This window comes from Lynx rufus, unplaced genomic scaffold, assembly GCF_022079265.1.
Source record: "Lynx rufus isolate CCGP_SWC_20201006 ecotype Redwood Valley unplaced genomic scaffold, mLynRuf1.p SCAF_7, whole genome shotgun sequence".
Lineage (NCBI taxonomy): Eukaryota > Metazoa > Chordata > Mammalia > Carnivora > Felidae > Lynx > Lynx rufus.
Genome location: NW_025814889.1, coordinates 103,338,318 through 103,617,691, shown reverse-complemented (window position 1 = coordinate 103,617,691; position 279,374 = coordinate 103,338,318). Strand labels below are relative to the sequence as shown.

At 37.0% G+C, this 279,374-nt stretch overlaps 1 protein-coding gene across 1 annotated transcript; it reads right to left on the bottom strand.

The window, feature by feature from the left end:
- Positions 1-42,971: 42,971 nt before the first annotated feature.
- OTOGL (otogelin like) lies at positions 42,972-183,554 on the bottom strand. The gene is given in 58 exon segments (XM_047066966.1): positions 42,972-43,172; positions 43,819-43,898; positions 46,607-46,652; positions 48,058-48,177; positions 51,385-51,489; positions 51,921-52,099; positions 53,157-53,220; positions 57,882-57,922; positions 58,008-58,112; positions 58,616-58,717; positions 60,508-60,615; positions 61,693-61,797; positions 62,231-62,443; positions 64,519-64,704; positions 66,637-66,778; positions 70,342-70,556; positions 73,463-73,652; positions 75,613-75,705; positions 75,801-75,824; positions 76,067-76,209; positions 76,730-76,907; positions 80,132-80,199; positions 82,992-83,066; positions 83,375-83,454; positions 88,333-88,450; positions 90,377-90,655; positions 93,041-93,208; positions 105,015-105,041; positions 105,715-105,871; positions 106,983-107,099; positions 109,841-109,960; positions 112,180-112,329; positions 117,326-117,460; positions 125,318-125,456; positions 126,187-126,294; positions 130,518-130,680; positions 132,209-132,261; positions 135,052-135,126; positions 135,933-136,098; positions 138,803-139,012; positions 142,180-142,304; positions 145,817-145,994; positions 148,071-148,194; positions 149,606-149,751; positions 150,217-150,263; positions 151,445-151,553; positions 153,146-153,271; positions 153,488-153,594; positions 158,358-158,464; positions 158,829-158,956; positions 164,326-164,531; positions 168,840-168,961; positions 173,089-173,243; positions 174,797-174,895; positions 176,564-176,630; positions 181,329-181,377; positions 182,339-182,378; positions 183,479-183,554. Coding segments are annotated over 58 exon segments (7,059 nt in total).
- Between the last annotated feature and the right edge of the window lie 95,820 nt (positions 183,555-279,374).

Sequence of the window (279,374 nt, the reverse complement as noted above, 5' to 3'; positions counted from 1 at the left end):
CACTGTATCTCAGACATTTTCTAATCACATCGTAGCCAAAAAAGTTGTCTTACAAATTTTCTAATTTCTGTTTATATTAAGCCAGTAGTATAGCATTTGAAAAATATATATAAAATGTTAATCTCGTGGTCCATGTAACTTGACACAATTTCTTTTCAGGATTTTCATACCTTTTTGTGGAAGGCAGGGTTTCCTCTTTCATTAAGATTCCGCTGGATATTGAAATAATGTATCCGTCCAGAAGACTTCTAGCTGTAGGCCAGCTAACAGTTATTGCATTGGAGTTTCTACTATGGTTCATAAATTCAACTGCACTTGGGGCTATATCATTAAAACATACACATAAAATAACATTTTCTACCGCACAAAGCACCTGGTCTAAAATAGCCCTGAAACACCCTCAAGATTTGTTTCACTTTCTGCAAACTCTGAGGGTAACCAAAACATTCCTTTTATTCTTCCTGATAGATGATAAGTTAAAAGTCAAAAAAAGAGAAAAAAAAACCCAGCAAGAATAATTTTAAACTTTAAAGTGGAACCAATATATACTATTGTAGTACTATAATCAGTATTTCCCTCGCCTCAAAAATGTAGGGAAAGATTGTATCTTGGTCTTCTACAACTGAAAAGGAACAGAATATGCCACCCCAAAATATGCCTCTTTGGCATAAGGATGATTTTGAGTTGGTTATTCTTAAAAGAAACAGCAGACACACGAGAAACTCTGAAAACTGAGTTAAAAGTTATCCTTTGTAAGAGACTCTTAAATTTACAAGGAAAATCTCCATTCGTAAGGGTGTCTCCCTCCCTACACTAGGAGAAGTCTGACTAAATCTCTAGAAATTCTTGCCAATGGAGAAGGCAGACCTAAATCTGCATAACCACTTTACACTTGTTTACTAGGTTTTCCTAGTAGCCTCCAGTAACTGGCTCCCTCGTCCCCCCTCAACATTTTATTTTGTTTTTAGCTGGAGATGGTATTTAAGGTGGTGGCTTAAGCCATTTCAGGGAGTTACTCAGATTCCCTGGGTCTCTCCCACGTATGCATGAAGTATATATATATGTTTATTTCTCTCCTGTTAATCTGTCTTACACGGGTTGGCGGGGGGGGAGGGGGTCCTCAGTAAACGACCTAGAAGGATGGAGAGAACATTATTTTTCCTCCCAACACCACCAATCTGCGAAATATTTAATGATTTTTAGGACTCATTCCAATTAAATACCAAATACTGACAAAGTTAATCAGCAGAAATGTTAATTGCAATCTAAATGTGAAATACTCCCTTCTTTCCTAGGGAGAAAAGTTAAATGAAATAGTATATAATATGTATTTTGTTTTGTCTCTAAAATTCTTCCATGTAAAAGAAAAGAACAAAATTGTCAAGAATATTCTCTCCCAATTCCATTCTTTGTTTTTATAGTAAAAGAATACAAGCTATGGCCAGTTCCTAAATACACAAATCAATAAACCACTGTCAAGAATCATTAACATAGTTATTATAGAATAATTGAAAATTTTACTTCATTCAGATATGAAAATGTATACATTTTGCATACATCCTTCCCAATCATCCCTTATTTCATATGACAAGCATGGAATAAATCACCATCTGCCATTGGGAGTAAGTTGCTAACACTGGGGAAATGTCACTTCATTGTCTGCTTGACTGAACAATGAAGAAATTAAATCACAAATGGAAAATCTGGCCAGACCCCAGACAATTAGCTACTCTACTGCCTGGCAATACATTTACAAAAGAGGTTTTTCTGACCCATATAAGGGGAAACCGAAAAAGAGACAAGAGAGGACACTGCCTGCCCATAAAGAAAATCTGGGAATAACAAACTATTGACTAAATCTTCCCTAAAGAATGAAATAAATATTTGAACATTGATTCAATGTTGAACTGAACACTGAATAATACCTCAAGGGCTTACACAGGCTGTACCTGTCTGTATTTCTTTTACGTTAGGAGCACTGTCTTTAAAACCTTCTTTTTCAGTGCAAATTGAAAAAGTATACACTGTCGCAGGATCCAGGTTAGAGAATGTTGCTACTTCTTGAACTACCTTCTGGACCTATCAATCCAAAAGAATAAATTAGCAACTGTTCATTTAAAAAATGTTCCACAATTCAACACAACCAAATAAGCATGGGGGTTATTTAGTTTCACTACTATCTAACATAAGAATGCAGCAATATTGGACTCAGCATGAAAGATTCAAGTTTAATGCTTCCGAGAGCCGCTTCTAACGTACCATGAAAGCAGCAGTACAGTTCATGCATGTGATTTCATAATGCTGAAAATTCCCATCAGCTCGATTCCAGAGAATTTCTATGGAAGAGTCTGTCACTTTGCCCTCATGGATATCTGATGGTGCTTCCAGACCTACCCAAGACACACAACACATTTAAATTCTTCTATGTTTTCTAACTGGGTTTTTCTTTTTAATTTATCCCTTTAAAGGAGGAAAAAAACACAAGGTGAGAAAAGAACAGTAAAGTTTATTAATCAACTATCTTTATATCCTAAATTAAAACAGTTGTTTACACATAACACAACAGTTTATCAAATATAATAATCAGTTGCAATACTCAGAGTTACGGTAAACACCATAACAAGCAGCTAATTTTGATTTTGCAGCAAAAACTACAAGATTAGCAAATTCCCAGGAGCAAACGTACAATACTTAAAAGAAAAAAAAATAGATTTAAGCTTTCTGAAACTATTATCATAAACTAAAAAGTCAACATAGAGAAAAATATGAAGTCCAGACGAAGGGGTAAAAGAATCCTCTTTGTATCGAATATTAGCTGAAGCTAAAACCGAATTTTATCTTATGAGCTTTAATTGTTATGTTTTCATGCTAAAGATCCCATTCAGCATAAAGAAAAAGAAATTATTTCAGAAAACCTAGAAAAATTGCAGCTTTATACTACTGTCTTATATACTGATATATTTTGCCAATTATATCACAATATTGATATATGTAGAAGATCAAGTACTAATTAATTTTAAAAACAAGAACTGTCAAATAGAATGCTGCTCATAATGATTTATAATTTAAATAAGGAAGAGGCAGAGTTTAGAGATATAATAATACATAAAAATTGTAAGTAAAAACAAAGTATAAACATATATTGAGCTGATTATAAATATGTTAAGGTTCTATTACAACAACGTGATTAGTGGTACCAGTTTGGGAGTATTTTATGAAAAGATGAGTTTAAACAGTAATAGAAATTTTACAGCTCACGAGGAAGAAGACACATGGTGGTATAATAATATATGTGAAGATTTATAGACAAGGAAGAGCAAAACATAAAGAACCTGGACATGTTTATAGTCAGAATTATAACATTTTCAGGACTACATATTATTTTTGTATGGCATTTATTACTCTGTGCCATTCATTTCTATATATACGAGGTCAATATCTTAGATAAATGTCATGTATCCCAAATGCTCAAAATGAATTATTTGTAGAATACATGAGTGACTTAAAGAAAAAACAAATCAAAATTGATGTGAAATTCAAAATGTAAGTTCTGGTATGAACAAATATAATATGTACTAATTTTAAATATTCAAAGAAGGAAAACATACGCTAATTCTTTCCAGACAAAGGCAGCATGGGGAGAGCAAACACATGCTAAGATTATGTGCTTTGAGAGATACTATTAAGTGTCTCTAGACTCAAAAAATATAACCCAGTTCTCATCTGCCTAAAATTATTCACATTCCTCACTCTTGAAATAAGTCATTGAAAGTTATGATTAAGATTCAAGTATGTTTTCTTCTTAATGGATAGATTTAAAAAACTCATGACTTCTCAATTTTACATAAAGTTAGCTCTATCTGTATACTAGAACAATGAAAGATTAGGTTCAGTAGTAAGGTATTTGTAATTATTTTTAAAAGATCTTTGAAAATAACTGCATTAAAGTGAATGTAGCCTACTAATATAAAATGGGACACAAAGTCAAAATTAAAAAAAAAAAAACCTTATGTAAGTTCCAAAATACTTACATGTTTTTACTGCAGGCACATAGTACATATTACTTAGTTTAGTACCACTGATGATGGAAACAAAGAAATTATATTCTGTGCCTGGCGTTAAATTGCCAACAGTTATTTTATTGTCATGTTTCAAAGGCCTGGTAACATTTGGTCCTCCTTCAATTACAATAAGTATGCCATCAAACACTCCAGTATCAGGCATTTGAACAAATAAGATTACAGAGGTACTATGACTTTCATATGGGATGACGATTTGGACTGGTTTGGGCTCTGAAAGATAAAAAGAGACATTTATAATTAGTGTTTTGTTTTGTTTTTTTAATTTCAAGTACATTTCTCTATTCTGTCTGCTATGTTCTAGAATATGTGAAAACACTAAATGCCTGTGCTAACTTATGTTTACTATGTCAGTCAATAAGGTGGACACTAAGACAGACTGTACATATTTTGGAAGTACTGATTAACTTTAATTTTTTGATTCTCAATAATAGTCTCAAAAACATAGGAATCTGAAATTTTCCAATTTGTTTTACCTTTTTATCTATTTATTAAGCAAAGGCTTTTGAAAACCTATATGCTAGGAGGAGTGCTTAAATAAAGTAAATAAGGCCAGGTTCCTTCTTTCAAAGAGTTCCCAGTCTCAATAAAGAGATACACAAATCTCCAACTAGAATCCCAAATGGATAGAGCTGAGTTGGTAAAGTGAACAAAAAGCTATTGAGAATAGGGGAAGAAAAGAATTCTAGGGGATATCACTGGGGAAGGCTTCCAGAGTCTATGATTTTTTTTATCTGAATCTTAAAGGATAGTACAAGTTTACCGGAAAGAGTATGTGGTAGAGAGAGATGATTAAGAAGGGAATTCCAGACAAAGAGGAAACCATGAGTGAGGCATAGAAACCAAAAAAGGGCATCATCATCATCATGTATTCAGCCAAGTTCTTTCACCTTTTTACTAGCAGGGCAAGTTACTAGTCACTAATCTTTGGCAACTAGTTGTTAGTCTTTGGCAAGTTGTTCCTTGGTTTCCCTTTCCCTAACATGGGAAAGAAAAGACTAGTATCTACTTTGCAAGGTCCTTGTGATGGTTCCATGAGAGATTGTATTTATACACAAAGGGTTTAGTTCCAGGCGCATGGCAGGTGCTCAGGTGTTTCAAGCCTGGGGTGTGTGTGAGGAACAGGGAATGGAAGACCAGGCATGGAAGGCCACCTCTGACGCTGGACGCTGTCTGCGAGAAGCCTTGCATGCCATGCTGTGGAGGTCAGATTTTATCCTGTAGGCACAGGGATTTTGAGCAGACATTTCATTTCATTTTTAGGAACACAGACCTGGCAAGAGTTTAGAGGAAAGATTTGCTTACATTTCACACTCTCATTGACCTCTACATAAGAGCTTTCTTGTACTGTAATCTTCTACTGTGCCATTTAGAGCAGATTTGAAATTTTAGATGATTTCTATTCACATTATTTCTTCCTCAGGTCAATTTTTTTTTTTTTAATTTTTTTTTCAACGTTTATTTGTTTTTGGGACAGAGAGAGACAGAGCATGAACGGGGGAGGGGCAGAGAGAGAGGGAGACACAGACTCGGAAACAGGCTCCAGGCTCTGAGCCATCAGCCCAGAGCCTGACGCGGGGCTCGAACTCACGCACCGCGAGATCGTGACCTGGCTGAAGTCGGGCGCTTAACCGACTGCGCCACCCAGGCGCCCCCCTCAGGTCAATTTTAATATCAAATCTATTTGTAGATTATTGAAATACTACCCAGTATAACCTTAGATCTGTCCTTCCAAGTAGATATCTTCTTCTAAGATATACATTCTGAAGTATATTTTTTCTTTCAGAGAATAATTAAAGTCTTTCCTTTTCAGTTTTGTGACATCTGATTAGATGCAACTGAACTTGTTCTCAATCATTGATACTGTATTTGATAATATGATTCTGCCAATTTACCCAAAGCCAGTACTGTATAAATGGATTTTAACACATACCTATTATTAACATTCTACAATATAAAAACTGTACATTATTTCCATCAATTCATTCATTTGTAATATATAACTTTCTTGCCTTTATCATTTTTCATAGTTATGAAGAAATGTTCAACATATCACCCATAACAAATACCATATGGTATACTACTGTGTTTCAAAGCACTTTAACCATGTTTTTCCTTTTCCAGTTATCTTTTCTTTTTCTGTCATCACTAATGTTTTTTATGGGTTTCCTCTTTAAATTCTTTACAGCTCTCTTCAGTTAAAAAGCTCTACACTAAGCATGGTTTTTCGAAGGCTACTATGACATCCCATAAGTATCATACCCATCTGGACATGTGGACAATGACCTGAAAGCTTCTGAATATACCTTGAGCAGAAATTAAACATCTGGAGATTGGAAATGAGTGGCCAGCACAGTCATGGAAACAGTGCACTCCCATGTTCCTGGGTGCTGAAGGTATTTTCTAAGCAGAGACAATGCTTTAAATAGGCATTGTCTAATTCAGTTTCCAAAAGTGTATGGAGTCTGTGACATTCTCTATAGTGGGTAAATATGGGGTTTTCCATCAGTTCCACTTGTTCAGGGAAATGAGACCAATGGCATCAATATATGCCACATTAAAACAGATGAACACAAAGGCTGGAAAGGTATAGAACAGGACAAAGTTCTTCTTTCTCTTCAAATATCTATCCTGAATCTCTGGAAACTCAAGTGAGAGATGGTTTCACATAAAAAAAAAAATAAATGAAATATTTATGAATAATGAGGAAAGACTGTGACCTTTATCCCTACCCACTTTGCTGAAAAAGCTTTTTCAAAAGAAGTGGTAGCATTGAGGGTTGTATGCGGTTTTTTCAATATAAGATAAACACAAGGCCAAAAATTCAAAGGCTTTTATTATAGGCAAGGGAGAATGAGGTCTCAGAGTTTCCCAGTCTATCTTGAAATTGATTCTTCTATACTGAGAGGAAAAAAAGGAAACTCAAACACCAGCTCTTCTTCCCTCAAGAAAACTTGAGTACAGTTAATTCTGCCAACAAAGAGAAACTGCAGAGATAACTAAAATGACTTTCCTGTGGTTGAAATACTAGGAATGGTCATCACTCCTCAAAGTCACTAGTCCAATTCTATTGAGAAATAAAAATTATAACCTCAAACACTCTCACAGTGCTTGCTTAGTGTCTGAACCCTTAAATTATATTAATTTCACATGTAGATAAGATTATTATCATTCCCATTTTAGAGAGAGGGAAACTGATGGCCATTAAAGGTTGTGTGACTTCCTAATGGATGTAAGCTGATAATCATGGAGCTGGAATTCCAACCCAGGCAATCTAGTTCGATGGTCTGCACTCATAAGCACCGCCTTCACCCAAAGGTCATATATTACAGTTCAAGTGTGACACAATAATAACTGGAAATCGAGTTTTGCTAGTTATTTTTAGGATAATTTAGAGAGATGGATAGATATGTTTCAAAGGGAAAAGGGATATCAATGAACATGTAAATTGTTTTTCTTCTACATGTCTACAAAATGTCATTAAAAGGTAAATGTCCTATTGTGCTTGACTGTCTCAATGTGTATGGAAAAGAAATAGGATGTGGTAAATAATAGTTATCAACAAACAATGCAGGGAAAGAATTTCTATGTATGCACATTGGGATAGGTTAATATTTGTTTCATCATCTGAGACAAGTAAAAATGATGAATGATAAATAATCTGATGATGCTAATAGTGCTTACCAAGGTTAATAAATGACTAGAAAAGCCTATGGAATTATAAGAAATAGTGAAATGCTTGAAGGAACTAAAGATAATTCACCAGAAAGGAAGACTCTATATACACTAGGAACACCTAATGGCTATTTCCAAGCAACTGATGTCCTTTCGTGGGAATTAGGGAGTAGTTTGCTCTGAGATACTCTGGAAAACAGACATGGCCTTATAATAGAGGAAAATTACAGGGATTCATTACAAAATGATCAGAGGCACTATGCTAGCAATTGCCTATCAGGTGAGGCATTGGTAAGATGATCTCTGTCCTAACTTCAAATCCTCAAATTCTGTAATTTTTCCTGGGATGTATATATGTTAATCATGTTTCAGCATCCATGTAGAAGAGCAGTTTTGCAAAGAAGTGTTTGAATTAAACAGAGTCAAGAACTGTGCTTAGACATGGAGATATAAAGCTGAGTAAAAATTTTAAAAAGCTAATTATATCTAGAAATGGAGATAAAATTTTTATATTTGAGATGGAAGAGGGGTTGAAATATGCCAAGTTCCATGGAGTCAAAGAAAAATAGGATTTTAGAGCTGGAAGTTGATTTAAAAATGTATTCAATAATCTAAATTTTTAGAGAGAAAACTTAGCACCTAGATGATGTGGGGGCACTCTAACCTCATACTGCTAATAATTGTTACAGTTTATTTCCTATCTATGCATTTTAATTTCCATACTCCCATTCTGCTGATAAAAATTTAGGGGTTGATGGGCATGAAATAATTTTTTTAGCAATATCTCTTTTTCATGTGTTTTCTTTTAAATTTTTCCTATGATAATTATCTTCAGGTATGTTTCCTTAGAATTTAAATATGAAAGTTATATACAAATTTAGTTTTAGTCTTTGGAGGACAAAATGGGAAGATTCTACATTGACTGAGTGTACATACATACTGCTCAAACATAATTTTTTGGACCAATTCATTTTTTCCATCAGGCTGCCTTATTATTAGCCAAAAAGGCCTGTGAGGTCCAATATTCATTCCTTCCTCACAGTTACCTCTATTTACTCAAATCACTCAAGTCAAAACCCAAGGTGTCTCCCTTCCTTTATACTCCTCACATGCACTCCATCACCAGCTCAGACTTCCTACTTCCGTAATATAAAATATATCTTACTTTATCTGCACTTTCCCTTTCTTGTCCACCATAATCTTTTGCCTAAATTCCACAAAACTCTTACCCAGTTGCCCTACTTCCATCCCTGCCACTTTAAAAATCATTCTTTGCACAGAGTCAGAGGGAAATTTTTGTAACATAGGTCACATCATCAACTTGCCTGCATAAAACTCTCAATGACTTCCCATTGCCCTCAAAACAAACTCAAAAGCACAGCCTAGGGGTGCCTGGGTGGCTCACTGGGTTAAGCATCTGACTTCAGTTCAGGTCATGATCTCCCTGATGGTGAGTTTGAGCCCCATGGTGGGCTCTGTGCTGACAGCTGAGCCTGGAGCCTGATTCAATTCTGTGTCTCCCTCTCTCTCCCAGCCCCGCCCCCACTCACCCTCATTCTCTCTCTCTCAAAAGTAAACATTAAAAAAAAATTAAAAGAAAAAAAGGCATAGCCTACAAGTTCTATGTGATCTAACCCCTGCATACTTCTCCAATATCACTTCTTATTCCCCTTCTCCCTCTTCATTAGACACCATGTATCAGGCCTTTTTGTTCTCAGATATACCAAGCTTTTTCCTGTTTTTTTGGGCTTTGTGCGCCTTTATGCTAGGTGTTCATGCCTAAAGTACCCTTTCTCCATCTTATTACACTCTGGCTCCTTCTCATCCATTAGGCCTCCATTCAAATACAGCTCCCATTACAGTCTATCTACACTAGAACCATCCACCCCTCTTCAGTTACTCTCTATCACGTCACTCTGCTTTTTTTCCCTGCTAATGTTTATCACAATTTATAAATATCCATAAATATGATTTATTTATTTCCCATTTCTTTTCATTCTCCCTCCTTAACAGATTTTTCAATGATTATCTATTGAGTGAATTAATCGTATTTGAGAAAGAACATAGATTTCTGTCATTGGTTTGGTCCTAAACCTATAAATACTGTCAATATTTTATGTCAATGTGCTACAACAGCAGGCCTTTGTTGATTCAATAATAATTACAAACATTTATATAGCTATATGTTTATATAGCCTATAGCTATAGGCACTGTTCTAAGTCCTTCCCTTTATTAAATCAGCTAGTCTCAGGAAAACCCATAAAATACAGACTATTATTTTCTTCCTCTTTACAAATGTAGAGAAACTAAGGCATAAATAGGTTGAGTACATTGCCCAGGGTCATTCAAATAGTTCAACCCAGATAAACCGAGGTAGTGTGGCTTTAGGGTCAAGTTCTTAGTCATAGACAATGCTGCCTTTATTTAAGCATTAAGCATTTTCAGGAGAAAAGAAATACAAACTGCTCCAGGTCCTGAGGCTACCATCAGACAAACACGCCTACAATCTATTTACAAGGGTAAAACCTGCTACCAGAAGGATGTGTAGGGGAATATTTTGCAATACTCCCAAATCAGCAAATATCTGTTATGAATGAAAAATATTTGATTCTCACTTAGAGTTTGTTGAATAGTTACCAGCTCACTCAAGTTCCCATTCATCATTGTTGCCATTCCAATGTCATATGTCATTCCAGGGGTTAAATTATCAATCTTGAATCTATTAGCATCTTTTACAAAAAGCTTCCTGACTTCTCTTGCATCTGATATGGGTTTGATTTGAATGTAGACCTCATGGCCATCTTGTGGGAGTTCCCAGTGAAGAATTATACTGTCCTCTCCCACATCTTCAGGTTTAGCATGAACTTTCTGAGGAGGATTAATACCTTAGAGAAACAGATAAATAGATACACTTATCTTAGTTTATTGTTAACATTACTCTTGCTGTTGTAAAAATGTCTTAACCCAATATTAGTTAATGGTTAAAGTAAATTTAGCAAATCCCTATATCACTGTCTTGAAACTCAATTTTAGAGAAAAATGTGTCTTGTTATTAGTATGCAAGATTTGTCAATAAGATTAAGCACATTATAGATCAAGGGAAACTAAAAAGTATCTAGCAAATTCTTCAGATTTTAAGGGTGCCATCAGAGTAATGTTCCCATTGCCAAAATTATTCATTTTTTCATCAAATGCGCATAGGCACCCATCTCAGCATGTAGAGTACATCAACAAAAAACAAAGGTCACTGCCGTATGAAGTTCATATTCTAATGGGCGGAAATTGACAGTAAACAATCATATACCAAAGTGTATATCATATAGTACATTAGATATGATAGTGCTAAGGTAAAAAAGAAAAAGTAAGCTAAGGTTAGCGAGAACAGGAGTGTAGTGGCTGTAGGGAGGAAGTTGTGGTATTAAATAGGGAATCCAGGGCAGGTGTCTTTGAAAAGATAAGATTTTGGGGTGCCTGGGTGGCTCAGTCAGTTAAGTGTCCAACTTCGGCTCAGGTTATGATCTCACTGCTAGTGATTTCAAGCTCCACATTGGGTTCTGTACTGACAGCTCAGAGCCTGGAGCCTGCTTCAGATTCTGTGTCTTCCTCTCTCTCTGCCCCTCCCCCATTTGTGCTCTGTCTCTCTCTCTCTCTCTCAAAAATAAACATTAAAAAATTAAAAAAGAAAAGATGAGATTTTCAGCACAGCAGGTGAAGGAGGTTAACAAAGTTAGCCATGCCATATCTGAAAGAAGAGTTTTCCAAGGGGTGCCTGGGTGGCTCAGTTGGTTAAGCCTCCGACTTCAGCTCAGGTCATGGTCTCACGGTTTGTGAGTTCAAGCCCTGCATCGGGCTCTATGCCGACAGCTCAGAGCCTGAAGCCTGCTTTGGATTCTGTGTCCCCCCACTCTCTGCCCCTCCCCTGCCTGCACTCTGTCTCTCTCTCTCTCAAAAGTAAATAAATATTAAAACAAATTTTTTATAAAAAATAAAAAAAGAGTTTTCCAGGAAGGAAAAAAAAAGCAAAAACAAAAACAAAAAAACAGAAGGCTTCATAGGCTTTCTCTTTGAACAAAGCAGGTAGCAACTACAGTGATATACAGAAGCATGATCTCTCCTAAATTTTAAAGAATCACTTGGGCTATTATGTTAATAATAGAGAGGGTCAATGGTAGAAACAGAGGAGCAAGCCAGTACTCTTGGCAGAGAGGGTGGCCAGGATGACCACAGGCCTAAGGGAAGCAGTGGCAAGTATTGGAATTCTAGATTTATTGCAAAGATAGAAACAACTGGTTATCCTGACAGATTGGGTGTAGGCTGTAAGAAAAACAGAAGAGTCAGTGATACCTTCAAGGTTTTTGACCTAAACAACTGGATGAAAGAAATGGCCATGAATTGACCTGAGAGGACTATAGGCAGATTTGGATGGAAACATCTGTAATTCCATTCCATTCCATTTTGGACATGTTGAATTTAAGATGTCCATCAGAGATCCAAATGAGATATATTACTGAATAAACATATTTAGGTCTGAAGTTCAGAAGAAAGGCCTGGGGCTAAAGATATAAACTTGGGAGTCATTAACATATAGATGCTTTTAGCTTGGCACTGGTATTTATCACAAAAATGGCTAGAATTTTATATCACTCCTCTAATTTCTGAAAGGTATGGCACTCATTTGGAAATAGAAAGGACAGTATCAGGTTGTGCCTGCCATTCTTGTAGAATATCACCAGATATTCTATCATAATAACTGACAAAAATACTTTGGCTTCCTCCTTACACAATTTATTTATCAAGCCTTGTGATTTTTAATACAATTCTCTAGAAATAGTAATTCCCTCCTTTCAGTCTTGTTTGTTCTGCATTATATTCTTCCCTAAATTTTAATAGTTCATCAACACAAAGGTCAATCATGTCCAAGAATAATTATGTAATTTTAAACCATTCGGTAGTTCAAATAATATTTAAGGAATTCTCTATGATTTCCATAATTACTTCGTTCCCAGAAACTATAATTTGATTTTTTATTTGAGCTTCATTTCTTTATCAACACAATAAAACACCACATTGTAAGTATCAGAGAATGCTACAATAATCCAATTAGAAAAACTTCCCCCTAGAATCCAGGGTGAAACAACTTCAGAACTTTGTTCTTGTATAATTACAAAACTTAAAATACTTCCTTCAGTGGAGGACTGAGATGAAATCTACTGGATTTCATTACATAAGCAGAGATTGAAGAAATGATGAGATTTGGTGAATCTGCGATTCCCCTGTAATTACTGACAGAATTTTCTTGCATCCATGTGCATTTTTATGGGAGAGGGTCTGTTAATTTTTCCATGTCCTCAAAAGTCTCCATGACCCCCCCAAAAGCTGAATTTTACTGAATAAAATATACCCCTTCATACGTATGAAGGTTCTTCATGTTCTGTGCCTAGCTTACATTTTTTAGACTCTCCCACATGCCCCCTGTACTCCAGCCTTGCCAAACAATGTTTAATTTGCTAATGTTCTAATGCCATTCCTTTCTAAAAGCCTTATCTGGCTTTCCCAGGTATGGCTAGATAGATTCCTCTTCTTTAGTCCTCTCTGCCTGTGCACTTGCTATCTGCCCTGCTTGCAGCATCCTCTTGACAACCCCCACCCCCCTCCCCGCTAACTCCTACTCTTCCTCACAACACAGCACATGACTCCACCAGAAGAACTTCTGGGTTAATTGATCCATCTCTATGCTCCCATAGTACCCGGAGCATAACCCCTGTAGTAGCAACTATAATACAGCATCAGCACTGTTTCTCAATTTATTTGTCTTATTCTATTAGCATGTAAGCCGTTTGAAGGCAGAGGTCAGGTTTTACTCCTCTCTGCATCTCTAGTACCTGTTGTGGTTCCTGATTCTAAAAATTAATTTGAGTGAATAATGAATGAAAAAAGAATATTGCCTCAACCTTAGGAGAGTAAAAGAGCACTGGAATACCAATACCTACATTTGCACTGCTGTGTCACGTCAGCTTACAGTTAATATGCACAGCAAATAACCCCAAAATTAAAAGTGCAGACACATGTACCTTTCTCTTGTTCCTCTATTAAATAGGTACATGCCATGGGAGATTTTAATTTAGGTTCGAAATTAATGATCTGTGAGAAATCCTCCTAGTCTCCCTGTCAGTTAAATTTGGAAGCACTTTGGGGTGCCTGTGGGGCTCAGTTGGTTAAGCGTCCAACTTCTGCTCAGGTCATGATCTCACAGTTCATGGGTTAGAGACGTGTATGGGGCTCTGTGCTGACAGCTCAGAGCCTGAAGCCTGCTTCATATTCTGTGTCTCCCTGTCTCTCTGCTCTTCTCCCACTCCCACTCTATCTCTCTCTTTCAAAAATAAATGAATATTTAAAAAATGGAAGCATTTTGGAGTGCCTGGGTGGCTCAGTCAGTTGAGCATCTGACTCTTGATTTTGGCTCAGCTCATGATCCCAGGGTCATGGGGGCGAGCCGTGCATAGGGCTCCATGCTGAGTGTGGAGCCCAGTTAAGTTTCTCTAGGTCTCTCTCCCTCTCTCCTCCCTCCCACTTTCAGGCACTTCTCCCTCCAAAAATCAACTAAAAATAAATGTTTTTGTCGTCCCTTAAAAAAATGGAAGCATTTTACAGAGAAGAGATCTATCATTACCAGAGGGGATTGGGGCTGGAGAGTGGGCAAAAGGGGTGAAGGGAGTCATTTGTAACATGATGAATGGTAACTACAACTTTGAGGGTGGTTACTTTGTACTGTATACAGATGTTGAATTATAATGTTTTACACCTGAAACTTACATGATAAAAAAAAAAAGAAAAAAGAAAAAGAAAAAGAAAGCATCTCTATAAGTGTAAAAGATTCAACCAAGCATTTATCCATTGAAGGGTGCTTTGTCTGAGCTCAGCGAAGAAAAAACATCAGCTATCTACCATCCGCTTGGAAAAATGCTTTTGCTTAGGATTTACAACATTGAATACATGTATTTAAGTATTTGCATTTAGGAAGCATTAAATAGTATCTTTTGTTCTTATTTTCAAAGTATCCCAAGTATTCCCAGTGAGCATGAGAAGGCTAATTAACTATGGCTATGCATGTTTTGCATTCCTGCTACCTCAGCTCTAGTGTACATTTTAGCTGCTGTGATTTTATTGGGAATTTCAGCCAAAGAACTTTGCATATAGGCGTGTTAAATACACACGCACAAACAAAACGATTACACCCACAGGGATATTCTCCAAAACCTACTTAGTTATGAATTGTTTCATACAATAGTATTTATCTTAAAACAAGTTGACTTATACTTAAAGGGGTAAATATATTGCTTAATTAAAAGATAGATTACGTTAATGATCATGTTCTAGACAAGAATTCAAAACTGCCATGTGGAGGTGAATTATTAGAAATACATTGGCCAAAAGTCCTGGGATGAGACTGCCCCCTAGAGGTCAATTCATCACACTGTGTGAGAAAAGAAGAATCAAGTAAAACTACATTTGCAGACCTATTTGTCGGATATAGTGTTATTAAAGAGAACTGGATGAACTAATCTTCATGTTTCATGATAATTTCTTTTCCAGACAAGGCTATTATAATAAATATGTCTTCTGGGAACTCTGGTAGGAACAATGCAGATGCTTAAAGAGTTCATATAAATCTAACTTAGTATTAAATGAACTTAGTATTTAGAATCTATGCTTAATTTTGATTCAACACTCAAATGTTTAACTGTGAGTATTCATACCAATGAAGGATCAGTATAATTTCAGCAAATATGAATTTAAAAATATGAAGTGTGTGTGTATATATATATATATATATATATACACACACATATATATGTGTATATATATATATATATTTTTTTTAAGGCAAAATTAGTCAGTGCTTACCTGTCACAGCTGAAATAGGTCTCTCAGAGCAGCTTAGAGTTCCTCTTTCTGCTACACTGAATAGATATATCAGATACTGATGGAAAGGTTTGAGATCTCCAATTCTCATTGATGTGTTGAGTTTTTCAACAAACACCTCTTCGGATTTATTGTTTTCAACATCCAAAATCGTCACAAGATAATGGTGAAAAGATACAAGATCTGGGGGATTCCAATGTAAAAATATTTCTGTTGGAGTCACATGAATAACTGTGACATTTTGAGCTGATAATGGGCCTAGGAGATTTTAAAAAATCAGAAAAAAATACATCATATTAGTGATATGGTTTGTCAGAGTAATCTCTCACCTCTCACTACTTCCCTACTACTCTAGTCTAGAGAGAAAAGGAAAACTGGATTTGAGTCCTGGCTTTTCCAATGCAAGTCTCTACTCCCTGAGTAAATTATTTACTGTCTCAGAGCCTCCATTTTCTTGACTGTAAATGGGAATTATAGTAGTAGCTGTCTTGTAAAATTATTATGAAGATTAAATAAGGAATGTAGAGCAGTTGGCAAAGTGTTTAACACATGCAATTGGTTCAACCATTATTTTTATTACAAACACTACCAAAATGGCATTTCTAGCATTCCATGATCACATCTTACGTGTCTTTTAACTCTTCTGTCTTGTCAAACTAAACAGCAGGGACTTCATTCTATGTGTTCTTCATTCCCATCATCACTAGAACTCAGACATTCATCCTCTTACAGAAATATTTCCCCACTCCAAACCATTTCACCCAGTGCCAGGCAACAGTTTTCCTAATTAATCCTTCCAGATTAATTTTCTTTAAAAAGCACCTTGTGCATATCAGCTTCAAAGTCGTATGCACCCCATCTTCCCAACATGCATGCACATGAGCGCGTGCGTGTGCACGCGCGCACACGTACACACATTCTTCTTGATTCTTACTTTAGAAATAATAGCTGAAGACTTTAAATGAGACCATCTGGTCCTGTATGGTTTAACAAAGCATGTTCCTCTGGTCAGTTTACTTAACCTTTCTGAAGCTCAGTTTTCTCATTTCTACATAGCTACTCAGGGTTGAGGTATGACCTTTGAGAGATTATGCACTAAAAGTGTTTTGTAAAAGGTACAGCAAGTCTTAGAAACTATAGTCTTAACAGATTTCCAATGCTTTTTAAAAAAATTTTTAATGTTTATTTATTTTTGAGAGAGAGAGAGAGAACATGAGCAGGGGAGAGGCAGAGAAGGAGGGAGACACGGAATCCGAAGCAGGCTCCAGGCTCTCAGCTGTCTGCACAGAGCCTGACACAGGGCTCAAACTCACAGACCGCAAGACCATGACCTGAGCTGAAGTCAGACACTTAACCAACTAAGCCACCCAGGCGCCGTCCCCCCCCCCCCTCTTTTTTTAAATTAAAAAAACATTTTTTTTTTTCTTTTTGGATTTCCAATGCTTCTGAGGTCAAGTCCAATCATCTGAGACTAACACTACCGGCCCTCCCAAATCTGGTACCACTTACAACACAAACTGATTTACCCTGATGCCTGAGAAAATCTTCTCCAATCACACTACATACACTATTCTTTTCCCACAAACTCATATCTCCACACTTTTGCTCACAATGTGCTTTTCTTCCTTCAAGTTTGAATCTAAGTCTCTTATTTCCTTGTGCCTTCCTGTTACCCATCTTCTGCATTCTAGAAAGCATTTCTTAAATGTCCCACTGACTAGGAATTAGGCCATTATATTTTGCAACAGTTTGCTACCACTTGCTTGCTTTTACTTTTACACCTTACAAATTCTCTTCATTGTAAGCCTCCCCAAATCCAGAATGCATACCTGTTTATCTCCTGCTCTTAGCACATATCAAAATGTAAGTTCCACAAAAATGTATTAATTCTCCACTGTGGGCTGGGCACCAGTCTAATTGGTGCTATAAGACAAATAGATATAGTTCCTGCCCTTATGGGTTTATAGTTGAATAGAAAAACCAAAGATATAAATACAGTCATTGTAATTTAAAATGGCTAAAGATATAGGTATGCCCAGAATGTTATGAGAAAATACCAGACCTTCAGGAAATATCTGCTAATTATAATATTCAATATTTGAAAAATCATACTTTCAGATGTTTTGTGACTTACGTGTTTCAACAACGAATATTGAAGTTAACATAGTTTTTGCCTCCCATTCATTTATTGCAAAGAGTAAAAATCTGTAAACATGCCCAGGACACAATTGGGTAATTGTTTTTTCTGTAGCATTTGGGGATATGCTGTCAAAATGTTGTTCTTCTGTATAATCTAAATAATATTTAATAATAATTTTATATCCCAGTTTTAGCCACTTATCCAAATTATTCCAACCATTCGAATTATGCCAACCAAATACAACTTCAGTTGTTCCGATATCCTTTATATAGATTGAAAGGTTTTCCTGCAGAGAGAGTGCTGAAAAAAATAGAGAGGAGCATTACTTGTAACTAGAAATCATAATTCTATCTTTAAAATAATAAAAGGGAGATACATGATATGAGAATATCAATAAAAATACTTACACTCGTATTTGCAAATATATGGCAATGGAACATAACAGAAAAACCTTGTAAAGAAATAGTTTGATCCAGTTGCATTTTGCTGTAAAATGTAGCAATCTGTTTCATTCTTGGGTAGCAGTGGAAAAGAAAAGATTTCATTTTTCTTAAGGCCAAAAGATGATCCATCTATCCATGTGAGATGACCTTCTTTCTGAAATAAGATATACAAATTAATAAGCCAATTTGAAGGAAAAGTGTCATATCTTCAAATACTTCTCCTTTGTGAGTTATTCTGAGCTAGAGACAGAGTTCACTTTTATTTATTCATTAGCCATATGTCTTCACGCAAACTGCTGAATTTCACATTACACCTTTATTTTCTCATCCAAAAAAAGTGGGTATCATAATATTACTTGCATCTTAAGTTATCCGAGGATTAAAGAGGCAGTGCATGTGAAGGGACAGACCGTTATTCATTAGCTGTTAGTTACCTTATTTCAAGTCATCACATAAATCACATGTGTCGGTGGAGGTTGCCGACACCTTTCTGCTAAGGGATGTCACTGGTGACCATCACTGACCTCAATTCTCACATATAAGAGACGTTAATACGTTCCAATTCCACCTAACAGAATGGAGGAATACTGTTTCCTTGAAAAATTTATTTTTCAATAAAAAAACTTATTTCAATGCTTTATTGAATATATAGCACAGCAGTTTTGAAAACAGTCAGAGGCTCAGAGGCAGTATGCTTCAGAGGTTAGGGCACAGTGTTGGTCAGACCGACACAGATTCAAAGCCTGGCACGGGCATTTGTCAGCAATGTGACCAGGATTCTTCTGAACTCCATTTTCCTTACCTATAAAGGAGAATGATAGTGCCTACTTCATAAAGTTGTTGTGAGAACAAAATAAGAGTTACCAAATATAAACTTTCTAGATTGGAATTTAGAACTATTAGCCTTTATATTCCTGTGAAATGCCAGCCTCTAACTGGAAGCTGGGAACGCAATGATGAACAAGACAGTCTTTATCCTCCACGTCCAGTAACAAATTCACACTTATTCAGCATGAGTGGATGGGGAGATTAATTTCTCTACCTGTCACAGGCTTATAACCCTGCAGGTGACTTTGATGGTTAACCTCAAGAGACCAGCTTGATGCAGAGGTTGGAATATAATGGTTAAGAGCAGACTCTGATGCATTCCACATGGGCAAGTTAACCTCCCTGGGCACCAGTTTCCTCACATGTCATACAAGAAAAGCACATAGCATGGTACTTAGCACTTTGGAGACATTATACGACTCTGCTATTAGTATAAAGGAAGTTCTTCTTAATAGTTACCTTGATGTTTCATTTACCTCCTAAATTATTTTTAAGTATCGTAAAAGCAGGGACTGTCTTAGACCCCTTTGAATACACAGTGACCATGACGGTGCCTTGGGAATCCTCACTTTGGTATCGTGACCATATGACCTGGACCTTATAACAGAAACCAGTAACCAGAACTACAAGAAGAGTACATTCTAATTTAACAGTTTATAACAATCATGCTAACAGCAGGAAACAACTATATGTACACTAACTGGTCTGCTTGAAAAGAGACTGGCATGCTGGGAGGCAGGCTTGTAAGATGTCGGAGATGAACTGCAGTTTGAGGAATCTCTATTAGAGCTTCATCCACTGCCCATGAAAAGATAAAGGAGGCTCAAAAAGAGGAAGATGAAAATGTAATTAAAGACTGTCAATAGCTTTCCCCAAGCTTATGCCAAGTTTCACAGAAAAATTGGTATCAAACTGATAGGATTTGCCTTGGGTCACTACATGCCAGGCTATCCCATGGAGAACAGATTTATTTTTGAATGGCAGGAAATTTTTAAAAAATGGATCATCAAGAAGAAAATAACAGACTAGACAGAACTGTGCTAGGTCTTGGGTTTTCCCACACAAAGCTGACCAAAATGAAATTTCATGAGATATTCCATAGTGATAAGAACGTTTGAGAAAATGTCACACCTTCCTTATCTCACCAGTATTGAGTAAAATCTTCAGATCTTTCCACATCTCTTTTAGTAAAATTAAATTTCATAAACCTGCATGTTGTAAGTAAAAGAAAATGAACAAATCTTCCATATTTGCAGGTTCACATTACTGTATTGTTCATGGAGGTGATAAACAGAGGAAGTGGAGCAGGTTGGTGAGGATATGACATGACGGTCTGGGCATTGTTAAAGTGTCTGTGGAAAATTCCAGAAGCAATAATCAGAAGAAAATTAAATAAATGTCTGGAGCTCATAAGAGACAAGTGGGCTGGGTAAATATTTAAGAACAATTGGGCTAGGTGGTAAATAACTGAAGAAATGGATGAAATCACCAACATTTAAGACAGGTCTAGGGAAGACCGAAATTAAAGCAACCCTACATAAAGAAATAGATGCCTACAAAAGAGATTGAAGGGGGTGGGAAGAGACAAATAGGCAGAGAACATTAGATTTTTATGGTGATGAAAATATTCTGCATAATACCATAATTACTGTCTATTATTATACATTTATCCGAACCCATAGGATGTATAGCACCAAGAGCGAACCCTAATGTCAACTATGAACTTTGGGTGATTATGATGTGCCAGTGCAGGTTCCTCAGTTGTAATAACTGTACCACTCTGGTAGGGGATGCTGATGATGGGGGAGGCTATGTATATGTGGAGACAGGCGGTACGTGGGAAATCTCTGCACGTTCCCCTCAATTTTGTTATCAACCTAAATTGCTCTAAAGAGAGGCAGAGGTGGGGGAGGATAGGCAGGGAGGGAGAGACAGAAAGATTGACACAGAGAAACAAAAAGAAAACAGGGTCTGGCTTACAAGAAGTACTCAGTATTTATTGAATGGGGAAGGAAGGAAGGAAGGAAGGAAGGAAGGAAGGAAGGAAGGAAGGAAGGAAGGAAGGGACAGTGGGAGGGAGAGACTGGGGGGGGGGTAAGTTTTATCATTTTATGCATTTCTTTACATATACTTACCTTCAAATCATTAAGACCAGTCCATATTATTATTTGATTCTTCAACCTGAGGAGTGAAAATATAAAGTTTTTTTCCTCTTCATTTTTTATATCCACAAGGTGTGCAGAACTTAAGGATAACTTACAATGTTGCTCAGCTATATCCCAAGGCATACTCTCTTTGCTAATTTTATAACAGCTATTTTTTAATGCTACCCATCCTCGTGAACATGAACCTACCAAAAGAAAAATGTTTTGTGAAAGATGAATTCAGGAATATAACATTTCATAATTACATTTCTTAACATCTATGGTAGTTAATCATGAAAACCTCATAGTATTAATGGTGCACTTTTCCCTATATTTTTCCCAAATGAGCAAAAGTGCTAAAGTTGCTATTAGTCAAGTAGTAAATGAATTACTACCAATTAAAGTAGTTTTTAAGCAGTTGTAAGAATTAATTATGCAAAATTATTGTCAAATTATAACTTAATTAAAATAAAAACCACAGATTTTTTTTTAGTCACTTTAGGTTGCCCTTCCTTTCCCTTCCTCTTATGAAGACTTTTTAAGTTTATTTCAGGTTTATTTTTATTTTCAATAACTAGACATAATACTGGCTAACAACTGTTCTCTCTGCCACTGCTACTTGGCTTCAAATGGGTTCACCTTTCAAAAAACACTTAAGTCTTTTTCTCTAAGATTGCACACCATAGAAACACAGGAAAATATCAACCTGTTGAGAGTATATATTATACTTTAACTCTTGTTGATATTTCATCAATGTTGAAATTAGGAAGATGTGTGAAGGATGTTTTGAAGAAACTGTTGTCTTGTTTTTTTTATAGAAGGAGGATGGGAAGAGGCGATGCTTAATTACCTTACTATCTTTTCCTTACTACTCACATGTTTCTCTATTTCGCTTGTAAACATATATTGTGGTTCAAGTTTATTCCTATAGAAGGTATTAAAATAGGACTCTTAGCCCATCAGAGAGAGTGTATCACCCTGATTAGCTGTCTCTGACTCTCTCTTCTTTTCTTAAATCTTTTCCCACCATGTGGAGGAAGGAAATGGATCTGAGAAGCCATAAAAAATTAAATACATTCCCCTTCCCTTGCAGTATTCCAAATTTTGGTCAGGTCTGATGTGGGATGAATAATGGAGAAGTCTCAAATAGGATGAAAGATTGATATTTTTATGTTGGATTTTAATAGACTTGTTAATACCAGAGACTATTTATAGATACTTTAGTCACCTATAAAGCTACCAATGATTGCCAGAGTTAAGGAAAACAGAACCTATTTGGTTCAGTTTTTTAAAAGTGGTGGAAGGAAAATAAAGTTGGCTCTTAACTTAAGCTTGCTAAATCCAGCTTGTTCAATAAATCAGTCAAATGTCAGGATGATATAGTTAGGTAAAAAGGGACTATGTTAGTTCATTTGCTAGCAGTTTACAGTGGCTAATATTAGGCTGAACACTTCTGAAAAGAACAATACATCTACCAAGTTATCTACAAGATATATATTAATAATGAACCAAATATCGGTAATACCTGTTTCTACTTGAACATCCAGTCTCTGAAATACATTTATAAAATCCAAATGCAACTGTTTAAATTCAAATTTAAAAGCATATAAGGTTGCAGGTTTTAAATTAGCCCACTCATAAGCTGTAATATTATTTTCCATAATTTGTGTAGAATTACTGAGAGATATTGACACTAAAATGTCACTGGAAGACAGCACACTCCAGTTAAAGGAAACACTCGTGCTTGTTGCTTTTGTTTTAATATTGCTAGTTGAGAAACCACCTAAAAAATCAAGGACAATAATTAGTTGGATTCAAATAAAACTGAATGAAACACAAGATACCGAAGTACATTACAAAAGAATCACCATGAGAGGAAAGCATATTATCTACTATAAAAGATTTTCTAGACTCTATGGGAGTTTCTTGTACTCTACCTAAAATGAATGACTTAGATTACAAATCTGCATTATAATATTGTAGATAATATGGATTACATGTAACATCTATCTCTACTATGCCTATCTATTCATATTAGTACACATCAAGTGTCAAAAATGAAAATCTTATTCTTACTTTAGTTTACAATTTCCTTTAAATTTTGAAATTTACATTATGTTAAAAAACAAAACACTACATGATGATGCAATTTTGGACTATCATATACCTGTTAATTACTGTAAAATTCAGATTATCTGGTAATAAAATTGTTTCCCTTTTATAATTAGGCAATATAGATGAACAAAAAATACAAATTACTTACGGGTTTCAAATGACTTTTCACTTAAAATTTGTCCATGTTTTATAGACTGTAGAATGATGTGATAGTCTTCATTTTCCTCTAGTATTACTGACTTTGAAAGTTTTTGCAGGTCTGCAGGAACGCTTTTGACATTCTGTAAATAATTAGATTCATCTGCTTGCGAAGTATTTGTTAACTGTGTCAGGTACATTCATTAAAAGACTGACTTTTGTACATTTCCTTTATAAGAGGCAATTTTTCATACAGAATGTAAACATATCAGAAAATACTTATTTTTACATAAATGATATTTTATTTATTAAAAAAATGTATTTATCTATTTTGAGAGAGAGAGAGATAGAGAGTGAGTGGGGGAGGGACAGAGAGGGAGAGAGAATCCCAAGCAGGCCTGGCACCATCAGCACAGAGCCCGATGTGGGGCTCAAACCCATGAACCATGAGAAGATTTAAATAATTACTCTCTGTATAGTACATAATATAGTGTATACAGGATATAAACTCTCTGTATAGTATATATAGTATATAGTATAGTTAAAAAATCATTCCTATGAAAAAGTTGAGTGTTAATTTGATCACTTACTGAAGATATTTCAAAAAATGCTAACATTTCATACATTAATAAAATAAAAGTAAAAAATCTCAATAACTGCAAAGCAAAAGAAAAGTTCAACAAAATAAAAAACAACCTATGGAATGGGAGAAAATATTTGCAAACTACACATCTATAGTGGATTAATATCCAAAATACATAAGGAACTCATACAACTCAATGACAAAAAGCAAACAAACGACAACAAATAAATAATCCAGTTAAAATAGGCAAAAGATCTGAACAGACATTTTTCCAAAGAAGATATTCAAATGTCCAACAGGTATATGAAATGGTGCTCAACATCACTAGCCGTTAGAAAAATGCAAATCAAAACCACAATGTCAGAATGGCGCCCGTCAGAATGGCTATCAGCAAAAAGAAGAGACAATAAATGCTACATAAGCATATGAAGAAAATGGAACCCCTGTGCACTACTGGTGAGAATACAAATTTGTGCAGCTACTGTGGAAAACAGTATGGAAGGTGCTCAAAAAATTAAAAATAAAACTACCATATGACCCAGCAATTCCACTTCTGGGTATACATGGGAAGGACACAAGATTACCATCCCAAAGAGATATTGGCAACCCCATGTTCACTACAGCATTATTTACAATAGCCAAGATACAGAAAACAACCGAAGTGTCCACTGATAGATGAATGGATAAATAAAATCTGGTACACACACACACACACACACACACACACACACACACACACACGTGCGTGGGAATATTATTCAGCTATAAAAAAGTAGGAAATCCTGCCATTTGCAAAAACATGGATGGACCTTGAGGGCATTACACTAAGTGAAATCATTCAGACACAGTAAAACAAATACTGATCTCACTTATATGCGGAATTTTAAAAAAACCAAAATCATACGAATGGATCAGATTGGTGTTTGCCAGAGGCAGGGGTAGGAGGAATACTGGGTGAAGATAGTCAAAAGATACAAACTTCCAATTGTAAGATAAAATTTCTGGGGTATAATGTACAACAGGATGATAACAGGTAACAATACTGTTGTGTACTTGAAAGTTGCAAACAGTTCTCATCACAAGGAAAAACATTTGTAATTATGTGAGATAATGGATGTCAGCTAAACTTATTGTAGTAATCATTTTGCAATATGTACATATATCAAATCATTATGTTGTATACCTTAAACTTACACAATGTTACCTGTCAATTATTATCTCAATAAAACTAGGGAAAAAATCTCATAACTATTAAATTCCTATTATGATGCAACATTTAGTCACAACAAATTCACACTGCTGACTTTTTATCAGAGTCAAGAAAAAGATGCCTTACTTTTTCAGCAAAATTATTAACAAGTTGATATTTTAAAAAATAAAATTCAGGACTTCCTCCCTTAGGAAATTCATCCCATTCAATAAAAACTGTTGTTGTTCGATTATTCATTGGCATATAACAGAAACAAACGATCTGAAATGGGAAAGAAAAGTAACTGTAAAAATAAAATAAAAATACATTCTTGGTTATTACTATTATTTTATTAGCAAACTTACAAAAATTAAGCCTAAACTATGCCAAATTATAATTGAAAATATTTTAACAGTATCAATTTCTACACACGAATTAGGTAATATCCATTGGATACCCTATTTGTAAACGTAATTTTGAAAGTAACTTAAGAAAGGTAAGTAAAATGAGGGCAAAGACATTTAAGATCCATCTTTCTCAAAGTAGGAAACACCATGTTCCTGGAGTCAGGGAGAACAAAGAGACCCAAAGTCACAGGAAAAACACAGCACACCCTCCTGGTTTGTCAACTGTGTACCTTGATGATAATGGCTAAAAAATTAAAATATTTCACAGACATTCTTGGTAACACACTTGCAGTAAAAATGAGTAGAGTGCAAAATGTTTGGCTGAGCTATCTTAGAGGCCCAGTTCATTGATACCATAAAGAAAATGTTAGCAACTGAGATAAAATAGCTAGACTGCAGGTTCAGAGCCCTTTTATATTCCCTAGATGACAAGTAAAGAAGACTTCAGCTCTCAAAAGAATGGTATACTTACCAAAATTCCTAACACAAACAACCTTAAAATGCCTCACTATACCATGAATTTTACCAAATTCTGCTCTCTCTCTCTCTCTCTCTCTCTCTCTCTCTCTCTCCATTACTTCCAATTTGTAAGCAGTGAAAACAGATGCCACCTATCTGCACAGATTTGTGCAACATCTAGCAGAGAAAATTTGTCTTAGGTACCAAATCTAATGTTTAGTGTTATTTCTCTTCAACATACCCCTCATTTTCTAAAACAAACTCAGTGCAACAGTATCCTGTCCATTACCTAATTATTCAAAACAAAACACATTCAAGGATGTCTTACCTTAACAACATATTGTAACCAGAGCAATAGAATAATTGATTTCTCCATCTGGAAAATAAAGTATATTCAACATGTATTTTTTTTTAGCATCAAAACTAAACTATTCAGTCTTTGGATGTGTGTGTGTCACTTTAATGTCATATCTTTTGAAGTTAGACTGTTCATCCAACTGAATGTTAAGGCATTAACAAGTAAGTGCTGCATAATATCCTCCACCTAAAAAAACTGGAAACACCAGTACTTTCCAACAAATAACAAAATAATTTGCTTCTAGAAGCTGCTATAATTAAACACAAAGGAGGTGTTAGAAGTAAAATGATTTATCAGGCAATTATACAAAATTGCACCGCATTGTGTAAAACTTTCATCTTAATCCATAGAAATCTAGAACAACTACATATTGCCACTTTCTTGGAAGTAATTCCTCACACTCTAAAATAACACCATCGTTATGAAAAATATTTCAAAACTATTGACGAAATGGGAAAAACATGCAAGTCTTTTCAACTCAATTTATTTTAAAATACATTTACCTAAAAGCTTGTGCAACTTTTCCTAGGAATCTAGACTCCCTAGGCAACTGAGAACTTTATATTCAATTTAAGATCTAAGAAAAAAATTAACACACCTAGTATTTAAAATACGTCTATTTCGAAAACTGAAAAATATCACTTAAACAGGTCCCTATGATCAATTCTAAAGCCCACTGCAAAGCAAGTTTCTTCCTGCAAAATCCTCTTTAGTTCCTATCAAGGTGTTCGCCTCAGATAAAATTCAACCCAGTTAAAAAGAAATACGTAATAATCCAATCCAGACGCCTCCACAAAACTGCCAGGTTTTAACCTTGTTCATTTTTCTCAACAATCTGATGTAACTGTTCTATCACGGGGTTACAGTATTAATCCCCGCCCCCTCCTCCAACTCTTCAGCGTAAACTAGAGTTTCGAAGGCTTTGTGCTCCAGCAAGAAAGCCAAAGTGGAAAGACCGCTCCCGGCTGCCTGTTCAAGTGCAAATCCCGGCTCAAATTCAATTCCGTGAGTCTGCGCCCCGAGGCGCGCTGGTTTAGAAAGAGCCCGCGGAGCCAACTTTGGGCCGCGGGAGAGCGGAACAGTGTTTAAAGGAAAGGACCCGGGTTTTAACAATGGTTAAATTGGTGGGGACAGGAGGAGAGAGCAAAGGCCTGAAGTCGAGGCGCCCGAGCGGGCCGGCGCCCACACAGCCCGCCCCGCCCCGCCGAGCGCGCTTCGCCAGGTTCGAGCGCCGGCGCCGGTCGGGCAGGCGCAGAGGTGGCGCGCCAGCCCGCGACCGCAGCCCACCTGGCGGCGGCGCTCCCAGCTTCCTCCTCCCGGCTCTCGCTCAGCGAGCTCTCGCTCTGCTCGCGCTCTTCCAGCCGCGGCGGCTCGCCGCTCCCGCGGGTTTCGTTCAGCCCGCGTGCCCCGTCCCTAGGTTGAGTTAATTAAGAGAAGGTCTCCATGGAAACGGTGAGCGGCGGGAAGCCAGAGAAGTGGGAGGCGAGTCCCGCTACATTGGCGCGTGGAGGAGAGAATTCCACTCTGCCTGGAAGAAGGGAGGGAAGGGGAGGCGGTGAAGGAGGACGCGACGGGGAAACATGGGCCTCATGAAAAAGAAACAGAAGCCGACCAGGTTGTGAACAGCCCTGAATGGACATAGTTTTGAGTTAATTTCTTGTTTGTTTGTTTTTCTTTTTAATTTTTTAATGTTTATTTATTTTTGAGAAAGAGAGAGAGACAGACTGCAAGGGAGGGGCAGAGAGAGAGGGAGACCTAGAATCCGAAGCAGGCTCCAGGTTCCGAGCTGTCAGCACAGCTAGAGTGGCTCACAGAACTCAGGAAACCAGTTTACTTACTAGATTACCAGTTTATTATAAAAGGATGGAACGCAGGAACAGCCACGTGGAAGGGATGCAAGGGCAAGGTATGTGGGAAGAGACCTGGAGCTTCCACACCCTCTCCTCGATCTCCCCAAATCTCCATGTGTTCACCATCCCCGAAGCTCCCCATCCTTTTTGTTTGTTTTATGGAGGCTTCATTACATAGGCACTGCTGATTAAATCATGGACCATTGGCTATTGATTCAACCTCCAGCCCTCCTCCCCTTCCTGGAGGTAGTGGGACTGAAAGTTCCAACTCTCTGATCATATGGTTGGCGCCACTGGCAACCAGCCCCCATTCTTGGTATTTGTACAAAAGTTACCTCATTAAAATAGCAAAAGACACCTTTTTGGTTCCCATCACTTAGGAAATTCCAAGGGAAACAGGGATGAAGGCCAAATATTTTTATTATAAACCACAGCATCACACCTAGATACCTGGCATCCCTTCAGTCTTTATCAGATTGATCTAGAACTGGTCTCCTTCTCTCTAGTTTTTCCTCTATTTTAATCTCTTTTCAACTGTCTTCAGATGAATCTTCCTAGAATTCAGTTCTGGTAATGTTACTTTCCTACTCCCAGTGTCTTCAATGGCTCCTCAGCCTCTCTGATTCCTTCTGTGCCCATTGACAGCCTCCAGAAATATTTCAGTTTACTTCATACATTTTCAGTTACCATTTTCCCCTGTAATACTTTCCTCTTATTTCACCTTCTTCATGAAACTTTTCCTGGTTTCCTAACAAGTGATCTGTCCCCCTCCTCCATGCTTCTGTGGCATTTAGTGCCTCTAATGCATGGCTCATTGAATTCTATTTTTTATATAATTTATGTGAACATCTTAGTATCTCTATCAGACTGTAATCTCCATGGGGGTACGTCCTTTGATTTTCATATCACTCACAAGCCAATTGTGATACATTACATAGTGAGCACTCAACAAATATTTTCCGAATAAATACTTCCTGAAGGAATATTATAAAACTGTCATCTCCCTTTTCTAGGTTTGGAACTTGCCTCATTGTAAATATTCTTAAATGTTGTTGAAACAGCAAATACAAGTTTTAAGGTGAGTCGTGTCACTCTAGAAAAACTAATGCATGGCTTACAGGGTTCCTCTAACTTGGTTCTGCTTTGAATCTGAAGAGTCTCTTTCTGAATTGTCTGTGATGTATGTGAGAATCTTTCTTTTCTAATGATTTACTCTTTAGACTAGCAAGATTGGTCACATTCCAGATTGTGGAAAAGTATACTGTTTTGAGGTTAAAATGGAATAGTGCTTAAAAATTAAAGACCAACACAAAAACATTCTTCCTTAAGTCTTCTAACCTAGATAGATTAGATGTACTGTTTTTGTCTTCCCTTGTCTCCTGTCCCCTGTTCTTACAGGTCTTTTTAAATGTCCTCTTTCCAAGGGGATATTTTACTCTAAATTTTCTCACAAAAAAAACACTTTTATAAGCTGACATGTAATCAAAGTGAGCCATATTTCTATCACTATTTAAAGGAAAGCCATTGTTGCTATAGATTTTCTAAGCTTTATTTTGCTGGCATGAGTTACAAGAGAAAGAAAATAAAAGATGGATTAGCAGCATGTTTTTCATCTGTATTTATTTCTTAAATGTGATGCCAAAAAGTTTGGTGTTTTAGTTCTGTAACTAGGATTGGCCTTTTTCTACAATGCAAAATTTCCTACCAATTTGTGGTATTATCTTTTTAGCATATTTATTTATACAAATGAAAAGTGGTTATTGCAACAGATCTTTTGTGGAATGATTTAATCATCTGGATTAATCCAAATAAATTTGCTTAGAGTGAAAATGGTATGTTTAATAAAGTGTTATTGGCTGTATTTCAGAATCCAAGATTAAAACTTGGATTTATCTCTATTTATTGGTGTGAACTAAAATACAAATGTCATATGGAGAATTGAGACCAAACAAAAAGGATCTTCATCTCTGGAATGGGGTGGTTGTGAAATAATTTGAGGTCTGGTCCATTATGTTTATGACTTTCCTGCTAGATTTGTTAACAAGTATGCCAGGATGGGTGGGAATTTATTTCTAAATGAGATTATCAGTACATTTAACATGTCTAATGACTTCAGTGTAGTAAATTTTTACTGAGACACTTTGATGAAGAAACTATCTTAGCTGGAGGAACAGGAAAGGCAAGACAAGGAAACCCTGACTTATTTACTACAAGGGCTTTATATCCAGCGGGAAAGATCCACTATCTTTATACCCTGAAAAATGAGAGAAAAAAGTTAAAGACCAACATAAAAACATCCCTCCTTAAATCTTCTAACCCAGATGAATTACTGGTACTGTTTTGGTCTCTCCTTAGAGGAGAGCAGAGGATAAGGGAGCTCTCTGTGAACTCATAGAGGTGGCCAATGACCCTGGCCGGTCCAGGCACAATACTCTAACCCTTACTGTCTGCACAATTCTAGGTTGACACCTAAGATTTCCACCCCTGGAATTCACACCCTGTATAATCCGCACCCCCACCCCTGAGGTGGACCTGTAAAAATGACGAGATCATCACTTCCATGATTATGTTATTTGTACAAGACTTCACTGTACCAGAACAAAAGAGACTTTCTCCTGCTGACTTTGAAGAAGTAAGTTGTCATGATGTGAGAGGGCCAGGTGGTTAGAACATGAGCCTTGCCTCCTGGGGGCTGAAGAGTGTGCCCCAGCCTACAGCCAGCCAGAACACAGGGATCTCAGTCCTACAATCACAAGGAACTTAAATGTGCCAGTAACTTGAATGAGCCTGGAAAAAGAGGACCCACAGCTTCAGATGAGATCACAGTCCCAACTAACAACTTGATTTCAACCTGGTGAGAACCTGAGCAGAGCCCAGACTCCTGATTCACAGAAACCATCGGATAATAAATGTTTCGATTCAAGACATGAAATTTGTGGTACTTTGTTTCACAGCAATAGAAAACTAATACTTGCCCAACAGTTAATATGATTGCAAGCTTGGGCAGTCATTGGGCAGAAGTTTCTAACTAGAGCTCAGGGAAAAGATGGCCTGTCCTCTTTGTTGGAAAACATATTAAAGGTAGTTTCATCAAAGCTGCTGTGTTCATATATACAAAGTTGCAGTGGCCAAAGTTGGCACATGGGATCCTGGGAATGCAGTAGAAGAAAATGAAGTTGGCAGAGAAAGAGATAAATGCATTTAAGTCCTGGCATTTCATTCGTTCCTGCCCATCTCAAACTTGGTTATCTCAAATTTTTAAATTCTGTACAAGATATTCTTTGCAGGGTCACCCATCTTTCCCAGGATTAGTAAGTAACATCATTGGGAATTGATTCCAGACATTCTAGTTCCAGAGGCTCTTTTCCTAACCATTGATCACATAAAGAGCTATAGAATATCCTTACCCATTGATTAAATAATTAATTTCATCTTATTTGATACAAGTTATAGCAGCTGCAGATTGAGGAAATGAACATAACTACAAAAAGTACAGGTATTCAGGTACTACTTTTAGCACAAGGTCTAATATATTTATATCCTATAGACTTTGTCTAAAGCTAAATAAATGTTGATTTTAATCTATGCTCTTCAACATTACATACATTTGGTTAAGCATGTGTTATCCTAATAGTAGAGTCATTTTATTTTCTCAAGACTCCTTTGCAAAAATTTGTAGACCTGTTGTATAATGTTGATATTTGAATCTCAGAGTTTGTACTGTTCTAAAATATAAAAACAAAACAAAATTCATGAACTAAAATTGTATAAGAGAACAAAACTGATTTCAGAAGAAAATATGTTGTTTATTCTAGATAAAATCTACCAGGAAAGAGAAGGGAGTGAGCTTATATCTCTCTCATATCCTGTTCCTTGACTCAGAGTTTGGGGATCTTGTACATCAGAAACTGGTTGGCAACCACATGGTTACAAAACGGAGTCTTTTGAAAGTAGCTAAATTTTCTCCAATTCCAACTATATTTCTGGTCTTTCTGCATCTACTGAGAGATAGGAGCTCCCAGAAAACAATAGATTTTAGCAGTACTCTTCTATATTTTATGAATGGTCATTATGAGACAAACATTATAGATGAGGAGAGTGTCAAGGAAAAAAATGAGCAACAAAAACAGTAGCTGTGAACAAAGACAATTGTAGTTTTTCATGAATTTTGACAATTCGGGGTATCAGAGAAGCATGAAAGGATGTAGAGGAATCTGTTACCTTTGTAGTTGAGAAAAATTAGGGTGTGCTTGGCAGAATATGGAAAGTAAAATAGAAATCGACTTTGTCATCCTGCCCTGTAGCTGGAAATATGAGAGTAAAATTCTTACCATTCCTCAACTTGTAAGGGCAACTCATATAATCTAATCATTAATGAACAGCAAAATGACGTGAAAACAAACCATGAGATGTATGAAAAAATAGTGTAAAGCAAAGTAAGGAGATTATCATCCTAAAAATTGAGGGGAAGAAGAGATTAGTTACTGTAAGCACTTTGATGCAGAATTCAGGGGAAAAAATCATGAAATTTTTTGTTTTCCTCTGAAGTATGCAAAATACATGAATTCCATAAAACTGTAGAAAAATATTAAGTCTGGTAATAAATAGAAAACAGCCTATAGTTTCGAAAAATTAGATTATATAAAAAGGGAATCAGATAGGAAATAAATACAAGGAAACTATAGAATTACAGTCTGTACTGATGGAAGTAGAGCAAATATGGATAATTATTATGGAATAAAAACTTCATATACAATTATACAGAACAAAAACACAAATGGATGAAGACCTAGGACAGAAAATGTCGTAAGTATGAAAGAAAAACAATGTACACACAATTAATATTTCTGAATGTGAAACCATATTAAAATAAAAGCATATCAAATAAAAATGTACTAGTAATAGAGTAAATACCTCTTATATATTTAGAAAAAGATGATGTGAAGATTGGAAGATCCAAAAGAATAGCAATAAATAGAGAACTGTACCTATACACATTTTCACAATATTATTGAATTCAAAAGTTGCAGGAAAATTATAATTAAGCAATCATTCAAATAAAAAAGAAAAGAAATATACCTATAATGGAACTAAAACGAAAACCAGACTTTTCTTTTGCAGCACTACATGTCCAAACACAATGAAGCAATGTCTACAGTTTTGAAAGCAAACTATGACTTCAAATTTTTATACTCAGCTTATATGTACCAAGTCCTCTTTATGTGTTTAACTCTCTAGTAAGTACTTTACATGCATTCATTCTATTAGCTTCACACTAACCCTATGAGAAGTTTGAAAACTATGAAAAGCAAAATTAAGTTTACTTAGATTCACACAGAAAAGGATAGTATTGGGATATGAACTTATAACTATTTCATCTGAGAGCCTACCTTAGCTATCGTGCTACACTGTGAGTAAAGCCTCAGAAAATACACAATCCATATATATACCTTTCTGGAAAAAAATACTTGAAGACATAAGCAACCAAGAAACAAAGCAAACATAAGAATTCAATAATGGAGATATTAGGACTGGCGGCAAGGATTATAGTTAATGCATATATGGAACTTAAATTGGGTTGCAAAACTGAATTTATTTTTATGTGTGTGCGTTTATGTGCATGTATATATAACTTTTAATAGAATATATAGACAGACAAAATTTAATTTTGACACAAATGAGAAGGCAAAAAACTTAAATTCCATACTCTTTAGTAAACAAATATAATTAAAAAAATATTATCCATCTCAAAGTTTCTGTAATCTATTTTCTGGTAATAGATAACATTTTTGCTAATAGAATTTTGACTTTAACCAGAACTTCAGTCTTTCTAGTTAGCAGTTGTTAGTGAAACAACTCTGAAAAGCCAGTGTTTTTTCACCAAAGAGGTAGTGTAGGGGTAAGATTTCAAGTCACTATGGCCATTTATAAGACATTATTAGAAAAAAAAAAAATGCTAAGGCTAAGAACAAGATTGGTCACTGACCTTGGTGCAAATTAGTATAAGGTGCCTCCTCATGGTAGATATATTAGGAAAAGACACAATGCCTGGTGGATAAATTAGAAAATACCTCAGGAGTTATTAGAAACAGCTCCTCCCTCTGGGGAGATGCAGTCCCAAATGGGTGTTTGGCTTGGCAAGAGGCCAGTGTCTTCATGCGAATAAAAAATTCCTTCCTCTGGGTAAAAACAGCTTCTTTCAGGGTACATAACCTGGCTTGAGGAGGCTGAGCCACATTTCAGTACTCCCTGGTGCCTTAGATGAGCACTTTGATACGGAAACCAGACTGCTGGACCATCCACAGTGACTTTGGGAATCTTAGCACAAATGTGAATCCTAATTCACCTGGGCTACAGTCCCTCTGGTCAGAGTCATAATTTTTGTGTATCTCGAAATCTTCTGAAACTATGTGTTGTAGCCACAAATGTTCTCAATAGATTCATTTTAAGAATTTGTTGAGATATCTTGATTTCAATACTGTTATTTTCTATGTAATGTGAACATTAACCTTGAAAAGTTGTGTGATAATTAATTGCCTAGAAAAAGCTCAGAATACTTTTAACTCCTATTAGGAATCTTTATTCTCTTTTAGACATTAGAGCCTCAAGGTACTGTGCCTCTTCTCCTTTTCAGCTTAAGAGAGCACAAGTGGGGGAGGGGCAGAGAGAGAGAGAGAGAGAGGGAATCCCAAGCAGACTCTACACTATCAGCACAAAGCCCAATGCAAAGCTCGAACTCACAAACCATGGGATCATGACCTGAGTCAGAGTTGGACTCTTAACTGACTGAGCCACCCAGGCACCCCTGATAATTTGTTTTCAAAAAACACAACCAAAAGTCCCAGGATATGTTAGCTAGAATACTTAAAGGTGAATTAGGTGAATTAAAGTTTGTAAAATCATTTCTCCTGAAAAGGCTTTGTGTAAAATTACCACTAAGAAAATGGACAAAGGAAAAATAGACAGATAAAATGAGTACACAAAAAGGTTTGAGTTCAGTGGCACAGACATGTATTCTATTGTGAGCTGAGCTTTTATTATATCAATAAAGACTTTTGTCTACTACCACCTAGTGTTAATGATGACAAACAGATAAAAGAAACAAACTTATAAACTTCCTGGGGAAGAAAAAGGTTGATCAGCAGTTGTGGAAGACAAATTAGGCAATACAGATAGAAATTCCTCAGCATGTCGGTGCCATTTGATCCTTCAATTCCACTTCATGCATAAGGATTTATAATAGGGAAAATGAGAAGCAAATTTAATATCCATTAATAGACTGGTTAAATAAATTGTGATATTCACTTAATAAAATACTATAGGGCATATAAAATTTCTACTGCATAAAAGCTTTTTAGAACGTAAACATTCTTAAAGAAATTTAAAATTAAAAATATATACTCAATTAAATCCCAGATTAAAACAAGGCAGGGAGAAAAGCAAAAATAAAATGACGATAAAAGTTTTATTTATTTATTTATTTATTTAGAGAGGACTATAGCGTAAAGGGGGTAGGGTCAGAAAGAGGGAGAGGGTGAATCCCAAGTAGGTTCTGAGCTGTCAGTGCAGAGCCGGATGCAGGGCTCCAACCCATGAACCATGAGATCATGTCAGGAGCCAAAATCAAGAGTTGGATGCCTAAGCGACTGAGCCAACCAGGCACCCAGAAAATAGAAATTATTTAGGTGGATGTTTTGTATTCTTTCTCTCCTACAAACTGCCTGAATTTGTTTTTTACTCTTCTCCCTTCCAACAGGACATACTAAACATCTAAGCCTTATTGATTTAATAACATAAGAATAGCATTTTGGGGGCACCTGGGTGGCTCAGTTGAGCGGCCGACTTCAGCTCAGATCGTGATCTCACGGTCTGTGAGTTTGAGCCCGTGTTGGGCTCTGTGCTGTCAGCTCGGAGCCTGGAGCCTGCTTTTGGATTCTGTGTCTCCCTCTCTCTCTCTGCCCCTCACCCACTCATGCTCTCTCTCTCTCTCTCTCTCTCTCTGTCAAAAATAAACATTAAAAAAAATAGCATTTTGTAGTTTTTTTAAAAAATGTTTTTAATGTTTATTTATTTTTGAGACAGAGACAGAGCCTGAGCAGGGGAGGGGCAGAGAGACAGGGAGACACAGAATCCGAAGCTTGTTCCAGGCTCTGAGCTGGTAGCACAGAGCCCGATGCGGGGCTGGAACCCACGAACTGTGAGATCATGACCTGAGCCGAAGTCGGACACTTAACCGACTTGGCCACCCAGGCGCCCCAGCATTTTGTAGTTTTAATGTAAATTTCTTACAGGAGATAGGTACATGTGTTCAAGTATATTCATACACAACACACACACACAAACTCTCGCACACACACATTAAATTTGTTATTTACTGAGGTGGGAAAGACTCTGCAAGGAACTATTTAAGGGGACATGAGGCAAGAGAGAAACAAAAGTAAATACAGGTCAAATTATTAGAGAGTGGGCCACAGCTCTCATAAAACGTAGACATATATGGAAAGGTCAAAAGGAAACACTACATCTTGGAATGGTCCGTGATGATGAGGAGTGACAGTGAGCAATTTACCTGCTGGCTCCTGACCCTATCATTGTTCAGAGTTCACCTCACAGGATATTTATTTGTCCTTTATTCCAGGTTGCATTACGCAATTTATCAGGGTAGTCAAGGGGGCATGGTGCTTCTTCCAGGCTCAGAAGTAGTAGGAAAAGCCAGAGTGCCTACGGCAGGAATGGGAAAGAAATGGCATCCTTCTTCCCCAGAAGAACACCAAGACGCTGATCAGGACAAGGCAAGGAAGCCAATCGCCAATGCGCTGTGCTGTTCCTGCCCAGCTGTTTCAGGCTGCCTGTGTAGAGAACTACCATGAAGATGGAAGCAATCCAGCACCACCAGCTGCAGAAACAGAAGTAGGTGTCTGAGTGAATCTGAGCACGAGTACATCAAGAGGGGTGTTTATATTGAGTCGAATCTATCACCCATTAATCACCTTTCAACCTACTTGTTAAGGTCTGAGTTTTTGTGTCCCCTTACCCCAAATTCATATGCTGAAATCCTAACCTCCTATATGATGGTGTTAGGAAGTGGGCCCTTTGGGAGGGGAGTAGAACATGAAGTGGAACTCTCATGAATGGGATTAGTGCCCTTATAGATGAGACCCCATAGAGCTCCCTGGACCCTTTTGCACATGAGGGGACGGCAAGAAGACTGCTGGCACCTTGATCTTGGACTTTCCAGCCTCTAGAACAATAAGAAATGTTTGTGGCTTATAAGCTGCCCAGACTAAAAAATAAAAGTATAATTAAACTTTTAATTTGTTACCATTTGGTAGGTGAAAAAATGCTTTTTGGTGTGAATTGAACATGAGATGCTTTTATGAAAAGTATGCTCGACTCTTTTTTAAGTGTCCTCAAATATGATTTCTTTTTCTCGTTACAAGTCATTGGCCCATTTTCTATTCCTTTTGTGATTTTTTTTTAGAACAACTTCTTTTATTTTTTTTTAAATGTTTATTTATTTTTGAGACAGAGAGAGACAGAGGATGAGTGGGGGAGGGTCAGAGAGAGAGGGAGACACAGAATCTGAAGCAGGCTCCAGGCTCTGAACTGTCAGCACAGAGCCCGACGCGGGGCTCAAACTCACGGACCGTGAGATCATGACCTGAGCCGAAGTTGGACGTTTAACTGACTGAGCCACCCAGGCGCCCCACCTTTTGTGATTTTTTAATGAACTCTTTATAAGAAGACTAGACTTTATCAGAGATTCATTGTAAATATTGTGCTTTGGTTTTACATTTTTCTTTTGACTTTGACATTTTTTTGGTCTTGCAGAATTTGTTGTCAGTTTTCTTGTTAAATTTATCAATCTTTTCTTTTGGGCTTCTGAATATTTAGTCAGAATTAGAATGACTTTCCCCACTCTGAGGTTCTAATGAATTTCTCCCGTATTTTCTTTTGGAAGTTCTACTCCCCCCCCCACCTTTTTTTTAATTTATTTTTAAATTTATATCCAAGCTAGTTAGCATATAGTGCAACAATGATTTCAGGATTTAAGATTCCTTAATGCCCCTTACCCATTTAGCCCATCCCCCCTCCCACAATCCCTCCAGTAACCCTCTGTTTGTTTTCCATGTTTAAGAGTCTCTTATGTTTTGTCCCCCTCCCTGTTTTTATAATATTTTTGCTTTTCTTCCCTTATGTTCATCTGTTTTGCATCTTGAAGTCCTCATATGAGTAAAGTCATATGACATTTGTCTTTCTCTAATTTTGCTTAGCATAATACCCTCTAGTTCCATCCACGTAGTTGCAAATGGCAAGATTTCATTCTTTTTGATTGCTGAGTAATACTCCATTGTATATGTATACCACATCTTCTTTATCTATTCATCCATCGATGGACATTTGGGCTCTTTCCATACTTTGCTTATTGTTGATAGTGCTGCTATAAACTTTGGGCTGCATGTGCCCCTTCAAAACGACATACCTGTATCCCTTGGATAAATACCTAGTAGTGCAATTGCTGGGTTGTAGAGTAGTTCTAATTTTTAATTTTTTGAGTAACCTCCATACTTTTCCAGAGTGACTCCACCAGGTTACATTCCCACCGGGAGCACAAAAGAGATCCTCTTTCTCCACATCCTTGCCAACATCTGTCATTGCCTGAGTTGTTAGTGTTAGCTATTCTGACAGGTATGAGATGGTATCTCATTGTGCTTTTGATTTGTATTTCCCTGATGATGAGTGATGTCGAGCATTTTTTCATGTGTTGGTTAGTCATCTGGATGTCTTCTTTGGAGAAGTATCTATTCGTGTCTTTTGCCCGTTTCTTCACTGGATTATTTGTTTTTTGGCTGTTGAGTTTGATAAATTCTCTATACATTTTGGATACTAACCCTTTATCTGATACGTCATTTGCAAATATCTTCTGCCATTCTGTCGGTTGCCTTTTAGTTTTGCTGTTTCCTTCACTGTGCAGAGCTTTTTATTTTGATGATGTCCCAACAGTTCATTTTTGCTTTTGTTTCCCTTACCTAAGGAGACATCTTGAGTAAGAAGTTACTGCGGCCAAGATCAAAGAGGTTTTTTGCCTGCTTTCTCCTCTAGGATTTTGATGGCTTCCTGTCTTACATTGAGGTCTTTCATCCATTTTATTTTTGTGTCTGATGTAAGAAAGTGGTCCAGTTTCATTCTTCTTCATGTTGCTGTCCAGTTTTCTCAGCACCACTTACTGAAGAGACTGTCTTTATTCCATTGGATATTCTTTCCTGCTTTGTCAAAGATTAGTTGGCCATATGTTTGTGAGTCCATTTCTGGGTTCTCTATTCTGTTCCATTGATCTGAGTGTCTGTTTTTGTGCCAGAACCACACTGTCTTGATAATTACAGCTTTGTAATACAGCTTGAAGTCCGGGATTGTGATGCCTCCAGCTTTGGTTTTATTTTTCAAGATTGCTTTGGCTATTCAAGGTCTTTTCTGGTTCCATACAAATTTTAGGATTATTTGTTCTAGCTCTGTGAAGAATTCTGGTGTTATTTTGATTGGGATTGCATTGAATATGTAGAATGCTTTGGGTAATACTGACTTTTTAGCAATGTTTTTTCTTCCTATCCAGGAGCATGGAATATTTTTCAATTTTTTGTGTTTTCAATTTCTTTCATAAGCTTTCTAAAGTTTTCAGTGTATACATTTTTTACCACTTTGGTTAGATTTATTCCTAGTTATTTTATGGTTTTTGGTCCAACTGTAAATGGGATCAATTCCTTGATTTCTCTTTCTCTTGCTTCATTATGGTGTATAGGGATGCAACCAATTTGTGTGCATTGATTTTGTATCCTGCAACTTTGCTGAATTCATGGATCAGTTCTAGCAGTTTTTTGGTGGAATCTCTTGGGTTTATAGAGTATCATGTCATCTGTGAAAAGTGAAAGTTTGACCTCCTCCTGGCTGATTTGGATGCCTTTTATTTCTTTGTGTTGTCTGATTGCTAGGCTAAGACTTCCAACACTACGTTGAATAACAGTGGCTAGAGTGGACATCCCTGTCTTGTTCCTTACCTTAGGGGGAAAGCTCTCAGTTTTTCCCCATTGAGGATGATATTAGTGTTGGGTCGTTCATATATGGCTTTTATGATCTCGAGGTATGCTCCTTCTATCCCTACTTTCTTGAGGGTTTTTATCAAGAAAGGATGCTGTCTTTTGTCAAATGCTTTCTCTGCATCTATTGAGCGGATCATGTGGTTCTTGTCCTTTCTTTTATTGATGTGATGAATCACATGATTGTTTTGCATCTACCGCCCTTTTTTGAACATTGAAATCTGAGTCATGTAGAATTTATCCTAGTGTCCATGGACCTCCCTCTCTGTCCAAGTTATTATCTAGTTGTCCTAACACCATTTATAGAAAGTCCATTTGTACCTCTCTGATGATTTGAGGACCACCAATATCCTATACTACATTGGGCTGTCCTTCTTCACCCTTCCATAGGTACGTTTATTTAACTAATGCCTACTTTCTCACTAGACTTCAAATTACATGAGGGTCAGCACTGTGTCTGCTTTGTTTTGCCTGTGTCCTCAGAGCTTTTACAGTACCTGGTACATAGCAGGTACTCGATAAGTGTTGTGTCTCAGAATGTTTATGATGTTCTAGGACAATGTTTCAGTTTTCCCCACAGATAGATTTAAACATGACTTAGCATTTTAACTTAATAACAAATATTTTACAGAGCCTGAAAATAAAGAAATATGTAGTAGACATACATTATGTGCCTCAGTTGAGGTACATAACAGTTTCTCTTAAGCAATGTTAATTTATTTTAATCAAAAACATTTGATTCAATCAATATGCTAATAGGAGTCAAAAAAATACTGAAATGTTATGTCTAGACGAAATGAAACATTTTTATTAAGCACCAATAAGATAAAGTCAATTTTTATAGAGAGTAGTCACTGGGACTTTGCGGATACAGTGTTGATTGCAATCTTTCATTCATTCTTACCTAACCCTGGAAGTCCAAAATATCTCATAAGTTGCATTTTTTTCTGGAAATCATGATTTTGAAACAGAAGCATCTGCTTTTCAATGCAACTCTACTATTCTTTTGTTGCTGTTTGACTTCATTTGATCCCCACAACTACATACCAAGTAGGGAATTCTCTCCTTTTTATAGATGAGGAAATTTAGATAATCATATCCTATAAGTGGCAATTCGGGGATTTGCAAAGACCTCAGATATACTCCTTGCAAATGTCAATAATCTACTATGTTTAAAAAGTGCAGCATTCCATTGTAGGATTATTAATACATTCAAATAGTTGTATTTCATTCCTCACTGGCAAAGCAGCAGCATGGAAAGCAAAACAGCACACAACTTCAATCATTTGCAAATATGTATCAAAAATCATACATCCATGAGAGAGCAAATAGTTAATTAAATGTTAAATAGTAACAACATATTTAATAACAGTTTTAATGGTATAAAAAATAAAAGTCTAAGATATCCCTTCTCTATTTAGCAACTGATGCTACATTTCTCCATTTCCTATTGGGATAACTATTATATATCTGTATATACATATGTGTGTGTGGCATTTTTTCCTTACTTTAAAGGAAATTGAATTTAAAATTCTTAATTCTATGCAAAGCAAACTCTTTAAGAATCAAAAATTCTGTGATAGACACCTTACTCTACTGTTCAAAATAAAAGAGCATAGGACTGGAATATAAAAGACTTAACCCAACTATCAATAAGAATTCACTGTATTGTCATACCAAATGACTTTGTACAAGTCACACAGTTTCTCTGGTGATCTGATAGACCCACATAATGAGAGAAATTTGCACTAACAACCCTAATGTTCATTCAAGCTTTATATAACTTAAAGTCCTGTAGTTCTATGATCTGTCTCTAAGCATCCCACTCTTTATGACTATCCAGATGCCAATTTTAGCTGACTAAACAGTATGTGATACATTTACCAGACTAAACAGTAGTGATAAAAGAATACTATGATCTTTTTGTTAAATTTTTTCATCTTTATTTATTTTTGAGAGAGAGTGAAATAGAGAGATAGAGCGAGTGAGCAGGGGAGGAAGAGAGAGAGAGAGGGAGACACAGAATCTGAAGCAGGCTCCAGGCTCCGAGCTGGTAGCACAGAGCCCCATGTGGGGCTCAAACTCATGAATCATGAGATCATGAGTGAGCCAAAGTCAGATGCTTAACTGACTGAGCCACCAGGTGCCCCCAAATGTACCGTTATCTTAATTTAGGTAGCTTTGGCAGACTTTGTAAAAAAGAAAAAAAAACACTATTGGGTGAAACTGAAAGAATTCTGCAAAGTAACCTTCTAATTGATGAAAATATCCCAGAGCTGAGGCATATTGCAATTATATACATAACTGCATTTCAGCTGAACAACTTAAAGTCATTTGATTCTCTAAAACAGAGTAAGTCAATAAATCTAATATTTTTTGAGTAAATTGTATGTATTCTATACCAAGTGTTCAATTGTCATATCCCAATAGTCTGAAAAATACATTATTGTTAAACAGAATAAATCTTCTAGTGCCTAAATAATAGTGTTAAAAGTTAACTTCACTTGAAATTATGATTCTTGCATAGAGTTTTTGGAATCCCAAAGTTTAATTCCACTGGCATGTGCAGTCTACAGGTTCCTGAAGAGTGTGCATGACTTCAGTGCCATTTCCTGAGCAATACAGAGGCACAGACAAGTTTCGCACTCCATTTTCACGACAACACTTGCAGAATCTTAGATGGCTCTCGATATTGATGTTATATATGGTAGCAGATGGGCATTTTCCATCACAAGATGCAACATTTATCTATAAGGAGAGACAATGAGAAGAGAATTCTCAAAAATTTTAAAAACTGGCTATTTGATTCTACTAAGAAATCAAATGAAAGCAAAACTTTATTATCACGTTAACTCTCAAGCTTCTGTATGTTAGAAGACTGCAAAAAATACCAGGTTGAAACTTAGTAACTTGAATAAGTCAAAGAGATATACCATGGTGATGCCTAAGACAGCAAGGCTGATGTAAATTAAACTATGAAATAAATGTGAATACACAACTAGACAGGTGTATGTAAAATGTTCATCACAATCTAATGATTCTATTGTAATCTATATTATATCATGATGCATGTAGACTGAAGCATTGGAGAGGTCATATCAAACAGGGTAAAGTTAGAACTAGGACTTTTTTGCTGAGTAAAATTGCATAGTTAAGGAAATATGTAGTCAAATTATATTTAGCGTTAATTTCTCTCTCTCTAGATTGCAGTTATGATTCAGAACTATTGATTATTTATGCAGAATATTTTAATATTAGACTATACAAATAGTCTCAAAGTTAAATATTGTGACTATCGGCATTTTGTTGGCTTACAAACACATTTAGTGCTGTGATGCATGTAGTTTTGGAAAGACACGTGCTCTTTATGTAACAAATTATATTTTCCACTTACAGGGTTTTGACTTATACAGTCCTGTTTCCTTATGATTGATTTAATGATCACTTTCTGGCATATTCTTTCTTCTCGTTTGCCTGATAAAATATAAAATGTATTTATTCATCTGAAGGCCCATGTCAAATTATTTCTCTAATTCAATTAAACATGTGACTATATTAAAGTAAATAATATACATATTTATAGAAAATATATTTCTATATTAAGATGAACTTAAAAGTTCCCCTCATATGTTTTATGTTCAATATTTGTTTTCGGTTTCCAAATAGCTTTTTCTCATATTTTTAATTTATACTTATCTCTTTATCTTATTCTCCTAGAATAGTTATCATAATCATAAATCATTCCATGCATGCAATAATGCTAGCATTAGCCTATGCTTATTACATATAGATAAAATATACACTTAAAATTCTAAAAATATGAAATGATTTTTAGAATGAGACATTGTAGAAGTATATATACATGTACATAATTAGGCATCTATACGTATACACATAAATCTATTTTAAAATTAAAAACAGGCTTAAAACCACTTTATTTTAATAGGTTTTAATATAAAATCATGCATGTATATAATTGAATTATTTACCAACCTTTTTGAAATGTATGGATGAGTCATATTATACTTGATTTTATGGCTCTGAAATGATCTCTTATGACTTCACATTAAAAGACTGTATATTAATTAATGATATATTAATATGCTTCTGTATATGTGATGGACTATCACTTGATAATACATCCAAGAAAATATATTTAACGCTATATAAGAATAGATGCAAATAATCTCTGCATCAGGATGCAAAAGGACCAATGTTTTTACTAACTTGCTTTGCTACTTTTAGGAAACTCACGCAGATCATTCTGCTGAGTTTTCTTGTTCACAAAAGACTGGAATTAGATCTCAAGTTTCCAAACTATTTAAGTTTAGCCACAAAATATTTATTTAAGTGCTCATATGAAATTCCAACATGTAAAGTATATAAAAGTTAAATTACTTCCGTTGAAGCAGAGAGGTGTAGCAAAGATTGCCTGAACTTAAGCTGTCCTTCCCAAGGTCACTCTTGACCTTCAAAGTGCTAGCTTTGGACGTCACATTTCAGCTCTCATCTTAATTTCTCAGGAGCATTTGATCCAGTCTCCCACACTCTCCTCCTTGAAACACTTTCCACACTTGGCTTCCTAAAAACACCCTCTTTTGGTTTTCCTCCATCTCATTCGTGGTTCTTCCTCAGACTCCTATACTTGTTCTTTCTCCTTTCCCCAGCCTCCCAACTATAGCCTGGCTAGAGGTTCAGGGTTGGTGACAGAGGGCAAACTGGTGTGTACCTTGTGATGCTTTCACTCAGTGGTTAGTTACTTTATTAACCTTTCTATTCTCATGTAGGAAGAAAGAATAGTCAAAAAAGAAATCATCTTTAATATGACCTCTGAGATACCTACCCTCTTCTTTCTGTCGCCTTCACCCCTGTGCTTGACCAATCTTTGCTATTTCCTCTGCTTTCAATACTTTTTATTCTTCCAGGCTGGCTTCCCAAAGACATTCAGTCTCGACTCAGATGACACCTCATCACAGAGGCATTCTCTAACCACTCACTTAAGTTAGCAACCTAGCCCCTCACTCTCTATCCCTTTAATTCTGTACTATTTTCCTCTGTATCACTCATCACTACTTGACATAATAGTATATATTTATGTGGTCATTGTTTCTTCCCCTTCTTGATAATATGCACTAGGCATGCAGGTATTGTTTCATTCACTATCATAGACCCAGTGCCTAAAGCAGTGTCTGATACATGGCAGGCACTTAATAGAAATCAGTTTGATAAGTTCACTTGTGCAATGAATATAACTGGGACAGCATAAATTTGTTAGTTGGCTGAACTTATTTGTACCAAGAGGCATTTCCTATTCCTTCCTTAAAGACTATTGCAACACACTTTGCTATTACACAGCACCTGCAATAGTATCCAACATCCAGTCTCTCCAAGATAGCCCAGTCACCCAGAAGCAAAGACTGAAGACAAGAATTCTGTGATACCAAGGCAGAAACTATTTCACAAGTCCTTACATGTCAGATGGGAGAAACTGAGGTAGCTTGGTATTATTCTGACTTGGCAGAATTGAAAGGTCCTAGACCCAGGCATCGGACAGGCCTAAATCCATTCCTGATTGGAGCCATCAACTTTTCTGAACCTTCATTTCCTTATCCATAGGGGAAACCATACCAACCTTCCCACCTAACCTCCCAGAACTGTTGTGAAAACTAGCTGCAATACACTCTGCAGTGGGCTTAATAGTGTTGACAGTGTAGGTAATAGATGGTAGTATTGTGGTCAGTAGCATAGAATTTCCACTGTCTGCCCTCAGATAACATAAAGTACTTACCTGTTTAATAATTAACATGGGGATATAGAATCCAAGGTCCTTACTGAAGTCACAATACCATTCTCATCATAACCTACTTGTTCCAAGCAAAGTTGATACCACAGATACCTCTTAAACGTAAAATCTAGGAAAATCCCATGCAATACCTTTTGGGAAATTCAACAGTGAAGAAATTTCTAATATTTAAATTAAAATTAATCTAAATTAAAAATATTTTATTCATACTCCAGAAGACTGACAAAATAATTAACCACATGACATTTAAGTAATAACATTATAAAATGTGCTTCTCTCCTTGCATTATAGGATCTGAATTTTATGAAAAAAATCAAAGTCACCATGAGGAATTAAAACTAATCTATCAAATTAATGCATGTAATATGTCCTCACTTACAGATCTTGCAACAGCCTTCATTATAAAGCTTTACAATCCCTTCATTCTAGGAAGAGAGAAGGAATAAAGTCAAAACTCACAGTGTTTGTTCATTTCCTCCTGGACTAGACATAGAAAACTAACTCTCAGTATTTTTACTAAATATCACAAAGCCTTTATAAGAAAATGATAGAAATGTAACTATTTCTATAAGAATTTGTTTTTGAAACTAGGAGCAAATATTTTTGTTTCAATTTTGGTTATTTTTTTACTAGTAATATGAAAAAAGTACAAAAAGATTAACTTACTTGAAAGAATACTTTATTTATTTATTTCTTATAACACATTTTAAATGCCACACACACACACACACACACACACACACACTTACCAGAACAAAGTTTTATAGGTACTCTAAATAGAAGTCATTATATTTTCAACTCCTTGAAATAACCAAACATATTCTATGAGACAAGACTAAGTTCCTGAATATAATTAAATGTTAAAATGATGTATCTTTTCATTAATATTTATTATTCAAAAAAAAAACTCCACTTCAGGATGACTGACTCTTATCTGATTAAGAAAATTTTATTAATTATGTCTTGAGTTCTTACAGTAAGTTGTTCATTGCTTTTAGTAACTTATTAATTTCAATTTAAGCAAAAAGAATTTTGGCTATAAAAATGAACCTGTGAAATAAGATGACGCCTAAGATTCTTTCCAGAGCTGAAATCCTGTTACTTCACTATATATGTCTATCTAGCCAGCCAGCTAGCCACCATCACTAAAAGAGCACATCTTTAAAAAAAAAAAAATCAATAAGACCATGCTATTTCTCTGCATTGAAGAAAAATATTGCCTACACAATAGAATAGAGCGCACTTTTCATTAGGGATTGTTATCTTCTGAATAATTAACGCTACAAACGGCCTTATAAGAAAAAGCATCACTTCCAAAAATCTACTTTCCCAATGGACTCTTCTCTGAGAAAATAAGAAACTGGGATATCTAAGCTAAAGGATCAGCAATGCTGTGACATGTGCCGACTTCCACCATGGCCTGTGCTCAGAGAAGCTAAGACAAATTTCACTTAGGCCAGCATGCATTAAAAAGTGAATGACATCATAAATCTGGCTGTGTGCTTAAGAAATAAAATTGGCCAACCTCAAATAGATTATTAATTCATGGTGAAAGAGATTCTAGTCTGCTGATCAAATGATTTTTCAATAATTATTTGATCTACATGTTAAAACCCTAGAGATAGCACAATGTTAATTCAGGGAGAATCAGAATTATTTGGAACGCCATTTATAACTCAAAATGGCAAACTGAATAGAGCTTTGATGTATACGTGAAAATAAAACATACACCAAAATAAGCCACTACATATGTATGTACTACCTTGGAAAACATATTATTTTCTAAGTTATATTTAATACTATACTTTTTAGATATAAAAAAGTACAAACCATTTTGCATTCAGTCTCATTAAAAGGGGGACAGACCATACTGTAGTTGAGAATCATTGTCCCTTCATCAGTCTTAACACATTCATATGTGGTACAATTATAGTGCCAGGTACTTCCCTCCTAAAAATAAGAGAACATTACTGTTTTGCTTATTAAAATGTGATGTATTTCTCTTTTCTTAATGTTCATTTATTTATTTTGAAAGAGAGAGCATGCATGTATGTGAGCTGGGTTGGGCAGAGAGAGAGGGAGAGAGAGAGAATCCCAAGCAGGCTCCATGCTGTCAGCACAGAGCTCAATGTGGGGCTTGGTCTCACAAACTATGAGATCATGACCTGAGCCAAAATCAAGAGTCAGGTGCTTAACTGTCTGAGCCACCCAGGTGTCCCCAAATCTGGTATATTTTTAACTAGAATATTTCCTATCCAAGTCAAGAGGCAGAGAACTTCTTGTGGCATAAAATGTCTATCTGGAAATATCCCCAAATTTATCTAAAAGGATTAAAAATACATATATGGTATGTGTGTGTGTGTGTGTCTGGTTTCAAACTAGATCTGAGATATAAATGTGAAATAAAGCAATAGAGAGAAAAGAAACAAATAGTGTCTGTTTCTACTACAAGATTAATTATCCAATTTGGCCAAATGTCAATGGTCTTGTTCTAATATTCCCTCACTAATTATAAAACAACAAACCATATTAGTTAACACGCCTCCTTTCTTGAGATTTGTTTATTCTTCCTTCTACTCCCTTATCACCAAAAAATTAAAAAGTCTTTGGAGGACAGTGATTATTGATTTATAGCCCTAGTTTTATATGCCTTATGGTTGTTTTAAAACACATTCCTATTCTTGTAACAAATTTTTAAACATAATAACTATTTCATTCCTGATTTCAGAATTCTTATTTAGAAATAAAATCAGCTGAACATAATTATAACATAATTATTGGACTGTAATTGTTGATTTCTAATTTTATTTTACAACCCACATTTTAAAATGCTAGCCAAACTCTGGCTTGCAGTTTCCTTGTGCAGTAAGGAATTTGGATGAACTTTTTTTTTCTCCAGATTCCATTTTAACTTATAAATATCTTTAGGTCTTCTAGGAACCTCAACTGGAAAAGATCTACAAGTCCAGGTATAAAAGGAAATAAAATATTCAAATTCAAATTAGAATTCTAATATTCAGTTCAAATAGTACTATCTTATTTATCTGAAATAAAAAATTAGTTGTCCCATAGAAATAAGATTTCTAGATAACTAAAGTTTATCTTTGAAAGAGCCAGGAGTTAACGATCCGGATGTACATTTACCTTGATTGCATTACTTGTTGAATTCTAAGATTTTATTTATTTTTGAGAGAGAGAGTGCAAGCAGGGAAGGGGCAGAGAGAGGGGGGGAAAGAAGGTCCAAAGCGGGCTCTGCACTGACAGCAGAGAGCCCAATGTGGGTCTTGAACTCATGGACTGTGAGATCATGACCTGAACTGAAGTCGGAATTTCAACTGACTGAGCCACCCACACACCCCAGAATTCTCAAAAAAAAATTTTAACAGGGGTGCCTGGGTGGCTCAGTTTGTGAGTTTGTGAGTTTGAGCCCCACATTGGGCTCTGCGCTGACAGTGTGGAGCCTGCTTAGGATTCTCTGTGTGCCCCTCCCCCCGGCCCCCCTCAATAAATAAACTTAAATATTCTGAACATAATTTAATCTTTTATTTACATCTCAGGCTACCCGCTGTAAATACTAGTCATATACACAGGTGGTTCCTGGATTATTGATAACAGAGTTTATGTTGCCCTGTTACTAAAAGCCCCAAACTACTGTTTTTTCAAGTACACTCTGATTCCTTGTCCCTCACTGACACCTATGTCTTCATCACTTTAGAAGCTTCCATTTTCAAAACTCCTTCCTTAAAATAATATATTATAGGGGTGCCTGGGTGGCTTAGTTGGTTAAGAGTCTGACTCTGGATTTTGACTCAGGTCATGATCTCAAGGTTCATGAGATGAAGCCCTGCTTCTGGCTGGGCGTGGAACCTGCTTAAGATTCTCTCTGTCCCTTTCTCTCTGCCCCTACCCCACTCGCAGGCACACACTTTCTCTCTCAAAAATAAACAATATAATATAATAATGTAATATAATATATTATAAAATAGACATGTCGGGGCGCCTGGGTGGCTCTGTCGGTTAAGCGTCCGACTTCCGCTCAGGTCATGATCTCACGGTCTGTGAGTTCGAGCCCCGCGTCCGGCTCTGTGCTGACAACTCAGAGCCTGGAGCCTGTTTCAGATTCTGTGTCTCCCTCTCTCTCTGCCCCTCCCCTGTTCATGCTCTGTCTCTCTCTGTCTCAAAAATAAATAAACGTTAAAAAAATTAAAAAAAATAAAATAGACATGTCACTGTGATAAAACAGACAAACAATATCAAAACTATTTAAATCAGTAACACTAGTGTGTGCATAATTGTGAAACATAGGCTATGGCACAAAATAATTGTTAATCTTATTTCATAAAATGAACAGAATTGGAGAAATCTGTTTTGGGGGTATGTGAGTAATCCCATGTAATTAAAAACACCAGAAGTAAGACCTCTAGGTAATTAAACTATTAATGGAAAAACCTAAGGATGGCAACAATAAATGTGAACTACTTTTAGGTAATGTAAGTTATGAGAAATGTACTAAATGTTATGAGTAATGTACTAAAATGAGAAAGTTCCATTTTCTAGTCTAAGGAAGGAATAGGTCAGTCTGCAAACATATATGGAGTTATTAGGAGATAACAGGAAAATTCTGAATAATTATTTCATTATTTTTGGTGGAAAGGTGTAATATAGCATTACTGACTCTTGAGATCTTCTTTGTAAAAAAAATTGTCAAATACTCAATCTTTTTTCTTATTTACCCATTGAAATCTTCAATACCTGAAATAATAACATGCTAACACCTTGAGTTTCAGATTTCCATTAAAATGCTTCATTTTAAAGGAGTGAATAAAATAATAATGTTTCCCCCTTTATTCTAAGATTAGAAAAAAGCAATTCTCAAAGCCCATTCCTCACATCTGTAAAAAAAAAAGTGAGAATCTATAATAAAATATCTGTGAGAAATGAGTTAAACATATTCCTTTACAGCAGGAATTATCAGAAACTTTAAAATGTAACAAATGTAACTGTGTCTTATGTGCTGCATATGAGTGTGTTTATTGTGTGTGTGTGTGTGTGTGTGTGTGATATTTTTCAAACTTACTGGACTTAAGAACATCTTAAGAAAATAGCACAGAGAGCTACCCTCCAAGGAACATATTTTAGGGACTAAGGAATTCATACCTCATATATAACTGATGTCCCATTTTCCATTTGAAATTTGCAGGATACATTTTTGCAGGTACCACAGCAATCATAATCACTTGGAGAGGGAGTATATATCTGGTGCTGTATATAATGACAGTACATTTAGTTAGCCTCACAATACCAGTAGTTTTAATGAATCCACTCTGAAAGTGCTTCCCAGTATACCTATATGCTCTCTCAGAACACCTGTAAGCATTTAAAAGGTTGAATTTGAGGCACTTCAAATAATAATTTACTTCATGATTTAGAAATGAAGTAAATATTAACCTTTACATCTAGCAGCCAAGATTCATTAAGCAGGTCAAGTAAGCTCTATAGATAAATAGATAATAAGGCTCAAGATGGTACACAGGGAAAGGAAAATATGCATTATATACATTAGACATTACTAGATTATTGAACTATTCAAGTGTATACTTTTAACTTATGGAATATTCACCAGCTAAAATTCTATAGCTGCCATTTTATTATTAATTTAACTCTCACCAGAATGACTTACAAAGAATACTTACAATGTCACATTCTTTTGAACAGTTCACCATTGTAAAATTCAGAGTGTGAAAGCCTGTATGGTTATCTTTTTCTTCCAGACACTCCACTGTATAACAAAAGTCCCCTTCCAAATACTTTATCATAGACTGGCCAGGATTCAATACTGATACTTCTTGAAATACACACACCTCATCCTTTTCTAAGAAAAGAAAAACAGTCAATGAAAAGTACTATTTTGAGGATTTTTTTTTATTAATCATTCAATGGAACTTGTATTTAAGTTTATTTTCACTGTGATGTGTAATTTTTTCAAAACCAATAACGATCTTTCCCTTTATATATTGTTAACTCAAGAGTTTACTTAATAATGAATGTAGCACATTTAGTCCCACTCTTTACTGTCTGAACTGCCTTCAGAAGCTATACTTTATAGCAGATTCCAGAATTTTAGATCTAAGTGATCATCAAGCTGTTTGTTCTCTCTTCTGGAAACATAACATGACAATTTGATGGAGTAGGTATAGAATGAGGCAAAAGCCAAATCAACAGTGGTAGGGCTTTTCATGGTGGGACTGTATAACATTTCATGGTTTTTAATGGTTATTTTTAGATAAATTTTTCAATTTTGTTGTGCTGCAAAATAAATAGTGCTATACATTATGCTTGATGATTAAGGTAGCTAATACAAAGTAAAAGTGGCATATTAAGGTAGGCTAGAAAGTGATGAAAATACAGCTCAGAAGCTCTCTGTGCCTTGCTAACACCGAATTTAAGCCTTCTCTTATATAAAAATGCAAGTTCAAAGCTGATGAATAAAAGCTTTTTTTCCTATTAAGCTATTAATACTTAATATGAAGATTTGCTATTTTGTAGAAAAACCAACTCTATGCTTTGCAATGTTAGCATGCATAATGATAGAACAATGATCAAAGTCTCTCACTTCTGGATGGATGTTGTAAAAATAGTAAATACATGTATTTAAAAGGACCATAAAATCAACTTTCAATTCTGAAAAGCCTCTACAAAACATATTTGTTGTTCTGTCCCGTTAAGGTATCTATCAGAACATTTAGAGATATTACAAAAGAGGCAACTGAAAAATGATAATGAATTTTTATACTCAAAAACTGGCACACATTTAATCAAATGGGTTAAAATGTGTGATACAACTCAAAGAAAATACTTTTTAATTTATTAATAGTGACCAGATAAAAATCGTATTCATAGCATTTAGTAGTGAGAAGAAACATAGTTACCACAGAGATACCGTACACATCCACAGTCACTCTGAAAGTTCTGATCTACTGCAGTAAATTCTCCCTGTTAGAAAGATATTATTATTAAACATGACTTACCCAGCTTCTCATATGACAACTGTAAAGATATATACACAGTATAACATTTAGTAAGTTCCCTACCATACAGCCAGACACATATCAGGTGCTTAATAAATATTTGATAGTGAACAGGCTTTGATTAACCCAGTGGTCATTTAATTAACAGCCCACAGAAAACAATTCACAACAAACAAGATGATGGCGGCACTTAATCTCTCCAAATATTAATTCCTTTATCTATTAAATGAGTGAAGGTAGAGAAGATGATCTTTACGGTCTTTACTGACTTGAAAATATTGCTTGGTTCTGCGCTTCTAGCGGGCAATTGGAGATAAGAGAATACTTGCTAATCCTGGAAATTGTGCTTGATGAGAATGTTCTTGATCTTCTCTATCAAGGTGGCCAAGGTCCTGATGTTTACATGGAGCAAGGATGCCATAGTATATAAAGCAGGAGCAAAAGAGTATGGTAGAGTGACGAATAGCATGCATGGACTCAGGAATAGGGCCGCCCTGTGCCCACCTCGGCTCTGCTGCCTACAAGCTGTGTGATCTAGGGCAAGTTGCTAAGCTGGTCTTCTCCTCACTTCCCTCATCTGTAAAATGGGGATAATAACATTGCCTACCTCTTAGAGTTTTTTTAGAAAAAATAATGGGTGAATTCACGTAAAGAACTTACCATAGGGCAGACACACAGCAAGTGCAGTATAACCTTCAGGTGTCGATGAAATGCCTCCATACCAATGCTTAAACATTATCCTATCAGAAACGGTATCTATTCCTCTCAGTATAGGACCAAGTTTAAAGTTTCAAGAATTGCATTTTAAAGAGCAACTTTTCCTGAGGGCATTTTATTTTCATGTGATGTCAGTAAAAAAAATTAATTTGATTTGTAATGTAAAAAATGACTCTAATAAATTCATAGTAACGTATAAAGGGTACTTTCCCCCATAAGCTAATAATATCTTACCTTCTATAGTGCTTTACAAGCTGTAGTTTCATACACATTAACTCATTTGGTCTTTTATGATTTTTAGTTATTACCCAATTCCAAAGGGATTGGAAATAAAATGTTAGAAACATGGAGTTAGAAAAATAAATCAAATTCTCCCACGGCATAGGCTCCAAGTTGGTGTGTTTAACTCCCAAGGAAGCATCCCTCTCCTTTAAAATCAGTAACATCACCTTAAGCTGTTTGCACTTTTTGGCTCCTGAGAATAGCACTTGCTATGAATGGTCATGTACAAGCTTTTGTGTGGACATATGTATTCATTTCTCATGGATATACACCTAGGAGTGGAATTTCTGGGGTATAATATATATACAAATATATATATATTTAGCCTTTTGTCTTTCACAGTGTATTCCAAAACAGATGTATCATTTTACATTCCCACCAGTATCATATGAAGGTTCTAATTTCTCCACATCCTTGCCAACAGGTATTTTTATCTGTCTTCTTAGTGAGTGTGAAGTGATACCTTACTGTAGTTCAGATTTTCATTTAACTGAAAGCTAATGATCTTATCAATCTTTTCATGTGCTATTGGCCATTGTATACCTTTATTTGGATGAACATCTAGACATATTCAAACAATGGAATATTATTTAACAGTAAAAAGGAATGAAGTATGGACACATAATGCAACACAGATGAACCTTGAAAACATTATGCTAAGTGAAAGGAATCACAAAACCACATATTATAGGATTCCACTTATATGAAATATTCAAGATAGGAAAATCTGTAGAGATAGAACAGATTCCTAGGGATGGGAAGTTTGGAGGAAATAAGGGGTGAGTGCTAAAAGGTGCAGAGTTTCTCTGGGGGTTAATAAAATTGTTATAAAGTTGATTTTGTTGATGGTGGCAGAATTCTATGAACATAATAAAAACCACGGAACCATATACTTTAAATGGCTGAATTGTGTGGTGTGTGAACTATATTTCAATAAAGTTGCTATTTAAAAACAGAAATACTGCAAAGGCCTACCATAAACTCTTTAGGTTGAGATACATTTGTTGTCCATGTGAATAAGCTGATGTGATTTAAAATAATATACCATCTTAGACACTGAAACAAATGTTTAGCAACTATTCAGAGTAGGTACTCAAGAACAATGGGTCAGGTCAATGCTTGTATAGAATCATGAATGTTAAAACTATATCATGCATGTGGTTACATATATTCAGGTAGGATGTTCAAGAATATTGCAGCTACTGCATATGTTCTGTGTGCCTAGCACAGTGCTAATATATAAAATAGCAGGCACTCAACAGATGCTTGGAGTATTGAGTAATGTGAAATTTTGATTCATAATTAATATTCAGACATTGAAAGTTGAGCTGGAAAAAAGCTAGATAGGCCAGCATCTAGCCTAAATATTGGAGATGGAGAAGAACACAGAGAAAAGGTAAGTGGAGAATGGTAGAAACCCACAAGAAAAAACAAACAAACAACAACAACAAAAAACAGGACAGAGAGGGATGGACAGTAAAGTGGTTGGTGAGTTGGTGGTCAGGCTAAGACAGGTGTTAAAGGGGCACATACACACAGGCATACACAACACGCCCAGAGTTAAGGTAACAACCAGAACAAGTTTAAAGAATAAACATACAGGCTTCTCCCCAAAAACACTTCAAAAGACCCAGAACACAGTAGGCACAAAATCCCATAGGATGAGGGTTAGATTTATCTTGTGTTTGAAGTTATTGAAATGTCTCAAGATGCTTTATTACCTCTTTCAGGCCAGGAGGAGAGCTCTGAATGAGGCTGGGTAGAGGTGAAACCACAGGGTCTCTACTTAGCTGCTTCTCTGGTGATCAGTGTTTACCCAAGGACCCAGGACTCTCGGACTTTTGATGTGCAAGCCTTGTAACCTTAAAGATTTTGTAGATATTTCTCTGTGTGTGTCCATGTATGTGTGTGTCTCTGTTTCTAGCTTTCTCTCTCTCTCTCTCGCTCACTCTCTCTCCGTTTTTCCTCCCCCACACACACTCCTACACACATGTTACAAAGGGCCAGGGTCCTATTTTTTATCCTCCTAAATTCAACCTCTCCCTAGTCCCTCTATACAGATCTTGCTATACCCAAGGTTCTCATTCATGAATGGCTGTAACAGTCTCTGGCTGATCTACTTCCCTCTAATGTTTTACTGTCCTTACCCTGCTACACAGGAAGAGCAAAATTAACTCAAACACTCAATTTTCATCATAATTTCCATCCTGTGCAGGACCCTCATTCTCTCCTATCATATTAAATGTGCAGTGAGTTCCTCAGAATAGGGCTGTGCTATTTCAAGTGTCTGGTCCCATCACCACACAAACTGGTTTTCAACAAATGTTAGTTGAATGAAGAACTGCAAAGAAAAAATAAATAAATAACATCTGCATTCTTCCATCTCATCTTTAAAGCCAACCTCAATACACCAACTTGTATAGTTCTTCATCTCCCATTGTTCCTTGCTCTACCTTCAGTTAGCTTTTTCTCAAGGCAAGAGCCATCATTACCTTTTAGCCTACGTATCTTACCTCACCTTTTGGTGTGTTTATTCATGTTCATCCTAGCGTCTATATGGAATAGTTCAATTCCTTTCATCCATTATTCTAACCTGTCACTTTCTTCCAAATTTTTCTTGATAGTGAACTTCCCTAGAAAGTTCTCCATGATATATTGTGTTAATTTTGTAATAATAATTATAGCTAATACTTATTGTGCTCTATGTGTCAAGTACTATCTAAATATTTAATATATATTAACTTATTTCATTCATCTGATATAGGTATTGTTATTATGTTTATTTTTTTAAGTTTATTTATTTATTTTAAGGGACAAAGACAGGGGGGAGGGACAGAGAGAGACAGAAATCCTAGCAGACTCCACACGGTCAGTGCAGAGCTGAAAGTGGGGCTCGAACTCACAAATCGTGAGATCATGACCTGACCTGAAACCAAGAGCTGGACACTTGTTATTACTTTTATATTGCAGATGAGGAAAGTGAAGTACGACTAAAAAAAGTCCAAGACAGGAATAAAAACAAGGCAGTTTCAACTTGCTTTTGTTATTTAAACTTATGTCTTCGCTGTAGTTTTTAACGGAAATGAAAGAGTTATGGCAAAGTAGAAAGAATAAAGGAATACACAAGACACACACATAAAACAACCCTTGGTTTGAGTCCTGAAGATCTCAGTCAGTCATTTACTCTCTGTGGACCTCAATTTCCTTATTTACAAAATGTTCATATAACTCTGAAGAAGGTACAGTTACATGTTTATATCCCCTCCTCCTCCACAACAGATGCATCTTTGGCACGATTTCTTGAAGAATCACTAGGAACACCTCTCAATATGGAGGTAATCTTTTTTTCCAGTGTTTTGCTTTATTTTCAGACCAGTGAAGTCAAGTAGACATAAGACTAATAGATTCAGTCTCCAGTGAAAAAAATAATGTATTGCATTTTCTTATCTCAAATAAATAAAAAAGGTTCACTGCTCCCTGATACCAGCACATGTTACTTTAATCTACTTCAGTATCATTTAATAAAGATAATTTCATTAACTCTGACAACTCAGAAATAAGGGGGATAAAGCAAGAATTAAACTAATTTACATAATATGACAGTTCAATCAAAATGTGTGTTCTTACCACTTCACAAGCTGGCATAACAAGGTTTCCACAGCTACATTCTAAAAGGCAAAAATCAACATATTTATATTGATCAGAACATATTACTGTGTTGCAATAAAACTTTGAAGTATGAAAATTAGTTACCGCAATGCCATGTTGGACAACATTGACCAGATACATTTTCTTTTACAAGGTTCATATCTTCTGCACAGTTGAGTAGTGGTGTAGGACAAAGATTTGGGTCACAAACTAAATAGAAAAAAATGACGTGGATGAAGATTAGCCTCTTGTAAAAGCTCGTCCTCACCAGCTACCATTTAGTTCACAGCCATTTCTGATATAGGGCACAGATTCCTATCTTCCCACTGCTACCTCTCCCACCACTCATTGGCCATGTATTGGTGAACATGGAATGCATGAAAACAGAAGTATAACCAGGACCAGCTCATCAGGTGAAGGGCCCTGAGAAACACTAGGTGTGCAAGAAGAGAAAGGAAGTGGAGAAGGTATGGAATCACCTGGAAAGCTGGTCTTTCTAGGATGATGAAAAAAGTCATAGTTATCTATTTTGGGGAGGTAATGATATTATCCAAGAAGAGCTCTTAGATATATAAAAACATCGCATACATTTAATATATATTTTATATACTAGAATTCAATGAAGGTGTGATATAACAGCACAACTAAGATTCATGAGGCTTCTTAAATATTGGACACATCTAAACATTTTAAATTAGTTAAGATATACTTACCACAGTAATACTGAGGACAACAGAAATGTGTAGTATTAAGATCCACAGTGAGAAACTCCCCATCAGTACATAGTGGAATAGGTTCAGTGCAAGATTCACAAACTAAAGGTAAAACAAAAGGTCAGAAGTCACAGCTGAGCTAAAAACAAGTGATTAATTCACATTATGACACACATATAAACCATCATGTTCAATAAAATAGGAAACAGGGAAAACAAGTCTTTAACAGACAGATTTCCTCATTTGGTCATAAAAACAACAATACTAACTAAGTATATTGGTTTATGCTTTCCAAGCACAGCGAGAAAAGCATTAAGATTTCTGGAGCAACTTTCTTTTTTCTAGGATCAAAATGTCATCGATTTATTTACTTAAGTTTTCTGAATTCACTACCCTTGATTACTCTAGTTTATGGATGGACGGATAATATAGTAGGCATGTGTTCTTTGGGGTTGTTCAGTATCCCTTTCCCAACTTTGATTACAATTCTCTGAATGACCTTGAGGAAATGCCCCACCCACACAGTCTTGGAGTGACTCTTCATAAAGGTGCCTGACCCTCAGCAGGCCTCTGCGAATCTCTCTCTATGGCATTTGAATCATAAATAGAGACCCACCAGGGCAGGAAATGGATGTTGCTGAGTCAGTCATTAGTGACTGCCACCTACAATAGCTGATTTCTTTCCTTCCCAGGGCGTGGTCTGCTTCATCTTGCTCCTACAAAATCTTGATTCCCAAGCCTTCCACTAATTGGTTGTGTTAAGCTAGCTGGAATCAATCCCTTTTGCCACTTGCACTCAAAGAACTTTAACGGGTAGAAAGAGATGTGTTTTGATTTCCATGGGTACATCTGAAGCCTACATTAATCACCAGTCTTAGATATGATAATCCACTTGCAATGAAAAACAGAGAACTTTTTAGTTTTCAATGTCCATTTCATCAGATAGAATATATAGCTTCATAGACAGTCTTTTCCTGGACACCTTTCATCTCTACCATTCTCTTCCAGCATCATCACGCTCACGCATATATCACACATGCTATATAAAATGAATTTTTTTTAAAATGTGTTTAATGTTTATTTATTTTTGAGAGACAGAGAGGACAGAGCATGAGCAAGGAGGGGGCAGAGGGAGAGGGAGACACAGAATAGCAGGCCCCAGGCTCTGAGCTGTCAGCACAGAGCCTGACGCGGGGCCCGAACTCATGAGCCACGAGATCATGACCTGAGCCAAAGTCAGATGCTTAACCGACTGAGCCACCCAGGTGCCCCTATATAAAATGAAATTTTAAAGAGGTTCTATAATGGCTTGGCAGAGTCCATTATTTTAGTTGGTTCTTCAAGGAAAGCCAAGGCTAAATTTTTCTCCAAAAACAATTGGTGCTAGCCTTATTAAAGAAAAAAAATACTTAATTATATTGCCTTGAGTGTGTTTTGACTGGTATGTATAGTCCATATACATGTTTTTTAAAAAAAATTAATGTTTATTTTTGACAGAGAGAGAGACAGAGCACGAGCAAGGGAGGGGCAGAGAGAGAGGGAGACACAGAATCCGAAGCAAACTCCAGGTTCTGAGCTGTCAGCACAGAGCCCAATGCAGGGCTCGAACTCACAGACCACAAGATCATGACCTGAGCTGAAGTTGGACGCTCAACTGACTGAGCCACCCAGGCGCCTCGAGTCCATATATATGTTAAGTGAACGTAGAGCTAACCGTAATAATTGTCAAGAGTCATTTAAAATGCTGTACTTTCTTTTCAAATGTTCTTATTCAGTTGAGTTTCTATCAGTATATTAGCAGAATATTGGTTACCATGAGTCCCATAAAATTCACATCAAATAAAAGATTTTCCCTCCCTTTGTTCCAAAAAGTTATCTTACAGAACACTTACCACAGAGAGGAGAAAAACAGCAAGGCTCTTCCTGTTGAACTTGAATCATGAATTGATCTTCTCTGCATTCTGGAATTGACATACTGGGGCATTTCAATGGGTCACATTCTGCAAAAACACAAAGATATTTGAAAAGTTGTATAGAGTGAAATGATTAGATAAAGTAGCATGGTTTACTTCTCTTTGAATGTATCTGTATCCTGCTAACTCAGTGTGTGTTTGGTAGGGTAGGATTCCCATACAGCACCAAGTAATTCTCCAGACACCAGCTGGGTGTCCTACAATTCAACTCAATTCTATCTATAAACACTAGTTACAAGCCCACCTTGTATAGCCCATACTGCTGGCTGACCGGCTATAAATCAGAGGTTCTCACATCTTCTTCCTTGAGTTTGATTAATTTGCTAGAACAGCTAGCAGAACTCAGAGAAACATTACACTTACTAGATCACCAATTTATTATAAAAGAAAATAACTCAGGAATAAACAGATGGAAGATATGCATAGGGCAAGGTATAGGGAAAGAGTTGGGAGTTCTTGTGCCCTCTCAGAACACACCAGGCCCCGAATTTCCTTGTGTTCACTATCCTGGAAGTTCTCTAAATCTCATCCTCCTTGGGGTTTTTTATGGAGACCTTATTACATAAACCTGATTGGTTAAATTTTTGGCCATTGAAGATCTCATCAAACCTCCAGCCCCTTTCCCCTCCTTGGAGATCATGGGGTGGGACTGAAAGTTCCAACCTCCAATCACCTCATTGATTCCCCTGGCAAGGGGAAATCATTAACTCATTAACATAACAAAAGACACTTCCTAGTTCTCCTCACTTTGGAAAAGCCAAGGATTAGGAGCTCTGTGGTGAGAAGGGGGTGGAAGACCAGATCTATAGCTCTTATTATAAATCACAATATCACACCTGCTATTTCCTATATATTTCTGCTAAGATTAAGATCTTTACATTGAGTTAATTATCTAAATAGATGTATTAATATAATATATAAACAAAATATCTACATATGTATTTATAAAGAAATTGCAGGTTAAAAAAGAACTACCTTTAGCAAGACAACTCCACAATATTTTATAACCAATCATTTTCTTGTAGACACAGAGAGTGAGAATCTAATCCACTCTTCTGAGCAAACAATAAACCTGACTCTTAATGCTCCTAGTTAATAACTCACCACATTGATACTGTGGGCAACAAGAAAGAGGACTATGGCCAACAACCAATTTTTGACTATCCGTACATGTTGGAATGGCAGTTTCACATAAGGTCATGTCACAACCTGGAAATAAGAAACAGAAGCGTTAAAATATTCGTGGATATAACTAAAATCTGTGCTTTATGCTGCAATTAAACACATTCAGCTCACAAATGGGTCATATGTGAAAAGGTTGCCAATCGAAGGTTTATTTATTATGGTCTTTCACCCTCGATTGTCAAAAGTCAAAGATTCCCAGAAACGTTCTCTTGTCACATATTATTGAATATTATTAATTGTTAATAGCCAGAATTTTGTGTATTTGCAAAATCAGCAAAAACACGAATGAGATAAAACTTGCTTTGAGAGTATATAAACAATATTTATGGCAATATTTCTGTTTTTACCTCAACCTTTACTTTCTTTTATACCAAGCGTTATGCACACCTTACTTTTTCACAAATGGTATCAACAAATTTTGTGGCGTTAACTGTAAGGCTTTGGCCCACATACACACCGCAAACTTCCTTTGAACAGCAGGTCCACTTATCAATGATGCCCAGGACAACTTCAGCTTCTCGTTCACAAGTTGGCGAGGGCTCTTCATCACAGTCAGGTTCTATGGGAATAATACTTCCATTCCCCAAACATTTGTACAGGGCACATTCGTCAATGCCCCCATTCCAAACCTCCCCAGCAGTGCGAGGCTGGTCTTCACTATCAGTACATGCTTAAAAAGAGGAACAATGTTATATCACTCATCACCCGGCCACTAAAATAAATGAAGCTGTGATGCATTTATTGTTTTGATTTCAGACCATGAGTTGGTTCAGCAACATAGATAACACATCCCATATTTATCCTTTCTTAGATTCCCCTTTTCATCAGCTACTAGCTTACATTTTTCTCTAATGAAATTTGCAATGTAGTCTGCAAAAATATTTTTCCCTCCTACAACTACCTGTAAATTTGCTTGTCTTCTTCAATAAATAGGATCATTTGTTTATTTCTTATTCATTTTGTCCGCTAATACAACTTATTTAGCTTGAACAAACTCAGCAAAATAAATTTAAGTTAGTTTTAAAATATTAACTGTTAAAACTGAGTGGTATTAGAAAGAAAAAAAGGCCTTACCACACATTTATCATTTTTGTCAAATGAAAATGCAAAACATGTCAGCTTTAAAATCTAAATGTGGGAAGTAGCTATTTAGTGACTCTTGTAGTTTTATTATTGAAGTTTTACTTAATGAAAACTATGGCCATCTAGTAGTTCTTTTAAAAATAATAGAGATGAGGGGAGCCTGGGTGGTTCAGTCAGTTGAGCAACCAACTTCAACTCAGGTCATGATCTCATGTTTCGTGAGTTCGAGCCCTGGTCAGGCTCTGCTGACAGCTCAGAGCCTGGAGCCTGCTTCAGATTCTGTGTCTCCCTCTCCCTGCTCCTCCCCAGCTTGCACTCTGTCTCTCTTTCAAAAATAAATAAACATTAAAATAATAATAATAATAATAATAATAATAATAGAGATGAATAGTGACCAACATATTCCCAGCCTCAAATGAACTTCTCTTATATTATTCTCTTTACTATCAAACCAACCTCACAGGTCCCTAAAAACAAACATAAGCACTCCTGTTTATTCTCAGTCTTCTACAAATACTCTTCTCAATGACAAACACAAACTTTCTAGAACTATATGTGCCTTTCACTTCTACTTGCCCATTTTCTTTCATTATTAGCTAATTCTCTTTTCTTCTCACCACAATGATAAGCCCTATGACTGAAAAAGTACGGTACTGCAATTGTCTCAATTTTGGACTATTTTCATCTGCAACCACAATGGAGATGATGAGTCAGAATCAAGTGGTTTGAAAATGAAAGTAGAAAAATTAAATGTTTTCTCCCAGATAATAACACTATCTGACATTTCTCAAGTGGTTATTTTTCTCTAGGTACTGTTGCAAAATACTTTGTATTATTTTATGGATCCCCACACTAGCCTTATGGAATAAGTGCTTTTGTTTTTCCCATTTTACAGATGTGTAACTTAGGCTCAAAGAGGTAAAACTGAATCATTATTACATGAAATAATTGGAATTTGAGTTCAGTGCACAGCCTATGTTCTTAATTCTTAATTTGCCATACTCTTGCTAAGTTATTACAGGCATAGGTAGAGATTGAAACACATCACCACCATGGGGGGATGGATTAAAAAGTCGATGGGGATTAAGGAGAGCACTTGTGATGAGCACCAGGTGTTGTATGTGTTGAATCACTAAATTTTACACCTGATATTGCACTGTATGTTAACTAACTGGAATTTAAATAAAATCTTGGAACAAACAAACAAACAAACAAAAAAACACCTACATTATGAACAAAGCTTCTTTTTTTCTTAATTTTTTAATGTTTATTTATTTTTGAGAGTGAGAGAGAGAGACAGAGTGTGAGCGGGGGAGGGACAGAAAGAGGGAGATGCAGAATCTGAAGCGGATTCCAGGCTCTAAGCTGTCAGCACAGAGCCTGATGGGGGGCTCGAACCCACGAACTGTGAGATCCTGACCTGAGTGAAGTTGGACGCTCAACTGACTGAGCCACCCAGGCGCCCCTGAACAAAATTTCTAACTTGGGTCACTTCAATTGAAATCAATCATTATATTAAAATCAAATTACAAACGAACTGGTTTCCCTTCCAACACCTATGTGACCTTTGTTCAATCTTTCTCAGCACATCTTCTCAAGATCTAAATAAGTTTCATTTATTTGCCAGGTCCCTAAGAAGTCACTTTGCACTCTGCTGCTTACCACATTCTTTCTCTGGAATGCACTGAGTTGAATCTGGCCTGTGAAGAATGGTTCCATTTTTGCATACACAATCTTCTCTTAAATTCAAACATGGAGAGTGTCCATAGAACCATCTGTTCAAACATGTTCTTGCTTCACAAGTCCTCACACAGGGTTGATACTCCTTCCCCTCTGGGCAATTCAGAGCTATGAATAACAGAGGACAAAATTTGCTAATGATAAAAGTCACCTATTTGAATTATAGGAAAAGGAAGAAATGTCAGATTTCTTTTGGAAAATTAATTTTGCCCATTTCAGTCTCTTCAAAGTTCATTTTTCATTTATGATGTAACCAAAAACTAGAAACAAAACAAACAGCAGGTATTTTTGAGCATCTTCCAGATGGCCAGCTAGTATTATGTTATGTTACAGTAGGAAAAGCTCATCTGATTTGTAGCAAATAATATGACCAATAGGCAGCCCAGATATGGTTGGGGTAAATATAGATTCAACCAGTATGAAGTTACTTCTGTGTGTAGTGAGGATATACAACAGTCTACTCAGGATAAGCACAGAAATATGCTCTGAATATATAACTCAACCAAGCCATAAAAAAGAAAAATGCTGTGTGGTTAGGTTCAATCCTTCACTGTCACAAGAAACCACCATTGCTGAGCAGTTTCTAAATTATGTTTGAGAAAATTCTTTTGATTTTCAGTGATCTTAAAAAATCATACTTTTAAAAAATGAACATGTAGCTGGTGGGGATATAAATTGATAAAATCTCAGTGGGGAACAATTTGACAGTGTCTATTAAAGTTAGAGATGCCATACATTTCCCATGAATCAAGCTACCCCACTCTTGAATAGTGATTACCTCTGGGAGCAAGGAGAGGTAAGAGATAGTAAGGCACACCAGGAGCTGCTTTATATCTGAAACAACGTCATGTAACCGGTGTTTGGGATATATTATTCTTTCTCTATGTATTTTATTTTTTCCTCTAGGGAAAATGAAAACTTTTATTTTACCTTGGAACATTTTACTGACATTCATTTTGACCATATTTTACCGCTTAATCTATTTAATTGCTATTTCCTAAATGAAATTAACATTGTTTTCTGTAAAATGTGCCCAGGACTGATGATAGGTTGAATAAACTTTTTATGAAAAGCCTTACAACTTAATGAGAAAGCATGGGCCCTATAGATAAAAATGGGCCAACTATTAAACACAGAGAACAAACTAAGGGTGGATGTGGGGGTAGAGGGGAGGAAAAATGGGTGATGGGCATTGAGGAGGGCACTTGTTGGATGAGCACTGGGTGTTGTATGTGAGCCAATTTGACAATAAATTATATTCATTAAAAAAGATAAAAATTGGGGCGCCTGGGTGGCGCAGTCGGTTAAGTGTCCGACTTCAGCCAGGTCACGATCTCGCGGTCCGTGAGTTCGAGCCCCGCGTCAGGCTCTGGGCTGATGGCTCGGAGCCTGGAGCCTGTTTCTGATTCTGTGTCTCCCTCTCTCTCTGCCCCTCCCCTGTTCATGCTCTGTCTCTCTCTGTCCCAAAAATAAATAAAAAAACGTTGAGAAAAAAAGATAAAAATGAGCAAAGAATACATACAAAAGAAGAAGGATACACAAACACGTATTTGGAAAAAGATTGAACCTAGATATGGATCAAAGAAAGCCAGAAAGATTAGTTTCCAGAAAGTGGATACAGTATCAGGAAAGGAGGAAAAGGGGACAGAAAATCATGCATCCTCTTCACAAGCTCGGGAACAAGTTGGGCAAATGAGGCAGGTGGAATTGAAACCAACAAAATGTGCTCTGGGATCCAGAATTCAAATCTTTTTTCCATTCCCTGTGATTTCTTCCACACTTTCACTGATTTTGCTAGCTAATATTTTGTGGACTAGGTTTTCTTCTGGGACAACTGAGGCCGACCATAGGTGTAGATCAGGATGAAAATAGAAGTTGCCTATGTGGGAAAGCTGACATCTAACTTCTAGGTTACATTGATAGGCATTTTATTCTTATGAAATTATTTTCTGGTGAAAAATGAAAAGAGAAAGAAGTGAATGCAAAAAATATGGAATGCTTTTTGATGGTTAGAAATATTATCTGAAATGTACTACTTACAGCAGTAATCTGGTGTTCTCCACTGAATACAGATGTCGAACCTGTTGCACAGAGCCACATACGCAGAAAGTGCATCACATTCATAGTTCCAGAAATAGGTGTAATTGATCCACATCTTTTCACAAAAGTTCTGCGGTGAAACCTAGAGATACATTTTGCCTTGGGATAAGTTCTGTTGTTTTATTTCTCTGAAGGGCCTAAGTTACACTAAAGCTATTCAGAGGATAAAAGGGTGTCAAGTTAGTATTTACTATGGCTCTTCCTTGACCTGAGATTCCAAATTTCATAATACCATATGTCACCTCTGATGGTATAATATTTTTAAACACATTCTGGATAAGATAAATATTGCCTGAACTAATCTACATAAATCTATCTTATAAAGATAAAAGAGAAACAAAGCATGTGTACCTAGCACAATCTATTTCTGATATTATACTTTGGGTTACAATTGTCCTTTCCATATATTACATAGGACTTGAATCCATGACAGATAAAACCGGAAGCTCCTAAAGCATTCCATAATGATACATGGCCTTCCTATTAAATGAGGTTTTAAATGCTTCTCAAAAAAGGTAGTAATATTGAACATTGAATAATTTATATAGTTTGACTTGCCTCAATTTAGAGACACATTTGTTTCTATAGATGGTTTCATTTTGATCTAGAAATGCCTGAAATCTAAATAACTTAACTTGTAACACCATTTATCCCAATTTTTCTCTCTGCTCTTTCATTCAGCAAACATACTAAACATCCGCACACACATCCTAAATTCTGATACAGCTCAAAGTGCCGGATAAAAATACTAAATATTCTTCCTATCTCATCATTTCTTCTTCAAGGTCCATATCTATAAAAAAACAAGATTCTAGGGGCGCCTGGGTGGCGCAGTCGGTTAAGCGTCCGACTTCAGCCAGGTCACGATCTCGCGGTCCGGGAGTTCGAGCCCCGCGTCAGGCTCTGGGCTGATGGCTCAGAGCCTGGAGCCTGTTTCCGATTCTGTGTCTCCCTCTCTCTCTGCCCCTCCCCCGTTCATGCTCTGTCTCTCTCTGTCCCAAAAATAAATAAAAAAAAGTTGAAAAAAAAAATTTAAAAAAAAACAAAAAAACAAGATTCTATATTTAGTCTTCTTTACGGAATCTCCTTGGTTTCCAACTACTTTAATTTGTATGGAATACTTGCTGTGGTCAAGAGTATCCCCACTGCCAAATCCAGGGAACACTGCTAGTTTCCTTCTTAAGACCCACTCCTTGGACTTGGAGTGTACTTCGTTCTATTGCCTATTTACCTGTTTATTGTCGGCTCCTCTGCTGCCTTATATTCTGAGTGCTTCTCTAGATTCCATCCTCAATGGACATGTCCGCTAGCTACAAATGTTCTTCCTGGACTCATACCACCAATTGTGGGCATTTAGATCTTTTCCTAGCTGTGAGCTAATATATGGTAAATATACAGAGCAGACACTGGCACACTGCACACTACTTATTGTTATATTTAAAAATCCATATGCAAATGACTCCCCAGACCTGATCTCTGGCCTCAACTTACCTCCTCTGAGCTCCAGAATTATGTTTCTAAGCTTTTTCTGGGCATTTTTGTTTTGAAATTCCATATGACATAATTCATCCGAAGTAAAAAAATTATATATATTTCTGCTTAACCCACAAAAGCTGATTCTCCTGTATCTCCCATTCATATATACTCACTTATGCATGTTTCATAATTTACTGAACACCTAACTATATATCAGGCATAGTGCTATGCATGAGTATAAAGGTCAATAACACAGACCTATTCTCTGCCTGTGGATCTCTTAGCTAAAAAAGGTCTTTGAATAGATTCGAGGCGTCACCATGCTAAAATGAATTAGAGGACGCAAGTGTTCCAGCTAGAAAAACTAGAAGCTTAAAAGCCCACTGGCAGGAAAAATCTTGGAATGTTCAAAGAGTTGAAAGGAGACAGGAGAGTGTAGCACAAGAGGAAGCTAGAGAAATAGGTGGGCCAGAGTGTAGAGGACCCATAAGTCTTGATAGGAAGGTTGCTTGGCATGTACTTTACATATGAGTGAGAGACGCTGAAGGGTTTTAGGTAGAAGAATGATAGAATCCAGGCAGATCATCTGCCTGCTTTGTGGAGATTTTCAAATGAAGATGAAGCTTACAAGTGGGAAAACCAAATTACCAGCATTCCTTTCTTTTGCCATCCGATTCACTGGGAACAGATCTGTTCCTGTGATCTGGCTATGATAGACTAAATGGCACCCTGTGTTGCCTCACTAAGCCTTTAATAGTTAAGCTGGAAAGTTCCTGATTTAATCAGCCTTCTAAGTTCTCCATCAAAAATGCAATTTTTTTTGAAAATCATTATGCTTTAAAATGACATTGAAGTGAGTTTTAACGTGTTTGTTATTTTTTTCATTTTTATATGTCTGCTTTTCAAAAAAAAATGTAAATAATTAAAACCTATCTTCATCCATGGGATGCCTGGGTGGCTTAGTAGGTTAAGCACTGTTTCTTGGTTTTCGGCTCAGGTCACGATCTCATGGTTCCTGAGTTTGACCCCCCACGTCCGGCTCTGCACTGACAGAGCCTCCTCTCTCTCTGACCCTCCAGTCTTCTCTCTTTCTCTCCCTCTCTCTCTCTCTCAAAAAGAAATAAATAAACTTAAAAAAAAAAAAAAAGCAAAACCCATGACTTCACATCCTTTGCCTTTCCCTGAGGGAACTCATGGGGCAGGCTGAGGACTATGGAGTCTACACTCTACGGTCTGGCATGGAAGGTGCCACACAGTGAATTCCTTCCTGCCTTGACAGTTCCCTCATCCTCTTTCCCAGGCTCTTTCCCTACATATGTCTTACACTCAACTATTTCAATGTCTTCCTAACATGGCTTTTTACACAAAACTTGCTGTTATACATACTGTTATACATATCTGCCTAGGTGTCCCTTCCTCCCTCTTCTCTCCTGGCAAATTTATCCTTCTAAGTAAATCAAACATCTAAAACTACGAGCAGTCTCCTCCAAACCTGGGCTCCTATGTCCCTCCAGACTGTCTATTGTCAGATACCTGTTTACAAGCTTGCTTTCCCACCAGACCTCCTGAGGACAAGGGACAGTCTTGCTCATCTTTGGATCACAGGAGTTCAGCAGAAAGCTTTGAGGGTGCTGGATGCTCACAAACTTTTCATTAAATGATTTACGAAGTGCTGTATTTGTCCCTAACAATGGATCTTTTTTTTAATGATACAGATTATTTAAAATATCTACTCGTCACATAAAGTCAGAAAGTTAGAGACAAAGAATAATTAAATTGAATATATGACAGGTTCTATTACACGTATACACCTAAGAGGCTAGGATCATAGAGAATTGATAATATCCTCACTGTCTTGGTTTCTCTATTGGGTTATCAAGTGACATTGATTTCTTTCTCCTAGAGGCATTTATTTGCAGGACATAATTTCATTTTTCTTGGAATCTGTCGATAGAATTCTAAAAAAACAGGAGAATGAAAGATAATTATTCTTCTTATCTCTTTAAGTCTATAAAAGTAAATGATTCTGAATTCCAAAGCATACTGACAGAAGGTTTGGGGCTAAACTCTTCTCACTAGAAGAACATCATGGCAAGAACAGGAATTTATTGGCGCTACTCTCAGTATGTCTAACATGATAGTTCTTATCTATGGTTGCCCTTAACTTACTTTATTATGGCATGGAATGAAAACCCTTCTGTTCAATAACTCAATGCAGCGACTGCAATCACGCTCAGTACAATTCCTAACGGGTCTTCTTGTTGTTACTTCAAATGATTTCTCAATTTCCCAGCTCTCGATAAATAATTCTATGTCTTCCATGTTTGTAATAATTGTGCCATTTTGCATTCTTAGATCGTCATCTGGATCATCATTGCAAATTCCTAGAAAGATATGTGACATTTGAAAGGAAAATTTTTTCCACTTCAACCAAATGTAGGCAGAAGAAATAAATCATCTTAATAATTGATTTGAAATGAATAAATTATTTACTGAACAAGGTGCCAAATGTATATCCTTTAACTTTAATGTTGATGGATTTTTAAATTATGTATCTGGTTCTTTGATAAAATAGTATAGAGTTGTCTTAACCAGATAAGAAAGAAACCACAATCCTGGAAGTCAAGACATGTGAAAAAAATGACAGAAAATGAAGAAAGAGGAGATTGACTCTGCTCCCACACTCTTCCACTACTATTACCACTACTTCCTAATTTAAGAACTAGCTCTTAAGCTTGCCAAGATAGTCCTTAGAATAGTGGGTGTTTGCCTCCCAGATATCCATTCTCCCAGGAAAACCCTTCCTGTAAACATTAAATTTTACCTTTCAGGAAGTATCCCTGCCCCATCACCACTACAGGAGAGAGCTATGATTGGCATAAAGGTAATTCTTACTCCCTCTCATTAACACTATTGCAAGTAATAAGCCAATCAGGTCAGGCAGTCACCTAGACACATGGATACATTCAGCACTTGGACAGCCACAGCCAAACAGGATTTGACCTGGGAATTCTAAGGCATAGACAATCTCCCTTCCTTGGGATGGCGTGGCCTATTGATGGTTATAAGGCTTTGACCTGCTATGGTCTCTAGTTTCCTGAGGAAGGCCAGACTGAGGATGGAGCTTGCTCTTTATCCAGTGTAGTACAGAGCCAAGGGAAATACAGAGAAATGGCCCAGAACCCCGATCATAAGTGATCTGAAAAGATCTAATCTTTCTTAATCCCCAAGGCTCCAACTATAAAAGATATAACTTAAACATTTTTTTTCAAGTATCAAATCTTAATCCTCAGGTAGATATATCAAGATCATAAGAGTTGCTGCTACCATATTGCCTGATCCTTGTAAATACACAAGGAACTGAATGCAATGCATTCAAACAAATAAACAAACAAAAACAAACAAATAAAAAAACAAATCACAAGTAAAGTGAACTATACTGTAAAGCAGCTACTATTTTTTAAGTCTAAACTTTCCTGGGAAAAAGTAATTGCTAATAAAAATATTTTTTACTGCAATGCCAGGCACCACCCCTGGAAACTTCACAGTGCTGTATAGAACGAGGTATTCATACAGACCTCCCATTCTAGGGTCCGTACTCAATTTAGCTCACACTCTTGTTCACTACAATTTTTTCAGCCAGCACCCAAGCTAGTAGATATGAAAGCAACCAGATTTCCCTTTAAGAAGCCACTCTTCTCCTACTATGGAAGTTACAAAGTTTAGGGGGTGAATCTTGGCTAGCAAAAAGGTGACCCTAGCCTTTTTTCTTTACAGTAATTACTTGAGAATCCAGTTAGCAGAGTGTGCCTGTAAAAGCATGAGCCGACAATGAGGGGGAAAGCAAACACAAAATAAAACAGAAATCATAGCACATAGAAGTGATAAATCATCAGAGAAATATGTATTCCCAAAGTCTCTGAGTATTAATCAATAATAATTGATTTTTTATGTATAATCAATACTGTACATACTCAAATAATCTTTTGTGCTATGCTTAGCATACTATAAATAGGCAAGGAAATATGTAAACCTTTTCAGCCAAACATTGCCCTAAATGTTTTAAAGAAGAAATTAGAGTATTTTATGTAATTTGTTGAGGGAAAGGACTTAGTCTTATTTGTTTTTGGGTTGTCAGCACTTAGCACTGTGTTAGACACTCAGGAGGTGATCCATAAACTTTTACTCAATTAATATTTAGTGATATTAAAATAAATATATTTGTACTAAACTAATATCTATTGATTGTATGTATTAAGCAATGTGTCAAGTGTTTGACATTAACTTTCACATTCAACCCTAACAACAATCTTGAAGGTAGAATGTTGTTATTCCCATTTTAAAGATGAGGAAACTGATATTCACTTAAGAGCATGGAGCTATAGGGGTGCCCAGTGACTTAGTCAGTTAAGCATCTGACTCTTGATTTCAGCTCAGGTCATGATCTCACGGTTCATGAGTTTGAGCCACTGTGAGTGTGGAGCTTGGGATTCTCTCTCTCCCCGTCTCTCTCTGCCCATCCCCTGCTCATGCTCTCTCTGTCTCTGTCTCTCTCTCTCTCAAAATAAATAAATAAACTTAAAAAAAAGAGCATAGAGCTACAAAGAAAATAGCCTCCATCAAACCTCAAAACCAGTATTATACTTTTTAATTTTGTTATGTACTTAGAGGTATTTGTAACTTATTTCCTTTGATTATAACTCTTTATGTGTCTATGTAACATGGTGTGGTATTAGCCTAGGTGTAAAGATACATCTAGGCATTACACTTTATAACAAAACTGTGACAAATATTGAGAGCATTGTGTTCCCTGTATGTAACGTTCAAGGTGGCTTAAGCAACTAAGTTTTCCCCTATTTCAAATTTTAACATAATAAGGAATAAACAATATTTTTAAGACTTTAACCTTTCTATAACTTCCCATTTTTCACTTGTAAATTAACACTAGTACCAACTTATGTGGGCTATTGTTAGAATTGAATAAGTTCAAGTATATAAAATAACGCTTGGCACCTTATTAATGATTAATAAAGATGAACTAGTAGGAATACAAACAGTATTACAGTAGTAGTAGTAAACATATATTTCCAAAAAATATGCAAACTGAACTGTTATTTCTTGCTTCTTAGCCCATTTTTTTTTAAAGCTACTGCTTTCTTTAGTATTCACGTGAGCCACTGAAAGTTAACACCACACCTCGAATATAAAAAGTGGGGCATCAGGGGCCAAAATGGTAAATGTGGACAGGAAAACAATTAGAAGACATTGAGATTTGAAAAGCAATGCTCACCACAGAGTCCTTCTGTATAAGATGACAAGTTAAATCGAAAGCCAAAATGAATGTCTATGATCCCTGTAAGGTGAGCCCACTTTACGATTAGTCCAGCTGGAGTCGTAATCACATACATGGTACCAGAATCCTCTATGGACAGTTCTTGATTCAAAAAGGGCAGAGGTACTACAATAGAATCCACTTCTACCTAAAATAAGAAATTTTACATCTGTTAGAAAACTGTTTATGTTTACATATACACCCATTACAAGTAGGAGAATCAGATGACTCCATTTCTTCTTGTTGAATATAAACTATTTCCTAAGTTTTTAAAAATTTATCTCCCTGCTGATGCCACAGCTTCAAATAACTTCTAAGCTCATTTATTATTCCTTTGTTGTATCCTGCTATATTCAGTATTTGTTCTAACCCTTCTGCCCCTTATATTCTTCAAAACTAACTTTCTTCTATGTTAAGTATGCTTTTCTGTCTGTTTCCCTCAGTATATGTTGATTACACCATTATCTGCTAAAATGAACTTATGATGCTAAAGTTATTTTCAGGATGTTTTCTTTAATCTGGGTCCTTTTCTTTGCTCTTCTAAATCAGTGTTTAACTATAATGTTCCTAACAATCATCTGTCAAGCTTGGTAAAGATTAAGATTCCCAGCAATTCTATTTCCTAGGTTTGGATGGGATTCTAGACTCTGTATTCGTAACGTGTACTCTTGGTAACACAAATGTAGGCAATCTGAGGATTATATTTAGAAATCCACTGTTATAAATGATGGCAAAGACACGGAACCAGAAATAAATTTGTCAGTCATGTCTCCCCAACCAACCAGTTTCTCATTTTTATATCTTCCTCATACTGCCACCTGCAGGCTGAAATGTCCTTACTCCTGCCTGGTTAATTTCTCCTCTTGGTTTAAGACTTCTCTCAGGTGTCACCTCCTCCAAAAATACCTATTTGACCTTTCTATAAACTGCATTAAGAGATCTGTTTTGGCAATATATTAGTCATACTCTATATACCTCCTATTGGTTTATAATTGGCAGTTACATTTAGGCACCTCACATACAGCTACAAATTACTTAATACCAGGACCTGTGTTGTCTTATCACGTAAACTCTCATTAAATAATTCTTAAATAATTAGTTTTTAACTGAATACATGACCAGCGAGGTAAAAAATAAGCCCTTTGGCCCAAATGCTCATAATAATAGCACTGACCAGATTTGAGTTTAAATTTATTTCTCATCCACTTCCTGTTAATATATCAACCTGATCAAATCAAAGGTATATACAAATGCTATCATCCAAAAAATTACCCCATTCATGTATTTTGCTTTACCTAAAATTAAAGTTTCTAACACTGTACTATATTTTAGTTTCATTTTAAAATTTTTTCTAGTCGAGAATGTTTGGCCCGCGGTTAAAAAAAACAAAAAACAAATTCTTTCTAGAAGGTATATAATATCTCAGCCACTTTAGCAAAATCTTACACAATATTTTCTTACATTTTTGAGAGAAACATATCAGTAAAGTATCCAGCTTATAGTTCATCACCCTCCAGTAAATATATATTCCTTGGGATAAAGGTTTTTCCTGTAAAATCAAAGGGTTTTTTCCCAATTTCCCAATACCTCCCCCTTCTTCAGTTTGGTTCAATAGCCAAATATTTCTTCATTTTTTTCTTATTTTAGCTATCACATATTCATTGAAAAATGAACATCATCAGCACTTCAAAACTATTTTTCTCTCAGTGGTCTTCATTCTGGTGTTCTTAGCTACTCCTTTTTTCAACCCTGTGATCTCTCTTTTTCACATCAGTTCCACTTTATCTAATGGAAAACACTAATGTTAACTGACACTAAAGAAACTTGGGCCCTCACATTATCCAAGAGGACTTTCATGGATTTTACATGGCCATTACAGTTAACCTCACAAGGGGAGACATATTTGCAACAGTTGGCACATCTTGGAAGGAGAAATACAATATTAAGAAACACATTTTTTTTACTTTCCATGAAAAGAATGATTAAACACAATAGCAACAAAACTCTGCTGAAATGTTTAATTTCCCCTGGTTTGGGAAGGAATCATGTTTAATATAATTTCTTCATTTTCTCTAATGTGAGGATATCTTTCAACTTTGTGTTCTTACCTTTCTTGTTGCCCGATTAACAAGTATTTTATGTATTGATGTGGTCAAATTTAACTTCTTAAAACAAAGTCCATACGTTCTTCCAGAGGATGCCTTAATTTGAAAAAAAAATATTAAAACTTTATGGAGTTAAACATAATGTTGGCAATAAAGAGAAGGAGTTTATGAAACACTTTGCAAATACTCACTAGCTTTTTAAATGAATTTCCATTCTGAAAAAAAAAGTAAAAAAACACTTAAAAATCTATTACTTGACTTTTGAAAACATTATGTGAATTAATTTTACGTGCCTCTAAATATAGTCACATGTAACATTTTCTTTTTTGTTTTAAGTGCTAAAAGATGTATCTCAGTGAGTTATTGAGCCCCTTCTCACTTTAGGAATATCTAATGTTGCTGTGTACATTAGCTATGGGTTTATGAAGAAATGACACAAGAATGGATTATGACCTACCTGATTCACAGAACATTTTTCAATGTGAACAACAATAATCTCTCCAGGAATTCTTAACAAGATGTAAGAAGCCATACTATATAAGGCTGCATTGTTTCCATCAAATGTAATAATACTCAGTTCTGACAACATGGAACACCGACCTAAGAAAAATGGTAGAGAGTGGGTTTGGTCTGTTAACTAATTATTTGTATTTGTAGTAATGACCGCTCTTTAAAAAAAAAAAAAAAAGAAAACTTTTAAATTAGCATTATTATGTTTGACAAAAAGCAACTCTAAAAGTTACACATTGGAAAACAAAATTGTAAATGAAATGGACAAAGTTCAGCAATCACTTTGGCTTGATGAGTGAGGTGATCAGTTCAAAAAAAAAAACAATCTTCTCCTGATTGGAAATTGACTGTCATGTAAGAAGTGCAAACTTACAGGGCACCTGGGTGGCTCAGTCGGTTAAGTGTCTGACTCTTGTTTCAGCTCAGGTCATGCTCTCATGGTTCCCAGGTTCAAATCCCACATCAGGCTTCACGCTGACAGTGTGGAGCCTGCTTGGGATTCTGCCTCTCCCTCTCTCTCTGCCCCTCCCTTGCATGCTCTCTCTTACTCTCTCTCAAAATAAATAAGTAAATTTAAAATTTAAAAATAAATAAATAAATGCAAACTTACAAGGACATTCCCACTCCGGGCAGCAGATATCGCTGTTCACTTGAACAGGCCTTCCCCGGAAACCACAGTCAGGCATTTCCAAGTCCTTCGGGCAATTAAGAGACCAGTTGTATAACTGCCATTCCATATTAAGGCATATATATTGGCTACAATTATAAACAGGATCAAATTGCTGAGGCTGTTAACAAAAAAGAAAATTAGTTTTCTTTTTTCTATTTTCAACTAATGTTTTCAAATAACTTTTAAATTCCCCTTTCACCCTGCCCATAGTGTACATTTTCTAAATACGAAAGCTTTTGAAAGATGAACAATTAGAATTTCACTACAATTTCTGTTGATGTATTCTCTCCAAAATATTAGGTTTGGACTTAATTTAAGCTTTACCTTAATATTTATTTGATATCAGAATTGCCCATATACTCAGACATCTGAGCAAATTGAAGTCTTATATTGTCTTGATTAGTTTTTGCAAACAGACCTATACAGTAGAGGTTAAGGTTTCATATGTCCTGTAAAGCTAGTATGTCATTGTAACTTCTGTTAATGTCAATTTAAAAAAAATACTACTTAATACTATAAATATTTCATTAAAAATTCACATGTGAAATCAGTCTAAAAGCCCCTGGACAAAACCATTATAAATTATTTTATATATATATAGCTTACCGACTTCCAGATAAACAAATACAAAATAAATCAGTGGTAGATTTTTTAAAGTTTACGAATTTTATTGTATTTAAATTACGGTAATAATTATAGCAGTGTTCAAACATTTATATTACTTATTATGTTTAAGACATTTTTCTAATTAACCCATTTAATTCCCACAAAACAACCCTCTGAGGTAGGTACTACTATTTTTTTCCTGTTTTATAGATGAGGAACTCAGGAGGGTGAAGGTCAAAGTAACTTGCCCAAGATCACATAGCTAGTAGGTGGTATAATCAGAATTTAAGTTCAGGGATTGTTACTCTGGAAACTGTGATCTTGACCACTACTCTATACTGCATCTCAATGGATAGGGAAGAAAACTTAACAACTATTTAGCATCTATTATATGTCATGCACCAATAGTAGCTTCTTTCATTTGCTTCTCCCTAAATTTTTGAGCCAGTTTCTATCATCCCATTATTATACATGATCAAAAACAAGGATAAGAGAGGTTAAGTGCTTTTCTAACTAGTAAGACTATTAAGTGACCACTTCTAAATTTAAGAGCCAAGGGGAGGCAAATAATCAAGTCCAACTTTCCAAAATTTTCTGTGTGCAGTTGTATCAATTCCCAGTATTGACCCCGATTTCCACTTCACCAGGAAAATGAAAATATTTAGACAAAACCAAAGCCCCTACAACATCTAAATTGCCTGAAAGAATGTACACCTTCCATTCTACTGAAACTATTTTTAACAAGGTCACCAATGAACTTTACTTTGCTAAATCCAATGATCAATTTTTAGACCTCATCTTACTGACCTATTAACATATTTAGGATAGCTTATTACTCTATCTTCCTTAATGTTTTCTTTCCTTAGCTTCTAGACCAATTAGGATCTCCTCCATTTTCTCCTCTTTCACTAGTTAATACCCTTTAGTCGTTTGCCATCATTTCTTCCTCCTTCCTCTCTTTTCTATCTGCACACACACCTTTTGTGATTTCATCCCATCACTGAGTATTTCAAAATTTAATTCAGCTTGACCTCTGCTCTAAGCTCTATTTATGTCTACCAGGTCTGTACATCTGTAGGTTTTTGATGTCTAAGAGCAATCTCAGTCTTTATATGGCAAACCTGAACTCTTAGTGACACCCATCCCAGATCTTCACTTCCAACAATTTCCCCATCCTGATTAACGCCAACTTTATCCTTTAATTGCTCAAAGCAAAGATCTTAAAATCCTTGATGCCTCTGTTTCACTCACACTCCATGTCTAATCTTTTAGAAAATTCTTTGATCTTTGTATTCAAAACACATCCTGAACCCAGTTATTTGTCACCATTCCCACTGCTGTCACATGGTCCATGCCACCATCATCTCTGCCTCAATTCCTGCAGTAGCTTCCTAACCTGTTCTGTTGTCTCTTTGCACCATACTCCCAACACAACAGGTAAAATGATCCCAAAACAAATCAGATCGTGTAATTTCTCTGCTCAAAAATACCCAGTGTCTTCCTGTGTCTTTTAAAATAAAAACCACAGTTTTTATAATCATCTACAAGACTTTACATAATATTATTTATTTCTTTTCTTACTGCTGACTTACATAATGGCCTCATTATTATTTTAATATGGCAGGTACATTTTTACCTCTGGGCCTTTGTACATGATCCTGGAACTTTGTTTCCTGGTGTTCCAGACTGCATACACTGCCCTGTTTCTTGGCATGGTTTAGTACCTGAACTTCTCCAGATCTTTTACTCTACAGTACTTTATCAATGAGGATTTTCTGACCATGTCATTGAAAAGAGATTTTTTTTTTCTGAGAGCCTCTTCCAACATTTTATATAACTTAGTAACTTATTTTGCTTATTGGCTATCTTAGAACCTCCAGTGGAATATAAACTCCACAAAGGGGTGGATGTTTGCTTGCTTTTATGTTGTTTTATCTATGGTACTTGAATAGCACCTGGCCAAAAACAGCGCTAAATAAATATTGGTGGAATAAACAGTTGGTTTATCAAACAGGTGGCACATTTGAAGAAGATAACTAACTGCTCAAGTCTCGGCCAAGACAATTACAAGCTCTGGAGTCCAATGACCTGATCTTTTTCGGCTTGTCAATGTATCTTTGTTATCTGCCACAGTGCCTAGCATATAATTGCTGCTTAATAAATATTTTTGAATGCCTGAAGCCCACGCTAGATAAGTCTTTATTAAAGGATAATACTTAAGACTTCATTTGAATTTTGTTTTTCTTAGTGTGACCAGAATCTTACTAATTAATAAGACATATCTAAATCAGTTAAGAAAATACAGTGTGTTCATGCCTCAGAGAGGGCACACACACACAAATTTCCTAAAATGTAACGCATATTTCTTAGCATCTTTTGACAAAGATAGATTAGAGAGCATAGCAAAAGAAGTTTAATAGCATTTGGGGGCGCCTGGGTGGCGCAGTCGGTTAAGCGTCCGACTTCAGCCAGGTCACGATCTCACGGTCCGTGAGTTCGAGCCCCGCGTCGGGCCCTGGACTGATGGCTCGGAGCCTGGAGCCTGTTTCCGATTCTGTGTCTCCCTCTCTCTCTGCCCCTCCCCCGTTCATGCTCTGTTTCTCTCTGTCCCAAAAATAAATAAAAACGTTGAAAAAAAAAAAAAAGAAGTTTCATAGCATTTGGATAGTGATACAGAAACTTGAATAGAAACTATCAGGAAAAGACAAGTAGCTGGAATAGATTACCCAGTCATACCTCACATTCCAAACCTGGCGTTGGTGTTAACATATCAAATACAGTGAAGTCTGATGGAGTAATCATTTCTGGACCTGTTAGGAATGAAGATATCCTTTCCATTAGTGAATTGGTAGCCATCAAGTATGGAATTTACATGTAGTATAAACTGCTAAAAAATTTCATAAAGACTTTCCTTTATTCCTCACAAGAACTCTGTAAAGTAGATAAGAATACCATTATGATTTTACAGATACGGAAACTATCTGTATAGACAGGTATACAGGTATAGACTACCTGTACAGACAGGTAAGCTAGTAAGTGTCAGGGGCAGAATTCAAACTAGAGAATTCTTATTCCAGAGCTCTGGCTTTTCATCACCATTCTATAAACATCTTCACTGTTTTCACAGCTTCAACACAATTGTTTGAATAAGTAAAACTATCAGTGACATCACTAAAGACTGCTCAGGAGTTAGAAATTTTGTTGCCTTTAAAAAGCAAGTAGCGAAGCTGATTCATTTCCCTCGGTGAATATCTAGAATGTATTTCTTGCAAGCAGAATCCACAGTGCTGTGAACCACATGTGGACCACCATTGGTGGGTGCAGTAAAGGAGTGATTCGTGGAAAGCGAAGATATGATTAGTAAACACATTTGTAAGTCACCTTCAAAAGCTTTTTGTAAGAACTAAAGTTGTCTCTAAACTATTCAAAGCTGGAAGGACCACAGAATAGCCAAAATAGATGGTTGAAATTTTGTCTAGCTATAATTAATGTTCATTAGTGATATTGTCTAATAATGACTGTATTCATTTCATATTGCTGCTGTAACAAGTTATTACAAATTCAGTGGCTTAACATGTCACCAATTTATTATCTTGTGGTCCTGGAAGTCAGAAGTCTTAAAGTCAAGGTACCATGAAGGGCTGCATTCCTTCTAGAGGCTCCCAGGAAGAATCTGTTTCCTTGCTTTTTCTGCCTCTTTGAATCGCCTGAATACCTTGGCTTGTGGTCCCTTTCTTCATCTTCAAAGTCATAGCATAATATCTTCAAATGTCTCTCACTTTCCCCCTCTACTCTGATTCTGTCATCAGAATCACCTTCTCTGACTCTGACCACCCCCCCCCTCCTGCCACTTTCTTATCAGGACCCTTGTTATTACATTGGGCCCATATGGATAATCCAGGATAATTTCCCCATCTCAAGTTCCTTAACTTAATCACACCTGCAAGTCCCTCTGCAAGTCCCTCTGTAAGGTCATATTCACAAATTCTTGGGATTAAGTTGGGAACATATTTGGAGGGCCGTTATTCAGTCTACCACAATGATGTAAGAAAAAACTTACATTTTAGTTAAATAAATTCTCTAAATAATCTTAATTTTGTGCTCATTTTACAGTTTCTAATTTGTAGAATAAAGGAGGACAAAAAATCCTATCCCTTGGTCCTATAAGCAGTGATCATGATATACAGATGTTGTATCTTCTAGAGAATATGAAACAAAACAGACTTAAATATTTTTATCCTTTTTAAAAAAGTTTTTAATATTTATTTATATCTGAAGGAGAGACAGATGGAGTGCAAGTGGGGAGGAGCAGAGAGAGAGAGAGCCACAGAATCCAAAGCAGGCTCTAGGCTCCAAGCTGTCAGCACAGAGCCTGACACAGGGCTTGAACTCACAAATCATGAGATCATGACCTGAGCCAAAGTCGGATGCCCAACTGACTGAGCCACCCAGGCACCCCTTAAATATTTTTATTCTTATTACCATAAACTTTTAAACAATAGGAGAGGAAACAAAATTCTAGTCCAAAACAAGCACAGTCATGGAATATTCTAATGACTTAACAGGACTAAATGTATGCAAAGTGCTTAGTCCTGTGCCTGGCATGTACTAAGAACTCAACATACAGAAGCTAATAAAAATAGTGGTAATAGTGACAGTTAGAAGGAGGTTTATGTATGTCAACTATAATTCAGTTTTTAAAATTTTGTTTATTTAAATGGTTGGTTCAGAATATTTTTATTTTAAAAATCTCTAGGGGCACCTGGGTGGCTCAGTTGGTTACGTGTCTGATTTTGGCTCAAGTCATGGTCTCAGGGTTCATGCTGACAGCACAGAGCCTGCTTCAGATCCTGTGTGTGTCTCTCTCTGTCCCTCCCCCACGTGCATGTGCACATGTTCTCTCTTTCTCTCAAAAATAAATGAACATTAAAACGATAAATAAAATAGAAAATAAAAACTCTCTTAGAATGGACTATGAAATCCATAACTCCTACATAAAGTCAGAACTTCCTACTTGCCTTTTTTAGCAGATAATTTAATTAGCAATACAATTAAACAATGATAATATAACCAAAAAAAGAAGAAATATCTGAACTTTTCTAACATGTAACCTCAGGAAAAATAATACATTAAGTTTGTCAAGCCTTAGTGTGAGTAGAATTATCAAACCCTTTCCTAAGCCAAGTTTCATAGAGAGGGAGAAGAGTGAGGTATGAGCCAGACTGCCTACTGCAGAGGCCGGGACAGAACACAAGAACGGAAATGGAAATGCCAAAGGATGACTTCATTTGCATTAACATCTCTTCAGAGTCAACTTAATCACTGTGAAAATTTAAGCAAGATTTAGTGAAACCCAAATTCTAGGTTTAAAATGTGAGAGAAGTCCTTGTTATCTATACGAACTGAAATGGAAGAGGTGAACTGAAGGAAGAAGCCATTCAGACAACCTGGCATGCTGAACCAGTGAAGGCTGTGTTACAAAACAAAGTGAATGCTGGGTTTTCTGGTCAATGGGATAGTACGGATGTCAGCAGCTATTATAAGTGTGCCAAGACTTAAATTACATAAGTCTAATTTTAAGATCTCAAATTGTAACAAAGAGCTGTAAATATGGGTAGAGATGTCTTACCTGGAGGCATTAATGCTGGTTCTGTGGGAATCAGAGGGATGCCTACAAAAAACACAAAGATACTCTTCCTTAATCTGTTTTGCTTAAAATAAACCCATGTATACTTCCTATAAGGATCTTCAGGCTCAAGGAAAGTGTTTTGGAAGAGAGAGAGCACAGGAAGGATTTTAGAGGGAAGATTCACATGTTTTAGGAAAGCAAATAGAAACAAAAAATTGTGGAAGGGATACTGAAGAAGAATCTTACAGAAGTTGTCTAAAATTTCTGTTTACAATCACTTGCTATCAATAGAGAAAAGAATATTCAAGTGCTTCATTTTTCAGAATAAATTAGGTAAGGTTCATACTTACAGTCTCCTGGATAAACACATTTGAAGGTGACCTCATCAAGGATCATATTTTTAGGGCAGTAGGGCAAGCATCCTTCAACTCTTTACATGAAAAAAAAATTAAAGTGAAAAAAGTTTAAAATATAAAAAAAATACTGCATTTAATATACGCAACTAAGACATATATTTCCTGAAAGTTTTCTATTCTTCTCATCAAGCACTAAGGAGTGTTTGATTTGCCACCATTCCATCATACTTCATTTTATGAAATCCCATTCCCTAGGGGATGATAAAGGGCTGTCTTTCATGATTAATGAAGAATTTGAACACAGAATTTTCAAAACATATACTTATGTTTGGAACACACTAAAGCCAATGTCTATAAATCACTGAAAATGAAGAAGAATCATTTATTATGATTTTAATCTACATTTGTTGTACTTTCCACTCCTAAATTCCCCCAAATCCCAGAAGACAGACATGCATTTTAAATATCCTCACCTTAAGAACAATAGTAAAACAAGAGACACTTCAGTGGCTCTCTCTGCCTATTTTTAAGCCCTCAATTCATTGAAAAGATATTAGGAATCACTGCCTGGAAGGGACAGAGGTAGAACATGGTTGTGATTCTTTGCGAACAGGGAAGGGGAGGGGCAGAAGCTGTAGTTCTCAAGAGCACAAATGTTTGGCAGTGTCCTGGGAGGATGTGGTTGTATATGAGCCTATGGAGATTGGATTTCAACTTCCAGAACATCTGATTTTTGTAAGGATCTCTACTTCTTGTACATGGCACCAGAGCAAAGCAAGAGTGCCATATTTGTGGCACCCGGGTGGCTCAGTTGGTTAAGTGTCCAACTCTTTATTTCAGCTCAGGCAAAACTGTGATCTCAAAGTTCAGTATCTGGGATTGAGTCCCACGTCGGGCTCAGTACTGACAGCAAAGAGCCTGCTTAGGATTCTCTGTCTCCTTCTCTCTCTACCCCTTCCCCCCACCCTCACTCTCTCTCTCTCTCAAAATAAATAAATAAGGTTAAAAAAAAAAAGAGTCCCAAATTTAAAGAAGCTATGGATGCCTTGGACATCATGGGCCAAAGACAAGAAGGACCATCTTGAATGCTTCTTATCTAATGGAATGAAGCCAATATAATAAGTGAGGTCACATTTTCCTTCTTGTCCAATTGAGGCTCAGAGTCCAATGTATTCTGATTCAAAGAAAATAAATGTAATCTTTTGTGTACAATCAATTATTTCACTCATACTAGAGAGGATTAATGCAAACATTTTTATAAAAAGCCTTGCCTACCTGCTTCTCAAATACACTAGGAGGTAGTAATAATATGGTAAATATTTTTAGACATTTCCAACTGCCACCTCTGTAAAGAATTTGATTTAAAAATACTCAAGGACTCTTCCCAATTCAAGATGAAAATGAACTTGGTACTAGGGGTAGGTATTGCCACCAGAGGACACTAATTCATGGAAGAAAATCCAGGCAACACTTAAAAAAACAAGAAAAGCTAATTTCTTGTTTAACATGAGACACATTTAGCCATCTCTTAGATATCTCCCTCACAGATGATTTTTTTACATAAACAGTTTGGCTTATGTGACCAATTGTTTATTTCATAAAGTAGACTTGAATAATAAAACTTTAAGTGGTATACGATGTTCTTACTCTACTCTAAACTTTGTCAAACAAAAAATAAAAATTAAAGTTACTGTATCGCTGAAGAGACTAGGACCAGTTGGTTATCATTAAGTTAAATAAACATCAATTTTGCGTAACTCAATTACTTTGCAATTGTTTTCTGCAAGTCAAAACCACAGCCACTTTCTTAAAATATTTTGCAAAACTCAGTAGCTTATTCCTTTAAAATGTCTTCATGGTGGCACATGGCAGATTCCCCTTTATTTTGTCACACAACTGATAATCTATTCAACTTCTGACTGATAATGCCTCAGATGCAGACCAGTTCTTGTAATAGGTATATTACATAACAGAAATAACTGTATTTACATATGGGCTCTATGGTATGCTAGTTGGCATCTTTTCTCATAGAAGTTCTCATTTCCACTAGATATTTTTATTTTTAACACTTGCTATGTGCCAGAAAACTGCAATTATCTAGAACAAGGGTGGTGGTTCTGGGGGGGACTTGGCGGAGGGGTGCAGAGCTTTGTTAAATCCCCAGCTCAGTATTTGAATCTCCCTTCAGGGCTGCAAATACAAAGAGGAACAATAATTAGGCACCTTGGTGCAGGGCAAAGGGAGGAGTTGAAAGAAGATAGAGATGGCAATAGAGATAAGAAACAGGTTGGCCACAGTGGCTCAGTCAGTTTAGTGCTGACTGACCCTGGTCATGATCTCATGGTTCTTGGGTTCGAGCCTCACGTTTGGCTCTGTGCTGATAGCTCAGAGCCTGGAGCCTGCTTCGGATTCTGTGTCTCCCTCTCTCTCTGCCCCTCCCCACTCATACTCTGTATCTCTCTTTCCCTCAAAATTAAACATATTTTTAAAAAGAAAAGGAAAAAAAAGAAAGAAACAGCTTGGCCAGGGCAAAGGTTTATCCTGAGCCTCTTCTCTGTATCCTAACTATAACAAAAGAGAAGGTTTGGAATAGCTATAGACCAAACTAAGGAAGCATTGAGGATCTGGGTTCAACCACCTAGTAGATTGGCCATACCACAAGAAGTAATAAAGTAGCCAAATGCCACTTCAAAATATAGTCCATTTCCTCCTGAGCCAGGCTGGTCATGCTCTCCGATCTTTCTTCCTTCCTTCCTTGCCTATGAGCTCCTCACTATGGAGCCCCTGTTGTTTGCCTTCCTCCTGATGACTACTGGAAGAGGCAGGAAATAGGCTGTGAACAGGAGAGGTCCAAGTGAATGCTGAAGATGTCTCCTTTCCAGAAAGAATTGGCTGTTCTTATTTTTAAGAAAGTAAATAGAAATGCTTCCTTCCCTTCTCTCTGCTCCCATTGCACATCATATCCAGGAGAGGTTCAAAACCCTGCCCACTGCCTACAGACTGTGTGATGTAGTGCAAAATGTGTCGCCTCTCTGTGCCTCTGTAGGGTTTTTCCCTGGAAAAGGGGAATAAAGAGATTACCCATTTCACAGCACTCAGCACAGTGTGAGTAACACTATAAAGACTACAATGTGCTAATTGTTGTCCTCATTATTGCTTTGGCCCTCTTTCCACTGTATTGTCGTTATCAGCTTTTGTTTCTGTCTTCTTCCTAAAGGCTGTGAAATCCTTGAAAGAGACGCTGTGTCTGAAGGAAACAATAAACAAAACTGAAAGGCAACCAATGGAATGGGAAAGATATTTGCAAACGACATATCAGATAAAGGGTGGTATCCAAAATCTATGAAGAACTTATCAAATTTAACACCCGAGAAACAAATAATCCAGTGAAAAAATGGGCAAAAGACATGAATAGACACTTTTCCAAAGAAGACATCCAGATGGCAAACAGACACATGAAAAAATGCTCAACATCAGTCATAATCAGGGATATACAAATCAAAACCACAATGAGATGTCACCTCACAACTGTCAGAATGGCTAACATTAACAACTCAGGAAACAACAGATGTTGGCAGGGATGTGGAGAAAGCGGATCTCTTTTGCACTGCTGGTAGGAATGCAAACTGGTGCAGCCACTCTGGAAATATGGTGGTTCCTCAAAAAATTAAAAATAGAACTACCCTATGACCTAGCAATTGCACTACTAGGTATTTATCTAAGGGATACAGGTATGCTGTTTCAAAGGGGCACATGTACCCCAATGTTTATATTAGCACTATCAACAATAACCAAAGGATGGAAAGAGCCCAAATGTCCACTGATGGATGAATGGACAAAGAAGATGTGGTATTTATATATATATATATATATATATATATATATATATATACACACACACACACACACACACACACACACACACAATGGAGTATTACTCATCAATCAAAAAGAAATCTTGCCATTTGAACTACATGGATGGAACTAGAGGGTATTATGCTAAGTGAAATTATTCATTCATAGAAAGATATTAAATCCAACAGTATAACCCACAGCCCTAAGTTCAAAATATGTTCAGAATCTTTACATTTTTCATAGCTTCCAGGACTACCAACCTAGTGAAATCCCCTTCATACCTTGTCAGAATTACTGACCAGTTCTGCCCTTGTCCTTCCCTTCCTCAACAGTCACTGCAACAGCCAAGAAGACTTCTTAAACATAAATCAGAACATGTCACTTCTCTGTTAAAAATATACCAGGGTATTGCTCAGAGAAAAAGACAGAGTACTCACAATGGGCCACAGGCCCTGTAAGATTTGCACACCACTATGATTCTCTGGTTTCATCTCCTACCTCTCTCAACTTTGTTCACTGTGCTCCAACTAACTGACTTCTTTGTTTATATTTAAATAAACCAAACAAATTCCTACCCCAGGACTTTGCACTGTTCTCAGATTGAAAGACTCTTTCCCCAGGCATCCACATGGCCAGTTCCTTTACCTCCTTTATATCTCTGACCACACGCTACCTTGTTCATCTGTTTTTCCATGAGCACCCTATGTAAATTAGCAAAGATACACATATGCTTTATGCTCCCTATCTCCCTTACTTTCCTTTATTTCTCTTCATAACACATATCTCCATCTAACAATGTATTATACTACATATTTATATTTTTGTTTGTTTATTCTCTGCCTTAACCCGACAAAATGTAAGCTGCATGAGGGCAGGTACTTTGTCTGCTTTGTTCAGTATTATTCCACAACAGCTAGATTTCCTGGCACATAGCACACCCTCAATAACTATTGCTTGAATAAAATGAGATGAATTCCTTAATAATTATAGAACGTGCACAAATTATTCTTGAGAATTTTTTTGATCTAAAAAAATGGGTTGAGATAAGAATCTGCTAATGCTGGAATTTGCTCATTTAATGGTTACTCATGACTTACGGTGGAAGAAATTTACACGCTTGTGCTTCAGGGTCACTACATGTTTTAAAACAGGGAGTGGCACAAGGTTCATATCTCCATTCACACATCCTCCTGTAGGGCACTGCTGCCTGGATTTCTGGGGAAAAATAAAGTTTAGATTGTAAATATTTTAATGTACATCTTAAAAAATAATGATTTATGATAACAAGCCTTCTGGGTTTGACCCCTCTTTGACCATAATGCTCTAGAAAAGGCAGGACAAGTGAAAAAGGCATTACAATTGTTTGGTGATCAAAGTGTTTCATGGTTATGTTGAATATCTTAATGTTAGTCTACTTTCCAAAGATTTGAAAAATCCAGGAGTTGGAGAAGGCAGAAAAATTCTGAATCTTTTCCCTTTATATTTAGTGGGTTCTCATTGATCTATATATCATAATAATACCAAAACTTGATTGGAATTTTACTTTTTGCAAAGTAATTTTTATATATTATTCTATTTTATCTTTGCAAGCCTGTTGAGTATTATTTTCATTTCACAAATGAAGAAATTGAGACTCAGCAGGACCAAATGTCCTACCAAGTTAGGAAAACAGCAAGATCAAAGATGTGTTTCCCGATATCAAAACTAAGGAGAGCATTCCACCTTTGTTCCTCTTGTAGAACTTAGAGCATTGCCTTGTATATGGTAAATATTATCTGATGACAAATATAAATGAATGGGTTTTAATAATACATGCTTACAGTTATAAAATCTCCCTTGATTAAAGAGTTTTCTCTTGCAAATTACTAGTACTCTTCCCTTCCCACATCACAGAATAGTCTGTAAGTAGCAGTCCAAAAGTAACTCTGAAGAAGAGCGCTCCATAAAGGAGAAAGTTCAGGGTAGAGGCTATGTTTCTCAAATTCTGGGTACAGAATGTAATTCCAAAGTACAGGTAGGAAAATAAAACTTTTGGGAAGGCATCTATGCATCTAAAATTTAGAATGGCCATTACAGCTGGGTCACTAGAATTGTGGATCCTGAGAGAGGATTGGTTCCAAGACTAGAGTAGATTCCTAGAGTTTCCTGGTTTTAGGAAGCCCACAAAAATAATTTTCTGAGATTCTGATGATGCCATTGGCAGTAGTTGGTCCAAAACTCAGGTGGAGCCACTGGGTCTGATTCTAATGGAGTAGACTTCTAGGTTGGAGGGGAAATAGAGGATCAAAATGTTCCACTTTCAAGGAAACTCAAGTAAAAATATGGTATTGATATGTCAGTGACTCTTTTCCTCATGAGTACAGGAACCCTTTTTAATAGGAAAAAAATTGAAGCTCATCTGAATTTTTAAAATCCAAAGACTATTGAAGTTTACAGAAATTTATCCACAACAGAAAAGGCAGGTGAATTAATGAAAGAAACAAAATGTTAAAATGAAACAGTTTGTTTGGGATAGACAAAGCATATGTCAAGCTCCTAGGTTTTGAAAACAAATCATGACTTTTAAACATCAGATGAGTCAGTGAAGATTCCTCTCTGCAATTCAGAAAATTCAACGGCTACAAATAGCTATAAAACTGTAAGGATTTCTAGAAATAAAATCAGGCTTCCACTGAACAAGAGAAATCTTCCAGAGGTCAGTGGAACCAGATACCCTATTATTCAAAAGACAGAGATAAACATTCCATCTTTATCATTAAGAATCAGGTTATTGAGAAGTTGCCTTCTAGGAAACTGGAGGTAAACCCAAGAGATACAAGTAAGCTCTATTTCCAAAGTTCAGATAGCACTGAAAGTAGTAATTGGAGCCATAATTAAAAGTAACATTATTTAAGGCTGTTGTAAGGGAGTTACCAATTAATTTATGTGGTATAATAACTCTATAAAGTAGGTGTTATTATTTTCTCCATTCTAATTTCATATAAACTGAAGGACAAAGAGGTTAAGAAACTTACCCAAAGTCATACAATTTGATCTACTTGTACTCCTTTAAGAATGACTTAAAAAATAAAATTTGATAAACATTTTGCCATAACGTAAACTATCTATGGACTCTCCTTTTGAAGATCTCAGGACCCATACCTTCTATGCTGAAGCTACTTGAATGTTTGAATTCTTCAGAATCATCATATTTTGATGCTTTGACACTAGAATCTGTAAGGACGATGAAAAAGCCTTTCTTGCTGTATAACTCAAAAGCACTGTAACCAGGAATCCAGAGCCCCTGATGGTGGAAAAATGTGGCTCTCCGATGAAAGGCCGAATTTGCCTGCCACAGTTCCAAACTAAGACTGTCATCATCGTGGACATAGAGAAAATAGTTTGGCCTCTCAGCAGATTCAAAGGAAACAAGTGCCAATGCTGTAAAACATAGAACAGTGCGTTTGACACCTCACTGGGTTCTCTGAAGAGAGCAGATCATCAACATGAGCATTATAAAATGTATTTATCAACGGGACAAAAGCAGAACTGCGTAACTGCCATATATAATTAATACCAGTCTCAAAGATTTCAGAAATGAATTATAAGATCTCTAAAAGGAAAATTAGTATCTTAGAGTAATGAATAACAGTGACAGCTCAAAAAAAATCAGTCTTCAATGAGTTCTATTTTTTAAATAATTTCTCATGTCCTTGGTGGGGGGGACGACATATCAACTTAGGATCCCAGAATGCACAATTTCATACAAGTAATTCAGTGATTAATTGGACATGTATTTGTATTTGCAAGCTTTAACATTTTCAAATGCACAAAATCTATAAATGGCTAAATTGGATGACATAAAAGAAAAGGGAAACAGAACAATTTAGGCATGTCCCTGAATTTCAATATCACTGGGCTCTCAATGGGCAATGTTCTTGCAAGTGATTTTGCTGAATTAAGAAAAACTATTTGCTCAACATTATTGTCTATTTCCCAATAGATGATCAAATGGCTAACAAACAACTACAAAACACTCGAGAAATGTCATCCCTCTTTTGTTATATGCTTTAAAACTTTTCCTCATATTTGTAAAGTCCATGATATAAAAGGGTTTTTGTTTTGTTGTTGTTTTTAAAGTTTATTTATATTTTGAGAGAGAGAGAGAGAGAGAGAGAAAGTGGGGTAAGGGCAGAGAGAGAGAATCCCAAGCAAGCTTCTCACTGTCAGCAAGCAGCATGACACAGGTCTTGAAATCAGAACTGTGAGATCATGAACGAAGTCGAAATCAAGAGTCAGACATTTAACCAACTGAGCCACCCAGGTGCCCTGATATAAAAAGGTTTAAAATTGAGATTTTCAGGTTTAATTTCTTAGGCCTTCATTTTTTTAGGTTTTAATTTTTTAGTTTATGTCCATTAGGATTTTTCTATTAAAAACATTATTATAGGGGCGCCTGGGTGGCGCAGTCGGTTAAGCGTCCGACTTCAGCCAGGTCACGATCTCGCGGTCCGTGAGTTTGAGCCCCGCGTCAGGCTCTGGGCTGATGGCTCAGAGCCTGGAGCCTGTTTCCGATTCTGTGTCTCCCTCTCTCTCTGCCCCTCCCCCGTTCATGCTCTGTCTCTCTCTGTCCCAAAAATAAATAAAAACGTTGAAAAAAAAAATTTAAAAACATTATTATAATCATAAAATGAAGAGCTTTCTCAAGTCTAATAGGTGATTACAAAGGCATTGATTGTATCTTAAAACTTGTAAGTCCCTCTGCTGAGAACTGGGAAATGCAAAAAGGAATAAATGAACTCTGTATCAGAGGAAAAGTATATGACTAACATATAAATTGGAACTGCAGACTTTGATAGGTGTTTTCACAGATTAAAAAGACCTAAGGGAGTTCTTTTTACAAGAAAGAAGCAATTCATTCTAGCTAGAAAATCAGAAGATTTCTCAGAATAAATAAAAGTTAGGTTGGATTCATGTAACAAATATTTTCAAAGCTCATACAACACCTCGTGCATGATTCTACATAGGGCTAGTATAACTGATGTAGGCTGAGCATCACCAGATCAGAAAGGGACACTAACCACCAGTTGGAATGGGTGCCAAGTGGATATGACCAACAGTGATCTGCATATGCAAAACAGTAAATGTGGGACCAGGTACCAGGAGAGACAAGGCCATATAAGGGTAACAGGCTGTCTCAATGACCGTCTAGATTCTGATTTATTTTCATAGTATTTAATTTCTGTGATCAAATCAAAATTTCAAAAATTTCAATTCAAGTCTGTGATGGCTACTATGAAAATTTAAGTTGTGTTTTATGTAGGACCCAAAATTTAATTAAATAATTGCCATCCTAATACATATGTATGCCAACAGATAAACAAAGAGAAGATTTTATATACAAAAGAGATAGTTGGTTCATGTACAAGTGTCTTATTTTTTATATTTATTTACTTATTTTTGAGAGAGAGAGAGAGAGAGAGAGAGAGAGAGAGAGAGAATGAGCACATGAGCAGGGTAGTAGCAGAGAGAGGGATGGGCAGAGAGAATCCCAAGCAGGCTCCACTCCGTCAGTGCAGAGCCCAATGTAGGGCTCAATTTCCCAAACTGTGAGATCGTGACCTGAGCCAAAATCAAGAGTCAAACGCTTAACTGACTGAGGCACCCAGGTGCCTTACCAGTGTCTTATTTCATTTTACTTCCTTTAGGACATCTTAAAAAATGTCATAAACATATTAGATCCCAAATTATTATTTACTGCATGAATAAATGAAAAAATGTAAAGGGAAAATAAAATTCCTATTTTCAATTGGAAATCATACTTACATGATGCCTTCTCTTTAAAAAGGCCTGGAGTGATCATAAAATTAAAAAACAAGTTGCCATGAATACTACCCCTTCGCAAAGAGAAAATGCTTCTACTGGTCATATTGGCCCCCAGAACAAGGCCACTCTGTCCATAATTTGCCAGCATGTATGGTCCTTCTCCAAGCCCTAGTTCAATACAAATAAGAGAATTATAAATTGGTATAGGAGTTACACATTTTAAGCTGTCATTTCAGTGGAATAAATTTTAATAACAAAGAAATACTCCAAAAATATTGTGCATTTAAATATTTATCTTTAATAAAATAACTGAACTTTTTCAAAAATAATATAATGAATTAGAATATATACATATTTAGATTATGTAATTTAAAATATATACATACACATGAATGTGCACATGTATATGTATATGTAAAACAGTGCTCCTTAGAAGATTGGCTTCAGCCTTCTGGATCTCAGTTTTTCTCACCTATATATACGAAGAAGTTTCTCTAGGTAACTTTCCACTCTAATAGCCCATGATTCAAATCAATTCTCAATAAACACAAGCTTATCTCTATTGATGGCCTGGGATTTTGATAGTCTTTTAAAAATCAGCTCTCCCTAATAGGTTGCATTGCATGAAAACAGAATTCACAGACATGCTATACAGTGCTTTATTGTGTGGAGAATTACTGATTTTACCAGTGAGGCATATCTACGAAAAAGAAAATGGATGAAGCTCAACAAAGAAGTCAAAAGTCTTTTTATTTTTATGCTATTGTTTCTCATGCATGTTTCTCTTAAATGGTTACATATGAAGTAGAAAATATTTACTATAGTAAAAAACTTACTAGTGTAGAACCAAACTTGAAACTCAATTAAACTAATTTTTCTGCAAACCTTATCTTATGAAGAGACATATATATAAATAAGTTCACTGATATTAAAACAAAAATATGAGTTAGGTTTTGAGATGATAAGTTCAGTTTACCTTCAACTCAATCTCAATTTCATTTAAGGTTCTTAATATAATTGAAAGACTATGAAGTTTCTTCTGAATCATCAAAATTAAGTTATATAATTACCAGCTGTATACTTTACATAGGCATATGTATATTTTTTATGCTGTAGGTTATGCAAAATGTTAATATATATGTGGTGTTATCATAAAAGATCAATCTAGTCACTATTAGTGAATTTAACTTTCCTTCATTCCTCTAATGTTTATCTCAAGAAAAATTTTCTTCACCCAAGCCCACTCTTAAGATGGAGGGAAAAAAGAGATCTAAAGAAATCTGAGGGCTGGGCTTTTTCCTCTTTCAGGACTGAAGACAAAGTTTGAGGGGAGGGGAAAGATCATTAGATTAGAGGGTCAAAAGTCTCTGAAGCAAAAAGGAGAACAAAAGACAAACTTTCCATCATAAAAACCCAGAGAAGAAACAAGAGACTCGAGATAAGTTATCTTCTAGTGTTGACCCCTCTACTGACTGGAGACACATCACCACAGAGCAGGTAGGGACCGTTACAAGCCATAAGAAAAAGAATTTCATCAGGAATTTGAACATGTTGAGTAGAGTTGGAAACTTGAAGAAAGTTGCCCCCACTAAGATGGGACTGAGCAGATACAGTGGAGAATCTCTCTATGAATCCAGAGCAATGGACTCCTCACTGCTCTTACAAATACATACCATGCACAGTGTTTCTTTATGAGACCAAATCTACAATAACCAAAGAAAACAATATCATTTTTTAAGTTTACTTATTTTGAGAGAGAGAGAGAGAGAGAGAGAGAGAGAGAAAACACAAATGGGAGAGGAACAAAGAAAGAGAATCTCAAGCAGGCCCCACACTGTCAGCGCAGCGCCTGATCTGGGGCTCAAACTCATGAGCTGTGAGATCATGACCTGAGCTGAAATCCAGAGTCAGACACTTAACCTACTGAACCACCCAGGTGCCCCAAGAAAACTGTATCATTAGTCTCCACTGCCTGCTGGCTCATTTTCTAAGAGAGACAAGAACAACATAAACTTCCAAGATGCAAATGTATTTCAATTTATAAATATGTTGGTTTGTATAAATATGTAAATAATGTACAAATTAGTAGATAAGTATGTAAATTATAATGAGGTACACTTCAAAATAAAGAAGACATATAAAACTACAACTTGAGGGATTGAAGCACCTTCATGGATATTCAACATAATAGGAGAAAGGAAATAGACAACTAAACCAAATCTTCTTTCCCCCACAGCATAGGTCCCTGAAGAGACAATTGACATCTTAGAAATTCATTTGTATAGAAATCAAAAGCTTCTGAATTGTCTCCCAGTTGACTGATATCTTGGGTCTGGATATCATGTCTTCATGCATTTTCACTAGCAATTGAGACAAAATCATTGACTTTATCATTAATTTTCTTTGGAGAGAAGTATTCACCACCTACTAAAAGCAATCATTTTCTGCAGTGATTATTCAAACATAATATTTAGTATATCCTACTAATAAAATCACTCTGAACTTACAACTGTCATAACAATTGTTAGTGGAATATTGAAGTCCTTACTCACTGACAGCAATAACAACAATAAGCTTTTTATGTTTGCTTGTAAATGACCATAAAATGACCATGAAGATATTACATAAAGTCTTTGTGTTAAAGATTATTGAAATAATATCAACTATTAAATCTGAATTCTCCTACTTTTTTTATTTTCCTCTTAAAGAAACATAATTATTTATTCCTGCATTAGCTTGAAATATTAATAAGTATCTTGATAACACAGTGTCCAGTATATAGTAAATAAAGGAAGAAATACATCAGCTGTGAATATCCAAAGAAGAGTAGGTAGGTTTACAATACCTATAAAATTATTTGGGGTGAAACAAATTAAGAATAGTCATTTAAAACAATCTTTTCATGACGCCTATCAACAATCTCAATTCTATATTCCCCTCCAATCATCTATCTTCATCGCATTATTTTTACAAACTCTTGCTCTCCTTGGTGGGTTAATACTTTTTCCTATTACTGTGATCAGAGGAAACAGATTCCCCTATCACTCCACTGAGTCAATCAGTGTCTCATGGAGGCTAAATGCCCATGTTTACCCTCTGAATATTACCAATATAGTATTATAGATGACACCAGAAGAACTGGTTTGAAGAATTCTGTAACACATCAGAAAAAACCATCACGAGTAGGGCAGCAGACTTGTCGACAAAAAGCAAAATGTACCAAGTAGCAAAAGGTAGAAATTCAATATTCATAGAAAATTCTGCTTCAGGATCCAAAGGACAGCAGAAGGAATGCCAGAAAGTAAAAAGGCACAGATGGAGATTTTTACAGCAGAACTGTGGGAGGCAGGAATTCTTAAGTGAGGAAGTCACTGGAGCATTTTTTCAAACTGATGTCTGTGTACATTGTGTAGAGCCCATAACAGCGTGTGGTGACCTTTCTGAGATTGGGATGCATTAACCATACACTAGGCAGTGTAGCATGGAGGTCGAGCTCCTTGATTCTGAACTCAGATCGCTTACAAATTCCAGTTTACTACATTTTTAGCTCAGTGACTTTTGGCCAAGTTATTCAACCCCTCTGGTCCTCAGTTTCCTCCTCTGTAAAGTGTTAATAATACCTTACAGGCATATTCTGAAGCTTAAATTATATGATAAAGGTAAAGTAGTTAACACAATAAAAGCTATTGCTATTATTACTGTCATTAATATTAGGGAATCAGTCACATTTTAAGCATGACATCCAAAGGATTGATGTAGAATGTGTGTGTGTGCGTGTGTGTGTGCGTGTGTGTGTGTGTGTGTGTGTGTAAAATCCTCAACAGGAGATAATTTTGGTTTATATTTTCTTTAGCTATCACTGTCTTTTTTTAATGTTGGATTTTTATCGACATCAAACTTCCGTGAATGTAACAAAAACCATCAAAAACTAAAATGTCAATTTTCCTTTTAATCCATCATCTCTATTTCTCTAAAATTATCTGACATTCTTTGGGTATTTATAGCTGAAAGATTTCTCCCCAGCTCGGTAAGGCACCAAAAATGCCTTTGATTAGTTGCTTGGGGTTTTTGTAATGGCCCAGTTTTCCTACGACTATTTCTCTAATTGATCTCATCATGAGTCCAGAGTTTGTCCAGTCACTGACCCAATGAACACCTTCCTAGATCATTTTGCTTGTTTGAAGCAGGTTTAAGTGGGTATGCCTTCCTCATTAAAAAGGTTTGACAAAAAAGCAGGCTCCAAATCTGCCATCATCTGGCATCTTCACTGAGGCTATAACACTGTCTCTTCTTATATTTATGACTTACTTTTACATAGCACCTCCTCTTAGACTTCTCACTGCAAATTTGGATGCTTTGTGGGCTAGAAGAGATCCATTATTACTATTAAATCAATAAATTATCATTTTGATAATACATAGTTATTTTTGCCTACCATGATGACTAAATAAATTCTTTATATTTTTATCATCCACACTTAGAGTTTGTTTCTTTATTTCTTTCTATTTTAAATGTTTATTTTTATTTTTGAGAGAGAGCACGTGTGCAAGCAGGGGAGGGGCAGAGAGAGAAGGAGACACAGAATCCAAAGCAGGCTCCACACTCTGAACTGTCAGCACAGAGCCCGACGGTGGGCTCAAAATCACAAACTGCAAGATCATGACCTGAGCCATACTTGGATACTTAACTGACTGAGCCACCCAGGTGCCCCTGTTTCCTGTTTCTTTTATTTCTATAACATAATGTTTGAATAATGTTTATATTTATACTTAATGGTAAAATAATGGTATATGTCTTTCATCCTTTTTGCCTAAAAAATTGGCTAACTTTACTACTTCATTCATTCATGTCATACAAAAACCATTTATTGAAGGCCTCCTAAATGCTGAGAATTTAGTTACATGCTCTTTTTATTTTACAGGGAATAAATTTTAATGCAAATACATAGAAATTTAGATAAATTTTAGAAACTAAAGGCTTTTATTGAGTTATATATCATGAACTATTATTCTCAGACATGTTGTTCAAAAACTTTTAGTCTGAAAAGACATTCCATAGAATATTATACTAATTGTCTTTATTTAAATGTCACATACTGGGGCGCCTGGGTGGCGCAGTCGGTTAAGCGTCCGACTTCAGCCAGGTCACGATCTCGCGGTCTGTGTGTTCGAGCCCCGCGTCGGGCTCTGGGCTGATGGCTCAGAGCCTGGAGCCTGTTTCCGATTCTGTGTCTCCCTCTCTCTCTGCCCCTCCCCCGTTCATGCTCTGTCTCTCTCTGTCCCAAAAATAAATAAACGTTGAAAAAAAAAAATTAAATGTCACATACTGAGCAAGCAGCAAACATGCTGGAGAAGTAGGGGGATCCGTACTTCCCAGCATCTCTCAAACAAAGAAGCGCTTTGGAAGTCCTTTGAAGCCAAAGAACTTTGTACCCCAAGAATCTGGGAGGAAAAGAGACTGAGTCTACCAGGGAGAAACTGGGACAACTGATGGACCATACGTGGATGATTGCGAACTGGGGGAGATAAAATGGGCCACATAGGCACAGAGGGGAGGATCCCCTTCTGCGGAGAGAGGAATGGAGGAGAGAGCAGCTGGGGAAGCATAGGAGTATTATCTGGACAAGAGAAAAACCTCCAACTGGGACAAAGAGGGATCCCATCTCTAACTGCAGGGCTTTCTTTGGACTGGGGCTGGCTGCCCTGTTCTCACACCTGGGGAGTGGGAGCCACCTCTGGGTTCAGTGGTAGGTCAGGGGCGCAGTCTGCAGCAGGAGAAACTGGTCCCCTCCCCCGAAGTGCTGTAGCACAGGACATAACGAGCCAGGACCACACATCGGGCAGCATGGAGAGGTGCTTCCCCAGTACCAGGGCGCACAGAGCGGGAGTTTAATTCCCAGCCAAGTGCCAGGGCACAGGAGTCTTGTCTGAGCCCGTGGCACAGTGAGGATGGCTTCAAAGGAGTGATCTGGGACACCAGGTTGTGAAGAAGGGACTGGGGGGGGGGGTCGCCATTTTTCTCCCCACCACCACCACAAAGGAGGGGCTCATAGTAGAGGCGGGACCAGCCTACACCAAACCACGCCCCTCTGCTCCTGGTAACTGTGTGTCTACTGGAGCAGGATAGACGCTGTGGAACCAGACGGCCCCTCCTCCAGACCAGCACTGCTGCATTGTCTGGATTAATTCTAGGACGATTCTTGATATATAGATATATTCTCCCTTCCATTTCTCCTTCTTATCTCTTCCCTCCTCTAGGCTGGCTACTCTGGTTATTGGTTTGTTTAAACAGACATATTAATCCATTCTCTTGATACATGGTCTACACGTTCTTCTTTACTTTCCTTTCTCTCTCTCTCTTTCTGGAATAATCAAGCCATATAGCTTAGCTGTCTGGGTAACTGTATCTTTTGTTTCTTTTTCCCCTGACTCCTTCCTTATTTTCCTTTCTCTCTCTCTGGATGAAGTCTTTTAGTCTCTCTGCCTAATCAATGCTTATTTTTTCTCCCCCCACCCCCTGTCATTTCTCTCTTTGTATGTGCTCTTTCACTGGCACCGCCTCCACCCTGTCCTTTACTTGTAGCTGGTGTTTCTGTTTTTTTGCTTTTGAATTGTTTTACTTTTTACTTTTTTAGTTTTCGTTTGTTTTATTTGTGTGTTTTTGTTTCCTGTTTGTCTGTTTGTTTTCCTTTCCAAGGCTACTTCAGGGAACAAATCAAAGCACACCTGGTGGAGGGTCCAAAACATCACTACGAGTAGGGAAATAAAATAACCAAAGTCACAACAACAGAGACCAAGTAAACACTCTCCAAAAAACACCTCCTGAAGGGCCAGGCCCTGAAAAGTGTATGACCCCCGTTTAATTTAGCAGTGCTCGCAGGTGCAGAGCACATAACAAGATTTTAAAACTTATAAGGAACAGAAAACTAGCCAAAATGAGGAAATGGAAGAATTCTCCTCAAAAGAATTCCAGGAAGAAGTGACAGCTAAAGAATTGATCAAAACAGATGTAAGCAACATAACTGAACAAGAACTTAGAATAATAGTCATAAAATTAATTGCTGGGCTCGAAAAAAGCATAGAAGACACAGAGAATCTATTGCTGCAGAGATCAAGTGACTAAAAAATAGTCATGATGAATTAAAAAATGCTATAAATGAGGTGCAAAATAAAATGGAGACAGCCACAGCGTGGATTGAAGGTACAGAGGGGAGAACAGGTGAATTAGAAGATAAAATTATGGAAAAAGAGGAAGCTGAGAAAAAGAGAGATAAAAAAAATCCATGATCAGGAGGGAAGAATTAGAGAACTAAGTGATTTGACCAAACAGAACATTCTCCATATCACAGGAATTCCAGAAGAAGAAGAAGAGAGAAAGGGGCTTAAAGTGTACTTGAACAAATCATAGCTGAGAACTTGCCCAATATGGGGAAGCAAACAGATGTTGAAATCCCAGAGGCACAGAGAACTCCCTTCAGATATAACTTTAATCGATCTTCTGCACAACATATCATAGTGAAACTGGCAAAATACAAGGATAAAGAGAGAATTCTGAAAGCAGCTAGGGATAAACGGGCCTTAACATGCAAAAGTAGATACATAAGGGTAGTAGCAGACCTATCTACTGAAACTTGGCAGGCCAGAAAGGAATGGCAGGAAATCTTCAATGTGATGAACAGAAAAAATATGCAGCCAAGAACTCTTTATCCAGCAAGTGTGTCATTCAGAATAGAAGGAGAGATAAAGGTTTTCCCAAACAAACAAAAACTGAAGGAATTCATCACCACTAAACCAGCCCTACAAGAGATCCTAAGGGGGACTCTGTGAATGAAATGTTGCAAGGACCACAAAGTACCAGAGATGCCACTACAAGCATGAAACCTACAGATACCACAATGACTCTAAACCCATATCTTTCAATAATAACACTGAATGTAAATGGACTAAATGCTACAATCAAAATACATAGGGTATCATAATGGATAAAAAAAAAAAAAACAAGACTCATCTATTTGCTGTCTACAAGATACTCATTTAGACCTAAGGACACCTTCAGATGGAAAGTGAGAGGATGGAGAACCATCTATCATGCCACTGGAAGTTAAAAGAAAGCGTAGCCATACTTATATCAGACAAACTGGACTTTAAACTAAAGGCTGTAACAAGAGATGAAGAAGGACATTATATAATAATTACAGGGTCTATCCATCAGGAAGAGCTAACAATAATAAATGTCTATGCAGCGAATTCAGAAGTACCCAAATATATAAAACAATTAATCACAAACATAAGCAATCTTATTGATAAGAATGTGGTGATAGCAGGGGACTTTAATACTCCACTTACAACAATGGACAGAATCAGTAAAGGAACAAGAGCCCTGAATGATACATTGGACCAGATGGACTTGACAGATATATTTAGAACTCTACATCCCAAAGCAGCAGAATATACCTTCTTCTCAAGTCCACATGGAATATTCTCCAAGATAGATCACATACTGGGTCACACAACAGCCCTTAATAAATATAAAAGAATGGAGATCACACCATGCACACTTTCAGATCACAATGCTATGAAACTTGAAATCAACACAGGAAAAAGTCTGGAAAACCTCCAAAAGCATGTTCCTTAACATCCTTCTAAAGAACAAATGCATAAACCAGGCAATTAGAAAAGAAATTTAAAAATATATGGAAACAAATGAAAATGAAAATACAACAATCCAAACCTTTTGTGTTGCAGCAAAGGCAGTCCTAAGAGGAAAATACATTGCAATTCAGGCCTATATCAAGAAACAAGAAAAATCCCAAATACAAAATCTAACAGCACACCTAAAGGAACTAGAAGCAGAACAGCAAAGACACCCCAAACCCAGCAGAAGAGAAATAATAAAGATCAGAGAAGAAATAAACAATATAGAATCCAGAAAAAAAAAAAAACAGTAGAGCAGATCAATGAAACCAAAAGTTTGTTTTCTTAAAAAAATAAACAAAATTGATAAACTTATAGCCAGGCTTCTCAAAAAGAAAAGAGAGAGGACCAAATAGATAAACATCATGCATGAAAATGGATTTATTACAACCAATCCCTCAGAAATACAAGCAACTATCAGGGAATACTAGGAAAAATTATATGCTAACAAACTGGACAACATGGAAGAAATGGACAAATTCCTAAATACCTACACACTACCAAAACTCAAACGGGAAGAAATAGAAAATTTGAACAGACCCATAACTAGCGAAGAAATTGAATCAGTTATCAAAAATCTCCCAACAAATAAGAGTCCTTGACCAGATGGCTTCCCTGGGGAATTCTACCAGACATTTAAAGCAGAGTTAATACCCATCCTTCTCAAGTTGTTCCAAAAAATACAATTGGAAGGAAAACTTCCAGACTCATTCTATGAAGCCAGCATTACTTTGATTCCCAAACCGGACAGAGATCCAGCAAAAAAAGACAACTACAGGCCAATATCCCTGATGAATATGGATGCAAAAATTCTCAACAAGATACTAGCAAATCTAATTCAACAGCACATAAAAAAAATTATTCACCATGATCAAGTAGGATTCATTCCTGGGCCACAGGGCTGGTTCAATATTCACAAATCAATCAACGTGATACATCACATTAATAAAAGAAAAGATAAGAATCATATGATCCTGTCAATAGATGCAGAAAAAGCATTTGACAAAATACAGCATCCTTTCTTAATAAAAATCCTCGAGAAAGCCGGGATAGAAGGAAAATACATAAACATCATAAAAGCCATTTATGAAAAGCCCACAGCTAATCTCATCCTCAATGGGGAAAAACTGAGAGCTTTCCCCCTGAGATCAGGAACATGACAGGGATGTCCACTGTCACCACTGTTGTTTAACATAGTTTTGGAATTTCTAGCATCAGCAATCAGACAACAAAATGAAATAAAAGGCATCAAAATTAGCAAAGATGAAGTCAAACTTTCACTTTTTGCAGATGACATGATACGCTACATGGAAAACCCAACAGATTCCACCAAAAGTCTGCTAGAACTGATACATGAATTCAGCAAAGTTGCAGGATACAAAATCAATGTACAGAAATTGGTTGCATTTTTATACACCAATAATGAAGTAACAGAAAGAGAAATAAAGAAAGTGATCCCATTCATTGCACCAAGAACCATAAAATACCTAGGAATAACCAAAAATGTAAAAGATCTGTATGCTGAAAACTGTAGAAAGCTTATGAAGGAAATTGAAGTAGACACAAACAAATGGAAAAACATTCCATTCTCATGGGTTGGAAGAATAAACATTGTTAAAATGTCAATACTACCCAAAGCAATCTGCACACTCAATGCAATCCCAATCAAGATTGCATCAGCATTCTTCTCAAAGGTAAAACAAACAATCCTAAAATTTGTATGGAACCACAAAAGACACCAAACAGCCAAAGTAATATTGAAGAAGAAAACCAAAGTGGTGGGCATCACAATCCCAGACTTTAGCCTCTGCTATAAAGCTGTAATCACCAAGAAAGTATGGTATTGGCACAAAAACAGATATATGGACCAATGCAATAGAATAGAGACCCCAGATTTGGACCAGAATATATGGCCAGCTAATCTTTGACAAAGCAGGAATATCCAAAGGAAAAAAAAGACAGTCTCTTTAACAAATGGGGCTGGGAGAACTGGACAGCAACATGCAGAAGAATGAAACTAGACCACTTTCTTACACCATACACAATAAACTCAAAATGGATGAAGGACCTGAATGTGAGACAGGAAACCATCAAAACTCTAGAGGAGAAAAGCAGGAAAAAACCTCTCTGACCTCAGCCGCAGCAATTTCTTACTTGACACATCTCCAAAGGCAAGGGAATTAAAAGCAAAAATGAACCTCATCAAGATAAAAAGCTTCTGTACTGCAAAGGAAACAATCAACAAAACTAAAAGGCAACCAACAGAATGGGAAAAGATATTTGCAAATGACATATCAGACAAAGGGCTAATATCCAAAATCTATAAAGAACTCACCAAACTCCACACCCGAAAAACAAATAGTCCAGTTAAGAAATGGGCAGAAGACATGAATAGATACTTTTCCAAAGAATACATCCAGATGGCCAACAGACACATGAAGAAATGCTCAATGTCACTCATGATCAGGGAAATACAAATCAAAACCACACTGAGATATCACCTCACGCCGGTCAGAGTGGCTAAAATGAACAAATCAGGAGACTATAGATGCTGGCAAGGATGTGGAAAAATGGGAACCCTCTTGCACTGTTGGTGGGAATGCAAACTGGTGCAGCCACTCTGGAAAACAGTGTGGAGGTTCCTCAAAAAATTAAAAATAGAACTACCCTATGACCCAGCAATAGCACTGCTAGGAATTTGTCCAAGGTATACAGGAGTGCTGATGCATAGGGGCACGTGTACCCCAATGTTTATAGCAGCACTTTCAACAATAGCCAAATTATGGAAAGAGCCTAAATGTTCATGAACTGACGAATGGATAAATAACATGTGGTTTATATATATAATAGAATACTACTTAGCAGTGAGAAGGAGTGAAATCTGGCCACTTGCATCAATGTGGATGGAACTGGAGGGTATTATGCTAAGAGAAATAAGTCAGGCAGAGAAAGACAGATACCATATGTTTTCACTCATATGTGGATCTTGAGAAACTTAACAGAAGACCATGGGGGAGGGGAAGGGGAAAAAACAAGTTACAGAGAGGGAGGGAGGCAAACTATAAGAGACTCTTAAGTACTGAGAACAAACTGAGGGTTGACGGGGGGGGGGGGGGGGATGAGGGAGAGGGGAAAGTGGGTGATGGGCATTGAGGAGGACACTTGCTGGGATGAGCACTGGGTGTTGTATGGAAACCAATTTGACAATAAATTATATTTTTTTTAAAAAGGGAGAATAGCAAACAGAAAAAAAAATAAATCAATAAATAAATATCACATACCTTCATTGTAATATTCACAGTCAAGTGCTAAAACATAAAAGAATAAATATTAAACTGTATAAGAATCTGACCACTTATCTGAATGCATGCAAAATATGGTTATATGTTTATCAGTGACCAATTGAAAGAACACAGAAGGATATCATTATTTGGGAACTTCCTCTAAGCAAAGAGAATTCTTTAAGAGTGATGTGTTGTCATTAATCAGATTTTATAAGTTATTTTATAGGTAGGCAAATATATCTGCCTATTTAGAAATGTCAACTGAAAGTGTTAAAATCTTAAGCATTCTTTCGATGACTTAACCATCTACACAAGTAAATCAAAAGTTTAAAAATGTGAATCTGAAAGCAAATTCAAATGCCTTTAAAAAAATACATTTCTGATAATCAGAAAGTGAAATTTCACAGCCATAAGGGGAATGCAGTCATAAACGATTTGAGGATGGTGTATAATTTATAGTTCAAACGTTAAAGTGACAATAGTCAGACACAGAAGGGAAAATTTGACCTCAATTTTTATTTTTATAAATCCTTTATAGATATACTACAGTTTATCTGCACTGTCAAAGGAATATAAAACTTAGTTGTCTTAAAGAAATCCTATTTCTATGCATTCCATGGTATTTGTTCGATGATAAGATGGTTAATCTCTTTATGAGATTCTCACCTGATGCTGATGTTCTAAGTAGGGTACTCACAACAAACAGTGGATGACCTCCAGTGAACAGATACCCCTTCCTGACAACATTTGTATGCATATGCTGCTACGCTTGTGCATAAACATTCACAGTCCCCACCGAGATTACAGTTACACGTGTCTTCATGGCAATTTTTGGCAAAAGAAGTGACATCAATCTGAAAATGGAATGGAAAATGAGTTAATTTCAATAAGTACTGACAATAACTGATTAAAATTCAACCTTCTGAAAGAAAACTAACTGGTCGGTTCAAAATTTGGCATTATCAGCCTAATACTGCCACCTAGAGTTCTCAATATCTCAAAACTTTTTGTGGACCAAAGGAGAAAGGAATTTATTAGGCAAATGTAGGATCAAAAAACTAGCAAAACAGGTAATAGGGTTAACAAAAAAATAGAATTTCAGCACCTGCAATATAGTAACATTTTGATATTTTGTAGAAGCTTGCTGTTTCATTATTGGCATGTTCTCATAGTATTAAAAGAATGTTCTATTACCAATTGCACTTTTACTGATTTTTATGAATACTTTATTTTTTAAACTTTATTGGGGTCTAAAATTATTATGTTGGGAAGGCATTTAGAAATTTAAATTTCTGGGGTGGCTGAGTCAGTTAAGCATCTGACTCTTGATCTCAGCTCAGGTCATGGTCTCACAGTTCGTGAGTTCGAGCCCCACATTGGCTGTCCACTGATGGCATGGAGACTGCCTGGGATTCTGTCTCTTCTTCTCTCTGCTTGTGTGTGCATACACATGCATGCACACGCTCGCTCTCTCGCTTTCTCAAAATAAATAAACTTAAAAAAAAAAGAAATTTAAATTTCTGAATAAATCACACTCCATCTTGGTATGCTTTTAAGACCATTTTAAAATGTGCCACCACTAATACTTTTAAACAATACATTGGATTGAGGAGAAGAACACCCATGAAATGAAGCAATGCGCTGAAGAAAAACATTTGTGGCTTTGATGTATCATTTCTGACTTTGAGGGTATATGTCAAAATGTTCTGTAAACTAGAATAGAGTGCTACAAATATTACGTATAAATGTATGCTGTTACATAAGACGGATTGAGAAGGAAAGTAAGTCAACTGGATGCATCTCTTCTACAGAAAAACAAACTACCAAATCTGTCTTCTTAACAATGGTTAGGTAGTACACCTGAAGAGCCAATAGTTAGCTAACTTGCTTGTCCCATTCATCTCAAATAGCATAGATATGGCAGTACCCGTTTAAATGTGAAAGTTTAGTAAAGTATTCAGTTACCACATTGCGACACGGAGCAAAAACATCGCTGTACAAAATGGAGCATTCTTTCTTGGCATAAGGAAATTTGTTTTGATGTGCCTCACAGGGTTTAAATAACTCACTTGGGGTTTCACACTGTTGAAGAAAAAAAAAAGGGAGAAGAGAAAGTTTCCCAGGGGGGACTTCTGAAGCCGAAACCAGAGTAAACCATTCTGACTCCATCCACTACAATCATATCTACTGTATTCTCATTCTTTTAGACAGGTTTACCTAAAGCATCTGTAGTCAGCCAACTCAATGTTAATAGTGTATATATTTTTTTTAAAACAACTAAGCATACTGTTAAAATTATGGCGATATTAGAGAGAGAGTAAACAGTTTTTGAATGTGTTTCAAATGTGGTCATTAAAAAACTGCGTGAGCAAATGATTCTCTTTCTTTTTCCAGTTTCAGCTCTTTCATTTCTGTCACAGCCGTTCTCTGAGAAGTTGTATAGGCACAAGTGTCTACAGGCTCACCTCCCACATACTCAGAAATGTGGTCTCTGCCTCTTCTAATCCACCTCCCTGAAATCACCTTGGAAATGTCATCAATTGTCTCTTCATGAGAGTTGCCTAAATATAAAGGCCATGTTTTGGTGTTCATCTCACTTAACCTTTTGCTACCTCTGAATCTGTATATTACTTCACCCTTTTTAAACATTTCTCCTCATTTGTTTCTTGTGACACCATTTTCTTCTGGGTTTTCCTCCTAATCCATTGGCTGCTACCCCCCATTCTTCTACGCCTTCCGTCTATACAAAGCTTGATCCTCAAACCTGGTTTTCCCCACTCTATACACTTCTCATGGCTTCAACAACCTGTATACTCTAGTAAGTGCTAAATCTGTATTTCCACCCAAATCTCTTTCTTGAATCTCAAAACTGGAAATCTCCACATAAATTTCTCTATTGCTTCTCTTTAGTGCATCCTAACCTATACTTACCTTTGCACCTCTGTCCTGTACCCACTGTTCTCCACCATCTACTCTCCTCAGTGAAGAGTGCCAGCATCCACCCAGTAAGCCAGCAAGATAGGAGACTTCCTTGAATCCTCCGGATTCATCATTCCTAAATACAATCTTTCAGCAGATGCTAATGATTTTAATCTTTAATGCCTCATAGGTTTGTGTCGTTTTCTAAATCTTCTCTGACTTAACACAACTAGCTGGATTAAAGAACCTCCCAACTAGTTTTAGGTAGATCCTAGGACTATGTTTCCACTCTATACTCTGCATCCTAGCCATTGCCTACTTCAGACCCTCCGGAACTGCCATATACAACCTCTTGAAATCCGATTAGGCGCCAGTGTTCCTGACACCTTTTAACCAGCTGCTTTCTCCTTTCCTGCTATGCTGTTACCCATCACCTTCACTTTTGTAGCTACCGTAAGGCTTGCAGGATTCAGCCCAATGACACCTTCTTCAGGAACTTTCCTTTGACCATAATGAAGTCCAAGCCATTCACCTCTATCAAAGCACCTACCTGTCTCGTATGTTCATTGTTAATTTTTCTACCTCAACTACCAAACTAGACTCGAAATTTCTAATGACAGAGGCTTTGTTTTAATCATTTTATGGGTTCAAAGAATCTGGAAAATATGAAGTGCTAAATAGAACTTACCAAATGAAAAAACTTTTTCTTAATTTTTATTTTTGGATTAGGTATGAATAAGAATATACATTATAGTGAGTCTAAAATTCTTTGATCCAAATATTTAAGTATTATTATAAATTGTTTATACCTTAATTCATTTTGAAAGAACAAATGTAAGGTATTTCCTTCAAAAACTTCTAAATGCCACAAGATATATGAGAGCCATAATAAAAAGGATTTGGTATCTCTCCATAGAGTAGGAAGTTCATATATTAAATAAAAGGCTTGTACTTTTCAGCTTAGACCACAATGAAATATGCTGCTTAAATTTTACTGAATTAGGTGAATGTTTTATCTGAGGCCCCTCTTATGCTTTTAAAGAAATTTAGATATATTAGGTAAATTGGGTAAAGTGGTAAAGCAATTAATCAAATAGTAACCAATCAGAAAACTGTAGTTGTGGATACCGCTCTTAGCCAGAAAGAAAAATAGGCTGAAAAGAGAAAGTAGAAGAAAAGAATGACACCAATTTTCAATTTGACTCTGTTTTCGGAGTTAATTCAGCATTTCTCAAAGTGTGACCCATAAGACACTATTTCCTTCAGAACTAATACATAAAAACATAGGTTCTGTGTCAATAAGTTGGAAAATCCTTCAAATTCATCCCTCCCTTGGAAGGAAATCCTTCAAAAAAGAAATATGTCTAACTTAAGACGTATCTTCTTCAAGAAATCCTTCAAAAAAGAAATACGTCTAACTTAATTTATTCAAATTGCTCCCAAATGTAGTTGACCACAAATCCACTCCCTACCCATTCCCACCCCACACACAGCCATGTCTGGAGAACAAATGGTAAGAAATTCTGCCTTCATTTATCCATTGCTTTGAGTTGGCAAAAGTTACATTATTAGAAATATAAATACCTTGATAAAGCATTTTGCTTTATGGAAGGAAAAGTATAAGATTAAAAGACGTGAATTTGAACGTCACCTCTGCTTCTTTCTGAGCATATATTAGTCAGGTCATTTAACTTTCCTGAGCTTCAATTTCTTCATCTATAATATAGAGGCAATGCCCTTAACATTACAAGACTGTCACAAGAATTACATGAGAAAGTAAATGTGAAAGCAAGTTGTCAGCTATGACATAAAATAGTATTACCTAAATAAATATTCCTATGAGAATAAAATGATAAATATACCAAAATATTTTTTAAGTTCTGTAATACATATATTCTACTTACCTGCCCCAATGCCCAACTATCTCCAAATACCTGGGCATTTCTCACTTCTAAGTTATTGGATGTGGTCATATCATTTGAAGTACATTTGTCGAAGTTTCCACATAATCCTGATAGTTTGTTCTAAAGTGAAAGAAAATTATCATGAAATATGAAATATTCTATATTCACTTCAACATTTAAAGGCTCAGTCACTAAAAATTTTTAAAGATTTAAAATTGACATTTTAAGAATTTCCACACATATAAATATGTTTCAAGATGGTGTAATTTCATATTTACTTAATTGTATTTAAGTTATTTTAAAATTCTTATAACGGTTTACCGTCCCCCAAATTTTATCTATCCACTCTTACCATTGTTTAGCATTGATACAATAATGTAAGTAACTTGGAAAAATATAATATAGACACTACAATATATGTATATATGCATATGTATTTTGTATATATTCATATACATATAAATTTTTAATATGAAAGTCCCACCTGATAAGCTTAAGATTTTGTAACACTGTAAATGTTGAAACAATAAAAATAATACATTGTTCATTAGATCATACTTTGAAAAGCCAAAACTTTCAAAACATAACGTCTAAAGAAAAAAGTTAACTTTAATTTCCATGTATCATGCCACCATGAGACACAATAAATAAAAACCACATTTTACTTCATATTTGTAAAGGTTGTTATAGGTTATGAAATGGTTATGGAAAGTGACATATGAATTATTCACATCAACATTACTCACTGCATTTTCTCAAAAAAAAATGTGAAACACTTTACTTAGAAGAGGGAGATAAATCAAAAGTACAGAGAAGAATGATCTTCCTAAAACAATGGAAATCCTCCTTAAAACATTGAAACTGAATGTTCTCCTCATGTATTGGTGAATGGAATGCAGCCCTTAGTAGATGATGAAGAAGGCTGCCCGTGTCTCCAGCAAAGATGACAATAACCTTGGGATTGCACCTGTCATGACCATTGCTTACCATGGTGCCTCAGCTCTCAGAAGCCACAATAACTATCCAAAGACAATGGCCACTTCCACCATTGGCCACCCAACAATGTGAGGCAGCAGCGAAGGGGGAGATGTAGAAGAATAATTGGTTAATTCACTTCCAAAAAGTAGGGAAGAGAGGATACATAATTAAAGTGGCAGAGGAATATGGTTGAAGAAAGCATGGCGATGACTAAATTATTTCATCTTCATCAAAGAAATGCAAGAAGCCAGCAAACACCTAGTAACAGATTTATGGGCTTTATCTCACTTGAGGTTGAAAGAAAATGGCTTGACAATACACAATCATATCTTCAACTTACAACATATTAAAATCTTAAAACATATGTATCCTTTCCATAATTTTATAAGAATACATTGTTACTATCCCAGTTTTTCCCTAACTTGCCACAGATTAGATCCATGAGTCTCAATTTCAATTTCAGATAAACTGGATTTCTAAAAATGTATCAGTGTTTCAAAAACAACTTTAATTTATGAGTTTAAAATATTTAATAGGATTGAAAATATTTAAAATAATAGACATATTTAATAATACTTATAAAGCATTTAACAGATAACAATATTTAAAACAATTTAGAATATAAATTGCCAAAAATTCTAAACAGCGCAGATTGGATCTTCAACCATGAATGAATAAAACAAACTAGTATATCCATACAATGGAATACTACTCAACGGTATAAAGGAGCAAACTATTAATTCATTTAACAGTATAGATGAATCTTAAACATATTTTGCCAAGTCAAAGGAGCCAGACCCAACAGGTTGCATAAAGACAAAACTGTAGACATTAAGAATAGATCAACAAGAGTTAACAATAATGGGGCAAATAATGGAAGAAATTTGGGAGTTGATAGGTCTGTTCTGTATACAACTCTGGTGATAGATACACAATGCCATGCATTTGTTAAAGCCCATAGAACTCTAGACCATAATATTTTTTAAATAAATTTCCAAAAAAAAAAACAAAAAACCCCAGAATGTGGAGGAAAAGATGGAATGCAGAATGTAATAAAACGAATCTAACTATATTGCAAACATATCATATAACCACTCCGAAAGGGATGGGAAGAAAGAAACTGACCTAAGTAACTTTGGGACACTGTTACTCTAAGGTTAAAATTAAAAAGAACTGCACACAGCGCTGTACTCCAGTTGGTACAGTTTTTCTTCACTGGGTTACAAGTTAGTAATTCTGAACATACAACTTGTTTCCTAAAGAAAATATCAATTATTTTATTTTCTTAAAACATTGAAAGGTATTTGTAATTTCATTTCTCACATTTCATTTGGATTGATCTACCAAACAGGTTGACCTACCTTCCACTGGGGTCCAACTTTGATATGTATGGTTGTCTTTTTATCCCAAAGAATAGTGATATCATTCTCTGGAAAGTATACTACTATGTAGTACCCTGCCTTCCAAAGCTGGTATGTAGGGTTATTTTCCAGAAAAAAACCTGATCGTTTCTTTAAAAAGGGAAAAGAAAGAAAAAAAAATTAATTCCTTGTTCCCTAACCAAAATGTAAACATTAATTAAGTTAATATCCACCAGTAAGTGTCTAGGTACTAGTATTTTTGCTTGGCCCGTCTTGTCTGAATTCTGTAGTAAAACACAAAACAAATGCATAAAACAGGAAATACATAAATTGGTAATGAGACACAAGATGATAGAGGGGCCTAACATGGATAAACGAGCGAAGGTGAGAAGATATTTCTGTGATAGAAAAGAATATAAACAAAGGCACATAGAGTACATTAAGGGGATATATCTTCTGACTCAAAAAATCTTTGCTAATGATGAATAAATATGATTGAGTACTAAAAATGTATGATGTTACTTGCAGAATTCAAAAACAAAAACACAAAGTGTGTGTATACTCTATATGTAAAACATATGTACAGATAGATTTATAGACAGATATATCTATAGACATATGTATCAATATATAGACAGATCTATCTATATCTATCCACCTATATTCATATCTAGAGAGAGAGAGAAAGGGGAGGTGAATTTCCATTAAGGGACTTAGAAAGCTTTCTTGCAAGGAGTGGGATATGAATGGATCTGCAAGAAGCCCTACATAGGAAGGTACACAGAGCTGGAAATGAGAATGGAGAAGAAATCATTCCGAGCAAAAGTAATCACTTGAATAGAGACTTGGGGTAAGAAAGTTCAAGATTTGTTCAGGACTGAGGAGAGCACCAAAAGTCTAGAGCATGGATTCCATAACAAGCATAGTCTGAGGCCCTTTTGCAGCCAAGTTATCCGTACAGTCAAGGGTTGCTATTCTTTGTGCAAAATGCATTCAATAAAAGTTTCTGAATAGGAAAGTGACAGACCGTGTTTCTATTAAAAGAAAATAACTTGTGTGCTATAAATAATAACATTAGAGAGAAACCAGAGATGGAACCCATTGGGAAAATTTAGAGTACCTTTAGCCTAAAGTACAAATACACAACATTCCTTAGGAGCAGGTGCTATGCCCTATAAAATTTACATTACATCTGACATTCCAGTTAACTCATATAATAACTTTAATAATACATGGTTAAATCAAAGTAAGTAAAGCAAATTTAGTCAGAAGCAAAATAAAAATTGTGGAGCGGATATGGAATTCTTTGATTATTTTTCTCCCCCAAAAAATAACAAATGCATGGTTTGGAAATACTATACTATAGATGACATTTTAGAAACATCCCTTAGGGCAAATTAAGTAAACTTAGTCATCTCTACAAAGAGTTTTCAGTCATCTAGACCAAGGTCAAACTTAAAAGTACTCAGTATATTATATACAATAGTATATATATTGTGTAACCACATACGTGGCTAATGGACTCTACCTAACCTCCTTCCTTCTACTCCAAGTGCCAAGTTGAAGTTCTGGGGCAGGGCCCTGGGTGCCTGTGAGGGTCTGCACTCAACCTGGGAGTATCCTTGTCTCTGAGTGACCAAGGCCTTAAAAATAAAGGGGGAAAAAAAACATGACAGGTCAAGAGAGAGCGCAAAACAAAGGGAGAGGGAAAACTTCCTGTTTTGAACAAGGCGCATCACATTTTCACTTCTAAGGAAGCCCATAACATGTGCAGCCTGGACTGCCCCCAAGTCACTCTCTGCCACAGAACCTATTTTTATTGTTGTGATTACATTTTCAGTACCCTTCTATTATATGCTTTGGCTTTGGCTTTGCTATCTGTCTTCTCCCTCACCTGAATGTTAGCTCCTTGGAAGATGTACCAGATCAATGTGTGATTTATATATTTTTAAAACCTTCTTGCACTGGCCTGTTCACAGGTCTCATCTTCCAGCCTGATCAGCAGCAATTAAAGCAAGTAAGTGCAATATTTGTGGCTAATAGCTCTTTTCAGTCCATAAAACACTTTTTTGTGGGTTTTCCTATTAAAGTTCCCTTGAACCGGTTGACAAATCTTCAGAACATAAAAATAATTTTTGGGTAAGACAGCTTATTATTAGACTTCCTTCAGGTTGGTTTTGCATCAGTTTTCCTGATGTGAAAGATAACTTTTCTATTTGCCTGTAGAGCTAAAAAAAATCCTTCATTTTTACTAAACGGGATGCTTTACCACAAGAAAAACAGTTCTCTTTGGTCTAAAGGAGATACTGTACTCCTTTCTGTTCAGATTAGGAAGCGAGGATGTTGCTCATTGGAAGAGGGAGGGTGTTATGAATTACCCAAAATAGAAACGTCCACTTTAGATGAGAATTATAGCATTTTCAACAAATTCTAGTGATTTTAGAAAGATAAGTTATAAATGTGGAGAATTAACACATTTAAAGGGCAGCTTAAATACATTTATAAAACAGTTATATCTTACATATTTGACAAAACAAAACTGGGCATTTATTGAAAGAGCAACAGTTTTTTCCTTCACCTAGATGAGCAATCCATCTGCCATAAAATAATGGTACTTATTTTTACTTCTAATGCTTAGGAAAAAATGTTAATGGGGGATTTGTTAGTGGGGGAAACCATTTTTATGACGTTCCTTTATCTTACTTCATAATTCACACCTCATATGGAGATGCATACAGGTGAGCACTGGAAGTTGAAAGCTATACTGAACTGTAATCACCGCTTCAAAAATGTGTCAAACTGTCCCTACAAGAACACTTACTATTTTCTTTTCAGTTTTTTCTTTAAAAAAAAACCAATTTTTGTTCTTAGAACCTTTACCTATAAATGAATATCCAGCTGATAGCTATACCAAACTGCAGCAATTATGTCCAAAATATAACAACATGATATAGAGACTCTGTTTGCTTTGCCAAAAGCTTGATTGCTGCCTGCTTGGTCTCAACATTTCTGATTGAAGTATAAACTATGATCTAAAGTACTTGTTCTCAAACTCTAGTGTCAAGAAGAATTGGGGGTACCATTAAAAAGAATTGATTTTCATTCTCAACCTCAGCCATTCTAATTACTAAGGTGGGGCCCAGAAACCAGCTTTTATAGTAGATATTCCAGGTGATTTTAATGCATATTTACAGACCAAACTTTGAGAAACTCTGTTCTAAAATCTCAGAGAGGCCACTTTTTAAAAGGCCATATGTCAGGGGTGCCTAGGTGGTTCAGTCAGTTAAACACTAGACTCTTGGTTTCAGCTCAGGTCATGATCTTATGGTTCTTGAGTTTAAGCCCTTTGTTGGGCTCTGTGCTGACAGCACAGAGCCTGCTTGAGATTCTCATTCTCTCTCTCTCTCTCTCTCTCTCTCTCTGTTCCTCCCCTACTCTCTCTCTCTCTCTCTCTGCCTCTCTCAAAATAAATAAATACACTTAAAAAAAAGTCATATGTCAGATCGTGTCCTTTCTCAATGCCAAAATTTCTTACTTGTAAAACAAGTTCAAATTATCTTACACCATTTAAGAGCCTCTGTGGTTTGGAACAAGCCTCCTGTCTGCTGCCCTTGTTCCCATGTCCCCTGCTTTAAAGTCAGCCTGGAGACTCCTCCCTGAATCTCTTTGCCATACTGTCCCTCCACTATCCCTGTATACTTCAACCAAACTAAACCACTCACAATTCTCCAAACAAACCATTGTATCTTTCAACTCTGTTCCTTTCAACATGACCATTCTTCTGTATTGACTGCCTTTCTATTCTCCCTCTTCACCTGCCTAATACCTACTCATCCTTTAAGACTCAGTTCAAATCATTTCATCCAGAGCATATCTTCTGAGCTCTCAAAAATAAGGAGGGTGAAGGAGAAGAGGAAAGCCATTTCTTGAAATCCATTATCTCATTTAATCCTTGTATGAACTTAAGAGGTAGATTCTCTAATCATCCCAAATTTACAATTGAGATAGCTGCAGCTTAAAGAGGTTAAGTAAGCTTGGCCAAAGTGACACAACTAGCAAGTGAAAAAAACAGGGATTCTAAATCACTACTGACTGACTCCAAAGTCCACACTCTTAACAACTACCCTAAACATCCAAGGTTGGCTTCTTCTCAGGGATTCCCATACTGTCCTATACACTCTTGCACATTACACTGAACATTCTTGTTTACGTGAATGTCTCCCTTGCCTGAGTATAATTCTTTAAAGGCAAGCACAGTGTCTTTTCACTGTTCTAGTCCCAATAATTAATACATATTTTGGTATATAGTAAAATGTATGGATGAATGAATGAAATGTATTCATTCTTTCAAATTGGGCAGGCTCCAAGAATACAGGAATAAGGGAAACCATGGCCCCACTTCTCACAGAACTTGTAGACAAATGGAAAAGACAGACAACCACACAAATAATTTCACTAAAGTGTGACTTGTGTCCCAACAAAGTGCTTGAAGGTATGAAGAAGAACTCCCTGAAGGAGTTAAGATGAGAGAGACCTACCATAGAAGAGTAAGTGAAAGAAAAGGCCGATCCAGGTGGGAGCAATGACTTTCATGAAGAACCAGAGGTGAGAGAAAGAATTGATCATTTAAAGAACTAATAAGAGCTCCAACTTCTGGAATATGAGCTCGGAGCAGAAAGTGATGAGACATGAGGCAGGAGAGGTGACTGACCATGGTCAGATTGGTGAGATCGTATAAGGGAATGGGAAGTCATTTGAAAGTTGTGAGGCACTACAGTGACAGGAGATTAGATTCCCATTTTAGAAAGAAGCCACTCTGGCTGCAGTGTGGCAGGATAAGAGAAAAACTAAGACAGGAAGCCGAGAGTCTATTGTGGAGGGTTGTAGTACTCCAGATAATTGGTGATGGTTGCTGGGGCCAGAATCGTCACCATGGAGATGAGAAAAGAGGAAAGAATTGGAATATAGAGAAGTGGAGTGTAAATGAAAAAGACAAGTATGATTTACTGAAGTCGCATAACAACAAAGAAAAGGAAATTGAAATCGAGTAATCACTTACAGAGAAAAGTACCCCAAATCGTTTCTATTTTGTTGTCAGTATTCTCGGGACAAGTTAAAATGATCATAAAAGAAATAATTTACTAACCTCTTTGTAAGGAGCATCATTCAGATAAACTTCAGTGTCCCCAACTGAAATCAAAACACTTTTAGAACAAACAATATCGTTGTCAAAGCATTTCTTGTTCTGGGCAATGACAGATATATCTGAATCATCTGCACTCTGAAATGTTAAAAATAATGCATTAATATAAGTATATACTATATATAATTTTTGGTTATCTTTTATTAAAAATTTTTAAAGACCAAGATTAACAATGGATTGTACTGAAATCAAAATACATCTTATTTCTAAGATAAAAATCATTTTGATCTAATAATGTAAAAAAGTTTATGCAAATAAACCAAGATAGCTCAATCTTTAAACATTTATCTCTAATATCTTCCATTAAAATTTTGTTTTAGCAAAACTTTTTTTTCTATTTTACTATTATAGATCAAATTTATCAACCAGTTTCTGTTTCTTTTTTTCTTTTTTTTCTTTGTTTTTAAACATGAAATTTATTGTCAAATTGGTTTCCATACAACACCCAGTGCTCATCCCAACAGGTGCCCTCCTCAATGCCCATCACCCACCCTGCCCTCCCTCCAACCCCCCATCAACCCTCAGTTTATTCTCAGTTTTTAAGAGTCTCTTATGGTTTTGCTCTCTCCCTCTTTTTTTTCTTCCCCTCCCCCACGGTCTTCTGTTAAGTTTCTCGGGATCCACATAAGAGTGAAAACATATAGTATCTGTCTTTCTCTGTATGACTTATTTCACTTAGCATAACAGTTTCTTTTTAATAAATATCTAAGACATGTCAGAGAAATTTTAAAAGAAATGTTTTCATTTGAGGCAACATCTTTTGTTATATTTTTGAAAAGTTTTCTGGCTAAATAATTTGCCTACAAGTTAAAATGGAAATAGATACAAAACTTTGGTACTGTTAGTAAATACAATAATGTGTATCATTTGAGGGCTTCCTTTGAACATTACACATGTTATATTTAATTATTTCTTTGATATTTAATTCTTAAGATAATTTTTAAATTATCTCCACTTTACAGATTAGAAAGTGAGGTTAAAAAGGGTTAACGGATTGTCCAAGATCACTTGGCTGAATAAAAGCAGAGACAGCTCAAAATCCTAATTTTTAAAATGCTACTTTTATAGAGAAATTAGGAATGGTCTAGCAATGACTGAGCAGAAAAATCAACTGTAAGTTGTAGGGAGTCCTTAGTTTTGGAGAATGGTATTTAGCCCATACACTCTGAACTTCCTCACCTCCATGTCACCTCCTCCTTCCTTCAGCCACTCCCAACTGTATCCACTAAGAACACATTCTCTAGAATCAGGGTTTCTTGTTTGATATGTTTCCTGGATGGGCTTGTATAGCTCTACAGACCCTAGAAATTCATTGTAAAATGTTGTTTTTGATTACCTATATTTTTCTAAGAAGAAAGTCCATGGTTTTCATCAAATTTTAAAGTCCTTATCCCTCCAAAAGTTAAAAGCTACACTGCTCTAAGAGTGTTCTCACTAACTTGTAAAAGGTGGGAATTTTCACCAGAAAAAAAATGTGGCATTTCTCTTTGAGCTCTGTATTCAATTTTCAAAGGCCTGCACACATTTCCTGAATTCTTTTCATTTTTAGACATATGGGTCAGTGTTTATTTTCAAAGTGAAAAAGTCTTTAAATACCTGGAAATCATATAGGTCTTATAAATTCTCTACACTTAGTGTTTCATATCACCAGCAATATGAATGCCAGCTCAATATTTCTTTTGGCTTGGCCAAATTCTTTCTGTCTTATATGTAATTACTATAGCCTAGTGCCAAGAGGATAGGTTTTCAATGAATAGTGTTGAAAAAGTAATTAATGTGTCCCTCTGTGACCCATTTTTCCTTCCTTCCTTCATAGGAACTGAGAGCTGTTGCTTCTTCTTAAACAATCCTTTTGCAAAGCATTGCTTACATTTTGAAAAGGAGAATAATAAAGGTCATTAGGATGATTATGGCATTGTACTACTCAAAAAAAATCATGCCACATTTTCTGCCTTAATGAATGATTTTCAAATAAGAAAAAAAAATGTAATTCAGGATTTTGTTTCACTCGTCCTCTTGAGAAAAGTTATTTAGGTTATGGGATGTGAAAAGCCAGCTGAAAGGCTTTCTATTGCCATTACCTTTCTATTATTATTAATGAAAGTTCCTCACTGTTAGATTATTCTTTATATTAAACTCAGAATTTCCATGAAATATTCTATATTGTATGGTCTGTTTTGTAATATCATGTTATTGCTGACAGTAACTTGAGACAATATCAATTCCTAAGAGTCATGTGTCTATAATTTTCATTTCTAATGTATTTCAAGTTAATATTAGATTTGGAGATAATGCTATAGAGTTGCTAAGCAACATAGTAAGTAATGATTATAAAGCTAGAGGGACAAGGTCAACACCAGTGTGCCACATGGATTCCTCAAATCTTTTATTCTGAGGTACTACAAACATTTATAGAAAATATTCTCCCAACTGATTCCAAAACAAAATGTCAGCACCTCTCAAAGTAGAATATTATTTTACTCCATATGTCAGTCAATCTAAACACCTGTCTTAGCCCCTACCCCTTTTAAGGGAAACACTCCAACACAAAGTTTCTTCTGATATAGCAAACTTAGCAGCCATGTTTTCTGTCCCACAGCAGTTTGGATCCAAAGCAGTACATTCACCAATGGGCCAACAGAGTTTTTTTGGTTTTGTTTTTGTTTTTGGGGTTTTTTTTTTTGATGTGGAAGAGATTTATTGGGAAGACATTTTGAATTATAAAGAGGAAAAGTAGGCAGAGTTTGACACCTGTGAAGGGGAGAGAAAAGGAAAGAAAAGGAATAGAAAGAGAGAGAAAAGGAAGATTGGGTAGGAAGAGTCTCAGACAGCAGCACAGTACCAAGAAAATTCTGGGCTGGCTAATGGGGAGTCTTTGAGCCGATGTTACACATCATGGGAGTGGGCAAGCATACTCATTTACTGTAACCCCACCATACTCATTCATTGGCTGGGAACAGCTTGAGGGAAGTGTGACTTCAGCAGGAACACAGTGGTGGATCCCATGGGGCAGCAGCCGGGGTTCTCAGTCAATTCTGCTTCCCATAAGAGGAGATTTGAATGATGCGTTTCCATTGCTGCTACATCATCTTTTGGAAGTCTTCAGGCTTTTTCATTAATTAGTGGTGGATATAAAGACCATAAATAGTCTTTCATGCTACCAAATTTTACCTATATATTTGACAGCTGTCATGAAACATGCTATGAAGTTAATATATGGTCTACACTCTGGAAAACAGTGTGGCATTTCCTCAAAAAATTAAAAATTTAATTACCCTACAACCCAGCAATAGCACTACTAGGAATTTATCTAAAGGATACAGGAGTGCTGATTCACAGGGGCACATGTTCCCCAGTGTTTATAGCAGCACTATCAACAATAGCCAAAGTATGGAAAGAGCCCAAATGTCCATTAACTGATGAATTGATAAAGAAGATGTGGTATATGTGTATATATATATATATATATATATATATATATATATATATATATATAACATGGAATACTACCAGGCGATGAAAAAGAATGAAATCTTGCCATATGCAATAACATGGATGGAACTGGAGAGTATTATGCTAAGTGAAATAAGCCAGTGAGAAAAATACAGATATCATATGTTTTCACTTATGTGTGGAATTTGAGAAACTTAACAGAAGACCATAGGGGAAAGGAAGGAAAAATTTACAGAGAGGGAGACAAACTATAAGAGACTCTTAAATACAGAGAACAAACTGAGGGTTGATGGGGGTGGGAAAATGGGAGATGGGCACTGAGGAGGGCACTTGTTGGGAGGAGCACTGGGTGTTGTATGTAAGCAATGAATCACAGGAATCTACTCTTGAAGCTAAGACTACCCTGTATACACTATATGTTAGCTAATGTGACAATAAATTATTAAAACAAACAAACAAACAGAATATGGCTTAAAAAATCAATACAGTGTACTTTTCATTTCCAGTTTCCATATTGGTTAGGTTCTGGGCCCCTGGGGCCACCTTTTTCTTTGGTAACAGGATTAACATCATCCAGAAATTTTGTCGCTGGTTCTTTCTCTAAATGAGAATCTTCTGGTGCATCAAAACAACCTTCTGGTAACTTTGGCTTCTTTAGAGATCATTCAATGGCTTTGGACTTTTCTCCTTGAGAACTCATTTTCCTCACAGAATGACTCAGAAGGGTGATCTTGCCACTCTCCACACTGTGGCCGGGATGCAGCCAGGCCACCCAGCTACCCCTGATACAATCATGGTACCAACTTGGGCCAACGGAGTTTAATGCAAGCATGAAAAAAAGACTACTTTAGTCTATTAGATTATCTCTCACACTTGAACCAGAAAATGGTGGGGATTTTTTAAAGTTTTTTTGTATTAAGATTTGAAGGTAAACAGACAGAAAGAGGATAGAAGGTAGAGTGGGGCTGAACAGACGAGAGCAAGCTTAAAATATAAGGAAGCAGAAACAATGAAATGATGCAAAAATAAAAGATACAGAAAAAGTTATACAAGCAAGGCTGAGAAAGCAGAGAGTCGAGCAGTCACACAGACACTGGCCCAGTTTTATAAATGCCATCAGAACATCCATGAATTCCTGCTGCCTGGGAGGCAAAACCATCTGTCAGTTGTCGCCTTTGTGAGGTGTACAGTCTTGTTCAAAGATTTCCTTGGGATGGGATTTCCCTTGGAGTTTTGCCCACAGATTACCACAGGAGCCCCCTACTGTTGGGTCCCTGAAATAGCAGACACCTAACCAAAATGCCATGAAAAGAAAACCACCCTGAGGTGCTTCATTACTGAGGAAATCTACCTGACAATACCCTGAAAAATAAATGAGTTGTAATGTAGTATCAGTTCCTCCCCCTCCATGAAACTTTCCTGCCTGCTGTTTCTCCAGTCAAAATCAGTTACATTCCAACAAGAGAGCTTTAATTTATCCCAGCCTTCTAGTTTCTTGTTTATTAATGACTTCTCCAAACATAAAACAATTGAGGGTAAAGCTAACGTCTTAACAATTGTACCCTTAGAGCTCCTCGCATAGAGGCATAGAGTGTAAATTTAAATATTTAGGAAAGAAAGAAAGAAAGAAAGAAAGAAAGAAAGAAAGAAAGAAAGAAAGAAAGAAAGAAAGAAAGAAAGAAAGAAAGAAAGAAAGAAAGAAAGAAAGAAAGAAAAGGAAAGAAAGAGAAAGAAAAAGAGAAAGAAAAGATAATTACTGGAAAGCTTATGCTATTAAGAGCTACTGAATATTTTTAGAAGGTTTTAATATATAGGGTGGTTTATCTAAGTAGGTAAACTATTACAGTGCAAAGTAAATATTGAACCTTAATATCTAAGGTTAATAATGAAGATCAATCTGGGGTGCCTGGGTGGCTCTGTCAGTTAAGCATCTGACTCTGGATCTCATTTCAGGTCATGATCTCACAGTTTGTGAGTTCAAGCCCCATGTTGGGCTCTGCACTGACAGAGAGAAGCCTGCTTGGGATTTGGGATTTGGAATTCTCTCTCTCTGCCCCTCCTCCCATCTCTCTCTCTCAAAATAAAGAAATAAATTTTAAAAATATATTTTAGAAAAGAAAAAAATAATGATGATCAATCTTATGGATAAAATATCACAATGATATTTATTAATTTTTATAAAAATGTCCATTACAATATAGTGAATAATTCACTAGTATAACTCTAGTTATTAATAGTAAGTTTTTATTCTTTTTTTTAGGGTTTATTTATTTATTTTGAGAGAGACAGAGAGAGTATGAGTAGGGGAGGGGAGAGAGATAGGGAGACAGGGAGGGAATCCCAAGCAGACTCCAATGCTGGGTTCAAACTCATGAACCATGAGGTCATCACCTGAGCCAAAATCAAGAGTCAGAGGCTTAACTGACTGAGCCACCCAGGCGCCCCAGTTTTTATTCTCTTTTTTTTTTTTTTTTTTAAATTTTTTTTTTCAACGTTTATTTATTTTTGGGACAGAGAGAGAGAGACAGAGCATGAACGGGGGAGGGCCAGAGAGAGAGGGAGACACAGAATGGGAAACAGGCTCCAGGCTCTGAGCCATCAGCCCAGAGCCCGACGCGGGGCTCGAACTCACGGACCGCGAGATCGTGACCTGGCTGAAGTCGGACGCTTAACCGACTGCGCCACCCAGGCGCCCCTATTCTCTTTAATTACCAAATTAAATACAGTAAAAGTCACATTCTGAAGTCTATTCTTTATAAACACTTTCTTTTTTTAAAAAAAAAACATTGTCGGTGTAAAAAAAAATACTTCTGCTTTGGCAGAAAAAAAGATACATATAATTCTAGAACTTAGAAATTTAGACTTTTAATATTCTTCATATCTTAATCTTACTACATGAACCCTAAGGACAGATCTTAATCCAGATATTAAATTAGGGACCTAAATTTCATTGCTTACTAAAAGATTAGAAGCATGTCTCCTATGACATATCTTCTTATATAGAGGCAGACACATCTTATTAAAATTTGAAACTGAACATGAGGTATTGATTTTTGACAGAAAGATATAGTAGCAAATTAAAGTGATGATAGGAAATCAGGTTTTAAAAGTCTAAAAGCCAAACTTTAATGGCTCTTGCCTGAAAAATGGAATGCTGTTATAGTGCAGTGTTAGTAAAAGGAAAAAAAAAGAAAAAAAGAAAAGAAAAGAAAAAAAAAAGGCTGCTCTAGTCATTCAGCATCAAACATAAGGACATACTTTCATTTCACCAGGAACCAGAGTTGAGACAAATATTCTACTTGAAATGCTTTCTGCACAATCATTATTTTAAAAAGACGAGTAAACAGTATGATTTCTCTACCGTGAAGACAAATGAGAGGTTAAGAAAAAGCCAGGCAGAGCATACAGCTCAAATAAGTAGTTAGTAATAGTTCACCAAAGGCCCATTATTTTGCAAAATGACTTGGGGAGGAAAAAACAAATGTAAGGCATGATCCCAATCTTCTCAACTTTAGAATTTTCCTGGACAAATTTGGATCTATTCTTTAAGAAACTTAAAACTGCTCATAATGGAGGCTGGCTGAGAATATTTCCCAAATGGGAAATTTAATGGTTTAAAGCATAAGCAGGAGTTGTTAAAGTTTGGAACACTTTCGATTTTACTGTTCATTTTCTATTTAATAGAACTAATATAAAATAGGAATGTGTCTACTTTGTTGAAATATGCTTAAAAGAACAGGATCACACACAAACCTCTAATAACATAAAAGCCTTACTCGGGGGAAAAAAAAAAAAAAACATGCATTCAAGATAATCACAAGTTACCTTGCTGGAAGAAAAGATGTTATTTTCTTTATTCTTGTAAAGCTTCTTTCTAAAACTTACGTTTTAGATTTAGAAATTTAATTCTGGAATCAGTGATGTTTAAATAAAATTCAGGTATGAAGAAAATCTAAGCGCACTAAACATGAGAAATTTTAAGGATTTTATCAGATATACAAAGCCCAGGGTTAACTGCAGGATAGCATCAAGATAACATGTCTAGAATTAAGAGTAATGTCTCTTTATTGCTATAACCATAAACAATATATATTATTCAATGCTGGTTTGATGTCTTATATTTGTGTTCACCAAACTAAGCCAATAAAAATAAATATGGCTGACATTTATTGAACACTTACTATATATCAAACATTATCTAAGAGATTTACATACATTTATCTTATTTAATCCTAAGAACTACCCCCAGGAGACAGCTACAATTTTACAAATGACAAAACAGAAGCACAGAAAGTTTAAGAATTAGCCCATCACCCATAAAGAATAAACCTTAAGAATGAGTCAAGGGAATGTTTAAAATTGCTATAACTTTTGTAGGTTTTTTAAATGACATTTGGATTTGATATAGCATGTAGCAGCACACTTGTTTTTCACATTAAGTCTTCACACAAGTGCAAATAAAAGTACATAGTTGTGACATACCTTTATCAAAAATACTTGGCAATCACTGATATAGTCATATTCCAGTCCATCAAAAGAATGATAATGCCGGTCCCCATATATTGTGCACACGGCTGGGCATGGATAATATGTGCAATTGAACATTCCTCGTCGACAAACACTATCAAAAAAGAATGCCAGTTATCTTTCTAAGACATTTGGCTCTAATTAGTGGTTTTCAAGCAGTATAAACACTGTAAGGTTTGTATTCAAGAACATTCACTGAGCCCATGGCCCTTAGAAATATTGCCAGTTGGCTCAATAACATTTATTACACTGGCAAGTTAGGCCTATATTTATCACTTTGTTTCAATATACTCTCAGACACCACAACCAAGCCTAAAAATTGTGCTTGGGTCATCTGATAAGAGATGCCAGAGTGAAAAATCAAATATAGTCCTGATGGCAGCAAAAAAGCCCACAATGCCATCTCCTATATTTCGATCAGTTTAAATACATTACACATGACATTGTTCAGGAGATTGGAATTTGTTTCCACATTTTAAGGAAACTCTATTTCAGTTTTGTTTTGTGGTGTTGTTTTGGCTTATTTCCAAAAAGAAACATTTCCATTAAATGTGATCTTCTCTTTGGAACATTTATTACTTTCTTACAAACTTGAGATATTTTTACTAGTTAAATTTCCAAACTTTCACATTTCAGTTTTCTTCTGGGTTGAACAAATATGCCCCAAAATAATGGTATGATTCCACTATAGATAGTAACTCTCCACCAACTCCTGAATGCCTTTAAAATCTTATTTACTCCGCCTTGATTTGTTTTGTTGCTGAAGTCAGTCACATTAAGTAAATACAAAATGATCAAATACAATTGCTTAGGAATCTCATTACCAGGTATAACATGGTGTAGCAATCACTTCTCCCGAGAGGTACTCCCAATCTTTCCAGATGCATGGACAGCTTTCAGGAACATAACACTTTCCTTTGTGCTCTGCCATTCTTCCCAGTGAAGAAGTAAATACTATTTAGTATAAACTACTAATTTCAGTTTTTAAAAAATCAGCAATCTTGTCATATTCAACACCATCTATGTTCCTTACGGCTGCCACAGGCATGTTCCATCTGACCTATGATGGGGTCAGATCTAATCTTTATCTCCCTCTTTTCACACAGTACCTTGCCTATCACGGTAGTAAATAAAATGCCAGGCAAGTTATTGGATGCAATATTTTAACTTTTTTGGTATTGCTTAGCACCATAAAACAAAAACAGAAGCTTAAATTTCTGGTGACAGTGAGCTATTCTGAAAAGAACATTTAAAGAATAAGTGAGGGCTCCTTTTATTAATATTTGCTACTTAAAAGAAAACAATCTGTGGGGTGTAACGATTTTTCAGTAAAATAGTAAATTGTGAGATAGATAACATTTTCTGTGCAGGATAAAGAGAGTAATCAAAAGCTCCTTATGGAAGTGCTTAAATTTAAAAGCATGAGAATTTAGTTAAGATGTGCTTTGAATAAAAAGCATTACATCAAGTGTTTCACATTGTTGGTTATTAACATAAACTTTGATTGCTGGTTTCCTTTGATGTGTTATTTCCTTCTTCAAAGATTATCCCACAAAAAAGTATCTTCAAGTATCTATGAAATAGAAAATTAAATCTCATAATCTCAAATGAGAATTAACTTTGTTGTATTTTCAAAATATTTTGATATGAAGATTAAATACATACTGTATATGATATATATTCCAATACCTTTAATATAAATATATACATATATTTTTCAATATTCTTAAAATCTCTTCTCAAGAATTTATTTCATAAACAATAATAAAATATTACTAATAAAATTTAAATTATAATAATATAACTATAATATAATAATTTAAGGGGCAAGTGGGTGGCTCATCCGACTCTTGATTTCAGCTCAGCTCATGATCTCACTGTCGTGAGCTTGAGAGCTGAGCATGGGGCCTGCTTAAGATTCCCTCTCCCTCTTCCTCTGTCCCCACCCCTCATGCGTGCTCTCTCTCTATCAAAAAAATAATGGCAAACTAATAAAAACAAATAGCTACTAAAAATAGACAAACTATATGAAGATTTTTTCTGAATTTGCTTTAAAATGTTATAATTCAGGGGCGCCAGGGTGGCTCAGTGGGTTAAGTGTCCGACTTCAGCTCAGGTCATGATCTCATGACTCAGGAGTTTGAGCCCCGCATTGGGCCGTATGCTGACAGCTCAGAGCCTGGAGCCTACTTCAGAGTCTGTGTCTCCCTCTCTCTCTACTCCTCTCCTACTCGCACTCTCTCTCTCTCTCTCTCTCTCTCTCTCTCTCAAAAATAAAATTATTTTAATATTTTAATTTTTCAAAAATAAAATAAAATGTTATAGTTCAATGCTATCAAAATTAACACAGAAGTCAGGAATCCTGAATTCTTGCTTCTTCTCTCGAATAGAAATGATGCCATTTGTTTCCTTCTCTGCTTTCACTCTCACATCTCTTCTAGCACAGCACTGTAACTCCTTATTCAATGTACATGTTGTCCGTTAGACTTCAAGCTCCACTGGGGAAGACCATGAGTATCTTGATGATTGCGTCCCAATGTCTAGCATAATACCAGACACTCAGTTGTTGAGTGAAGGTGAATAAATGAACCTACCTCTATAAATGCTGTGTTATCTCATTTAGATTTCTCCCTCCAGACAATAGAGTCCTACAGTCTGCATTTTCTCAGCTCAACCCTCCTAAACTTCTAGCCACTTTCCTTGGGCATTGCCATGTCTCCTCTGCCTGGAAAACCCTTCTCCTCCCTTGCTCCTCCTGAAAAACTTCTCATCATTTAAGACTTAGTTTAGTGCAATCTTTTACGTCCCACACTCCCTATACATAGAAATTTATAAACACCTTTACTTTACTTCATTTCATCGCAATGAATCTTCCAATGCAAGTACTTCATTAAATGTCTTGCAAAGATAATAAAATCAATAGCACAAACTAATATTTTTGAGTGCTTTCTATGGCCCAGACACTGTTCTAACCACTTTAAATACAGCACTAACTCCCCTAAAGCTAGAGACAATCCCATAAGGTAGATTCTGTTGTCATCATATAAATGTATTTTAGTAGCGCCCCCCTACGACACGGTAGCTCAACACAGTGTGCCACACATGAGTACCGTATGATGGTGCACTGCACATACTCCACCCCCATGAAATAGATATTTGTATGTACATTTTAAAAAAGAGGAAACTGAGATTCCAGGTGGTTAAGTCACTTGCCCTGAGATACTTCAGCCAATAAGGAGAGCCAATATTTGAACCCATTTCTGTATGACTCTTTCCACTCTGTTACTTTCTATTTCTTTAATCCACAGTGATTTCTAAGCTGAGGTCTGAAGATTTTTCAGACTTGATAAATTGCTGTCATGATGACGAGCTCCACGAAAACTGGTGACACCAGGTTTATTGCCCTAAAATAAGCCAGCCAAGATCGTATGGAAGACAATCCAAATAGTATTACCATGAATAGCTTTATAACAGAAAGTTCTATGTAATAAAAATTATTTCCAAATCATTCAGAGGCCTCTTAGTTAATTCCAACTATATTTACTTCAATATAAGACGACAAGGTGGCAGAAAATTTCTTTAATTTTTGTAATGAAGTTAGACAAGTAAATAAATCATTGTTGAACTAAAAGTCAAAGGTGACAGTAAATAGATAACAATAAATAAATAATGGCATCAACTGCAAACATATGAAACAAAATTAGGATGCAGCTTTATCTAATCATCCATACATCCTTGAGTCACAATCAAATCAAATAAATGAAGCAATGTTGTAGGTTTCAATTATTTTAGCGTAATAACAGTTATATTTCCCTTGTCCTTTTTACTAAAATGTCTTCCTCGCTCATCTGCTCTATAACTTGATTTTTACCTGCCTTTATTTTCCCATGCATGGGCAGTCGTTCTTTCAATCTCTTATGTCCTTCCTTTCTAAAGAGATTGGTACATTCCCAAGTCACTTGACTCTTTTACCTATTCCAGATGGGGACCATTTAGACAAATGCAACTCTCTTGAGAAACAGACCACAAAACCTCTTTCTTCTTTGCTCATGGTTTACACAAACTGAGCTCAGGAATCCCTCTGTGTGAATATATTCACCAAGGAAGAATGGGTGACCTGTTTGCCTTAGGTGGCCTCTCTCTATGCACTGCCTCAATTCACTACCAGAAGACGGAGGGCCAGTGAGACCAGATGTTATATGTGCCTGTGAAGAAGCTGATAGCTGCCAGATTCTGTATGTGCTTTTCCTGTGTACAAGGTATTACTGCTACTGAAGAAATTACAGGGGCACCTGGGTGGCGCAGTCGGTTAAGCCTCCGACTTCAGCCAGGTCACGATCTCGCGGTCCGGGAGTTCGAGCCCTGCGTCAGGCTCTGGGCTGATGGCTCGGAGCCTGGAGCCTATTTCCGATTCTGTGTCTCCCTCTCTCTCTGCCCCTCCCCCGTTCATGCTCTGTCTCTCTCTGTCCCCAAAATAAATAAATGTTGAAAAAAAAATTAAAAAAAAAGAAATTACAAAGATAGTAGTAGACACACACCATATCTCACAAACCTAACAGCTTAAAAGAAACTTGTGGAATAATCACTCAGCCAACGTCAGCAGAGCTGGGATTTGAACTCTGGTGTGTTTGAAGCCAGAGTTCCCACTATTACCCACTGCCCTATGTAGCCTCAACACACCAGTTTCTGTAACATCTATTAAATAAAACATTAGCATCACTATCATAACTTAACTTCAACGACATTAACAGCACCACAGAATATACAAAAGATATGCACTTAAAGTATTTTGAATGGACACTGGGTCACTATCACTTTCCCAAAATTGCAGTTAAACCAGGAGATAAATGCCAAGTCCATCCTGATATGAATCCTCTCCTCAATTCTTTGTATTACTTTAATAATATTGTATATATAACATATGTGTGACATATTGAATCATTTGTTATACGTCGTATGTAGTATTTAAAATATAACATGTGATATATTACATGAGTATAACAAAATAATTACAATAGTCTCCTAGTTACCAACTCAAAGTTAACCACCAGGCAGATCAACAATTTTAGCTATGTTTATAAATAATGTTATTAAGAGCTCTTGCATTTTCTGTCAAATCCTGAACGCTCTATTTTTTTTTAAAAAAGAGACTTACCCTGGAGCACAAACACAGCCACTTATACAGGGTGAGGATGGGGCGCAAGTGAAGTTCATGGCCAGGTTTGCGCATGTAGTCTCACAATTTACACCACCAGCTGGCAATTCAGGGTCAGGAAATCTGCAGTCAAAATACACTTTTCCCTCGGGACAGGCATGAACTTTAGAGAAAAAGGCACAGATAAAATACCCTTAGCATTGTATTTCCTCCACAGACAAATAACCATCTTACCATTAGATGATGCTCTGACTCTGTAATGTTTGTTTGAGGAGCTTACAAACCTTTTCTAGGAAGACCCTTTTGTCTCCTAAATGTTTAAAACCTATTTTGAGTTTGAAAATCTTAACTGCCTTCCCCAAAGCAATAATTATGTAATTTTCTGAGGTCAAGAAACAGGGTATTTTTATTAATCCAAACATACATTTTCAATTTTGGGGGGACTAGTAATATAATACACTGAAGCTCTTACAAAGCTGTGTATTTACAATGAACACATAATACTTTTAGATCTTGCTCCACCTCTGAGTCATTATTTATATCAATCCTCACTATACTGTAGAAGTGCAGAAGTAAACATAATTATAGACAGAGTAAGGGCTACATATTCTTCCAGAAAGTTTTTGGGCTCAGAGGGATTAAACAAGCTCCCTTGTTTGGGGCCAATAGGATCAAATCTTGTGCATTCCTCTGTGAGAAGTCTGGCCACCTGGATTTTCTGCTCTTTATTCTCAGCCACACTGAAGCAAATGGGACAAGAAAAGGATGGCCCAGTTGTTACTGAGTATGTGTGGTCCTTGAACACACCCTGTAAGGAAGCCTAGATAGCTTCTAGATAGCTTGAATCCTTATCATTATGCAAATCCAGGGCCTATAAATCAAGGCTAATTTATAATAGCATATACAAGACCATGCAAATAAATAACAAAACAATAGCTCCTTTTTATCAGTCTAGACCCTATCTGTTATAAGCAATGAAAGTAGTGTTGTTTATGATTTCCCTAGAATTTCTGAACAGTAACTAAAAATTTGAGGCATTATGGTGAAAATAAATAATTTATAGGGTGCCCTAATAGATAGGATTTTCAGGAATGATTAGCAAGTGTTAAGTGGGATTCTAAATAGAGATGGAAGTAGATGTCATCTTAGAAGACATTTTTAATTAATGGCTGCTAGTCCTAGAGTCCAAGAACCAGTGGCAATGACTTCACCTTGGTCATAAGCAGAGATGCAGAGTCTCAGACATCATCCCTGACTTGCTGGATCAGAATTAATGTTTTACCAAGGTTCCCAGGTGATTGTGTACACATTAAATCTGAGAAGTCCTGGTCTAGTTTGGCAATTACTGCTCCACAAGTGGGTTCCAACAGGTGCCTGGATATATATGCCTAAAGCCCTCCGTGCACCTGAGGTGGTTCTGGGGTAGGCAGCATCTAGGCAACAACATCCCCTAGGTCGATCAGCTCTGCCCCTCAGCAGCCTTGCAAGGTCACCCCAGGATGTCCTACAATTATTATAATTATGAAAGTGAAAAAAGTTAGGAAGCACTGGAGCACCATATTGAGGAATATTCCCAAGACTATATTCATGCACATTGGCAAGGAAGGCTATGATGGATTTATGATTTCCAGAAAAATGGCAGCAGGGTTGGAGCTGCATTCTCTTTAAGGAGAACATCTACTAGATCTTACCAGTAGAGGGCGTTGCTGGCTCATCACATTTCACAGTCCCATTTGAACACTGGCTAGTAGAAGCAAACAAATAGTTAATTCATGAAGCCACAACTCAGTTTTTTCTGTATTTCAAAAACAATCAAATAAGTGTTTGGCTTAGCTTGATCCAAACTTCAGCTCCAACACTGAAGAGAGCTATTTCAGTTCAATATTTATCAAACATGTATGTGCGGGGCACTGCAATGGGCATGGGGGATACAAAAACTGAAAGTCATAGCCTTTACCCAAGTGCTTATGTTCTAATAAGAAAGGAAGACATATAAATAAATAATTTATGCAGTGTGACATATGCAACATGGAAATATGTTTAAGATACAGAAGTAAAGCACAGAAAAATGTCTTAAAATCTGTTGGCAACTGACATCAAGACAGTCAAAGAAGGTAAAGTCGGGATAGTTTTAAAGAATGGATGGAGGTTATGATACGGATAAAGCAGGAAGGCTATGACACTCAGAGGAGATGTGGTACAAAGCCACATGTGGTAGAACGGTGTTCCGTGTAACACAGTACAACGCAAGAAGTGACAGGAGACGTAGGTGGCAAAGAGGCAAAGGCCACCTCCATTAAGACGCTAAGACTTTATTTATCCCAGAGATCTTAAGTGGAGAAGTAATATGGTTGGTTCCAATTCTAGAAAACTCATTCTGGCAGCAATGTTGAAGATAGAGTGGAGTCACATTCTCCTTGCAAATTAGGATCTAAATTCAGGGCATACGGCAAAGCAAATCAAGCAAGATTAATCTTGAAAATCCCTTAAGAAGATATCACTTAATTATATCTCAATGTAAAGAAGAAATCAAGATAGGAAACAAACACATCATTTCTGAATAACTCCAACATAGACAGTTTTTACTTCAGCTTTGGACCAGATCATGTGTTCTATATTTGAGCCCAGATGAAGAAGCAGACTAACATACATGGCCATATCACATGAAAACTATGCTTATGCATCATGTAACACTGAGATGACACTCAGAGCTATGATTTACTCACACTGTGCATGACAGAGAGGAACTGAGACATACAGATCTCAGGGCACAGATCCTGGTCTTCCATATCATACTCTCTCTGGGACATAGGCTTTTTGAGAGGAACGGTACATGAGGTCACTACACTAATGGAATTTTTTTTTCCTTATTGAGGTGGGATGGTTCCTTTTGCCAAGTTTACTGAAATAAATCCAATTACTTTAAATTCTAAACAGATATAACACTGAGGTAATGTGGAAGGGGGCAAGACTAGAGGCAAGAAAACCAGGTGGAAATGTCCAAAAAAGAGACAGTGAGAGACATTGCTAGCAAGTAGGGTTGGGAATGAGGGAAGGAATTTCACCCATATCCAGAAAGTAAAAAGTCCACTGTGGTTGGCAGTTACTGGCTGGAAATGTTGAGCAGGAGGAAAAAGTCAAAAATGGCTCCCAAATTAGTTTGGGAAACTGGCCAGTAGCAAAACCTAGGAGAGGAAGATTCAAGAGCAGGTTGCCTTTGTGTCTTGATCGAGGGGTGGTAGGAAGGGAGATGGAGACAACAACAAAGGTAAATTGACCATAAACAGCATTCTGCCATAGATACAAAATAAGCTGCCGAGCAAAGTGGTCAATGGAGCAAGCACTGCAGAGCCAGGTTCCCCAGAATTGAAAATCGGCTCTGTTCCCAAGTTGTTTAACTGCCTGTGCCTCCTTTTCCTCACCTGTACACTGGGGCTAAAGCAACAGTGCCAATCTCTTAGGGGTACAGTGATGAGTGTTTTAGTAATAGACATAAAACGTGTAGAATGGCACCAGGACTGCAGAACGTGCACGGAAACGGCCAGGTAACATTATTATTATCATTACTGTTACTATTATCTTCTGTCAGGTGTTCCTCTGGTGCCACTGAAAGAGGGAGCTTAGGAGTTGGATGAAAGTAAGTGTGGACTGCTGCATGGATGTGTCCTCATTTTTTTTTTTAATTTTTTTTTCAACGTTTATTTATTTTTGGGACAGAGAGAGACAGAGCATGAACGGGGGAGGGGCACAGAGAGAGGGAGACACAGAATCGGAAACAGGCTCCAGGCTCCGAACCATCAGCCCAGAGCCCGACGCGGGGCTCGAACTCCCGGACCGCGAGATCGTGACCTGGCTGAAGTCGGACGCTTAACCGACTGCGCCACCCAGGCGCCCCGGATGTGTCCTCATTTTCAACCAACAGGTTACAACAGGAAAGCGTGTTAGCCATGAATAAGTGTTATCTCACTAGGATCAACGTCACTAGGGAGGGGGTTCACTGACTCCAGTGTGTGATGTGGTTCAGGCCAACTGAAACCTCTCAGCAACTTGCCATACTTCTATCTGAGAACCAAATTAATTAAAGGGCTTCCATGTTGCTTCAATTCGTAACTGTTTTCTGCAGTTATGAGCATAAGACTTGGGCATTCCCTGCTGAAATGTAAAAGATATATGGCTTAGGGGTTCCTGAGGGGCTCAGTCGGTTAAGTGTCTGACATCGACTCAGGTCATGATCTCACGGTTCATGGGTTGGAGCCCCACATCGGGCTCTGTGCAGACAGCGCAGAGCCTGGAGCCTGCTTCTGTCTCCCTCACTTTCTGCCCTCCCCCACTTGTGCTCTGTCTCTCTGTCTCTCTCTCTGTCTCTCAAAAATAAAAATAAAACATTAAAAATTTTAAAAATATATGGCCTAAAAGGCCACATTAAAGTTATCTGTATATTTGAAATTACAGAAGTCACATTTAAATTTACAGTTTTGATTAAAAAATTGTATTAGTACATGTTGTCAAGTACATCCCCATCATTAAAATCTACCATAAGCCCGACGGCGTTGGGATGAGCTCCCCAGGTTGATAAACGCTGCCCCTATAGTGACACCGGCAGTGAAATCTGTAATAATAATAAAAAAAAGGTTAAGTTAATAAAATAGGATATTAATTTAAAAAAAAACACTAAAATCAAGCAGACATTATGCTCTGAATTGGTAACTCTGAGGCATACTCTAAAGATGACATTATTCTAGGAGCTGGCATGCAATTCTGTTATATGAATGGTAGGAACTGGTTACATCTGGAGTCCTGTGTACTTCCAGATTGTATGTTCTATAGTACAAATTCTGTAACGTCTTAGTCACAGTACAGACTGTGTTGCTTCCGTCGCAAAAAAAAAAAAAAAAGTCCCTGAATGCACTTCAGAGAAAAACAATTGATACATCATTTCAGCTTATAAGACAAAAGCCTATATCTCACATGAGATCGGAGGAATTTCTGAGTCCTGATAGACAGTCCAATCTTGCTCCTAAAAGCACTGTCACGTGACTGTGAAACAAACTTTGTTATTAATTTTGATATGGTTAAAACAAGTAGAAATAAACTTTGGGATGAACCATCACATTTCTTAGCTCTTCCTGCGGCTAGTAAACATGTACCGGGTTAAAAAACAAGTAAGTAAAGGTAAAGACATTAAGAAACAATAATGAAACAACTCACATGCAGATCTTTGCATATACGCACACTTATTTTAGGAAAAAAGTAGCTGTTCAACAGTGGAGAAAATTTATTTTCCAGTAAATGGTGCTGAGTCAATTAAATTTGAAAAAAAGAAAGAGAAATGAAACAAGCATGAAACTCCATTTAACCTGTAAGGAAAAAGGAGAGAGAAACACTGGATCCTGCCCACACATTCCGGTGACTTACATGGGCACGCAAAAGCTAAGCGTGTCTTCGTAGTATTTGCCTTCAGGACAGTTGCAGCCCTCCGCACAGTCATCGTTACACTGCTCAGGGGCAGCGAGAGTTGTGCAGGAACGGCGGCAGAAGGAAGAGCAGTGATGGTACAGCATTCCCTTCTGACACACGACCCCTAGGACGAAGGAGCATCAGTTGAGAAGAATTGTCACAGGGTACGGAGGCATTTACGCTGGGCTCTAGGTCTATGATAGACATAAGTTATGAAAAACAAAGATATATTACATCAATAAGCTTAGAACATTATAGAGGCTTGGAACAGAAACAATAAACAAATAAGCAAATAGATAAATAAGCAAATAAATAAATAAAATGCTTACAACCGACCGTTGAACAACACAGGTTTGAACTATGTGCGTTCGTCTACCTACACTTGGATTTTTTTCAACAAATACAGGATAGTAGTAAATGTATTTTCTTTTCTTTATGATTTTAACATTCTTTTCTCTAGCTTATTTTATTGTAAGAATATACTACATAATACATACACAAAATGTGTGTTTATTGACTGTTTATATTATCAGAAAGACTGTGGGTAAGAGTAAGTGATTAGTAGCTAAGTGTTCGGGAGAGTCAAAAATTATAGCGGTTTTTGACTGTGGGTGGGTGGGAGATCAGTGCCCCTCACTCCCACGTTGTTCAATGATCAACTGTATTTGCCTCAATAGGAGTGGAACAGACATATCCTCTTTTGAAACGGTTTTAAATTTTTTTTTTCAACGTTTATGTATTTTTGGGACAGAGAGAGACAGAGCATGAACGGGCGAGGGGCAGAGAGAGAGGGAGACACAGAACCGGAAACAGGCTCCAGGCTCTGAGCCATCAGCCCAGAGCCCGACGCGGGGCTCGAACTCACGGACCGCGAGATCGTGACCTGGCTGAAGTCGGACGCTTAACCGACTGCGCCACCCAGGCGCCCCTGAAACGGTTTTAATGTGACATTCCTTAACAGTCTTTAATAGCCTATACCATATTTTTTAATATTTAAGGTATTTTACATGTCCAAATAACCTTCCTGATGTCACATTTTAGATGTATTCACTGCTATATTGACATCATCCTGTTGGTGACATTATTTAAACCTAAGTAAACTGTAAGTCTCCTACAAATAAGGCAAAACTTGACTTAAATGATCCATACTCATAGCTTTTACTTTTCACTATCTGAATTGTGTTCATACTTTTTTTCTAAATCTTCCAATATCTCTTTAGACCAAACCAAAATTAGGCGAACTAAAATAATCTAAAAACACACCTTTAAAAATAAAACCTAGAAAATGCTGGATAAAACATAATTGAAATTATGTTAAATGTATAACTGATCTTGTGAGGAAAACAATGGGGGAGGGCTCATCTCCTCAGGTACCACATGAGAAGAGGGAAATAAAATCCAGAATTTAGAGGAAAGAGGGATAATGGGTCCAGGTAATCTTGAGCCTTACATTTAACTCATGTGGAAAAGAAAATGAGAGCTTATCCTTCACAAAGCAAGGGAGGAACTGGGAGAACTTTAATTTGGACCCTCGGGTCCTCAGCTGAGAGCTGTACTAGAGCAGAGATCAGCAAACTTTTTCTGTAAAGGGCCAAATGGTAAATGGCCTCAGCTTTGCAGGTCATACTGTCTCTGTCACAGCTATTCAACTCTGCCCTTGTAGCTCAAAAGCAGCCATTGACAATGTGTAAACCTATGGGCAATACTCTTTATTTACAAAAACATAGAAAGCCGAAGGGTGTCATTTGCCAACTCCCGGACTAGAAGAAATCTGATCATAGTACAGGAAGATACCAGGAAAGCTTCTCTAATTCTGTGGGGCCTATGATGAAATAAAGTTATCCTCTGAGAAATCAAATCCCAGACCTACAACCTGTGCAGTGTGGCATAGGCATCTACATTACTTTTATACTGACATTATTTTTGTCTTAGAAAACCCAAGCTGAGAAATTAATATCAAAACTGGCCAGTGATACCCCTGGAGTGATAGGAAAAAGTTTTATGAAACATTTAGGGGGAGGGGGTGGAGAAAGTGATGGTCCTAAAATCCAGGTCATAAAAGATACTAAAAGGGGCAGGGTAGATTAACAAAGATTAACTCATAAAAAAATTATAGAACGCATAAAGAAAGGAAACAGTCGGGGCACCCGGGTGGCTCAGTTGATTAAGCATCTGATGTCAGCATCTGATGTCAATCTTGATGTCAGCTCAGGTCACAGTCTCACGCTTCATGAATTCAAGCCCCCCATCAGGCTCCACACTGACAGTGCAGAGCCTGCTTGGGATTGTCTGTCTGTCTGTCTGTCTGTCTGTCTGTCTCTCTCTCTCTGTCATTAATTAGTTAATTAATTAATTAATTTAAAAGAAAAAGAAAGGAAACAATCTACCATGAATGAGACAACAGACACCAAAACCATGAGATAATTACCTGTTGTATAACTTACCTATTTTACTACAAATCACCTGTGTTACCATATCACATAATGCTTTTCCATACTTCCCAATAATTAGATATGACATTTCTATGATAATTTTTTTTAATTTTTCACATTATTTCCATTCCATACCTCAAACCATGCAGTTACAACTCTAATAATGCTCATATTAAAAACAGCAAAAAAAATTATTGGTGTCTTATCCAATATACATCCAATTTTAAGAAATGCAGTATTTCATTTGTTTTTCAGGTTTGCACACTATACTCATATTCCAAATATCTTAGGCGACACTGGCCTTTCTTTTAAAAAGAAAAAAACATAGTAATTACCAACGTAAAAATCTCTAAAGTGTCATCTGATCATCTTTATCTGTGCCATTATTATACTCACCACAGAATGAAATCTGAGCTCTGAAATCGATGCTGATACCACGCTGGCCACAGAGGTAGGCATAGTGGGCAAGAGCATTGCATAGACAGGCGCTTCCACACTTGCATGCATCATGGCGGCACAGCTGAGAGTATAGTCCCGGGCTAATGTAGATGTGGCAAGGAGCAAAGAGTTCCTGGTGGATAACATCACAGTGTGCTGCGTATCCAACTAAAAGACAAAAATACATACATACATACATACATACATACATAAATAACAACAACAACAACAAAAACATCAGCACCTCATTTACTAGTCTAGATCTTACCCTTAAGTACCAAATTCCAGAACTATCCAAGCATCTTGCTTTCCTAGAAGTACTGAATTGCCTATTATTTTCAACAAGAGCCAATATTTTCCATTTATACTATTTTGTTGGTTTATCTTTACTTATAATAATATTGGTGGCAGCACTGAATCCATATTTAATAATCTTTTAGCAAAAAAATATTGTGCTATACCTGAATAATATGAGTTACAGAAGGGCCAATATAAATGGCCACAATCACCCCATTGCCCAAGGATCATCATAGAAAATCACCCTAATTCTGCTATAAAGAATTGGAGAATATTGGAAGGCTTATCTCCAGACAGCCACACACAATAATAGTGGTGCCAGATTGTAGATGCTATGGCAACTCCCTGAAATACACAATTATCCAGGAAGGATTGGGAATCATCTCATTCCAGCAAAGTCTCTGGGGTAAATGGTAATGTGCCAGTTGCCATATAGTCATTGAATACAATGTCTGCACAAGACACAATGGACAGAGCACAATGTCTGACAACAATGTTTGATAAATGAATCTATGAATGCATGAATAAATGAATAATGAATAGAAATTAGGGGTTGGGCCACATACTAAAGGCTATGAAATATAGATCTATATAATCACTTCTTGAAATCTCTTGACTTTTCCCTTGAGAATGACCAAATAGAATCATAGGAATAACCAAGTTTGACACAGCAATCTAGATCCCATCTTTCTCCAAAAAAAAAAAAAAAATTATCCGTAAAAATGAATGAAATCTGGCCATTTGCAATGACATGGGTGGAACTAGAGAGTATTATGCTAAGCAAAATAAGCCAGTTAGAGAAAGACAAATACCATATGCACACAGGATAATGCACACAGGAGCCAAAAAAAAAGAGAGGCAAACCAAGAAACAGACTCTTAACTCTAGAGAACAAACTGAGGGTTACTGGAGGGGAAATGGGTGGGGGGAAGGGTTAAATAGGTGATGGGTATTAAGGAGGGCACCTGGGATGAGCACAACAAGGGTGTTGTATAGAAGTGACTAAATTCTACACCTGAAACTAATATTGCACTATATGTTAACTAGCTGGAATTTAAAAGAAAAAAAAAAACACCTGAATGTATTTTGTTGCATATTTTAAATATACTTATTTTGGTAAGGAAACACATGGGAATTGTCTGAGTATTATATTTTTGCACTGTATACGAAAATAAGTAACTTAGACTATAACAGCATTGTGTTGGCATGCATTCTTCTAATCCCCAGGAATGCCAAAGCAAAGCAATACATCAGTGGGGCTTTTACCGTGTGCCTTAAGGATTTGTAGATCAAAAAATATTCCTACTAACATTAAGTAAAAGGGTGATTCAAGAAGATCCTTGTGAAAAAAATATCCTTCAGAATTATTGGCTTTTATTTATTTTCCTTTCTCTGGGGATTTTTCTAAATTTACCTATTTGAAATTTTTAAAGTAGGTCACGACAAAGTTGAAGGAGGATTATATCTAAAATATATGTCATAGAAGACATGAGATAGGGGGATAAAAGTGATAAAATATATACGTAATAAAATGGCATGTAACAGGGAGGTCATAAAGAAAAGACCGGAGGGAAATTGAATTTGCCATTTGGACTCTACTCCAGCTTTTACATGTTATTAAAAAACAAAAAAATAAAGTTGCTGAAATATCAAAGAGAGAATTGAGAAAGTTAGAAACAAACTGAGCAAGACTAATTGAAGGAGAAGGGAATCTATTAGTAGACATTTTAAGACAGAATAGGGGGGAAAGTATCGTTGAATGGCAGTGAGATTAAAAGTACTGAATTATAGGGACAGCTGGGTGGCTCAGTCAGTTAAGCATCAGACTCTTGATTTCAGCCCAGGTCATGATCTCACCATTTGTGAGACTGAGCCCTACATTGGGCTCTGCACCGACAGTGTGGAGCCTGCTTCTGATTCTCTCTCTCTCTCTCTCTCTCTCTCTCTCTCTCTCTCTCTGCCCATCCCCTGCCTTCCTCACTCTGTCTCTCTCAAATAAATGAATAAACTTTTTTAAAAAAAATTATTGAATTATAGAGACCACAAGACTTTAGCCTAATACTCTTATTACAGATAGAAAAAATGACCACAGAAGTTAACAATCTTTTACAAGTTTAGAACCTAGCTTAGACAAAAAGCTAGCAGCACTGAAAGCATTATCTTATATTCTTTCCAGTACATCAAAACTATAAATTAATACTAAGGATCATGTAATAATCAAAAGATTCCTCCCAAACAATCACCAAAAATTCCAGAAATTGTACTGGGTTTGTATAGGTACTCCAACAACATTAATAATGTATAAAAAATAGCTACCTAGAAACAATAAATTAGCCAAAACAATTAAAGGAACAAATTAAAATTATAAAAATATTTATTTAAACATACATATTAATTTTTTCATAGCCATTTTGCAAAATATATGTATATAACAATACATCTCATTTTATTGATCAGTGAAATAGACTTTCACATGGTTTGCTGTGGCTTTCGTAAAAAAAAAACAAAAAAAAAACAAGTACAGGATAAATTCTTGGCATTGTTTGTTACACTGTCATTGCAGATTGGAACTCTGGAGCATGACCCTCTCAAATTGTTGCACACTTGATGGCACAGACCTCCTTGGATCGCTGGCCCCTGCTTATGAAGTCATAGCATGCTGTCTGAGTAAGAGCCGGTAATGAATGTGATAGCAATAGGAGAATCCACATGAGCTGTCACACTGTGGAGCTCAAGTCAAATATCACAAGACTATAACTGCATTATTACAGTATTTCCAGAGATTTTCCTTTAGAATTTAAAGAATCTGACATCTCCAAAATGCTAGCCTACATTTGTGAAGAGTTTAGGGATTTAGGTATCAACACCTAAAATAAGTAAATTTATGAAAGCAAACCAGGAAACAAGATAGTCATTTTCTGGAGTTCTTTATAAAAAATAACCTAGATTACTTAAAGAGGCATATCTAATTATCGAATTGTCTAAGATGATAGTAATACATGGAACTGTCCTCCAGGTTTACATGCAGGAAGACTTACTGTTTTGTTGATTAATGTTACAGGGGTCCACCATAGGAACATGAACAGGTGCAAAACAAGTGGAGGAAACTCTCCAAGCATATGCGTGAAGTTGAGGGGTGCCTTCTATCATGCCTGATGGAGACCTAAAAAGCAAAGATAACATGCATCTTAGCCTCTCCCATTCATTTCATTTCTTCATAGTCTTCAAATATTGAAAACGGAGAATACAATTTTTTTAACTTACAAAGAAAACCTAGAGCCTAAAATGTTCTATGTTTTAAAAAATATGTGCGATATTAGCTTCCGGTTATTAAGAATTTATAATGGGTCAAATTGTGAACATATATGGTTTTATTTAATAATTGCCTCAGGCTTGTGAAGAAAATATGATTCCCATTTTAAAGAGAAAGGAGAGAAGAAGCTCAGAGAAATATTAACATTCACTCAGCGGGTGAGCGTCAGAGCCAAGATTCAAACCCCACTTCTCACCAATTTAATGAAACATCATTCACACAACCAAATCATTAATGTGTGTGTGGTTTAGGGTGCATGGGGAGAGGTAGATGCAGGTAGTTCACATGATTCTTTTAGGGTAAAGACAAATGTCCCAAATATAAATATCCTATATTTGATTCAGTATTTCAATTTCCATTATGAGGACTGAAATACTGAGGTTCCATCCTGAAGTTAGGCAAACAAACCAAAAGAAAATTGAGGGAAGATGGTATGAAAGCCCTACTTCATCCAAAGTTGCTCACTTCAGTATCCTCAGCAAACCAAAATGGAAGAGAAACATCTACCCTTCTGACACCAGGCTTATAAACACAATAACACTTAATGTTATTAATGCCCCCACCAGCAGGGGCTTAATCAAGGTTTAATAACTCATCAACCATTATTTAATAAGTGACAATCCTGACTGGACACTGTACCAGACATTGTCAAAGCGACCTAAAGAATCAGGTTGGAGGGGCACCTGGGTGGCTCGGTTGGTTAAGTGTCCCACTTCAGCTCAGGTCATGATCTCACAGTTTGTGAGATTGAGCCCCACGTCAGACTCTGTGCTGACAGATCAGAGCCTGGACCCTGCTTCAGATTCTGTGTCTCCTTCTCTCTCTACCTCTCACACTCTGTCTCTCTCTCTCTCTCTCAAAAATAAATAAACATTAAAAAAAAAAAAAGGATCAGATTGGGTTAGGTCTCCTGTAGGAAGCTTTGACCAAGCAATACTTGACTAATGAAAGCCCCAACAACATGGCCAAATAGTAGAGTAGGCTTTATCTCAGCTGTCTATATTGTCCTATTAAATTAGCTACTTTGGTTACCACTGACCTCAGCCACTAGCAACTATATGGAGCTTCTCACCACGGAAGCTGAGAGAGGAGAATAAAAAGGAGCTTCACAAGCCATTCCACAATGCTCATCCCCTGTCCCCACCATTTCTCTTTCCCAATTCCTCAAAAGTAAACCATTCTAGAACTCTAAAGCATTACAACAAACACCTAATCCAAAATCTCATTTTGTTCAAACAAGAACACTGAGACTCAAAGAAATTAAAGAGCACTAGCTCTTTGCTTTGTCTCCCCTCTCCTTCTGTCTTCAACGCTTCAAAGGACAATAAAATAGGTCAAGGTGATGGGTGTAGCCAGGGTTCCCAGGAGGAATGGACTCAGAGATGGACTCTCTTATTTCACTTGATCCACTTAATAAATACAAAAAAGAGGAGGAACTAAAATGTAGACCCATTTATTTATTGCGTTTTCATTTTATAAAACAATGTTTGGGCTCACCACACTTAAATTACTGTAATAAGATTTTCAAGTAATGAATATTTTCCACTCCACTATGTTTGCAGATTCGCATTAACCTCTATGAAGTAAAGAATTTTAACTGCTTTGTTAGAAAGCTAAACAATGTTCAAAAGTTATCTATGACTCTGAAATATTATCCTGCACTGTTATCATGCCTGAATGTTTATACATGGAGGCGACTGGTGCCTGAGAAAGAGGCAGACAGATCTGCCATCTGTTAAACACTGACTGCTAACCCATTCTGATAAACAAGAAAGAGAAAGAAGGCTTAAACTTCTTTTCTGCACATTTTAGCCAAGCCGCTTAATACAGTCTGTTTCATGAATCTGATAAAGATATTGATATTCTGACCTACAAACAAATGAAGCATAAAGAACTAAACAACCTAAGAACAAATTAGTCACACAGAAGAAAAGGTAAAAGAAATTGTCTTTTGAAATTTAAAATTGTAAATGCCAGTTCTCCTTGCCCCTCCAAATTCTTTTCTTGGAGCCCTACTAAAAGCCCCGTCGCCATTTAGTTCAACTGTCTACTGCATATAAGACTCTATGCGACTCATAAATACGGAGAACAAACTGAGGGTTATGAGAGGCATTGTGGGAGGGGGGATGGGCTAAATGGGTAAGGGGCACTAAGGAATCTACTCCTGAAATCATTGTTGCACTATATGCTAAGTAATTTGGATGTAAATTTTAAAAATTAAAAAATAAAACAAGTTAAAAAAAAAAGACTCTATGCGGGTTCCTAAGAACAGAAGGATTGAGGGGTTCATCCTTATTCTCAAAGCCTTCACAGTTTTAAATGGAAACCAGACATAAAGACAGAGTTTCATAGATAACAGAGTAAAAATGAACTTTGGTGGTATATGAGCTCCTGTTTTGAAGCAAACAGAGTCTGAATTGGTTTGAACAATAAAATCAGAATTCACAAGAAAGATTAGGTGGTGGGAAAAAACCCAAATAGGAAAAATATGCAGAAGTGTTTTAAAAAGTACGGTATTCGGGGAATGGCTTCTTCATGAGACGTTCCTTTGTTACCCTGTCCACAACCACACGGCTCAACATTTAACGTTTTGAAATTACCTCAGTGTTTTTATATATATTGTTGATTAATGCCTTGCATTGACCTCATTATTTCTTAAAGGCTGTTATCCCCTCCTGATCTGCAATACAAGGTCCTTGAGGATGCGAACCATGTGATACTGCTTAAATTGTCCCACAGTGCTTAGTTCAAGAACAGGTGCCCAAAGCATTTACACTAAATCATACACTGTCTTCACAAGTAAGTGAAACTGCGTCATCAGTACAAGGGGTACAACTGTACTGTATTGCTTTTCTTCTGATGAAACACCAACGATCATAAAATTCATTTAACTTAGCTGCCAAAATGTTACTTCAGAGGAATCATTCATACCAAATGATATCAATATTTTAAAGGTAAAATTTACTATCATTAATGCCAAATGATATTAAGATTTTTAAAAAGCAGTGCACATTGAAAAATAAAATACTGTTAAGTTTGATAGGTGGCAGGGGAGAGAATAACAGGTACTTATTCTGTGGGTTAGCCCACGGGCTCTGAGTTGTACCACCCAAATTCACAGCCCAGCCCCACCGTATTTGAGCTAAATGACTTTGAGCTTTGAGGGTCTCAGTGAGTTTCTTTATAAAACAGAGCTACTAATTAGGGGATTGCTTTAAAATTTAAATAGATGATCATATAAAGCTCTTAGAACAGTGATGACTAAGCTATTACTAGTTAAGTAAACACTTCTAATGAAAGAATTTGATTCCTCCAAATTACTAGTCATTAAATCATGTTAGCTATTCAGAAATCATACTTACAGAAAATCATCCCTTATGTTCCCATTAAAAGTGCCACACAGCCCTAATGTTCTTCTTTTCCAGGCGCTAGTGAGTTGAATATAAATTCTTTCCCCATCTATAGCAAACAGAATCTTTAAACCAAATGTGGTTTTTAGAAGAATAAATAAGGATGACAGAGTTTGAATTTCAACAATTCCTGCGGGAAAAGAACATACGTAAATCAGCTTTGAGACTCATAGACAGTGTTCTGAAATGCTAGAGTATAACGCCAGAACTCTTCTTTCAAGAGACTGGGAACTAGAATTTCAATAAAAACTTGAAACATTAAAAGGGGGGCACCTGGGTGACTCAGTTGGCTAAGCATTCAGCTCTTGGTTTTGGCTCAGGTCATAATCTTGCAGTTTGTGGGTTCAAGCCCTGCATCAGGCTCCATGCTGGTGGTGGGAAGCCTGCTTGGGATTCTCCCTCTCTCTCTCTCTCTCTCTCCCTCTCTCTCCTTCTCTGCCCCCCCCCCCGCTCATGCTCGCTCACTCTGTCTCTCAAAATAAATACGCAAGAGAGAGAGACACAGAGAGAGAGAGAGAGAGAGACAGAGAGAGAGAGAGAGAGGGACATGAAGCAGGCAGGCTCCCAGTTCCTGCTCCTGTGCTCCAGAGCCAATTTTTGCCACCCTGTGCATTCTTTTCTCCTGTTTCCCTTCTGTCTCTCCTTTCTAAGACTTCAGCAGATCTTTTTAATAGATTGTCATGTCCACATGTAACTTCAGTTGGCTAGCATCTCTTGGCAGGTGTGGACAGTCCTTAGCATTTGAAGTCCGACCTCTTTTTCTTAACTCCCGTGTGTGTGTGTGTGTGTGTGTGTGTGTGTGTGTGTAATTTTCCCCAAACTGGTGATGTTTCAATAAGGAAGTGGCACTTTCCTAAAAACCTCTGCATTCCCCTGAGATTATCAGTAAAAAGGAGAGCACAGCACTTTAGAGCCACCATTTTACCAGACACCTTAAGAGACAAGAAACTTGTGTTCAAGTATGAACTAATGACTTCTGCCAACATGAGAGTTGCTCCTGTATCCCTATCACTATTTCTGCCACCAATCTGGTCACCACCCCCAAAAATCTAAGAACCATTCTTTGATCACATCGTGCCTTTGATGCCCTTCCCCAACCAGCCCTGATCCAATCCATCACTAGGTTCAGACCACTCTTTTTTCCTAAATATTTTCAACCTGTCTTCTTTCCATCTCCACTGTCACTGCCTTACGCTGGTTCCTCCTCATTCCCTGCATGACTGATTTCAGTAACACCCTAACTGTCCTCCATGTTTCCTGCCAGCCTCTCTTAAAGCCACTTCCACGGAGTTGCCATAGTAGTCTACCAAAAAAAAAGAAAGAAAGAAAGAAAAAAAGACTATCATTCTTCTCACTGAAACTTATTATTTATTTGGTTGAACCATATGAGGTTGTTATCTTTGTACATAAAAATGGTCAAATAATGATAATTTCACATTCAATTTCATACCAAGTTCAACACCCTTAGCATGACAATGAATAGCACGACCATGTAATTTGCAATACAAATTGGGACATCTCTGGGAATGAAAGAGAGTGTTAATAATAACTATGCTAGAACACAGGCAGGAACACGAAAACCGTAACGACGCTCTGCATATAAGATTTTCTCCAGTGTCAGCCCCACCTATTTCTCTAGTCTCATATCTGGACATTCTCCATTACCCTCTTCAGGCTTTAGCAGTCCCAAACTAGCTATAGTTTCCCCTAATCATACTGCACGGTTTATACCTCCTTGCTTTGCATGGAACACTTTTCCCACCTCCTTCACCCTGACAATCCTCAGTTTTGAATGCTGAATGAGACGTCACCTCTTCAGAGGTGATGTATCTGATGTCAAAACTTGCCTGACTGTACCTGCACTTTCCTGCCCAAGGCTGGGTGAGCTGTACTCACTTAGATCCCCAGAGTCCCTGTGCATATCTTTGAGTTTGTTATATTTTATGCAAGGGGCTGTTTTGTTATACCTCTCCCCTTGCAAACTCTAGGCCACTTGAGGTGAACACTAGCTCCCATAGACATGGTAATCTCTGAGGTCTCTAGCTGAGGACCCGGCAACACATAGGCCCTCAAATGTTAGGTTAGTCAGCCAATGGGAGAAGACTTCATTCAGGTTGTGTTGTTGTTGTTGTTGTTGTTGTTGTTGTTGTTAATGTTGTTGCTGTTGTCAGTGTAAGGAAAGTACATCATTAGCATTGCTTCTTACCATGCAGATTGAAGCCTTGGTTAGGACTGGTAAGGATTTGTCCTCCTCTACTAAGGGTCACTTGTTTGTTAAAATCATCCTCCAGAATTAGAGTTATAGACTGAAGGCAGACCAAGCCAAGGTTCTGCATAAAAATCAAGTGATTGGTTAAAGGAATGAGAGAGAAATAGGACACAGAAAGAGATAGGGATGATGGGAGAGGGGAACGGGAGAAAGCAAGAGAGAGAGGAGGAAGAAGAAAGGAGAAAGAGAGTGCACATAGATAAGAATTCCTGGTATATAGAAGGCTTGAGTATAAGTAATATAATAAAGTACTTAACATATACTATATAGCCCCATTACCAATAAAATTTGTATTTATATAGTACATTAAGTATACCATATACCTACCTATATTGTACATAGAACATTAAATAAAAATGTTCTCAACAAAGTGCCAATAGTTATGTTTTTCATAGCACATTATTAATATAGCTCTCCAATACATTTAAGTGGAATACTAAACATAAAAAATTCGATAAGGAAAAGAACAAAGAGAATTGGGATTCTATGTAGAAAATTTATTTGGACTCTGATATACTGCAAAAAAAAATCAAGCTGTAGAAAAAGCAAATAAAGTAGTTCAGAATTTTTGTTGGAAATAACCATTTCATACTGGAATAAAACTAGAAAATTAAAGATTTCTGCAAAATGTTGACTACCTGATGTAAAGAGAGGAAAATCTGTGTGTCTTTACAAATAACTCATGTATTGGGGCGCCTGGGTGGCGCAGTGGGTTAAGCATCCGACTTCAGCCAGGTCACGATCTCGCGGTCCGTGAGTTCGAGCCCCGCGTCAGGCTCTGGGCTGATGGCTCAGAGCCTGGAGCCTGTTTCCAATTCTGTGTCTCCCTCTCTCTCTGCCCCTCCCCCATTCATGCTCTGTCTCTCTCTGTCCCAAAAATAAATAAACGTTAAAAAAAATTAAAAAAAAAACAAAAAACAAATAACTGATGTATTTATTTGAAGAAAAGATCTAAAGTAAATATTCCAGTATGCTAAGAAATTCATCAAATCTATTTAGAAAACATGAAGCTGACTCAGTCCTGTCAAAAATCATCTCCTTAAAATAGTGGTTTCCGAAGTAACCAAAAACTTAGGTCCATTGTGCAGTTATGCATGAAATGTTCAAAAAAGTATATATATAAATTCCATTTTTTAAGAAAGAAAATACAATTAGGTACTTAGTATTTAATCTAAAACATATCTGTTTTCATATTTAATATCTGAAATCAGGATGTGCCATATAAGCAACAGTATAACATAGATTAGTTAGCAACATTTTTTCTTTGTCATAGGAAGAATGGTGAAGCATCTTAACAATGATTTTTGCAGAAAATTCACATTACCATTCATATTACCACTATTACCATATTACATATTACCACTCTTGACCTAGAATGGAGCTTGAGTGAAAAAACAACAACAACAAAACAAAACAAAACAAAATAAAACAAAAACAAAAAAATTCTTCTGGCCATTTTGACATGTTCCTACCTGTTCACAGTGAGCTTTCTGTAAAGTAATTGTGAATTTATCTTTTCCAGTTCCTTTCACAAGGATGTACTGGCACATTCCAATAAAAGAATAATGTCGACCATCAAACGTTGTAAAATGAGAATCACCCACAACGGAGCATTGTACTATCAAAATAAAAAATAAAAATTAAAAAAAAAACAATACAAAACAAAAAGGAGAAGGAGACAGAGAAGAAGGAGAAGGCAGAGAAAGAAATTATGTTTAGTTTTTAAAAGCAGGAAGTTGACTAGGGTAAATAATCATTCATCAAAAAGAATAAAGTGTTTAAAATGTACTCGTCTGACAAACTTACTAGATTATGTTATTAAATTTAATTCAAAATTTATTAAAGGATAGATCAATGTATTTTTTAGGTTTTGTAATATTTATACTACCTCAATAAGTTTTGACCAGTCACCTGGTCAAAGCTATCCTTTGTTCAATTTTCCATTTATCCTCTCAGTATCTGAATTTATGGATCATTACATCTCTTGTTATATATGAGATGAACTCATAAACATCATTGCCATCTTCCTCTTCAATTCAAAGAAAATTGAGACATTTTCTTTAAAAACATTTTGAAAGATTACCTGGACAGTCATGCTCAGTGCAGTTCCAAATTCCACCAACACACACACTAAATGAAATTATAAAAATATTAATCTACTGGTATAGAGAAACTGTATTAATGTTTGCATCAATGTATTGATTAATGTACCAATACATACCATGTTTATAGGTTCAGAATAATCTGACTTGAAAAATATATCTGCAAAATTTCAATTAACTGATAAACTTGGGCTGGGCAGCACCTAAATTATTATTTGTTGTGTGTCATACTTAAAAATCACTAAAGATGACACAAAGGGAATACAGAATAGCCAGGAACGAAAGTACTATGCAAACAGAGAGATTTTGTTTTATGTCCTTCTCTCATTGCTTAAACTAAATAAAAAAAAAAGTCACACACAAAACAGTATTTACCTATATTAGGAGGGAAATATACATAAAGAGTTAATAAAGTTATTTCATCTACTGCAAAACAAGAAAGTTTCTTTTAAGGATCATCAGACATTAAAGAGAGAGAAAAGATGTCCTCTTATGTAAGTAAATTCTGCCTTCTGCCATCAAAAAGACTTTTAGGATGGAAGGAGGATAGAAGGATAGAAGCAGAGTCTCTAAAGGGGAGGAGCTTAAATCATTATTTAAGAATGTGGTTGCTTATCTACCTGCATGCCAGTTATATCACACTGACAGCAAAGAGACAAGGGCCTGCTGACATTTACACCTGTTCTTTATAAGACTTCCCTGGAGGGACTTAATGCTTACCTAAAATAGTTTTAGTTGCTAATGTAATAAGAAATTCTAAATGTCTCTAATGATGGCCATGTATTGGCAATCTGGAGAGTCACTTTTTAAAGTACTCAGTAGAGAAGGCCAGGATTACCATTATGTTCTAATGGTAAAAATATATGCAGATTACTGGTTACAAATAACAAGAAAATCCAACAGACTCATTACATAGGTTTATGATTTTATGGAATTATCAAGGGAAGTGAGAATTACATCATAAAAGAAATTATAAATTTTCTATATTTTTCTAGCTTTTTTTTTCTGAACTTGCTTTCATAATTAAAATATGAAACTATGTATAGCCCCCTGCCCTACTCCCATCCAGCCTTTAAATAAGATGCAAACTGTGTCTTGGAATTTTTGGAAGAAAATAAGTAATAAGTACATTCCTTTAGACATATGTCATGGTGAAGTTGTCAACTAATCAGGTACCCAGAAATAATTGGCTGTATATTAATAACATACCATTCAGTACATTCCTGTTCAATTTTTGAACCAACTGAGTAAGCTAATCCATGAAAACTACACGGGCAATTTTCCAAGGAGATGCAAGTCCCATTTTCCATTATGAGGCCTATTTAAGAAAAATATGTATCAAATTCTCAAAAGAAATAACAAAGAATGTGTTGTTTGACTATAATAACTCAACCAACTTTTATCGAACACCCGCTCACACTAGGTGCTGAAAATATAATTCTTTTTACTTTTAAAGAGGTTACTGACAACCTGGTTCTATCTCAATCAGTAGCTACCTTATAAGGGTCTATTTCAGAAATAAATTAAATTAAATTTAATTTAAAATAGGGATCCATTTCAGTAATTTTAAATTTTCTTATCTCATGACTTGCCATCAAAAACTCAAGTTTCACTACACTGAATAAAAGCAACTAGACAGTATTTCCTTGCTTTTGAGGGAAGAAGAGAGAGAAGGAGAGAGAGAACATATATTCTTGGTTTAATTTCTGTTCATCTCAAAGTGAGAGATTTACACTATTGTCACACAGGTAATAAATATCAAGGTAGTGCTACTCAAAGGGCCAGTGAATTGGAACAGCATTTGCTACCTCTCTCAGTAAAGCTTGTTGAGCCGTAACGTAAATCAACCGTGTTACCAAGCACGTGTTTCATTCAGCTGACCTTTTTTTGGAGTAAGAATTCCTAGATAAGGAAGCATTGACTTATATTTTGGCACATGGATTTTTATTCTGGTTCAAATTCCTTATTGCATCATTGACTGGTAACAAATGGTTCAGGCCTGGCACTGATGTAAAGATTCTACTTTGAATAGCACTGACAGACCAACAGACTGAGGTTAACAAATCTGATTCCAAGTAGTCCTCACTCATATCAGGTGAGGAAAAACACTTAACATTTCTGGGATTCTATTTTTTTTAATCTGTAAAAATGAAGGGGTTTGAGTAAATCCTCAGTGTTCTTTGTAAAGACCTATCAGTATAGCAGTCATTCCAAATTTGCTTATTTTCTGTATTTTAATTTTTAAAATTTTTTAAAATTTAAATCCAACTTAGTTAACATATAGTGTAATAATGGTTTCAGGAGTAGAATTTAGTGACTCATCATTTGCATATAACACCCAGTGTTCATCCCAATGAGCGCCCTCCTTAATGCTCATCACCCATTTAGCCCATACAACCAACAAACACCCCTCCAGCAACCCTCAGTTTTTTTCTGTTTTTTAACAGTCTCTTAGGGTTTGCCTCACTCTCTGTTTTTATCTTATTTTTCCTTCCCTTCCTCATTCCTAATTTTAAATCTCATCTGTATCGCTTGCTATGTTACTTCTAATTTCACATATTAAAACTACGTCAAGACTAAAATCCTATACTGCCAACATATGAAGGCTTTTTTTAACTTGCTTTCACCTTCAAAACATGAAAATATGCACAGTATTAAATATCCTTAAATATCCAAGAGAACAAAAGATTTGCCATGGTTAACTTCAGGACTCCAGATTCCAAATTTCCTGGGAAATTTACATAGTAGAAAAGCTGCCATTCTTCCTAATCACTTCAAGGATCAAATCCTACCAGGGTAGAAAATTGCAACAGCCCTATGTCCTGAGAGAGGACATTATGATATGATTCTTCAATCACTGGATACTAGTTTCCATGAGTACAGACACCATTTCTCTCATGAAGTGCTTACCATCTGCGCAGTAACATCCATCAAGACAATGGAGATTGCTCCCAAGACACTGTTTCTCAAATGTGCAGGTTGGTGGGCAACAACTGATACAATCCCGATGGACGAAACTGTCATCACATTTATCAGCTAAAATGGGCAAACAGGGGAGCTATAAGTCAAATTTACTCACCTCTCTTTCAAAAAAAAATAGTGTCTGGAAAAGTATGCAAGTTTACCACTGTTATTGGGTCAATGACAAATCCTTGTAAATCAGTAGTTTTGAGTCCTAGGGGCAGTTTTGAGTACTAGGATAAACTGGAAATTAACACAAATACACAGGGTTTAGAAAATAAGAAAACATACTACATGCTGGAAAGTCATCTCTCCAGTCTTGAATCGGGTAGCCAGCGTGGGAACAGGCTCTCGCGTACTCGGTGGCTGCACGACAATAGGTTTCATCATCATCAGTTCTGGAAAATGAAAAGACAGAGCCATCCACAGTCACACAGGAAATATTGGCAAAAACCACACCTTTGAGCTCCCGATCTCTAGAAATGTTGCATGCGTGGTGAATATTCTAGTATGAACTGATGTCAGCATGCACATATCATGTACGATTGGGCAGAAAACATATAAGCATGAGATCACAGCTCACAGGGCCTGAGTAAATTGTCTTCATCAAACTATTTCAATAATTTGGCCACTTTGCTTTTGGTTCAAAAGAGTACCTGTACTGGAAAAAATTTCTATTAAAACAATTTTTTTATGTTTTTATTTATTTTTGAGAGAAAGACAGAGACAGAGACAGTGTGAGCAGGGGAGAGGCAAAGAGAGAGACACAGAATCCAAAGCAGGCTCCAGGCCCTGAACTGTCAGCACAGAGCCTATTGCGAGGCTTGAACCCACAAACCACAACATCATGACCTGAACCGAAGTTGGACGCTTAACCGAATGAGCCACCCAGGTGCCCCCCAAATTTTCTATTTTAATTATGACATTCTGCCTAGAATCTTTTTGTATGTATTGCTTTGCTCCCACACAAAACATCCCAGCCCTTTTGGGAAATAAATATTAAATATTTATTAATAAACATAAATTTATAAATTTACACCCATAAATCCCATTACCATAGATAAAATTCTATCACAACAAAAGCATCAAACATGCAAATTATTTCTAAGATACCATGCTCTTCATAGTCCACATGCTGCAATAAAACCAATACTAATAAAACTGCAGCACTTTTGAAAGATTGAATAAATAGCACTTAACTTAAGATATAAAAGATTTTCAATTCTTTCAAGTTTGAATTACTAAGGCTAGTTACTTTTATAATATTGCCAAGAGTAAATAATCTCTCACTGTTTTCTTATAATAACCCTGGAAGCTCCCCAGACAAATATCAGAAGTCTGCCAATTCCCCAAACAGATTAACCCAGCACCTATAAAATAAGCAAGGTTTATAATAAACAAGTGGACTTGTTTTTCAATCCAAGTCAAGCTTAAGATTAAATAGTTACACATTTTACAAGATAATGACCTTAAGAATGTTGTATTTTGTGAACCTTAGCATTTTCAGTATCTCTATTGTAGAAGCCACCTGTCTCAAATTGCACTTATCCTGTGCTACTGTAATTGGAGTCATGCAGCTTATCTAGTCCAATTAATTGAGCTTTAGAAGGAAAAGGAGACTGAGCATATAAACTTCAAAAGCTCAGAAAATATTCTAAACTGCCAAACAAGAAAATTCTCTGAAAAACAGGGTAAGCTAAAATTGTTGAATTCCTGTAAAGATAATAAGTTTCTGATTTACATTAAAATATGTGCATTGTTTCCTACAATTAATAGATGCTTTGAAAATTAAGAAAGTAACTGAATATTGGTTTCCCAATCCAACACAACTATTATTAAAATAGCTACCATTTATTAAGTACCTGTGTTAACTCTAGGATCCATGCCATGCCCATTATATGTGGCATCACACGAAAATTCACAATTGGGCAAGAAAGAAATTATTCCAGTGTGCTGAGGGGGAAATGAGCTTATTTGCTCCATTTTGGATGTTAACTTTAATAAGGAAAATGAGCATTACATAATAATTGTTTTCAAATCAATTGACTTTGGCACGACAAAGTTAAAAGCATTCCCTTGCTTCTAGGTTTAGCATTCTAAAAAGCAGAAAGAGGAGGGCGTAAGTTCAGATGGCATCTCCTTTGTGGAACTGTGGAAGGCACTCCCTGATAAACTCAACAAACCTCTCCACATATACTGCCCTTCACATTTAGAGCATGTGTCATTGCTGGAGGCCTGTTTCTGCCCCACTAGAATGTGAGTTCCTAGGACAGGGTCCATGTCTAAATGGTTTCTGTTTCTCCAAGATGTGGCACAATGCTCAGCTCAGAATTGATGCTAAGCAAAGTTTGTTGAATTGAATTCAATATACTATCATAATGCAAGCAGGAAATGAATTTGTGTTCAGCAGATTCCCAATGTTCTTCTTGTATAGGATCTTTGTGGTGCCATCCCCTACAGTAAGAAATGAAGAGACTCTCCTTCAGGAAAGAAAGGATGTAGGTAGGTCTAGACCTCAGTGAAGTATTGAGACAAGTAAAAGGCTAACTGGTAGCTTCTCACTACCATTTGATCAAGGCCCACTTACTTGATTTATAATGCCCTTCTTTTGGTATTACATGACTGCTCTGTCCCCAAACTTGGCCTCTTCACCTCAAACATATCACTGGTGATATCAGTTGATTTCAACAGTAAAAGGCATTTCTCTATCCTGCTATTTTTATTTCCCTGGAGAAAGCAGTTGGATTTCAAAACTTAAAGCCTACAGATATCAAAATTTCAAAAGACAAAAATGTTAAATCCTCAATGATGAAATTTCAGATGAAGTGAGTATAACAGAGATTGAACTTTTGGGTTTTTTTGTTGTTTTTTTTTTTTTTTTTTTTTTTTTTGGTCTCCAGAGCCTGCTTCTCTTCATTATCAGAACCCTCCAGTTTTTGCGAAGCATATGGCTGCCCAGCCAAGGACAATATTTCCCATCTGTCTTTGCATCTGTACATGGCTATGTACATGGCCATCTGTACATGGCTATGTTTCTAAGTTCTGACCAAAGGGTTAAAAGTATACATGAAACTTCCAGAACTCTTTCTTTAAAAAGCTGCCAACAGCCCTCTACTTCATTTTCTCCCTTCCTAAGTGCTAACCTATAGACGTGGGAGTGGTAAGCCAGTTCTGGCAGTGAAATTGAGGACAACACCCTAGGCCTTGTGGGATGACATAACAATAGCATCGCTGTGTCACTGGAAAATTCATGGTGTGGGCACATGGTATGACCCCAGAATCGCTTACCAACTTGGACCTTTATATGGGAAAAATATGTTTCAATTTAATTTATGCCACTGATACTTTGGCAACTGAAGCAACCAAACAATATCCTACCTAGTAAAGGGAAAATGACTTTCCTAGATCTGCCAAAATATTTCATCTCAGTCGACCTGAGAAGTGGATGCTAAAGATGATAATGCCAATGGCAAGTGAAAAGACTACTGGAGAATAGCCAAAGAATGAATCATGGTGGAATAAACACAATTTTTAATTCCATATACACAGCGAGGTTAAAACCATGGACCACCGATAAGATCCACAAAAAAGAGACTGAGAAAAAGAATAGAGATGTAACAACATAGCACTTAAATAAAAAATAAAACCAAATAGGGAACTGAATGTGGTCAAATATTAAGTTAGGTCAGTCCCCAATATTTAGGCAGAGAGGGAACTCTTTCAAAACTCCTGCAGTAGTTCATAAATCCCTAAAATTTAGAGACTGTACATATAAATAAAGATAAAACTGTATTCCACTCAAAATTAACAGGCATCCCAAATAAGTTTCACATCTGAAAAATATCATTATATTCATTATTTTATAGTAATCTCCATTTAATTAAAGTAGAGTAGTTGTAAATAAGACAATTTCATACTACTTCAACTTTCCCTCTTTGTTCTCACCTTTGCTAAACTTAAGCCTCAACAAGCTACAGGCTACGAGATGAGGTGTAAGTGGTTTTACTCAATCAAAAATTAGTCTAGTCTTTTACAACAAGTTCCCGTGTATCATTTACACATCTTGAGATTCTTCAAAAAATACAAACTTATTAAAATATCTTGAGATATTCTTCAACATTCAAGATGAACATTCAAAATCAAATACTCTTGGTAAATTTTTGAAAAACAATAGTAGAAAAGACTACAGGGGCGCCTGGGTGGCGCAGTCGGTTAAGCGTCCGACTTCAGCCAGGTCACGATCTCGCCATCCGTGAGTTCGAGCCCTGCGTCGGGCTCTGGACTGATGGCTCAGAGCCTGGAGCCTGTTTCCGATTCTGTGTCTCCCTCTCTCTCTGCCCCTCCCCCGTTCATGCTCTGTCTCTCTCTGTCCCAAAAATAAATAAACGTTGAAAAAAAAGAAAAAGAAAGAAAAGACTACAATAGATAATTTAGAGTGGGTTCTACATTCAGGAACATATTATGATGGGTCTCACCAAATTTGTTCCCTAGACAACCATCTAGTCTAGGTATTCTTAACCTGGGAGAAAATGTAAGAGTCGGGTGACCTTGGATGGGGTCAAGATTACATGTGTACTGTCACTAACCTCTAACTGAAATTTGGCATCAATTACTCATATAGACAATACATCACAATGTCCATAGCAATATCTGTGACTTTGTCAACAATATATCTCATACTTCACTTTTTAATGTTTTCATTTCTAATTATAATTGTTGCAGATATCTCAAAATATTTACTGAGATCACGTAAATGGTAGTTATAGTTAGACTTGAAATGCATGTAAAAACATATATCATAAATTCATTTCTTTTACTATTTTGATAACTCCATTTCAATACAGTTTCCTTTGTAATTTTGTGTGTTTGATTTTGTGCATTTCAAAACATTATTTTGAAAGACTCTGTTGGAATCTCTAAACTCCAAAAGCGATCAGTGGAACAAGCAAACTTTAAGAAATGCTTCTTTTTATGCTGCTTATATAAACCATTTAGATTGCATGTATTATCCAGCAAGCTTTTAATAGATGTTAGGCCAGTTTATGTTTTACATTTCCATGATGTTTTGTGAACTGCTGAGACGTCTAAGTTACAGAAGTGGTTTTTGCTTTTCTTTCTGGATAAAGAAATTTTAATTACAAATACTAATTATTTCACTTACTTGCAAAGATCATTAACACAGCTGGCAATATACAAATATGGATCAATATATTCATGGCAGCTCAAGAAAGGAAACTGCAACAATATTTGACACTTGAAGAAGATTGCCTGTGCAGAAAAAGATGGCAGTCGTCAGCACATGTTTAAGGATACGTGGGCACTCACGTTTTTTCTACTGATCTACTTGCAGGTGTCTCTGTTATTACCAGGAAACAGAAGGCAATTTACGCTCATAAGTTTTAACCAACATTTTTCTAACTACATATTTGCACCATGAGTACTGCTCCCATGAAACTCGTTACATTACTCTTTCTGAAATGTCTTCAAGTTGTTCCTGTTGCACTTACATTCCCTCAATTTAACCGTGTTTAAGTATGTAGCATCTGTACCAAAAAATGCTTAATATTCAATATACAAATACAATATGTGTGAATTATATCCAACGTGCCCAAGCTCTTCACATCACATTTACCTCAAATGCTGGCATTCCACTGGAGCATGGATTTGGAAAATCTGAGGGTGTGGGTACACATTTCGTGTCATCTGGAATTTGCACCGACCAACTATTTGCAAACATAGCAATGTCTTCCGTATAGTCCTCTATTTCACACAAACACAGACACACAAAAATATGTGTGATAGCATCACTTTACACAAACACAGTTCATCAACATAAACTTCCTGGTCAGAAAGTTAAACTCAGCCACTTTATCATTACCAATGATTGCCAATGATATTAGACGATAACATTACTTTAAGCTCCTGAATCTTGCCTCTGCGTAATGCTGGGGTAGTATCACTTTAGCGTAATAACAATACATTGAACAAAGCGTAAGTACCAAATAAAAGTGAATAACATTGAAGAGCAAAAGCAAACATCATTTGAGCAACAAGAGGGACTGAAAGTGTTCATCTTAATCCTGCTCCACGTTCAGACAAAGAATGAAACTAAAATCTCAAAGGCTTAGCAGAACCAAACACGGTAACATCTCGAAGCTCTAAGACAGCTGTCGGATGGGAACTTTAGGTTCCTCACCACTTAGACTTACAGTGTCTACCACTGATGACGAGCTTCTGCACCACTAGAGTAAGAAATCTCAAGCCACATATTTGACCGCTCTCTCTCTCTCTCTCTCTCTCTCAGCATCTTCAAGAGAGGAACATGTCTGCTTGCTACCACAAAGGGTTCGGGTTATTGTGGGAGTTTATCTACAAGAATGCTTCATTCTCTCAGAATAAAATCCTAAACTTTGCTGTGTCCTGGAAGACTTTTATGATCTGGCCCCCGCGCTCCCCTGATTCCCCTCCTCCTACACCAACCCCACCCCCCACACACTCCTCTTGTCCCCTTCTGTCTTATTCCTGCTCAATCTACCCCAGTCACACTGACCTCACACTGTTCTCCTTTCAAGCTCGTTCCCACTTTGCTCTTGCTTTTGCTCCCCATTCTTCAAAATTCTCTCCAATCTTCCCTCTGCTCGCTCCCTTACTTTATTTAGGTGTCTGTTTAATACGACCTCCTCAGAGACGCCTTCTCTGTCACATGATCTAGATTACCACTGAACTCACACTGTTCTATTGCTCTTAATCTCCATTTACAACTTCTTGTTTTCATAGCTGCTATTGCTCCCAAAAATTTATACTTTAACTTGTCTCTATTTATTTTGTCTTCTTCTACATGGAGGGCAACCGTGTGTCAAAGCTTTCCCTTTGTTTAGCATCTGGCGTGTAGTAGGTGCTCTAAATACATTTGCCAAATAAGTGAATGAATAAATAAAAGGGGGGTTGCAAAATTTAAATACATTATTAGATTATTATTTCAAGTTTGTCTGGCCTACCTCATTATCTCTGATACTGTTGAAAATGTTACACACTGAACCAAGCCTGGGCCTGATCTAATATACTTTTTGTTTTTCAAGCAGGAAAAACTGATGTTACTTTTAAGTGACTTTATAGTCACATTTCATTTCAAAGCATCATCATTTTTGAAAAATCTGCAGGGCCAAAAATACTAGCTAAAGGCCCACTGATTTTAATATCTATGCACAAATTTTAATATAACTAGATAACCTGGACAGTCCCTTAGAGTTCACTTTAATACAGCTTATAACCACATATTTAGCTATTTTTATGACATTACATTAATAGAAGAGTCACGAAAGTTGGTTATTATGAGACGTTAAATCCATATCAATTGGTTTGCTGGAGGCCTGCAAAACTAAATTTGAAATGTTTCATGCAAAATATGCTACAAATAATCTCTTGTCTGTATTGGAACACTTTCTAAGAGAGAAAATGAGGATTATTAATTACTATCTTGGGAAAAACAAGAGTAAACCAAGGCTTCTATTTTGATGTGTAGCTGCCTATAAACATGAATTATGGAAACAGAATCTCAACTAGACAATCAATTAAAATATTTCTATATCCACAGAAATTCTGAAAAGCCTCATTTCTTTGTGAAGTCATCCTTGAAGAATGAGTAGGACTGCAGGGAGAAATACAATTTTAATCACTGTTAAGAAACTATGCATTTGATGGCATTCAATCAAACCACCACAGTGACTCTAAAGATTTATCTAATCAGCAAAGGACAGGCTGAGTTTCAAAAAAAAAAAAATACTAGGCATGTTAAAGCTAAACGTAATACAGCTTATCTGTAGACATTTTCTTGCATTATTACAGAATGGGAGAAAATCAGAGGGCAGGTGCTAGTCACATCCTTATCAATTACTGGTGTTAGTTTTTTTAATATTCCATTTTACACTGGGCACCAAATAGAACTTTGTACAAAAAAGCTGAAATCTCTCTTTAGGCTCTTCCTACATACTTTCCAGGGTCCTTCTTGCCTTCTGTCAATTCAGCCATAATTCAGTTCAATTGCCTTCTTTCAGTCTTCTCCCCGCTATAATCTGTGAACACTTTTGTTCAGGCTGCCCCAGGTATCTCACTGAGAGCAACCACTTTATGTTCCAGGTTATCAAAGTCTGTCTGACCCTTAAGTAAGGTCCTAACTGGAGTCTCTCTGCCTCTAGCAAGAGCAGATGCTATTTTCTATCCTCACTTCTATACCAGTTCCTCAGATGTCCCAGGAGAAGTTGCCCATAGCTGTCTTTTCTAACACTGAGAACTGAATTGAATATTATTTTCTTCATGAAGCTTTGATACAGAAGACAAAGAAATCAACAATGGCCATCCGACTGGTGTGGCCTGAGTCCAAAACCCTACTTCCTAATATAGTCTCAAGATGCCAAGTCTGTGAATCCTCTCATTCTATGTATCCAACGGGATGCAAAATCGCATGTCAAGATGATCTCAACACTGTACATGTGTATGTGGTGCTCGCAGACTTTCGAACACTTTCACTTACATTTTCTCATTTGATCCTCACAGGCTAAGAAGTTCTTGGGGTCATTATTATTATCTTTACACATGAGGAAACTGACGCTATGGAACCCTAGTAAATTAGTAAACTAGCCCCAGTGATGCATTATCCATCTCGGGTAAAATGTCTGCATTTTAGCAAGGGCCTCTTAAAGCAATGTTAATCAAACACTTTCCTATTAGCTCCATTCTAGGCTTACTGAGAACACTTGGAGATGATTGTAAATTCGCTAAAATATATTCGGCGTTAACTATGTGGCAGCCACTGCATTAAATATTTTGCATGGATTATCTCATTTAATCCTTGTAACTCTAATGCTATCATTGTATCATTAAACTGAAATGATTTAATATGTGACAAAGCAGAACTTGAATCCCACAATCTGACTCCAGAACTCACACTCTAAGCAGGACTTTCACCGTCTCTTAAAACACAACATATGGGTGAAACTTCTTTATGAATTTTATTATAAAACAAAAAAAGTATGATATACATAGCACTTTTACAGATTAAAAGTCAATTTCTCAAACATTTATCTAAGCATGGGGTTGGAAGCCAGTCAGATCTGTAAACCAACACTGACAATATCATTTACCAGCTGTGTTACATTGGGCACATCACCTTGTGCCCTCATTGTAAAGTTAAGAAAATACCAACAGTCTTATAGGATGGTGTAAGGGTTGGAAATAATATAGCTACATGCTCCTATTAACTGTTATTGTAAATAGTATCAAGGCATACTATTGTTATTGCTGACAAAACAGCCCCCATTTTTAATGGCTCACTGAAATTAGTTTCTTGACTTAGAATAAATAAAGATATGTACATCATCATACATGATAAAAAAATTTTTCGGAGTTTTTATTCAACTTTTATAAACTCTGTTCACATTATTATTTTTTTAATTATTATTTGGTAGTCAATGAATTAATTTCTATGAAGACTTGATGCAAAATATCTTTTGTCTAAAAGTAAGTAAGTTTGTCTCAAATGGGTTTGCATTACTAAAATATAAACCCAGAGAAGGGAGGAGTCTTTGTTTTCTTCACTGATGTATCCCAAGCTCCTGTAACAGTGCTTGACACAAAGTAAATACCCAATTAATATTTGTTACATGAGTTAGACTTCTATCTTAATTTAGCAAATTAACTAATTTATGGAGGCATTACAATTCCAGACTTCAAGCTATAATCACCAAGACAGTATGATACTGACACAAAAACAGACACATGGATAAATGGAACAGAATAGAGAACCCAGAAATGGACCCATAAAAGTCTGGCCAACTAATCATCAACAAAGCAGGAAAGAATAGCCAATGGAAAAAATTCTCTTCAGCAAATGGTTCTGGGAAAACTGGACAGCCACATGCAGAAGAATGAAATTGGACCACTTTCTCACACCATACACAAAAATCAACTCAAAATTGATGAAAGACCTAAATGTAAGACAGGAAACCATCAAAATCCCAGAGGAGAAAACAGGCAACAACCTGTTTGACCTCAGCCACAGCAATTTCTTACTAGACATGTCTCCAGAGGCAAGGGAAACAAAAGCAAATGAACTATTGCAACCTCATCAAGATAAAAAGCTTCTGCACAGAGAGGGAAACAATCAACAAAACTAAAAGGCAACTGGTGGGTTGGGAGAAGATATTTGCGAATGACACATCAGATAAAGGGTTAGTATCCAAAATCTATAAAGAATTTATCAAACTCAACACTCAAAAATCAAATAATCTGGTGAAGAAATAGGCAAAACACATGAACAGACACTTTCCCAAAAAAGACATACAGATGGCTAATGGACACATGAAAAGATGTTCAATATCACTCATTATCAGGGAAATACAAATCAAAACCACAATAAGATACCACCTCACACCAGTCAGAATAGCTAAAATTAGTAACACAGTAAACAACAGATGTTGGTGAGGATGTGGGGGAAGGGGAACCCCTCTGCACTGTTGGTGGGAATGCCAACTGGTGAGGCCCATCTAGAGAACAGCATAGAGGTTCCTCAAAAAATTAAAAATAGAACTACCCTACAATGCAGCAATTGTACTTACTAGGTATTTATCCAAAGGATACAAAAATGCTGATTCAAAGGAGCATGTTCACCCCAATGTTTATAGCACAGCTATCAACAATAGCCTAATTATGGAAAGAACCCAAATGTACACTGACTGATGAATGGATTAAGAAGAAAGACAAATATCATATGATTTCACTCGTATACGGAATTTGAGAAACACAACAGATGAACACAGGGGATAGGAAGGAAAAATAAGATAAAAACACAGAGGGAAGCAAACCATAACTGTATGTTAACTAACTTGAATTTAAATAAATAAATTTTTTAAAATTATTAGGAAATGAAAAAAATGTAAACTACCTTATGGATTTCAAGAATGACACATATATATTTTCCTATTCAAGCTTCACTTAAAATCACTAGAGCAGACAAGCGATAGCTACCAATTTTACCTAACCGAGCACAAGTTGCACCCTTCTGTATACAAATAGCTGGCTCAGTGAAGGAAGAAGACCTCAGAAGAACCCCACATTTCTTCCACTCCACTTACCTTGCTGAATGATGAAATCATCAGATTGAATGTCATTGTAGTTTCCACATAAGCCACATGATTTCCCTTTATGCTCCTGAGACAGTTTGAGGTAAATTCCAGATATTCCGTCCCAAGCCAATGAAAAACCAAAGGAGGTTTTCACCAGAATATAGTCAGCTAGTTTCTCAATGAAAACCTGCCCAATAGTCTCAGGCAATGTTAAACTTGAAAAATAGAACAAAGGCAAGTTAAGCATTATGATGAGGAATCCATTATAGATGACCTATTTCCACACTGATAAAGATTTTACACATATAACTGAATGGTTCTTTCAACCAGCCGAAAACACATTTCTGCTAAATATCAGTGATTTTATAAATCTGTAAAATAACTTTATTTAAACCAATGAGAGCTTAAATATATTTATTTTTTACTGGAGAGTTCAAGATAATCTAAAAATGCTGCTCAACAATTTTGAAGTAAGGACAAACAATGGTGAAAATATGGAAACACACTGAGCTCTGATTTTGTTTAATTTTCTTTTAAACTTGGCTGTAAGGAACTGAGAGCTTCTATCTCCAAACCAGCACCTTGGTGTAAGTCGCGGTTTTCCAAAAGAAAAATTTATGGACATGATCAATTATAATTTACATATTTAATACTGTAAAGTTCATTATTGGGAATATAAAATACTTTGTCATATGGTATTACATAAGGGTTATATTCATAATTTTAAATTGGATATAATTAGACCTCTTTAAACAAGGGTCGCATTGACTATTTAAACTCCTAATCCAATGTCTAGTCTTTTCACTTTTCACAACCATGTACACATAGAAAGGATGTGGGGAAAATGACAGAACTGAAGATAACTGAGCAATGGACACTTTAAAAGCACAGTAAGTCACCTAAAATACTTTTGAAAGGTGACTGGACTCCTTCCACGAATATTACAGAAAAGAGCAAGTGCTAATAATTAAGAAAATGGAAGGAGGGGTGCCTGGGTGGCCAAGTCAATTGAGCATCCAACTCTTGATTTCAGCTCAGGTCATGATCCCAGGGTCATGAGACTGAGACCTGCATCAGGCTCGTCACAGAACATGGAGCCTGCTTAAGATATTCCCTCTCTCTCTCTCTCTCTCTCACTCTCGCTCTCTCTCTCGCTCTCTCCCCCCCAACCCTGCTCTTCTCCCTACTTGCACTCTCTCTCTCTCAAAAAAGAAGGGAAGGAAAAAGTCATTTTTACTAAAATAGTCATGCTAGTTGAGACTTATAACCTGTAATATGAGTGAGGAAGGAGGTTAGTAGGTATATCCACACATTTCTCTCAAAGGCTTCAAACTGGTGAGAGTTCCTTCCCAGAAAGAGCAAGTCCCATTGAACAAAAACCGTAAAACCAAACCTACTGGCTAACAAAGTGACAGTCCCTAAAGAGACCATTCAAAATATCTGCAACCACTTGTACAGAGCTGTTTGCAAATAGTTTTTTTTTTTATGGAGAATTAGTTATAAGAATAGGAAAATAACTAAACTTTACATTGGGTAATAAATAAGACTCTAGTTAACTACAACCCTAATCTATTCTTATTAAAAATTATAAGAATGAGGGGCGCCTGGGTGGCTCAATTGGTTAAGCCTCTGACTTCGGCTCAGGTCATAATGTCACAGTTGGTGAGTTCGAGCCCTGCATCCATCTCTGTGCTGACAGGTCAGAGCCTGGAGCCTGCTCTGGATTCTGTGTCTCCCTCTCTCCCTCCCCCATTCATGCTCTGTCTCTCTTTCTCTCAAAGATAAGTAAACATTAAAAAAATATAAATTACAAGCATGAGAAATTCATATTAAATTCACAGTAAAAGTCAGTATGAATAATATTGTTTAAGTTTGCAAGTTTATAAAAGCTATACTTGAAAAAAGTGAATCATGTTTTATAAAAGTATTTCATAGCTATAGGATGTTAAATGTATGGAGATAGAGTGGCTCGGTTGTGAGTATTTTTTGGTTTGATCATTTGTCATTTGATTCTTTCACAGAAACTTTGATGAAATATACAATTTTTAAAAATAAAAGATTCTTAACTGTAATTACCCAGCTGTCTATAACATAAAAGAATGCCACTAGAGATGGAGAATAATAGTAAAAATTAGATAATCTCCCATAAAATTAAGAAAAACTCCGCGCAACCTAGTCAGGAAACATTCACAATGCAAACGAAAATGAATGTACAAAATAATGCTGAAAATTATTCATGGGTTTACATGTACCAACACCCTTCATTTCACAGGTGAAAGAACCAAAGTCCAGAGCCTTACAGGGTTGATTTGATTTGATTTTGACAAATATTTCCCTAACAACTGCTTTGAATTAGGCCCTAGGCCAGATGCAGCATTATTATAAGCAACTTAGTCGAATAATAAGAAAATCATCCTCTTCCCATCATACAAATCATATAAATGCAATCTCTCATACAAATGAAAATCCTCAAAGAAATATTTTCTTGAGATTTAACAAAGAGTTAGTATTCCCAAAAATCTACTTGAATGGCGCTTTTGTTTTACAAAACAATAATTTTTTAAAGGGTCCATTATGTTACCCCAAATCCCATATAAGGAATCCTAAATAATTATTTAAATTCAGCTCCAAGAAATACATATGCAATTACATTATATTCCCATTCAAATGGCTAAGCCTTCTTTTCTAAGAAAATGAGAAGTACAGAACCCAAATGATCAAGAAAATAAGCCTGAGAGAGGTGAGAGACTGCTTGGGGTCACCTGACTGTGACAAAGCCAAGGCCAGTGCCTGCTGCCTGCTGCTTCATCCAAAACCCTTTATGCTATCACCTGCTGCCTCTTGAGGAATCTAAACTGAGAACAAAGTACATAGGGTGGTAAGGTCATTGTGCTGGAAAGAATCCCTAGGGTTCAAACACTTGCTAATGAATTCTAAATGACAGACAGAATTGTTCCATCCCACAATTTACATTTTCTGTCATAACTCAGCCAAGGAATATTTTAAATTGAGTATTTCTACAATTATTTAGATTGGAAGGTAGACTATTCCACAGCATTCCTACATTAAGTATAAAGCCTCTCTTCGAACTAATAAACGCTCCTTCACCCAAACTCTCAGATCTTCTTGTCAGCTAGGAAGGCGAAACTGGGAGTCTCTCTGATTTACCCAAGAAGACTAGTTATTTATTGGCTCTGAATCATTGTCAGAACACTAATGGAAAGTCTCAATTAATATCCAAACCTCATTCATACAAATTTGGAAAAGACTTCCAAAGGTTTAGTTTTATTTTAAGTTACTGCTAAGAAAGAAAGAAAGAAAGAAAGAAAGAAAGAAAGAAGAAAGAAAGAGAAAGAAAAAAGAAAAAAAGAAAGAAAGAAAAAGATTTAAGAAAGAGAACAAAAATAAGAGTTGAACTATGAAGATTTCTCCTGAATCTTTCTTAGAAAAAGGGTGTGATAATCTCATTTCTATCTAACCAAACATAAGTGTATCCTGCACAAACATTAAGGAGGTTAAACTGGTTGGATTCCTGGTCACATGACTGGCCTCGGCACTTGCTGAAGTCTTAATATCTGTAGGTTATAACTTTAAGGTTGTTGTTTGAAAGAAATCCTCTCATCTCTTTTGCAATGCTGGTGGGAATGCAAACTGGTGCAGTCACTCTGGAAAATAGCATGGAGTTTCCTCAAAAAGTTAAAAATAGAACTACCGTATGATCCAGCAACTGATGGGTATATATCTAAAGGATACAGGTGTGATGTTTTGAAGGGGCACATGTACCCCAATGTTTATAGCAACAATCGACAATAGCCAAAGTATGGAAAGAGCCCAAATGCCCATTGACAGATGAATGGATAAAGAAGATGTGGTATATATATATATATATATATATATATATATATATATATATATACCTATATATAGATAGATATAGATATATATACACAATGGAGTATTACTCAGCAGTCAAAAAGAATGAAATCTTGCCATTTGCAATAATATGGATGGAACTAGAGGGTATTATGTATGCTAAGCAAAGTAAGTCAGTCAGAAAAAGACAAATATCATATGACTTCACTCATATGTGGAATTTAAGATACAAAACAAATGAACATAAGGGAAGGGAAGCAAAAATAATATAAAAACGGGGGGAGGGCAAAGCATAAGAGACTCCTAAATACAGAGAACAAACTGAGGGTTGCTGGAAGGGCTGTGGAGGGGGGGTGAGCCAAATGTCCAAGGGGCATTAAGGAAGACACTTGTTGGGATGAGCACTGGGTGTTATACATAGGGGATGAATCACTGGAATCTACTCCTGAAACCATATTGCACTATATGCTAACCAACTTGGATGTAAATTAAAAATTAATTAATTAAAAAACAAATACATAAGTAAATAAACATAAAAAAGAAAGAAATTCTCTCTTCCTACTCTCCATAATTCACTTTCAAGCATGAGATGTTTGGAAATTCTATTAATTCATGGTGTTATTTTTATTATATCATTTATCACATCTTACCTGATTCCATTCTTTTTTATTTCATGCCCATAAATTCGAATTTCCTCTTGGTCTGAAAAGAACAAGCTGATTGACCGATAACAGTAATACACTGAACCATGGCACTTAGGGCTATTATGAACCTTAAAAGAGAAAAAAAAAAAAAAAAGAAAAGAAAGCATAAGAACCAGCAACAGATATGTAGGCCTTCATTCGAGTCACCAAAGCCACAATGCCTGTCTACAGTTCTACAGCACCATTAGTCCTATGACACTTCACAAAATTACAACTACATTTAGGATTTCCAAGAGAAAGATTTACCACAGAAATTGGGCAGCAAAATTAACTCCATAGAGTACACATTAATTCAGCATATTTTTTAAATGATCTGACTCTTTACATGTTGAGTGTCAATATTCTAAAGATACATGGTATGTACTGGAATAAAATTAGGTCTAGGAAGAGGACAGTAGAGCACCACAAAAACACACATTTGTATTTTACATGTCCATGTCATGTTAAAGAATCATGAAATGGAGCTGTAGACAATGCAACACTTACAGATTGCAAAAAAGTGACTATAACCTCTGTAAAAATAAAATTGCTCTAAAAATAAAATAATATTTTAGGGAAGACAAATATTATTTCCCAAACCTTGATGGGAAAATTAGTTTATGAGGAAAGGAAGAAAGGAAGAAAGGAAGAAAGGAAGAAAGGAAGAAAGAAAGAAAGAAAAAAAAGAAAGAGAAAGAGAAAGAAAGAAAGAAAGAAAGAAAGAAAGAAAGAAAGAAAGAGAGGAGGAAGGGAAAGAGGGAGTGAGGATGGAAGGAAGGAAGGAAGGAAGGAAGGAAAAAAGGAGGAAAGAAAAAAACAAGGAAGAAAAGAAAACAAGAAAGAAAAGAAAAGCAAAGAGAAGAAAAGGAAGGAGAGGAATGTTAGAATCTCTTGCCCCATTCCAATGTTAATTTCAAACATTCAAAAAGCAAAGTATAAAAATCTGACCACACTGAGAAGAAATTTATGGAGATAGAGAATTTGAAATTAAAAAAAAATTAGGGGGCACCTGGGTGGCTCAGTCAATTAAACGTTCTACTCTTGGTTTCAGCTTGGGTCATGATCTAATAGTTCATGAGTTTGAGCCCCATGTTGGACTCTGCAAAGACAGTGCAGAGCCAGCTTGGGATCCTCCCTCTCTCCCTTTCTCTCTGCCCCTTTCCTGCTCACATCCTATCTCTCAAAATAAATAAATCAACTTAAAAAAACATTATTGATTGGAACATAGAAAATGTAGCAAACAAAAAATGGGGTAAATGCTAACTCTATACAAATGTACAAAGAATAGAAATTAAATAATAACTTATTGGGCTCAAGTCTAAACAATATTTATATGAATTCATAAAGGTATAATATGTAAATGACAATAATGTAAAAACCACATATCATTTAACCTAAGATGGTGATATAACCCCATTAAGAGGAGGGAAGGAAAGTGTGTGTGTGTGTGTGTGTGTGTGTGTGTGTGTGTGAGTGTGTGTGTGCGTGCGTGTGTGTGTGTGTGTGTGTGTGTGCATTAGGGGCAGGAAGGGTGATGTAACAAAGATGATTCCATCTTCCATAGTCAGAAATGAATGAGTGGGGCGCCTGGGTGGCGCAGTCGGTTAAGCGTCCGACTTCAGCCAGGTCACGATCTTGCGGTCCGTGAGTTCGAGCCCCGCGTCAGACTCTGGGCTGATGGCTCAGAGCCTGGAGCCTGTTTCCAATTCTGTGTCTCCCTCTCTCTCTGCCCCTCCCCCGTTCATGCTCTGTCTCTCTCTGTCCCAAAAATAAATAAACGTTGAAAAAAAAATTTTTTTAAAAATAAAAAAAAAAAAAAAGAAATGAATGAGTAAAGCCTAACTTGAAAGATAAAGAAATAATAGCATATTTTGGCATGTAAGATAAAAGCCTGAAGAAACAGCTTAAAGAGCTAGAGAAATTGCCTTTGGGGAGCCAGATTTTAGGTAGGGTTGGGAATGAAGGCAAACAGGGGCTACAGTTTTGCTTCACTGCCTTAGATGAATTTTTTAGACTGTATACATGTATTATTTTTATAAAAGTAAAATTAAATTTAAAAAGAAAAAGAAAAGGATTGGGAATATGAAAAAGGATATATGCATAAAGATGTTTATCAATTTATCTATTAAAATACTGAAAAAAATTTTGAAAACCTAAATTTCTAAAACAGGGCATAAGTAAATAATTTGAGTATTCCACAAATTGAAACAAATACAGCTAAAAAAAATTGGGTTTTAAGAATACTTGACGTGGAAGAAAGTTCTTCACATAATATCAGGTGAAAATCTAGGACAGAAAATTATACATAGTATGATTTCAAGATTATAAATGTGTTTAAAAGTCACAGACAAAAGTGTAGAAGAAAATGTATGAACCCATTAGCAATGGTAACTCTTACTGATATTTCTATTTTTTTAGACTTCTCTGAAATTTTCAAGTTCTCTACAAGAGAAATGAACTACTTCTATAATCAGGGGAAAGATGACATTTAAAGCAAATGGATTTGTTGACTTGAAAATTTTCCACCATCCAAGACAGAGCCAAGTAGAAACAATATTAAGTCTGGGAGCACAGTTTAGCACTGTGTGTTATTAACAAAGGACAGAGTATCTAGTTGACACTTTATTCTTCAAAGGAGTGAGACCCTGGACAAGAACATTTCAATGAGGGAGTCAGAAGGTGTTTAAGTGATAAACCCAGAGAAAGAGTGGAGGAGTAACAGACAATAAGTGACTGAAAATAGGAGCCCTGTAAATACCGAAGATGCATGCCACTAACTTCCCTATCTAAGGAGACATGGGAATTTTTTATCTTTAAGCCCGGTAAGTTAACTTTCAATAGACTTCATTTCCTTTCTGGGTCACAAGGATTTGTTGTTCTTAAAAAGCTTCAGGGCCTACTTTTTAATATTTGCATCACCTAGGAGAGGAGGAGAATTTTGGCAACTCTAATGTAAGTTAGAAGGGAAAAGGGAAGCAGGAATTGAAACAAATAATGCCTATGAAGAGTTTTAGCTTTTGAACAGGATAGCACAGCAGTTTCCTGACTGTGTTTTGAGATAGCTGGAAATACAGGGGAAGATGGTGAGGCAGGGAAAGAGGTCCCTGACTTTATTGGTTCAACTAAAACCCCTCTGCAGCTTGTATTTTTTTTTAACTTTTATTTATTTTTGGGAAAGAGAGAGTGTGCACATGCAGGGGAGGGGCAAAGACAGAGGGAAACACAGAATATAAAGCAGGCTCCAGGCTCTGAACTGTCAGCACAGAACCTGACTTGGGGCTTGAACTCACAAACCATGAGATTATGACCTGAGCCAAAGTCAGATGCTTAACTGACTGAGCCCCCCAGGTGCCCCTGTGCTTGAATTTCTCTTAAGAATTCTTCCAAATCAGAGCACTTGGGGGGTTCAGTCATTTAAGCATCTGACTCTTGATTTGGGCTCAGGTCTTGATCTCACGGTCGTGAGATCAAGCCTCGCATCAAGCTCAGCACGGAACGTGGAGCCTGCTTGGGATTCTCTCTTTCCCTCTCTCTCTCTGCTCCTCTTCCACTTGTGCTATCTCTCTCTCTCACTCTCTCTCTTTCTTTCAAAATAAATAAACAAAGTTATAAAAAATAGAATTTTTCTGAATCAAGAGTTCTTCAACTAAGCACTAACTCTCTGAGCTCAATCCTGTAGTATGAATCTACCTAGTAATTAGCTGCCTGCCTCCATGCCTCGAGCCCGTGCTTATGTGCTCTGTTTCCTGAATGCCCATCTCGGGCTCATACCAAAGGGCACCTTTGAGAAACATTAATCCAGGTGTACCTCACACTGGAAGTGTCAGGAAGGAAATGTGTATGAGCAATTTGGTTGGTGCCCAAACCCACTCCCTCTTCAAAACATTCACATCAAATCTGAAGAATAAGGACATTAACTGGAGTTGATATAATTTGACATCTGTGATACAGACATTCTGCATTGCCTGCAATTCTCTCCCACCTGGATCCAAACCCTTCTTCTCCCAGTCCAAGGCTCCATCTCAATAGAATATACCCAATTTAGCTACATATTTAGTCCATTCCAGTAAGAACCAATCCCTCTCCTTCTCCAGTCAGAGCCCTAAGTATGCATGCTATGATTATTATACATTTTCCATCATTTGTCCTGTACTTTAAAAATACAGACTTGCCAGAAAAAAAATCTTTAAGTTAATTATGTCCTAGGATCACCTACCCATACAGTGTACCGAGGCTCCAAATTACCACAGTCCTTTGCAAAGATGTAAGAACAGTTTCCTGGGAAATAATAGTAAATGCCATCAAAGGTTTCAAAGTGGTACTGTCCCCAGGTTTTGCAAATCCCATCTCTGCCATTGCCCATATTTGGCACTGAAAAGAAATAGGATCATATTTAGTAGAATAAAATAAATTACACCCTGTTTCTGGCAGGATTCAGTTATGGTAGGTGATTCTAATTTTCAGTAAAATAAATATTTCCCTTTGGCAGTCAGTATCACAGAAAGAAATAACTAACATAAAATTATGAGTTGCTCGCAAAACTGTTAAACTCTCCTGAAGGAAAACATGGTCTCCAAGCTGTTTTGAAGAAAGGATTTATGTTAGAAAGTTCCTTAACTTTTGCTTTTAAAGCAAGACTCTGGAAGAAGAGAAGAGTAGGGAAAATGATACAGTAAAAGAAGGTAACAGTGATAAAACAAATATAATGCCTCAGAAAAGAAATTAATGTCCCCATTGAGTGCCCTAAAAATTTGCATGAACAGCATTAGAGTATTCCAGACTCTGCAATTTTTAAAAAAAATATATCTTAATACTGTCCACAGAGAAAAATAACCACTGGCAAAAGAAAAATCATGTTTATATGTCTGAGACCTAGGGATGGGGAGCATTAGTCATCCAAAGTATGCTGGAACTTAGGAATTCATGACCTCAGACTGGTCAAATTTTAAGCAACTATCATCTTGAATTGTACAACTTCATCTTCACTGTCCTCATGTCTACCTCCCTTTGTCCCCTTGTGGATAATCCTCTATTCTATTTTGATTTTCTAGACCCTTCCCTCTAGAATAATATGGAAGTCAATGACCTTTACAGAGCACTCGGTGTATAACATTTTAACACATGCTATAGGGAACATAGAGATAAGGCATAATCATTGTGCCTTTTCTTTGTAATTTTACCTAAATTTATTAGCCTTGACCAACTTTGGCCTTTACAGGAAAATAACAGAGTGATTCATTATTCAGACTTCTCTGACAGTATGCCTTGCCTCTGTTGCATATTTTCATAGAATCTTATACTTTCTTTTATAGCATGTGGTACAAGTATAATTAATGTGTATCCATTGTGCATCAGTCCCTTCCTCTAGACTGTAACCTCCAGGAGGGCAGAAACATGTCTATATTGCTCACTATTGTATCCCCAGTGCCAGGCCTGGGATTTAATAGATATTCCATAAATACTCATTAAACAAATTAATATCTATCATTGTTGATGTCGGACCTTATCCTAGACACTGTGGATAAAAATATTTTTTAAAAACCCTCTGCCTTTGAAGAGCTCTCAAAATTGTTTCTATTTTATGTACAGAATGTCCAGTTAATTCAAAGTCAAAAAGAATGAGGGCTCCAAATAACAAATCTGATTTATAAAGCAACAGAGAAATGAATAAGAACATAGTTTAATGGATTAATATAATGTAAAGTGGAAAAAAGGCTGGAGGAAGTTGTAGAGATCAGTGAGAAAGGAAAGTGGACATACCTATTTTCTTTTACATTGTTTCTAAATTATAGGAATGAATTATGGACACTCTAGTTAGTATGTAATATGATTGTCCCAATCCCCAGTGGCTGAACACTTACATAGCAAATTAACCTTAAAGTTCCCCTCGACTTGTAATTCCCTCAAGCATCCCTGAAACTTACCAATCTGGCACCGTGTCCCAAGTGCCTGAAATATTTGACAGTCACATGTACCAGTCTTAGAACAGAAAGCTCCATTAAGACATTCATGAGGACAAGAACCTGACAGGCAAAAAAAATAAGTTATCTTCTGGCGTGCCTCAGTTCTTATAAACATAAAATGTCAAGATTTAGCTTGGACTAACTGTAACCATTATTAATTCAAACAGAACCCTGGGCCTCTTGCCTTGATGAGCTAAAGAATTAAGCCTGTCAAGTCTCTATCTAGTTCATTTCATTATGTGTGCTGTGAAACAAGAAAGACAGGATTTCACATCTCAAACCACCCTGAGAGCAAAGGTTAGCTTCCTTCAAGCAATTGAAAGGTCAAGTTCCCATGTAAGGAATCCCTGTCCCAGATGATGAGAACCAGAAATGCACAAACTGCAGATGATTCTGTTGACGGAGTTTGGCCCTGGCTGCACGTCCAATGGTCTCCGTCTCCAGGAGCAAGTGTATTAAAGAATAGCGTCCATCATTAGCTTGAGGGATCAGGTGAAGCATTAAAAAACTCAAATGGAAGCTCCCATTTTTGAAGAGAAGAATTAAATATTTCATCCAAAGTGTGTGTATTAATTAATCTTCAGGATCCATTACAAATAATACATTCTTCCTGACTCATACTTAACTTTAATGGGTATAAACCAAAGTCATGGCCGGCCTTCACCAAAAATACTCTTTTTCATGGAAAGAAAAATTGCCCGAAAGGATTATGCTGAAAAGAGGAAGCAAGAAACTATGAGCTACTGAGTATGTTTTTAAAATGCAAATGAATCACAGTGAAAATTTTTCCTCTAAAAAGGAGAGAGGACAAGGAGTAATTGGCAAATTTCAAGCAGGAAGAATTTAAGTAACACATCAAGAGAACGAGAAGACATCTCTGAGTCACCATAAAGAAGTACTAAAGATTGAGCCTTTCAGGAATATGTTAAGGTCATGGAAGGCAGTTAACAAACTGTGATGAATTAACCACCATTCTGACAAAGTCAAGAATAAGAAAATCCTATTATTATTCTACTTTTAAGATCCATCAATTTAAAGTCTTTTTACATTTAAAGACCTACAATTCTCTCTCCAACTCTTAACTGAGGGAAAATGAGCTGTTTCCATTTGATTTTGATTGATCCACTGATCAAGGTAAAGTCGTGTTTTCACAAATTTAAATGCAGTTTTTTCCCTATAAATTTTATCTTAGAACACAATCTTAACATTTTTACAATAAATAAATATCAAATAAATAAATAAATAAATAAATAAATAAATAAATAAATATCTAGACAAACAAATGTATCTCCTTCAGAAATTTATTTACAACCCTGTTTATTCTCCTGGCTAGCCAAAACTAGCCAGGAATAGTTGCTATTTTAAATAAAAGGAAAAGTTGGAATTCAATTTCAAACTATCATCAGCATTATGCTTAATGGAAATGGGAAGTGGGTAAGCCAGAATAAAGATGTCAGGGAATCAAGGAACAAGTAAATGACTCACAAAGAAATTTGCTGATACCCAGTGATATCTTTCCTGATCACATAGCTATCAGCTTCGTCTAATTGTTTAACCCTGCTAATTTACAAAAATAATTCAAATTTCTACATAAAGTGAACTTAACTATTACTATTATTACCACCTTGGCTCATAACTTCATGCATTAAATGGCAATAGTTAATTCAATGTATTTCTCAAAGGGGTCTTTTAAGAAAGCAAACAGAAAAACGTAGGCATGACACCAACCTTTTATTTTGCTCTCACCCCAATTAATAGCTTCATGGAAGAAATATCTTGGAGATGTTGCTTCAAACTTGGAGAGAAAGAAATAAGAAATCAAAATAGTTAAATTATTTAATTTGAGCCAAACAAGCAAATTAGAAACTCTGGGGAAATAGTTACAGATACAGCAATTATAAAGTGCTGACTCTGTGTCCTTGACTTATGGAGGCATCTCGATGAGACAGAAAGGGCTCCTCGGATTGTGGTTAGAGGATGTGACTTCAAGCTTTGGTTTTGCCTCTTACCTGACTTGGATAAGTCTTTCTCCTCTTTGAGCTCAGTTCTTCTCCTGCCTACCTCTCCTCTTTGGAAAAGAGCCTGAGTGGAGTCTAATCTTTGCATTAACTGACTGCTTTGCCTACAGAAGTAGCTCTTCTCTGATATTTCCAAGTGCAGATCGATCTGGAGAAAATGCATGCGGCTGATGGACCAACAGACGAGGACCTGCAGAGCCATTTGTGAAGACACCATCCACAGAAGCTTCTGCTTTGGCACTGCGTGTCACCCTCCATCTCCAAAGAACTGACACTTTGAAGTTCATAGGCCATTTAAGTATATCTTTTTATAGACCCCCAGCCACTTTAAGGTAATGGTTAAGAGTATGAATTACGGAATCAGACAGACCTGGATTAGAGTCTTGATTTTGCCATTACATAGACATAGGCAAGTTTCCTAAGTTCTTAAAAAAAATGTTTCTTAACCTCTTCGTGTCTTCTTTTACTTGTCTGTAAAATGGGAATAATGGTATCTACTTAATTGTGCCGTTATGACAATAGATTAAAATGATGTATGTAAAAATTCCACCATAATGCCTCACACATAGACACCTAGCAATAAAGAGATTTATATTTATTTAAGAAACCCAGATAAAACCTTAAGATTTTTGGAGGTCAATATAGCTTATAAGCAAATAATTGTGGTTTACTAGGCCTAATCTCTTAAGGGTTTTTATTCAAAGTCAATGATAGTTTAGTGTATGGTCTGAGGCAATGTCCTTTCCAATAGCATTTCTACGTTTACCAGAAGAACACATGCTCCCAAAATTTTCCACATAACTGTCAAATTGAATACTAGATGTTGTTAGAAAAACTGGAAAGGTTGACGGACAAGAAGAAAGTGGGAAGAGGGAATGTGACTTCAGGTACAAAGTCCTACCTCAACAGATCCTGGTCTCCTTCCTACATGCAGTTTTATTTTGGCATTTTCCAGTGAAGACTTGTTCTTTTAATACCCACACCTGCCCCATTCCAGGAAAGAGGACTCCCACACTCTTTCTCACACTTCAACACTCCTTTCTAAACTCCTTGAGCCACACTATGCCTCCAATTCCATTATTTCCTGTTCTCATTCTTCCCTGGTTTTATCCTCACTGCTCAATCTCCCCATTTTGCCATTGCCTCTGTCTTCACACTAAGTTAAATTTACAATAGTCTGTGACTTTGATTCCCCCAAGACAGCAAGTTTTTATTCTCTCTGCAGCCGTAATGTTTCCAACTGTCTGCATCTAACATAGCCACCAATGTTCCTGGGCACCAAAATCTTCTTACTTCAGCTCCAGTGAATTATCTCTGATGCTCGCTAACATTGTCTACTGGTTTCAACTCTGACTCATACAGGCTTATAACCTTGAACAAATTATTTGAAAAAAAAATTTTTTTAATGTTTATTTATTATTGAGAGAGTGAGAGAGTGTGTGTGAGTGGAGGAGGGGCAGAGAGAGAGGGAAACACAGAATCTGAAGCAGGCTCCAGGCTCTGAGCTGTCAGCACAGAGCCCAACATGGGGCGCAAACTCAAGGACCGTGAGATCATGACCGGAGCCCAAGTCAGATGCTTAACCAACTGAGCCACCCAGAAGCTGCTTGAACAAATTATTTAACCTCCTCATCCTCAGTTTCCCAATCTATAAAATGGAATAAGAGTAGAATTGTATTAAATGCAATGAATAAGGAAAGCACAAAGAGCAGTGCCAGGCATAGATCAAGGGTTGTAAACAAGTTACCGATTTTTATTACTAGGCAAAAACTGAATGCACCAGACAAGAAAGATCAAGCCTTTTTTTTCTCCATATCTTTTCACTTAACTAGGGTATATATACTCCATGGAAACTACAAGTGCTTAGCACACTGGCCTCCTCATTATGGAAGCATCCTAATTACCACACATCCCCTGCATCACACTACATTTCACCAGTGCTAAGACAAGACACATACATAGCTTTTACCTTTTTAACTAACCTGAACTCAGAATGGAATCTTACACTTACAATGGAGAGCATTTTATTTTTAAGTCATATAAATAATGGCAAATAATTGATGGTGTCAGATTCAATGAATAAGTTTCACAGAAATGACTTGTTTTTAAAATTTTTTTAATGTTTATTTATTTCTGAGATAGAGACAGAGCATGAGTGGGGGAGAGGCAGAGAGAGGGGGAGACACAGAATCCGAAGCAGGCTCCAGGCTCTGAGCTGTCAGCACAGAGCCCGACGCAGGGCTCGAACTCACGAACTGTGAGATCATGACCTGAGCTGAAGTTGTACTCTTAACTGACTGAGCCACCCAGGTGCGCCAGAAATGACTTCTTTATAGTCTTACCTTCATTAGAATTTAGAATCTAGGCAATAGGCACTGCTATTCATTTCATGTCTCTAGCGTGGTCCCTGGTATGTCATCAAAAAATAACAATGAAACTGAAAACAAGCATAATTCAAATGGGAATGATCTGCCTCCCCAGCTTTGTTTAGAACTATGACTATAAAAGATTTTGGGGGAGCCTGGGTGGCTCAGTCAGTTGAACGTCCAACTCTTGATTTCAGCTCAGGTCATGATCTCACTGTTTGTGCTGGCAGCACGAAGCCTGCTTGGGATTCTCTCTCATCCTCTCTGAAAGGGACCACCACCAAGACTGAGCCCCCAAACCCCTCCTTTCTACACTCTGGGATTTTCTCCCTTCCTGGTCCCACTTTTCTCTCTCCCTTACTTGTGTACTTCCCAAATAAATTGGCTGTACCTAAGTCTCTCAGCACCTGCTTTCAGGAGAAAATTTCTGAAACGTAAGGCAAGTGCAAAAGAAGTCCAGGCAGTGGGTGCATACGTTCACATAACTGATACAAGATGATAGCCCATTCTTCCTCCTTGCTGATAACATCCCCACAGGAGGATGGGAAGCACAGAGAAACAGAGGTTTGTGTCTACCCTTTCTTTGCTCATCCTTCATCTCATTGCCAACATATTTCTGAATCCTTACTCTTGCAGGTATCTATCCATCGATGCTCTGTCTTCCTAGAGCAGAAGTTATGAATCACTGGGCAAGACTGGACTTATGATGGATGAAATTTCATGCAGCGCATGATGATGACCTCACTGCCCTTCTTCGGCATTTCTTCTTTTAAAACCTGTTCAGATGTTAAACAGGTTCTCTCTAAATGGGAAACCAACACAAGTAAGTGTGCTCCTCACTTATTAACCACAGGTAACTCCTTTGGGGTAAATTATACAAATTCTAAAAATACCTAAATGGACAATAGTATAACCCTATCCACAGGTCACTTCATGGGACAACTTTGGGGTCTATTTCACAGATTTTTGAAACTAGTAGGTTCACCAACATGCATTTTTTTCTCAAAATTGATTTTCTGAGTCATGCTGATGTCTTTCTGTGGTTTACATGGTCAACTGACAAACATGTAGTTAAATTTCTCAGAGAAACATCATTTTAACCACTTCACATGATGCATAAGTATTTAAGTACACAAAACACTCTTTTTAAGGGGGAAAAAAGTGTTTCCATTCCAAAGACAATCTTTTGCCCATCTCACTACAAAAAAAAAAAAAAGATTTCTGAATAAATTAGTTCTGTCCTCTAAATTGACACAAATGGCCTATCAAATCCATCTTCAGTTCTCTTTAATTAACACCAAAACATGTAAAAATTCAGGCATTTACCAGAAAATACTAGCAGAACTGATTGCAATTCAGATTTTGACAAAGGCCTCCTTGAATATATAAGTCGTTTGCTATACAAATATTCAAATCACATTACTTTCCCATGAATACCTTTAAGTTAGGATTCTCTATTTTACCACCCATCTTTTATAGAGAAATATTTTTTTAAATCCACCTATTTGAACATTCCAATCATAGTTTGCAAATATTGTAATTATGTTACCCCAAATCCTTTATATAAGGGGACCCAAGCAGAAGGGCCTCCTCAGATTCAGTGCTACCTGCCCTCCAAAAATAGAGGTCACCTCTCCAGAGGTGTCTGTCATCGAGATTTGTCAGACAATGTAAAAGCTGTCTGTCAGGACATCAGGACACCTCTGATGCCTTTTTGCAAGTACTTAACTCAGATCATGTAGACCTCTCTCTGCCCCTGTTCACTTGTATTTGTTTGATTGCATCACCCTGCTATCGTGCTTAATTTTTAAAATGATTAAAAATTTCTGGCATGTAGATGAGATTCAATCTCCCACACATGCTGTGAGCCTATCAGTAGGTAACTGAGGTAAATAGCAAAAAAGCACTCTACTGAACAAGTAAACGTGAACTAAGCATGAATTTGAGGGTTGTAGAAAAGCAGTAGAGAAGTTACTTTGCCTCTTCTCCTTCCTGTCTTGTATTTAGCATTTTTTCCCCTTCACAAAGGTCTCATTGTTGAAGTGACAGCAGAGTCCCGAAGCAGAATGGATTATTTCTCTGCCTCTTTCCATCTGAGGCATAACCTACCTGTGCTGCTAAAAGAGCTCTTTTCTGTCGATTTTCATTAAACCCGTTTCTGGAAGAAAACAAAAAGAACTTGTATAGTCAAAGGCCCCTAGGCAACCTGAACAAGCCTTTCCCAAGAGAGAGCTGATGTTTTCCTCCTGATTTCCATCACTTTATCAAAGAGGTCTTTCTTGGTTTAACATTTAAAAGGTCCCCCTCCCCTTTTGGAGGGGTTAGATTTGGGTGGCAGTGCTGTATCGTTTTACAAAATTCAAGAGTGTCCCCAAATCTCTCCGGTCTCTGATGTAAACTGAATTTTAGGAAGGAACTTGAAGATAGAGAAGTAAACAAAATAGCGTAATATCGTAACACCAACACACGATATTTTCTCCACATGACCATAAAACCTGTGAGTTAAGTATTCGCCAAGAGCACATTCACTTTTTCCAGACATGATATTCACTTCTCTCCCTTTCCATGTCATAAAGCACAGATTAACATTAGTGTGAATAAGCACATCAATCTGTGATTTATCAAAATCAAATGAGGAATAGAATTCTGCTTTCCATCAAGCAGATTGGTTTAGTTCAAAAAGTGATTTTCATTATTTAGTGCTAGAACAATTTTATTTTTATCATTAAAAATTGTTTTACTCTATGCTAAGATATAGCATGATTATAATCAACAATGTATATTAATAATAAGAATATAAAAGTGGGGATTATTGAACATAACTTCTTTATAAATCTTTGAAGTGAAAGTATTATCTCCTTAGTATCTACATCATTGGACCCCACCAAAAACTCATCTTATAATTAAAATGAAAGGAAAAACTTTTTCTTCATAAATAGGGAGATGAATGCCTGAGAATTTTTAATTTGTGGAAATATTTTAAAGAACTACATCTCATGCCCTTATTTTGTAAAACACTTAGTTTATTTTTTTTCAAAAGCAGATACATTTATCTGCTGAGCTCTGCTCATTCCCATTAACTTATGTTTTAGAGGACAGAAAGAACAAGAAGTACTCACTTAGATACTTTCGTCAAGATGGATGATGCACAAATATATCCTGCCAGAGATAAATATACACGTATAAGAATGGGGAACAAATTATCCATATATGGAGGTCATATGTTCTGGTTACTAAACAAATCATTGTAACTTAAATTCTAAAACTTAGTCTGAGTTTTGCTGGGAGTTATTTTGCATTTTCTAGAGGATGTTGAGCAGCAAATTCCCCTGTGAGTCATCAAAGTAACTGGTAATCCAGACAGAAGGAACAGTGTACCTAGATTTGTAGAGACATCATAAATACAGTGGGAGAAGCACTAGATTTGGAGTCAGAGCTCCAAATTTTAGTCTTGGTCCTACCACTTAGCAAATGCCAAGTTTAAGCAAGAGAGCAAACACATAAAAAAAAAGTGATGGTGTTGGACAAGTCCATCTTTAAAGTCTCCTCCAGCTCTCAATACTCTATGACATTTTCTCCTTGGAATTTCTGTCACTACAAGGACTGAAAGATTGAGTCCATGACCCCTCTAGTCTTATGTTTCAGTAATTTCTCTCACTTCCCCTACAAGCTTCAAAATATACAGCTCTTTTCAGGATTAAAAACTAATAAGTGGATGTAAATAAATGCTTTCTCCATGAAAATATTCTATACGAATTAATTTATAAATAAAATTGTTATAAAAATCATTGAAAATCAATTTTTAGCCCCAAATGTTAAAGTCCTTCTTACAATAACTGTTCACCATTCTTGGGTTGATGGCATGAAGAAAGTTTAGGTAATCTTTTTCTCTTTATTTATTATAAAATTTCAAATGTTTAAGTTATATCGACAACCATTTTAAATCATCTTTTAGAAAAGAAAAAATTATGAAAAAAGAAAAAAAGAAAAAATTAGAATCAGAGTTTCTTCCAGTATAGTTACTTATGATAATAAAAGCATGATTTTAACATCTGAAGAAAAGACACAAATAAAAACTAAAGTCCCAAAATTATCTACATTACCAAGAACTTTGAAAAAGATGATCTGGGGGTCATTTAGTATCTATTCATTCCAGTGACTTCAAAGTGCCTTCCAGTGTAAGGGAAAACTGTTCGTATCAGTTGCAAGAGAGACTAACACACAATAAAATCAGGTAAAAATTTCATATAACTTCTTACCTTGTAATGACAACAGTAAATGAAGCAAGAATATACTCCGAGGTATCATTAAATTGAGTTTCCTCACAATGTTCATTTCAGTGGAGCCTTTCTCCCTGAAATGCAACCAAATTGTTGGTCTTTACTATGATGGCATCTTAGAAGTTGGCGCATTCGTCGAGTGCTCAAATTCTTATAAATATAACTTTGTAACAACGTAATTCAAAAGGAAATTCCAGTCTTTCTAACTACATACAGCATCTGAAGCTTTAGAGCTTGCAGGCAACTCTTTGGCTGAGTCTCTCATTAATGATGCATGGCAGCTGCTTACCTGAGCCCGTATTAGTTACACCCTACCCTGCTTCTGCACATCATACTCCTTTTTGGCCTATATTAGTCTTTCACAACTTCTAAATAAGACAGCAGCATCAAACCCACAAAAAGCCTGTTGTTATCTCCTGATGTCACAGAAGATAACCATGATTCCTAATTGTTGATCTGTTATGTGTGTTTTATTCACAATAAATAATTACCTGTCCTTTGAGAAAAAAAGGGTGAAATAAAATCGTATCAATTGTTTCTAGAATGTCTAGATGTTCTCGTAACGTTTTCTTTAGAAGCGAAAAGTAAACTAAGATGATGTGCGTATGTTTTCAACTCAAGTCCCATTACAATGTAGTTTAAGTTGCCATATGCACGTGCCCACAGATCTTTCTGTTAAACATCCTACAACCGAAGTAGAAAATAACACAAAAAGCTGATATTCTAATATCTGACTTCACAAAGAAACTAAAGTAAAGTAAAGCCCTGAAGACCCTCCCTTCCCACTCCATTTTGCCATCCTCTACGACAGGTGCCCAGTTAGACAACATAAGAGGACTTCTTATCCCAGCAGTAAGCACACTCTTCTCTGGAAGTGACTATCTAGGTGAGCATCAGAGAACACCTCTAATATTTCATAATGAACCTTACAGAGATGACCTAAACCCCGTGAATGAGTGAAAGTCATGCTTATACAAGGGGTGCATATTCCCTATAGCAGATCCCATCCACTACCTCCACTATTATCGGACTCATTTACCAGATGGGGACACAGTGGTAAGGAATGTCTGACTACACAGGAACTACCTTTGAGATGGAAAAACAGGCAGTTAGTTCTTAACGTCTTGTTGTACTCAGACACCTCTTCTGCAATGAGTTTCCAGGGCAGTATCCTTGACATTCTAATATACTGCATGCCAGTATCTAGTATATAAACAGTTCCTTGCCTGAGTCCCAAATTCAATGATCTTTCACTCTTGTTCTAAATAATTTTAATTCCTTTCCATTTCCTACATGACTGTCAATTCCATGAGTCAAGAGATGTTTGCCTATAAATTCATGTTTTTAGCGTGAAAACACATTATATAATTCATTAAAAGTGTAATGGAATACTACGTGGCAATGAGAAAAAATGAAATATGGCCTTTTGTAGCAACGTGGATGGAACTGGAGAGTGTGATGCTAAGTGAAATAAGCCATACAGAGAAAGACAGATACCATATGGTTTCACTCTTATGTGGATCCTGAGAAACTTAACAGGAACCCATGGGGGAGGGGAAGGAAAAAAAAAAAAAAAAAAAAGGACGTTAGAGTGGGAGAGAGCCAAAGCATAAGAGACTGTTAAAAACTGAGAACAAACTGAGGGTTGATGGGGGGTGGGAGGGAGGGGAGGGTGGGTGATGGGTATTGAGGGCACCTTTTGGGATGAGCACTGGGTGTTGTATGGAAACCAATTTGTCAATAAACTTCATAAAAAAAAATAAAATAAAAAAAAAAATAAAAAAAAAAAAAGTGTAAGTACCTATGCATCTGTCTACACACACACATACACACACCCCTGCATATATATACCCATTTTAAATTTTTGATAGATAGGTTTAAATAATTTAAGTATAGTATGTGTTTAACAAATATTTATTGAAAGGTTGTTGGTCATTACTCTTTAATTAGACAATGAATTAATATAATTTTAAACAGATAGGCTTAGCTATTTGTGGTTACACCCTAAATATTTGTCCAAAAATATGTATCTACTCAACCACAATCAAAATTATAAAGTATTCTAGATACTAAGAAGATGTGAATTTTAAAAATTAAGCTTGAAACTTGTTTAGAAAACAATAATTTTCTTCCAAAGATTTTTAAATTAAGAGCAGCAATTTCGTTTATGCAGAATGCTTATTGACTCTTTCTGGAAAGGGTAGAAATTGCACATAACAAATATATGTTACTAAGCCCCCTCCTTAATTTAAATAGTTTTTCTTGGTGTCATGCCAAGAAACTATTGCTTATTAGTTTCCCATGTAAGTCAATCTAAAATATGAATAATCTATAAATCATACTTTAGGATTTTTCCCTCTCTATTAATTGTTTGACTTTTTTCTTTGAACCTAAAATTTTTCACAAGTGACACACATGTGGGAAAATCCGAAAAGGAAACCAAGGTTAAATTTCATGGTTCAAAAAAATAAACATTTCTATCATACTCATAGATTTTTCTAAACATTACCAGAACTTGATGAGAAAAGGGTTAGTAAACAGCAATGTAAAGCCAAGTGAAAAGTATTTATTTCTAATATAAACTTGGATATTTTATGTTCTTAATTCAAATGTAACAACTTGGAACTTTTCACCTCAAATTTCATACGGTATGTTTAAACTTCCGATTCAAAAATATCACAGCCATTTTAACTTGTTAAAGTTGAAAATTCCAAGCCTATATCATCTGGCATTCTTATTACTGTTTCTCTGGTTTGAACTATGTGCATTTAAAAACTAGAAATTGTTTTGTCTGGTAAAGAAAATAATAGAAATCCTAACAGAAATATTCGGGGTGACTATTCTTTTGTAGATAGAGGTTTCAGGGATGCTTTTTTCTATTCCTCCTCCACCCAGTATTATAGAAGTTAGGAGATTAGTAAAGGAGAGTGAACAGTGGCAAAGAAAACAATACAAATCCCAAGGTCTTTTTCAGCTAACTACATTATGAACTCATTACGCTAAATGGTAGGCTGCGTGAAAATAGGCAAAATAGACTTCCATGAATAGCAACAATAGAACAGAGAGTTTAGATAAAAGATTAGACCCAGAGCCACAAGAAAGGAATTTATGACTGTTGTTACATGTAGTTATTACTGTCAAAATTTAGTTGACAGCTTTTATATTTCATTCTACTGTGACAAAGGAACTTTGGCAAAAAGTGAGTCAGCTACCAGCTCGTGAAGAGATATTAAGTTCATAAGAAGTCTGAGGAGACTACATAATGCATGGAATACACAGTTCCCTTTCTGCTACAGGAGCACTGCACATTTTCCCACATGGAATATGATCTTTAGAAAGTCGACACCTGACAGCCTACTGGCCTCAACATGCCACATTAAAAACAACTGGCAAAAATGGGAAAATGTTGGCCTTATACATCAATAATAAAAAGGGGGAGTGTACTTTTAATGAAGTTCATTATCCTTGAGAAAAAGCAACGTCTTTGGTGATTTATAGAGCCCTCATTTTTCATTCATTGAGACCAAATCTAAAGTAGATAACGTTTCATTCCCATCATATCATATTCTACCAGTGAAATGCAATTATTCCTCACTTGCTTTACTAAACCTAGCACATTTCAGGTTTAGTGATTTTATCCGGAATTTGTTATCACTGAGCAAACAAAAAGAATCCTATATCTTTGACATGATTTTAACCACCTGAACTTAACTGCATTATAAGATAGTTTTGCAGTATTCTATTTGTGCTCTCAGGGGTGTGTTGCTTGGCAATTTCCGGGATGTTTCATGTAATTTAATTTACAAATGGCATCTGTCTTAGCTTTTCTGAAGAAAAACATGATTATGTGTCATAAGCAATAGGTGTGTCTGTCATGATTTCAATTTAAAGCTGACTCCCAGAAGTTAATGTGTTATATTTTATAGGGACATTCACTTTTCAGGTTACTATGATGCCATTGATTTGCCATATCTAACTGGTATCTTGAAAGAAGTAATATTCCTACAATTCCAGTTTCTTCTTGTCAATATTTTAATACCAAGTTTAAGAAATAATACCAGTATTTCCTGCACTTCATTCTCTAAACTCCTATAGCACTGTGCATTTACACTATATAGTGTAATATATAACACACTAAATATAATAACATAAACTAAGTTTGTTTCTCAGATATTCAATTTCATGTTGTATCTTCAATCATCTTAGATGTTCTTATTTTAGAGTTGCTGAGGGATAATGATATCTGAAGCTTTCAGGAGGATGAAGGATATAACCCTGTTGTTTGTTGCATTTTCTTCTCATGCCTAGGGTGAATTACGTCATGGGTTTTGTAATTTTGAATTTTAGGTACATGTCTGGAGGGTGTTTTCTATGCGAATCTTCAACTCCAAAGCTGAAAACGTGCCTCTCTAAAAAAGATTTTGCATCTGTATCTGTCAGTTGCTCCAAGAAATTTCAGTGATATCCCTTACATTCTTGGGAGCTCATCCAACCACTTAAATGGATGACTATTTTATTTTATTCAGCATATTCAAGTATTTCATACCTGGCAAACATTTAAATCATTTGATTGCCATATTGCCAAAAACAGAACCACCAACTATCAAAAATCATATGATGTTATTTTCTAAGTGACTAATTTACATATTTACCACTTACTTTCCCAGCTGAATTACAAACATGTGATATGGAGCCATCTATGATTCACAGGTAAATACTTCCCTAATTCAACTCTACTGATTTTATCCAAGTTATTCAAAGCAAACAAATATAAGTTTATAAAGAAAGTATATCAAAATATCGCATACTTGGATCAAGTTATTTAAAATATAAAAGAAAACCAGTCAAATATTTAAATGTCATAGTTGGATGACTTCATATCACATCAAGATTCCAACTTAGACACGGGACAACCTGATCTGTGACAACTACTGCAACAGCCACTGGAGAGTCAAACATCAGCTTATCATCTTCCACCTTCCCTAAATTGGCAAAGTTGGTACAGAAAGCTGTCTTTGGAGACACAGCATCACTGTGGTTTTCAGCATAGCACAGATAAGTATGAAAACATAACTTAGAAGAAACCAAGCCCTTTATTATTATTTGAGAGTTGCACAAAGGTCGGATAATCTCATAAAGAAATGTTTCCCCCCTTATCTTGACATGCCCCATTCCCTGGCTCCCAGCCTAAATTAGAGTCTTGCTGAGTTACATGCAAAATTGTTATCATTATCTCGCGAAAGCTGCAGTAAAAACAAAATCTTCTCTTGGAGGGTTTCCTTCGGTCTTCTCTTCTAACAAGATATGTTTACCTTAGCATACAGTGATGGTTCTCAAACTTTGGTGGGTGCAAGAATCCCCTAGGGAGTATATTGGAAGCACAGATTTTGAAACCCACCTCCACTACATTCCATGTTTTCTGATCCATGAGTCTAAGTGGATTAGGCATCTGAATTGTAATAGAGAATCTAGCTTTGGGGAAATTACATACCAAACTAGTTCCTTCTAGTAGGAAAGAGGAATGCAAGTAAATTACAAATATGGGAGCACTGACAGATCCCATTGGAGGGGAAAGCTGTAGAGGCTAGAAGAATTAAGTGGAAGCTGGAGGCCAGCCTCACTATCCACTAGTGAACAGCTCCTTGTTTGGGAAAATAAAGTCATGATGTTATTTAATTTGCTTACTCTTTCCACGATCTTTATGCAGAAAACCTCCTGCCAGAGGCAACAAATCTTGACTATCACTGTGATAGGTGGAATAACCCCACAAAAACATCCATGTCCTAATGCCCAGAACCTGTGAATTTTGCCTTAAAAGAGACTTGGGGCGCCTGGGTGGATCAGTAAGTTAAGCATCAGACTTTGGCTCAGGTCATGATCTCATGGTTTGTGAGTTTGAGGCCCACGTCGGGCTCTGTGCTGACAGCTCAGAGGCTGGTGCCTGCTTCAGATTCAGTTTCCCCCCCCCCCGCCGTTGCCCCCCCCCATGCTCATGCTCTATCTCTCTATAATAAACACTAAAAAAAAATTTTATCTGATGGCAAAAGAGACCTAAAGATATAATTAAGTCAATGATTCCCTTAACTTAAATTCTTGTGGGCCCAATGTAATCACAAGAATCCTTATCAGTGAAAGTGGGAGTCAGAAGGGTTAGAGTGAAAGAGAAATTCAAAGATGGAAGAAGCAGCCACAAACCAAGGATTTGGGGGGATTTTCTAGAAGCTAGAAAATTCAATGGAATGTATTTTCCCCAGAGCCTCCAGAAAAAATTCAGTCCTGCCAACATCTTGATTTTAACCCAGTGAAACTCATTTCAGACTTCTGATCTCCAGAACTATAAGATAATAAATTTCTGTTTTAAGTCACTAAATTTGTGGTAATTTGTTATAGCAACAATAGGAACCTAATACACTCACATTCTCTAGCCACCAGGGATAGGCACATGACATTAAGTAAAATAATGTATAATTGTCCCTCAACTGATCCAATTCTCTTTCTCAGGTATTGAAATATATATCACATAGATAAAAGTTACATGTAGTCATAAGATTGTGGGCCTTGTAGTTTTGTGGTCATACAGAATTAGAGGGTAGCTCTTTTTTAGTCTCATGCATAGTTAAATAAGCAAAGGAAGCTATTCTGCAAAGAGAAGTATGAAGATTGGAGCAGATGTTTAGAGGGAAGCAAAGAAATACGTGACGGAGAAGATACTTCACCACATTCTGGTTTCCATTATCATATCAATCCAATAACTTTGTTTTTAATTGAGTTAACTTGGTTAGAATTTCATTCCCTGACATGCAATGATCCATGACTGATATAGAGGATCTAAGAAAAAGGGGATGACTGTGATGGTTGATTTTATGTGTCAACTTGACAGGACCACAAGATGCCTACATATTTGGTTAATATTATTCTGAGTGTGTTGGTGAAGGTGTTTCTGAATGATGTTAACATTTGAACTGGTAGACTGAGTAAAGTAGATTGCTCTTCCCAATGTGGATAGGTCTCACCCAATCCACTGAAGGACTGAAAGAAAACAAAGGAAACAAAACGAAAAGAAAAGAAAAAGAAAAAGAGAAAATGATAGGAAAGGAAAGGAAAGGAAAGGAAAGGAAAGGAAAGGAAAGGGAAAAGAAAAAAAATATGAGCAAGGAAGAATGCCCTGCCTGTGCCTGACTGTCTTTGAGCTGGGACATCCATCTTCTCCTGCCTTCAGACTCACTCAGATTCAGACAAGAACAAAACTATAGGTTCTTCTGGGTCTCCAGCTTGCTGACTGTAGATCTTAGGACAGTGGCTTTCTGCTGAGGGATACTATAAATTAGATGGGGGTTACTATTCCAAGGTCCCCCAAATAATCTGCTTAGACCTAAGAAAAACTGGAGAACTGTGATATATACATACCAAAAGAGGTTAAATTTTCCCAGGGACACCTTCTTAAAAAGTTTTAGATAAGAAGGAAGATGAAAGATGTGAGTAAGAACCCCAAGAAAAACAGAGGTGAGGCATTGTGAAATAGTCCCATTACCACTAAGCATTGTTCTGAGTCTAGCTCATTCTTCTGCTGTCCAAGAGCCAGATCCAGGAGAACCTGGAAGTTAGACTTCTATTACAGTACTCCATTGATGGGAGTCAGGGTGACTTCAATGACAGGGAAGCTGTGACAAGATTGGAAATTTGGGAGACCTTTTTTGACACTGAGTGTCTTAGGGATGAAGACACTAAGAATTCTATGTTAGTATGTGGACAACAGCAGGCATGAATATTGTTGGATAGATTAGATTATTGTTCTCAGTTCCTTGTTCATATTCTCCTTGTGGAGAATTATATGTTTTCCCTTTTTTATATGCTTTTTACAATACCTCTCCCTGAAGTAGAAAAAAGTATATTTCCCCTCCATGTTGATGGTTAAATTGGTCATGTGACTTTCTCTGCCCAACTTAAGCAAAACCTTTAAACCTTCAGAGTTTTGGATTGTTTTCTTGCACTTCTGCTACCTACTTTCTTGGATTGTTTTCTTCCCCTTCTGCTATTGTTTTCTTGCACTTCTGAAGAAGAAGAATATGTCCTGGGTAGCCACTAGTCCAGGAAGAATGAGGAAACATGTGGAATCCAGACTAAAACAGACTCTCAAAGAGCTGACTCCCATGGGCCAGAAATTAATGTGTGGTATGCCATTGAGATTTGGGGTTGTTAGTTATATGAAACATTATTGTAGCATCAACCTGACTCATTTGGAAGATTCAGTAGGCTTAGTGCCCCAGCATCTGGGGCACTTTAGGGGTGATGATGTGGGCTCACTCTGGCTAACACTCAGGAAGGCTTTCTCTTCAGGGTGGTCTTTCACTAGGTCAGGAGGAAAATACCTAGGCCCACTTTCCTTCACAGGTTATGCTCAAGGACTACTACTTCTGGGAAAACAGATGGGAGAAGGCACAGGATTGTAGCATCTCTGTAGACAGAGGAGAACTCTTACCCACTCTTTTCTGGTAGAGCAAAGTTAACTTTTGCTCATGTTTTGCTCATCTTCTAGATAAAGTTTAACATCACCCCTCCTGTGCACTCCTTCTCCGACTTCAAGATGCTCAGCCTTTTCTGTGATGGATCATCCACACCATGTCATTGCTCTCAGCACAGTGTATATTGCTTTATGGTCTGTCTCACCCATTGTGGATTTCTGAGGACATGGGACTCATCTTAATCTCTTCCTTTCCTCATTGTCTAAAAAATATTCATTAGTCAAATAAATTAATGTGTTTCTCTGATATAAGACCCTGGCAGGAGTAGAGTTTTCAAAGCTCTTCTCTTTTGCTTATTTAATGCACAACCACATCCAGTAGACCCAGATAAATGCCTCCAAGTGGATGAATTCAAGCATTGTCCCCACAGGTCAAACTAACATATTTGAATTTGTAAAGTCAGTGAGCCCAGGGTTCGAGGAGACTCAGATGAGGGCTCTCAGTCATTGACAAACACCTGTTCCTTTGAATTCTGAATAAAGATCACAATTCCAACAGTTTTTAAGATGAGAAAGAAGGAAGACTACACAGAGCAATGGGTGAATCACAGGAGATATTTTCATGGAGAAAGGCAAACCATTAAATATCTCTTTCTTACCTTTCCTTGTTTCCCCAGAGCCACATTTATCTGTGGAAACATAAAACTAAAGCAGAGCACTGGCTTGCCTCTCAGAAAATTGCACTCCCGCTCTCCACTACTATTTGGCACTTACTATTTAACTAATTTATATTGCTATTTATCTTTTATGACTATGCCTATCACTTCTACTAGATGAATAGGTGATTGAGAGCTATAAGCCTGTATGCCCCACAGGCCCTCACGCTGTGTTTGATATAAACTTATCGTTAATAAATGTCATTAGTGGTGATAGCAATAGGATGTTAATGATCATCTCCCTCTTCTGGTATGTTCACAGAGGTTGGTGGGCAGGATTAGAGGGCGGGATGGTGTGGGCTGGGAAATGAGGTTAGGAAGGGAGCCTAACCCAGATCGTGGAAAGTCTTATATTCTGTGTTAAATATGACAGACTTTCTCCCGCAGGCAATCGAGATCTGTTAGAAATTCCATTGGCCATTTTTTTTAAAAAAAGCTCTTTGATAGCAGTATGCTACATGAAGTTGAATTCAACATTTCAGAATACAACATCTGGCTTACTTCTTTGAATTTAGTTGCTTTCATCTTCACACAGTATCTCACAAAAACTCTCCTTTTCATATAGATGACAAGACAGAAACCCCTCGAAGCAGGCAGAGGGAAAAAATAAGAGATAGTAAAAATTATAAATAGCTACTCATATAAGTTCCATAATACTTACTAGGGGTGAAACATTACATTAGATGGTATGAAGATTAAACATATAAAGATAAAACATATACAAATCATCTCTTAAGCTAATTTAATGGGTGATCTAAGTGTAGGCAGAGGAAATAGAAAAAATGAATACAATAGCCTCCTTCCTCAAAGATTACAATCCAGTGAGGTCAATGACATTAAAAGTAATTATAAAATTAAGTATTTAATTGTAACTGTGGTGTGTGTCCTCAAAGAAAGTACCAGATGCCTTGAGAGAGTCTTGTAGGAAAGAGGAAGGTCAGGAGGAACTTCTAAGAGAAGCTTACTTTGAAATTGAGAATTGGAGTTAGCAGGAGAGAACCAAGATGTTACCAAACAGAGAAAACAGCTTATTCAGATGCCTTAAGAAGGAAGGAGCCAGGTAGGTTTGAAGAAATACAGGCTTAGTACAGCTGGAGCAGGGTGAGTTAGGAGGGAAGGGTGTAAGGCTGGGACATGAGAGCAGCAAAAGGAGGTCATTCAAGTGCTTTGGGCCATTGTCAGAATTTTGGATTTCACCCCAAGAAGAATAGAACCTAGTGGAGAGTTTGAAGCAAAGGAGTAATATAAACAGGATTTTACATATATGTGTATGTATGTGTGTACATATATGCATATTATATACACACACATATATATTAATATATACACACATATGTACTTTATATATATACACACACACATATTATCTATTACATATATCTATTTGTTTTAAGATAACTCTTTATGCAAGGGGAACAAAAGTAAATGCAGAAAAAAAGCCAGAGATGGTTAAGAGATGATAGTGATTCACACTAGGATGGAAGATGTGAAAGTTGAATAAAGAAACTAATTCAGGACATATTTAGAAACAGAGTCACAGAATTTTGTAGTTAAGCAGACATGGTGCATGAGAAGAAACAAGATGTAAAGGATGATGTTTTCTGGTATGATTACTTGAGTGGGCAGTGGTGTCCCTTATGGAGATGGGAAACCCTAGAGAAAGAGCAGGTTTGAACAGATGTGAAGTCTGTGGAGAACTGTCTTGTTCCTTTGTTTACAGAGATGCAGGTACTTATTTAAAAGCTGACAGGAAAGATACCAACAAGAAGTAGTTACCGAAGATACAAACATAAGAGGCTGCTCAAAATAGACCAGTTCTTGACCAGTAGGAGAGCTTCCTCTCAAGAAGCTTCTAACCCAGAGGGTGAGAGAAATTAAGTACATGTAATGGGGATACTGTTTCAAATATAATTAATATGTTTTTCTTTTTTGTGATTTCATGTGTATGACTTTCTCCCAAGTTAGAATGAGGCATGCATCTGCCTTGGAGATTCAGGTTATTTTATCCAGGAAACAAAGAGGAGAAAAGTAAAATACAATATTCAGCTTTGAACATACAAAATGGGATTTTTTTTGTCTGCAGAAAGACAATTAATTTCAAAATCAGGCTTTTCCAAGAAGGAAGGAGATTTTTGATACTCTTTATCCCCCTTCTTATATATTAAGAGGCAGGACCTAGGACTGGATCTCAAAGTTCTATGTGATGGAGTTCCCACTGAGGTAAGAAGACGAAGGATTTAGTCAAAGCCCATCACCCACAGCCAGATGAAATGCGGAAGGAAATGAATCAGAGGTAGGAAAGAATATGATGCCGCCAAGGGCATGCTAATGGTAGAAGCAAAGTATGGAGAAGCAAAGGGAAGACCTGAGTTCAGCTCTCCGGGGCAGCCCTCAGATGCCACTTGACAGATGAGACCACATGTCTCCATAGGAATGCTGTGGCAAGCACATGAGAGTCTGATTTCAGAGCTAGCAAGAGGGCCATTCTTTCAGAAAGAACCACCTTGGTGGCAGAAAGTCTGCAGGTTGGACTTTGTCGCCTGGGACTCGGAGACAGACCTCAAACTCAAACCAGTGAAAGCTGAAGTTGGACTCATCAGAGAAGATAACCAGAAGAACAAAGCAGAAGTTATAGCAGCTTCCATCAGCAGTTGCAAACATCAGCAGAACACTAGGGATAAAACACTAGGGATGTGACAGCAGAAGTGGCCAGCCCTAGGAGAAGCTCAGACCAGCCACTCGCTGCAGGGACACACACTGCTCCAGAAAGCACTGTTGGGAAAGCCAGTCTCCCAAAGACCAAGAGAAGTGAGCCACACCCCACCCCCACACCAAGATGCCAGCGAAGGAAGGTACTGGAATTCTGTAGGACATTTCCTAAGCCATCCAAATAGAGCAGTGGATGATGGTCATAGGGTCAACTACAGTAAAAACAAACAAACAAAAAGAACCTAATTATTCATTGTACATATGAGTACAGAGTTAGTAAATAGTAGGCCCCACCAAATTTATGAAAAACAATAATATTACATCAACAATGAGACATGCCTCATAAGGTGTGAAGCTGAAAAGCTGTATCATTCTGGAAGACAGAACTGCGGCAGTGCCTGGGACAGTTGCATTTACCACATGCTGTGAAAGACCAGAAGGCAGAAAATAAGCAATGAGCAAGGTGAGAGGGGCTGCAGTTCAATGTGATCTCAACTGACTCAAGCTTAGTAACCTACAAGCTTAGTAACTGTCTTTCAGGAGCCAGGAGGAGCTGGTCCCAGCACGCCACTCTACTCCAACCCAGTTAAAGAGCCATGATAGGGCAGCGTCTATATAAAACTGTAATTTGAGCAGATCCCAAAAATGGTGGGTTTTTACCTGTCCTTCTACCTGATTAACACCCATCATGACCTTCAAAAACAAAAGTTACATTAACAAGTCAATTATTAGGTTGAATTAAATCACATAAATTCCATTCTACTAACCAGCCTTGCTATTTTCTTTTTATTGAAGCTAGCTTACATCCAGGACACTGGTTTCCCTTTAACCTGAGTTTGTATTTGACAAGGTAATTTTTCTTCGGTCGCTCTATGAATTTGCCAATGAGGAGGCACTTGCCGCAATCACAGAAAAGCCCTCTGTTGGCCACTTTTGAAAGCCAGTATGCTCGCTTTCAGGCTTTAGAGCATTCCTTTCCCTTGCTTTGCCAAGCTGAGCTCAATTGCAAATTCTGCCTTAAAATGTTAAGATAAGAATGGCCTAACTGTTTCTAGGAGATTTCATTGTTAAAACATGAGACTTGTCAGCTCATAAATCATATCATACTGCATTATTCCAAGATTAGTTGTAATAGCCTAAAGAAACTTTTATAAACATCGGACTGCTTTTTAAAAATTATATTCTGAGATACAGAAAGGGGGTAAGTGTCTACTTGCTGGGTACATGAAATGGCATTATATTATAAAGAAAAATGAGGTTTTTGCAACACATTTTCTAAATAGCAGGGTTAAGTCAGAAGCTTTTGAGAAGGAATTTGAATGGGGAAAATAATTTTAAATGACTTATTATTTCACTGTTATTTTAGTCTGACTCACATATTTCTATGTTTTGTGCTTGTACTACTTTACCAGTTTGGAAGATTTTTTTCCTCACTTCTAAGAGGAAAACAAACAACAGTTTATTATTCATTAAAAAATAATTTCTTTGGAGAGAGAGAAAGTGATAGTGAGTGAGGGACAGAGACAGAGAGAGAGAGAGAGAAAAAAATCCTGCGGAGCCCGAAGCGGGGCTCAAACTCATGAACTGTGAGATCATGACCTGAGCCAAAGTTGGATGTTTAATTGACTGAACCACCAGGCACCCCTCATTTAAAAAATTTTTAAGATTAAAAAAAAAACCTGAGCAAAATAACTCAGTATTACATTTTATCATCCAAAAAAAAAAATAAATAAATAAACATGAATGGTATACTAAACTATAGTTTTAGGGCGCCTGGATGGCTCAGTCGGTTAAATGTCTGACTTCAGCTCAGGTCATGATCCCAAAGTTCATAGGTTCGAGCCCTGTGTTGGCCCCTGTGCTGACAGCTCAGAGCCTGGAGCTCCTGCTTCAGATTCTATGTCTCCCTCTCTCTCTGCCCCTCCCACACTAGCACTCTGTCTGTCTCTCTCTCTCTCTCTCTCTCTCTCTCTCTCAAAAAAATAAATAAAACATAAAAAAAATTAATATAGTTTTAGAGTACTCTAAGGTATAATATTATGTAAGGGAAAACTTTTTAGACAACAAATATTTATTACAGTAGTGTTGTCACATTATTCTTACTAGAATTCAAAATTTGTCGTAGCTCACTTTCATCATAGTTTATTTTTCCTATATGAATCAGTTTTAAGTTACTTCTGGTGACTTACAGTGACTCTGTTGGGTGATTTAAATTTCTAATAAGAAGGTCTTGCTTATTGTTGAGTAGATGGTAGTTGCTGGAATCACTTAAGGCTCTTTAGTTGCGAGTATCAGAAACTAACTCTGGCCAACTTAAGCAAAAGGGGAATTATCAGAAGATTATTAGAGATCTCACAGAACTAATAGGAAGATTGAAGAATCACACTTAGATTTTGCAATATATGCATGTATTAAATCATTCCGTTTTACCCCTTAACCTTACACAATGTTATGCATCATTTATATCTCAATAATAAAGCTGGGAGGAAAATCATGCTTAGTGCTATGAATATTAGATTATCACTTAAGAAAAATGAATTCCAGAGGCACCTTGGTGGCTCAGTCAGCTAAGCGTCTGACTTCAGCTCAGGTCATGATCTAACAGTTTGTGAGTTCGAGCCCCATGTCTGGCTCTCAAATTCAGTGTCTCCCTCTCTCTCCGCACCCCATCCCCCCGCCCCCAGCTCAAAACTAAAATAAACATTTAAAAAAGTTTTTTTAAAGAAAAATGAATTCCAACTGTTTGATATTTCCTTACAAAAACTCTGTTTAAGATCTGAGATCCCTCAAGTGACTAATTGGGTCATATGCCTAACCCTTGACTATAGAGAAAGAATTTCATGAGATACCTCAACTTTCATTACTAGTTTTCCAAGATTCCATACAGTTGGGGGAATGTAATTCCCAAAAGAAAATTAGTGTCATGAGAAAGAGAGAATGGAGGTTAGACAGCTAAAAAAAAAATTAAAAATAACAAAATAAAACAACAAAGCTTCACTACACTGCTTCCTCAACTTTGTCAGTGCCGTAAAACTCCATTGATACAAACGAAAGGCAGCTACTTCTCTGGGTCTCAGTTTCTTCTTTTGTAAAATGAAAACAGTGTATTAAAAGACTACAGATTGTCTGTATTTTGCATTCATGATGACCAACTAGACAGACTTTGAAGCTACATTTGGAAGTGCTTCCATCTAGACAAAAGGACTTTTCCTGACCCTTGTGGACTTCTCCTCACCATCCCTCCATCTCAGTTCTACTTAAGTCTTCAGAAGACATCTGGGGCTTTTCGGGCTCTTGCACATGCCAGAAGTCTCCAGAACTCAATGGATCTCACTTGGAGAACCTGAAAATCAAATATATTTTACTCCAACACAGATGAGGTTAAGTCATGCTGTCTGAAATGCATGTGCTCCATTAAAGAGTGGATGTTCAGGGTAATACATGCCAAAGCTAAGAGTAAGGTTCTTTAACTTATTTTCTGTTTAAAATGAAGTTCTGAAGTTCTTTTCACAAAAATAAGACTATTTATCTTAACAAAAACAAGGCTTGGTGCTCCATCTAGAGGACATTCTGTATTTTCCAGAGGGTCCTTCAGAGACGTCTATTCCTCTAAATCTTGCTGTAATAATTCTACCAACAATTTTCTAAAAATCAACTAATATGTTTTTAAAAACATTTGGAATAAGCCTATACCGTGTATCAGCGAAGAAGACATAATCCTTACCTCCCAATTTCAACTGACTGTTGAAGTAATAACTTTCCTTTTATTCATGAAATATCTGGGTACATACTAAGAACTTACTGTGCTTACTATTGGGAGTTTAATGGTTTAAAAAAATTTTAGTATGATTCCTAACAACCACTCACTAGTTTTTTAATAATTTTCATCAATTATCAGAAGCTTTTCTTTTTAATTTGACAGATACTCCCCCTAATTTAAAACAATACAGTGAACAAAGATATACCTTTTTCACTTAGAATTACACAGCATTTACTTTCAAAAAGACCTGCCTGTTAAGAGCACATGCTATTTTTATGTTTAGTTAACAAGAGTTTCAGGTGAGTAATCATTCACAAAACTTTGGAAAAACTTGCTTTTTATGTGAAATCCAGGATTCATTTATGTGAAATTTATTTATAAATTCATTCATTCATTTATGTGAAATCAAGGTTTCCAGTGTGGAAATTCACTTTTAACTAAAAGTAGCATACGCAAAGTGTCTATTTTCCTGGAAAACTCCGTGAGAAAGTAAAGTCATATGGTAAAGCAAAGAAGAATGGACTAGGAATAAGAATCTGGGAGGGAATTTGGGGGCAGAGGAGTGGGGAGTGACTGACTTATCTTGGACTGAGGCCATCTCAGTCAGGACAGGGTAGTCAACCATAGCTTGACAAGCAGAGCAGGGCCCTCACGTTACTGAACTGATTGAGTTGAAGGTTAAAAACAAAACAAAACAAAACAAAAAACCAACTGCACACGAAGTTCTGTGAGAACGGAAACAATCGCCAAGAAAGTTTTGCTCTGGGGTCTGACTTTCCATACTGGTCTCATCAAAAATTTACCATATGTCCTGAGGGTATCCACCAGAGACAAAATAATGTATTGGAACTTCCAAGATACATAAGCCACGGAAGTAGATTTTTCCCATAGAAGGAAAGAGTGGGGGTGGCAGCATATTCATCTCAATACCTCACTCACAATTTGCAACATATTCTTGAGAATAAATGGTGGTCCTTCTAAGGCATGGCTAATGTAATGATTTACACCCAGAGATGGGTTTCTTGAAAGTAAATCTGGATGAAATTTCCTTTTGGATTTCTTCATTGAAATGTAAATCTTGTTTAAGTGGATCATACTAGTTAAAGTTGCTGTAAGAGTTCGCTATGCCCTCTCTTGCCACCTAAACAGAGTTCAAAAAAATTGCAATGTCACAGAGCCAGTGAGTAGCAGAGCTGGGACCAGATCTCATTTACACTGGCTGACCCTGAGCCATCACTCTTTCGATTACAATGTAATCATCATAAAACTACTATAAAACACCACAGCCTTTATGGAACCAGTTGTCAATGAATGCTTAGTATCCTGTCTCAGGAAGAGGTAAACTGCTTGGATATGGCATTCTTATTTTGAGGAAGACACAACAAACTAAATAAACTTTATAAATTGTAACAATATTTTGGTTCTTTAGGGTAACTCTGAATATATTAAGAGACACATAAAATGGTTTTGAAAAACTGGCTTAGTGCTTCGCTGCCTTGTGTCAAAATAGTCTCTGGGCAATATCCAATCACTTTAAAGCCACAAAGTTTGTTAAAAACAAACTTAAGGGGTGTCCTAACGGCCAGGATGGACCTATTCTAGAAGATAGAGATAGTGGCCTCTGGCCTGTGGATGGAATCACCCGGCCTCCTCCCAGCCCACTGTCTTTTGCTCACAGAAAGTCTCCCACCTCTGAGAACTAGGCCTGAGCGAGGTTGAGAAAGGGCCGCCTTTGTTTGCTGCAGCCTGACCAAGGATCCTCTGCACTAGCCTGGGAAAAGCATGAACTACAAAACAAAGGAAGAACTATTTTTAAAAAAAGAACCACTAAGAATACTAGCACTAAACAAAACTTGAATTAATTCCCAAACTGAGCTGCAAGGGTTCACTTTGCCCACGGTTTTGGCAGCCTTAAATCATGAATTGATTTTTCCCAAACTGCAAACGTTGATTTGATGCCAGTGATACCTTGATGCCCCAAAGAAAAAGTCGACATCACCTTTAATAATTATTTATGCTTCTTTGAGTTTCTTTTTATTACTTTGACGCATTAAAATATTTTAAAATTCTACTAAGTGAAGTATGTATTTTACTGAACTGAAGAGGCTCTTTCATGGGTCATTTAAGATGCAGGGCACATCCTGTCCCCAAAGAGCCCAGCAAATATCAGTGCATGCAGAGAGCAGCCTCACAAGTCACATCCAAATAAAATTGCAGTGAAGATACTCACTTTTAATGCCATTATGTGCCAAAATAAACCACGGAAACTGCAGCATTTTTATACATCCAAACTTAAAATGCAGAAACTATGATGCTTCAACCTGCTATAAAAAAAAATGGTGCCAGAGAAGCTATGGCCAGCTCTGGCAGGATCCAATGTCAGGAGACCCTGTCAACCTATGTTCCCTACTTCTAATCACCTAAGCTACATTGGAGGTCTACTTAAACCTCAGGAAAAAGCAGAAACCTGGTTTTGGTGAGTCTTCCCATTACAGCTGTTTTCGATCCCTCCTGAGACTCCTCCCCATACTGATATCTGACTTCTTAGTTTCACTTAAAACTATTTCTAAACAAAAACGACCACCATAGGAGAAAGATGATAATCCATAGGCTTGCTTTCCCTGTAGAATAATGTGGTCCAAGTGCATCAAATAGTGCTTCTCAAAATTGGCCTGCACATTTAGAAAGATCTTAGAGAGCTCCACCCAGATCAATGAGATGCTACTCTCAGAGTATGGGACCCAGGCATTGTTTTTAAATTCCCCCAAGTGATTCTAATGCAGCTTTGTCTATGGAGACACCCTGGCCAATGTTCTATGACATGACTTTCGTACTTAATCCCTTTTGGTCGTCCATACCAACATATTCCAGTTTCAGAAGCTGCCTAGAAATTTGCTTCTTCCAAGAAATGAATTAACACTAAATGATTTTTGCTAAAGGAGGCAAGAGAGGTTAAAGAGAAAAGAAAAGCAGAAGAAAGCCAGTTGCATTCTTATGAGACTTAACCAATTTCCCAGCTGCTGGGTCTTGTTTGGTCAATTGGTCAAAGATTCTATTTTCTTTGTTTTACTAAGAAGCATGCTTCAAAGAAAATAAACATTAAGTTAAAGACAGTACTGGGTAAAGAGATTATTCAACTGGGATTCACAAAATCTGGCTCATGTTTAGCAGTTAATAGTTGTGGGACATGGGACTTTGAACTTACCACTCTATGTCTCATTTTCCCATCAGAAAAATGGAATACTATGCAGTACTTCCTTCTTCCAAACTCCCTATTAATCTGAGTATCTATCTGTGATCCATTCATTAAAATAACTTCAAGGATGCCTTGTATTCATCAAAATAACTTCAAGGATGCCAAAAATGATGGGGCAGAACTTTTCCTTATGGACTCACATGTAGACATTAGAGTAGAGAGACCAGATTATAAAATCCTTAGAAGATTAAAAACAGATAAAATAATCAAAGCAGTGCTGTGGGAAAGCTTTGCTCAAACTAAAATACTGAAAGGTCTGTGGAGGATCGATTGTTTATGATCCTGTTCTCCAGAGACTGAAATTCTTTGGATACACCAGATGGTTTTATTTATATAGCAAAAGTTCAGCTCTAGTGAGGTGCTGCTTGCAGATTCACACACAAATGAAAGAACCCATATTTTTGGATGTGTACATGTCCTAACTCACAAGTGGGATTTTCCATTGTTTCTTAGGGACCTTTAAACAAATTTTATAGTTCCAAAGTTAAAGAGACAGCCCAACACATTGAAAAGGAACAGCAGCCTCCCAATATAGCAGAGCAATCCAGAGCCTAAAATTTAACACAGGAAAGTTACAGATTTGTAGGGATCTCCTCTATCCAAATGTAGGACAGACCTCATTTAATTCACTCTTTGATGTTCATATACAATCCTATCTCCTCAAATAGCATTCTTGAAAATGAAAAAGAAAACTCAACCCTCTTCCCATCTGAATATTTCAAGCTGCATCCTGTGTCAGCTCCTGGCACTGAGTCAGCCTTGTCAGCCCAATTTAGAGCATATGGCGGTGATCCAACTCATTGTGGCTGTTTGTGGTCCCCAGATCAAGTTTCAAAAAAGAAGGGGCAACAATCCGGTGACCTTCTCAAGATAGTAGAGAACAACGCTGGTCATGACTGACACCCGATCTTTCTGCTAACATTAGCTCCTAATCAAGAATGGTGCCAAGATTGCATCAGACACCAACCCACAAACCTTTCCGTCCTCCAACAAGAGGTGTGGAGCATCCTGTCACCCGCTGAGTTTCGGTTTTAGAATGCCTTTCCCTTTCAGATCCAAGGAAGTTTGGTTTTATTGACATTTGAGATAAAGTTCAAGGTCTGCCTTAATTGAGCTTTCCTGTTATTTATAGCGCATGCCTATTTACCATTCATTGTCTTTGTACCTAGTGAGGTTCAATGTGATTTGTAACAATGACACGGTTAAAAAGCTCCAAAATGAATCCTAGACATTCACCTCATAATCAAGAAACCTCACTCGGGATCTTTCTCCTGTGAGTCTCTCATGCTGTCATCTTTTCTTAAAAACATGACCATTACTCTTCCGGGGCTCTGAGTCATCCTACCTCTCCACTTCTGCTGGAGCTTCAAGACTGGCTCAGGCAGAGTCACAAACTGGGACCCAGCAAGGTCTACAGAAGTACGCTTTACCTTCCAGGCCAGGCTCCATTTCTTACTTGACCAAATATCAAGTTATCAGCGTGAAAAAATGACCTTGACACTTGCTTCAGTATCCCTTAGATCAAGAAGCTGTCTTTAACCCCACAGGGATTTTAGGGAATACTTGTTCCTTGATCATCCCCTGAATTTTACATAAAAGTCCGTATTGAGGCCTGAAGATTTTCGGAGCTCTGGAAGCATTCAAAGTAACTATTGGCTTTACCCCAGCTCTGAGTGTACACGTAATATATGATTGGAATCAGTAGAGTTCCAACATTTCTATACAGAGTTTTATCTTCTTTCTATCTCCCCAAACAATCTTTGAAGCTAGATGAAATGAGAAAAAAAGGATGGAATTATTTCACCCTGCCTGTTTGTTTCCATGAGGGTTCTAACCAAAAGGAAAAGATGAGTCATTCAGCATCATCCCCTATTTGGTGGTTTGGACTCTGGGCTACTTTAACCAAAAGAGGGCAGCACTCCATGGGTTTTGAATTCACAGGAGGCAAACCTTCAGTTTCTAACTGAACTCTTTACCTTAAGCGTGGCACTGCACAAGGTGTTGTGTGGAATACAGAGATGAAGCATTGGGGGATCAGAACATAGCTGTGAGTTGTGAAGTGGTGAAGGATACATCCGGAAATAAAGAATAGGTTTAGTATTCCCTTAAATCTAAATATTTAGAGGGTCCCTTAAATATTAAGCATTGAAACTAGATTTTGAGTGTATTGGGGAGCCACTCAAAGCTTTTCAGCAAGTGAATAATATGGTTAGAACTCTTTGGGGAAGATACATCTGATAGAGATGTACTGGAGAGACTGAATTGGGTGAGACTAGAGAGGAGGGAGAAAAATTGATAGGAAAATAATACAAAGAATATCCAGGAAGTGACAAAGGTCTAAACCAGAGGCATAGTCGCACAAATGGAAAGGTTAGACCTTATGGGGGAGGAACTGCAAAGGAGGAGAAAAGCATCTTTAGTGGAGTAGATATTGGGAGAGAAGAACCAAGAAAAGCCCAAAGTTTTACATCTGAGAGTTGAGCATAGGTAGACAGTTTAACCTAAGCAGGAAAGACAGGAGAAAGGAACTTTTTGAAAGCATGTTTCCTTTAGGCAGAGTTAACATTATTATGTTGCCAAAATACAAGTGGTGCAGGGTGGAAATACAGGAACGGCATAGCCTCAGAACTATCTTGGAAAGAAGAAATAGCCCAAAATATATACTCCACTGTCTGTTTTGTTCACCTGGATATATGTCCCACCTGCAGATATAGTGTTGGACCATAGGCCTGTGTTTCTACGTCCTCATGGCTTTATATAACTCAGTTTATCTGTCCCTTCATTATACTTTATCTTTGTATCTTATGGTAGAACCACCTCAGATCCTTTTGTGAATAAATTGGGATAAGCATCATTTAATTAATATGTGCATTACGTTTTTTTGCACAGACTCCAAAGACATCCTTCTGTAGCACATAAATTCCCAAGTAAACTTCATATCAGTAACAAAGAAAACTAATGTGCAAGGCACTCAACTAAAAGCTTTATGCATATCATTTCATTTAATCCTATGATTAATAAAACAACCTTACAAGTTCATTCCATTAGTATCCCATTTTATAGATAAAGAAATTGACACCATGAGGTTAATTAACATGTAATATAGAGGCAAGTATAGATGCAAGTAAGAGGCAGAGATTGAATTATAACCCAGGCAGCCCGAACTCAAAGTCAGTGTCCCTAACCACCTTACCTACCGCCTCCTGTCCAGATGTCCATTGTGTCATCTCTATTCTCCTGGTTCTTCTCTTTTTGTCCATGTTCCACAGTAGGATGCTACTTTTTCATGTTGAAGGAACATTGGCCTCCAGAGCCAGTGTCTTCAACCAGAAAGTGCTGTTGCCTCCATGCACAGAGTATGAATTACCAGGTTTTAAAAAAAGGCACATAACTCCATTTTTTTTATTTATTTTTTTATATATAACAATATGGATTTATTATACATAATGAATACAGAGAGATAGATAATGTGTATGCACACACATTGAAACATGACATATATGCCTTTATCAAATAATAAGGATTGAAAACTATCTTTTAAGAACTTTGAATGGCCTGAAATTTTACTCTACTTACAAGATAACAAATTAGCCTACTGGTTTCAGAATTGCTGACAGAAGACCCGAGATTCCTGGGTCAGAGACAAGACAGTCTGTTACTCATAGCAATAGCCAGAGTATCATCATGTTTGCACCAATTCCCCCACGTCATATGGGATATTGTGAAGAAGACCAGGTAATACCTGCATATGCACCAATTTGAGTATGAAAAAAGGAACCTTGAGCTTAGATAACCAAGTCTTTTATAATGGACGGTAAGTCTGCCTGCTTTAACTCCAGAGGGAGACACTGATTTTATTATACTGGATAGTAATCAAACCTGCCCTTTCCTCTGGAGGCAACATGATTTCTCTCTTCCAAGGCTGTTTGCTAAGCTAACACCCTTGAAAAGATACTCCTAAACAAAGGGAGTTAGTGCCTGTTTCTAAGACATGCAGAAATGCAGGAAACTCATGGAGAATTGTCTCCTAACACCACAAGAAATATTTATTGTCAGCATTTGGCTTGAAAAGGGGTGCATGGCACAGCGTTTGTGAAAATCATCTGGCCTTTGATCCCATAATAGCCAAACAGAACATTAAGACATGTTGAACGTATGGACTTTTCCCATCATATTTCCTGGAAAGCACATGTTTCCTATTCAGGGGTCACTCTGACACATTTGGTCCTAGAGACCATCTCAACTAGACTTGTGTCTGCATCACTTGCTGCCTGAGAACTGCTCTGCCAATCTGCCTTCTGGGGCCCCACAGAAGGGTGAGTAATGGAGCATTAAATACTAACAATCTGGCTATCACAAGGACTTAATCTATTTAAGCCCCCCAGGGATCTGGGCGAATATCAAAATAAGCACACCAAATGTGACTTCCATTGACTCCTTAGGAGAAAAGCCTAAAACACCAGTGAGAGCATATGAGATTCGGATTGTTTGTCTTATAAATGGCATATTAAGACATCTTCCTCTAAGGCAGCAACATGGGAGAGTCAATGCCACACTACCCATCAGGTTGCCATGAATTCTCTTAAGGCATCAGCAAACAGAGGCCCTCTTCCGTGGGCCTCTCGTCTGCGCTTGGGTCTGGCGACTCCGTTCTGCTAATCCTCTGGCTGTTTTCTGGGTTATTTAGGCAGGTGTAGGTGGAATCTAAGTGATCAGCAGGACGCGCGGTGAGCCCAGCGTCCTCCTACGCCGCCATCTTCCCTTCCCCCCTCATAACTCCATTTTTTTAAAATTGAATTAATTCTGTCTCTGAGTCCCACACATCAGGTTGGAAGAGTAACAGTCCCATGCCAATCATTTGAGATACTCAATTCCTCTATCCATTAAATAATTCAGAAATACTCTCAAGATACCAGAAAAAAAAAAAATGAGAGGGAGAGATCAAGGAACCATGCTTACTTTTGGCTCTTTCAGTCACTCAATTTGCCTGTAATTAAACATTCCCATGTCTTTTATAACTGCCAACATGTTAGCGACTACTAAGCCTATGGCTTCCATCTTTCCTGTCTTGAGCTCCCAATCAATACATCTAATTGCCTATAGATAAGCCTACAAACACTACAAATTTAGCATATCTAAAACTAAACCAAACTCGTTTCCTAAGACACCCCATCCAACCACTATCCTCTTTCCTTTCCTATTACTTATTTTAGTGGATGACATAATTACCTACCTAGTTTCCCAGGACCAAAAAAAAAAAAAAAAGTCACCTTAGCACTCCCACTACTTCAGATCTTACATCTAGAACTTTGAGTCTGAGTAATCATAGATCACCAAGCCCTTGGATTGTACCATCCTGAATTACTGCTATTTGATAGATAGATGATAGATAGATAGATAGATAGATAGATAAACATGTTTGTACACTTTGTGGTCTACACAGTCACCACACTTGAGATTATTAATGAAGGCATCATTTAATTTCCATCATGGGCATTATAGATTTATATTTTTTTACAAAACTTTTCTCACTTTATAGTAAAATAGCTATTATAGTCAATGATATGAATATTTTCCAATAAATAAAGTAAAGTACCTGGAGAAAGAGTACCCTTTTTAAATTTGCATAAAAGTTCCATATGAGCCAACAGTAGACTTGGGTCTTCCTGCTTCTAGACATTCTCTCCAAGTCACTCACACACTGCTGCAGTAGCGATCTTTCCAAATGCAGACTTTTTCATGATTTTCCTTCAGTGGAGTATAAAGATCTCCATTTTCTGCCTCAACCTACCTACTAATGTGAATCTTCTGCTTTGATCATCTTGAGATTCTTACAATTATTCAAATGCACCTTGCACATCTTTGCACATGCAATTCTTTCAGATTATAATACCAATCTACCCATCCTCACCCCATTCTACCTGGGGTAATCTTCCTTCCAAACCTGCTCAGTGTTTCCTTTTATTTGAATCTGTCTCTTCTCCCACCTTCTTTACCCTAGAAAAAAATAATTGCACTCTCCTTTGTGCCTTCAATCTATCTCTACATTGGCCAATCACATTTTCTAACTGAACTCATACTTAACTAGGAGCTCCTTGCTTTAGTATAACCATGTACTACCTAATTTTCTTTTCCTATGGTAATGTAAATTGGTACAAAGAGAATTTATTGGAGCAAACACTTGGCTAACTAACTCTACTGCCCGCTGTCTACAATGTTCTTTGAGTTATGTCACTGCCTGCTGGCAAGCTTGCACCCTGGGCTGTGCTGCTTTGTGCTTTACTTGCTGAGTCCTACTGAGTCTCTGTCATATAACCTAAGTGGGAAGTTTTGATAACTAACATTTAGGGACAGAAGTATGGGATTGGGGCCCTATTTAAAGTGGCTCTTGAGTCATATGTCCTAGTCCAGACCTACCTGTGTATCTCAGATTGAATCATGTGTCCAATTCTGGCATAAGCTATGACTGAGGCTAAGTTCAGGAGAATGATTCCTACCCTGTGACAATTGGTTGTATGTCTCAACGAGGCAATGGTTCTAATCTATAGAGATCAGGATAAAGGCTGATACACTGTGGAATATACAAGCTCACTTATGTTTTGTACAAACCACTTATGATTGGTCACTTACGTGAGGAATAGTAGTCACCATGTAGTATACTGCTGTCACATTCTTAAAATTTTTTTTTCAACGTTTATTTATTTTTGGGACAGAGAGAGACAGAGCATGAATGGGGGAGGGGCAGAGAGAGAGGGAGACACAGAATCGGAAACAGGTTCCAGGCTCTGAGCCATCAGCCTGACGCGGGGCTCGAACTCACGGACCGCGAGATCGTGACCTGGCTGAAGTCGGACGCTTAACCGACTGCGCCACCCAGGCGCCCCAAGCTGTCACATTCTTAAAAGCAGATGGTTTACTAGGACCCCCAAAAATGCTGTTTCTGATGCTATAGCCTGTGCATCTCATGCCAAAAAATCCTGATCCTCAGAGTTATACAGAAAATACCCCGACATTCCCATCATACAACCAAGGTATTAATTCAAATTCAACTTAAACTTGGAGATCTTAAATCCTATAAGGCAACCATTGCCATGGAGGAGGCCACTAATCCTGATGACACTGATTACAAACTCTGTGGTGGAAGAAAGTTAAAACATGAACAAGGTAGAAAAATGAAGAGCATTCCCTACTTCCACTGGAGAATATGCAATAACCAGAAACTTTGGACATAGAGGGAGAGGAAATAAAAATAATGAGACAGAGTTCCACAATTTGATCCAGTTGGAAATCCAAATGCAAAACTAAAAGAATGTACACAATAGAAAGGTAAAAGGGTGCTTATCAGCTTTTGTGTCTCTACAATAGAGGATCTAGACTACCTTTAACATCTGCTGAAATGTGCCAATTGGCAAACTTTCATGACCTTAATCAACACCAATGCCCAAATTAGTTATACTTGGAGATAGCAATAAATTTGAACAAGATACCCACTCTTAGGAGAGTTAATAAACATAATAAAATAGAGGACACATCCATATGCTTCACTTTAGCCATCAGAAAAATTGTCTTGCCAAAATCCCCATAGTCACAACATACTGACGACATCCTCCTCCAAGGAGAGTCACTTGATATACTCATTCAGGACATACAAACACTCACAAAGGAGTTCACGCACAAAAAAAAAAGATGGGTCATTGAGCCATAATTTGTACATGGTCCCTTGGTTAAGTTCCTGAAAATCAATATGTAAACTAAAGACCACTCCATCCCTAACATTGTCATAAAACAGTTATTGATTCTGTAAGCACCCACAGCATTAAAAGAAACTCAACATCTTTTAGGCACTTTTGTGTTCTGAAGGCAACATATTCTTCATTTTAAAGTTTCCTTAAGCCTATTTATGCTGTTTCTCACAAAATGACCCACCTTGAAGAGACTCCTACAATAAAAGGCTCTAGAATCTGTCCAAATTGCAATATGATTGTAAGTTCCTTAGTATTCCCCCAGAGACATCATTATTGTAGAGGCTTTAGCAACCTTCTCTAATACCTGTTGGAGTCTATGGACTATCCGTGATGGCTACAAGTTGTCCACAGATTCAGGTGTAAAGATTTGACCTCCTCAGCTATACTATGTACTATATGATATATGATATATGATATATGATATATAGTATATACACACACACACACACACACACACACACACACATACTATACTATATGCCATTAGAGGCACAATTGCTGACCACATACTGGGTCATCGCAGGAACATAGGCTCTCACAGGCTTTGACTGTGACTGTCCATACCCAGCTGCTTATAATGACTTGGGTTATAAAAGCATCAACACTTTACAAGCGCAGCAAGTCTAGCAAGTTCCTCTTGTTAAAATAGAAATAGTACTCACAGGATAGAGTCAAACCTGGGCCTTCTGGTATACCCCACCTACCGGAAGGGGGTAGTTTCCCATTTTCAGTCACTTGTCAGATGCCTCAGTTCTGGAGGAATTCATCCCTCTCACTGACCTCTTGCCTGCCGGGGGAGCCCCTTGGGAGCAGCTTAGTGAAATGCAAAGGGAGTTTGTATATTTTATGGATAACAGTACCACCAACACATGATGGATGCTCACTGCAGAGCTGTTGCTTTAACTAGGATGCCACAAATCATAGATGGGAACCAAGGGTTGACACAAGGGGCCACACTTCATGCACTGGATGCCCTGGCCAACAACCAGCACCATTTGCACATTTTTACAGACTCTTGAGCCGATGTCATTGGCTTGTCCATCTAGTTCAACAACAACCATTCTTTACTCAACATCACCTTGTTTAGGGCAAAGAACTCTGGGAATCTTTTGTTCACAGATACCCAAAATATAAATCAAAATCTCACATGTCTCTGCACATATCAAAGGCACAATATAAGGACTCACTAAGACAAGTCTTATACCTTTCCAATTTCCAAACATTACTAAAAGTGAGCAAGATACTCATTTCATTTCATTTCATTTCACAAAATACACAATGCTCAGCTTTTGAAAAAGACATTTAATGAAGTTTTCACCTCCCTTACTAGGCTTAGGCTGTAAGTCTCATAGAGTGCCATAATGGCAGACTTAAACAAGCTCAAATTCAATTAAATGAAGCATGGCCCATTTCAGTCATCAAATATCAAGGGTGAGCTGTAATTAAGAGACTGACTCCACTTTTGATGTTTTCTGACAGTTTCAAGCCTTACCACACCCACTTCCCCTTATGTCCCACTTGTGGGCAAGCTGATAAGAACGCTCTCTCCTTTAGCTCCAGGAGGAAGTTCACAACATGTAAGCCTGCCCTAATGAGATGGTACTTTACCCCAGCCCCACCATAATCACAATAAAAGCCAAGTCAGTCACCTTTTCCTTGCTCTTGCAAGCTATTTCAGATATGCTTGGAAGCCTGCCTTGCTCTCCTTAGAAAGCCTCATTGTGTGAGTAATAAACTTTTTCACACATAAAACAGTGTCTATATTATATCTCCATTGTCTACAGAATCAGTCTTATCTGCAACTTCTACCTCAAAAACAGCAGTTAAAATAAGAGTCATAGTTGCCACACTAGGTAGAGAAAAGTAGCTTTCAAAATACAAACATACACATGCAAAAAGATAAAAATGGAAGATTTTAAAAATAATATTATTTCTGCTTCCAGCAAAGTTGGAGTAAACAGATCAAATTTTAATTTATGAACTAAAACAACTAAAGCCTGTGAAACAACAAAACACCTGTGCAAAATATGTGAAACAATGGCTTTCCAATATTGGACATCAGGCAACACTGAACAGTCATCACTGAGAGGAGAAAGAGTGTGGTGAGCACTTCAGTTGCCCCAGGTTACTCCTTGTGTAGAGGGAGGACCCCAGACAAAGTATGGTAATCCCTGTAAGTTGAGGAGACTAGCAGAAAGATGGGAGAAGCCAAGGCAGCTACCGTTTGCAAAGCACAGTATTGAAAAGTGGAGGGCTGTAAAAGAAAGCTCCAGAGATCTTCAGAAAGTCCCTCTTAAATATTTCTTTAGGTATTGACTAGTACATGCATGTACACATCAACTACCTGATGCTGACAAAACAAAACACAAACAAACAAAAATACCAGAAAGGAACCAAGGTAACAATGTCTAAATTTCACATAGGGCTAGGAATCATTCATGTTCCCATAAGTCACAGTGGAAAACTTTGTAATTCATAGGGCGGGAGGCAAAGTATTCAGAAGGTATTACCTCAGTAGTGGAGCAAAACAACACTAGACTAAAGGTTGCTATGATTCATCCTCACAAAGTATAAAAGCAATATCAAAAGGACAGTATATAATATGTGTAAGACCTATACTAAAAACTTCAAAACATTGCTGTAAAAGCATTAAAGGTCTAAGCAAATAGAGACATATACCATATTCATGGATCAGGTAATCAATATTGTTTAGATGTCATTTTCCCCCAAATTGATCTATAGATTAAATGCAATACAAATAAAATCCCAACAAGCTTTTTTGTAAAAATTCAAAGGACAGTCACCCAAAGAATACAAGAACATCAATTCAAAGGGATACATGCATCCACATGTTTATAGCAGTATTGTTTACAATAGCCAAGATATGGAAACACCCTATGTGTCCATCGATCCATGAATGGATAAAGATGCTGGTGTACGTATGTATGGATGAATAGATGATAGATAGACAGACAGATAGACAGATAGATAGATAGACAGATATAATGGAATGTTATTCAGCCATAAAAAAAGAATGAAATCTTGTCATTTGCAGTGACATTGATGGAACCAGAGAGTATAATGCTAAGCAAAATAGGTCAGTCAGAGAAAGACAAATACCATATGATTTCACTCATATGTAAAATTTACAAAACAAACAAAGAAAGGGAGAAATAAGAGAGAGAGAGAGAGAGACAGACAGACAGACAGACAAATCAAGAAACACACTCTTACTTGTAGAGAACAAACTGGTGGTTACCAGAGGGGTGGGGGTGGAGGGATGGGTTAAATAGATGATGGGGATCATGATTATGAGTACATGGTAACATATGGAAGTGTTGAATCACTATATTGTACACCTAAAACTAATGTAACACTGTGTGTTAATTAACTGGAATTAAAACAAAAACTTTAAAAAAAGACACATAATAAAGAGGGGAATATTTTTAAACTAAATAAATAATAGAATATTAATAATATATCAATCCACAAGAACTGTATAGTTATGTATATGTTTTGGTAGAAATTTAATAACATAGGAAATCAATAAAAGTTTACCATCTAAAAAGAGGAAAGATAATCAACAAAACAACTTTGATAAAGATGAATGAGTTATTTGCCTTTCTGATTCCAAAAATTACAAGGTTATAATGACTAATATAGTTGGATATTAGTATAAAGATAGACATTGAAATCAAAAAAATGATATAGCAACTACAGACATAGACCAGTACATATATGGTCAATTGGTTTTCAACAAAGGTACCAATGCAGCTCAATAGGGAAATGATAATCTTCTTAATAAATGATGTCGAAACAATTGGATAGCCACATTATTAAGAAATGCATTCACTCTTTAACTCATGGCATATACAAAAATTAACTTGAAAGGTGTCACAGACCTTAAATTAAGAGCTAAAATTTCCAGAAGAAAACTTAGAAGATCTTCATTACCTTGGTTTTTGCAAAGATTTCTTACATATAACACAAAAGACAAAAACTATAAAATCATTACATTTTATCTTATCTTGTAGTAGACAATCTTCTAAAACCCATTCAAGAGAAATAAATAACCTACATAGTCATATATCTATTAAACAAATCAAATTCAAAAATTTTTCAGGGGTGCCTGGGTGACTCAGTCAGTTAAACATCCAACTTCAGCTCAGGTCATGATCTCACGGTTGGTGAGTTCAAGTCCCGTGTCGGGCTCTGTGCTGACAGCGTGGAGCCTAGAGCCTGCTTCGGATTCTGTCTCTCTCTCTCCCTCTCTCTCTCTCTGACCCTCCCCCCTTCTCAAAAGTAAATAAACATTAAAAATTTTTTTTAATGTTTCAACAAGGCAAATTCCATGCCCAAATGGTTTCACTAGCAAATTCTACTAAACTTTTGAGAAACAAATAATACCAATGTGACACAATCTTTTCCAGAAAATATAAGTGAAGATAACCCTTTTAAACTAATTTTAGTAGGCCAGCATTACTCTGACACCAAAAAAATTACAATAAAATAAAACTATAGAACAATACTGCTCATAAATTTAGACACAAAGCAAACACTTCAAAGCAAACTTCTTCAAGCAAGCACTAGCAAATTTAATTTAGCAATGTTTTAAAAAAGATAATTCATCATGACTGACTTAGGTTCATCCTGGGAATGCTATGCTGGCTCAACACTCAAAAATCAAAATAAAGCATCAGATTAAAATACTAAAGAAAAACCTCATAATATGAAGAAATACAGAAAAGTCTTCGACAAAATTCACAATTTTTTATGATTAAAAAACTTCTAAAAAGTCAAAATAAAAGGAAAATTTCTTAACCTGATAAGGGGAATTTATAAAATATCAACAAATGAGATAATAATGTTGAAAACCTGAATGTGTTCCCTTTAAAATAAGGAACAAGGCTGGGAATGCAAGCTGCTGCAGCCACTCTGGAAAACAGTATGGAGATTCCTCAAAAAATTAAAAATAGAACTACCCTATGACCCAGTAATTGCACTATTAGGTATTTATCCAAGGGATACAGGTATGCTGTTTTTAAGGGGCACATGCACCCCAATGGTTATAGCAGCACAATCGACAATAGCCAAAGTATGGAAAGAGCCCAAATGGCCATCGATGGACAAACTGATAAAGAGCATGTGGTATACATATATATGTATACACACACACACACACACACACACACACACACAATGGAGGATTACTCAGCAATCAAAAAGAATGAAATCTTACCATTTCCAACTGCATGAATGGAACTAGAGGGTATTATGCTAAGCAAAATTAGTCAGAGAAAGACAAATATCATATGACTTCACTCATATGAGGACTTTAAGACACAGAACAGATGAACATAAGGGAAGGGAAGCAAAAATAATATAAAAACAGGGAGGGAGACAAAACATAAGAGAGTTAAATATGGAGAACAAACAGAGGGTTACTGGAGGGGTTGTGGGAGGGGGGATGGGCTAAATGGGTAAGGGGCATTAAGAAATCTACTCCTGAAATCATTGTTGCACTATTTGCTAACTTGGATGCAAATTAAAAAAATTTTAAGTAAAAATACAAAAAAAATTAAATCAGTATCTGATGAGTATAAGAAAATCTATAGCAGATTTATTGGATCTAGTCAGCTTCAACTGCTACTCAAACTATATTTTTAAGTAATAAGATATAATTATTTTATAGAAAAAGAGCCTGGTTATATTGAGTTACTAGGGTTATTCTAATTTGCTTGAAGATATAAGGAGGAAAAGTTTATTTTTAAATACCTCTGTATATGTTAATACTTTATGCCTACAATTTGGCCTCATTTTAAAATTAAAGTGTGTTTGTCCCTCAAAAAATAAATAAATAAAATAATAAAATAAAAAATAAAATAAGGAACAAGGCAAGGATGTTTGCTCTCAGCATTTCTTTTCAATATTCCTGAAGATTCTGGCCATAGCAATACAGCAAGAGAATAAAGATCAAAGGCATGCATTGAGTTGGAAAAAGAAGTAAAACTATCTCTATACACAGGTGACATGATTTTCTATGTAAAATAACTCCAAAATAGATTCAAAAAAGTTCCTGGAACTAACAAGTGAGTTTAACAAGGCCACAACATATAATATCAGTATGAAAATTCATCTGTTTTTCTATATGTTATGAATGTACAAATGAAAACTGAAATTTTAAAAAGAACTACTTACAGCTCAAAAAAAGGTTAAATACTGAAGTGTAAGTCTGGCAAAAATACATGCATGGTACGTATGCTAAAAACTTCAAAAACTGATAAAAGAAATTGAAGAAGACCTTTTAAAAAGTGGAGAGATATACAGTATTCATGGATTGGAGGACAGAATATCGTTAAGATGCCCATTCTCCCCTAATGACCTGTAGGTTTAATGAAGTTCCAGTCAAAAACCCAAAGGTATGATTCTTCTTCCCAGAATATATAAAAAGCTGTTTCTAAAATTTAAACGGAAAAGTAAAAGAATGAGAATAACCAAAAGAATTCAAAGCCAAAGGAAGATCAAAGTTGGAAGACCCACAGTATCTGATTTTTTCAGACTTACTCTAAAGCTACAGTGGTCAAAACAGGGTGGTATTAGTGAAAGGACAGCAATCAATGGAACAGAACAAAATCTAAAAAAATATAGACACAAATATCCTCAGTTTGTCAAGAGTGTGAAAACAATTCATTGGAGAGAGGATTTCTTTTCAACAAATGGCGTAAAACAATTGACTATCCATAGGCCAAAAAAGAAAAAAAAAAATTTGACCTTAACCTATAGTTCACTCTTTATACAAAAAAAAAAAAAACTTAAAATGAATCATAGACTTAAATGTAAAATGTGAAACTATAACATTGTAAGCGAAAAGGAAGGAAGGGAATTATAGAGAAGGATGATGACAGAATCCTAATTCACATCTGCCACAAATACATATTCATTTTCCTAATTGCTTAGAAAAGGTTCTCTTCATCAAACTGAAGATGGGCTCCTCAAAAACTCTCTGTCCACTGAAAGAAGAAATAATAACTTCCAAGATAAGGCACTTGGCATTGAGTTTCATAACGAAGATGTCCTATTAGGAACATATTCAGAAAAATCTATTAAATGATATTCTCCAACTGCCAGGAGTCACTGCCAAAATAAAGCTACTTATTGCCTCCCAAAGTAACTAATATTTTTCCAGAACTTACTATGGCCTTTGCTCAATTCTTTTTAACTTCATACATTTATAGCTATGACTCTTGTTGATGACATGGTGCAAACTGATCAGGAATATTAAATGCTATTTGCAGCCAATATTTATCATTTTCATATCTTGATTCCCCAGTATAGTTACTCTGAGATCCCCTCCCAAAAAAAAGCACGATTTAATTAGTGACACATGGCATGACCCTGGTTGCCCTATATTTGGACAAATTATCTTCCAAGGATGTTTTACTTCATTAGGTAAATCAATGTTTCCACCTTATAGGCTATAATGTAAAAAAACAAAACACAAAAACTCTCAGAGTCAAAGGCTATTGCTAAGTCAACTAATGAAAAAAAACTACAGTAGAATGAGTTGAACATTTATGTAGTGAAAGAGCTTTCTCCTTATTAGGGTTGAAAACAGAAAAGTATTATGAGAGGCAATTCTCGAGCGACTGGAAGATACTTTCAATTGCTCAGGCTTCTTGCACTTATTTTGCTTTTTTTTTGCTGTTGTCGTTTCACTAGGTGGTGACATGCTAAACAAAATCAAGTCTGAGGTTTCTTGCTATTGATTTTTTGGGAACAGCAAAAGCAATGTTGGTCAGATAAGGCGCTATATGGTGGAGGTAAAGTTGCACTTCACTATCACGGTACAGCTTAACTAGAGACGAGTTAAAGATGAAAAAGTAGACGATGAGATCTTTTAAAACACCTTGTCCAAGTAATCCTTCCTTGAAGAAAAACTCCAGTGTATAATCAGACAGAGAAACTTTTATTTACAAATTAAACATAAGATCAAATTACCCCAGTACAATATTTAGGTGTATTGATTTTATTTAGATTTCCAATATTTCTTGTTTGATGAAACCAACTCTTAGTTTATTGCCATGTTTAAATCCACTCAGTCCTCTATAAAGACATCTCTCTAAAATCAACTCTGATTTTACCATTCTGGATTTTTTAAGATTTCCAATGACTCTTTTGAAAATTCAAAACCAAAGTTTCTAGGCTGTTGTTCAGCCATTTCAAATCCAGCAGTACCCCTATCTTTGGACAATCACTGCTCCCACCGCTGCCACAAACTCACACCCCTCACTCTACCAAGGCTAAATTGTCACCTTTCATTGGAAAAGTTATACTTTTTCCAACTCCATGACTCACAGGAAAAGGACTAGAATGAGAAGAGCAAGGCACTTGCTTCAAACATCAAGTTTAAAGGGGGCACTAAAAAACTCAGGAATCAAGACAAATGCTTTTTAAAAAGTATCTGTAACATGGGGCACCTGGGTGGCTCAGTCGGTTAGGCGTCCGACTTCGGCTCAGGTCACGATCTCGCGGTCCGCGAGTTCCAGCCCCGCGAGTTCCAGCCCCGCGAGTTCGAGCCCCGCTTTTGGCTCTGGGCTGATGGCTTGGAGCCTGCTTCCGATTCTGTGTCTCCCTCTCTCTCTGCCCCTCCCCCGTTCATGCTGTGTCTCTCTCTGCCTCAAAAATAAATAAACGTTAAAAAAAAAAAAGTATCTGTAACACTTCAAAAAAATCTAAATCAATGCAAAAAACTCATAATAAACAAAAATCAAAATTTTAAATGAAGACAGGATCAGTTATCCCTCCTGAATCTCATTCTGCTTAGGGAAACCTTACTTATATTCAAAACCTAACTTGAATGTAATCTCTCTAAGGAAAAATTCTCTTGCTTTCACAAGAGGGTGTCACTTTTCTCTGCCTCTAACTCCACTGCCATTTAACTCTTCTGTAAATGGTGTTATACCTACCTCTCTGCTTACAACCCTTTCCCAGTGAACTGTGAGATCCTCTAAACTATTCCTGTATCCCAGTGATTAGTACATATTAGGAATTCCACAAATATCTCCTGTATGAATAAATAGCTACGTTATGTTAAGTAGAGAGTAAGACATAAACTTGGAATCAGAAATAGAAATTTCAATTCCAACCCCACAAGTGATATATTTATTAGTTTTTGATGCATATCTCTGAACATAAGTTTCCTTATCTTTGGAATGGGAATGATCTTACTATCATCAGACTTTTGTAAGCTAGGTACTTATCAAATGCTTTGAAAGAGAAGTCAACTAAAGAGAATAGACATGTATGTATTCATAGGAAGTGAATAAGGTGAAGAGAGAGTAGGGGGAATGTGGTTTACCCAGCTAAAAGAACTACACGTCTGAAAACAGCAGCAGGAAAAACATCACGCATATTGTTTGGGGAACTACCGGTGGTTTCACATGGCTTCATGTGAACAGCAACAGATCATCAGAGAATTAGACAGGAAACAAAGTAGGCAGAATCCAGACCCTGGGTGAAGCTCTTGTTCATCCAGGAATGGCAAAAAAAAAATGAGTTAACCTTGAATTAACAAGAAGGAGTTACTGCCAAAATTGTAAATAGGATTCATAAGGTAAGTTGAGTTTGGCTATGGAGGAAAAAATTAAATTAAGCCATTATACATTCAAGTTTATGAACTATTGTGTATTTCAAATACACCATGGAATAAGATTTAAAGAGGAATGTACAGTAGGGATTTAAGGGGGGAGGGAAGTTATTGAGAGTGCAGTATTTAGAAGTATAAGTCATGAAAAAGTATAACACGTAAATAGAAACACCAGGATTTAAAATTTTTCTCATATAAAATGGGCACAAAATTATCTGGATTTAGTGCTAATCTCTTTCCTCAAAACACTAGTTGTATAGTTTTGCCCAAACATTGCTTAGATCTCAAATATCTTTCTTGTCTGACTGCACATAGCAAGTAACCATAAAGAGAAAGAAGAAAGAAAGAAAGAAAGAAAGAAAGAAAGAAAGAAAGAAAGAAGAAAGAAGGGAGGAGGGAGAGGGGGAGGAAGGAAGGAAGACAAGGAGAAAGGGAGGGAGGGAAGGAAGGGAGAGAGAGAGGAAGGAAAGAAAGAAGGAAAGAAGGGGGAAGAAAAAAAGCAACTATAACCCAGATAAAATCATTTTCCAAACAAAAAGGTAAATGTATTAAAATATACATTAAAAAATAGGATATCACTCACTAATCCAGCAAAGCTTCCATGTGAGAAGAAAGCATATTAGTACCACCTGTTCCTCAATTTATATATTGACTTTACAGTCAGAAGTTGTATCAGGGTCCTGAGAGAACACAGATGGCATAATCAGAAGGGATCACTGAAGAAGGTTGAGTGAAGGGGCTATCTACTAAGACATGGGGGGATTGAGGGAAACCAACAAGTATTGATGAAGCACCCCAGGACTAGCAACACCGGGAAGCTATCATCAGCCCTAGGTCAAGAGAGACAGCAGTTACCAGAACTCAGGAGAAGCTATAGCTGTAGCTCTAGGAAAGGGCTGCCGCAGGAGCTGTGACTTTTAGAAATGTGGCCATTGCCAGTTGTCAAGGCTACAGGGCAAACCTAACCCTCACTTCCCAGTCTCTAACGACCTGCTGGTGTGTCCCATTGACGGACCTCTAATGAAAGCCAGAAGGCAATAGAGCTCAGTCGACATTGTTCATAGAGACCAATATGAGACACAGCACAGGGGAAAAGTGTGGAGATTAGTGGGTGTAGGGGGAAATGGAGAATATTGAGCCACCGATAGCAGAAATCTTTGTCATACATCTCAGCACACACAACCCACTACCACTACCTCCTCACCTCTCCTCAGCATCAGATATAATGTTTTGCACATACTCAGCCTTCAATAAATATTTAATGAATAAAAATATAATGGCATATCCATTTTTAGCAAGGGTTAGAATAAACAGTGAGAAACGATCAGAAGACAAGAGAGAAGCAAAGCATGTCTAAGCTCAGCCTCCTTGGGTCCTCTCTTCCCTTTTACAAATATCTAAAAAATCCTAGAAGAAAAGAGATATTTTTTCACATTTTTAAGGACTCACTTAGGACAGGCCTCTTTCTCTAGTCTCCCATAAGGGGGGAAGGCACTATTGTGAGGTGACCTAAATTCATTCATTTTGACATCATCTCCACATTTTTTAAATTCCCCCTCTACCCTTGGAATACCCTCTCTATTTCTGTCCATTAATCTTCATTGAAAATCCTCTTCAGGACAAGAAATTTTTCCTACATTATGTTCCTTCTCTATATTAGCACACACTGTCATTTTGTATTTATTTGCTTTTATTGTGTTTTGTACTGTGTATGTATTTATTTGCTTTATAATAATCTTTTTGGTTTTAGGTATCTACACCCTGAAATCGTACTCTGAAGGGGAAGAGGAAAGAGATGTAACATAAATTCAAAAATATACTAAATGACAAATGTTTTAAAAATTACATCTCTTTATTCTTCACAATTATCCAGCAATACAGATACCATTCATCCCTGCTCATAGATGAAGAAAATGAGGACAGCCAATTTTCTGGAAGCTATGCTGTAAAGCCAAGATTTAATGTACCATATTCTTGCCATGAAAAAAAGTCACAAATTCTGTCTCCTACCCCCCAGTATTCATTATTTATGGTAGATTAACAACCCTGGTTCTTCATAGCCCTGCCCTCCACATCCATGGTCTTTGCCATACAACTTCACAGATCCTTTCTTTAATTAAAGAGGGGGAATTGCCCAATTGCACAATTGGACTTGCCCACTTCCTCCTCTGTCTTTGCCATGAGATCATACCCAAGTTGGCCCAGTGGTGCCAGAAGAAGAATGAGAGACACAGAGAGCAAATTCAAATCAAAGTCCAGCCCAGTTTAGATCAGCTGACTCCAAGACCCATAAGAAAGACCAAATAATCTCAACAGAGACATCCGCCAAATCAGCTGAGAGCAGCTAATCCTCAGCCGACTTGCAGATCTTCAGAATACATGATTACTGTTAAAAAACAACAACAATTCTGATTTCAAAATACCTACTTTCCTACTATCCCACATTATTCTTAGGCTGCATACGAACTTCATCCTATGATGTCAGAAACATTGATCTCTTTGAACCTCATTCTCTACTGTAAAAGAGAAACTGATCCTCTCGTACAGGGGTCTCCAAAGTCTCTAAGTTGCAATGTTCCATGATTGTATTTCAATTTTTATAGGGGATTCTATCATTCCATTATTTGTTTCCTCTTCTTTTTCTACTCCCTAGATAATAATGCAATAGCGTATAACAGAAAGTTATTTGTTCATTAGTTTATTCATTCATTTGACAAACTTACTGTATGTTGAACATAAAACAAAGTCCTATTGTCAGAAATGTATAGTCAAGTAAATAAAAGTTAATTGGGACAAATGTTTAAATAAAATAAAAGTACAGCTTTAAAAATTTTTTTCATAATGATTTTATTGCTTTTACTCATAGGTAGATGATTATGATGTATTCAGGCTCTAATTTATTGGAGAGAACACCTTTATTTCAGAAGTAAAGAGGATTTGGTAAACAAATAATCACCCTACAATTGATTATCAAGTTTCCTCTTTGAAAGAGTTATCTATGCCAGCCTATCAGCTTCATCTGCTCAGCAGCTAAATCTCAGTCAAGTTCTCAAAATACTCCACAACCTTTCCTTATGTTGTAATGGGGCCTAGGGATGCATGTCATGCACACCTATGGTGTGATGTTGAGTTATATCCCCCCTCCCAAAAAAGCCATGTTGGAGTTCTAAGTCCCAGACCACAGAATTTGACCTTATTTGAAGATAGAATCTTTAAGAGGTAATAAGGTTAAATGAGATCACAAGGGTGGACTCTAATCCAATATGACAGATATCCTTATAAAAGGGAAAATCTGGACACAGAGGCAGACGTGCATGGAGAGAAGACAATGTGAAGACACACAGAGAGACAGCCATCCACAAAGCCAAGGAGAGAAGCCTGGGACAAATCCTTCCCTCACAGACCACACAAGGAACCAACCCTGCTGACACCTTGATTTGGGACTTCTAGACCCCAGAACTGTTGTTTAAATTTCTGTTGTTAATTCCCCTGGGTTTGTGGCATTTGCTTATGGCAGCTCTGGCAAACTAATCCAGGTATCTTTACACTTACCACAACTAATCCTGCTCTGGTCATAAGGAGGCCCCCTTAATAAAAAGGAACTAGTCGTAAATTTGAAAACAGTATTTGCCTTTAAGCAGGACACTTTATAATTACAGAAGTGTGTCTGTTTCTATGAGACTGCAGTTTCACTGGTACTTGAACAGTGAGAAAAATATGACTGTGGTTTGGTGATTGACATTTTGCAAAGGAAGGGGATAAATGTCTATTTAATAAACTCTTTTCACAAAATAAAAGTTTGCATATCACCAATATCACCATCATAACACCCTAAAAATCGCTTGGGAATGTTTTTTTCGTAAGTGTGTAGTCACTGAATTTGTAATTCTGGAACTGTGGCATGTGTGCTGGGAAAATGAATTGTTTCTTCTTTGCTTCTGTATTAGTCAGGGTTCGCCCGGGGGGGAAAACCAAACCAATAAGATATATATTGATACATAGAAAGATACATTATGAGGGATTAGTTCACACAGTTACAGAGACTGAGAAGTCCCACAGTCTCCCATCTGCAAGGAAAGCCAGCGGTGACCCAGGAAAGCCAATGCTGTAGTGTCAGTCCTAAGTTCTGAGAATCAAGGGAACAGAGAAGTACTTGCCCAAGTCTGAAAGCCTGAAGACCAGGAGCGCCAATGTGCGAGAGCAGAAGATGGGTCTTCTAGCTCAAGCAGAGATGAAATTTGTGTTTCCTCCACCTTTTTGTTCTATTCAAGCCCTTAGTGGATTGGATGTGCTCCCCGACAGTGGTGAGGGAGATCTTCCATACTCCATCTACTGATTCAAAGGCTAATCTCTTCCAGAAACAGACACACCTAGAGATAATGTTTTACCAGCTATATGGGCATCCCTTAGCCCAGTTAAATTGGCACATAAAATTAACCATCACACTTTCTCTTCTCCTATATTCGGCCAACTCCTACAGATTCTATATTTGTACCTTGCTTTGCATACCACTTATAATAGTCCCCTCCTTTTCCTTAGGGGATATATTCCAAGACCCGCAGTGGACGCTTGAACCCGTGGGTAATACCTTATCCTATATATACTATGTTTTTTCCTATACATACTTACCTATAATAAAGTTTAATTTATAAATTAGGCACAGTAAGAGACTGACAGCAACTATAATAAAATAATTATAACAATATAGTGTAATAAAAGTTATGTGAATGTTGTCTCTCAAAATATTTTACTGTAATGTACTCACCCCTCTTGTGATGATGTGAGATGATAAAATGCCTACACATGAGACAAAGGGAGGTGAGTGGTGACAGCATTGTGATGTAGTGTTGGGCTACTGTTGACCTTCTCATGATTCGTCAGGAGGATTACCCGCTTCCAGACTGCTGTTGACTGTGGGTAACTTACACTGCAGATAAGGGGGAACCACTGCGCCTCACTTCGATCACATCTGTTCATCCTAGCAAAGCAGCCTATTGAATGTATCTCCACCTCTAAAAGCTTTTTCTTTATGCCAGCCTATCTAGTTTAGTGTTCTTTTAAACTCAGTCATTTAAGTTTCTCCTCTGCACAAAATTCAAGGGTTCTCCATATCTCAAAAAAAAATCCAACATTTTAAGGTTTTTTTACGATTTGTATCCAACTTATTCTCTCTCTACTTCCTCCTACTCCTACTTACATTTCCTACATTCACCTCATTTTTCCCTTTTTCCACACTTTTCCCCAAAACTTTCTTTTTATTCAATATGCCTTTATCTCTACCAATTCTACAAGGTCCATTTCAAAGATAACTTTTTCTTTTTCTTACAATGTATACAGTTACACACTCCTGTGTTCCATACACTTGGGTCCAATGGATTTCTGAATTCAGAATCTTTTGGAGTTTATACAGAGAATAAGTACACCTTCCATTTATTATGTAACATCCCCACTAAAGCCTGATTGGTCTCTTGAGATCAAACACATCAATTTTTATGCAATAAAACATAAAATCACACCGAATGGGATAAATAAATACTATTGGTAGTGTCGTGTCAATTCAAGTCAGAACTTGCAATTAAATGAGTTTGCCGCAAACTTATTTTTTTTTTGAATTCTTTTTTTTTTTTTATGAAGTTTATTGACAAATTGGTTTCCATACAACACCCAGTGCTCATCCCAAAAGGTGCCCTCCTCAATACCCATCACCCACCCGCCCCTCCCTCCCACCCCCCATCAACCCTCAGTTTGTTCTCAGTTTTTAACAGTCTCTTATGCTTTGGCTCTCTCCCACTCTAACGTTCTTTTTTTTTTTTTTTTTTTCCTTCCCCTCCCCCATGGGTTCCTGTTAAGTTTCTCAGGATCCACATAAGAGTGAAACCATATGGTATCTGTCTTTCTCTGTATGGCTTATTTCACTTAGCATCACACTCTCCAGTTCCATCCACGTTGCTACAAAAGGCCATATTTCATTTTTTCTCATTGCCACGTAGTATTCCATTGTGTATATAAACCACAATTTCTTTATCCATTCATCAGTTGATGGACATTTAGGCTCTTTCCATAATTTGGCTATTGTTGAGAGTGCTGCTATGAACATTGGGGTACAAGTGCCCCTATGCATCAGTACTCCTGTATCCCTTGGGTAGATTCCTAGCAGTGCTATTGCTGGGTCATAGGGTAGGTCTATTTTTAATTTTCTGAGGAACCTCCACACTGCTTTCCAGAGCGGCTGCACCAATTTGCATTCCCACCAACAGTGCAAGAGGGTTCCCGTTTCTCCACATCCTCTCCAGCATCTATAGTCTCCTGATTTGTTCATTTTGGCCACTCTGACTGGCGTGAGGTGATACCTGAGTGTGGTTTTGATTTGTATTTCCCTGATAAGGAGCGACGCTGAACATCTTTTCATGTGCCTGTTGGCCATCTGGATGTCTTCTTTAGAGAAGTGTCTATTCATGTTTTCTGCCCATTTCTTCACTGGGTTATTTGTTTTTCGGGTGTGGAGTTTGGTGAGCTCTTTATAGATTTTAGATACTAGCCCTTTGTCCGATATGTCATTTGCAAATATCTTTTCCCATTCCGTTGGTTGCCTTTTAGTTTTGTTGGTTGTTTCCTTTGCTGTGCAGAAGCTTTTTATCTTCATAAGGTCCCAGTAATTCACTTTTGCTTTTAATTCCCTTGCCTTTGGGGATGTGTCGAGTAAGAGATTGCTACGGCTGAGGTCAGAGAGGTCTTTTCCTGCTTTCTCCTCTAAGGTTCTGATGGTTTCCTGTCTCACATTTAGGTCCTTTATCCATTTTGAGTTTATTTTTGTAAATGGTGTGAGAAAGTGGTCTAGTTTCAACCTTCTGCATGTTGCTGTCCAGTTCTCCCAGCACCATTTGTTAAAGAGGCTGTCTTTTTTCCATTGGATGTTCTTTCCTGCTTTGTCAAAGATGAGTTGGCCATATGTTTGTGGGTCTAGTTCTGGGGTTTCTATTCTATTCCATTGGTCTGTGTGTCTGTTTTTGTGCCAGCCGCAAACTTATTTTTTAAGAATTCAAGTTTTGGGGCACCTGGGTGGCTCAGTCGTTAAGCGTCCAGCTTCGGCTCAGGTCATGATCTCACGGTCTGTGAGTTCCAGCCCCGCGTCAGGCTCTGTGCTGACAGCTCAGAGCCTGGAGCCTGTTTCAGATTCTGTGTCTCCCTCTCTCTGCCCCTCCCCCATTCATGCTCTGTCTCTCTCTGTCTCAAAAATAAATAAATGTTAAAAAAAATTTAAGAACTCAAGTTTTTAGAGCTTTATAGATTTTAGAATTGTGGGTTTTTCCCTCATACTTAAAATGCTTGCAGCTTTACTCATTTCTACTTGGTTCATATTTGTTCATACCTATATACAAGGAGAATTTATCATTGGCAGGTAGTATACTAAATATTTTATACATATGCACCAAAAAGGAACCTACCAGGAAAACAGAAACCAAAAATTTACAACAGAGAAATTGATTCAGGGAATTCGATCATACAAATGGCTGGAGGAACCGATAGCCCAACAGGGAAGAGTGAGGAAAACCAGACCAGGAGGTCACTGTCACCCTTAGGATGAAGAAACAAAAGAAGGAGGTGATGTTGTAGGAGCCCAGAGGCTGGGGACATCTGAAGGAAGCAGGAAGCAAGGTGAGTCTGTCCAGCAGGGGCTAGTGTCATGGAGGAAATGCAGCTACTGCTTGACAATATCTCCAAGCAGAGAGGAAAAGGGATATATGCGCTGGCTTCTCCTTTCTTTCCACAACTCCGATCTTCCACCAGCCACAAGTCTGTTGACAAGGAGCCTGGGGAATGCAGCCTGAGGAGTCAGCCCCTCAGTGATACAAAGTAGAATGGTCAAGGAATGGATCTGAATGCAAACAATCCCAAAGTAGCCTGATACGATATGTTCCTTAACTCTTACACCCTACAAGGAAGGCACTATTATTATCTTTTACAAATAAAGAAACTGAGATACAAAGAGGTTGGGAACTTGCAGAGCTAGTTGGCAGTGGAACCACAATGCCAACCCAATTCTAGATCCAGAGCCCTCTTAAATACCAAGATGTCCTGGAACAGAGTAGATACTCAAGAGATTTCTTTATTGAGCACTTCCTAGGTAGAGTCCAGAGATACAAATATGACTGAAAGCCTGAAGTTGGTACACTAACTCAACATTATTCAGCTCAACCAATATTTCAGAATAAAACAGAAAAAAACAACTGTTGACCCTTCATAATTTTGACAACAGTTCTAATTAATAGCACATTCATAGAGTCATCTTCATATTACATGTAGACATAATGTCGACTCTTTATTTCACATGAGAAAAAATACCAGATAAATAGTGGCAACTGCTGAAGAGCATATTAATTTCTCACTCAGCGATAGTTTATGGATAGATGTAAGAAGAACCTGATTTATTTACTGTCTATAAAATGCAAGTCGCAGAATGAATAAGATTTGGGAAGGTCAAGCAAGCCCTCCTCTAATCCCATGAGGTCTGATTTCCTTCTCTTTACAATAAAAAAGGAGAAAGAAAGAAAGCCAATGAGAAAAAGAACTGAAAGAAAAAAATAGGAAAACTCACTTCTTGAGCTAGATAATACTTACAATAAAAAAAGGGAAACTAGGGGGCGCCCGGGTGGCTCAGTTAGTTAAGCGTTTGACTTCAGCTCAGGTCATGATCTTACGGTTCATGACTTTGAGCCCCGTGTCTGGAGCCTGCTTTAGATTCTGTGTCTCCCTCTCTCTCTTCCCCTCCCCTGCTCATGCTCTGTTTCTCTCTGCCTCAAAAATAAATAAAACATTTTTTAAATTTTTTAAAAAATAAAATAGAATGGAACATTAATACATGACCTATGGTTACATGGAGTTTTCTAGAATGAGCAGTCATACCATGTGGTCCTAAAGTTAAAAGATACATAGATATGTTGAAAGTCTTTTATGGCTGTTGCTATGTTGGTACCAGCAATGGTTAGGAGCCCCTAATTCAATAGTATCAAGAATACCCAAGTATGACTCTATAGAGCCACTGTCTCCTCCCCCCCCCTCCCCAGCCTCCACATTTAAGTACCATGGAAAGGTAGAGGAGGGAGCAGAAATCTAGCTTTCCTTTGTGAGTGAGCGTTATTTGGAATTTCTATAGTTCTGTTGCCTTAATTGTTGCATTTTTACAATGATCAGCAAAAATGCCTTTTCACCTACATACTGCTGTTCTTTTAGTAATGTCTCTATTGTTAAGACGTATATCAAAATTCTTGCCTGATTCTGGTAGTTTTTCAGGTTGACTGAAAAGTCTGAAATAAAAAAACTTAAGTCTGTGCACTTGGAAGTTTCAATTCAAGGCCATTCTATCCTTCTATAGAAATTCTAGGGAACAATTTCCAGTTTAGCAGGACAGAAAAGAAATAAACATACACTTTCCTATAACCCTCATTCAAAAACCATGACTCTTACTTAGAAGAAGACAATAAAACATCATCTCTTAAATTACCTGAAGGAAAAAAACTAGACTAATTTGGACAATAAACATGAGAAACTACTTTGCCTGCTTTCTGACAGTATCATCTGAGCCTAGCGAGAGCTCTTTTGTTGTAAGCTTAATAATGCTAGGAACCTAGGGCATGTGTCTGCTTTTTTGTCTTACATAGAGACTAATTTTCCTAAGGAGTATTGCTTATCAACTGTGTTATAGGTTTGGAGTATTGGTCTGTGATTTTATTTCCCTAAAGTAGTGATGTGAACTTATAGCAAAACTCCTGAACAGACAGGCTGCGAGGTCTATAAGGACTTTTGTCCTTTCAGATTCTGAAAACTCCTTGAGTTTTCTGGAAATCTAGTAAAAGAAATTTGAAAAGTAAAACACATAATTATTTCATAATGTCTTACACTAATACTCAGGGAACATTTATGAACTAATTTTTTAATAGAAGGAAAAACAAGTTAATGACAAACACTGGATTTTTGTAATAGGGGATTGGATTTGTTACCTGTCCTCAAGTCCTAGAAACACTCAAGGGTCACGTGTGATTATAAATTGCCCTAGACCCACAGACTATTTTACTCTTGAGTTCCTTAAGAAGAACTCTGCTCTCCTCTTGGATGAGTGCCCTCCAGTTCCAGCTATTTATTTGCATCTACTTTGTCATTAGGTTTAGAACATACTGTGCCTTTGTCACTATTTGTTCTGGTACCTCTGACCTTTCAGCTTCAAGTTGGAATTTGGGAGGGAAAATCTCCTTAGCATCTTCCTTAACAAAGAATGAAGCACAAAGTTGACTGGCTCCCTGCTTTTTTTTTTTCCTTCTCATTCCTAAAGGCCTCTTTCACATCATCATCAAACTTCACTCTGTCAGATTGCTCTGACAGAGCTGAGCAGTAAGGAAGCCTATTTTCTTCATTCTTTGCTACCAAACTCCCTGACTCCCAAGAGCCCACTGCTCTTCACTACACCCTACCTTTCGTTGCTTCTCTCTGACAAGGAGCCTAGTGCTTGCATAACCCTGGTCCTTTCTGGTCCTAGAAGAAATTAGTCTAATTTCACAAATTCTCACTGATAGTGATAGCCAGACCAAGATGCTGCAAGGCCAGGTGATTCTGAATGGAATGTACTGTTCTTGACTGACCAAAAAGAAGGGAACTCACAAACTTGGATTGAAGTCCCAGATCCATCACAATTGGGATTGGAAAGGCAAGTTATCTGACCTCCCTGACCTTGATTTCCTCAACCAAGAAAATAAGAATGGTAATGACAATTACCATACATGGTTGTAAAGAAAACTTAAATATGATAATATCTGTGATAAGTGATTTGCAAGGTAATAGCAAGTTAATATTCACATATTCACGTATGTTTGGATTCTATAAGGCACATAATTCATGATGCTCTTTAAGTTAATATTAATTTTTAAATGTCATAAAGTTGGAGAGCCATTCACAGTGATATAAGTGATTAGTTAACTGCTCCCCCACGTCTCATCCCCATCCTTCCCTCCATTCTGGAGAATTTACCCTCCACAAGATGTCCATCTAAAGGAGATAGAAAATGTTTAAAGATCCAAGTCCATGCTCTAAAACAACAATACTAATTTAAGTACAAATAAAATGGCCCTATTCTCACAGATGTTTTTAGATAGAATTTTTCTTTTAATGTCTTCAGGCAAACTTATATTTTAGACCTGAGAGAAATCACAAGATGGTTTGTTTTGGCCTACTCTGTCTTGCCAAGATCTTGAAATTAATCTTATTGTTAATCCTATTATCTTTTATTTCAGCTACACAGAATTCTATAATTAAATAACTGAACACTTTTTGTCTTCTTTGTCTTTGTAATTTCTTCAAGATGCAAATATAAAACAAAGCGTAATTATTAGAAACAGATTTTAAGAGTTAAAAAAAATAAGGGGCATGTATGTCTATGTCTCTTTTTTTAGACTCATCCCATGTTACAGATACGGGCTTCAGAGAATCCATACACTTCCCTATGTTATATAAAATTGTTGTGTGTGCATTCTTTTCTCCGAGGAAAGGGTCCTTACTCTTCAGTGATGATCCATGATTCAACCAAGGTGAGCAACAACTGCTCTTCTTGGCCCCTGAGTGAAAACCAATGCCAATGGATGTCTGTGAACTTAAGACCTACTGTAAGTTTTCTTCCATCTACCACGAAGCTGCAGGCCTTTTCTCCACTAATTGTTGTATTTGTTTGTTGCCTTAGAAACAGCAAAAATCCAGTGACTGGCCCATCACTAGCTGCTCAAATGAATGATAAATGCAAATGGATGAACCCTGAGTGTTACCCTTTGATCTCCCAACTTGCTGGGGTATCTCTCTGGAGTTTTCTTTTCAGGGCAATTTGAAAGTTGCTTTTGAACAGCTTTCTTCTTTCATTTTTATTGGATAAGAAATTACTCTACATTCTGTTCAGCAGGGAACACATTATTCTGTCAAAGCTGCATAGAAAGAGAGGCATTTTCAAAATGAGTATCACATAGAGGAGGGATAATTCTTGAAAGAAGTTTGGCTCCATAAGATAAACAGAAAAAAAAAATATTCTGGAGAGATTTATGAGAAACAATGAACTCTGGTCATGTAGGACTGTCTATTTGAGGGAGAGCAAGCTCCCTTCTATAGTTACTGACATTCATTCTTGTTGTTGTTATTTTCATCAGACATTATAGTAAGAGAGTTACAAAGTGTCAGAGCATTTGGGATGCCTTTGAACACACAGAAGAAATATACACCTCTCTCCAGCCAAGTAAATTATTCTCTGAGGGTAAATTGGGCCCGTATTTATAGCACCATTAACTCTTTCAGCATGAAAGAATCTCTAGACATAGGACGTTGATAGTGCACCTGAAGAGCATACCACATAAGCAGCTTACTCTTTCGATAAGATCAGAATCACTATGCTATAAATAAAATGGTGACAGATGCGAAATTCTGAGCACATATTTCCTACCCTTGTTCTGCCTTCTTCATTCCTTTAAGAGCAAGCAACACACTTAATCAGACATGATCGACCTGAATCTGAATCAAATCTCTTCTGTTCAAAAAAAAAAAAAAAAAGAAAACCCACTGAGGTGAACTTCTGATCAACAGCATCCCTTAATTAGATTCGAGAGTTTCTCCCTACTACCCAACATTGCTAGAATTTTACATTAGGAATTATACGTGACCCTACAGGACTCCAGAAGGTGGGAGACAAAAAATAAAGAATGGAAGAAATAAAAGCTGGTAAGGGAAGGAGAGAAAGAACATTGTTCAATTAATGATAGAAAGGGGGTGGGTCTATCAGCAGAGATCACTGTAGAGAGAGGCGACTCAAGGAGTGACCTCTAGGCTGTGATTTGAGTGTTCTAGAAAAGCTTTTCCCAGTCATCTTTTCCCCATCCCCATGCCACCTCCAATCCAAGTTCAAATCCACAGCTCCTTATTGGAAACCCAAGAGGCCAGGAGGAATTTGGAATTCTAAATTTTTGGGACTTCACAAAGTTACTAAGAGTACATATACCTTATGTTAGTTAACACCCTATGTGGAGTACCATCATCAGGTACATTGATATATCTGCTACAAAATGTATGAATACTCACCCTAAATGTGAAAACGAAGACTATAAATAGCCTTTTGTCAATTCATGCCAGGTTTGTACCCAATTAGGTCAGGTCAGCCTTTGCCACCAAATTATTCTTTCGAGATGGAACACTACTATGTTAGTTCACTCCAAGTGGTCTTTCCTAGATCTCATACCCATGCCTTCCCATAGAAATCATTAGTTGCTTGGGTGGCCCCAAGTTCACCAGATTTCATTTTCATATTTGAATAAAAATGAGTCAAGTTCCCCTCCAATGTAGAGTGGGAAACTTCCTGCCTGCCACCCTGCCAGATCTACACGCCCTCTCTGATTTGTCCTTTCTGATGAATTGCCATCTCACTCACATCTGGCTTCCAATGTCTGTTTTGTGTTCTCTGTGTGGTCCAAATATGGAATACAACCCCTTTTCTTTTGAGTGTCCAATAAAAACAAAGCAAAGTGGGGATAGACCGGAGGAAAGAGATACAAGTGATACTGAGTCTGTAGAATGAATGGGATTTGGCTCTACGGGCTCCCAGAAAAAGAGAGACATTACATTCCTGGCTTGGGTGAATGCCTAGGAATAGTGCTTCCTACCAATATAGATACCAAGAAGTTTCACTGAAAATATCTTACATTCTAGAATCTTACCAAACACATAGGGATAATGGCGAGGCGGGGGTGTCTGACATCTCAGAACAACGCAGAAAACAAACGAAAAATGTTAAGTTCAGAGTCCTCATCCATTCCCACCACTTGGAACTCTAACTGCCTGTCTTCTCACAGGACTCCAGACTCTGGCTATGATGTTGGGGGTCCTCTCACTATTTCTGTGCTGTCCAATAGAGTAACCTACTAGCCACATGTGCCCACTGAGCTCTTGAAGTCTGGCTAGTCCAAATTGGGACATGCTGTCAAGGTAAAATATATCACTAAAATTAACTTCACCTGTTTCATTTTACTTTTTAACCTAGCTGTTAGAAAATTTTAAAGTATATGGCTGGGGGTGCCTGGGTGGCTCGGTCAGTTAAGCCTCCAACTTTGGCTCAGGTCATGATCTCACCACCTGTAAGTTTGAGTCCTGCAGTCCCGCATCAGGCTCTGTGCTGACAGCTCAGAGCCCAGAGCCTGCTTCAGATTCTGAGTCTCCCTCTCTCTCTGCCCCTCCCCCGCTCGCATTCTGTCTCTCTCTCCCTCTCTCAAAAATAAATAAACTTAAAAAAAAAGTGTATGGATGACTCACATCATGCTTTTCAAGGACAGTGCTGATCTAAATGTTTCTCTTAATTTCCTCCCTCTCAAGAGTCTCTTTCAGTCTTCTTTCAAAAACTCAAAAGTTCAGTTCAGTATACTAAGCAAGCAACACAGCCCCCTCCTGATCTGTCTATCTTATCTTGGCCAAGCCCACTTGAAAATGAGGGAGGCGAGGGTGATAGAGGGTGGGGGACAGTTTCCCATTTCATTCTCAGAGTGGCTGCTAGGGTACTTTCTTAAACATAGCTTATTTTTATCCAAAGACAAATTGTGCTGCTAACCTTAAAATAGAAAAATCTTCTTTCTATTACTGACCTACACTGAAAAACATATTTATCAGTCACTAACTTTGTAAGCTCTGTAGAACTTGAGCCACCCGAAATTCTTTGTTTCTTAATTTTTTTTAATGTTTGTTTATTTTTGAGAGAGACAGAGACAGAATTCGAGTGGGTTAGGGGAAGAGAGAGAGGGAGACACAGAATCCAAAGTAGGCTCCAGGCTCCGAGCTGTCAGCACAGAGCCCAACACAGGGCTTGAACTCACAAGCTGTGAGATCATGACCTGAGCTGAAGTCGGATGCTCAACCGATGAGCCACCAGGCGCCCCAAGCCACCCGAAATTTTTGACTCTATGTCTCCATTGAACTGATGTGAAAAATCTTGAATGGTGGCTGATACCCTATTTGAGTTTCAGAGAACCCAAGATTGGGAAGCAAAACAATAGGAGGTTGACACCCTTTAAGGAGATTTCATTCAGAGCATGGCAAGGTCTGATGAAACAAGTCTGCCTGTTAGAAAACACCTCTTCACTTAGTGCATATGTAGTGAGCACTTACTAGAAAGGAGTAGTGTGAGGGCTGGACAGTAGGTGCTCAGCACACCCAAGTTCCTGGAGGCAGTATTCTTCTCCCCTGGACACCGAATGCCAATAAATAAGTGTCTGATTTCCTACATTTCCCTACCTGAACATTGTTACTTTCTGACGGTGTATCTTGATGGTTACAAAATGAGTCATTAATATCACCTTTCCATTAGAGGAAAAAGAGATAAGCTACAACAGATGTTGAGTTCCACAAATTAATCTAAAAGACAAAAATAAGAGAAAGACTATTTCACAGCCTACTTTTATTCTTACAGCTAATAAAAATATCTTGCCTTTTTTTTCCCCCTTGAAATCACCAACCTACTTTATATGTTTTAAGAACTCAGGAAATGTGACAGAATATAATTACCTACTTCTGCCTTTTAAAAAAGGTACCAGAATAAAAAGACCATCATGTTCCAATACACATCTGCAAGAGATATAGAAATATCACTGGTTATTTTAATTTTTTTGTAATGTTTATTTATTTTTGAGAGAGAGAGAGTGAGTGGAGGAGAGTCAGAGAGAGAGGGAGACACAGAATTCGAAGCAGGCTCCGCGCTGTCAGCACAGACCTGAGCCGAAGCCGAACACTCGACCCACTGAGCCACCCAGGCGCCCCAAAATACCACTGGTTATTTATGATTCTAGCGGAGCTTGCTACTTTTTATTAACAGTTATCAGGACAATTGAATCTTTGTACATTATGTTCCTGAGGATAAATGTAGTAAATTAGGTGAACTTTAAAAAGTTATTCTATGTATGTTTATTTCACAAGTATAAAGAAAATCACTCAGTTATTAAAATCACTGAAGTCCATATATATCTCCAAAGATACCAGTCCTTCTCTCTTAATTAGTTGGAATTTCACACCATTTAGATACTTTAAAAGCTCAAATGCACGTTTAATAAATAGTAAAGATAATAGCTGACACCATATATTTACTAAGTGGTAGGCACCATTCTAAGCACCTGCATATACTGACATATTCAATCCGTACAACAATATTCAGAGGTAAATCTTACTATTTTCCACATTTTTCAGATAAAGAAACTGAAGGACAGAGAAATAAAGGAACTTGCCCAAGGTCACCAGGCCATTCGTGGCAGAACCTGGGTGATCCTAATCCAGTTAGTCTGATGACCCCAGAGTCCTCACTTTTCAACCTTGTGCTCTACTTCTTAACAAAATAATAACTAATAATAAATAATGACATTTGATGGGGTTATTTGTTTAATTAATAATGCAAAAACTGCTGAAAACACAGCTGACAAAACTGACCACAAACAGTGAACAAAGCAGACATGAAAATCAATCTACCTTGCGAGTAAACTCCAAGTACGGTCACTCAAAATTATCCACAGACACCAGCAATTTGCCTCTGAAAATCATAGGCAGCTGCACTGCATTTATTTCAACTTCATTTGAAATGAAGAAAATTGTCGGTAAAGCTGAAAGACAACTTTAAAAAAATGTGAAAACTGTTACACCAAGACCAGTGTGTGCTAGTATGAAGAAGATCAGACTGTGGTCCATGTGAGAAATGATACAGAGGAAATGAAGAAAGGAGACAGGTGAACTTGGATGGAATTTAGGTGGAGATGACTTGGCTACTGGATGGACCTAACAAACGAAAGATACATATTTGAAGCTGCGGTTCAGGGACTTGACTTGAATGATGCTAAGACAATGAAGATCTCTGCCATTCGTTAGCATAGGGGACAGAAAGAGAAAGGCACATTTGAGGGCATAGATAGTGAACATAGCTTGGGAAGTGTTTGGTTTAAAGTGAGTTAAATGGGTGAAGGTCAATAAGGAAGGCACTTGTGATGAGCACTTGGTGTTACATGTGAGTGATGAATCACTGAATTCTACTCCTGAAATTAATATCACACTGTATGTTAACTAACTGGAATTTAAGTAAAAACTTGAAATGAAGGAGCACATGTACCCCTATGTTTATAGCGGCACTATCAACAATATTCAAATTATGGAAAGAGATTGACTGATGTCCGTTTACTGGTGAATGGATAAAGAAGATGTGGTACAGGGGTGCGTGGGTGGCTCAGTCAGTTGAGTGTCTGACTTTGGCTCAGGTCATGATCTCGCAGTTCATGAGTTTGAACCCCATGTTAGGCTCTGTGCTGTCAGCTCAGAGCTTGGAACCTGCTTTGGATTCTGTGTCTCCCTCTCTCTCTGCACCTCCCCTGCTTGTACTCTCTCTCTCTCTCAAAAATAAATTAATCAACATAAAAAAAATTGTTTAAGAAGATGTGGTATGTATACATGTATATGGTGGTATGCATGTATGCATGCATACATGTGGTATGCATGTATATACATGCAATGGAATATTACTCAGCCATCAAAAAGAATGAAATCTTGCCATTGACAACAACATGGATGGAACCAGAGTATATTATGCTAAACAAAATCAGTCAGAGGACAAATATCATATGATTTCACCCATATGTGGAATTTAAGAAACAAAACCAATGAACGTAGGGAAAGGGATGGAAAAATAAGATAAAAACAGAGAGGCAGGCAAACCATAAGAGACTCTTAAATACAGAGAACAAACTGCAGTTTGCTGGAGGGGAGGTAATGGGGGTGTGGGCTAAATGGGTGATGGGCATTAAGGGGGCCACCTGTTGGGATGAGCACTGGGTGTTATATGGAAGTCATGAATCACTGGGTTCTACTCCTGAAACCAATACTACACGGTATGGTAACTAACTTGAATTTAAATAAATACATTTAAATTAAAAACAAAAACAAAACACGTGAAACAAACATAAAGTGTGAATGGAACATTAGATGATAATGTCCTGAAAGAGGTCAGAAGAATGAATCTGAAGCACAGGAAAGAGGTCTAAGTTGAAGACAGAGTGGCCATCAACATGTATATTATAGTTTCAACTATAGACACACCACCCCTACACATAGTGTTTTGAAAGGGAGCATTCCTAAAGTGAGTTTATTTAAATTCTTCTAACATTCATGAAGTACCAGCTACACCTATGGCACTGTGATAAGCACTGTGGAAGTTCAAAAAGGTCTGTAACTATATTTTAATTTTACATTTGCTCAAAACCTTGCATTTGAACAGAGTAAGAAGACCAACTCATGAGACAGAATATGACAGAAATTTCAACAGAAACACAAAACCTTTTAGTGAATCAAATGAACCACAGTGGTTGGATTATCAGGGAATATTTAATGAGGGAAGGAGCCCTTGACCAAGGTGAGGTGATAAAAAAGTGAGGAAGGATGAAGTTGTGACATGGAAGTAGAAGAAACCACTTGTAGTGTTAGTTCAAGCTTAGTTGCAAAGGACAGAATCCATACCAACCTCTTTAAACAGAAAGGGATTTGCTATAATTCCGAGGTATCAAAAGGTTTACAGAGTAAATAAGAGAACTGAGTAAATAAAATCTGGGCAGAGAGTCCAAGAATAAGTCCCCAGTTCCCACTGCAGGAATGGACTTCCTAGACACTGCCTCGCCTGCCATGATCAAGGAGCTGCCGCCTCCAAGGCCGGCCCCAGTGTCATCCACCTGAACAGCGATTTGCGCTAGCAAAATGGGTACTTTTTGCTCTTCCTCTCTTCAGGGCAGAACTTAGGTCCACATTTAAGTTTCATGTGATTTCATCTGACTGGCCGGACCTAAATCACATCTGACACCTTTGCGAGGAGATGTGGTTTTTAGCTTTCTAGCCTCTGCAGTACTAAACGACACACAAAAAGGAGGTTGGAAAAGATGATGGGTAAGACAATCTAGGTATCTGCCACACTGGACATTTTTGGAGGCTAGGAACCAACCATCCATCCACCAATTCATTTACTCATTTACCCAAAAAACATTTTGGTGTTATCAATGTGCCAGTACTCAATATTAATTTTACATTTCTACCTTTACTCTAACTTTGATTCTCTGAGAACACATCAGTTCACTATTCAGCTACAGTCCGTTATGGTACACTTGCCACTTTTTTATCTAAAATATGCCTTTATATTTTCTTGACAATTGCTTTTATTGCTTGAAATGATAGTATAGTTGTTGGCTTTCTGTGTTGGAATCATCTGATTATTAAAGTAGTTTATATTCTTATCTTGTATCTGGTAGCAAAAGATCTCATAATCTTTGAAATAAAGAAGATAAAAAAATGCCTCACTGTTCCCCCATTTCCACTCATCTGGAGAACATATGTTTCAATCTTCATTTAATGATCCTCATCCTGGATAATGGTAATAAAGAGAAGGATAAGGTTGGTGGGAATGCAAACTGGTGCATCTACTTGAAAACAATATGGAGGTTCCTCAAAAAGTTAAATATATAATTACCCTATGACCCAGCAATTGTCCTACTAGGTATTTACCCAAAGGATACAAAAATATAGATTTTTGCACCCTTGTCTATAGCACCTTTAGCAAAAATAGCCAAGTAATGGAAAGAGCCCAAATGTCCACCAACTGATAAATGGGTAAAGAAGATATGGTGTGTATACACACACACACACACACACACACACACACACGCAATGGAATATTACTCAGCCATCAGAAAGAATGAAATCTTGACATTTGGAACTAGATGGATGGAGCTAGGGTATATTAGGCTAAGCAAAATAAGTCAGTCAGAGGAAGACAAATACCATACGGTTTCACTCACATGTGGAATTTAAGAAACAAACAGATGAGCATATGGGAATGGTGAAAAAGAAAGAGAGAGGGAAATAAACTGTAGAGAACAAACTGAGAGATGCTTGAGGGGAAGTGGGTGGGTGGATGGGCTAGGTGAGTGATGGGTACTAATGAGGGCACTTGTTATCACAAGCACTGGGTATTGTATGTAAGTGACAAATCACTGAATTCTACTCCTGAAACCAATATTGCACTGTTAACTAACTAGAACTTAAATAAAAATTTGAATAGAAAAAAATAATAATAATAATAATAAAAGAAAGAAAACTATCCAATTGGTTTCCAAATTATTGTAAATTTGTTTCATTTAAAGTGTCATTTTCAATATTATTTTCCTGTGATAGGCTGTGTGCTATGGTCAAATCTAAATCCTTGAGCACTTGTTAATACCTTTATTTTATTGAAATAAATTAGGCTCATTAAAAATCACAAACACAACACCCCAGAAAATGAGAAGGAGGAGGAAAATGAGAAAAATAGCATTAACAATTTTGTAGCGCTTACCACTTGCCAAGCACCATGCTAAACATTCAACTTAGCTTCTTTCAATTCTTCTAACAACCTTAGAGAGGTTCTATGATTACGACTATTTTACAGATGAGGAAACTCAGAATATGAAAGAATAATTCAGTCAACAAATTGGCAGTTTTAACCAAGCATAATTATACTTCTAAGCCCTTCTTTTTAACATAATGGAGCCCTTTCTGAAACTAATATAATATTGTATGTTAACTATCCTTCAATAGTTTAAGGAAGGATGTGTTTGCCCAAGTCAAGATTGAGTAAGAGTCTACTATACCTGTAAGGTATACATTTGATTGTAAGGTAATACATGTTGATTCATAACAAGTTACTCCACATCTGTATAATAAGTGTGCAGTTGTCTAGGAAAATCACATCTAACTTAATTCTATCCTTTCTGAAAAGGAATCTTTAACTCTAATTTTACTTTCAAACTGTAATACTCCATTGTACTAACATCAGACCATGTGAAACTCTATTGTTTTCACTGAGCCTATTATATTAGTACCTCTATCTAAAAGGTTTAAAGTCATCAAGAAGATACCTCTTCCCAAAAAAACAGAAATACAAATTAGAGCTCCACTTTTTAATCAACTTGAACCAAGTCTTGTCCCAGACTTTAATGGGAAATTCTTCAGTCATCATGACAGCACCCCAGAAAATAAATCATGTTCCCCAGGCCCAGGTTCCTATGATTATCCTGGCATCAGATCATGACATTAATAAACTTAGAAACATGAGACAAGAGTGCCTGGCATAGAGTCCCAACTTGCTGTTAATTTGTGATGTGGCTTTAAATAAGCCATTTAACTTCTTCTCTATTTGCTTCCTCATCTGTAAAATCAGGATTAAAAATAAATTCTCAGAATTTGGTCAGCAATAATTAATGTTTTGAAAGCATATTAAGATATGAGCACTGAGTAGAATAATGTTAAAACTTCCAAATCAGTGTCCTGATGTGTCCAGGGTCAAATATCTAATTTGACACTAGATTTTGTTCAAATCCATTTCCCACAAGTTCATCAAAGCACTGTCCAGGCAGTGATCTATTTGAAACATTATACCAATGTCTTTCATTGTGTAAACATGAAAATAAGTATTCACAATTGATTGTGCAGGAGGCATATAGAACTAGAGAGTAATTGAATTCTTACTAAAATAGCGATTCAGTGACATTATTTCTTTGTCACCTAGAAATTTCTTTATAACCTGAAATAATCACTGGAATTTCATTATAAATTGGACAGCTACAATTGCCTTAACAGAATAAAATTTGAAAGATTAAATATTTCTTATTGATTATATTGTAAATGTTTGTTTGGTTTTGAGAGACAGTACATGAGAATATATGTGTGATGGGGAAGGGCAAAGAGAGAGGGAGGGAGAATACCAACCAGGCCCTGCATTGTCAGTGCAGAGCCTGACGCAGGCCTTGATGTCACAACCCTGAGATCATGACCTGAGCCAAAATCAAGAGTCGAATGCTCAGCCAACTGAGCCACCCAGCCACCCCTCTTGTTGATTATATTTTAAACAAAACTGTCTTGTCCTACAAAAAAAGGGGGGGGGAGGGCTTTTTTTGCCTCAATAAGACCTCATAACTGAAATTGTACAAAATTTGCTCTTTTTTCCTGTGAGTAGCAACATTGATCCAGTCAACAAATACTCATTTAACATTATCATGTGCCAAGCAATATTCCTGGTCTTGCCAGTAGAATAGTAGGCAAAACAGATCAAAATCCCTATCCTTGTGAAGCCTACATTCTAGTGGAATGTGAGGAGAGACAGAAACATAAGTAATAAACATAAATAAATAAAAAACATAGTATGTATGCAGATAGAGATAAATGTTATTTAAATAATAAATTCAAATAAATGGTTTTTTAAGAAATAAAACAGAAGAAAAATCACAAGGAATGTTGAGATATCTAGATGGGTTGAAGTAGGGTGAAGATAGCAATTGTGAAGAGGGTGGTCAGAAAAGGCGTCCCTGGTAGGAAACTTTTGAACAAAGACCCATAGCTTTATTTGTTTGTCTGGAGAAACTACATTCCAGGTAGAGGGAAGAGCAAGTCCAAAAGCTTGAGGCATTCCTTGAATATTTGGAAACCAGCAAAGAAGCTAGGATAGAAGGAGCAGAGAAAACCAGGCACTGAGTAGTAGAAGAGGTTGACAATATATCATGAGGTATACTTCTGAGGTCAAAAGGGTATTATATTATACTCTATGTGGAGACTAAATTATATGGGGACAAGGTGGTGGCCGGGAGACCTGGTAAGAGGCTATTATACTAATCCAGATAAAAAAAGATTCTGTCTGGGACCAAAATAATGGTGATGAAAGTGACTGGACTCTCAAAATATTTTAAATATAAAGCTAAGAGGATTTACCAAATGATTTGATTTGGAATGTGAAAGAAATAAAAAAGAAGGAAGATGTTAAGATTTGTATACTAAGTATCCAGGATAGAATTGCCATCAACAGAAATGGGAAAGACTTCAAGAAGTGCATGCTTTGGGGGAAAGCAAACGTTTATTTTCAGGCAGGCTTAATTTGAAAATGTTATTAAACATCCAAATTAAGACTGGATGTACAAGTTTGGAATTCAAGAGAGAAGTCCAGGCTAAAGAAATAAATTCAGTCTTCATCAACATATAAAGAGAAAATGTTTAAAGCCATGAGGCTCTATGAGATTGCATGAGAGTGAGAATAGCAAAAAAGTAGACAAAATAATTCAGAACAACTCTTCTGTTAAAAACTAAATGTTTAACTAAATATAAAAATACTCATATCCTCAGAAAAGCATCAAAGATCATTCAGGCTTCAAATCATCCGAGTAGTCCAGAAAATCTTAAACCTGACATTAAGTTAATGTGATACAGATTTTAATGCCCCCAGAAACTTGGCAGAAACCACCAGAGTCCTTTATTCAGGAATATAATATATGTGTAGACCTCAAAGTACTTATATAGTCAATTTTCCATTGTAATATTTGAAAAACAATCAAAGGTAACTAGGCGCACAAGAAGACATGGCAGAAACTACACACAATAGAAAGAGATCCAGAGGGGCTCCAGATATTGGAATTTTCAAAATAACATTTTAAGACAACCATGCTTACTTTATTCATGGAAACAGACAACTGAGAACTATAAAAAGAAATCATAACAAATTTGAAAAGAGCTAAAAATATAATTACCATAATTAAGAAACCATGGAAAGATTTAAAAGCAAATTATATCTGGCTGAAGAAAGAAATGGGAAACTAGAAAAACTCAGAAAAAAATATCCAGAAGAGAAAAATCATAGCATATGGTTAAGAGGGCTAGAGCACACTGTGAAGTTTGACATATACACCAGGATTCCCAAAAACAAGAGGACAGAAGCAATATTTGAAGAGGTTATAACAAATAATGTTTTAAAACTAATAAAATGCATCAATCCATAGATTCAAGAAGGCCACTAATTTCTAAGCAAAATAAACAAAAAATGAAGAGACTATTTTCATTGACCTAAGTCTATAGAACTTCAGTATTTAGAAGTTGGAGATATTGGGGGCACCTGGCTGGCTCAGTCGGTTGAGTGTCTGACTTCAGCTCAGGTCATGATCTCATGGTTTGTGGGTTTGAGCCCCACATTGGGCTCTGTGCTGACAGTTCGGGGCCTGGAGCCCGCTTTGGATTCTGTGTCTCCCTCTCTGTCTGCTCCCCCCGGCTTGCTCTCTGTCTCTCTCAAAAACAAATAAACATTTTTAAAATTTTAAAAATAAAGAAGTTGGAGATATTGATGAATGAATGAATAAAGGAGATGTGGTTTATATATACAATGAGATATTGTTCAGCCATGAGAAAGAAGGAAATCCTGCTATTTCAACAATATGGATGGACCTTAGGCATTACACTTAGTGAGATAAGCAGAGAAAGACAAATATTGTATCTTAGCACTTATACGTGGATTCTAAAAAAGCCAAACTCATAGAAATGGAAAGTAGAATGGTGGTTACGAGGGGCTAAGGCATAGGGGGATTGGGAGATATTAAAGTCCATAGGAAAATGAGAACTCATCAATTGGGAGGAAGATAACAGGTCTCCAAAGAAGATCACATTTGAGATGGACATCAAAGGATGGATAGAATTTCAATAAATGGAGATGGACTTTATTTAAAGAATAATATGAAATCATCGAATGTTTTAGAACAGGAAGAGTAATCTGGTATGGTACATAAAATGAGATAAAAAGAAACTGAAGGCTGGAAGACTTCTCTCAGTGATCTATAGCAATAGTGCAGATGAACAGTGAAAGAAATAGAATGTAGCATTGAGAACGGCAGGGAAAGAAAAAATGAAATTCTGATTGTACCGGTCAGCTATTGCTTCCACAGTGCCATTTAACAAACAATGCTGAAATTCAGTGGCTCTAAAAAACAGTATTTTTTCTTGATCAGACATCAATGCATTGTCTAGGGTTTGGCTGATCTGTCCGGGCTTGTTCAGGCTTAGGTCCAAGTTGTAAGTTGGGTCCACAGCTGCCCCATGTTTTTCTCATCTCCTTTGGACTAGTGGAAATAGAAGAAATGAGAGACATGAAAAATGCCTTTCCCTGAGTAACAAAAAAAAATAAACAAAAGAAACAAATAATAAACCAGTTGAAAAGTTGATTGAATGATTAGTCTGTGGAGAGACCAATGACAAGTGGTCACAGATTCTTTGAAGCTACATTAATTTCGAGTAAATTCCAAGTGTAAGCATCTCTAATATGAATCTCAAAATGAAGAAATTTTAAATTTGGGAAAGATATAATGATACTTCATTGATTTTAGAGGACACTCTTTCATTTATATAGCCAGTACCATTGATTAAACACTTCCTATATACCAGGTGCCAGCATAGTCATTTACACAAAATAAGTAAGATAATCGGCCTTTTGTGAGGAGTCCATAGTCTAGAAGAAAAGGCAGACCTATAAATACATAATTATGATGTAATGTAACAACATAGATAAATAGAAAATGCTGCTGTAACACAGAAGAGAGAATAGTTAACTTTGACTTGGGGTGGGTGGCTGGGTGGGAGGGACATGGAATTCTTGAAAGAGTGTTTTGTGTAAGTGAGGTATGTGTGAAGAGCGATTGAGGTTGGGTTGAAGAGCAAAGACATTCCTAGAAGAGGAATCATCACAAGCACAACGTTTTCTAAAAAAGCAAGAGAGTGTTCCTATATCAAGTGCATGGGGCGGGTGGGGGAGGGGAAGGAGTGAAGGGTCACTGATAAGAAAGTTGGTAAGAAAGGCAGCAAAGAGCCAGCTTACAGGAGTCATAGTTCATGATATCCTCCAGGATAATGAGGAACCATTAATGGGTTTTAAGGAGGAGGAATAATATCTATGCCATGCTCAACTGGGAACTTCTCTGTGGAGTCATCCTTGATTTTCTTTACTCTCACTCAACTTCACTGCCATCCAAACAATTTTCATATCCTAAAGATTTTAATTCCTATGAGTTTCTTAAGTCTGTATCATCCTCTCCATCACTTATAGCTACCAATCCTGTTCAGATTCTCTTTGTACTATTTTTATAGAAAGCCCTTCAGTTGCTGCATTAGTTATCTATTTCTGCAAAATAAATTATCCCCAAACTTAGTACCTTAAAACAATAATAAACAGAATTTCTTTAGTTCTTCAATTCAAGCTATTTCTTTGTGGTTCTTGTTGTTGCCTTTGCTTAAAGTTACCCCTGGGTTCAGAATATCCTTTTCCTCCAGCACCCATGCCCAGCCCTACCTTCATCTTTCTCCCTAATATCTTCTAGTAATCTTTCAAGAATCATTTCAGGAGATACATTGCCCAGCAAGTCATGCCTGAGTCCCTCCTCCAACTTCTACCCCAGAGTCTTGTACTTTTTCTTAGTGCTTCTTTAACACTATATGCATATTTTTCTCTCTTACAAATCACATTCTAGAATAATGGTCCAGTTATACACCTGTGTCCTCTGCTGAATAGGTAACATTTTGAGGTCTTAAGCCTTCTCATATTCATACACAAGCATTCACAGCACAAAGTGTCTAAAAAATAATAGACAATGAATGTTTGTTGAATGAATCATTGACTAGATTTGTATATTAGAAAGATTATTTTAAGAGTGATGGAAAATATATGTACTAGGAACTGAGGAAAATGAGGTCAGGGGAGCCAGGTCAGAGGTCATTTAGACACTTAGCCTGAACGATGGGAAGTCAGGGGTGCCTGGGTGGCTCAGCTGGTTGAGTGTCTGACTTCAACTCAGGTCATGATTTCGCGGTTCACAAGTTTGAGCCCCACGTAGGGCTCTGTGCTGCCAGCTCAGAGCCTGGAGCCTGCTTCAGATTTTGTGTGTGTGTGTGTGTCTCTCTGCCCCTCCCCTGCTAGTACTCTCTCTTTCTCTCTGTCTCTCTGTCTCTCTGTCTCTGTCTTTGTCTCTCTCTCTCTCTCTCTCTCTCTCTCTCTCAAAAATAAGTAAAACATTAACAATTAGAAAAAAAGAAAGATAGGTAAGTCACTGATGATAAAGTGGTAAGGACAGATTCAAAGGATGTTTATGAAGTTGAATCAGTAGAACTAGGTAAGAAATTGTGAGGAGGGAAAGGGTGAAAGTCTCAGCAGAAAGAGATGGTTGAATGTAGGAAAGATTACCAAGAAAATAGATTGGGGAAAAAAATCTGAAGACGTAAGTACAGTTTCTGAGACAGAGTAAGTGCTCAGCAAATGTTCATTGGCCTTTCTCTCTCTCCCTTTCTTTCTTTCTTTCTTTCTTTCTTTCTTTCTTTCTCTCTCTGTTTCTTCCTTCCTTCCTTCCTTCCTTCCTTCCTTCCTTCCTTCCTTCCTTCCTTCCTTCCTTGTTTCTTTCTTAATAATGAAAGTGGAGCCAGGGGCAGGGAGGGAGGGGGGAAGGGAGAGAAGAGGGAAGAAGAGGCTAAAGTGAAAGAAGGAAGAAATAAAGAAAGGAAACCTTTTTTGCAAGCAAATTTTAAATACAGGAGCAATATCTTAGTAATAAACATTAGGGTTGTTTTCCTTAGAGACAAGAGAAAGAAGTAACTAAAACCTAATCTTGGTAATTTAAATGGGTTTAGTCACTTTGCCTGTATTTTAAACTCAAAGATCAAAATAAATGAACTGACTAAAAGAGTCAAGTAAAATGCATTCTTAATATAAATGTAACAGAAGAGATGAATAACAAGAGGGGAAATTAACTATTCATCTCCCCATTTCTGACTCATTTCCCTGTTGAAAGTGGGAGAAAACATTCACAAATCCCAACATTATCTTCAAAACCATGTCTGCAATATTCAATATGCTTGATATGTAGGTGAGAGGAGCAGGGCAGGAAACCTTCATTCATTTGGAGTACATACCTGGTCCTGAAGAGTATAGTGGTTGAAATGATCAGCAATTTTATGTCTTACAGAAGAGAGGATCACATGTAATTGGTATATAGTAAGTCTGGAACATCTGGCCAGATTTTTAATGAATCCAAAGCAAGTTTGAGAGGTATAGAATCATAATTGATTTTTTGACATCCTCATTGATACTCCAACAAAATTTGTAAGAGAAGGCAATATAAAATCACTTTTGCTAAAAGAGAGGTCAGGGCCCCACCTCCAGAGTTTCTCATTCAGCAGGTCTGTGGTATGGCCTGAGAACTTGCATTTCAGACAAGTTCCCAGGTGAGACTGAGAAACTGAAGTAGTTAATGATGGAGATGAAATCTTTATTGAAATTGTATGTTTGTTCAAACTTCATTTTTTCTATTTAAGCAATGCAAAATATTAAAACGGCTGTGGAATCAAACTGAAACAGTTTTGAGTTCCAGCTCTACACTGATCTGCTGTGAAATTTTGGGAAAGTCATAATCTGTAGAAAGACCAAAATAATGAGACCTATCACACATGGCTGTTACAAGGATGAAATGAAGTCATGTAAATCACTTCACTCCATGCGTGACACATGATAAAGCTAGGTAAATGCCACTTATTATTGTTGTCATTATTGTTACAAGAGAAAATATAGCTCTATATGGTACCTAACACACCCACTCCTCATTCATCACACATCAAATGAAATAAAACATGAAGCTGATTCTCATAGGACACCATTCACTGGAAATGAAATTGTTGGTCAATGTCATCCTTTAAAAGAATTCTTTATTACATGGTGTGTGCAAAGTCCTTTTTTGAGTGCTAGGACACAAAGATAAAGCTCCTACCCTCAAGGACTTTCCATCTTCTTAAGGAAAAATGACACAGAAAAACAGTATTAACTGTTGGGAACTATGCCCCAAACTAATGGCTGAAGGAAAAGAAAGTTTTATGGAGCAGCTGCAGTCACTTTGAGCTGGGGTACAAAGGAATGATTCATGGAGGAGGTGGACAGTGGAATTTGTTATTTGGGGCTCTCCAGCATCTGACTGTCCTTTTCTTAACAATATTCCACTCTCCCTTTTGGAAAAGTCCACAGTGTGAATACTCTTGGTTAGAGTTACTGTTCTCTGCACACTATGGAAACAGAGATCCCTTCTACAAACTGACCAAACAAATGGACATAGGACTTAGTCTGGGCCGACTAGGTGCTCTATGCCAGGCCTTGGAATTCTGAGGGGAATGCAAGGGATAAGGAATACTTAAAGGTCAAGGTCATGACAGCTACAGTGGCAGGGACTAAGTCCTTAATAGGCTTTTCTTGCCCTGAGATGCTTGCTATCTGTCTCGACCTTCTAGAGTTTTCCTGGTTCCAGATGCCCAAAACCTCCTGTGCCCTTCTAACCTCCTGTGAATTCTGTGATTCTTCTAGTAAATTCCAACTCCTCATATTTTTTTGTGGCAGAAAGGAAGGTAGGGCTTAAGTTAGCTAGCATCCACTTTCATTGTTTTGAACCAAGAACTGATAGCATATAAAACATGAGTTTATTTTCAAATAAAGGTAAAATTCATGAAAGAAGAGAAGAAAGATCATGGTTTGATAGGGAATATGGCAGAGACATGGAAATGAGCTCATGAAAAATTACTACATTCATTTGGTTAAAATAAGAGGTTGATACAAAGGAATCACGGAAAAACCACTCTCCAGCAAACCAGCCTAGGAAATCCTTACCCTCCCTCTTTAGATAATTCCTAAGCCCATTCAGAACTACTTTACTCCTTAGGCAAAAATCACAACAGAAGCCATAGAACTCAGCTTGGTCACCTCCCTCCCTGCCCCCTGTACCGCCACATCTCTCTAGTAGTATAACAACCAAAATTTGCTTACCCTAATCCATTGATTGACTATTTCTTTGATCACCTGATAATGTCTACCCTCATCTGTCCTCAGACTGTCTTGTTCTTTAGTCCCCCATTTTTTTTTAGAAAGAGAGCACACGAGTGGGGGAGAGGGGCAGAGGGAGAGAGAAAGAATCTTAGATTAAGCAGATTCCACATCCAGCACAGAGCCCAATGAGGGGCTCAATCCCACCCACAACTCTGGGATCATGACCTGAACAGACATCAAGAGTCAGACGTTTGACCAACTGAGCCACCCAGGCAACCCTAGAGTCCCTAATATTCTTCAACACATTTCTGCATTGGCTCCATTTCAACAACCTACCCTTCAAATTCCCTTTGATTGCATTGACCTCTATCTCAAGCACTCCAGAGCTTCCAAGTAAATTGTTCTGCTTTAACATCTACATCCTAGACAACCACTAATGTGTTTTGTCTACTCCTCACTGGATATGTTGGTCTAGCTTTAAGGGAAATATATCTTCAGAACAGATACATTCCCAACTGGCTTAAATCCAGCCACTTAAATCCAGCCAGAGCATGATGGAGTGACTTGTTTAAAAATTTTTTTTGGGGGGAAAAATCTGGTACTAGCTTAGTAACAGTTGGAATGGGGGAGAAACTGAATACAAGGAGACCAGTTGAGAACAAGTATGACATAGGACTTGGACAAGGGTGGTAACAGTGGGACTTGGAAGGAAAAAAGGAGATAGAATATGACAAAGGAAAAATAGACAAGACTTAGTAGAAAAGAGATGGAGGTGAATCAAAAATAACTTTCTGGTTTTAATCCATGACCAAACTAGAGAAATAGTATGTGCTGGTTCTGAGAAACTGTTTTATATACTTTCACAAAAGTTCAGAGAAGAAAAGAAGAATTTCAAGGCAGTGAGAACAATCAACAAGGCAAATGTTATAAGAAAGTCCAAAAAAAAAATGAGTCAGTTATTTAAAAAAAAGTCTTTAGATGTGTCTCCTACAAGGTCACTGGTGACTCCGAAAAGGAGTTCAGGAGAGTATGGGACTGAATTCGGACCTATAGAAAATAAAGAATGAATAGGCAGGAAATAGAGATGACAAATATCAACTATTTTAGGGAAGTTTGGAAATGAAAAGAAAGCCAAAAAATGAGGCAATGATTGAAGATGTTAAAGTTAAGAAAGGGTGATCCCAGCCTCGTTACAAAGCTATAAGGAAACTGTCCAATGGTCTTTTCTGCTACTATTATGAGTCAAGATTTTTATAGATTTTTTAATGTTTATTTTATTTATTTTTGGAAGAGAGCAGGGGAGGGGCATAGAGAGAGGGAAACAGAGAATCCCAAGCAGGCTCCACACTGTCAATGCAGAGCCTGATGTGGGGCTCCAACCCACTAACTGTGAGACCATGACCTGAGCCGAAATCAAGAGTCAGACACTCAACTGACTAAGGCACCCAGGTGCCCCACAAGTCAAGATTTTTAACCTTAAAAGTCATTGCATTCTAAAAGGGACTGGCACAGTTCCTTGCTGTTAACACCTGTCAGCTGAGCTGGTTAAGACATAATAGTTGATCACACAGACACTGTTTCAGAAACATAGAAAAAATATAATTAAAACACAAAGAGACTGAGGTACTGACCAGTCTTATTCCTACCTTTCTACTCTCTAAATGAATTTGGTTTTGTTTGATGTGAAACAAGATCCAGAGAAAAGGGTTTTTAATTCAAAGCCTGCGCTCTCTCTTCCAAGAGAAACTAATTGCTTTATAAAGTCGAGAGTGCTTTATAAAGTCCAGAGTGCAGGCAAGGACTCGAGCTGCAGAGCAACTACATGGATTTCTGCATTTGGAAACTTGATCTTTCCAAGTCATAGAAATGAAAACAAAGCATATATGAAAAATGACTGCCCTGCTCTTATTTGAGTGTTTGCATACTGTTTCCCATAAAGGAGCAGAAATCCAGTGCCAGACTTGTGCATACTCAGAAAGGTAAAAAGATAGCATCTCAGGAATGAGACTGGAGAAATGTGACTCATCTCTCTTGTCCCTTGCCAAGCTTACCTTGAAATTTACTTCTATAAACATAATCAGCAGAGACTACGCAAAAAAAAAAAAAATTATCTTCTGAATCTACATCTGGACTTTTTCTCGACTGCCACATCTTGACCAGCTAGGAGACTTTTCCCCTCTTCTGTTACATAGCAGTGCTAGTTACCAGCCATGCAATGTACCTTGTACATTAGAAGTACCTTTCTTCTAACTTCCTCCTTGCCTGCCAGCCTCATTTCAGCTTTGCCATGGCCCTGTGAAATGAACAAGGATGATAGGTTTTTTTTTTTTTTGCCTTCCATTGATTATTAAGGCATCATGATGGCCATGCAAAGGGAACACAGATGCTTGACCTTATTTTGGTGTTGGGTGACAGTGCACTTCTTCTGTTTATACATCAGAATGCATCTTTGAACTAAGTTCATAAGGTAGAAGTGTGGTCCGTATATCAAGCTTAAATGTGATCTCAAATACTTTTTTTTTTCTTTTTAGTTATCTACACAACTCAAAGGAAAGGAATGGTTTTGGCAATTGTTTGTTTGTTTTTAATCAGCCTAAAATGAATCAAAGATTGTTTGAGCCTCAGATGGATTTTTGGTTTGAATTCTTTATATTAGCTGAATGATGGTCTTGCATTATCTCTTTATGTTTACAAAATCATGTTCAGAAACTAGTACAAATTGTAAGTGTGTGTCATCTCATATACTCTCTGCACATTTTTTACATCCTTACTCCTCAGCAACTCAGGCACACCTCCAATTACTGGAACTCAAAACAAATTGTTCCTGTTTACGATTACTGAGGGATGAAAGGATTGGTCACTAGCCCCATAAACCCACAGAGAACTTCCCGCTATGGTTATATACTATCCTATCATCTTCATAATGTCAGCTAAATTCCCTTAGCCTAAATCTTGCCTTACAATATTAGACCATCTACATGATGCAAAGTAAAGAGTTTTGGTGTCAATTGTTCTATTCACTTGGTCAATTTAGAAAACTAAACAAGATCATTCAAGCTGCCGCTATTATTTTTTTTTAACCCTAAGTGACTGAATTTACTTTGTGTTGTATAGACTCTTCCCTCCAGGGAGGAATTAGAGACTTCTATAAGATGGTTTCTATGGATGAGGAGACTTTTGCAGATAGTTAATGTCTACACTTGTACGACGTTAGTGTCAGGAGTTCTCTTCCAGAGTATCTGGTGGAGGAGCTTAAGGGGCAATAGTCTGACATAAAGGTAAGTCTCGGAGCCTCATCTTAAAGGCTTGAGGTGGCTTTAAAGGTTGTCATGAGTTGGTCTTCAGCCAAGGATTTGCATACAGGTGGGGATTGTGGGGATTTTCCAGAACAACACTTATAAGGGAGTAAAGGAAGCAGGACAGGGCAGAGGGAGAAGTCGAAGTGCAGGAGAGTTGCAACAGAGGCTTCAGCCTCTCCCACCGAGTGCTCTGAAGCTGGAATGGCCCCTCATATCTGACCTGAACTGAAGCAAGGAGCTGGGCCTTTGTGCCCCTCCCCCTTCACACCCCCACTCACCCTTTACTCACCCATCAACTAGTCATAGGAAATACGCTGGCCCGGCTAATGAGATGTAAGCTTGGCAGGCAAAAGAATTTCCTGGGGGAGGGATCAGCTGTGAGCCCCCAGCAGCCAACACTTCTGGCCTGTGGAGGGATGAGGGTGTTGGTGGTGAAGGCAGGATCTGGAGAAAGCACCACTTCATCCACAACAGGGGTGGATAATGAAAATGGTAGGGCTGCCAAGGCCATCCCCTTTCCTTCACCCCATGTGATCCTTTCTTCTGCCACTGCCTAAAGACCCCAGCCAGAGTCCAAGGACAAATTTGTGAACATGTAATATTTTTGAAGTTTGTGATTTTATGTTCATGGAAATCTTTTAACAATTCACCTTACCCTGTTAAAATCTAAAACTTCTGTTTTGAAGAAATAGTTCAAATTGAATAACATTTTCATAGAATAAAATTTGTTTCTTTTTTAATATATATATTTAATGTTTATTTATTTTGAGACAGAGAGACAGACAGACAGAGCATGAGAGGGGAAGGGGCAGAGAGAGAGGGAGACACAGAATCCCAAAGCAGGCTCCAGGCTCCGAGCTGTCAGCACAGAGCCCGAGGTGGGGCTCTAGCCCCACAAACCGTGAGATCATGACCTGAGCTGAAATCAGACGTTTAACCGACTGAGCCATCCAGATGCCCCTAAACTTCAGTTTCTTAAATCAGTATTTCTCAAACTAGGATTTGGGGGGAGATCCTTAGGAAAGAGGGGATCCTTATGATATTTTTGGAAAGGAAGTTGTACATTATTCACTATAAACAAGTATAAGAAATGCTCTTAGCAGGTATTATAGCCTCCTCAATTACCTGTGCAAGAAAAGAACCATGATGTTAAATCACTAGTTGGATTTTCAGATAAAGTAATTGAAGGAAGGAAGGAAGAATAGAAACAATGGTGGGACTATATGGGCTCAACAATCAGAGAGACTTGGGTTCAAATCCTGCATGTGCTGCTTCTTACTAACTGGGTGACATTAGAGAAAGTAATTAAGTTTTTTTTTAATCCTTTATGATCTCATTTGTAAAATGTGCCTACTCACAAGGTTGTTGTGAAAGTTAAATAAAATAACCCAGCAAGGAATCAGCATAGTGCCTGGCATATTTAAAAACACTAAAGGAATAATACATATTATCATTTATGTCACTAAATTTTTGTCGCTGCTTTGATATAATTTGGCACACATCTTTTTTGCATTGCCTGAAAAAATATGTTAATAAGAAGATAATTAGAAATTTGTCACCATCCTATGATTGGCTTAATGTGGTGGTGACATAACCAAGCCAAAGACCAAAATGCAAAAAAAAAACACAAAAAAAAACCAACCCAGCATTTTCAAGCTTTTTGTTGCTTGGGAGGTGGGTCTGAAGAGCCTCATTTAATGAAACCAAAAGAATTGAAGCATAGCTTGTAAGAGAAGACTAAAACTTTTGTAAAAGGAAAACAAGCAAACGAAGCCAACCATAGTCTCTAAAAAGAGCTAGTGGAAGGAAATATGTCTACAGAATCATGAGTCAAGAAATTCTGGACATATAGAAGGCATTCAATAGCTATTCCTCGAATTGACATACATCATATGAATACAGTGAACAAGACTGTGTTTACCAACTAGCATTTTACAATGGAAAAAAAATAATGAATACCTACCATGTACCAAAAATGCATATATTAAGGTCTTGAATATGTAAAGAGAAATAAGACATAATCTCCACCTTACAGAGCTCACTGTTCAGGTATGAGAGTGATATGTCAACAAATCAGCACAATACAGTGACACAGTGTATTGGGAGCACAGGGAAGGGGCTACTAACTGATGGGAAGGAGCAAGCTTAGGGATTTTGATATTTTCCCATAATCAACAGGAACAACACAGGCTTATAAGCAAAGCGGTGGCATTGCTTGAATTTGTTATTTTGGAAAATGCTCTATTCATTCACTTTTCTTAATGTTTTCATTTATCTATTATGGCCAAGTACTGTCTAGCGAGCAAAACAGAGAGCCTCTGTCAACTCCAGTTATAATGCAGTTATAATCAACTTCCAGTAGACTGCAGGAAGAACTGAAGCCAGGTGACTCTGGTGGCCAAGAGACCAGCTAAGAAGCAGTTGCATTTATCCTGTGAAGAAATGATGAAGAGAAAAGAACAGATTCAAGAGGTAGGTGGGAGAGAGTCCTGCGTTGTTCAGAGAATTCAGAATCACATTTCATTTGCCTTAGAAAGATGCGCCCCTGAGGCCTTGTGATCCTAATTCTAAAATCCTGGTTCTGTGGCTGTCAACTGGGCCAAAAGGTCAATCGCTTGATGCTATTTCCTTTCTTCTTCCCACTGTCTTTTCTGGAGCATAAACAATCATGCTCCTCACATTCCCATCAGATAGGAAATTGTGATTCCAGGGAAATGAACCAAAATTAGCCAGCTTCCTCCTTATAAGCAGGCTTCTTCTCAATAAATAAATTCTATTTACTTTGAAACCAGAAACCTTGTTTAGTATCTAGTATCAATATCAAAAGACAGTCTTGTTCTCTTTCTTCAAATGACTGAAAAAACAGATCGAAGATGAAACAGTTTTTAAGACAAGAGTTTTAGGACCTCTCTCAGTCAGACTCTGCCTGATAAAAATGACTTCTCTAGGATACTATTTTTAGCCTTCATCTTTTTCCTACCAAAATATGTTCTCACTAGTACAAAATGTCAGCTTAATGCAATAAGAGTCATTTCTCCCCAATTTTGCTATTAGTAAAAATAATTCCACCCAAACTAAGCAAATGATATCTGAGTGTTTGAAATGATGCGAATTAAACAGTATTTCATATTACTCTAAAGAGCTGTGGTAGAGATTTATTGATTGAATTACTGTTCACTATAATTTGCAAATGTGATTGAATTCAGAGTTTGTGTATAATTAAACATTTGGGGGACATGAGATTCAATGTCTTCTTCACCTTCCTAAGCCGCAAGAAGACTGCCCCTCCCCTCCCTGTCAGTCTTGCCAGTTTGCTCAAATCGGCAGATATCTTAATTAACTGTCTTTGCAAAATTGGCATCAATCTGTCTTAATTATGCTTTCATAGCCTGAAGACAGCTGAGAAGAACTTTCTACAAATCTGTATGGTCAAGGAGTTTAGTCTAACTCCTTGCAGCATAATTACCTCTAATTCATTTGAGCCTACCAAGTTCACCTCTTCCCTGCCTTGGGAAGCTCTTAAACTAGACAGCAACTCAGAGTGTTCCTGGGCTCTGATAATAGAGTAGCTGTCCCTCCCCCTAGCGCACGTACACACACACACACACACACACACACACACACATATCTCTTTAAAGCAAGGTTAAAAATGGCCCAAATAAGAAGTGAAGAACAGCAGAGCAAGAGATTGGCTAGTGGTAGTGATGAAAATGACAGGTTTGATGGTACTGCCCAGGCTTCCTGAAGGGGGTCATTTAAAAGATGAGCTTGGAAGGAACAGGGATATTTGGAAAAACAGCAGTAGTAGAAAAGGCATTTAAGACTGAGGGAAATATGAGCAAAGAATAAAATCAAGGAAGCACAGTGTGTCCAAGAAAACCTGTGAGATCCAATTTAGCTGCAATCGGGTACATGGATAGCAATAAAACATAACCATGTAGATAAGGTAGGCTTATTGATGTGTGGATTGTTCTAGATCCTACAGAAAAAAAAAGATTAATTTGGTAGACTCAGAATAGGCTGATATTATGAAGAAAAAAAAAACATTATCAGATGCTTTAGGAAGCATCTGCTTATGCTGGTAAGCAGTTTTTAGAGTGAACAAGAGAAAGAAGAGACAAAGAGTAGGGAAAACATCAGGGAAGGGGGGTTATTTCAAGCAAAATGTACTAAGGCCTGAGTTAAAATGATGGCATTGGGAATAGAAATGACATAACAGATTCAAGAGCCATTGTGGAGTTAGGTTCTATATAACTAGGCTTCTTACTGTGATTACAGAGTAAGAAGAAGCAGGAGTCATAGATAACTCCAAGTTCTCAACTCTAAATTAATTGAATAATTCAAATGTCATTAATGGAAAAGTCAGAGTAAGAAAAAAACAACTTGTTTTGGAGAACACATGATGAGTTCTATTTTATATATATTTATAGATGGTAACTAAGATTTAGAGGCAGAAATGATTATGTCAGATCCTCTCAAGTGCCACCCTAAATACTCTTAGCCTCATTTGCCTCTGGGTTCCTTGTCCAATTGGTCTACATGAGCCTTCACTTTGATGACCAACTCTACATGGGCTTCAACAGGTACACCTAATAGCACCTGACCATTCATGCCAATGAATACACCTTCCATCTTCAATCCCAGGGCTTCCCTGTCACCACTGAGATGTAAGACCCTGCCTTGCTTATTCAGGACACATACATACACAACCAAAACACAGGGAAGCTAACACTTTTTTAAATAACTCTTTGAGTAATGGGAGATAAAAGCTGATGGGTAATTACCTCTTCCCAAGATGGATGATTCAGAGATGCAGTAATTTAGTACAGCCTGTTGGAAGGAGGCCCTTCAAGAGTGAGTAATCAGTTGCATTTGATACCAGCTGGTACCAAGGCCAGACTATATTCTTCTTTGGCTCTAGCAACTTCTCTCCTCATTCTCCTTTTCACTCGCACCAGCTTCCCATATCCCCTAGTAAAAAGTTTCATGTAAGCTTTTACTTGGGCAATCTAGTCTAAGAGAATAGCTAAAGCCCTAATGAAGAGTGATTGGTTATTTATTTTATAAACACTTGGTCACTGAGATTAATGTGATGGCTACCAGTGGTATTCCAGTTACTCTTCTAGGCACATAGTAGATTTGCACTTCTCTCATCCCTTGACATTGAGTGTGGCCAGTCAGGTGTTTCTCTGGCCAATAATAACGAAATGTGAATTGAAAGGATGGATCAACTCAAGCTTTAAATGCTTAACAAGGCAGTGTGTAGTTTTCTGTGTCCCCATAAAATAATGAAATCTTCTTAAATCCAAATTTGTCTGAACATCCTTTAAAAAATCATACACATCAACAAATATAATAAAACTTCTGAAAAAAACCCACAAGATGGCAGAACAGCATGGAAGTTTTTTGTGTGTCTCACGTCCATGAAATACAGCCAGACCAACACTAAACCATCCTGCACACCTAGAAAACTGATCTGAGGATTAACACAACAATCTGCACAACCTGAACCACAGAACTCAGCAGGTACACGGCATAGAGAGGTGAACTTGGGGAGAGAAAAGCCATGAGAGACAGGGAGGTACATTTGTGTGTGGAGAGAGGACAGAGATGGTGGGGAGAATACGGGAAAAGCACCCCTCCCCAAAAGCAGCTGGAGAGAAAGTGGAAAATTGGAAACAGCCGCAGGGACCTAACTAAAAAAGGAGAAAGGAGAAAGGAAAGGGTTTAAATTCCATTAAGACTGTAAACAGGGGGAGCACAGAGTCTGCAACCCCATAGCTCAATACCTGGCAGTGCTCTGGTGGGAAGGGCAAATCCCCAGGAGCAGAGTGGGGTCCGAGAGGTTCTCAGGCCACACAGCGAGAAGTGGTTCCACTGCTGGAAGGACATTTGGTAGAGACTGAGCAACCTGGGCCCAGTAGACCCCAGAGAATGGCCACATTCTCTGGTGCTGGAATAAGGTTGTTAAGGGTGAATACTGGTGCCAGATGTGTGTTGTGATTTTCCATAACCCCTGAAAAGCTGCTGCTACACTATCTTGCGAACTTTTTCTGAGGCAGGCTGGCACCTGGCCGCAGTCTCGCAGCACTGGCAGCAGCAGGGTCCAGCAAGCATTCCTGGGTGCAGCCAATATTCAGCCAGTATTCATTTGGCCATTGCTCGGTGCGACCTTCCTGCAGAGGGGCAGAACGGGTCAAAACCACAGTCCTTCAGAAGTAAGGGGCCGGGGAAAACAGCCGCATCTGAGACAAAACTCGGGAGAGAGGTACTACCTGGGGCTTGGTCGCAGACAGCGTAAAAGCGGGGAGCAGACGAAAGCTGAAGACAAAGGACAAGTGCTCAATTACTGATCGGGAAGAACAGTTTCCAATACTAGAGACGGGGTAGCTGGGTGACGCCATTTTCACTGCTCCCGGGCATGCACATACTCACCTACAAGTGCCACAACAATCCACCCCAAGGCTAGCAGCGCCATCTAGTGAAGAACAGAGCCATTACACTAAGCCCCACCCAATGGGGCCAACCTCGCTATTCAAGAACACAAGTCTCACCGCCTGCTTAGTTTATGGACTATAAAGCGCTTCATAGTCTGACTTCTAGGGTAAAACAAAGTAATTTCAGTCATATTTCAGTCTGTTAGCAGGTCCATCTATTCAAACATCTTTCTTTCTTTTTTCTTTTTTCTTTTTTTCTATTTTTCATTTCTTTTCTTTTTCTTGAATACTGAAAGAGAAAAAATTCATTTTTATTTTCAATTTTTATTGAAAATGTTTTTCTTTAAATTTTTTACTATATTTTTTATTTTTGTGTAAATTTTTTCAAATTCTATTTTACTTCCATCATTTTATTTTAGTCTACTTCAGTGTATTCGTTTTTTCAAATTTTCAAATGATTTCCTTTTTTTTCATTTTTCTCTCTTTTGTTTCTTTTTCTTGAATACAGAAAGAGAAAAAATTCATTTTTATTTTTAATTTTTATTTAAAAAATTTCTCTAATTTTTTGTACTATATTTTTTACTTTTGTGTAAGTTTTTTCAAATTCTAATTTACTTCCATCATTTCATTTTCGTCTACTTCAGTGTATTCACTTTTTTCAAATTTTCAAACAATTTCCTTATTTTTTCTTCTTTCCCCTTTTTTCTCTAATCTATCAAGCCACGTTCACACCCAGACCAAAACACACCTAGGATCTAGCATCACTTATTCTATTTGTGTGTGTGTGTGTGATTTTAATTTTTTAATTATAATTTTTTTTAATTTTAATTTTTTTAATTTTGATTTTTTTTCTACCTCATTAATTCCTTTTCTCCCTTCAAAATGCTGAAACGAAGGAATTCACCCCCACAAGAAAGAGCAGGAAGAAACGACAGACAGGGACTTAACCAACACAGATACAAGCAAGATGTCTGAACCAGAATTTAGAATCATGATAATAAAAATACTAGATGGAGTCGAAAATAGATTAGAATCCCTTTCTGCAGAGATGAAAGAAGTAAAAACTAGTCAGGATGAAATAAAAAATACTATAACTGAACTGCAATCATGAATGGATGCCACGGCAGCAAGGATGGATGAGGCAGAACAGAGAATCAGCAATGTAGAGGACAAACTTATAGCGAATTAGTGAAGCAGAAAAAAAAAGAGGGAGATTAAGGCAAAAGAGCACAATTTAAGAATTAGAGAAATCAGTGACTCATTAAAAGGAACAACATCAGAATCATAGGGGTCCAAGAAGAGGAAGAGAGAGAAATAGAGGTAGAAGGGTTATGTGAGCAAATCATAACGGAAAACTTTCCTAACCTGGGGAAAGACACAGACATCAAAATCCAGGAAGCACAGAGGACTCCCATTAGATTCAACAAAAACTGGCCATCAACAAGGCATATCATAGTCAAATTCTCAAAATACTCAGAGAAGGAGAGAATCATGAAAGCAGCAAAGGAAAAAAGTCCTTAACCTACAAGGGAAGACAGATCAGGTTGCAACAGACATATCCACAGAAACTTGGCAGGCCAGAAAGGAGTGGCAGGATATATTCAATGTGCTGAATCAGAAAAATGTGCAGCCAAGACTTCTTTACCCAGCAAGGCTGTCATTCAAAATAGAAGGAGAGATAAAAAGTTTCCCAGACAAACAAAAATTAAAGGAGTTTGTGACCACTAAACCAGCCCTGCAAGAAATTTTAAGGGGGACTTTCTAAGGGGAGAAAAGATGAAAATGTAAACACATACATACATACATACATAAATACCAAAAGCAACAAAGATTAGAAAGGACCAGAGATCACCACCAGAAACTCCAACTCTACGAGCAACATAATGGCAATAAATTCATATCTTTCAGTACTCACTCTAAACATCAATGGACTCAATGCTTTAATCAAAAGACATACGGTAACAGAATGGATAAGAAAACAAGATCCATCTATATGCTGTTTACAAGAGACCCACTTTAGATCTAAAGACACCTTCAGATTGAAAGTAAGGGAATGGAGAAACATCTATCATGCTAATGGTCAACAAAAGAAAGCCAGAGTAGCCACACTTATATCAGACAATCTAGACTTTAAAATAAAGACTCTACCAAGAGATGAAGAAGGGCATTATATCATAATTAAGGGGTCTATCCACAGAGAAGACCTAACAATTGTAAACATTTATGCGCCAAATGTGGCAGCACCCAAATATATAAATCAATTAATCACAAACATAAAGAAACTCATAGATAGTAATACCATAATAGTAGGAACCTCAACACCCCACTCACAACAATGGACAGATCATCTAATCAAACAACCAACAAAGAAACAATGGCTTTGAATGACACACTGGACCAGATGGACTTAACAGATATATTCAGAACATTTCATCCTAAAGTAGCAGAATATACATTCTTCTCCAGTGCACATGGAACGTTCTCCAGAATAGACCACATACTGGGACACAAATCAGCCCTCAGCAAGTACAAAAAGATCGAAATCATACCATGCATATTTTCAGACCACAATGCTATGAAACTCAAAATCAACCACAAGAAAAAAATTGGAAAGGTACAAATACTTGGAGACTGAAGAAAATCCTACTAAAGAATGAATCAGCTAAATAAGAAGTTAAAGAGGAAATTAAAAAGTATATGGAAGCCAATGAAAATGATAACATGGCAACCCAAAACCTCTGGGATGCATCAAAGATTGTCATAAGAGGAAAGTAGATAGCAATCCAGGCCTTCCTAAAGAAGGAAAAAAGGTCTCCTTACAGCTAACCTTACACCTTAAAGAGCTGGAAAAGGAAAAATAAAATCCAAAACAACAGAAGACAGGAAATAATAAAGATTAGAGCAGAAATTAATGCTATCAAAACCAAAAAAACACAGTAGAACAGATCAATCAAACCAGAAGCTGGTTCTTTGAAAGAATTAACAAAATTCATAAACCCTTAGCCAGTTTGATCAAAAAAAAAAAAAAAGGAAAGGACCCAAATAAATAAAATCAAGAATGAAACAGGAGAGATCACAACCAACACAGCAGAAATAAAAACAATAATGAGGGAATATTATGAGTAATTATACACCAATAAAATGGGCAATCTGGAAGAAATGGACAAATTCCTAGAAACATATACACTACCAAAACTGAAACAGGAAGAAATAAAAAATTTGAACAGACCCATAACCAGTAAGGAAATCGAATTAGTAATAAAAAATCTCCCAAAAACAAAAGTCCAGGACCAGATGGCTTTACAGGGGAATTCTACCAAACATTTAAGGAAGAGTTAATACCCATTCTCTTGAAACTGTTCTGGGGCGCCTGGGTGGCTCAGTCGGTTAAGCGTCCGACTTCGGCTCAGGTCATGATCTCGCGGTCTGTGAGTTTGAGGCCCTCGTCGGGCTCTGTGCTGACAGTTCAGAGCCTGGAGCCTGCTTCGGATTCTGTGTCTTCCTCTCTCTCTGACTCTCCCTCGTTCATGCTCTGTCCTTCTCTGTCTCAAAAATAAATAAACGTTTAAAAAAAAAGAAAAGAAACTATCTTAAAAAACAGAAATGGAAGGAAAACTTCCAAATTCTTTCTATGAAGGCAGCATTATCTTGATTCCAAAACCAGACAGAGACCACACTAAAAGGGAGAACTATAGACCAATTTCCCTGACGAACATGGATGCAAAAATCCTCAACAAGGTATTAGCCAACTGGCTCCAACAATACATTAAAAAAATTACTCACCACAACCAAGTGGGATTTATACCTGGGATGCAGGGCTGGTTCAATATCTGCAAAACAATTAACGTGATTCATCACATAAATAAAAAAAAGGACAAGAACCATATGATCCTCTCAATAGATGCAGAGAAAGCATTTGACAAAATACACCATCCTTTCTTGATAACAACCCTCAAGAAAGTAGGGATAGAAGGAGTATACCTCAAGATCATAAAAGCCATATATGAACGACCCAACAGTAATATCATCCTCAATGGGGAAAAACTGAGAGCTTCCCCCCTAAGCTCAGGAACAAGACAGGGATGTCCACTCTCGCCACTGTTATTCAACATAGTATTGGAAGACTTAGCCTCTGCAATCAGACAACACAAGGAAATAAAAGGCATCCAAACTGGCCAGGAGGAGGTCAAATTTTCACTCTTCGCAGATGACATGATACTCCATATGGAAAACCCTAAAGATTCCACCAAAAAACTGCTAAACTGATTCATGAATTCAGCAAAGTTGCAGGATATAAAATCAACACAGAAATCGGTTCCATTCCTATACACCAACAATGAAGTGACAGAAAGAGAAATCAAGGAATAGATCCCATTTACAGTTGCACCAAAAACCATAAAATACCTAGGAATAAATCTAACCAAAGAGGTGAAAAATCTATACACTGAAAACTATAGAAAGCTTATCAAAGAAATTTAAGAAGACACACAAAAAATGGGAAGATTCCATACTCCTGGATAGGAAGAACAAATATGGTTAAAATGTTGATACTACCCAAAGCAATCTATATATTCAATGCATTCCCTATCAAAATAACACCAGCATTCTTCACAGAGCTAGAAGAAATAATCCTAAAATTTGTATGGAACCAGAAAAGAACCCAAATAGCCAAAGCAATCTTGAAAAAGAAAACCAAAGCAGAAGACATCACAATCCCAGACTTCAAGCTATACTACAAAGCTGTAATCATCAAGACAGTATGGTACTGGCACAAGAACAAACACTCAGGTCAATGGAACAGAATAGAGAACCCAGAAACAGACCCACAAACGTGTGGCCAACTAATCTTTGACAAAGCAGGAAAGAATATCCAATGGAATAAAGACAGTCTCTTCAGTAAGTGGTGCTGGGAAAACTGGACAGCAACACGCAAAAGAATGAACCTGGACCACTTTCTTACACCATACACAAAAATAAACTCAAAATGGATGAAGGACCTCAATGTAAGACAGGAAACCATCAAAATCCTCGAGGAAAAAGCAGGCAAAAACCTCTTTGATCTTGGCCACAGCAACTTCTTAATCAACATGTCTCTGGAGGCAAGGGAAACAAAAGCAAAAGTGAACTACTGGAACCTCATCAAAATAAAAAGCTTCTGCACAGCGAAGGAAACAATCAGCAAAACTAAAAGGCAACTGACAGAAAGGGAGGAGATATTTGCAAATGACATATCAGATAAAGGGTTAGTATCCAAAATCTATAAAGAACTTCTCAAACTCAACACCCAAGAAACAAATAATCCAGTGAAGAAATGGGCCAAAGACATGAATAGACACTTCTCCAAAGAAGACATCCAGATGGCCAAGTGACACATGAAAAAATGCTCAACATCACTCATCATCAGGGAAATACAAATCAAAACTACAATGAGATACCACCTTACACCTGTCAGAATGGCTAACATTAACAACTCAGGCAACAACAGATATTGGCAAGGATGCAGAGAAAGAGGATCTCTTCTGCATTGTTGGTGGGAATGCAAGCTGGTGCAGACACTCTGGAAAACAGTATGGAGGTTCCTCAAAAAACTAAAAATAGAACTACCCTACGATCCAGCAATTGCACTACTAGGCATTTATCCAAGGGTACAGGTATGCTGTTTCGAAGGGACACATGCACCCCCACATTTATAGCAGCACTATCAACAATAGCCAAAGTATGGAAACAGCCCAAATGTCCATTGATGGATGAATGGACAGAGAAGATGTGGTGTATATATATACAATGGAGTATTACTCAGAAATCAAAAAGAATGAAATCTTGCCATTTGCAACTATGTGGATGGAACTGGAGGGTATTACGTTAAGTGAAATTAGTCAGAGAAAGACAAATATCATATGACTACACTCATTAGGACTTTAAGAGACAAAACAGATGAACTTAAGGGAACGGGACAAAACATAAGAGACTCATAAATATGGAGAACAATCTGAGGGTTACTGGAGGGGTTGTGGGGGGGGGATGGGCTAAATGGGTAAGGGGCATTAAGCAATCTACTCCTGAAATCATTGTTGCACTATATGCTAACTAATTTGGACGTAAATTTTTTTAAATTAAATAAATAAATAAATAAATAAATAAATAAATAAAACTTCTTAGAATGCATGTTTACAGCACAACACAGAGATTAAAAAATAAAATATTCTGAACTTAACAGTGCATGTTAAAGCAAATGAATAAGTATACTAATGTTTGGGGAACCAGAATTCTCCCGGATGGAGAAGGAAGATGAACATATGGAAGAAGTTAAGGAAGAACCCTATGTTGCTTGATTTAAAATAGAGGTATCAATATGAACACATTTTTTTTAATTTCAGTATATTTATAGTTCTGACCTCTGCAAGGGCCCAGAAGCAACAACAGCATAGTAGCAATGAAAACACTTAGTGCTAGATTTTTGTTTCTAGACACCATCCCACCGTCAGTCTCCATAAAGAAATTAATGGTTCCAGATCTGTGACAGGGAAAGTGCAAAATGAGCCTGCAGCTCAAAAACTGATAGACTAATCAGAAGGACACAAGAGATATCTTAAGGCTAAATTTGGGGTAATTTTAGTAGCAGAAAAAAATAATGATGATAGTCAATTCATTTTTAAAAAATTTTTTGGACTATGTGTCCAAGTGATACCAAAGAAAAAGGGGTGCAAGAGAATTTCTTTATAGGAGAATGCCAGCTAATAAATGTAGAATGAATGTTAGAATTAGAAAACGAACTTTTGCAACCATCGAGGTAATAATTGATTTAAGCAAAAATCATGAATGGGTGCTAAAACCATTGGGTGAAAGTTTGTTGAGATACAGAATATTTAAATATTCTCATAGTATGTCTCACTTAGATTGCTATAGCTTACAAAGAGAAAAAAAGTAATTTAGCAATGGGATAACTTTCGCTAAATTATCAGATTTCACATCACTAGTCATGGGACAAACTGACATGATGTGTGCATCCTAATATGATTCACAGTGCTCAGAGTAATCTGGGTTAAGAAAACTGGATATTACTCTAGCCACTTGCCACTACAAAAAGAACAATTACTTAGAATTATTACAAAATAACAAATCAGAATTACTGTAAAGCTCTAATGATATTATGTATCTGAAATAGGAGCAAGCCAGTATGCCAAAAATGAAATTTCTAAAGCCAATTCTATTAGCTAAATGACTAAATTTAAAAAGCCCATTTGCCAACTCCCCAATATTAGTAATTTAACAAAGTCTTGTTTCTCTTAACTATTTGAATAGCATTTCAATAATTTTATGTAATAGGAAACAAATAAAGCCATTCTGCCACCTACATTATACAGTCCACATCCAAGCTACGCTCTGATGACACTCACTTGAGCAAGTGCAGCCAACATCAGCAGATGTTAAACCACCCTGTTCATTATAACTTGCTATAACAATGACCAACATTTAAAAGATATTTTTGGTAAATTGAAACAATAGGTATTATTTGTCAAATTGGTGGACACCATTTTTTAGCAAATTCACTGAAGTAAAACAAAATACTTCAAAAATATTATTATTTTCATTATCGTGCTAAGAAATAGTCATTTTACTGGTGAATCAATTAAACTAAGTAGAAAGACAGAAACTACACATAAAACAGTTTAATACCCACTATTACATTGCCTTCTGTATAGCAATGATTAATCGAATATAGCCAAAGTGTTCTAAAATATGGAATAATTCAATCCAAAGCATCTATACATAATGAGTACTCGTGAGGAATGGAGTATAGGATTGCTTGTGTGTCTGTGTGTCTATGTGTATATTTGTGTGCGTACATGTGTGTATGCTTCTGCATATGTGTTTTTCACAAAATGGCTACAAAAATCTTCATGTCCTATAGAATATGCTCTAGTTGCCTGAAAATCCAAAAACCCTTTTGGATTTTCCTATATGAAAAGATATATGATCATAAGATCATTATATATATAAGATATATATTAAATCTTTTTTTTTTATTTTTAAAAATTTTTTTTCAACGTTTATTTATTTTTGGGACAGAGAGAGACAGAGCATGAATGGGGGAGGAGCAGAGAGAGAGGGAGACACAGAATCGGAAACAGGCTCCAGGCTCTGAGCCATCAGCCCAGAGCCTGACGCGGGGCTCGAACTCACAGACCACGAGATCGTGACCTGGCTGAAGTCGGACGCTTAACCGACTGCGCCACCCAGGCGCCCCAAGATATATATTAAATCTTAAGAAGATATAAGATCATAAGAAATATCCTATTTCTTATATCCTATAAGCTGTATCATCTTAGGAAATATATGGAGAAGAAAGAGACAGAAGGAATTAATAAAAACATGTGGAGAAGAGAAGAGGAAAGATAAAGCAAAGCAGAATGAAGAAGGTGGAACTTCAGTCTTTGGGGAGATAAAACAAACACAAAGATGATTATTAATCCACTAGGACACAAACCTTAACCTAAACCAGTTTAATGGCATGGGACCCCAGACGTAGTCTGTGAAGATCATAAAAATGCAATGGCGTCAGCAAGAGGTGGTTCCTGGTAATGCAAAGGCCATTCTGTCCTAAAAGAAGTAGGAAGATATGATGATTTCATGAGAAGATGAAGCTGCCAAGAGCTGGAGAATCTTCATTGTCTCATACGTACATTTTGCCACACACAGACACTGACTGATGACATCTGAATATAACAGCTGATGAGGCACCATGGCCTTGGAGCCAGCAAATGTTTTCATCAATACACCCCAGCAGTTATGATTTGCATCCATTCATTCCTTGTTGATCTTGGAGTAATTCCCTTTTATTTTTAATGATATGATAAGATATTTGCTCCTACAATTAACTCTGAACATATCCAAAAAACAGTCTGCTCATGTTTTGATGGAAATGTTTTTATCTACAAATGGTCAATGTTATTTTTCCCAGCGCCTTTTGGAACCAAGCCATTCATGATTTCCATTGGGTGCACCCTCATATATTGACAGTAAAGTTCCAGGGCTTTGTAAACTTTTCCATAAACCACCTTCAGCAATAGTTATGAAATGCAGTCATACCACGGATATCAATCTCCCTTTTCTTATCCAGAACCATAACATCTGGGTAGGAAAAGGGGTGTAAGGTAGGGGAAGACAAGATTGGGGAATGGAACAAAAATGTTCTGTTTTCATTTTTTTATTAACATTAATGTTAATGACACTTGCAATTCCATCTTCAAACATTTATACATATATACATATATATATGTATACACATATACATATATATATGAAGATATATATGATATATATATATCTTCAAACATTTATATAGGCTAGATTAAAACTAATATTTTTGCTTTCCAGATAGAAAAAGTCTTCATTAGAACAATTTTGATATTGTCTAAGAGCAATGATAATATGTAGTGCAAACATAAAATCTCTGCAATATGTTGAAATAACCTCTTCTGGATCAATATCACAATGTCTGTTTCCTTTATAAGTCTAGCAAGTATATGAGAAATCTTCCTAAGACAGTTAGGTGTGTGACCTTAGACAAACTAACCTAACTTCTCTAAAATGAAGGATAAACCCTGGTATGTCTTTTATCTCTAACATGACTAAAATAACTGAGTAATCATTAAGTTTATTTTGATGTGACTTCCTTTCCACAGATGTTTAAAGCCCACAGTTACCTCTACTGCATATCTTCTTTAAAATAGCTCTCAACAATTTTACTGAAAGACAGGATATTCCTAATTTAGTCACAATTTTTTCTCAGCATATTTTCTTAATTTTAGTTTTTCTTTTCTAACATTTTTTTTGGTTCCTAATCTAAACATTTATGAATTAAGCAGATTCTTTAAAAGACTGATGATGCACAATCATTACTAAAGCTTTTGTGGGACATAATCTATAGGCACCTAAAATAAGCACTTAAAACATTCTTGACCAGGCAGCTCCTCTCCCCCAACTTCACCCACAATCTTTATTTATTTATTTATTTATTTATTTTGGAGAAAGTGTGTGCATGAGCACGTGAGCAGGGGAGGGGCAGAGAGAGAGAGAGACAGAGAGAGAGAATCCCAAGCAGACTCCACGCTAAGTGTGGAGCCCAATGCGGGGCTTGATCCCAGACCCTGGGATCATGACCTGAGCCAAAATCAAGAGTTGGACATTCAACCAACTGGGCAATGCAGGCAACCCAAAAAGGTGTAGGCTTTTAAAAATATCAACAGTACTTTCATTTTTATTCCACTATGACTGAGTTTTAAATTGAGAAAGTCATTAAATAAATATTTATTGAATGCCAAATATGTGCAAGGCACACTGCTGGATGATAGGTATTCGGCAGTGATAGGACAGCTTTCGTGGCGCTTACATTCTAGCACACGAGATAGTTAATTATTTTATGGCATTTTAAGTAAATGCTATTAAAGAGAAGTACAGAGTGGTGTGAACATATAACAGGTGGATTAGGTCCAGTCTTAGGGTCAAGGCAATACCATGTGAGCTGAGTTTTGAAGAATTAATAGGAAGTGACTATGGGAAGAGAAAAGAGAACATCCTAGCATGAGGCACAGCAAGTAAGAAGACCCTACAGCCAGAAAGGATGTGAAGCCCACAAGAAAACAAACGAAGGCTCTGGTGGTCGGAGTTCAGGAAGCAAAGACCGAGTGGTGAGAGATGGCTCTGACAAGACTGTCAGTCAGTAGGACTTTGTTAAAATGAAAATTGTGGTGCTTACCTCAAGAACAGTAGGAAATCATAACGAGATTGAAGCTGAGGGCTCGCACAGTCAGACTTGCACTTTTCAAATGCCCCTGAATGCAGTGAGAAAACTGGATGCAATTGGGAATGGAGGGAATGAAAGGAAAGAGATCTTCAAGAAGACTATTCAAGTGATCAAGGTAAACAGGATGGTATCTCCAACTAGTGAAGTGACGGTGGAGATGAAGAGAAGTAGGTATTCATGAAAGATTTAAAGCTAAAATCAACAGGAATAGATGACTGATTAAACATGAGGGTGAGGGAGGGGAAAGAGTTAGAGCTGATGCCCAATCCTCTGGCTTGGACCACAAGACAACTGCATGCCAGGTCAGGTCACCCAAGGAACACATGTAGACATCTAGCCTTGGGGAAATAAAGCAATAAGGCTATTTGGGTGATGATAACACAAGCAGTTACACAGAAATAGCTCTGCACCTGATGCTGTTCTAGGTACTGTGTGTGTGCATATATATATTATTTTCCCAAAGCCTCATAGCAAGTCCATCAGATAGATTCTATACAGTCCTCAGTTTACCAATGAGAAGTCAGAGGGGCAGGGAGGCTAGGGGAGTTGCTCAGTCACACAGCCAGTTAATGGCACAGTCCCTCAACCGCTATATTCATATTCAACAACCTACCTGTACTGATTTTGAGGTGCCTGGGAGGCCTCTGAGTGGATTTATCAATCAGCTGTGTTTGAGGAGGTCGTCAAGAAGATGTGACTGCTGGTTGACCCATGAGCTGGACCCAGAGCATAGGAGGTTTCTCACCTCCAACCCTATCCTTGGAATGTATGTTTCACCCACCATTCTCATAGCCGGAGCCATAATTAAGGACACAGCTTGGAGAGAGCAATGTGTTGTTGAGACTATCTGAACTGTATAGTGACCGAACTCAGTTAAGACCTCTCAGTAAACTAAGATTCTGGCCAGCAGGTGTGGAGATCTGCTTGTCTTAAGGCCACAGGAGACAAGCCTCATGTGTAAGTTCCCTTGCTTTTTAAAACTGCCACCTACCAACCTAGAGTGGTCTGCCTCATTCTTTGGTCTCTCCTTGCCCTCCGTGTAGCCCCGGGGGCCAGTTTGCAACCATTTAGACTCATAGGTCCGGAATTAATTGAGGTCTGGCTGGATACATTGTTACATAAGAGAAAATAAGGTTGTGTTAGCAGAGTTAAGAACATTACTTAATTTCAGCTGATCCTTGAAGACCAAATAACCTTTCTCCAGAATAAAAATTTTTAAGTGGAGCAGATTAATTTTGGAACTCTTCCCAAGCGATTTTCTATTTAATTGCACTGAGGACATCAACACCATACCATTTCCCCCCCTGTACATGAATGGTGTGGGTTTCAGATAAACATGGATTCCAACCTCAGGTTCCCCTTATAACTAGTTCTGTGCCCTTGAAAAAAAGCTGCTTTGCCAGTTTGAGACTCAGTTTCTTCATCTATTAAATAAAGATAAAAAAAAAAGCAAACCAGCAACTGCTTTCACATGTATAACGATTCAGTGACATAACATATACAGAACCAGGCACCCCCTTCTACTATCTCTCCACATGGCCTCCTGATGAATATGTTACGGCAAGACTGTAATGTAAATAGTTTCCTTATTTTACATTAATTGGATTATAATGCAGTTGTAAGAGTGTGTAGACTGTAAAGGAGGGGTGAGAACAGTCTCCATTCAGCCTTGTGTTTCTGGCAAGCATCCAAGAGCCTTAACATCAGAAGGGAGGACACTGTTGGGGAGGGGGGTAACGAGAATAAAAATGTTCCAGGATGAGAAGGTGTGTGACTACCTTGATTCTTACACTAAAATATTGAAAGTACTTAGAATTCTTTGTGTTAAGAAAACTGGATATATATTCCACCCACTTACGACCACAAAAAGAACTTAGAGGCATTTGGCCTGTGTGGACTTGTACCACGCCATTTTATTTGAACTCCTGTGGTAACGTCAACCTTTCATGGAGGAGGAGCAAGGAGGACTTGTTAGAAAAAGAGAGCAAGAGATTCTGCAGGAACTTCTTAAGTGCTTTTAAAGCAAACATTTGAACAGAGCAAGACGCACTCACTTTCTAAAATCGGGGCTTTCCATTTTACTGTTCATTGAATGTTTATTCATAAGCCTGCAGGAATTATACAATTTTCTTCAAGCTCTTATTTAATGCTTGATCGGTGCCAAGATCAAGGAGCTTCCATGCTGGAGAGGGGAATTTAAAAACATTTGCCTTGGTAACTGAAAAGAATTGTCTTCTACTGTACTGTTATTTTCTCCACTTGAGATAGGAAGCGGCCACGGAGGAAAAAGCGAAAGTAGAGGAACTTGAAAAACAAAAGTAGGAAAGGATTTATTCATCTTAGCACAATGACTACAGGCAGACTGAATCATTCTTCCTTTGCATAAACATTCTAGAGTTGTAAGAATAGCTCATACCCCCAACGCCAACTGGAAGGAAAAGGGAAAGAGGTTAACTTTGTAAAATAATGGGCTTGTTATTAGTTTTCCATAACACCTAAACACAGGTTAACATAATGAATTCAGTCAAACACTTTCTAGCAGTTTAAAAAAACAGTATGTCTTTGGGGGTACCTGGGTGGCTTAGTTGGTTAAGTGCTCAAGGCTTGGTTTCGGCTCAGGTCATGATATCACCGTTTGTGGGTTCAAGCCCTGCCTCAAGCTTTACACTGGCAATGCAGAACCTGCTTGCGATTCTTTCTCTCTCCTTCTCTCTCTGCCCCTACCCTGCTCACTCTCTCCTCTCTCTCTCCAAATAAATAAATAAACTTTAAAAAAATAATAATAATAATAATAAAATAACAATAATAATAATAATTTTAAAAGTATGTTTTTAAAATTTGAAATCAACTGGGGCACCTGGGTGGCTCAGTCAGTTAAGCGTCTGACTTCAGCTCCGGTCATGATTTCACAGTTTGTGAGTTCAAGCCCTGTGTCGGGCTCTGTGCAGACAGCTCAGAAGATAGCCTGCTTCAGATTCTTTGTGTCCCTCTCCCTCTGCTCTCCCTTGCTCATGCTCTGTCTCTCTCACTCTCATACAAAAATAAATAAGTCTTAAAAAAATAAAAATAAAATAAATAAAAAATAAAAGTTGAAATCAACTGCATGGGTCTACATGGACCTCCACTACTAATAAGGTTAGTATAAACTATGTTTTTAAAATAACAATACTTGCTACCAATAGGTAGGACAACTAAAATGCCCGAATTTTTAGATAAACTTTGACTGTCAATCTATCAATTATAGGTGGAAGGGATCCCCACTTTCCAGACTGTGGAAGCTTAGCTCAGGAGCAAAGGGAATTTGTCAGGAGCCATGTGTACAACTGACCCTTTCAGAACTGACTTTTGGCTAATGAATTATTCCCATTAATGTAGAAGCAACAACAATGGCCACAGAGCACAGTCCAGACCTACACAGTTTCCTTTCTGGAAGGTGATCAGAACCAAATCACAGATCCTTCTGACTAAGTGAACATCTGAGGGTTCTTAGATTGATCAAAGGGGAAAATATCCTACAGAGGAAAAAAAAAAATAAAGGTCATTCTTGAGCTGTTGATTTTAATAATAATTTTTAAATGTTTTGGGGCACCTGGATGGTTCAGTGGGTTAAGCATCCGACTTCGGCTCAGTTCATGATCTTGCAGCTCATGAGTTTGAACCCCATGAGCTCCTCTGAGCTGACAGCTCAGAGCCTGGAGCCTGTTTCTGATTCTGTGTCTCCCTCTCTCTCTGCCCCTCCCCCACTCATTCTCTCTCTCTCTCTCTCTCTCTCTCTCTCTCTCTCTCTCAAATAAATAAAAACATGAAAAAAAAATAATTTTTAAATGTTTCCTATCCCCTAGCTCATATTGCAGGATATATTGTAAATGCTTTGTAAATCTCCCATGTCCATTAAACCATTCTGAGCAGAACAGCAAATTACAGTGACTTATACGTTTACTCTCTCATAACCACTGCAGCCTCTGTCTTATAAGGGGTACGCTGGCTGTGGCTCTATCCCTTAAGGATTGTATCTTGAGAGCTCCCTTTTTGAGGGGCTGAGAGCCCTATGGGAAAAATATCCTTGTATACTTTCTATGGTAAAGAAAAAGAGCAGTGGTGAATCACTTAAAATATCAAACAGTAGGTATAAATCACTCAGTACCTCATCCCCATTTTGCCGATGTAAAAAGTCCATTTCCATGGAAACAGGGATTAGAAATAGCAACCTATGAGAAACACTGGGTTTATTGGAACACATGGAAGTTTTAGTTTGGTTTTCAGCCAAATCTTGAAAAAGAAAATCTTTGACTAATACCTACATGCTATTTTTATCACTTGGAGAAGCAATGTTTGAATTACGGATTAAGGGAAAATCATTTTTTTCCACTTAAAGGCAATCAAAAACAACATAAGCTAATTTAGGGATTGGAAAGCATTATAAGATTTGAAAGGTTCTCCCTGGTTGTCCCCCAGTTTTCTATCTCTGCTCTGCCTAAGATAAGTGTACAACAACAAAATAAGGAGAATATCAGAAGAAAATCAGAATCTTGATTTGCAGATTTAATTGCAGGTTGAACCCAGGGCTTTTAATTGATATCTATCCCTAAGTGGGAAATCTCCAGACTGTTTTCATTCACAGACAAAAGAAACATGGAAAGACATCTAACAATACTGTATTGTGTAAATTAAAAGCCTCCCTATGTTTAATTATTGAACTGCTTCTTTAATAAACAGGAAACTGCAAACTCAAAGATTCAGCTTGGGAGACAGCATGGTATCCCCGAGTTAGCAAACAATCTGTGGGCAGGAAGGTAAGAATTTACAGGAGACTACATCCCTTTAGGGCCTGCTATCTCTCCTCATCTATCTCTCTCACCTTTATTTGCTCCTCCCGCAAGGCCTACCTCAAAACTCGCCTCTTCCTCAAAGCCAGTCCTCCAGATTTACAGTGTACATTATTCACAGGTAAAGTTTTTGCAAACGCACCAACTGGCTACAGTATACTTATAGCCCTCAAAATCGGCAGTGACGCCATTTTCCCAGTCACTCTCAAATATATGGAGAGCACACCTTCCCAGGTAAAATCTAACCAGGCAACATTCTACCCTCTTGTTTCAGCTCTTGTACTATAAACAAGTGGCCTTTTTGTCATCTATTCAATACTATGTCTTTTGCATGTTGGTGTTTCCTGTTGGTGATTTCGCTGTTTAAAATGGCCCCCACGCACAGTGCTGAAGTGCTGACAAGTATTCCTAAGCATAAGTAGCTGTGATTTCTTACAGAAAGAATGCGTGTGTTAGATAATCTTCATTCAGATGTGAGTTATAGTGCTGTTGGCTGTGAGGTCAATGTCGATGAATCAACGATGTATATTAAATAAAGGTCTTTAAACAGAGACACACACAGAGTAAGATTATGTACTGATCAGTTGTTGAAAATGTCCTGACCAGAGACTCACAGGAACCTAACCCTGTACTTCCCCTAAAAGCAGTGTGTAATGTCTAAAGCAACTAGCTTCAGTATTCCCTGATTCAGTGCTCTCAGGAACTTCATAGATCATAACTACTGCAAATAACAAGAATTCACTGTACCTTAAACTCATGTTGCTCTCATTTTAAAAATATCTTTACCTTCCAACTAGCCCCTTATTGTTGATGGCCTTAGACTCTGGGTGTTGATATTATACTGTTTAGCTCTTTGTTATGTACTTTTTGATAATTAATAAAATGATCATCATCATCATCATCATCATCATATCAGCTCTTAGTGATTGAGGTCCCACTGTGTGACAGAGTACTGAGAGCTTTACAACTATTATCCCTTTTGTGGATGACCCATACCCCAATTTGATGACAAGTTCCTTTATAGTCAGGAACCTCATCATTTTTTTTACTGTGTAATATCGTCTAGCAGAGAGACAGGTCCATAAACCTTGCTGAAAAAATGTAATTTTGCTATTTTTGCTCTCATCACACACTTCCTTAGATAACTATTTTGGAAAGCGATTTAATGTAAGTAAATTTTAAGTTATGGTTAATGATTAAATCATAATTATCATATTTCTTATCTCTGTCATGTTTGAGCACTTATGATTTCTCTCACTGGCTGTGTTTGGTGCCACATATATATATGTGGGTGTGTGTGTGTGTGTGTATGATATATATATCATACATATATATCATTGAAATGGTTAAAACACCTATTGAAACCTAATACAAAAAAGTTTAAGTAACTTTACAGTCATTGGCCCTAAGGGATGGAATTGGACTCGAATGCAGAAGTTCTTACCCATTTCAAGTATTTTCCCTCTTAAAATCAGAATGTTTCTAAATTCCCTGTAAGACAGAAGTTATAATAATAACTAAAACTTAAGTGTTTAGTCTGAGCCAAGTGCCGTCTAAGTAACTTGCATTCATCAATTTATTTAATCCTCATAGCAATTTTATAAATTCAATGGTATCTGCCTTTTACAAGAAAGACACTGACCTCTAGAGAAGTGAAATAACTTGCCCAATGTCACCTAGCTAGAGAATAAATAGCAAAGCCAGGATTTAAATGCAAAGTGTTCTTCCTCCAGAACCTCAATTCTTAGCCATTGCACAATATTGCTTTCAACCCGTGGGTATATTTTCTTAGACTGTTACTATATAATGACAAAAGGAAACTCTAAATTTATTAAAGATATAATTAGATTTATAATTTCTAATCATAAAATCAACCATATATTTTGAAAAATAGGCATAGGTGAATGTGAGAGATACGTTGTTTATTCTATGGGCATGTGACCAAACACAGTCTTGGTTTCTCCACCACAGGCTGACATGTGCTTCAAACTGATTAGAACCTGACAGAGGAGCTAACCATGTGACTGCATGATTCTGGGGTCAGACAGACCCAGGCTTGACTCTCAACTCCACCATTTACTAGGTATGGGATGTTAAACAACTGAATTACCTTCTGGGGTGTCATTTTTCCACCTTTGTCCTGAAAACTACTATAATACTATCCAGCTCACAGACTTGCTGTGAGAAATAAGATAAAATATTTGAAGAACCCACCATAACAAATAATAGGTAATCAATAAATGTAGGTTCCTTACCTCCAGGGAACTCTTAATCCTCTTCTACTAAAATAGGGCACCTGGAAATCAAGGGCTGCTCAAATCAGAAAAGAGCTCACCCTTTGATTCCTGAGATTTTGACTGCTAGCCACTGTCATAGCCACATTTTCACAGGAATAGTTTCTCTCCAAGCATAGTAGACCCCCCTCCCCCGCATTCACCATTTTGCTTTCCCTTCATTTCAGGTGGTCAACTTCAAGTCAGGAAACAGATGGTCGTCAATATGTCAGACAATATGTCAGAATAATATGTCAGGTCTGACAATATGTCAGAAGGTCAATAATAGCCAAACAGTACATGATAATATCCATGTCATTTACCTCACTTCATCTCATCATGTAGGCATTTTATCAACTCGCATCATCACAAGAAGGTTGACTACATACAGTACAATAAGACATTTGAGAGAGAAGCCATATTCACATAACTTTTATTATAGGATATTTTTATAATCTATTTTATTAGTAGTTGTTGTCAATCTCTTACTGTGCCTAATTTATAAATTAAACCATCATGGGTATGTATTATAGGAAATAACATAATATATATGGGGTTCAGTACTATCTGGAGTCTCAGGCACCCACTGGGGGTCTTGGAATCTATCCCCCATAGAAAAGTGGGAGAAATACTGTATTCTAAAATTTATTGTGATGGCGGTGGCACAACACTGTGAATATATTAAAAATCATTGAATGTTATACTTTGAAAGCCAATAGTACATGCATTTTATGTTGTGTGATGATAGATCAACAGAGTTGTTTAATTAATGTCAAATGATAATTATTAATCAAGGCCTTACATTTATAAATCAATAAGTGTTTTTTTAAATCTTCTCTTTGCATTAAAGTGAGTTGAAGATAAAGAAACAGAGATAACTAAATTAGATATCAATACAGCAATTGTCTGTGAAGGGTACGACAGATGGGGTCACAACGGAAGGGTATGAAGAGTCATATGCCTCTTTAGAATTTTACTACAAGAGAGGACATTTAGAGCAAAAGAAAGCTCTGTTCAAACAGGTCCTCAGTGTGAAAACACACCTAGGGTAATGAGTAACAACTCTGTAAAATCTTAAATTTTCCTAAGATTTCCTATTTTTTAAAACTCATATTCATCCTTTTATCTTTTCTAGCATTACAAAGTATACTATGAACTCATAACTGTTGGGAACTACTAGACTAGTCTTGTCATGTCATGATATCCCTGAGAGATACTGCATTTCTGACCCTGAATCCCATCCAGAACCGTATCAATCTCCAAGGCCAAGTCAAAGACTCTGGAACCCCAAGTGCCACCAACTCTGGATTTCCCAGTCCTGGTCTCCAGCTATCTACTCAGATAACAGGACTCAACTTCATCTTTTTTGCTGCTGCCAATTATTTACCTGACCTATGACCCAAACTATAGCTTCTCCTTCAACATTGCATTTTGTTCTCCAGAATGAAATTCCTCTGTCGACAGCAATTGCTGGGGCAATACTTCCGGCCCAGGAGCAGGTATAATTGCTTATCCAACCCCCACCACAATCTCCATCCCATCTTAAATAAATAATCATTCCAAGAAGAATGATTAGTTCTTCTAATATGGTCACCAAGTTCTAAGTACATAGGAATGACATTCCTTTGCTCACTAGTTAAGCTCCAAAATTCTCAGCTACCTTGGACTGTTTTTATTGCTCACAGTCAATCAGTGAGTTAATGACTGTGGCAGTTATTTCTTCCGTTTGGCAGTACTCAGATCTCTTCTACTACCAGTCACATAGAATAATTGCATTTCTCTATCCTATGAAGTGAGGCAAGACCATGTTATTTCCTTAAGTCCATAAAATGGTAGCAAAAGTTACCTTGTAATAGAATGATTTAATTGATAGTGCTTGACTTTCTAGATCATGCTTCTCCTGTCACAGTGATCATAAAAGTACTTGTTGATATAGATGAGTCATAAAATCAAAGAATCTCATAACGCTAAGCCAATGCATGTAGGATAACTACCCCAAAGAATCACCTAAATTTGCAAAGTGCCTAAACAAGAAATACATCTATATTGTATCAGGCACCTGAGACTTCAGGTTTGCTTGCTAATGAAGCATAACTTGGACTATCCTAACTGATATAGTCACCAAATTCTAACTGAATGTATGAACGTATATTTATTGTATGTTTCAGTGATGATGAAAAACTAGAAACAATTCCAATATCATCAACAAAGAATTGGTTAAACAAATTATGGTACA